We start from the raw sequence: 276248 nt of genomic DNA, 5'->3' as shown, positions 1-276248 counted from the left end.
TCCAAATACCTGCCCCTCTACCAGTCCCATGGCATCACCCCCCACCCCACCTTGCCCAGAAAGAAGACCCAGAGCGTGGAGCCCAGAACCTGTCTCTACTGGAAGTTGACATTAACGCTGCATTTCTTGATGTGATCCCTAGTCATTTCTAGTGTTCCTCAGAAGTTTTCTAAATTAGGGCAAATACGGAAATTACTTCCAAAAATTCACTCACAGTGTTCTGTTACAGCTGGGCAGCAACCTCTGAAGTACCGGCAGGGGGCTCAGGGTCCCCCACCTGCCCTCTTAGTATTCCAGAGGCACCGCGCTGCCCTCCTGGATCATAGTCTCTCTAAAGAACTGGGATTCTCTCAAAAATTATTTATGTCATTTTTCCTTTTAAAAACATTTCGTTCAAAAACAACAACGAAGACCCTCAAAGCATTCCAACGTAGAATTGCCATTCTAGAGGTCAAAAGTCGGTTCATACTCAACTATCTGACGGACAGCAAAGAGGTCTTTGCTGCAATTTTATTTCCTCAGTAGCATTTGGAAAACTTTTCAGATTTTCCAGTTAATGTATCCGTAAGTCAATCCGACCACAAAATGATTTGGCTCAATTATCTAATTAGATCATCTTTCCCCATCTTGAAAGGACTAGTATATTGACATCACCCCCTATGTAAATTAAGCAGGGCATCCTCTCAGCCCCTCCCCTTTCTCAGCCATCCTGATCTCTTGGACAAAAGGAAAGGGCTCAAACCCAGCACTCCCAGTCAGCCCCAAACACCTCCTCTGCCCCAAAACATCCACAGCACTTCAGTTTTTTCAGGAGTCTTAAGAAGGGAACTTTCAAAAGGCCAGAAGGATTAGGCACAAACATACCTCAACTTGTTATTACGGAAGTTTTCCAACACACGACAATGGTAGACAGAAGGCTGTAATGAGCCCCGGTCCCCTCTCGCCCAGCTTCAAATCATCAACACACAGTCAACACTGTTTCATCTCTAACTGCACCTTCTCACGCCCATGCCCCAGACGACTCTGAAGCAAATCCCAGAGAGCATTTCATTCCCTATGTATCTCTGAAAGCTAAAGATCCTTTTATTACGTAAGCCCAATAACCTAATTGTAACTGAGAAAAAATTAACAATTCTGTATTATCGAGTATCCAGTAAGTGTTCAAATTTCCTCAATAACATCTACATTTTATCAATATTTTTCATTGAAGTATAGTTGATTTACAATGTTGTGTTAATTTCTACTGTACAGCAACGTGATTCGGTTATACATATACACATTCTTTTTGTATATACTCTTTTCCGTTATGATTTATCACAGGATATTAAATTTAGTTCCCTGTGATCTACAGTAGGACCTTGTTGTTTATCCATTCTATATATAAAAGCTTACATCTGCTAACCCCGACCTCCCACTCCATCCCTCCCCCAAGCCCCTGCCCCTTATCAACCACCAGTCTGTTCTCTAGGTCTGTGATTCTGTTTCTGTTTCATAGATAGGTTCATTTGTATCATATTTTAGATTCCGCATGTAAGTGTAACATCTACATTTTAAAGATTTGCTGGGGCTTCCCTGGTGGCGCAGTGGTTGAGAGTCTGCCTGCCAATGCAGGGGACACGGGTTCGAGCCCTGGTCTGGGAGGGTCCCGCGTGCCGCGGAGCAGCTGGGCCCGTGAGCCACGATTGCTGAGCCTGCGCGTCTGGAGCCTGTGCTCCGCAACAAGAGAGGCCGCGATGGTGGGAGGCCCGCGCACCGCGGTGAGGAGTGGCCCCCGCTTGCCACAACGAGAGAGAGCCCTCACACAGAGGCGAAGACCCAACACAGCCAAAAATAAATAACTAAATAAATTTAAAGATTTGCTTACAGATGAAAACAGCCCACAACTTTTCAGCTGGTCGTTGTTTTTCCCGCTCTTATTACGTGCTTCCTTCTCTCGCATCCTGTGGTCGACTCAGCCAGCCGATGGAGTTAGCGTATCAACCCCTTTGGGGTCTACTCCCTTTTTAAAAGTCCCTCTAAATACTTTCATGAGCAAACTTTCATTGCCGGCTTTTTGGCTCATTCTGTTTGGAAAGTTACTCTATGTTTTCTTCTTCTCCCTTCTGGAAACTCAGAAAAGAAACATGTGTCGAATTTCATTACCTCCAAGTTTCTCTTCTCCCCTGTGTTAGCCATCAACCTTCACTTCATCTCTAAGGGGACAGTTAACTTTACAACTCTGCTTTTATTTTTTTTTTTTTACTCACTTCCATAGGGCACTCTGAAAAGCCTCATGGTTCTATTTATTCATTCAGCAAGTATTTACTGACCGCCTACATGGTCCCTGACTTGTGCATTATAATAAAAACGTGGCCAGGCTGGCCTTAGAGAACACAAGTCCAATTCACTCAACATCAGTTCTCCAAATGTGCGCTAGAGGGCGCCACTCTCCCATTGGCCTCTGTTAGAAAAGTCTGCCGTGACTAACTCACTATGCAGCCTATGTAAGCTCTCTATACCTCACCACATAGTCAACCAAATAAAGAATCTCACACAACTTTCCCCTTAAAAACGAAATAAATTCCATTTATTGGATGCACAGACAAAAAGAGAAATTACATAATTCCCCCAAATAGGTCCCTTTTTCCATTAGACATCATAGACAGAAAGCCTAGGGCTTATAGGTTTTGCAAAATTATAAAAATGTTGCAGACTATTTTTTCATTGCAAAATACCAAAAGAAAACTGAAAAGTTGAAATCAATTAATGTCTACAGAGAGCAACATATCAACTTTGCTGTTACATGTAGTCTCAAAAGTATTTCATTACATTTGAAACTATTAATAAGTTTAATTTGCTATATTATAAAATTTCCTGAATATGCCCCAGTAATGGCCAAAAAACCCGTGTCAGTTAACACAACAAATATTTATATAGCACCTGACGTGTGCCAGGCATTGTACTGTCCTTGGTGCTTACATCTGAAGGGGGAGATAATGAACAAGCAAACAAATAAATAAACAAGGTCATGTTTGTGATAAATGCAAGAGAGAAAATAGAGCTGGTTGATGTGAAAAAGAATATATGGGGAGTTATTGACCTACAGTGTTTAGAAAAGGCCTCCATGAGATGACAGCTATACTCATACCTCAGTGACAAGAGAGCCCTGGGAATATCTGGGAGCAGAATATTCCAGGAAGAGGGATCAAAGGCAAAGGCCTAGTGGGAGGGAGACGCAAAAGGGAGGAGATATGTGGATATATGTATATGTATAGCTGATTCACTTTGTTATAAAGCAGAAACTAACACACCATTGTAAAGCAATTATACTCCAATAAAGATATCAAGAAAAAAAAAAAAAGGGCAAAGGCCTACCCATGAAAGTGTGATAAAGAAGAGTAGGAAGACCACAACAAACAAGTGCTGGAGAGGGTGTGGAGAAAAGGGAACCCTCCAGCACTGCTGGTGGGGAGGTAAATTGGTGCAGCCACTATGGAAAACAGTATGGAGTATCCTCAAAAAATAAAAATAGGGTTACCATATGACCCAGTAATCCCAGTCCTGGGTATATATCTGAAGAAAATGAAAACATTAATTCAAAAAGATACATGCACCCCAATGTTCATAGCAGCACGATTTACAATGGCCAAGATATGGAAGCAACCTAAATGTCCATCAACAGATGAATGGATAAAGAAGAAGTGATGTATATATACAATGGAATACTACTCAGCCATATAAAAGACTCAAGTTTTGCCATTTGCAGCAACATGGATGGACCTGGAGAGTATTATGCTCAGTGAAATAAGTCAGACAGAGAAAGAAATATACTGTATGTTACCACTTATACATGGAATCTAAAAAATAAAACACGTGAATGATATAACCAAACAGAAACAGACTCACAGATATAGAGAAATAGTAGTTACCAGTGGGAAGAGGGAAGTGGGGAGAGGCAAGATAGGGGTAGGGGGACAAGAGGTACAAACTACAAGAGGTATAAAATAAATAAGCTACAAGGATACATTGTACAGCACAGGGAATATAGCCGATATTTTATTATAATAACTTAAAGTATAATTTATAAAAATTTGAATCCTTATGCTGTACATCTGAAACCAATATGATGTTGTAAATCAACTATACTTTAAAAAAAATTTTTTTTATTAAAAAAAACAAAGCAGCAGAGGAGGAAGGTATAGTGTAATGGGAAGGGGGGAGGATTGCACAGAACAGACAACAGAGGTAACCATAGAAAGAAGCTCTGTTTGGGCTTCCCTGGTGGCGCAGTGGTTAAGAATCCACCTGCCAATGCAGGGGCACAGGTTCAAGCCCTGGTCCGGGAAGATCCCACATGCCGCGGAGCAACTAGGCCCGTGAGCCACAACTACTGAGCCTGCGCGTCTGGCGCCTGTGCTCCGCAACAAGAGAGGCCGCGATAGTGAGAGACCCGCGCGCCGCGATGAAGAGTGGCCCCCGCTTGCCGCAACTAGAAAGAAAAGCCCTCGCACAGAAATGAAGACCCAACACAGCCAAAAATAAATAAATAAATAAATAAATAAAAAGAGCAAGGCACAGAAGGAAGGTTCTGGAGTGAGCCTTGGCCATGACCAAGCCCAGCCCCTCACCAGGAACAGGAGGAAAATTGCTCATCCAAGTCTCGGCAACGCGGTGGCAGGCCTGGCGTAACTCCACTCTCCAGAACCTTCTGCTGCAGAAGACTCCTGGGCTGTGACGTGTCAGCGGCCAGGCCCACCTGCGGCAGGAGACAGTGGCAGGACAATGACAGCAGCCCCTGCCCCTCCGTGGGGCTTTGCAGCGTGCACAGTGTATATATACACTCATCCGATTCTCACAACCCACGAGGCAGGAGGAGCAGATAAGAAGACCAGAGCCAGGAGAGAGATGCGACCAGCCAGGGCCTCTGGGGGGGGATGGGCCAGCCCTGGAGTGGCCCAGCACTCAGGTGCTGAGGGAACCACCTCGAAGGTTCTCAGCAGGTCTGCCTCGCTGTGCATTGAGCAAGCTGCCGGGGGGCTACCCCAAGGGGCCCCGGTATCCACTACTCACACCCAAGTAGTGGTCATTATCCACATGGGGGAGCCCGAGCTGACTCACTGCTGTGGCTTTTGAGCTACGTGACCTGGAACGTAACTCCTCAAGAAAAGATGGAGGCGGAACTGGAGGCCACCTCCCTGCTCCCAGCGGAGCCCCAAATGACCACACCTCACACGAGCTGAGGTTGAGAGAACACTGATTCCCCTTGGTCAGCCCCAGCAAGCGTCAGCAACCTATGGAGACGTCCAGCCTGGACACCCATTGACACACACTCCTGCGGAGTCGATGGGGGGAATCTCTCCTGTCCCACTGCCCCAAGGAGGGGAGAACCCAAGGCCTCCTGCGGCTGTTATTGCCCAGGAAAGCCAGCCCACAGCCACTAAGATACACTCACCAGTGGACTCACGTCCCTCTCCCCGTTCACACCTCCCATCACCTCCCACCCCACAGCCTCCAGCACTGGACCCACCAGCCAGTCGGCAACTACTTCCTGAGTGTTATGAGCCCAGCCCTGTGCTAGACCCTGCTGGGGTTCAAGACGGAATGACACAGCCCTTGCCTTCAAGGAGCTCCCAGTCTCAGCGGAGGTTTCACACACACACACACACACACACACACACACACGGGAAACAGGAGTACCGTAAGTCCCCTACACACGAATGGGTTCTGTTCCAAGAGCACGTTCGTAAGTCCAATTTGTTCGTAAGTCCAGCAAAGTTAGCTTAGGTACCCAACTAACACAATTGGAGGGCAGGCTGCAATTTCACTCACGCCTGACGCTGATGGAATGCACGTTCGCATCTTTGAAAGTTCGCAATTTGAAGGTTCACAGGTAGGGGACTTACTGCATAAGACTCCACACGAATTTCAGGTGTGTGATAGTGTGTTAACACAGGGACTGTTCAGAGGAGGGCGGAATGTGGGCCTGGTGGTCGGGAAGGCAGCCTGGTGGAGAAGAGGGCTTAGCCGGCGGGAGGCAGGGGGGCACAGGCCAGATCAACAGCAGGGGAAACAGAGGCAGGACCGAGGAGGGAGATGAGAGGAGAAGGGGCATCTGTGAGGGTCCCCCGGGTTGGGCCAAGGATCAGAGAGAAGGAAGTTCCAGAAGTACAGGGCCTCATTTCTCTGACCTCCCCCAGAGCGGCCTGTTATCCCTGAGCCAGGCATATGGCAGACGGTAAGAACCTACATGCAAACTGCACTGGAGACAGGAACCCATGGGGGCCTCCTGGCAACCCTGACCAAACCTCAGCTCAGCCCTGGGACCTCTCACCTGAACAGAACTCCCCCACGCCCCCCAGCACTCACGTCCCTGGGATTTGACCTACATTTCATGACTAAAGGCCTCTCCCCACCTCCAAGGGTTTCACTAACTATAACCTACCTCATGAAGTCCGGTTGTCATCAAAACCCAGCCCGGCCCTAGTCGGTCCCACCTTTTCTGATGGGTGGTCCAGTCTGGGGAGCTCCAGGCCAACCTGCTCAGGTGTGAAGCCCGGAGGAGCCCTCGCCCTGCTGCTGGCCCGGCACCACCCTCCTCTTGTTCCGCTGTGAAGTCCGGACACACAGAAGCTTGTCTGCCAGCCTCTCTCCCTGCCCGGAGCCAGCGGGCCCCAGCAGGGAGGCTCCACTTCCTCCCCAGCCTTCCCCCAATCCTGCCGAGCCGGCAGCCAGGTACAGCCAGAGCAAGCAACCGCAAACCAGAGAAGACCAGCCCAGCCCAGCGAGCTTCCAGCAACATCTGCGGAAGGGAAGTGAGACCCCAGAAACCTGATGCGCTGCTTGTTAGGTCTGGGAGAAGAGAGTGACTAAAAGAGGCCCCTCCTCAGAATTCTTTATTCCTGAACAAGGGAAGGAAGGGCAGGGGTTGGGGAGGGCAGGGGATGAAATGCTACTCGAATGTAGGCCCTGACCCGGGGCTCTGTGTCAGGTAAGGAAGGAGTGGCGGGTTAGTCCCGGGGCCAAGGATCTCGGCCTGGGGTCCAGGAGCTCCTGGGGCTGCTTGTAGATTCTTGCATCTACGTGACTATGTGTGTCTTCCTGGGGAGACGGTTCATAACCTTTGCCATCTTGTCAGAGGGCTTCACGACCCCAAAAGTGTTAAGAACGTTGCTCTGAAAGGAGAGCGAAGCCTGCAGGTATGTGCACACCTGGGGGAAGGTCTTGCCTCTGGAGCCGAGTCTGCTACCAACTTGCTGTGTTCTCCTAGGCAATTCACCTCCCGTCTCTGGTGGGCCAGGCGGGAGCACAGAAGCAGGCTCGCCACACAGGCACCGGCCCCGCTGCCACGGGAGAGTGAAGGCTTACAGCCAGGCAGGCAGCACGAGCTCTTCTTCGGCTGTGACTCCCAGCAGGTCCGGGGAGTTTTTCCACCGGGGCGCAGAACCTGCCTCCAATTCCAGGCTCCATTGGTCCCTCTGCTGTCACCTCCCGAGGTAGGTCTTCTTAGGGGACGTGTCCTCATGCCGGGGCACAAGCCCAGGGCCCCATTCCTAGTCACTGCGTCAGGTGTGCCTTGCACACAGCCCAGAGGTCCTGTACACGCCACATCTGTTCACAACGACAAAGAGACCAGGGTCAGGTCTGGGGCGGGACGCGGCCCTGCCCAGCCCCCGTCAGCCATCTCTCCAGGGCTAGGAGGGAGCGGTCATGGGCCCCCTGCACCCATCCAGGGCTTTGAGTCCTCTTAGCCCCTACCAAGCACCCAAGGATTACTAATCCCATTTACCAATGAGACAACGTGGGTTCAGGGCACTTGGTGACTGGTTCCAGATGTCCTGGGTCCCGATTTAATCTCTTAATCTCCACCACTAAGTACTAGTCCACAGTGCAACAGCCACCTAGGGGCGGCAGGCAGAGGACAACTGATCGCTGCGAAGCCCCGTGGCTCTAAGGAAGGGCAGAGGGCAGGGATGGGTGTCCAGCACTGAGCACGGGACTGGGCGTGGAACGAGGGCTCTACAAGAGCAGGTCCTCTGCCAGCCCCCAGCTTCCTTCCTCCCAACCCCCTACCCAGGATGCCATGTCCCCTTCAGGCACCCACAGCCCCTAGCGATGCCCCTGCCCAGGCTCACATTCCCACATCCCCGAAGCCCCATCTTCCCACCTGCAAGAGCCTCTCTTAACAATGACACAGTAGAAATGAAGGGTCTTGGGGTCCAGAACCCAAAACGAGGTCCAGGCTTCCACCGCTGCACCGCCAGCTCCTACGTGTGATTTAGGGCCAGCTTGGGTGAGCCTCAGTGTCCTTGTCTGCCAAACGGCTGAGAAGCCCGTGCCTCCGAGCATCAACTTGGAACCTGAGGCCCGGGGGACAGGTCCTGGCTCTCCCCTTTCTCACTGCATGACCTTGGCCAAGCCTCTTGGGGGGCCTCACTTTCTTTTGCCCGGATCACCCCAGGACCCTCGAGGCTCCCGCCCGTCCCACTTCCATCTCTCCTCACTGCTTCCGGTTGTCCCTGAACTGCACTTGAGATCACCGGGCTCTTCCCATTAAACATCTCAGTGTCCCCTCTCCCTGCCACAAAGTCCTTCGTAGAGCAAATGTGAGCCTCCAAGGTAGGACCCCTGCCTTGGAAACCTTCCACACCCTTGCTCTCCCTATTCGTCCCCAGGACCCAGTTCAAACCATCAAACTGCCTTGGGCGACACCAATCACCTGGCCTCCCAGAGCACTTTGCAGTCTGTCCCCACGAGAGCCGAGAGCCGGCATCACCCTGCATGCGCGAGCACCCCAGGGCACAGGGCCTGTGGCTGTGCTCCTCGCAAGGGCCCTGCGCAACACACTGCTCGGCACACTGGGGCGCTCAGTTAGTGACGCCAACCTCTCTTGTCCGCTGGCAGCAAGTACAATCCTCACAATATCCCAGGGAGGAGGAGCCCTCATCGTTAGCCCCAGCTCACAGATAAGCAAACTGAGTCATGAAGTGAAATGACTTCTCAAGGGTACCAAATAGTAAGTGCTGGTGCCAGGAGACCCTAGGGGCTGGGGGTGGGCCTGAGGATTGTGGAGAGTACCCTCTCCAGGTCGCTTTCAATTCTGACATTCAGGGAATGAAGATCTAGTAAGAAACTAGTCGTAGACCTAGGAGCTCAGTACGCCCCACCTCCCTCACCTGTCCCCACCTGACCCCGAACAAGCCTGAGACGGGCTCTGGCCAGCGCCGGGTCTCACCTGCTCTAAGCCGGGTGGGCCTGCGGAGGAAAACCAACGCAGGGGCCCAAAGCAGCCGTGTGCAGCCAGCCAGAGGGTCCTGGGGAAGGAGCGGAAGGAGGCGGCCCACTCCTTTGAGACCCCAAGCCAGCCCTCCCAGTCTCCCGGGATCCCAGCCAGAGAGGGGGCCGAAGCCCAGCGCCATCTCCAGAGGTCACGGATGCGGCTCTGGGGCAGAAAACAGCCGGAGGCAGCAGGTCCAGCGCGCATCAGAGCACGCGGCCTAAATGGGCCGCCTGGCCCTCGGGCCCGTGGCCGTGGCTGCGCTGGTGGGTCTTGAGCGAGCCTTCGCGCGCGAAGCTCTTGCCGCAGCGGGCGCAGAAGTAGGGCCTCCGCTCCCCGAAGACGCCGGGGCGGCGCGGGTGCGGCGCGGGCATGCGCGCGTGGGTGCGCTGGTGGTTGAGCAGGAAGCGCGGCTCGCGGAAGCAGCGGCCGCACTGCGCGCACTGGTGCGGCTTCTCGCCGCTGTGGATACGCTGGTGCGTGAGCAGGTTCTGCTTGAGGCTGAAGCAGCGCCCGCACTCGGGGCAGGGGAAGGGCCGCTCGCCCGTGTGGGTGCGCTGATGCACCTCGAGGTTGTGCTTGACGCTGAAGGCCTTGCCGCACTCGGGGCACACGAAGGCGGCCGCGCGGCCCACTCCGGCATGCGCCTTCTGGTGCCGCACCAGGCTGGGCTGCTGCGAGAAGGTCTGGCCGCACAGTGGGCAGCGGTGCGGCTGCTCCTCCGCAGGGTGGTGGATGACCAGGCCTCGGTCGTCCCCCAGGCCCTCCTCCCCGTCCCCCGCAGGGGACCTGTCCCCGGAGGACGCCAGTTCGGTCATGGGCACTCCCGGCTGCAGTCACCGGCCCCTGGGGAGGCGGAAGCAGAGAGAGTACTCAGGGGGCACCCGAGGATCACCCAGGCCCCAGCCTCAGGGAGGACACTCCCCTGGGCTCCCACGGCTTCCAGAACCCGCCGCTCTCCAGTCCTGTTCGAGCCTGTGTCCCCCTGCTGGAATGCCCTTCTTTCTCCTCCACCCCTAATCACATCCTACCCCTCCTTCAGGCCTTTCTAAAATGACACTTCCTGCTAGAATCCTTCCTTGACGTCTCCAGCCCCTCCTGAGCCACGTGACCCAACCCTATGACCCTCACTCCTCACACAGCATGCTGGTCTGTCAGGCCACCTCTGTCTCCCTGCCCTGTGAGCACCTTGAGGACAGAGCCGCTTCCTTTTATGTCCCACATCAAACACTGTGCCTGCCACACAAGGCATTGAATAAATGCTGATGAGTGATATTCAGGGACTCCTAGTATTGTAAGTTATACTGAACCTGGATGCGTCTTATCTCTCCAACCAGATTCTCAAGAAGCGGGGTAGGGAGGTGCATCCCCAATCTGGAGGGAAGGGTGGGTCAACAGTGGTTTAAAGATATTTTTGCAAAGCTTCGAAAAAGAAACAAAAGCCCTGTAAACTTGAAAGTAACCTCAGTTAAACATTAAGGCAGCAGCTCTTTGTTTATCAAAATGAGGCATGCCTGTAAAAGGTTTGCAAGTCACTGAACCACAGTGTGAGCTCCCAGAGGGCGGGTCTCAGCTTGATTCCTCTTGGCATCTGGCATCGCCCCAGCAAAGCCTGGCCCAAGGCTGAGGAACACTCAAAGCGCAACAAACACCCCCAAGTTCAGTTCCATCCCGTTCACACTGGTTCTCCTAAGGATCCTCTTTCCCAGGGCACTGTGTTCCTCTTAAATTGTTTCCCACTGTCCTCACAACAGCCCTGAGGAAGGGGCAGGCTTATTGAACCCCATTTTATAGATGGGGAAACTGAGGCTCAGTGAGGCCCACTTACTTGCCCAGGGTCACACAGCAAGGTGAACCAGGACTAGGCCTTAAGTTTCCTCACTGTCAAAAGCTCTTTTCAACATAGTAGCTGCTCACTAGCTAAGTTCCTCTCAAAACACACACACACACACACACACACACACACACAAGACCACCACCCTCCTGGCCAGCATCACAGAGCCATCAATACCCAAAGGACCACTGCTTCTGGGGCACTGTCTGCGGCCACCACCCTCGTGCCCCCCAAACCCTAGGCTCCTGCTCGCGCAGCTCGCTGAGGCCGCCTCGGAGGGAATGAGGGGGCCACTCCCCTGCATTCCCCCACCCCCAACTGGGAAGCTTGCTGGCCCTTCCCCTGGTCCTCCATGCAGACCTTCTCCACACTTCCAGATCTCTCTGCTAACCACAACCTCAGTGGACCTATCGGCAGAGTGGGGTCCCAGAGGCACCCCCTCTGTCTCCCCCTACCCCCAGGCTGGGGTGGAACAGCACTCACCCAGGGGAAGGGGACAAGTTCTACTTGCAACAGACCCCACCCACAAGTCTTTCCCCAGGCGGCTGCATGGACGTTTGCAAAGACAGATCATCACCGTCCCCTTGGCCAATCTCAGCGCGGCCTTGTCTCTGGGCAGCCTCCCCACTCTCCCAGCTATACCCCTGACCAAGGGCCCCGCCCGCCGAGAGGGTCCAAGGCCATGGCCCCCCTGTCTCCCCCAGGTGCCTCCATCCCATCCCACACTCACAGACCAGGCTGCGCCCCAGTTCCTCCGGCCTCCAGCAGTGGCTCTTTCCTCGAGTCTGCGCTGCCCAAGGCAAATACGGTAACTCTCCGCAGCGCCTCCCGCGCCCCTTCTCCCTCACCCTCATAAAGACGGCCAGCCTCCCGCACCGCTGTTCTTTTCAAATAGCGGCATTAATCAAAAGAGTTGACCCCACCCACCCGACCCCCCCCCTCCCCCGCGCACAGCCTTGCCAATTCCTGGGGCCGGAGCGATCCTGGAGAAATATGGTAAACTCTGCGTCGCAACCCCACCCCCACTAAAATATGTAGGCCTCCCACTCTGCTGCAGCAACCCACCCCATTCCGCTGCAAGCCCCGGCTCCCTTAGGGAATTCATGCAACCCACGCCCTCCCGCTCCCGCAGCGCCAGGGGGGAACCACGCAACCCTGGATAAATACATAATTAAGTCGCGGCGCTCGCCACTCCCGGAAAGGGTCTGCGCGGCTCCCGGCAAATACGGTAGCGCGCCTGCAGTGACCCGCCCCCAGGGGCCGGCACTGGCCTCGGTAAATACGGTAATCTCCCGCCGAGGCCCCAGCCCTGGCCTGGCCCGGGACTCACGTGGCGCCGCCTCCCCAGCCCTCCGTCTCCTCCGCAGCTCCGCAGTCGCCGACGTCGCCGCAGCCGCACAGCAGCCCCGTGAGGCTGGGAGGTCTAACTCGCCAACAACCTGGCTGGCGGAACAAGGAGGGCTGCGAGCCCAGCGCCCGCCGGGACAGGAGAGGGAACCAGGCGGGGGCCGGTCCGGGGGCAGAACGCCCCAAGGGCCGGGTCGCCCCAACTCCCCCCGGGCCCCCTGCCCCAGCCATTCCCGGTTCAAGATTCCCCGAGGCCCCAGTTCAGCAGTTAGAGCCGCATCCTCACCTCCCTCATCCTACGGCAGGGCTAGCCTGGTCAGGCCCGCAAACTGACCCCAGCGCCAAGGAAACTGGGTCTGGGGGCGCTGGAGGGACAGAGCCTTTCCTTGCAAGAGAGAGAAGGGGGTGAACGCAGGAACGCCCCCGGCACAGCCTTTCTGAGCAGGGGTTTCATGGGTGGGAGACAGAGCCCACCCTACCATATGGCTCGGGTTATGCTATTAGGATGGATGGGGGAATAGAGGAGACACTTATACCCCTACGGTCCAGTCCTTTTCAGAAGTGAGCCCATCATAGTCAAGACAAAGATATCCTGTGAAAGAGCCATTTATAACACCCAGGGGAACCAGCTGACGAGGACAGGGCGGGGCTGAATTCGTTTCCAAATGTCATTTAATAATACCCCTTACTTATATATTACTTCTCTTATTACAATGTCCTTTGTCATATATTATCTCGTGGGAGCCTTCCAATAATCACGTGCCGTCTAAGTTATACACGTATTATTATCCCATTTCACAGATGGGAAAGTAAAATAAAATTGAAACACAGAGCGGCTCCCCTACCCTCCCTACTCCCCTGCGACCCACAGCTCTAAGTGGCAGAGCTCAGTGGAAAGGTAGGCCCAGCTCACTCTCCCTGGTATCACTCCGGTATCTCGACCTGCAAACAGAAACGGTGTGCGGACCGGGATGAGGAGTAATCGTCTCATCCAGAGTGAGAAAATGCCTCCAAATTTACATTTTATAGACAAAGAAACTGAAGCTGGAGAAGGAAAATGATTTTTTAAATTAACAGTGCTAGAGGAACATCAGCTAGCCTTTTCTTCCCCGGCCCTCTGTAGCTGCCAGGTGGATGAAGCAGCTGGGATTCCGGAAGGTCCAGGCAGGGCTCCTTACAGCAGACAGTGGATATGGCTGTTACGGTGGCATTATCCCTGATGAGGGGCTCTAGAAGACACAGGCCTCCCAGCCTCAGGAGGTCCCTCCTGCAACTCTGCAGGCGCCCAGTGTGCCTTTCAGAGCCTGGGAAATGAATTCCAGGTGGGGTCCAACCCTGGGAGTAAAACCAATCCCTTTCTCCCGACACCAGACCTGAAGGTCAGGCCTACCAGCTTTCACAGCGCGCCCCGTGGACCAGTGCATCCCAGCAGGTCCACCCTGGGTCACTCTCAGCCTCTCAAGGACCCACCCCCACCCCTACCCCCATCCATGCTGCTTCTGTAGCCCCTCACCGAGGTATGTGGAGCTTCATGAGTGAGACATACCAAGGAGATTGGTATTTCCAATAGAGGCAACAGGGAGGGAATTCTGGGAAGCCCAAAGAAATGAATCCACCAGGATAGATGTTTTACCCCAGGGCGCTCCCCTGGCATTGACGAAAAGACCCCCTAAGCACTAATGATAACTCATACCCACACTCCGCCCCAGGGCCTGTGGAGAGCCGTGCCTCCCAGCTCTCCAGCTCCTGTTGCAAAAGTTGTCACCTGCCAGAGGGACCAGCTTTCATCCCTCCCGCAGGCTGCAGGAGAAATGGGGACACTTAGTAAATGACCAGATTTTTTCAAAGGCAAAATCGATAATATACCTGAGGATGTCACCTACATTTTTAGCAGCATTTTCTAGGTAACCTGTGCCAACATAGAAAGGAACACAGCTGGGGACAGGGGGAGGGGGAAGCAGACGACACCACCTATAACTCATCTCTCTCAGTGGGAATGCCAAGGGCTCTGGGAGGCCTCCATCCCCTGCTCTGCCTCTGTGTGTGTGACTTCTGCTGAGTCACTTCGTTTCTCTGGTTTCATATACATACACTCCCACACGCATCTCCCCTTCCGTTTTCACGTGCTGTGGTGAGCACGATAGAATGGAAGCGCGGAAACATTCTGCAAATGCAGCCGTGCTTCTTCGCACGGGCAGGGCCAGAGGCTGGCATGGCGAGCCCCACCACTCCACAAGGCTCATGTGACAGCTGCACTCCGGCCCCTAACAAAGGCCTGGGCTTCTCACAGCCAACAACAGCTGGCCCGTGACCTCATTCTGGGAAGAGGCATGTGCAGCTCAGCTGAGTCCTGCCCAGGGCCCTGTATTCCCTCCCCCACCTCCAGGGTATACCGGCTGGACAAACGATCCCCAGGTACTCTTCTGGACCCGCGTGGTCCCTCGCAGAGATCAGCCTGGTCATCCTCTGGCTCCCCCGGCTCTGGGCTGCATCCCCAGGGCCTCTGCACTCAGCTAGGTGACCATGCTGTCCCCCACCAGCTCCTCCTGTCTCCCCAGATTGGACAGTGATCCCTAACATCCCTCCCTAAGGCACCTGTGCTGACTTCAAATAGGGATTTAGCTCACTTTTGTTTTCCCACCAGGTCCTGAGCTTCAAAGGGCAGGGATTGTGTTTTCAGTATCTCTGTATCCCAAGTGCCCAGCATATCATAGGCCTTCGGTCAATGTCTGCTGAATGAATGAATGCACGTCTGCAGATTCCACCTAAGAGTGGTGGAGGGAAAAGGTGGCCCCTCGGCCAGCAGGTGTGCCGATGTAATGTAAGGGCTCAGGGGCCCCAGACATGGCTCTGAGGGCTGGGAGGCACTGCGAGACCAGAATGGTGATGTGGGGCTCTGGGCACGAGTTCACATCTGCTTCAAAGTTCTTTTTCCTTGAAGTTAAAACCCAAGATGTGACCTAGGACATCAGTTCAGCCTCTAAGCTTGCAGTGTGCTTGATACCAGTTAATTTCTATGGCGACTGAGCTCTGTTTGGGGAAAATCCTTTGCTTCTTCTTCCATGGTACAACTTCCATTGCCATAAATGCCGTGCAAGTAGTCACACGGGGAGGTTATTTTTAAAATGACCACAGCTATCATTTATTGCCTGCTGTGTGCCAGGTACTACACTACATGCCTTACATAGGTCCCTTGCCCAAGGTCCCGCAGCTTACATGGTAAAGCCAGAATTTAGCCCCAGAACTGACTCTACCCACTATTCCCAACGTCGAAAGAAAGCTCTTTCTAGATTGGGGTGAGGGGCAGGGGTGAGAGAAAACATTTCTACTTCTTCTCAACAGGAGCATTATTCCCAGGGCTTTACTGTCCAATAGCCACGTGTGGCTTTTTAAATTTAAATTAATTAAAATCAAATAAAATTGAAAGTTCAGGTCCTCAGCCTCACCCGCGACAGTTAAGGGCTCGACAGCATGTGGCTGGTGGCCATGGTTTTGGGTAGCACAGATACAGAACGTTTCATCATCACAGAAAGTTCCCCTGGACGGTGCTGCTCTAGGGTACCTCCCCCTCCAGATCTGAGTGACCCGGCAGACACCATTCTCTTTTTAATCCAGAGGTCAGCCCATGGGGACCCATTCATGTCCCTCCCTCCGCTAGGATCTAGTAAGAGCAGTGATATGTGAAAACATACTATCTTCGGCCACAACCCTCCTCCTCTTGCCAAAGGTCAAGGATAGTTCTTTACCAAACCCAAATTACTTTAAAAAGAAAAAGCAAAGGCCTCGGCAGCAGCCCCTACTCCTGCCAGGCGCTCTCTACGAAGTCCCTGCAGGTCCCCCTCTCTCCCCTGGTCAGGGCACCTCTCCCTGCAGCTCCCTGGGGCTGGGCAGCCGGGAACAACACCCTCCCGAGCAGGCTGCCGTCTGGCCAGCTGACTCGAAGCTCACGTTCCTTGCCAAGGACGAGTATTTTCCCGGTACCTAAGTCATTTGTCTTAGCTGCCAGGCTGTCCCTAACAAAGGACACAAGGGTGACGAGGGCAGTTCCTGGAACTCCAGCCCCACCAAGCTCATCTGGTGTGTTGCAAGCTTGGCCCTGGGTCCCCACCGCAGACAGGAACTTACCTGGCTGTGGACAGGCTATAAATAAGTCTTTTAAGATCTTGGTTTATTTACTCCTGGCTGTTTTCTGTTCCCCCATGCAAGCCTTTCATCTCAGCATCCTCCGGAACATTTTGAACTGTAAACCACAAGGATAGGTCTGACCTTCTTGTCTTTGATTTTTATGGCGTGTCTTTTCCTAAATTTTCTCTGACCTAGTTTATTTTTAAATGAAAGGGAATTAAAATTGAAGTTGACAATGCCAGGCCTCCCTCGGAGAAGACTGCCATCGTGACAGCGGAAGAGGTTTAGGCTAACAGGAGACCTGGGACCTGCCATCCACCTGCAACGTGACCCGCTGGACTAGTCCCACCGTGCCCCTCCCCCTCCCCTATATCACTGCCCTGCCCAGGTCCTAACTCGAGGTGAGATGGTGAATAAGAATGCCTTGCTGACAGAGCTGGAGCTGGGAACGATTTGTTGAAGAGTTGACCGTATAGATTGTTCCAAGCTGTGTATCAAAATGAGTTTCCACGAAGGCCCAGGAGCTCCTCAAGGGCAGGGTCTGTGACTGCTAGAGACTGCATTGTGTCCCCGCAAATTCATATGTTGAAGCCCTACCCTCAATGTGGTGGCATCTGGAGATGGAGCCTTTGGGAGGCAATTAAGAATTAGGTTTAAATGAAGTCATGAGAGTGAGGTTCGCCTGGTGAGATCAGTGTCTAAGAAGAGGAAGAGAGAGACCAGGTCCTTTCTCTCTCTCTCTTTTACTTCTCCCCAACTCCTTCCCGCCCTCCCACCATGTGAAAACACCGAGAAAAGGTGGTCATCTGCCAGCCAGTCTGCAAGCCAGGAACCGTGCCCTCACCAGGAAAAGAATCTGCCAGCACCTTGCTCTTGGACTGCCAGCCTCCCGGACTGTGAGAAATGCATGTCTGTCATTAAAGCTCCCAGCCTGTGGTGGCGTTACGCTGGCCCGAGCCGACCAAGACAATGGCTTATTCATCACAGCGTCCCTGAGGTCTGACACAGTGCCTGGCACGCCGGAGGCTTGTTTAGTAAATCATTGCTGTGCCACCCTGCCATCCCAACCTGGTCAATGGGACGTGCACCTCGGTAATTCTTCACTCTGATGGACTTGGCCTTGTCCCCATTGTGACCCAAAGCACCCATTTTTGAAGAGGTAGGTCACCTGGGGTCAGTGAACAGGTGTTCATTCTCACGACTTTGGTGGGAGAGGGGAGCTGCAATCAGACCTCATTAACCCCAAGTCTTACCAGTGCAGCTGCTTGATTGATCTGATCATTAAACACAGGCCATTTGGGAACGATAACACTTTCTATTGTATGGAAACTCCTGCTCAGCTGACCTCTTCAGTATCTGCCTGCCCTGCTCCTCAGGAACCTGGTTCAACAGGGCTCTAATGCAGACATGGTACCTCTGGGATGTTTCCTGGAGGAGCAGGGCTTGCTCGAGTTGGCCTCAGAATTTGAGGGAGCAAATACCCCATCATTAAAGTGGGTTTTGATGAGATCCCAAGCATTTTGCTTCCCTGAGCAGGGCAGGCTGGGGGAGGGGCTGCAGGAGAGGGGCAGGGCATTGCAGGGAGACGGGGGAGCACCTAGGGCTGGGTCAGAGAGCGTGCTTAGGAAAACCCTTCTGATTTGGCCCCCGGCTGGCCCTCAGACCTGAACTCCCAGACGGGCACACCTCACCCATTCGTGAGCTTTCACACAGCATGGTTTGTGACCAAAGGCCTGGACCACGAGTCAGCGGCCGTGGCTGAACATTAACCACCACCAGACTTGTGTTACCCAGCTAAGCTGGATCACCTCCATATGTCTTTTTGTGATGCTACAACACTTAGAGCTCCTGCCAGATGAAAGGGATTAAACAAAACCTGAGAAGAGGGGTGACCGGAAGCCAGGGTGACAGCACAGCTCCTGGAGAAGATAACACTTCTCTGAGTTCAAGGGAGAACCAGGCGGGCCCCTGGAGGCAGGAAGGCACAGTTTCTCCTCCTACAGAATCACCCTAGGGTTCCCCTTTTTCCTCCCACTTCCCAGCTATCCAACCCTGGTACCCCAATACCCACCCCCTCTGCAATCCCCTCCCCTCCTGTGGGAAGAACATGGTCCAAGGCTACAGCCGGGCTGGTGCCCTGGGCTCTTCTGCTAGCACTAGGGCCCCAGCCGACCCTGCTTTTGGAAGGGTATGAGGAGTGACTTCTGAGGGGCTAGAGGTCAAGGGGGGTATGTGGGAAGTGATCAAATTGTCTTGGAGAGGAAACAGGGGAAGAGAATACTGCCCTCCACCCCCAGCAAGAACTGGCCATGGGGACTGGCTACGCTCATGGCCAAAGCTCCCTGCCCTCGTCCTGGGGCAAATGGATCCCTCCAAGCACACAAGGACCCAGAGAACAGGAAGGGTGGCTTAGAAAGGAGACCACAGGAGACAATCAATCCTTCATTTCTCTCTTCTGCAACACCGGCGTTGATAAGGATCCCGGGCAGTGCCCACCGAGTCAGAGCAGCACATTCGCTGCTCTCCTGCTGCAGGTCCCTCCCCAAGGTACCAAACCCCAGCTGAGACCACCCCCGCCCCCCGAGTCCCAGCCCCTGACCATCACACACACACACACACACCAGTCCTAGGGTCAAGCCGGCCACCACAACACCCTGGGCAGCGGGGCACTCAGTGTTGAGGACCATCAAACCATTCCCTCCTTCCAACAACATGTCTTGAATAGCCATTAAGTGCTGGGCACTGGCCTCGCACGAGCATAGACGTGCCCCTCCCCAGCCCCAGCTCCCATCTGGGTGTCACTCAGTCTGTTGAGACTTCCCCCACAGGGACGCCCCTGGGCAGCTGAGCGCGGCTGGCTGGCGCCACAGCTGACCAGTCCAGACCTGCGCCATCTCACCCAGGGAGCCTCGCCCAGGGCCGTCGACAGCCCCCGCACTCAGTGCCCGAGGGCTGCGGTCCCACCTCCGAGGAAGGACACGGACGGGCCTCAACCATCACAGACACATCCAGGCTCCAGGGTGAGGATGTCTGATCTTACCTCCTCCCTCAGCCCTTCCCGGGACTTTTCCCGGTCCCCGTTTTGGGATGCTTGTGGAATTCTGTTCTCAGGTATGAAAGCCTTGAAGAAAGCACCTTGTGATAGGGTCTCACCCCCTGGGGTTCTAAAAGCCACCATTCCTGGTCATTCCCCACACGCACCACGCAAGAATCCCACCCCGCCCATGGGTCTGCTTGGGTCCAGGCCCCCTAGAGCGCCGTGCCCTTGGCGCTGGGGGTGGGCGCCAGGGCGCCCCGGTGAACGCGCTGGTGCTTGAGCAGGTGCTGCTTCTGGCTGAAGCCGCGGCCGCAAGAGGCACACAGGTAGGGCCGCTCGCCCGTGTGGTTGCGCCGGTGGCGCGTCAGGTTCGGCTTCTGGCTGAAGCGGCGCCCGCACTCGGGGCACGGGTAGGGCCGCTCGCCCGTGTGGATGCGCTGGTGGATGGTGAGCGCCGACCACCACGAGAAGCTCTTGCCGCACTCGTTGCAGATGAACTGGCGCGGCTCGCCCGGCTCGCCCGCCCGCGCCCGGCCCCACGGCACGTCCCCGGGCCCCCGGGCCGGCGAGGGGCCGTGCGGCGGCGGCGGCGGCAACAGGCCGGGGGCGCCCTGGGCGGGCGGCTCGGCGGCGGCGGCGTGGGCTTGCTGGTGGGCCCGCAGCGCGGCGCGGCTGGGGCGCGGCGCGGCCGGGGCGCCGGGCAGGTGCGTGCGCTGGTGCTTGAGCAGGTGCTGCTTCTGGCGGAAGCTGCGGCCGCAGTGCGCGCAGGGGTGCGGCCGCTCGCCCGTGTGGTTGCGCAGGTGGCGCGTCAGGTTGGGCTTCTGGCTGAAGCGGCGCCCGCACTCGGGGCACGGGTAGGGCCGCTCGCCGGTGTGGATGCGCTGGTGGATGTTCAGCGACGACCACCACGAGAAGCTCTTGCCGCACTCGTTGCAGATGAACTGGCGCGGCTCGGCGGGGGCGGTGGTCCGGGCCCCGGGCTGGCGCCACCAGCTCTGGCAGAGCCCCAGCCAGGCCCACTCGGGGCGCCCCCGCCGGGGCCCCGGCCGCGGGCGACAGCCCCGATGGGCCGTGGCGTCCCGGAGCAGCGCCTGCAGCCCGGCGCGGGCGCCCTGGCGGTCCCGGGCGTGCGCGCGCTGGTGGATGCGGAGGCCCACCTGGTGGCGGAAGCAGCGCTCGCACTCGGGGCACGGGTGGCTGGCGGGCCGGGAGTGGGTCTTCTGGTGCTTGAGCAGGTGCTGCTTCTGGCTAAAGCGCCGAGCGCACTCGGGGCAGCAGAAGGGCCGCTCGCCCGTGTGGTGCCGCTGGTGGCGCGCCAGGTTGGGCTTCTGGCTGAAGCTCTTGCCGCACTTGCCGCACGGGTACGGCTTCTCGCCGGTGTGGGTGCGCTGGTGGATCTTCAAGGACGACCACCAGCTGAACCTCTTCCCGCAGTCCGGGCACACGAAGTGACCCTCGCCGGCAGAAAGAGCGGGGCTCAGGGGGCTGGCGGTCACCCCCGGAGCCCGGCCTGCCGGCCCGCCATCCTGCTCAAGAGGAGGGCCCCACCTTGGACCCCCAGTCTCCTCCTGTCCCCCCCAGGCTCGAGGCTTCCCCACGGTCTGGCATGGCGGAAGGCTCCGACGCTGCTGGAAAATGTTCTCCTTATCCTTCTGGCAAAGCGCGGCCTGTGGCCCCAGCGTCTGCAGCAGCCATTCTGGCTTCTCTTGCTTGATCTTCATGACCAGCACATCTCCTGCCGGAGGCGAAGGGAGAGAGACGGGGAGAGTCATTTGGTGTTACGTGGGGTGGAGGGAAAGGGCGGGAGGGAGGGAAGAAGCGTCAGGAGGGCAGAGCTTGGCAGAAAATAGGGCGGGAGAAAAGGATGCAGAAGGAAGAAGAGAGGAGGGAGGGTGGAAAGGACAATAAAGCGGGGATTGGGGTGTGCAGGAAGGCAAAGAAAAAAGACAAGAAAGAAACGATAGGTGAGCATTGCTGTGCCAACGACCCCGCCGCCCGCCTCCTCCACCCTGAGGCCCAGGGGATGCAGAGAAGGTAAAAGAAGCCAATCCAGGGAAGTCTTCCGGCCCAGGAAGCAAGCAGAAAGTGGCCAAGTTTCAAAACTTCTCCTTCTCTTCCGAAGGGGATGGACGTGCAGGACACTTGCTGGACGAGTGCACGTCCAGTCCCCCCCCAGGGGTTGGGCAGCCAAGCCCCGCATCCCTGCCAGGCCTCTCCAGGGCAGCAGCCGTGGTGCGTGAGCACCTTACCTTCTTGGCAGCCTCACCTTTCTTCAACAAAGCCATGAACAAGAAAGGCCAGAAAGGTCTCAGCGCCCAGAATAGGTGTTGCCTCGTCCTTGTACTAAACGAATCCCACACACCAGCAGCACGCTCTGCTGCTAAGCCACCCCTTACACTGTGCTCAGGTCAGGAGGGCGCTTTGCTTCTGGGCTCATGGACACAAGCCGTGATGGAAAAGGTTTGCTATAGACACTGCATACAGACTGATTCCATTTATACGTAGGTCAAAAGCTGCCAACTAATGGATGAGTTAGAAGGGTAATGGCCCCCTGATAGAGGGCACTGTGGTTGGAAGGGGGCCTGGGGCACTTCTGGGGCTCTGGCAACGTTCTCCTTCTGGGTCTGCGTGCTGGTTACATGGGCGTGTTCACTTGGAGAATTTATACAGCCCGCGACCTGTGCACTTTTCTGTGTTATACTTCAAGAAAAAGTTTATGTTCAATAAAAAATAAACGAAACAGTTGTGAACAAAGAAGAGAAACTCTACACAACAGTTGCCAATCCACCTGCCAATGCAGGGGACATGGGTTCAATCCCTGGTCCGGGACGAGTCCACACGCCGCGGAGCAACTAAGCCCACACACCACAATTGCTGAGCCTGCGCTCTAGAGCCTGCGAGCCACAACTACTGAAGCTGGAGCGCCTAGAGCCCGTGCTCCTCAACAAGAGAGGCCACCACAGTGAGAAGCCTGCGCACCGCAACAAAGAGTAGCCCCCGCTCACTGCAGCTAGAGAAAGCCCCCGCGCAGCAACAAGACCCAACACAGCCGGAAAAAAAAAAAACCGCTGCCAATATTAAAAAGACAACAAAGTAAACCCCAAGGAAGTAAGAGGAAGGAATTAATAAAGACAAAAGCAGAGATGATAGGATAAAGGGAACACAAAGATATAAAAAGGATTCTGATAAATCCCAAAATACCATGTATAGACATTATATCAATTTGAAAAATCTATGTAAAATGGATGATTTTGCAAGAAAAATAAATTAACAAAACAGACTCAAGAAAAGGTAGAAACCATGTCTATAGAAACAATTAGAAGAGACTGAAAAGAAAACTAAAGTTCAACCTCGAAAATGGGTAACAGGCCCCTGAACCGTACAAAGAGGTTCTACTAAAACTTCACGGGAAGGACTATTCCCAGCTTACATAAACTGTGGCCATGACTAGGGCAGGGGGAGGGGGGAAGCTTACATGTTAACATGACCCAGAATAAGACAAGGGTGGGGTAGGCAGGAAATTATAGGTTTATCGTTCTTTGAAAGTAGATGCAAAAAACAAACAAGCAAAAACACTGGCAAAGCAAGTTTGGCAGTGCTAAGAGAACAACCTATCCTGGCTTTGCTGGATCTTCTCCAGGAAAGCGAAGATGACTCAACACAGTTCATGACATTAACCTTTTAAACATTAGAAGCCTTATACTATCTCAATAGATGTGAAAAAGTCCCATGATAAAACGCAACATCATTTCTGGAGGGAGAGAAGGAAAAGGGAAAGGAGGGAGGGGGAAAGACAAAAGGAAGGAAGGAAGCTCTTAGCAAACTAGGAACATAAGGAAATTTTCTTAGGTTGACAAAGGAGCTGTATTAGAAACTGCAGCAAATGTTATAACCGAAGGCAAAAGATTAGAAGCCTATTCAAGTTAGGAACAAGGTGAAAAAAGAAAGATATATATAAATATTGGAAAGGAGAGAACTGTCATTTGCTGATAATTATTAACCTAGAATGTGCATGAGAATCCACTGATGAAGTTTTAGAAATAAAAGTTTCAACAAAACTGCCAGATAAAAAACATTAAAATTCATAACTTTTTAGAATGGCAATAAAGTAACTGTAAGTATACCTAATATACAAGCAAAACATAAAGAAAACAATTAAACTTTACTGAAGGGATAAAATGTAAATAAAAGAACAGGTACCTCATATTCCTAGATAAGAAGCTCTCCATTCCGAAATGTTTCAGTTCAGTGTAATCCTAATTAAGTAAATTGTAACATTTACTATGTGTGTAAATCACCCAGAGATTCTAAAAATGAGCAAGGAAGAATTTGGCTTATGCAACATTAAAAGCTAAAATACTATCACCACACACCCATTAGAATGGCTAAAATCCAAAACACGACAACACCAAACGCTGACGGGGCTGTGCAGCAACGGGAACTCTCATTCGTTGCTGGCGGGATGCAAAATGGTGAGGCCACTTCGGAAGACACTTTGTCTGCTTCTTACAAAACTGAAGATACTCTTACCATACGATCCAACAAATCACTCTCCTACGTATTCACCCAAAGGAGTTGAAAACTTATGTCCACACAAAAACCGGCGCACAGATGTTTATAGCAGCTTTATTGATAACAGTCAAAACGTGGACGCATCCAAGCGATGTCCTTCATTGGGTGCATGGATAAACAGTGGTACACCATACAATGGAGTATTATTCAGTGATAAAAAGACATGAGATCTCAAGTCATGAAACGACATGGAGGAAACTTAAATGCATATGACTAAGTGAAAGAAGCCAATCTGAAAAGGCTACATACACACTGTATGATTCCAACTATATGACATTCTGGAAAAGGCAAAACTGTGGAGACAGTAAAAAGATCAGTGGTTGCCAGGGGTTGAAGGGTCAGGGGGAAAGGGACGAATAGGCAGAGCACAGGGGATTTTTAGGGCAGTGAAACTCCTCTGCCTGATACTGTAATGGTAGGTACAGGACATTAAGCATCTGTCCACAGAATGTACAACACAAAGAGTGAACCCTAATGCAAACTATGTACTTTATTTAACACAAATGTGTTAATAAAGGTTCATCTATTGTAAAAAAAAATGCACCGTTCTAATGCAAAACGTTAATAACAGGAGAAACTGTAGAGAAGGGTATAGGGCAGTCTTTGTCCTTTCTGCACATTTTCTCTGTAAACCTAATACTGCTCTAAAAAATAAAGTCCATTTAATAAAAGTCTTGACTGATGCAGTTGTATTGACGGGGCTGTCCCATAGTGAGCCAGGTGAGGTGAGGCTGTGAGAGTCCCTCCCACCAAAAAAAAAAAAAAAAAAAGCTAAAAACAATCATTAAAAGTGTAGAATACACATAACTGACAGATACATCAAAAGAACAGAAAAGTTTGATATGCGATACAAGGTAGCATTCCAAGTCAACACTGAAAGGCTGGCCTATTCATCAATTTAGGACCAACTAACTCTCCATTTGGGAAAAATATTCAAGTTAGATTTGTAGTTCATACTGTTTATAAAAATCAGTTCCAGATGCATTTAAGTGCTGGTTTACAAGAAGCAAATACAGTATTAGAAGAATTAGGAGAATTTGTTTAGAATCTAGAGGTAATTGATAATCTTCTTAAACAGGTTGCAAAACATAAAAACTAAATTTAAAACCCCTGTACGACAAAGGATACTGCACATGAGCGAACTAGAAATGATCGTACGGGGCAGCCTTTTCCAACAGAGCTTTCCACAGAGTGAAAACATTTTACACCCGAGCTCTCTGACACATGCGGCCTCTAGCCACAGGTGGTTACAGAGCACTTGGAATGTGGCTAGTACCACCGAGGAACTGAACTTACTTTTTTTAATTTAAATTAATTTAAATCTAAATTTAAATTTAAATAACCATATGTGGCTATTGGCCGCCTACTGGACAGCACACGTCTAGGAGAACATATGTGCAGATATATGACAGACCAGACCAAGGATTAATATCCAGAGTATATAAAGGACTCCTATAGACAGGATGAAAAGAGGTGCACCCTCGCTAGTAATCAGCAAAGTGCAAAATAACAGTGTAGCATCTTTTCACCCATCACAGCAGCAAATATTGAAGAGGTTGATAATATCCCGACTTCACAATACACATGGAAATTACATAGGAGGGTAAGTACAACATGGATATGCTGGGGGCCTAAACGAATTCAGACTCTCTGAGGACAACTTGACAGTGCTTATTAAAATTATAAATGTGTACAATCTTCCACCTCTTCCACCCAGCAATTTCACTCCAGGTGTTATATCCTAAGAAATACATATGAGTCCAAAGAGGAACATCTAAGTATATTCACTGAAGTGCTATCTGTAATTAGGAAAAAGGGGGAAAACAACCTAATTACCCATCAATAATAGTCTAATAAAATTTTCACTCCCTTCATAATGTGGAATACTATGCAGCAGTTGAAAAGAGCTATATAGGCAAATGTGAAAAGATTTCGAAAACATTTTAAGAGAGAAAAAAAAAATTGAAAATCAGTATCAGTCGTCTGATCCAACTTATGGAAAATAAAACCATCCCTCTCTGTGTACATACACATGCCCGATCCAGGACGGTTCACGCCAAACCCAAGATGGTGGCCACCCTGCAGGTGATATGGACCATAGCAGGATTAGATGGGGAAGTCAAAGGGGACTCACACTTTCTATATGTTATTTGAATATTCTCATAAAAATTCAAACATTATAATTTTTAAGTCTTTAAAATATCTTAGGAAATAAAGAGAAAACCTCCCCTCTAATCCGGTGGCCTTTAGTTTTGAGGCCAAAGAGCTCTGCTCCACTCCACAGCCTGACTGGCCACATGGGGGCAAAGAAACCGATGTGGTGCCCATGGGGGCGGAGGTGGGAGGGTGGGAGTGTCACAGAAAGCACCTGCAAGGGGCCAGCTTTCCACCTGGCGAAACGACACCGTGAGGCCTCCCCAGATGCTCGATCGTGAGAGGTCATTTTATCAGGAGTAATAATTTGAAAATGAAAGTGGTGATTTAAATTGTGTACTGGCAGGAATCGAAAACCCATGTGTAATGAGTTTCACTGATTCTAAGAATGTTTCCTTAGATGCACTGAATCGTTGGCCAGCGGAAGTATTTAACAGGGCTAGCTGTCCAAATTGGTGGTCATGTAGTGAATCCAAAATATACTCCAGTCAGCGGGGCACCACTGTCCCCAAGTGACAGGGCACCCATTAATGCCCCAGAGCGCCACAAAAGCCACCGCCTTTCCCTGATTAAACATGACCTTGATATCTAGCACGGTGGCTGGGTTGTATGAGGAGGCCCTGAAGCCCAGGGGTGGCGCGTGTAGACCTGTGACGTGTGTTGCTGGGACTTCAGTCGTCACGGGCACCTTCCCGAAGGGATCAGGCACTGATACAGAGGAAAACAGGCTTCTGCCTGCCTGTTCCAAAGGTACTGGTCCTCAGTCAGCATAAAAAGCATCAGTTTTTATCTAAATGGTTCAGATAACATAAAAAGCTGCTGAATGGAGAGCTATTGCTTAATGGGTAGTTTCTGACATTATGGGAAAATTCGAGAAATGGATAGTGGTGATGGCTGTACCACAACGTGAATGTGCTTCATGCCACTGAACTGTACCCTTAAAAATGGTTAAAATGGTAAATTTCATGTTATGTATATTTCACCACAATTTAAAAAAACACATAAAATAAATATAAAGTAAAAGGTACCTGAAAGAGGTAAGCTCCCAATTATCTGAAAGCTCTGGCCTTCCAGAAGAGTCATTCCTTCAGCCTGGCCAGCAGGTGTGGCAGCCTGTGGAGGCTGAGCTCACGGGGGCCCCCAGGCCCCAGTGGCTCCAGGGTCCAGGCCAGTGTTTTTCTACCTCTTCCCAAAGCTGAAGCTGCCGTACGGGGCAGAGAAGGCCCTGGTAGAGCCCATCTCTCACATCTGAATTAGGATCTCCCTTATGAGTTTACGTGGGCAAAAGGGTCCTTCAGCTGATATGTTTGGAACTGTCTGCCCTAGGTTCTCCTGTAATTACTGTAATGTCAGCCTCACACACACACACACACACACACACACACACACACACCTCGAGTGCTCTCAGCGTTCAAAGCGACAGCCCAGGGCAGGGGTTGGGGGGGACTGGGAAGTGGGGTGGCCGAACTCACTGCCGTCTGTGTCAGGACCCCGCCCCAGAACAGTGTGGCGTCCATATATCATACTACCTCCTTTGAGCTGGTGTTTTGTTTCTTTTTTATCCAATTGCCTGATTTTTGTCTCATCTTAGGCCCACTGCAGTGACTGTCCTGGGAGGGCGGGGGCTCTGGGGTCTACGGGGCAATTCCCCTGGAAGGGGTGGGACGTAAAGAAACCTGGTGACTGTGCTGAGCGAGGGGCACAGTTCCCGGGCCTGGGCCGGTCCCCTCTCCCGGGGCCAGAGCCACCGTGCAGCCCAGCTACACCCAGAACAGCGCCTGCCACAGAGGCTGAGAGCGGGTCTCAGACCAGGGGCTGCTCCATCCCAGAAGCGGGAAGCGGGCGGCTGGGGAGGGGTCTCCACAGGGCACTTCCCACTCTCAGCGGCGCCTGCCCCCTGCCCGGGAGACACCAGCACTAACTGCTGTGTTTCCTCACCACCGGCTCCAAGTGCATCAGCTGACACAGACCGTGAACTGTGTGACCCCGGGAAGCTTAATGGACCGAACTGGAGACACTCTCCTGACCAACCAACAGCAGGGCTTGTTGCGGCCACGTGTCCTCCCCAGAGCACTGGCTTTCGGTGTGTGATCAGCGCCAACACCAAGCACTCCCTGATCTAGCGCTTGACAGACACCTGATCTTCCCCCAGCAGATTTCTGCACGGGGTGTGTGTGTGTGTGTGTGTGTGTGTGTGTGTCAAGCACAGGCTGGCCTTTGTCAGTTCTTAGCCCCGCCCCCGTCTGTGTTTGCTCCATCCTTGGACGTGACCTCAGTGTCCTGGTCCCACCGTGTGGTTCTACAGGCCACCAGCAACTCCTGCTCAGCTACAGAGGGACGGGGACGACGGGGCTGGGGAGGGGGCCGTGGTGGGCTCCCACCTGCCCCTCGTCTCTTACCTGTGCTGCTGTCACCAGCCAGGCCACTCTCCATCCCCGGAGGCCCCTCGGCATCAGCACGGCGGCTCCCGGCGCGGCCGTCTGCGGGTGAGATGGGAGCAAAGGAAAGAGAGTTGGCCTGTGGGACAAGGACGAATGCCCCTCACAGGAGGCAGTCCCTCTTTTTCAAAAGCTTTTCTATGACCTCTGTCGAAATGAGCAGGATTTTTTTTTAAAGCACATATACCTGCTAGGCAGGTAAAATGTGTATAATTCCCATTTTATGAAGAATAAACTGAGGCCAGAGAGGGCTGCTGACATGCCCCAAGTCACAGAGGTGGCCGAACGGCAGAGCTGGGCAGGGTCCCTGGGCTTCTAACTCCCAGACCAGAGCCTCATGCCCACACTCTCATCACCTGCGGGGTGGGGTGTGAAGGATGCCACAAGAGAGAACCAGGAAACTCAAATAAGTTGAGAGACACCCCCTACCCTGCAACGTGGTCATGAGGACACCCTGGAGGGAAGAACCGGCCCTCCAAAATCGCCAGCCCCCCGTCTCTCAAAGCCCCCGTCCATGTTCCAGTGCAAACCCTTCTGGGGCCTCACAGCCATCCCCCACCCCTGGGCAAGAACACACGTGGCCAACCTGGGTCCTAGGGACCTGACCCCTCATCCACCAATCTGGGGCTCATCTTTTTTTACTCTTTAGTCTTTTGAACATCTCCCGACTGGCTCATTTGGTGCCTGGAACGTGATCGGGACGGGCCCTGCTGCTCTGACCCCTTGGCGCGGCCCCTGCCCCTTCCAGGCCCCAGCCTAAATATCACCTCCTCCGAGTGGCCTTCTCTGGCAACCCCGTGTAAAGTCACAACCCTAACCCCAGCTCCCATTCCTCCCTGACACTTTTCACCACCGGACAGGATATTTACTTTTCTGCTTATTCCCCGACAGGAATGGAGGACAGGACTTCCCGGGCTCACTGCCGAGTGCCAGGGTCCGGGACAGAGCCCACACGTGGAAGGCACCAAACAGCCATGTGTGGCACCAACATGCTGCTGGTTACGTGCGCTCAGAGATGTGGCAGCTGCACGTGGTGCTGTGGGCGGCCCCCCCCCCCGAGGACGGGGATCTCATTTCCTATGCCTGTACCCCGACCCCCTGCACTCCCAACAGGCCCCAGCCTCTGCCCCACGAGACGGGAGGCTGGGCTCACGCTGCAGGACCAGGAACCTCTGCTCGGCCACCGCTCGGGCTCGGGGAACCCAGCCTCCCCTTGCTGCACACCTCGGGCCCTGGAGAGCCTCCCAGAAACCCCATTCTAAGGGTCTCCCTGCTTCCTTCTCCCAGGTCCCTTTCCAGCGGCTACTCCGGGGACAGGGACCCAGGCTGGAGATGTGGACCCTGCCCGGAGAGGTGGGGGGCAGGGGTGTCAGGGAGATACGAATCTGAGAAATAGAAAACTCACCCTCCCTGGGGCAGAAAGGGAAAGAGAACCCTCCCCTTTCTTTCAGAGTATTTTCTTTAGAGAACTTCTGATTGGAAGTTCTTTCTCTGCCCCTTTGAGGTGTATATAAATCTTTTTAAAGCTCACTAAGCCTCTTGCCGGCTTTATAACCCAGGACCGTCTTTCTCCAGGACCTGGGAGCCATCTCTCCGAAATGCAAACATCAAGGAAACAGCGGCCAGTGTCCCCTGCCCGTGGGAGGTGGGAGCCTGACTCTCCAGCAGCACCGGGCTCCGGGCTGCAAACCTCCTTCTGTCACCAAGATACAAGCAGTGGATGTTTCCTTTGCACAAAGGCAATTAGCTATCACGCGTGGCCACCCAATTCCAGGCGAATTTAGGGTGAACTCTGTGTGACAAATGGTGCCGTCAAGTCCTCTTACCCGAGGACTGGCTATGCTTTCCCTGGAGAACACGTGTGCAGTGGGGTTGCCCCTGCTGGACTGTGTAACAGGTGAGATTTCTGTCTATAGTCTCTTAGCAAATTGCCTGTGATGTGCACCACATTCCAGTCTAATGCTTATTCAGTTAAAAACTTGTTTTCTTTCTCTCCTACTTTTGAGGGGAGTTTTTCTGAGTTGGCAGGAGATTTGGTTTTTAATTCTATTTCCCCAAAAGGGGTCTGTTACGCACTCCTGCTGTGGGTTCCTATAGACACTGAAACCTGCCTGTGGTGCAGAGAAAAGGGGGCCACAAATGAGGGCAGGAGAAGGCCCCCCTCGGGGCCCCTGATGGATGCCAGTGCTCCTGCCTTAGCACCACATTTTCCTTCCAGGTCACTCTGCATCCCAGGCCATGGGGTAGCCTCTCACCAACTGGAGAGTTAATGTCTGCCTAAGGAGACTCAGAGGACTGGTGAACAAAGAGGCCACTTTGATATGGGGAATCTCAGACAGGGGGGTGGAGGCTCGGGCCACAATTCAGGGCGAGGACAGCGGGTGGGACTTGGGCTCATTCACAAAACCCCTACACAACACAACTGAAACCCCTTAAGCCAAATCAAATCAGTCCTACTTGATCCATTCTGTCTTAAGAGGTATTACGAACTCAAAATCGCCTCAGGTGGCAGAAGGGCTTCAATTCTTGGTGACCAATTCACAAGGAGTCACTGAGCTGCACCAGAGCTCATGGTCCGAGAAAGAACAGAAGTCGAAATGGAAGGAAGGGACCCTCATGGGCCCGAGGGGAAGAAGGAAGAAAGGAGAGGGCAGGGGACAGGAGGAGAGGCACAGAGGACAGGAACAGGGGGCAGGGGCTATGTCTTGGGGGCCCATCTCCACCTGTGTGCTCAGGTGGGATGTGTCTGGAAAACAGGCCAACAGGTGTCCTCAGACAAACCCCTGAGACAAGCCGAACGGCAGAAGGTCCCTGCATGTGGCAGCGTCTTTCCAGGCCGGCCAGGCCCCCGCACACCCCACCCTGATGCACCGCACTGCACACCTCTTCTCGCCCCACCAGACACATCACTCAGCTGACTGGAGAGAGAGATGCCCAGGGACACGGCGAGCAGGCCGTCCAGCAGAAGACCCCGGCCAGAAAACAGGATGCAACGGGGGCCGATCCCCATCCACCAACGCCCACACCAAGTCCCTAAGGCCCCCACCTGGTCTATCACCCAGCTCCCCGACCCCAAGCTCTGATGACCTTTCCCCTCCCTGCCCAGCAGGTCCCATGGAGGGCGGGACACACGCAGGGGGTGGGTCTCAGGACAGGGCCCCAGTCACCTCCTCCTTCCCAGCCCCTGGCTCTGAGTCAGGCCGCAGTTGGGATGAGAGCCCCTTGACGGGGAGGCTTTGCGGGACAGCTGCCATGACAACTGCCGCGTCACACAAAGCGGGACTGTGGCCTGGGGCAGGTGCTGAGGTCTGGGGGCAGGGAAGGTAACAAAGGGGCTTTGATCTTAGCAGAAATCTGGGGGGAAGGCAGACAGCAGCTGGGGGTGGACGAAGGCCACGGGCCAGGAGAGGCAGTGCAGGGACACGTCTGGGTCACTCCACATCCTCCAGATCTCAGGGCCCTGGACCTTTTCCACCAGCCAAGTACATCTCTCTTCACAGACTCAGGCCCCACATGGGGAAGAAGGAGATGGCACCTCATGTGTCCTCTGTCACCAGTGGAGCGGGGACCGGCCACGTGCCGGTAGCTCAGGCTTTAGGGATGCATCTCCCAAACTCCAGCCGAAGGCCCAGCTCACAGGCCCTGCTCAGCTAGGAGCCCCACCCAGGGCGACACCATCTGCCACCTTTCACCTATGCGCACAGGAGGCAGTCTTCCCAAGGTACCCTCCCCATCAAGCTGACCGCCCTCACACCAGTAGGTCAAGTCCCCCGGGGAGCAGCCCAGGCCAGCGTTTGGAAGGGGATGGGCGAGGGCCCGCAGGCTCCAGCTAGCCCTCCCCCTGAGAGCGTGCTCTCGGAGTCCTCCGGGGGGACGCAGGCTCTGTCTGTCCTTCCCTCATTCACTGAGCGGGCGGGGGCTTCCCTGGTCACCTCGGTATTGACCTGGCTCTGGAAAGAAAAAGGGGGTGACCAGCCAAGACTCGGTAGGGACAGGGAGACCGAATGTGAACGAGGCACTCAGCAAGCACTGCCCACTTCATCCTAAGGAGCCACGGCTCAGAGACGTTAAGCAGTTTGCTCAAGGTCACACAGCTAGTAAGTGCTGGAGCCAGGACCGAACGAACTGGGGTGGGCCTGCCCCAGCCAGAGCTCCTGCTCCTGGACCCTGCTGCCCCTAAGAGAAGGTGCAGAGTGTACCAAACCTTAAGCCACCAGGGCCTCCTTCTCAGGAGTCTGGCCTCTAGGCCCACACGTTGGTTATTTAAGTGTGTATAAATTAAGTTTAAAATTCAGTTTCTCATTCACACTGGCCACGCTTCAAGTGTTCAACAGTCACACGTGGCTAGAGCTACCATAACATCCAGCAGAAAAGAAGATTTCCAGGTTCACGAAGTTCTGCTGGGCGACATGGCTCTAGATATAAAGCTCCAGGATGGCGGTGGCCCTGCCTGCCCGGGCCTGAGACGCAGAAGGTGCTCAGCTTATACTGGATGAATGAATAAATGAATGAACAAATGAAAGAAATGGGAGGACAGAAGACGGGGCCCCTGTGGCCCCAGTGCTTCATCACCAACAACAAATACCTCAGGACAGGTTAATGATGTCCCTGGCCTGAGAAATGGATTTCAGTTAATATCAGTGGATGTTTCATTTAAAATATACCATCATAGGTGGTTGCCAAGGGGGAGGGGGTTGGGGGAGGGATGGAGTGGGAGGTCAGGGTTAGCAGATGTAAGCGTTTATATATAAATGGATAAACAACAAGGTCCTACTGTAGAGCACAGGGAAGTATATTCAATAACCTGTGATAAACCATAATGGAAAAGAATATAAAAAAAAAGAATGTATACATGTATAACTGAATCACTTTGTTGTACAGCAGAAATTAACACAACATTGTGAATCAACTATACTTCAATAAAAAATATTGATAGGACTTCCCTGGTGGCGCAGTGGTTGAGAATCTGCCTGCCAATGCAGCGGACACGGGTTCGAGCCCTGGTCTGGGAAGATCCCACATGCCGTGGAGCACCTGGGCCCGTGAGCCACAACTACTGAGCCTGCGCGTCTGGAGCCTGTGCTCCGCAACAAGAGAGGCCGCGATAGTGAGAGGCCCGTGCACCGCGATGAAGAGCGGGCCCCGCTTGCCGCAACTAGAGAAAGCCCTAGCACAGAAACGAAGATCCAACACAGCCAAAAATAAAATAAATAAATAAATAAATAAATAAAAATATTGATAAAATACAGTCATAGGCATACAAGAAGAAACTGATCTAAACACTAAACGCACAAAAACACATCTAGAGACAATCATATCTAACATCCAAGGCGGCTAAGTACACAAATGTTCAAAGATGCAAAAATACAGAGATACTCATACACATGAGAATACCTGCAAAATTGCATATGCAAAGTACAGAGAGACTGAAATATTAAAAAATCCACCCCTACACCTACAGATCCAGAGACACAAGTGTGCCAACGTGAACCGCACGAGCACAAATCACTCCCCTTCCACACTGGAGAAAACAGCCATGTGACCCCCTGCTGACACAAGTATCCTCACAAGCCATGACCATCCCTCCAGGTCCACTGCTCCAAGGAACGGAACTCAGGGGATGATGCAGCCACCGGGAGAGGAAGCGACAGCGGGTGATGGGAACAGTCACTGTTGGGGTACCGGTGGGGTAAGCTGAGGGGAGGGGGGCGGCGTGAGGCAGCAGCGCTGCAGCTGGAGGGGCACGGAAAGCCCTAGAAAGAGGACAAGGCTCTGCCCGGCAGGCCACACTGCAGAGGTCTGGCCAGGAGGAGGCAGCAGGCCGTTCCCCTCTCCCCCGGGAACCTGAGCCCCGCAGGGCTGGCTCCTCGGCCAAGTCGGCCCCACTCGCATTGGCTGCCCCTCTCCTCAGACCCACGCACGCCTGGACCCGGAATCAGGGGCCCTGAGTTCCAGCCCACCTGCCCTTGGCAAATCACTTCACCTCTAGGCCTAGGTTCCCAATGGCGAAGGTGACTGAAAGCGCCTGCTCCGGGGGGGGGGGGGGGCTTGCCGTGAGCATCAGGTTGGGGGAAACACTAGACTTTCTAAACAGTCTTTTCTTTCTCTTTCTCGTGGCCTGAGAACAATCCACACCCGAAGGTTCTGAGCCCTCTCTCCAAACACCCCACGGCCAGCTCACTCCTCCTAAACCGTTACCCTTCAAGCTGCTTCAGAATCTCTGGAGGCCCCCGGCGCCCACACAGGAACCCCAAACTCTGCTCAGCAACGGGAGCTGGCCTCGCAGAGGAACCAGGCGTGGACAGCTGTCACGGTCAGGGCTCCCTGCAGAGCAGCTCCGGGTACCGCCTCTCCCGGGAGATGGAGACTGGCTGGGGAGGAGGGCCTCCTCCGGGCCAGGCTGTGGGGCGGGGGTAAGGAGAGCAGGGCCGGGGCTGGGCCCTGAGCGCCAGGCGGGGGGCTGGACTACAGAGCCGTGGACGCTTCTGCCGGCTCAGCTCAGGCGAGCCCCACGGCCTCACACCCCGACTTTGCTGCGGGGAGGAGCTGGTGTAGCCTCTGTCTCCCAGGACTGATCGCACAGCCCCCAGGCCCTCTCCCAAAGCCAGTCCTACGCGAGCCACTCCTGCACGAGGCCTGGTCCCTGGGCTTGTGCTCTGGCTGATCTCTGGATAATCAGCGCTCTCTCCAGGCATCGGTCCCCCATCCCTGCACCCACCAGACTTCACACCTTCCTCTCCTCCAGCGTTTCTGACCAAGGAGGACACGCAAACCATCCCCAACAAGTGGCTTTAAAATGGTATTGGAAAGGCAGGGCAACTGCTCTTCCCACCTTCTATGGCCCGGTGCCCGAGGACAGACAGGCAGGCCGAGGTCCTAGTCCAGACCAGGTGAGCGTCACCTCCATCCACCACCTAGAAGCCTGCCTCCACCCCACATCCCAGCATAAGGCATGCCCAGCATCCTTCTACAACTCCCAGAACAATCCCCGAGCCCCTCCAGGGCCCCCACCCCATCCTTCTCTCCCATCCACCTCCCTGCTCCTCCCTCGTTCCTCTCCGACTTCCCGGCTCTACTCACTACCGGATCAGGTGTCCCCATGCACCCTCACTGTTACCTCTTCCAAGCCCTCCCCCTCCGTCCTCCTCCTTCTCCCCATCCCCGCCTTCCTACTCCAGCATCTTCAGACCTCAGCCTCCCAAACACTGTGGTCCTCAGTCCCAGGAGAGGGGACCGCGGTGGGGAGCAAGAGGGCGGGGCAGGCCATCGTCCCACAGAAAGACCACACGTAGCAGAAGGAGCCCAGGACAGGGAGGCCAGAGACCTTGGGACCGGCTTTGCTTCTGGTTAGTCACGTGACCCCGGGCCAGCCACTTTCCTTCCCTGGGCCTCAGTTTCCCCATCTGCAAATGGAAATAATGCTTGGTCCTCTGTATAGAACTGTTACATCAAGCAGTGGGAGGGAAACGTTGCGAAAGGACTCCGGAAAATGTTCACAAGGTGCAAGGTGAATTCTTTCTAGGTCACTGCATTGCCATCACCCCCTCCCCACTACCCAGTTGTCAGAACTGATAGGAAGAGCCCAGTTCAGTGACTTCAGTTTGCTTCCGCCAGCATTCCCTGGGAACAAGGTCCAGGGCCAGCCAGGGCAGCTGCCTTATCCCATCATGCCCGCCCACCTCCCAGAGGTCCCGGATTCAACCCCATGCCAGTCCCCAAGGCACCTCCTTCCAGGACCCCTGCCCCACCTGCCCTGCCCAACATGCACACCTTTGCTGGGACTGTCACTCCCCCACCTCCCCGCCCCCAGGCCTGTCCCCCACCCATGGCATCCCCATCCCCAGTCTTTGCTCACCTGTCTCCCTTTAGAGGATAGAATGTCACCCATATTCCTCTGCCCCAAATCCAAGACTCAGGAGCCTGCCAGGGCCAGGGGACGCCCATTACCTGATCGAAGGCAAGGGATGAAACCAACTGCTAACAACACTTTGGACAGTTGTCACATTTTGATTTATAAACACTTTTTTCACCCTTGCTGCATTCCAAGGAGCTTAGCAAGGATAAGGAGTGTTTCTCCCTTTTTGGATGAGGAAAGCAAGGCCCAGAGGGGACATTCCCTGCCTCAGAGAAAGTTAGAACTCAGGTCTCCTGCCCACCTGGCCCACTCTCCCCTGCAAGCCACCCCCATCCTAGGAAACCTCAGATTCCTCAGCTTAACCCTCACCAGGGGAGCAGGTGCCTAGACCAGCTCTGCACTTGGCCCTGGGCATCCTTTGCCCCTCCAGATGGGACTCACCAGGCCTCTCAAAACTGCCACCACCTTTCACTACCGCAGAGCGCAGCCCTCACTATCCACAGGTCAGTAAATCATACCAGTGCTGTTTTAATACCTCCAGCATCTGCCACCGCTGCTGCCTTAGTTCAGGCCTCAGCCCTGCTCACCTGGAGACTGTGCTGCTCTCATAGCTCATCTTGCCCCTCCAATCCATCCACCACCCAGACTCAAAGCAATTGTCCTAAAATTACAATTTAGACATGTTACTACTTTGCTTAAAACACTTCAGTGGGTCCCCAGCACTTTCAGGTACTGCTAAAAATTTCTTGGCAAGACCATTTAAAATCTGGCCTCTGCTCACCTCTCACTGTACCACCAACCTACCCCACTGTCCCCAGATGCAACTCCCTGACCTTGCCGTGTCTAGGGACACCTGTTATCAGTCTTGGAATACCCTTGCCCAACTCTTCTCTGCCCAGCCCAGATCCAGGATCACTTTGACCAGGAAGCCTTTGTGGATACACCAGGCTCAGTTAGGGGCCCTTCTCTGTTTAACCTGTGCACCCCGCCAACCCAGTACCATCTACATAGTATAATGATACTTTGTCTCCACAAGAAAGAAGACTGTAAACATCTTAACACAGGGAGTGTTTCTCTCTCCCCAACACCCAGCACAAGGTCCAGCATGCTGTAAACCATTAATAAAAATTTTAACAAAGGAACATTTAGATAAAAGAAATTTAAGTCCAAAACAGATTAGAAGCATAGAATCATGGAATCTTAGCGTTGAAAGGAGACTAATACCCTCTAATATTTTCATTTTACAGATGAACACCTGGACCCAAAATGCACACCTAATAGTGGAGCCTGGACATAGCCGGCCTCGCGTCGGGGCTATGACCACACCCCACCCCAGGTCTGGTGGACCAAGACACACACCAGGCTCCATCCTCCCAAAGGGCTGGAGGAGGCGGCATCTCTATACCCTCCACCTTCACGAGGGAAGAAACCCCCAGCGCCTACCCCCAGCCCCACTGAGATCTTGGCTCCTATGCCTGTCTTCCTAGAATGGAGGTTTCGGGGAGACCCCTACACAAACATCTCCAATTTCTGTGGTGCTTCCCTCTCATTGTTCTCGCCCCCAATCCTCAGGCCCACTCATTTAATCATTTATTAAGCACCTACTATGTGTCACTCTGCGGCGAGCACTGGGGTTCCCGCCCTGCAGGAACTCGATCTTTGGGGGAGGCTGACACCGCTCCCGAATATCGGGACAGGCTCTGGCAGAGCGCGCCCGGAGGAGCCGGCGGGCAGTCCCCGCGCTCACCTCCGCGCCTCTCCCGCTCTCACGCCCCACTCCAGCTCTGACCCGGCCTGCAGCCCCTTCCCACACACGACCCGGGCCCCTTTCCCCGTGAGCTGTGTGGGGGTGGGGAAAGTTCGGGGCTGAGAGCGCGGGGGGCTCGGGGGACCCCGAGGCCGCCTCCAGCCCGAGTCTGGGTGGAGACAGCGCGGGAGGAGCGGGGCCGGACGGTGGCCCCGCGGCACGGTCCGTCCCTCCGCACGCCCCTCCCCGCCCGGATTCAGAGGGACTCGGAGGGAGGGGACGGGAATAAATACCTTTGACTTTGTGGCTAAGGTTAACGGGAACTGCCACCCCGGGGCGACTTGGGCACTGAGCTCCCCGGCCCCGCCAGTCCCGGGGCAGGCGGGGCGGGCACGCGCCCCTGATTGGCTGGCAGGCCTGGCCATCCCCGGGGCCGCCCAGCCATCTGATTGGCTGCACCTCTCAGATGACCAGCTCAGCCCTATCGGAGAAGCCTGTGGGGCGGCTCCTTTGTTCTCTGGAGCCAATGGCCTGGGTGGGCGGGCTGACCTCGCCTCCCTAGGGGCCAGCCGCGGCCCCGCCAGGCATTAAAGCGTTGGCGTGGGGCGCTGGGCCCGGTCTCCCGGGGGAGGAGGGGAGGGGGAAAGGCCGATAGCTGGTGATCCGACGGCGCGGCAGCACCCTCTCCTTCTCTCCGCGGAGCTCTCCCTCCCCGTCCAGGCCGCGCAGACGCGCGCTCTGAAACCGATCCAGTCGCTCGGCGACTCTCCGTCCGACGCCTGCGACGCGCCCGCACCGCCCTTGGTGCCGGGATCCGGGGGAACAAGACGCACGAACCCCGCTCCGACGATCACACTCGAGTGTGCATGTGACATGGTTATGGCACTTGGCACTACAGCACACCAGGTGTTAGAGTGAGATGTGCGAGTCTCGTGCGACGGGAGAGAAATCGCCCTCCGCACTCACGCGGTCCTAGGCACGTCGTAGGCGCGTGATAAATGAACCTGGGGTCTCCAGGAGAGACTTAGACATCATTAAATCCAACCCCTCCCTTTTTGTTGAGGAAAGAGCGGCCAACGTTCCTAGGTAGAGTGTTAACTGCTGATTTAGAGGCAGGGTCCAGATGGCCAAGGAGGGTTTTCTGTTCCCAGAGACCTTCAGGAAAGAGAATTTTCACATCTACTCACCCAGATCGGAAGGAAATGCTCCTTTATGTCAATAAAATTCCTCACACTGCTACCTCAAAGGGGGCCGGCCACCCAGGGCAACTCCCACTGGCAGATTGTCTCCGGAGCTGCCTAGAAACCGCCTCTGGGACAGGAGGTTGATATCGAGAGAAGCTGGCCTCGTTCTGAGACTTGCTACAAACCTTACTGTTAAGCCGATTGATCTTATTCTAATCAGTCAGCAGCTGCCTACTAAGCATTTGCCATGGGCCCAGCTGCTGTTCATTCAGCCTCATAACAGAAACGGGGGACCCAATTCTATCAGTTTTGCCACAATCTTCTTGTGCAGTTTTTACAAAAGGTACCTTCTGTCCCTGGACTTTTGACTTACTCATCTGTAAGAGTTAATAATTTTCTAGTTACAGTTGGCCTTCCGTATCCGCAGGTTCCACATCTGTGATTTCAATCAACAGCAGACTGAAAATATTCAGGGGGAAAAAAAAACTCCGGAAAGTTCCAAAAAAGCAAAATTTGAATTTTCCCAGGCACAGGGAACTATGTACATAGCATTTACACTGTATTATTATAAGTAATCTAGAGGTGATTTAAAGTATACAAGAGGACATGAGTGTGTAGGTTATATGCAAATACAATGCCATTTTATATATAAGGGACTCCAGAATCCAAAGATTTTGTTATCCACGGGGGGGCGGGGGGGGAGTGTGGGGGTGTTACTGGAAACAATCCCCAGAGGATACTGAGGGACAACTGGGTTTTTGCAGGACCCTAATTGGTTCTATCCTCTACAGAAGCATTTGTAAAGTGTAAAACCCTGCCCAGAGGCCGGAAATCACTAGGCCATCAACTCTTTAAATAAAGAGTCTCATTCATCTTATTTTCTGAGTACCTAGTGGGAGTTCAACCAAGACTTGTGGAATTCCAGCATTGTAGTTCCACATCTGCCACTGGCTATGAGTGGGAAAGTCATTTCCACTCTCTGGGCCTGTTTCTTCCTTCCACAGAGTGAAAGACTTCCTCCAGATTGACCTTTCATGACCAAGGGTACTTCAAGTGTGGAAACAATGAAGCACACCTGGGATCCTATTTCCATTAAGCGAAAAAAGGGGAGGCCGCACGTGTGCGTTTGCAAATGAACAGGAAAAATGTCTGGGAGGCCACCCTCAAACTCTTTACAGGATGCAAAGAGAAAAACCATGGGGTCGGGGGAGTGGGGGAAATAAAGAACTTTTACATTAAAAAATAAATCTAAATTATGTCTGCATTGTTTAATTTTGACAAGATAATTTAATACTTTTGTGATTATAAAAGGAGGAGAAACAAAAACAAAAACCAAACCTGGACTCTTCTAAAGAGTCCAGCTCCCGTCAGCAAAGGGCTGACCCCTCCAACGGGGCAGTCCCTCCTTCAAGACTGCTGTCAGCATGTGCCCTGCTGAGCAAGGACTTGGGACCCACTTGGCCCCCTGAGAGACTTGGGGAGGAACCATGGGCAAGTTCACTCTGTTCTTGCTTTACCAGCCCCTTCAAGGCCACTTCCATGGCTTTCCCTGAACTTTGGTCCTCTCCTCACCATCTCTGCCCAAAAGCAGCGGACAGCATAGCATTAGAGGACCCAATGCCGGGCATTTCCTTTACAAGTAATGATTTTTCGAAAAGTCAGGAACCCTGATCAGATTCCCTCTCCTTCACCCTTCCCCTCCCCCATCCTAACCCTAGCTACCTGAGGACCTGTCCTCTGTTCCCTGCCCATCATCCCCAGATATCTAGCTACTTTCCTGGTCACCTAGCAAAAAGCACTGCTCCCGTCCCTTGAAGCCCTGAGCTCCCTTAGAGAGACATATTTAAGTGAGGCTTTCTGGAGCCAATGCTCCCAGGCCCTGAGAGAGAATTTGCCATCAACTACACAGGTTTTGAAGTGGCCTCAACCCCATAAAGCAACATAAAGCTTTGAAGCTGACTGCTTCCATCCTACACACTTGGAACCCCACCAACCCCTCATCCATCTCTCTCCACTCACGATTTGTGTACAGGTATAAGTCCTCCCAGACTTAGGCCTCTTAGGGGTAAGACTGAGTCTTATTTTTGTAAACCCCAAGTTTCCATCACATCAAGCACACAGTAGGCATTTAATACTTGTCTTCACCAAAAGCAGCAGCACTGCAATCGCCCAATAAACATGCAGCAGTGGTCAAGAGCATGGGTTTTGGGTTGAACACACCCGGGTTTGTATTGCCTCTGGTGATTACCAGTTATATGACCTTGAGCAAATGTTTTCATCTGTAAAAAAAGAGTACCTGCCGAACTCTAAATTGTTAATTTAGGTAAACTTCTTTGCCAGGTGCCATCATATTAACAAATTGTGGTTGCACCAGGCTCTATGCTAGGTGCTGGAAATCTATGCAGAAACTACTAAGGCAGACAGGAAAAGGGCCTATTGATACCTGTCAAAAATAGGCACTCAAATGCATATGAAGCAACCAGTGCAGGGAAGCGTACACGTCTGCTACAGATACGAGAACCGTAGCAGGCCAGCCAGGGAGGCACGGTAGGACAGAATCAAGTCAGACGTTTTCTCCCTGACAACTGACCCCCAGCAAGGCTGACTTGACCCCTAGAGAGGAAACCCCACTTGCTGAGTGTGCCTGACCCCACCCCGGGGAAGCACAAGCAGGGTGCAGAGAAGCTTGACAAGCCGGCCACTCGGCCTGTCACCGACCCCAATGCCCAACCCCGTCGGAGCAGAGCCGCTGCCCCCCCCTCCAACTCCACAGCTCCCAGGACAAAGGGACACTCCTCAGCCACCGGTTCTAAAACCAGATCTTTATTCTCTAGTTTGAAAAGGAGGGTAAGTGGTTGTGTGTTTAGTTCCAGAGAACAAGGCCCAACAGTAGAAATTACAGGGAAGCAGACTTCATTCATTATAAGGAAGAATCTCTAACAATCAGAATTATCCTACAATAGAACCAGGGCCTGGGGGGTGGGGGGAAACTCCCTGTCACCTAAGTATTCAAGCAGAGGCTGGGCATCCAGACGCTAGAAATGCTGAAGGGGAAACTCACCCCCATTTCCCATCAGCTGGCCCTCCGTCATCAATGGGGCAGTCCTCCCCACTACATGCTGAGTTCTGAAGGGAGTGAAGGCAGGCTGCGGTGTTCAGACAAAAGCCCTGACGCAGGGCGGCTGACAGCCAGGGGATGCCCTAAGCACTGGGAGGCCGGTGGGTAAAGCAAGTCAGGCAGATGGGGAAATGCCCAGGGCTGGGGACTGGATCTTCTGGGAGGAAGGGGAGCCAAGAACAGTAGATGGGTCTCTCCAAATCTGGGTGCCTGTGCAGGGGCAGGACGGAGGGGAGGCGGTGAGGCAGGCGAGAGCAGCTCGGCTTCGCCTCCCAGTACTGGAAAAGGCCCAGGTGCCGACCGAGGCCGGCAGGTTCTCCCAGGTGTATCCATCTGGTCCACTTTTCCTCCCGGGCGCTCATTCACTAAGGACTGAACCACACGTACTTCCAGAAAACGAGCTGAAGGAACTCACAGCAAGAGACAGAGACATTAAGGCGTTACCACCAGAGGAGAGGGGTCTTCCTGTCCACTGGCGGCCCCTCCGGCCGGAGGGCTCTAAGGGGTGGGTGGAGCTGCTATTGCTACTTTTCCAGGGCGCAGGGCTGTCAGGGCCGAACCTTAGCAAACACCAGCTGGAGGCCGGGGTCCCTGCTCTGCAAGTGGACTCCCTGACTGCAGGGGCTGGGGACCCCCCTCTCTAACGGGGCAGGCCACTCCTCCTCTCCCCTCCCTGCCTACAAGCAGTAGCACAGGGCACAGTGTGAACGACGTCCAGGCCCGACCTCCCTCGGCCCCCGCCGCCCCTGCCCCCTCAGACATCATGCTTCTTCTGATGGGCCAGGAGCTTCTCCTCGTCGTCAAAGGTCTGGCCACAGATGGCGCAGCAGAAGGCGCCGTCCCGGATGTGGCTCTTGCGGTGGGTGATGAGGTTGGACTTCTGACTGAAGCTGCGGTCGCAGTCGGGGCAGGCGTAGGGGCGCTCGCCCGTGTGGATGCGCCGATGCGACACCAGGTTGGACTTCTGGCTGAAGGCTTTGCCGCAGTCAGGGCAGACGTAGGGCTTCTCGCCGGTGTGGATGCGCCGGTGGGCGGCCAGGTAGGGCTTGTGGCGGAAAGCTTTCCCGCAGTCCGGGCAGACGAAGGGCCGCTCCGGCGCGTGGTCGCGCCGGTGGGCGGCCAGGTGGCTCCCCTGGGAGAAGCGGCGCCCGCACTCCTCGCAGGCAAAGGGCCGCTCGCCTGAGTGGACCCGGGAGTGGGCCACCAGGTGGGTCTTCTTGCCGAAGTTCTTCCCGCACTCGGCGCAGGTGAAGGGCCGCTCGCCCGTGTGCTGCCGCTGATGGGCCCGCAGGAAGCGCTCCAGCCGGAAGCTCCGCCCACAGTCCTCGCAGCTGTAGAGAGAGGGCGGGGCCTCCGCCTGGTGGCCGGGGGGCTCCCCTGGGGCCTCCAAAGGCTCCGGCGCCGGCTTCAGCGGGGGCTCCGGGGCGGGCTCTGACGAGGGCTCCGGGGGGCCGGCGGGACGCTGGGGGCTCCCCGAGCGGGGGGCACCCTGGGCAGACCCTTCGGAGCGCTTGTGGATCTTGCTGTGCGACAGCAGGTTGGGTTTGTGGCGGAAGCGGCGGCCGCACTCGGTGCACGGGTAGGGCTTCTCGCCCGTGTGGATGCGCCGGTGCGAGGTCAGGTAGGGCTTATTGGTGAAGCGCTTCCCGCACTCGGGGCACTGATGGGGCCGCTCGCCTGTGTGCACGCGGCGGTGGGCGATCAGGTTGGGCTTGTGGCGGAAGCGCTTCCCGCAGCAGGTACACTGGAAGGGGCGGTCGACGGCGTCTCCACCGGGCCGGGGCGCGGTCACCGCCGGACGGCCCCGAGGCCGAGGCCCGAGGGCCTTGGCCGCCGCTTCCTCCAGGGCTTCGGCCACGTGAACCCGCTTGTGAGCAACCAGCTGGTCCCACTGGGCGAAGCTGCGGCCACAGTTGCCGCATATGAAGGGCCGAGCCTCGGGCGCCGGGGGGTGGCAGCGCCGCAAATGGGCCCGCAGCTGCTTTCTCCGCCAGAAGCGTCTCTCGCAGTCGGGACAGGCGACGGGCCGCTTTGCCGCCGAGTGGGCCAGCAGGTGCAGAGCCAGGGCCACCCAGCCTCGGAAGCTCTGCCCGCAGAGGTGGCAGGCAAAGCCCAGGTCTGGGGTGGCGGCGGCATGGACCTGGCAGTGCAGTGCCAAGAAAGGGGCGTGGCGGAAGCGACGGCCACACTCGGGACAGGGCAGGGGCAGCCGGGCCTGGCAGCGCCGGGCATGAAGCCAGAGGGCCACCCAGCCCGGGAAGTGCCTTCGACAGTGGGCACAACGATGGGCCCGACCTAGGGCCTGGCTGCCCGACTGGGCCACAGCAGTGCCTTGTGACCTCAGCCCTTGGGGCTCCTTCTCCAGGGTCTGGGGCGACTCCTGGGAGGGCCCAGAAAGGAGTCGGGGCTGGGCGGGGCCCATGGCCATGGGGCCCCTGCAGCGACGTTCCAGCATCGGTTCTTCCTCTGCTGGGGGTGGAAAGGCACAGTCACTCTACAGAGCCACGCAGCCTGCCCCCAGCTCCTCCCCTGCAGACCCCAGGCCCAAGAGGAGCTCGCCCCTCTCCACTCCTGGAGCCCTGGAATCTAGACTACTAGACTACTCTTCTATTTCCTTGTATTATATGATTTAAATCTTGGACTTACAGATACCATTTCAAGTATATCTGTCGTTAATTAAGTCTTTACTGACCCTGGAAACTACCAGAAGGAAGAACCCTGACACTCCTTGGAATCCCCCTCAGCCCGTGTCTGGCATGGAGTAGACACTCCAGTGCTGGCTGTATGAACATTCCTGCCTTAGGACGGACCAGAAAACGCAGTCATCTCTCCCTACAGCGCTTTACGCTTTTCCAAGTATTTCCCTTCTGCCCTCTTCTTGTTTCTACTATTTCCTGTTGCCGTATCTGAGCTTCACAGCAACTCAGTGAGGCTGGACCATAGATATTAAGCTCCCTGTTTCATAGATGGAGCAACGGTGAGGCATAACAGGGTGATGGGACTTGCCCGAGGGCACAGAGTAAACCAACAGCAGAAGCAAGACTAGGGGACAAGTCTTCTAAACTCCCAGGCCAGTGTTCTTTCCTCTAAAATACCTGGGTTTGTAAAGATCTCACAGAAAGAAATTCCTGTGGCCTCTAATTCCTATGATGCTCTCCTGGGCTCTAATCTAATCCAATCTTGGGGAAGGCACTTTGGCCTCCCTAACCTCGGTCTCTCACGAGAGCAGCCTGGAGCGCCAATGAAAACGGCCCTTCTCAGGACCAGGAGGGGAGCACCGGATGCTACTGCCGGCCCAGCATGATGCCAGGCCACTGCTTGCCCAGACTGTGCCCACATTCTCTCCGCCTGCCCTCCTCCAACCCCCCCACACAATTAGGCCGCTGCAGGAAGGAGAGCGCTCTTGAATCCCAGGAACACCCACAGCCTGCTGCCCTCGGGGGCGCTCCTGTCTCTGCCTCCCTCTGGTGATAGGGATTATTGGGGCAAGAAAAGGGGAGAAAGGAAGAGACTGTAATCTCTGGCCCCTACCGGTCCTGCCCCAACCCCGTCAGGGGCTGCCCCACATTCAGCTCTTCCAGAGCCTGGGAGCGCAGATTCGTGCAGGGTGGAGCGACGGTTAGACTCCTTGGGACCTTCACTGCCTGCTCACAAGTTCCAGACACATCCTCCTGGTTTCCGCAGAGCCTGTGCTCCTCTCCAGCAGCACAGACATGACTCATTCCCAGCGGTCAGAATGAGCACAGGGAAGACTCCCAGGATGTGAGAACGCGACCCCTTCCCCACGGGCGCCCTCCTTCCACCAGGATGGGGAGGCCGGAGCACGGGGGCCATGGAATGGTTCGAGAACCCAACAAAGAAGGCCACACTCTACCCTGGAGGCTGTGGAGCTGGAGATGAGGCTCTTTCCAGCTCCTCCCGGGGATGTGCCTGCGGCTGGAGCGCCTGCTTCCGCCCACACTCTGGTAGTCCCCAGACGTCAGAGAAAACTGCAGCAGTAAAGACACCCCTACCCCCATGGCAGAGCTCAGACCTCTGAGGGCAGAGAGGCCAGCCTTACCTGTGGGGAGGGGAGAGAAAACGTGCGTGAGGCTGGGAGCTCCCCTAGGGCAGTCATCTTTGTGTCCTCGCCGGCCACCCCTCCCCCACCCCTGCCCCACACCCCGCCTGGCAGAGTGACCTTAATGGATACTGGATTAATAAATGAACGTGCCCCCTTCACCAAGGAAGCACAGGGCCGCGTTTGGGGGTCACTTCCTCCACTGCTAAGGTCACAGCATGAATTGTCCAGGCCGATGGCGAAAAGGCCGGCCTATGGCAGGAACTCTGGAATCCCTGCTGGCTCCCCTCCCCCCACCCTCCTCCCAGCAGGAATTCCAGGTCTGTTTCCCAGGGGGCTGCGCAGGCGAGCTCGTGTGACCAGGACTCGGTCAGAATCCGCTGGCGCGTGCTGGGTGGCAAAGGGCCGTGGAGACCCCACACCCCCCTTCTGTATTCGCGCGTGTTCCCCCCGTCCACGTTCGCGGACACACGGCTCCGCGCTCCCCGAGGGAGCCCTTTCCGGTCCCCACGCAGAGCGCAGCTCGCGGAGCCTGTGCGCAGGTGCGCGGACTCGCCCCCCCATTCGGTCCAGCAGTGTGCACCCCCCCCCCCCACCAAACAGCGCGCACTCGGTCACGCGCCTGGCAGGTAGGGCCGCCCCGCCACGGGCCCGCGTGGAACCCCGCGTCTTGCCCGGGTCGAACCTCTCTGGCGGGGAGCGCGGAGGCGCGTCGCGCGTCCATGAGGCCGGAAAGCCGGCGCCGGCGGCCGCGCTCCCCACCCCGCCGCGGCGACAGCAGCAGGTTCGAGTTCACCACTGCCAGGCCCGTGCCCAGCCCCCCCGCCGGTTCCCAGCGCCACGTGACTACAGGAGCTGCCGAGGGTCAGTCGCGGGCTCGGGCCGGCGGTCGCGGCCGGAGGGCGGGGCGGGCAGCGGGGCCGGCCGCGCGGGATCCCTCCCCCGCCCCCAGCGCCCCCTCGCGGCCCGGGCCGGGGCCGGGGGCGGGCGCCGCCGGCCCGACTCCGTTGCCTTGGCGACCACGGCCCGGATTTTCCGGGATGGGCCCGGCTCCAGTTTCCCGACCCTTTGTCCCTACGGAGGACGCACGTCCCTGGGCGACCGCGTGGTCAGCCTGCGGTCACTCGGCTAGACCCGGCTTCGCTGGCCTAAGCGCTCCTAGCTGGCCCGAGCCTTCGAGAGGGCGCCCCCCGCCCCCGGGCCGCCCCCTCCTCTTCTCCAGCCACCTCGACCTTTGGCCGCGCCGCGGAACCTGATACCGCAGGGGCTGAGCCTGGCGGGGGGCGCGGCTGACCTGAAAGTCTGCCTTCAGGGTTGTTCAAAGCTGGAGAAAGGAAAGGCCCGATCGGGTGAACTTTGAAACGGGAATGCCCTCGCTTCCAGAAATTAGCGGAGCTCAGGCGTCCCGGCTTCCGCGGCCGCGGGGCGCGGGGCCGGGGCCGGGGCGCAGGGCGGTCCTCGTCCCCTGGGCGTTTCGCTTGGAAACGCACCGCAGCCGGTTGGCGAGTGCGGAGTCAGGTGCGAGTCTTGCGTCCGTGACTCACCGGCTAGCAGGTGGCCTTGGCTTTCCGCACGAAACACTTCCTGGACTTTCCAGGCTTGTACAGTCTCACGTACTTTTATGGTTTTCAACACAGGCAACTTTCTAATTATACAATTATTTTTAAAACACAAAATCTGTTGCATTAATAGGAAATGAAATACAAAACTCTCTCATACTTTACCTCTTGGAGTCAATTACATTTAATATCTTAGTATGTATTATCGGGCTTTTTTTTTTTTAATGCTTATCTTTGCTTGTTTGACGTTACTGGGATAATGCCTTACAAAGATGTATTCTGCCTTTTTCACTGAACAATATTGTGAATTTTCTGCCGTTTTATTAGATATTCTTTTATAACATGATTCTTAATCGCAGCATAAATGCACATAAATTTTCTACTTTTCTATATCATTGTAGAGTCATGATACAGGAGCTGCCGAGGGTCAGTCGGCATATGCTTTTATTGCATATACTTGATTTAAAAATTCTGGAAGTGGGGAACTGATAGGTCAAAGGCAAAGTATATTTTTCAAATGTTTAACTATCTTCGAGGAAAATTTATTGGTTTTCTTTTGAGAAATGCCCCTTTTTCCATATCCTTGAAAACACAGGCTATTTTTTCAAATTTAATTTAAAGTTGTTATTTCTCATTGTTTTGAATGTTGTTTCTTTACTAGTTAACTGGCTTGTTTTTTCACATAGTTATTTATTAACTGTTTGTATTTTCTCTTTTGTGAATTTGCTTTTGTCCCTTTGCCTACTTTTCTATTTGTGCATTTTAAAAAGTTGGGAAATTGACTCCTGCGTATATATCCGAAGAAAATGAAAACATTAATTCAAAAAGATACATGCACCCCAATGTTCATAGCAGCATTATTGACAATAGCCAAGATACAGAAGCATCCTAAGTGTCCATCAACAGACAAATGGATAAAGAAGTTGTGGTGTACATATACAGTGGAATACTACTCAGCCATAAAAGAATGAAATGTTGCCATTTGCAACATTGTGAATGGAGCTGGAGGATGTTATGCTTAGTGAAATAAATCAAACAGAGAAAGACAAATACTGTATGTTATCACTTATATGTCAAATCTAAAAAAATAAAACAAACTAGTGAATATAACAAAAAAGGAACAGACTCACAGATATAGAGAACAAACTAGTGGTTACCAGCAGGCAGAGGGAAGGAGGGAAGGCAAGATAGGAGTAGGGGTTTAAGAGGTATAAACTACAAGAGGTATAAACTAAAGCTACAAGGATACATTGTACAGCACAGAGAATATAGCCAATATTTTATAATAACTATAAATGGAGTATAATCTATAAAAATTTTGAATCACTGTGCTGTACACTTGAAACTAATATGATATTGTAAATCAACAATACCTCAAAAAAAGTTGGGAAATTGGTTTTACGATATTCCACATTGTTTGGGGGGCACTCCTTATACAGTAAAAAGCCTTTTATCGTTTCTGCCTTTGGTATTATGTTTACAGCAGCCACACCATCCCTCCCCAAATTAAATTTTATGTTTGTATTTTTGTCAAAGAAAGTAAGTTTTAATATCTAGCAGTGTAAGTACTCCCCCTATACACAGATTCCTTTTTTTCCCCACAACTTTCTTGGCTAAAATCACTCTTTTATTGCCTCTCGCCTTCTGAGATGGCCCACACTCTGTCTGGGAAGTATGTTTCTCTCTAAATAAATCCACTTCTTACCTAAATAATAAAAATAAAAAATAAAATCACTCATTAATCTTCCAAATGAACTTTAGAATTTCTTGTCAATATTTTAAAATGTTTCTTGTCATTATTTTAAAAATCCACTTGAGATTTAAGATTCATGTCCCTCCGTTTGTTCGGGTCTTATTTTACCTCTCACAGTCAAGTTTTCTTATTTGTGGATTAAAGAGTATAACTTTTGTACTTTTCCTATAATAAAATTTACAAGTATGAACAAAACTTTGTCAGATACTTTGTCAGAGTTTTAAGGTTCAGAAGATATGGTAGACTGTATATTGTAGCATGTAGGTCAAGTTTGGTGGTTACAGAAGAATGCGTTTTCCTATGAGTGCAATCAGAAGATATTCGAGTTTTTACCTAAATACTTAGTAATAATAGTTAATATTTAGGGAGTCCTTAGTTTCTGTCAGACATGGTGATAAACTTTTCACATATGTATCTCATTTAATCCACTTAACAACCCTAGGAAACATACTTTTCTAGTCCTCATTTTACAAATCAAACAACTGAGACTCAGAGATGTTAAGAAATTTGCCCAACGCCACACAGCTGGATCATGGCTGATGGGAACCTGGCCTCACTTTTCACCACTAAAGTTGTGTGTCTGGGAAAAGCACCAAGTGCTGAGCCCAGCACAGAGTAATTGTGAAATACCTCTTAGTTCATGGGTAAATGTGGCACATCAGTGCTACTTGATATAATACATTCCGGCAAGAACCCTCCAGGGGAATTCCTTCACAGACTCACAAAGTGCCTTCATCTGTCTGTCATCGGTCTCTCTGAGCAGAAAGGCTCTTCCCTTAAACAACGCCTTAACTACTCCCCAGTCCCCAGCCCCCACTAGAAGTGTCCTCTTGCCCAGTTAGGAGTTATCCACCTGCTGTACCTTCCTCTTTTGGCAAAGACAAAGGACACTAAGTATAGAACGACGGGGCCTTCACTCTGCAGAGAGAAAATGCAAAGGAGTGGTGAGGGATTCCTGAGCCTTTATGCCAGTCAGAAATTCTAGGCCTTGGTATTCAGGACTTCACCCCTCAATACGCCTTAGAGAGGGATGGTGCCGTGACCGGCCAAACGATCAAATGGCCGAGCCCGATGGAGACTGCCTCAGCCTTGACGCACCTGCAAGAAAAAGATAGGGCTGTACAGGGTCAGGGGCCCACTGGACAGAGAAACTTGAGAGGGGCCCTGGGACGGTCCCTCTTCCCCTCCAGCGGTGCCTGACCCCCCACTACTGGATTAGATGGCAAAGTAGGCGGGCTTGCCAGGGGATGAGGGGAACGATGTCTCCAGAAATCCTCTGTGAAGATGTTACTGAACCAAACTTGGGTCCACTCGCCTGCTCAAAAAACCCAAACTCCCCGATGGGTTTTAGCAAAGCTTTTTTTTTTTTTTTTTTAATTTTGGCCACACCTCGGGGCATGTGGTACTTTCCTGATCAGGGATGAAACCCGTGCCCCCTGCAGTGGAAGCACAGATTCTCAACCACTGGACTGCCAGCGAAGCATTTTTAGAGGCCAGGTGAGGGAGGGGGCTCGCAGGGTGTGTGATCAGCTGTGCACAAGTCTCTGGTTGATGGTGGTTAGCAGGACGGTGTCACAGGGGTTAACATGATCAATCGTCAGGCTCCAGCAGGTCTGGGGGCTACGTGCTCATGGTCATCAAGTAGTTAAATGCTTGCATTTGGTGGGGATTTTAGCCTCTGTAAAGCAACTCAGGAAATGTGCATCAGATGCTGTTATCTAGGTACTTCAGAGAGGAGCTAAAGCAGAGAGTCTGGGGGAGGGGTGTGTCCCAGGAAGGCCCCAGAGGGTCCTGCTCAGTTCCAAAGCACCCAGGTATTGGTTTGCAGTAGCCCTGTATCTACAAGAGGGAAAACCGCATCTATCTCACAGATACCCTGTGCCTGTCCTACAGGACTCACTCATAACACCAACAAATACTTATCAGTGCCCACCATCTGCTGCTGTGCCAGCTGCTGGGCCTGACCGCGAGCCCGACAGAAATGGTGCTGTTTCTCCGCAGTGTGGGAGTGTATTGAGAGGAACTGGTTTAGCGGTGGGGGTATCTCTTGGGTTAGTGCTTTGTATGAAACAAAACCAAATGCTTGTTGCTAATTTCTGAATGGATGACTAGGGGAGTGAGAGAGAAGAGAGGAAATCTTCCCTCCAGAGGGATCCGCTGTATTACTCCCTCCGGCTTCAGACGGCATCCCCAAGGCGGGTTTGGAAACTCGCACAGAGTCATTCCCAGCGGTGGCGGACAGTGTGGGGAGGGGGCAGGAAGCACACGTACGCTGACCTTGGCAGGGCCGCGTCTGCAGGGAGAGCCTCGCGCGGGTGCTGTCACCCGTAGGTGCTCACGCAGCCTCGACCCCGGGAGCCCCCCCAGCTGCCCACCTGGAGAGAAAGCCCGACTGTCCAAGGCCGGCATCCTGGGTGAAAGGAGCCTTGCTGGGTCCTGTGGAAACTCTTCAGGAAGAGATCAAAGTGCTCCTCCTTCTGCAGTCCCAAAAACGTCCTTAAATGCAGGAACGTGGCCTGCAGGACGCAGGCAAGAGCAGACACTGTAAAGAAGCCTTAGATGGAGATCAAATGTCATCCCCCCAACTCTGCTGCACGAGACACTTCTGTTGCGTATCTAGTTCCAGGAGTCCGTTTTTTTTGTTTTTCTTTTTTTTGCTTTTTTATACATTTATTTGTTTTATTTTTATTCATTTTTGGCTGCGTTGGGTCTTTGTTGCGGTGCGCGGGCTTCTCATTGCAGTGGCTACTTTTGTTGAGGAGCACGGGTTCTAGGCGCGCGGGCTTCAGTAGTTGTGGCACACGGGCTCAGTAGTTGTGGCTCGCGGGCTCTAGAGCACAGGCTCAGTAGTTGTGGCGCACGGGCTTAGTTGCTCTGCGGCATGTGGGATCTTCCTGGACCAGGGCACAAACCGTGTCCCCTGCATTGGCAAGCGGATTCTTAACCACTGCGCCACCAGGGAAGCCCCCAGGAGTCCGTTTTTTTTGAAAGAAAAACATAGTTGGTCAAAAGGAAACCAGGTTTCCTGCAGCGAGAGCCTCTCCTGCCACCCGCTGCTCCTGCCCCCCTCTGGCCGCCCCGGCGCCTGGCCTCCCGGACCATCTGATCCTTTTAAACGGAGATCAGGTTGCTCACTCTACATTTTGACGACATAGCAAAGGGCTGCCTCGGCCTCGAAGGTTCCGCCTGGTCTGACGGCCTGCCAGCCCCTCGGCGCAGCCACAGAAGCTCCGTCCCACCGCAGGGCCTTTGGAGTTGCTGTTTCATCCGCCTGGGATGCCCTCCCTCCTGCCCTTTGTAGGCGGCACTCCTTCACGTTGTTCCGATTTGGGCTCAAGTATCCTCTCCTCAAAACGTGCGCCCCGATGACCCTCTCTCTCCTCCGTACTCCCACCCGGATGAGGACGTCCCTGTGGCCACTGGGACAAATGGCCCCAAACTCAGTGGCTTAAGACAACGCACATTTATTCTCTTATGGTTCTGGATGTCAGAAGCCCCAAATCAGTTTCACTGGGTGGACGTCAAAGTGTCAGCAAGGCCATGTTCCCTGCAGAGGCTCTAAAGGAGAAACTGTTGGCCTGCCTTTTCCAGCTTCTAGAGCTGCCTCGTGTGTATTCTGTGTCTCAGGGCCCCTTCCTCTGTCCTCAAAGCCAGGAGGGTAGCATCTTGCTTCAGTTATCACATCTGTCTCTGCTGCAGTCAAATCTCCCTCTGCCTTCCTCTTATGAGGACACCTCTGATTACATTTGGGGCCACCCAGATAATCCAGGATAATTGTAAGGGAACATACAAGTTAAAACCAAGAAAAGTAAGTTTTAACTCTCCCTGGTACAAAAAGGGAAAAACTCTCCCTTCCCATCCCTAAGAGCATTTTCTTTAGAAAACTTCTGATTGGAAGTTCTTTCTCTGCCCCTTTGAGGTGTATGTAAATCTTTTTAAAGCTCACTAAGCCTCTTGCCGGCTTTATAACCCAGGACCGTCTTTCTCCAGGACCTGGGAGCCATCTCTCCGAAATGCAAACATCAAGGAAACAGTGGCCAGTGTCCCCTGCCCATGGGAGGTGGGAGCCTGACTCTCCAGCAGCACTGGGCTCCGGGCTGCAAACCTCCTTCTGTCACCAAGATACAAGCAGTGGATGTTTCCTTTGCACAAAGGCAATTAGCTATCACGCGTGGCCACCCAATTCCAGGCGAATTTAGGGTGAACTCTGTGTGACAAATGGTCAAGTCCTCTTACCCGAAGACTGGCTATGCTTTCCCTGGAGAACACGTGTGCAGTGGGGTCGCATCTGCTGGGCTATAAAATAGGGTGAGGACTTCCCTGGTGGCGAAGTGGTTAAAAATCCGCCTGTCAATGCAGGGGACACGGGTTCGAGCCCTGGTCCGGGAAGATCCCACATGCCACAGAGCAACTAAGCCCGTGCGCCACAACTACTGACCCTACACTCTAGGGCCCAGGAGCCACAACTACTGAGCCCGTGTGCCACAACTACTGAAGCCCATGTGCCTAGAGCCCACGCTCCGCAACAAGAGAAGCCACCGCAATGAGAAGCCCGTGCACCGCAACGAAGAGTAACCCCTGCTCGCTGCAACTAGAGAAAGCCCACGCGCAAAAACGAAGACCCAACGCAGCCAAAAAAAAAAATTAGGGTGAAATTTCTTTCTGTCTTTGTCGTCTCTTAGTGCATTGCCTGTGACGTGCATCTCTTTCTGGCACAGTGCTTATCCAATAATAAAACTGTTTTCTTTCTCTTCTACCTTTGTGCAGGGCTTTTCTGGGTAGGCAGCAGATTTTCTTTTCAATTTTATTTCCCCGACATAATCTCCCCATCTCAAAATTCTTAGGTTAATCACATCTGCAGTCCTTTTTGCCATATAAGGGAACATTCACAGGTTCCAGGGATTAGGGCCTGAGCAGGGACTAAGGCCTGGACGGGGATTAGAGCCATTATTCAGCCCACCACCCACTCCTACCCTGTCACCTTCTAGCCCCCCTACTCAACTTTATTGCTCTTCGTAAGTCTTATCACCTAACTGAAATTATTTGGATGTGTATTCAGTTAGATGGTTTTTGTCTAGTTACCCAGCACAATGTAAGCCACATGAAGGCAGGGACTGAACTGTCTTTTTTAACCACCGCATAGCCCGCCCCTAGAAAGGTGCCAGCCCCTGGCAGGAACTCCATGAGTGTTTGTGGACCAAATGAAAGAGGAAATATGAGCTCTTGATCCCATGGTGAAGCGAGTTGGATTAGACCACTCAGAGCAGCTGAAAGAGCAGCCCCAGCCAACTGTCAGCCAGTGAACTTCAAACCTTCTCCCTTGGCTACTGCTTGTTAAGCAGGCGATGAAGTCGGACAGAACTTTTAGTGAGACAGAAAAAACCACTTTTCTTATAGAAAAATTCCAATCAGTATGTGAGTGAGGCAAAGAACAAGGAACCTGGGAGAAAACTTCAGTCCGTAGCTCTCCCACTGGAAGGGCTCTGATTGTAGGCAGCAGTGCCTTGAACATATTCCTTTATCTGGAACATTATTCCAGAGTAACTGGAGGGCAGGAATCCTTAGGGAACCTCTGGCTCTGAGGGGGACTGACATGGCCCGTCACACATTCAGCAGCGGCGAGGGTGCCCCACACTCTGGAGACCACGATTACCACCAATTAGGGATTTGGTCTCAGGACCACACATTGCCAGGAGAAGCTGCCACAAATCATCTTGGTGTCTCAGCCAAGAGAGAAAGTAGTCGCTTTCCCCTAGAAATCGACATTTTTACCCTTTCAAGGTCAAATCTCATCTATGTCTTTTGTGCTCCAGACTGGCATCAGGCTGTCTCTTCTTCAACTAAATTCAAAAGATGGATTTAGAGGCCAGTGTGTATCCGTTCTTGGTTTAAAATCTACTAAAAGCCAAGCTTGATTTGGAAACACAAGACAATTCTAAACAGAATCTCTGTGAAGCCTGTGATTTAGCAGAAGCAGGTGTATTTTCAAGTGTTTTGTTTCCTGTGAGTGCCATGGGCTGCTGTTTGTGAACTCCATCTGTACCTGTTTACCAAATAACAAAAATGCTGCCTCTAACCTTAGCTCATTCCTACCCAGACTCCTCTTGAAAAAAACCACTCGAGGTAGTTGGAGGAATGAGAGTGTAAACCTGGCTTCAACTTGATGCCTCCTGATCAGCTCCAAGGTCAAATCTGGGTCACAGTTAGATTTGGTGCCTCCGGAGTTGGCCAGTGAAGTCTCTGATGTTCTCAGAACTGGTTTGCCTTCGCTGTCTTAAAACATGAGAAGAGAGTTTCCCCTTACAAGGATTTAAGGTTTATTTTGGGGGTGTTATTAGAAATTAAAATAATATAGCATGTTTAACTACTGCACAGTAACATTCTATTAAATTACTACATCCAACAAATAATATACCAAGTAAAATTCATTTTAAAAAAGAACACTTGAAAAGTATTTAATTTCAGGGATTCCCTGGCTGTCCAGTGGTTAGGGCTCCGCGCTTCCACTGGCTGAGGCCCAGGTTCAATCCCTGGTCGGGGGGACTAACATCCCCAAGCCACACGGCACGGCCAAAAACAAAACAAACAAACAAAATAAAACTGTTTAATTTCATAGTATCTAAACTACCCTACGTGCCTTCCACTGGCTGAGATGCGGCTTATTATCCCTGCTGTGTGCTGGTTTACGGTCATAACAAACATGCATATGATATATGAATACAAAACCACTGCAACAAGTTGGCATGATTTATGGGTCAGATGGAGTTAAGAGAAGTTCTTAGGATTAAATCAGGGACCAAAAAGTGATGATAGGCTACCGCAAGTATGTAAGAAAATTAGTTCCACAGCTTTGTTATTTAAAAAAAATAGGGAATTGTTAAGGGCAAAGACCTAGCTTGTGCTCACCATCACCATCTCGTGGTAGATCATGGAGTGACGTCTAATGGGCTCCTTGGCACCTGTTGGACATTCAGCTTGATATTTACCTTCCGATCACTTTGATTTAGGAAAATATTTTGCACTCATGAAGCGTCTTTTTAAATGTATTTGATAAAGGTGCAAGTTCCTTTTATTAGTTTTCTGAATTTCCTTTAAAGACTCATCATAATGGTATGTTACATTAATGGTAAAGTGCATCCACTGATTAAAATCCAAGTTTCATTTCCGGCCACATTAAAACGTTAAAAACGGCATCCTGATTTCTTATCCTTTCCTTGGAGCTAACTAAGATTCATATGTTTATTCTCAAGAAGGCAATTTTTATTTTTTCAGCTTAGCACTAGCCATCCTAGCTTTGTTCTTTTGATCACAAAGCACCTGATTATCGTGTCACAGACAAAAACTTGCCTCTTCAAATAATCAGGTTGAGTGCATAGCACCAAGTCTTAGGACTTGGACTCTGCTGGACACCAGAGGCTTTGCTCTGTAAAAATGGAATCAGGTGAGGGCAATGGCCCAAATGAGAGCAGAAGGGCAAAGTCCAAGTCCCCATGCTAATGATGGCTCTCAGCCCCCTGACCCCACTTGGCACCCAGAACACAACCAGCCTAGCACTAGTCACAAGCAAAAGCTCACAGGACTCTTGGGAAAATTGGACGGCTACAAAGAAAAGACCTATGGGTAATACCAACACTGGGGATCATTCAAACAATAACAAAAAATCAGGCTTATTACCTGATCACCCTACAATGCAGCCCACCAGCTGACAGGGCCCCAAACTTTCCACAAAACTTTCAGCTGGGCATTTGAGGAATGCTTCCGACACGAAAGACCAAAACCATGAACTGAAATAAGGAGCAGATAGAACTTTTTAAAAGAAATCCCATAATTACAGCATGGTATTTTTAAATAGGAAAGAGCTTTTGACACTAAAAAACACAACTGAAATTTTAATTTAAAATTTCAATAAAAGGCATGAAAGATAAGGTCAAGAATATCACATTACTAAAATCAAAAATGAAAGTGGAGACATTACTACTGATCTGACAGAAATCAAAAGTATTATGAGAGTACTATGAACAATTGTATGCCAACAAATTGGATAACAGATGAAATGGACAAATTTCTAGAAACATAAAACCTACCAAGAGTAAATCACAAAGAAATAGAAAATCTGAATAAACCTATAACTGGCAAGGAGATTGAGTCAGTAATCAAAAATATCCCAGCGAAGAAAAGCCCAGGACCAGATGGCTTCACTGGTGAATTTTATCAAACATTTTAAAGAAGTAATATGTATTATTCTCAAACTTTTCCAAAATATTGAAGAGGAGGGAACACTTCCTAAATAATTCTATGAAGCCAGCATTGCCCTGATACCAAAGCCAGAAAAAAAAAAAAAAAAAAAACTGCAAGAAAACTATAGACCAATATCCCTTATGAACATTGATGCAAAAGAAAAAACCTCAACAAAATATTAGCAAACAAAATTCAGCAGCTATTAAAAGGATTATACACTATGACCAAGTGAGATTTATTCTTGGTATTTTCAAGATAGTTCAACATATAAAAATCCATCAATTTAATAAACCACAATAACAGAATGAAGAAAAAAAAATACATGGGGAATTCCCAGGCGGTCCAATGGTTAGGACTCTGCGCTTTCACTGTGGAGGGCTTGGGTTCAATCCCTGGTCAGGGAACTAAGATCCCACAAGCCGTGCAGCGTGGCCAAAAACAAATAAACAAAACAAAACAAAAACCACATGATCATCTTAATTGAAGCAGAAAAAGCATTTGACAAAATTCAATATCCTTTCATGATAAAACCACTCAACAAACCAGTAATAGAGGGAAGCTATCTCAACTTAATAAAAGCCATATATGAGAAACCCATAGTGAACATCATACTCAAATAGCAAAAAACTGAAAGCTTCTCCTCTAAGATCAGGAACAAGGCACGGCTGTCTGTTTTTACCATTTCTATTCAACAAAGTACTGGAAGTTCTAGCCAGAGCAACTGGACAACAGAAGCAATAAACAGATAAGCTGAACTTCAAGAAAATTGAAAACTTTTGTGCATCAAAGTACACTATGAACAGAGTGAAAAAGCAACCCACAGAATGGGAGAGAGTATTTGCAAATCCTATATCTGATAGGAATTAACATCCAGAATATATAACGAACTCCTACAACTCAACAACAAACAAACAAACAAGTTAAAATATGGTCAAAGGAGTTTCATAGTCATTTCTCCAAAGAAGGTATACGAATGGCCAAAGAGCACAAAAGAGTATCCAAAAGGAACAGGAAGATTTGAAAAAGAAGCAAATAGAATGTCTAGAAAATTTTTAATGGAACCTAAAATTTAATAGAATGATTAAAAGCAGATTACACATAACTGAAGCAGAAATTAGTACACCTGGTAAATAATGAATGAAGGATTTAGCCAGAATGCAGCAGGTAGAATAAAGAGATGAAAAATTAAAAAATACAAAAGGGATTAGGAGATAAGGAAGCTAGAGTGAGAGGGTCTAACAAGCATCTGATCAAAATTTCAGAAGGAAATATTAGGGAGAATGTGGGAAAGGAACTATAAGGAATTATAAGGCATAATTCAGAGAGTTTCCCAGGTTTTAAAAACAAGAGTGTGTGGAACTTCCCTGTGGTCCAGTGGTCAAGACTTCGCCTTCCAATGCATGGGGGTGCTGGTTCGATCCTTGGTCGGGGAGCTAAGATCGCATGTGCCTTGCGGCCAAAAAAACCAAAACATAAAACAGAAGCAATATTGTAACAAATTCAATAAAGTTATTAAAAAATGGTCCACATCAAAAAATAAAAAATAAATAAAATAAATAAATAAAAATAAAAAGAAGAGTGTGAACTCAGAATTCTTTAGAGAATTCTTCAGGCGGAAACCTGGAATTCACTCCTGATACCCCTCTCCGTGGAGCCCACATTTGGTCTATCACCAAACCCTTTTACTTCGCAGGCGCTCCTCTTATCCGCCTGCTTTGCTCCATCTTCACCGCCCCCATTTCTGCCACGTTCGTTGACAACTGCCTTTGTCTCCTACCGAGGGCATCCTGCACCCGGACATGTCCCCTCTCGTCCACTCCCTACATACTTGCCAGGGTGAGTTTTCAAAAATGCTGTTTGTTTTGTGATTTTTAAACTTCTAAAAACGAATTTTACACTTTAAGCAACAAATTACCCAGATGGTATGAAATTGTAAAAATACAAAGGGCATGCAGTTTCCTCTCTCCCCTTTACCTCAGTCAGACAGTTCCTCTCCTCAGAGGCAACCATTGCTACAAGTTTTTTTGTTTTTCCTTCTAGAAATATCCCATGCATTTATGAACATATATAGACACCATGCTTCATAATGAGCACTTGACATGTGGCCAGTGTGACTGAGGTGCTGGAATTTTCAAACAAGAGACCAGTGTTTCCCACATTGCTTCATTCCACTGAATATTGAAAATATTTGGGCTCACTTTTCTGAACGGACTCTGTGCAAGTGTCATGGACACAGTTGTTAAAATTGTTCGGTATTTAAGTGCAAATACTATGAAACATCAGCACTTTAGGGGACTATTGAAAGAAGTAGGAGACCATGAATTTAAGAAGCTTTTTGTTGCCAACACTCATTGGTTGAGTCATGGAAGGGTTTTACTAAGGTTTACTGCACTGTTAACGGCAAGATTTTCTTTTTCTTTTTTTTTTTTTACTCCAAGATTTTCTTGAAACAAAAAAGAATGTTAACCAAATATTCAGCAATCAAACATTTTAAATGTCAGTGTAAGTTTTCTCACCAACATCACACTACGTATGATCAAGGTACATCTGAAGCTCCAAAGAAAGGAAAAGTTCATTTGTGACCTGTCCAGACAAATATAAGAATTTCAAATTCAATCTTTTACTAATAGAGATCAATAATTATGACTTTGCATACTTTTCTCACATGAATCAATACGTAAAGGATTTTAATTACAGTAGACAGCATGATGTAAAGTGGCTGCAAAATTTACAAGAAAAATTTGATGAATAGTTTGTTGATTTGATACATTTATAGTTGCTTTTGAATTTATGCAATATTCTTTTGAATTTATGTCAATTATACTGAGTTGCTACAAAAAGTAGTGAAAGTACCTAACTCAGGCAGGTGTAGTTTTGAAACTGATATGCTTTTGCTTCAAGGTCAAATTGATTCTTTGAAAAAACATATACTAGTTTGCCCTGTGGTAGCAAATATTAAAGGAAAATGTTCTGGGTACTCAGTTCGGTTATTGGAAAACTTTGCCAGAACGACTCGGGTATGTGAATCTCCACTTTCACCTGTGATACCGGGAAGATCATTAGCCACTACTAAGTAGCTAAGTGCTGTCACCGCTCCCCTGGGTTGGGACGTGTCACCTGGTGCTGAGCTCATGAATGTGCGCTAAGTAGCCCCTTCACATGTCCCCACCAGTGACTGCCCTGCACTGCGGTTGCCCGCCCCTCACATTCCTTTCACCCAAAGGGAACTTGGTCTCGCTGCGTGACCTACACTGTATTTGCACCCAGCCTCCTTCCTTGCCGGCTGCCACCACCCTGCACCAGCCTCCCTCGCTCCCCCAGGCCTCATACGGCCCCTACCAAAGGCAGGAGGACTTCTGTCCCAGCTTGCCCTCAGCTCAGTTTTCTCTGGTCAACCCCCTCCAACCCAGGACGTCCCCCAGCACGCGGCCCTGGGCTGGGAAATGTCTTCTGCGTGCCTATTTGTCTCTCTAGCCCCCCCAGGAGCTCCTGGAGAACAAAGACCCCAGCTCTCATCTCTGCTTAACGATTGTCAGCAACTCACAGATGGGACCGAAATGTTGATGGTGGGATTTCAGCCAGCAGAACTGTCTAATTGAAGCCAAGGATCTTTCTGGCGCCCCCAGAGCACATTGCAAAGGAAGCTTTCAGCTCCACGTGGAGAATCCTGGCAGGGGTACATAGGGAAGGGAAGAAAAACTTGTGCCAAACACTGGGTCATCTGTCACTTTTCACTTTCCACTTTGCTCGTTTAATCCTCAGAACAACCCCTAAAGGTAGGGTCTCTGACCCCCCCCTCACAGAGAAGGGAGCAGAAGTTCCAGGGATCTGGGCAGTTAAATGAGGTCCTCTCTGTGGGAGATCAGCCCTGGTGACGGACACACCAAGTCCCAGAGCTTGTTTTTATTTGCTCAGGACCAGCAGGAGTTGAACCCCGTTTTCCCTGACTCCCCATCAGCCTTAATGAATCCCACCTCACCCTTCACCCACGTGAGACGCTGCAGTCTGTCGCCACCATGGGTGGGACGCGATCCTTCACGACTGGACATGTTCGCTGGTGTTGGAGGTGGTCAGACACCAGAGTCACCTCTAAAGGAGACCCCTTCCCTCTCAGAGGGGCTTTAGGGCGCGGGAAGCAGGGGGAGGGATCAAAGGACTCCTCGAGGTCTCATGTGGTTTTGCGGATGTCTGTGTTTCTGGCAAGAATTTCCTGAAACGAGTGTCTCGGGGACACTAGGGACTGGTCGCCCGGGAAGGGCCTAAGGAAAGGGCAGCCCTACCGGGGGGCAGGGCAGTCCCACATCCCGCTGCCAAGAGGCCTGGCCAGCCGAGCCGAGAAGGCCAACAGCTGGGGCTCCTCTGGCGGGTCAGCGGGAGGAGAGGGGAGGGGAGGGTGGGAGGGGGAGGGAAGTCCCGGGAGGGCCGGCGGCCACAGGCCGGTCCTAGTGGGTGGGGAGGAGCTTCGGCTGCTGGGAGCTGGAGGGGGCCCAGGAGGTGGGAGTGGGAGGAGATGGGGGCCGACCCGAGAGAGGGAGGAGGGGGTGCCGGGAAGAGGCTGACAGCCTGGCCAGGAGTCGGCCTCGGCCTCGGCCTTGGCCTCGGGAGGGGAAGCGTAGGAGGGACCCCAAGGCACAAGAAAGGAGGTGAGGAGGGGAGAATGGCAGGACAGCTGGACGGGAGGATGGGGCGGGCAAAGGGCGCAGCTCCAAAGGGCAAGATTTGGCAACTTGGCTGTGAGCCCTCTCTTCAAGGCAAGACCCTGGTAGCTTTTCACTGCGGGGGTCTCAGTTTCCACATCTGTGGCTTTCTGGTCCGAAGAAGACTGTACAGGCAGAGTTCCCGGGGAGGGTCCAGCCCTCAGGAGACCCCAGTCATGGATTGGGGGGGCGGGATCAGAGGGCTGGGAGAGGGGTGGTGGCGAAGGCTCCAGAAAAAACAGCCAGGGAGGGAGGGTCTGCTCTGGAAAGAAAGCCGTGGCGGGGCCGAGGAGAGGCCCCCATTTCTGGGGTGGGGGCTGGGAGGGCCAAGGGCACCTGGCCATTCAGCACAGCGAGGGTTAAGCATCTTCCCAGTTCCCACCCGCTCTGGGCCCCTCCCTCGTGTTTACATCCTCCCCAAAATATTCAGCCTCCAGCTGGCCTCTTCTGGGCCTGCCCCTCCCCACCTCCAGCTGGGGGGCCGGATGCTGAGGGTCAGGGCCCGGCACCCCACAGGGCCAGCAGTCTGGGGACTGCCAGCAGGGGAAGGGGTCAGAGGGAACGGGAGAGAAGATGGGCCAGAAAAGCGGGGGAGGGCTGGAGTGGGCAACAATGCTTCCCAAGCCCTTGGCCTGAGGACTAAAGCCAACTCAGCGCCTACCCAGGACAGGGCCCAAGCCGCCCTGAGCTGGACCTGGGAACAGCGGGGGCAGGGGAGGAGGAGGGGAATACCAGGGGAATCTCTGCAAGGCGCCACTTCCTGTCCCTCCACCTCTGCCCAGAGCTCTACCAGATGTGGTCCCCAAGCCACAGGGCCCGGGAGTCGGTGGCTCCGCGGGCTGGCACGTGAGCTGAGGGTCCACACGTACCCTTCGCAGGGTCAGGGTGACTAAGGCGAAGCCATGAGGCAGGTGCTGCTCTCGCTGGCCCTGTGGCTGGGCGCGCTGGGCCTGGGCAGGGCTGAGCTCACGGCGGCCCAGCACCGGGGCCTGCAGGTGGCCCTGGAGGAGTTCCACAAGCATCCGCCCGTGCAGTGGGCCTTCCGGGAGACCAGTGTGGACAGTGCCATGGACACGGTGAGCGGCGCCCCAGGGAGGGGAGGGGGATAGGGCTGCAGCCCGGGAGGCCGGCACGTTCCCAGGGAGGAGGTACAGAAGTGCTTGGGCCCCGGGAGCACCCAGCTCTCCAGAGAAAGGCCGACCAGCCCAGCCGTCTCCTGGGACGTGCTGCCTCACGGTGGGGAGGAGGGACAGGTCACGTCCGGGAAGGGCGCTGCCTGCTCAGCTGGCTGCTGGCCTTCCTCTGTCTGTTGGTAGCCCTTCCCGGCCGGGACCTTTGTGAGGCTGGAGTTTAAGCTCCAGCAGACGAACTGCCGGAAGAAGGACTGGAAGAAAGCCGAGTGCAAGGTCAAGCCCAGCGGGGTGAGTGGAGGCACACGTGTGTGACGGCGCATGCGCTCAGCGCGGGGGTGCGCGACTGGGGCTCAGTAGGAGATCCAGCGAGAAGCCTAAGGTTGGAGACCCCAGGGCGGAGCAGCCTCCCTGGCGGCTGACTCGCCTGTCTCGGCTGGTGGTTGTGATGGTCGTAGGTGGGCTGGGGGCCTGGACAGGCAGGAGGAGGGACGGCTGGGCTACCCCCGAGGACACGTGTTCTTCAGAGTGGGTCCACCTTCCATGCGATCCAAGTTCCTCTCTCAGGTTTCCAGTCATCGGTGGAAGAAGGCCATGGTATGGGCTTCGGGTGGTCCCCACCCTAGGCCTGGTGAATTCCCCATTTCCTGTGTGTTTTCAAGTGGAGATGGCCCAGCCCGGGCTGATTCATAACAGGGCTTGACTGTCATCAGCCACCTTGGGGGCAAAGTCACTGCCGTGGGGGCGATCCTGGGGCCGGGAGCGCAACACTCCGGCCTCCAGTCTCAGCTCTGCCAACCCACAGCCCTGTTACTTCGCAGGTTCTTTGAAGGCCTCAGTTTCCTCCATCTGTTAAGGGAGGGACTGGATTATACTAGTGGTTTTCTAGACTTCTAGACTTCTATATGGTTTGACTTCCGAAATTTCCCAGTCTGAGGTGGGGCTGAGCCTGGAACCACCTGGCCGGCCAGGGGACCCCCCCTTGTACGCTGCCCCCCAGTCCCACTCTCACCCTCGTGGGGCCACAGGCCTCCCCTCACCCCTTTCCTCTCTGGGCTCTAAACCCCCCTCCCCAGAGAAAGCGGAAATGCCTGGCCTGCATCAAGCTGGACTCTGAAGATAAAGTCCTGGGCCGGATGGTCCACTGCCCCATAGAGACCCAGGTTCAACGGGTAAGAGTGGGCAAGACCGGGCGGAGGAGGGAGCAGAGGTTGGGGAGGGAGCTGGTAGACAGAAACTGGGCCTGGGGGAGACGTGGAGGCGGAAGCCTGGATGGAGGGGCGAGGAGGGGCTCTGGGCCTGGCCCGGACGTCCCCTGTGGGATGGGGACGTGGAGGGGGCCGCTGGCAGTCCCCCTTCTGGCACGGCCTTAGCAGCGCGGCTGCCGGCAGGAGCTGGAGGAGCGCCAGGAGGCCCAGTGCAGCAGGGTGGAGCGCGCCGGCGAGGACCCTCACAGCCACTACTTCCCTGGGCAGTTCGCCTTCTTCAAAGCCTTGCCCCCCAGCTGAGGCCTGACTGGTAGGTGGCTGGCCAGGACTGAGGACGAGGGGGAGCAGGCCAGCCAGGTGGGGCAGGGATGGAGAGGGAGGTGGGGCAGGGATGGAGAGGGAGCTGGAGCTGCGGCTGGGCTGCGGGAGGCAGGAGGAGAGGGGCTGGGAGCCTGGAAGTCAGCTGGGATGGGGCCCAAACAGCCTCCGTCATACCCAGTCTTAGTTTCTCTTCCCTTCCCTCTAGAATCTCACCCGGCTTCCTGGAAGCAGCGTGAGGGAGGTAACAAGTGAAAGCCCGCCCTCCCTTCTCTGTGCCTAGGGAGGACTGTCCCATAGTCCTTAATAAAAGTGCTCTAGAGCTGCGTTCTCTCCTCCTCTCGCATTCCCTACCTCCCTCCTGCAGAGCAGCGGGAGGAAAAGGCCTCAGTGCTCCAGCCTCGCAGGGAGGAAGCAAAGCCCCGAGGGGGAGCAGGATACCTCCCATCAGGACACCCCAAAAGCTGTGTGCTCCTCCTCCTTCCCCAGGGGAGACCAGAAGCAGCAGGGACCCAGGCTCGCTTTCAGGGGCCCACACTGGGGAAAACGAAGCACGCCCACGTGCAATGACAGGCAGCAATGCAAATTAAAACACGAATATTTAATGGGGATTGGCACGGGTGGGCATGGCAGCGGAGGCTTCAGGGAGACCCGGGACGGGGGGGCACAGCAGAGGGTCACTTGGACAAACCAACCTGGAAGATGCGGCTTCCACGCTCCGAGCTCTGCCGCGTCGTCTCCCAGGACGGGCTGGGCAGGAGGCTTGCCATCCCTGCCTCTCACCTTCAGCCTTAGGACCAAGCAAGTTTATTCCACTAAGCCTCAGGCTCAGGCAGCCAGGAGTGGCAGCAGCTACGGGCACGAGGAGGCCGGGCCTCCTCCCAGGAGCACAGCATAGGTGCAGGACAGCCTCACAAGGTGCCAGCTGCCTGAGGAGGGTCCAAGGGAGGTGTGTCCCTGATGGATGGGTGGGGAATTCTCCTTGAGGCAGGTGTGAGAGGGAGGGGAGGTGTGAAAGGGAGGGGGGCTGCTCTTAGGGAAGGGGGCCCATAAGAGGCCCGTGTGCAGGGCCAGTGGCCAGCATGATGAAACCATGAAGACAAGCAGGGAGGCCACAGCGTGCAACCCCACGGGCCACGGCCACAGGGCGCATTCAAAAGACAAAGGAGGTGGCGCCTGCAGGGCTGAGCGCCTGCTCGGCCTGGGCCAGGCTGTCCCTGGCCTGGCGGTCCAGGTCGTGGCACTCCTGCAGCGTGTCCTGGAACTGGCGGCAGGCCTCCTCCAGGATGGAGCTGCTGCGCGTGGGCCAGGACTCCCAGTAGCCGGGCTCCACCCAGGGCTGGGCCTCCACGGCTCGCGGGCCGGGGCCCGGGCCGGAGCTGGGGCGCAAGGAGCTGTCCAGGTCCCGGCACAGCTGGTAGAAGTCACTGCCGCGCCCGCTCACGCGCTCGCCGTCGATGACCTTCAGGCCGGGCAGCAGCTCGCGGACCGAGGCCCAGTAGGAGGGGCTGGCGCACAGCGGGTTGCTGAGCCGGGCCAAGGGGTCGCGGAGCCGCAGGCGCTCGAGGCCCCGCAGCGCCGCCAGACACTGCAGCTGCCCGGGGCCGGCCAGCAGGTTGCCCGCGGCGTTGAGACTCTGCAGGTTCTCGCAGGCGGCCAGGGGCTCCAGCCCCGTCAGCCGGTTGTCGGCCACGTTGAGCACGGCCAGCTGGCGCAGGGAGGCCAGCGGGCCCAGCTGGGTGAGCGCGTTGCCCGAAAGGTCCAGCCACTCGAGGCCCAGGCACTCCCCCAGGAAGCCCAGGTCCGCCAGCCCCAGGCCCTGCAGCTTCAGCAGCAGGATGGACTCCAGGGCGAACTCGCCTGAGCGCGCCTTGAGCAGCTGAGGGGTGACGCGCACCCCGTCGGCCTCTCCCGACTTCTCACCCCGAGGCTCCATGAGACGAAGTGGGTCCAGGTGGCCGGGGCCCCAGCAGCTCCGTCACGGTGACGCAGGTGCCACTGGCGGTCAGCGGGCTGCTCACCCCAAAGGACGCCCCGTCCACTCGGCCTGGGCTGGACGCCTGTCTCCGACACCCCCGCTCAAGGGCCAGCAGGTCCCTAAGGAGAAACAGTCAAATAGTAAGCGGGCCTCTGAGCACCTCAATGACCACCCAGCCTCCACCGCCAGGGCCAGAAACCTACATGGCCCGGCGGGACCTGAGGACTGGAGTCCAGGGCGCAGGAGGGTGAAGAGCCCCTCCGAGCGAGGTGGGCCAGGGACAGGCCCTTGCCTAAGGGGGTCCTGACTCGGCCCTGGCGGTTATGGCCATGCTGGATGGGATTCAGGCCTGACGTTACCAATTCTTCCCGTCTCCCAAATCTGCTCCGGAGACACAATCTCATTACTCTCCTTTCTCGGTAACTGCTCACGATTATCTGTATTAATTCTGAGGTGTTTCCTTTTAACCATTTACATTTATTTTTGAAGAGATAACAGGTCACCATCATCGCCAATCTCTTTTGTTTCCTTCCTGGGAGAGCCATGCATTGGCAAACACAAATGAGAGCACCTGGGCCTTCTTGACAATTTTTTTTTAAATCAGCAATGAATTCAAAGTGGTCTCCGCGTTCCATGGGCCAACTTGTGACCTCTGATGGCAGCTGTGGGGCCTGAGGGCTCAGCCTTCAGTCCTTGATGAGGAAACTGAGGTGGAGGGAGGGAAGGGACAGCGGAGGCACAGGGAGAGTGGCAGTGCTGCCAGGCCCCTCACCTTTGCTCCCCCGACCCCTGCCTGTCAAGACCAGCTCTTCACGTGGCACCAACAGAACAGCGCCCATCGCTGCCAGCCAGATAGCCTGGTTCCAGCTGCAAACATGGGCAAAGGGGGGTTGGGGAGGGGAGTCCGGACAGTCAAGGAAGCCGTCCTGGAGGGAGGGGCAGGGTGGCACCTATGTTGGATCCAGAAAAGGGGAGGGAGGGTACTTTCTAGTCGCCAGTGGCCGTGGGGTGGCAGAAACCCAGGTGTCAGTGCAAGACCAGAGCACGAGGCAGGAGGCCAGGGGGAGGGACGCGGGCGATGCCGAGCAAGCGCAGAGGGGTCAGGGTCTAAGAAGAGAGGCAAACAAGCAGACCTCTGCTCCAAGTGGCAGCTCCCCAACCCCACAGACTCTGGCCGGGCCCAGGCCAGGCGGCCAGGCGGGGTGAGGCCTGCGGAGAAACAAGGAGCCATTCACTCCTACTGTTTACAAAACCTGGGGCTCCAGAGCCTCGGCCAGGCCCCCAGGCTGCGTTTCCATAGCAACGTCACTCCTCAGGCCCCCTCCAAGGAAATCAGGCCCAGAGCTCCTCCCACACGCCCCAGGGAGCTGGGGAAGCGGCTAACACCTCTGACCCCCACCCCATCTCTGAGAAGGGGGCCCTACATCTTTCCCCAGCCCCCCTCCAGTCTGCAGCAGCCCAGCTCCTTCTTCACTTCTACCAACGTTTCTGTCCAAAAGGCATGGAGGCACCTGCTAAGAAACCTGGTCACTCTGCGGAAACATCTGCTGGGTTTGTAAGCAGTGAGCGACGCAGTCACCTCCATGTTGGTTAAACCTGCTCTGGCCCACAGGCCACCGGGCACTGGAGACGGGCCATAAAAGCACTAGCCAGAGACGAGGACCCCGCCCAAGGGCAAGGAGCGATGAGAGGAGGGAGGAGAACGTGTGTCCAGAACCTGGCCATGTGACTGGAGGCCGGGCTCCCGTCTCGCACTTGGGGTGTCCCGCGGCATCGGCCTCAGGAGGCAGCGGCGAGTCCAGGATGACAGGGTCCAGGCACCGTCTGTGAGAGCGAGGCGCAACGGGCCAGCCTCGGGGGGACACCACCTCTTCAAGTATCTGCGGGCCTCTCTCCAGCGGTACGCACATCCTCCCAGCCACTATTTTGGGGGTGAAAGCGGTCAGGAAGCCCTGGTGTACAGTCAGGGGCTGAAGTCGGGCGAACACCCACATGCTTGAGGCTGAACGGAGGGTACTGATGAGCAGCCGGGGGTGGGGAGGACAACACGCCAGGCCTCCAGGGAAGAGCCACCAGCCCCGTGTTCAAACGCCCTGCCGCTGCTGGGGGGACGGGCTGGGGGGGGGGGAAGCAATGCCCTGAGGAACCCCGTCAGCGATGGGGATGGAGGTGGTGCGCAAAGGGAGGGAAAGAACAAGGGGGCGGGCAGAGAACGGTGTGCGCGTGCCCACGTTCTGCGGAAGAGGAAAGGGGAGCGGGAAGATCACACTGGGACTGGACAACAGGCCTCCTGTGCCCCCAGGGTCCCATCTGGCAGGAAACACGCGCCCCCTCCAGCACTCGGCTCTGTGCCCTCGGCCCTGGGTCCCACGCCCTTGTCTGCAGTTAGATGAACAGCACAGTAGTCAAAACCTGATTCTCCAGCGTGTCCATGACCTCTGCTCTGCTCCTGGGCCCCATCTTACCTCAAATCTGCACACCGCCACCAGGCAGGGGCCCACACGCCTGTGCAAACCCAGCCAATGCAGAGGCCAGCAGCGGAGAGCAGGCTCCGCGCGATGCGAGAAAGGCTCGTCCACATGCAACAGTGTCAACGTTCCTCTAAAAAAGCATAATCACCCTGGTCCTCTCATGGAAATGAGCGAACAGAGGCCGCTGGCCCAACGTGTGTCTGTGAAAAGGACTCGGTCACACGGACAAGGCTATGACTGAAACAGGTGACTCTGGATCTCCGGGGGGAGGCCCATCTTCCCTTGTTCAGAGCCAGCAGTTCTGAGTCTCAGTTTACCTATCAGGGAATGGGCCAGAAAAGGATGCCATGAGTCGCCAGGGCAGGGCACAGCTAAGTCTAGGGAAGAAATGGTCCAACTCGGAGCAGCCTCAGGTGGACAGTCACCTGGCCGCTTCGGTGAACTGGGGCCCCTTCCTCCGCCCCATCCCCGCCGACCGCAACCTGGCGCAGGGTTCTTGGACCCGGCACTGCCGCCGTCTGGGGCCGGGGCTGCTCCGTGCATGCCTGTCTTCCAGCCACAAGAGGGCGGTAGCAATCCCCCCCCAAGCTGTGACAACCAAAACATCTCTAGGCGTTGCCCAATGGCCCCTGGGGGACAAAACTGCCCCCGGTTGAGAACCACCGCTCCAGAGCCCAAGCCCCCAAGCTCGGCACCGTCAAGCTTCTCCTCTCCTCCCTTTCACTGCCCTCGTCCTCCTCACACCCCCCCACCCTGGTGCCTCGCCGGTCCAGGCCTCCCCTCTCGGAGAACAAGGAGAGCCGCTGCGGGGAGGCCACACAGCAAGGGGACGGTGCCTCTCCCAGGAGGAGCCCGAAGGATGGCGGCACTGACCAATACATGGCCCCCAGGACAGCTTTAGTTAGGGCACCTGACATCCCTGCCCCCACCTGACCTGCTACACCCGAATCTGCGAGGGAGGGACAGGACGCCTCAGTTTTAAGATGCTCTCAGGTGATTCTCATTGAAGTCTGAGATGCACGTGCGATTTAAGGAAGGGAGGCAGGGGGGCGGGGAGAGGGTCCAGGGCCGGGCCCTGATCTCACCACCCAAATGCACGGGATGCAGAGTCCAGACGTGCAGCCCTAGCCCCAGCCTCTCCCCCGGGGGCGCCGGCCAGACGTGCAGCCCTAGCCCCAGCCTCTCCCCTGGGGGCGCTGGCCTCTCCTCGCTGGGAGCCTGTGCAGACATGCCTCCAGCAGCTGGGGAAGAAGACACGACCTGAGCAGCGTGGAGGTGAGACTTCACTTCCTATCACGGTGCTCCAACCACTGAACACAATCCGTATGAAGCTTTATTCAAGAAAATGCCATGTTACACTGTTAAACTGAAAATACAGCACACTAACTAGCACAGAGGGTATGATCTCAAGGTAAAAAAAGGAAACATGTCAAAGTTTTCACAGAGGCTGAGTGAAAGGATTACGGTGAATTTTTCCTGCTTCCTTACATTCTCAGTAACTTCCGAACGTCCTACAGTGCATTAGTCACAGTGACACAGGGGAAGCGAGGGAACAGGCTCCCGGGCTCAATCCCACAGCCAGGGCCAAAGTGCAAGTTAGGCCTTGGTGTCTCTACACACCCCCTTCCCTCTCAGAGTCCCTCTCCCAGCGGCCCAGCACCTCAGCAGAGCTGGACTCGTGTCTTGTGGGTGGGACGGGCCCCTCCCCAAACACTCTGGCCTCGCCCTTCCTTCTTTTCCCACCGATCCCACCAGCACCTGGGCCCCATGCCCTCAGGTCCTGCACTCGACCCTAAAGGAGCTCAGGCCGGTCTGTCACTGGGATACATGCCCTTTCTTGCTTCCTGAGACTGCTTTCACTGTAGAAAGAAGAAACCCCAAGGCTTCCAGGAGTCTGGAAACAAACTACAGGTGACAACGGCCACGTGATGACTGGGCATGCCAGCTCTCCTCGATCACACGCCCGCAGGAGCTGGGCGGTGCCCTCCACCAGGGCTCTTGGGAACCCCGGGATCCACGGCAAAGTACAGACCCTAAGAAGACTGGTGTGCGTGTGGGCACCTCCCTCTTAAAGTGGCTACTCTATCATATTAGGGTTTCTTTCCTTTCCAGGAAGAGTGTCCACGGCTTACCCAGGCCCTAGGTGGCTGAGGATATCCCGCATGGTGCCTGGTTGCTCTCTGAGAACGCAGACGTTGAGGGCCTGCTGCCCCGACACACACGGACAAGCCGCTCTTCAGGGCACCGGACCCTGCGGTCAGACTCACCGGTCTGCGCCTCCAGCGCCAGGCTGCAGAGCAGCTCGGCAGCGCTCTGCTGGGGAAGATGAGGGGCGGGGGCGTAGCTCAGGAAACGCCCCAGGTTGGTCTTCAAGAAGAGAAGACGCGCAGCCGTCTCCACTGGGAGAGGGGCGTCATGCGCCACGATGGCGGGGCCGCCCAGGGAGGCAAAGACACCTGCAGAGAAGGCGCCCGTCAGGGGGCAGGATAGACAGATGGTGGCCAGTGTCGCCATGTCTGGCCAGACGTCCCGCCGCTTCTGCCGGTAAGCAGGGGGTCCTCCTGGGCACCCACTGTCTCGTTCTCACGCAGGTACTTCTTGCGGATGACGCCGGCCAGGTGGCTCTCCGTGGAGAGGGAAGCTCCTCTCCGAGACCGGCAGCCCCCCGCTCTCCACCTGCTCCGGGAGGCTCCTCTCCCTCTGGCCCAGCAGCAAGGACCCAGAGGTCCTGCTTCTCTGCTCGGGCGCTTCCCGGCCCTTCCCTGCGGCCCCAGGGCTCCTGGCTCCTGCGCGGCTCGGGGGCGTCCACACGCACAGCAGTGGGGCCCTGCACGGAAGGGGAGGGCGGCAGGAGTACTCGGGCACCACGAGCTCCTTCACCTCGTCCACGAGAACTTGCTTCCAATGGTTGATGTCGGCCCCCTCGGGGAGGGTAGCCTCTATCCTGCCCTTCAAGCGGGGTCCAGCAGGGTCGCCAGCACGAACCCCTCACGGTGGAAGAGCTCAGGGAGCTGGTGGTCTGTGGAGAGCGGCAGGGCCAGGTCCTCGGCCAGCTGCACGGCCGCGCCCATCTCGCCGGAGCTCCGCTCCTCAAAGCGCCCGCGAACCTGCGCCAGGAAGACGTGCAGGTAGCGCGGCTGGGGCAGCACCAGGCTTAAGGCGGCCCGTGCGTGCTCGCCTCCCGGACCACCATCCAGAAGGGCTGCGGGAGCTGACCAGACCGCCCGCCAGGCTTCAGGGTGTGGCCAACAGGGCCGCCCCTTCCTCCCCGGCTGCTGCCTCTCCTTGCACCCCCGCAGCAGCCGCTGCCGTTCCACCAGCCGCTCCAGCAAGTGGCAGGCGGACACCAGGGATCCGAGAGCCCTAGGAAGGGCTGCGGGGCTGGCAGGAGCCGCCGGGCTTCCGCAGAGCCTTGGAAGTGGCTGCGGATGGCCCCGGCCGTGCCCAGGATGATCTGGACACTGTGACGGTGACACAGGAAGTCTCCCACCAGGGAGTCGAGGCAGTGGGCGACGCAAGGGGCGTGGGGGCAGCCCTCCGTCCTCACCGCCTGCTCCAGGCTGGGGCAGCCGCCCGACACCAGGAAGCCCAGGCGCAGAAAGCTGTGGCCAAGCCACAGGCTGAGCTGCCCCGGCAGCCCCCGCGGCTCGTCCTCCGCAGCCCTGCCCAGGGGCAGGCCTCGGACCCAGGCATGGCCGGCCTCCTCGGGCTCCCCGGCGCCACCTGCCGGCCACCCAGCCGCGTCACCCCACAGCGGGCAGTGCCAGCCGCGCAGTCCACGTCCGCGACCCGGGCCGCCACGGAAACGGTGAGGTGGACGCGGCCGCCCTCGGCCCACTGCATCCTGACGCACCTGCTCGCCCATCGCCCCGTGCAGCAGGGGCAGGGCTTCACGGGAGAAGAAGGCTGGAGACGGCAGGCGGCGGCGATGGTCCACCTGGGCCATAAACCTCCCGCAGAGCGGGGCCGAGACCAAGGAGAGGGCCAGCGCCAGGCTGCAGAGCAGCTCGGCAGTGCTCTGGCTCCGGGCCTGTGCTCGGAGCTGGCTGGGGGCACATTCGCCACCTCAGTCCTCCCCAGCTGCCGTCGGGGGGAGTAGGCGGGGGAGGCCGAGCCTGCATCAGCCGCTCGGGCCCGCCTGTCCGTCACCATCTTGCAGAGGTGAGGCATCCGGCGGCAGCATGGTGATGGCAGCTCTCAGGGGCACGGCTGGTGGCCCCCGTGGGCAGGTCCTTCTGCTTCTTTTCGGGCCCCCCTCCCCGCTCCTCCCCAGGGCCGGCTGCAGCTGGCTTCCTCCCCACCTCCCGCCCGTGCTTAGTTGCCGAGTGACGGACCAGAGCTGAAGGCTGGGGCCGCCCCTTGATTTTGCCCCGTCTGATGCTCGGTGGCACAGAGTTCCTGCAGCTGATGGTGAAGCAGCGTCTCACGTCAGGCACGGGTCTCTGACCCAGGGTGTGCAGGGGGCCCGGGGAGTGCCCGGGGGCCCAGCCCTTGGCCTCGGCCTGCGCAGTCCTCACCAGCTTCTTCAGGCAGAGTGGCTTCTGGAGGCTCAGCAGGGGCGGCTGCTCACCCTCACCAGGAAGCAAGTGCCTCTTCTTCCGTGTCTTGAGCTGACGCACCTCTCCGGCCGGATGGGCTATGAGGATGTCGGCTGGCCTCGCCTCTTCATCCTCGCCAGGCTGGCCCGCCTCCAGCCTGTCCGGCTGGCCACGTGGACCAGCAGCAAGTCAGAGGGGACGTGACTGGAGCTGAGCACTGGGTCCCCCGACTTCCTTCCTGCCAGCTGCCCCTCCTCTCGCCATCCATGGGCCTTCCACTTGGACACCTTCTTCTCAGGCTGCACAGGGGACTCCTGCCCCAGCACGGACTGGAGGCCACAGGGTCCGGAGTCTCCCTCTGGCTTACTGTGCCCAGCAGCGGGGTGGCAATTTTCACAGGGGGCGGCCGGCCAAGGCCAGGCCTCTCCGGGGAGCCGGCTGCTCTCCTCTCGCTGCAGACACGCAGCCCCAGGAGACCTTCCTCCTGCTCCTCCCGGAACGCCTGGTCAGGTGCAGGGACCCACAGGCTGCTGCGGAGGCGCGGGGGGTTGCTTCCCCTGCAGGGATAGGTCCCTCCCGCTCTTCTTTTGGGAGCCGGGGGTTCTGATTTTCCCGGGGCCACTGCGGCCTCCTCCCCTATGCGTACAAACTCAAGTTTGACCTCAGTCTCTGGCAGGTGCTCCCTGGCGCCCAGCCAAGTCCACAAGGGGTGTTGATAGCTCCGGTGCTGAACTTGGAGCCAGGAGAAGCCAGCGCGGCAGGTGGGGTCTTGGCTCTGATCATGGAGGAGTCAGCACACACAGGGGGCTCCTGCCCCATGGATCCTGAGAGTGTATGTTTCTTGTGGGGCTTTTTGACTTTTCCGACTTCCAACGTGCTTGGGAGCTTGGGGCAATGAGAAGACAGGCCCAGGCTGTCCTCTGGCAAGATGACAGAAGACAAGGCAAGATCTAAGGCAAGATGAAGAGAATGGCTCTCAGCCAGCTGCCTACTCACTTCGGGGCCCATTAACGGGACAGTGAGGCCGGAGGGGAGAGAAGAGAGCAGAGGATGTAAGGCGTAGTAACCATATGAAATCAATCCCAGGACAAAACTCTCCAGACGCCGACCTCCTGGGTGAAGCCTGACATGCACTCCTCCAGACCCAACGGAGCAGCCCTCGACCGGAGCCCCCAGCCCTCTGCACAGGAGTGGTTTCTGTGTCCATCTTCTTTACCACGTTAACTCACATCTCTTTTTTCCTTCAATGTTTATCAGAGCCTAGTAGGCACTTGGCAGTCTTCCTGTGTGATGGATACAGTATAAGGTAGGCCAGGCCCCTGTGTGCACATGGCCCCCAGGCTGGCGGGGGGCAGATGAGAATAAAACGCTCACACACACGGCAGGGGAGACGAGAGCCGAGGTGCAGGGTATAAAGGAGCGCTGCAGGGCTGTGGGACCCCGGCGGGAAGGACCTCACCAAGACGTCAGGCAGGCTTCCCGGGAAAAGCTGCGGACGCTGGCGCTGTCAGCACAGGCCACGGGAATGCGGAGGCCGGTCTCTGCGTCCTGGGCACCCGGGTCGTGCCTGGCACCCGCAGGGCCTCTTAAACAGGCAACGTCGCTCGGTACCGGAGAGCGATGCGGCCCGAGGCTTCCCAAGCCTCTGTCAGAGCACGTGGTACGGGGCAGCTCCTAATGCCAGCGACGCAGGCCCCCCACGCCCCCTCCCCTCGAAGCCCACTCCTCTCTGGCTCCGGCCCCTGCTGCTCCCTGACACTGCCCCCGCCGAGGCCCCAGGGACCCCCGGTGCCCCGCCTCAGCGGGCTTCTCCACACCAGCAGCACCTGCCCACGTCCTCCACCTGGAATGCTGCTGCCCGCAGCTGTGGGACAGCACATCTCCTTGGCTATCCTGCCACCTGTGACTCCTTTTCAGTCTCTGTTCTAGTCCCTCTTCCTCTGCCCGTCCCTTAACGGTGTTTCCCGGGCTTCCTCGTCTCCAGGTCTCGTCTCTCCTTCCACACCCTCTCCCTGACCAGGGCCACCTTTACCGGCTGAGCACTGCCAGCCCCTCTCGGCTCACGACTCCCTCGCAGGCTTCCCCTCACCCGCTCGGCCTACAGTCAACTCGAGCTCAGTAAACAGGACTCCTGTTCACCCAGATGCTCAAACCGCAAACCTCAGCACAATCCTCGACTCCTTTCCCCCCGGTTCATTTTCCTGCAGATGAGGTCAAACTCAGGGCTCTCAAAAGAAAAGACACATGAAGAAGTCAGAGAAGAAACATGCGGAAAGAAAAAAAGAAAATGAGAGGGAAGGAAAAGCCCAGTGAGCTAGGCTGTGCCTCCTTGGGAAAGAGAAGATTCAGAGTCAGATGGCGTAGACCCTGCCCCAAACAGCTGCGAGTGAGGCACCTCTTCAGACCAGAGCGAGATGCAGGTTAATTGAGGAGATTTAAACCAGAACATTGTGACACTGAGTGATGTTAAACATTCAGAAGGATCACCAGGGATGGCAGGACGGCCTTTACTGGGGACGAGCCCGCTGGGCGGCTCAAGCGAGACCCGGCTGTGAACCAGGGTGGACAATGCGACACCGAGGAGCCCCTTCCAGCCAGAGGGGCCTCGGGGGAACCGAGAGGCAACCACCCAAGCCCATCGCTCGACGACCCAGTCAGCCACCACCGAACCAGGGGTCTGAAGCTCACGGGAGGTGACATGGCGGCGGGGCGGGATCAAGGTGCAAATGAAGTACAAGACACTGTCACAGTCCAGGGGAAGGGCTCTAGATGACAGAGCCAGAGGGGACTAACCTTCGCTCTTATTTTGATTGAAGAAACAGAAACCCAGAGCAGCAACGTGACGCTCAGTGGCAGAGCAGAGGACCAGAGCAGTCCATGGGCTTCACTGCTCCCGAGAACACAGAACAGGGTACTGAAACCAGGCCTGTGTCCCACCTGCTCTCACTGATGAGGGCAGAGAAAAAGAAAACACCTGTGAGTTAGGCTGCAGCCTGGGCTACACCCCAAAGCCTTCGCCTGAGGACGCACTAATTGAACCCAGGGCACCAACCTTGTTCTGTTCCCCGACCAGCCCTGTCCCACCAGTCCGTCTGTATTCTGCAGATACCCTCGAGCCACTTGATCATTTAACAGTAATTCGTCAAATATCTACCATGAGCCAGCACCGTGCCCTAAACATACAAACACAGGAGAGTCACTGCCCGGCTGGCACATGGGGCTCGGGACGAGAAGACAACTTGGAAACGGCTACCGGCACCAGGGCAAGGCAAGCAGGGTAAGTGCTGCGGTGCCAGGCCGCGGGCTCACCGACAGGCAAATCGAGTCTATGACACGGGAGTTTAGATTCTGTCTTGGCAGGGTCGCTTACCTTAGGCTACTGCTTGAGGAACCTCATCTCCTGACAGTCCCCGGGGCAGGTCCGGGATCTTGGGCAATGACTGGCACCCCTTTCTCTTCACTGAAGCACACCAGGGTGACAGCGGGGTGGACGCTGTGGAGAGCCAGCTTGGAGTCTACACGAACCTAAAATGTAAAATTGAAAAAGAAAATGTAAAAATGTAAAATTGAAAAAGAAATCACCCACAAACTCCAGGACTTTGATCATTAGTAAGAAGTTGTTTGTGACACTTCTCATAACAGCTGATACACGCACTTGATATAGCGACAAGGTGGAGACTCCGGGGCCGCATCAGGTGGGACCACACGAGGCAGGCGGCAGGTGCAGCCCTGGGAAGCAGGCGGGGAGGAGGGCAGGAGCAGGTAACGGAGGCGGGACTGGAGGGGAAGGGACAGTTTGGAGAGCCATGTAGGGGGCAGATGACACTTGGGCTGCGATGTGGAGGAGGAGGGGATACAGAGGGACACCCCAGTCCCTGCTAAATACAGTTCAGTTACAGATATAGTGATTTTGAGGTTCTTCTGGAACAAATCTTCAGGAGTAGATGTGACAGATACAGGGTCAGGGGATAGAAGTCTGAGCTAAAGATACAGATCCGTGTAAAAGTCTCCGTAGAAACTGAGGGAAAACACCGGTGGGAGAAGACAGTGGAGGGTGGTTGCCTAGACAACACGGACACCGTGGGGAGGGCAGAGGATGAGCAGACTCCAAGACGCCTGACAGGCAGAGGACAGAGACACAGAAAAACCTAAGTGATGTTAGGGGAGCCAAGGGAAGACTTTCCAGAAAGGACAGACAGGGTCCCTTCAGCGGATGAAGCAGGTGGAGCCCTGGGGCTATGCAATGAGAAGCAGGGGACGCAGGCACTTGCAATGTCAAAGGGTCACGCTTTGGGGTGGGAGGGAAAAGGCTTGGCTCTGTCTCAAAAGAGAGAAAAGGTACAGTGGGAAAAAAGGGAGGATTGATGGCAGGAGCTTCCTGAGGGAGAGGGACTCAAGGCACAGGTGGGTGTGTTTATCCTTGCAGATGAGAAAGCTTTTTTTTTTTTTTCCTGACACAGCAAAGAAGGACGGCTATGGTGGCAGGCAGGCCCTTGAGTGTGGGCAGGGGCAGGGCCCAAGGCAGTTATGCCCAAGAGCCTATAGATTCCCGAGGGGTTAGCAACCTGCTGGCTGAGCCTGAGACAGGAAGTGCCTCAGCACTTACACGTGTTCTGACTCCATGGATTAGAGATTTCCTCCTTACTACACTCACCAGGCCTTTTCCCACACGCATGCCCAGAAGCACAGTGGTCACTTTTCTCTTTCTCCTGGGCCTGCCTCACCCTAGGGCCTCATGCAGAGCTCAGTCCACCCTGGGCGTTCGATACCTATGCCAGACCTTTCTCCGAGTTTTCACTCTGCCCAGTCCCACCAGCCCCCTCTTCTCTCAGCCCCTGCACTGGGGGAGGAGGAGGTGGTGCCTGTCTATCCACCAGACCCCAGGAGACTTCAAAGCACTTGGTGAGCCTACAAGTCCTCGGCTTCTCAGCCCCCCACCCGCTCACCTATGAGGAGATGGAAGATGAAAAAAAGCATGGGACCAGAGGAATGTGTGGAAGGAAGAGAGTAGAGCAAACCACTACACATTTTGGGGTTTTGTCCCACACGCAAATTTGGCTACTTTTAAACCCTAAGGGAGAGATTTTAAATAACCAAGCCTCATTAGATTTCACAATATGCAAAAATGACATAAAATGAGATGTTTTAAACTACACACCAGCAGAACCCTTTGCTCTTTTCTGCGAGGCTGCTCTCCACAATGGATTGAGAGAGCATGAAGTCCAGAGCCGGTCTATGGGGGTTTAAATTCTGGCTGCTACCCTCCAGCTGTGTTCGTCCGCTCCGTGCCTCGGTTTCCGAGTCTATACAACAGGGATAACAGCATCCACCTCGCTGGCTTGTGAAAGATTAACGGAATTAATGTACGCATATAGCAGTGTTTAAGGGCACTTCTTGGCACAGAGTGAGTGATGGATACGAGCCGCTGTCCAGGTCTGGCCTCACCGGGTGTTTCAGGTGCGGGGCACTGGGAAGGGGAGGGAGGCTGGGAGGGGGACACCTGGGCCGCCCGATGGGCAGGGCAGGTCAGGGAAAGCCGCCTTGCCCCCAAGTCTACGTCTGTGACCACAACGCCCCCTCCCCGGCTCACCTACGGCCAAAGGTCTGGCTGGCTAGTGGGGCTGGCGAAGCTGTGAAGCCGGCGCAGCTCCCGCGGCGGGTAGTAAGGATACGCCGTCCGCGGCCCGCCGCTCGCTCCCACCCCCGCGCCGCAGCGGGACCTACCATGAGGCGCCAAGGGCCCTGCAGAGCTTGGTGGTGGGCGGTCCAGGTTCTGGGGAGACTTCCGGGAGCGACAGTCGGCGGGTCCTCCGCGCCCACCCCACTCCAGCGGTTGGTACGTTCCTCCAGCAGGCAGCCAGCACCGAGTGCGCAAGCGCAGCGCCCAGTGCGCAGGCGCAGCCGCAGCGGCCGGAAGCGGTGGTGTTAAACCGCCTCCTCCGCCGGAAGTCTCGCGCTTTTCTCACCTGACCGGGACTCGTTCGTACACGTTTAACAGCGTTAGGGGTTTTTTGGGTTTTTTTTTGTGTGTGTGTGGGGGGGTACTTTGTTTCTTTGTTTGTATTTAATAGTGCTAGTTTAGCTGTGTGGCCTGGGAGGAAGCGCTCGCAGGCGCTCCGGGGCGACGGTGGCCTAGTCTTCCTCCTCCACTGGCGGATTCGTAAGGCCCCTTCCATCCCCGGCTCTGCGCCGCGGCAGTCTGACCGCCCGAGTGCAGCCCGACCGCCCGAGTGCAGCCCGGGGCTTGTGCGCACGTGCGGACGGAAGGGACCACGGTAATGATAATGATCCGTGTGTCGGAGTCTCGTCTCGCCTTGAGGGCTCACCCAGCATTATGACACCCACCCAGGGTATCTCCTGGGGCAAATTTCCGGTGACACCGCGAAGGCCTCGCCGACAACCCAGGGGTCGTCCGTGCGCGCCTCCACTGAGGTGCTCTGCCAACTCCCCAAACTGAATTGTCTCGGGGCCGAAAAGGCCGCGTTTCCTGGGCTGAGCGGAGAATTCCTCTCCTCACGCTGGTCCCACCTGGACTCCAAAGTACCCAACTCTTGTTTCAAAGGCTACCTTGAGCTTCTTTCCACCGCCAGAGTCAGACAAATCCAAGGGCCTAGGCTTGGGCACCACCGGGCCTTGGGCAGTCCTCCCTGCTCACCTTCCCAGGGCTGATCTCAGTTCTTTCCATCTCCTTCCAGCGCCCCCGCTCTGGGCCCATCAACTCCAGGCTGGTGCAGTCCTCCAGCTTGAGCTAAAACTAGGACCCCTGCAATGAGAGTATATATCTTTGCCCTTTATCAAAGTTATTTTTAATCTTATTTGATTCTCTCCATGCCTCAGAGATGGAGGTATTGGTTTCTCCATTATACAGATGAGGAAACGAGACTCAGTCACACGGAGAGTTAAAGTAGGAGATGGAGGGAGCCACAGATGATTTCACAGTTGTACTGTTGCATGAGGGTCCGTATAAAATGGGCTCAGCTGGTCCCTTTGCAGTGTTAACCCAGAGGCACTCTAGAACCAAGGATGACTTGATTGCAAAACTGGGAGATACAAATAAACTGAAAAAACTGTTGTTTTGTGAAGTGTGGGTTCAAATTATTTGCCCACTTTTAAAAACTGGGTTTGTCTTATTGTTGAATTCTTTATATACTTATATTTTGTTCAGTCCTTTATATATTCAGGATACAAATCCTTTGACAAATATGTGCGTTGCAAATATTTTTTCTTAATTTGTGATTAGCTTTTCATTTTTTTAACGATGGTTTCAAAGAGCAATAGAAAAGATGGGGCTGTCTGATCTCACCACCATCCCCTCCAAACACACCGTCTTCTTCCCTCTCTTCCTGGCACTAGATTCTCTAGGATTAGGGGGACTTGTAGATAAAATACACAAAGAAATTCTATAAACCAATAGGAAAAATACCCCCGCCAACAAAAACTAATAGAAAAGCAATCAAACAATATGAACAGGCAAATTAGAGAATTGGAAACCCAAATGGTCAACAAACAGATGAAAAGAGAGTCAGGCTCACCAGTGATTATTAGGGAAATGCAAGTTAAAACAAGATAGCATTTCACACACATTATCTGACTGAAAAAATAAAAAAGGCTGAATAACAGATGAAGTCCAGGAGTTCACGTAAAGTTAGTAGGAGTGTAAACAATCGCTTTGGAGGGCCATTGGGCAATATCTTGTGATGCTGAAAGTAAACATCACCCAGAACTCCGCTCTTTACATGGAGACATACATCCTAAAGAAGTTCCAGCACATTTGCACAGACATAGATAGGGATGCTGATTGTTTATAACAGGAAGACCTGGAGTAATGCAAGTGTCATCAACAAGGGAGTAGAAACATGTATTTCACCCTGGGCTAGATCTATCTGTCATAACACTGCATCAGTCAGCTATGTCACCATAATCCTGCATAATAAACACCTGAAAACCCTGACTTGGAACAACAAGCGTTTATTTTTTTGCTCATTTGACTCTGCTTCTGCTGAGGTTTGGCCAGACTTGGCTCCAGGTCATTTTGTGATTAGTCTGCTCCCCATGTTTCTTCTCTGGGGTCGGTAGGCTGCCCAGGGCATGCATTTCTCATGGTGAAGGCAGAAGCGCAAGCCGTCTGCTCTATGGGCGCCTGGAGCTGGAGAAACCCTGGGAGCATGTACATACAAGTCCCATCAGTCATTGGTTGAGGAGTGTGCTGATGGCAATAATTTCCTGACAGCACTTCCAGCCTTCGGCACAGGACAAAGACAGTGCTGGCAGTTGGAAGTTGGCTGGTATGCATGAAAGTATTCAGAGCACGGGGAGAGGCAGGGGACGTTGACTATGGCTACTAATACACGTGTCTACTATAGTCTATTACCAGTTTTGATCTTTGCTAATATAATAGGTACTGATGGGGTTACATTGTTTCAATTTGCTTTCCTTGATTATAAATGATGGGAAGCATCTTTTTATGCTCAAAAGTCATTTCTACCACTTCTTTTGTGATCTGTCTGCTTGACTCCTTTTCTATTTACCTACTCTGTCCTTTTTATCTTGTTGATGACCTCTGTGTCTGTCATGAGTTGTAAATCGTTTCCCGTTTGTCATTTATCTTTTTTCTTTAATTTTTTTCTTTTTGCCTTGCAGAAAATCTAAATTTTAATTTAAATTTATCAAACTTTATCTTCATCACTGCTGGATTTCTTGTTTCCCCCTCTTAGTTAGATCTTCCCCATTACAAGATAATTTCTTTTCTTTTTCTTTTTTTTTTTAAGCAAAGGAGGAACAGGCTCAGAGCAGTTATTTAACTGTGACCCAAAGTCACAGTTAGCAAGTTGGAGGGTCTGGATTGAAGATTTTACCCGACTCCAAAGCGCATGTATCCTATTCAGTTTAGATGACTAAAATTTCAGGGGTCCAATCTGTCACAGTATCTTTGACTCAAACAACAAACAAACAAAATGCAAACTTTAACATACTTGTTAATCACATTAGTGTACATGGTCGCCTTGCTCTCACCAGAATTTTCACCCTTTCCTCCACCCTCATCACCATAAATCATTCAGCGTCTAAGGGTTAGCAATTATGCTAACAGTTGATCAGGAGAACAGGCTGGCTTCCAAATAAAAATAAACAGTTAAAATCTGTGGTGTGGGACTAACTCCGAAGACCTCAAGAAGAAAAATGAGCTGTTTGGGATGGTAATCCCGCATTCACGGCTGGGCGGGAGGGAACCTCCACACACGCTGGTCCCGAGGATTCCCAGCGGGCGCGTCCCTCCGAGCTGCCCGCGGGTTGGTGCAGACCGCGCAGGCGCGAGCCCCAAGATAATTTCTTTTTAATTCCCCTATGTTTTCTTCCAGTACATTTATAGTTTCATTTACATTTGTTACATCTCTGATCCAGCTGGCATTTATTTTGTTGCCGGGAGGGAGAGAGTGCTGACACTGTTCATTGCCTTTATTCATCTTTTCCTCGCGGATTTGCTTTGCCATGTTTATCAATTTGAGTTTATTTCTGGACTCGTTTTCTTCCATTGATGTGTCTATTCATGTCCCAGCACCACTGTCTTCATTTCTGTAGCCTTTCATATTGTGACTTTATAATACTTTTAAATATCTGGGAGGGCTAATGTCCCTGTAAATACTATGCTTTTTTCAGAAATTTCCTGTTTCTTTCTTTCTTTTTCTTCCTTTCTTCTTTTCTTTTTTTTTTTTTTTTCGGCCGTGCAGCGAGTATTGCGGGATCTTTGTTCCCCAACCAGGGATCGAACCTAGGCCCTCGGCAGTGAAAGCTTGGAGTCCTAACCACTGGACCGCCAGGGAAGTCCCCCTGGTTATTTCTTACATGTTTATTTTCCCTGAGAACTTTAGATTCAGCAGATCTAGTCTAGTACCCATTCTCTCTTCTCCCCTCACTCCCCCAAAGCCTTGTTTTCATCAAGAGGACACTACATTTATAGATTACATTAAGGACATTTGACATGAAGCATAGAAATACAGATGCATACACAGGCTCCATGTATTTTTCATGGCACTTATTTCCCAGGTCCTATCTCACACTTCAAAGTACTCAGGGGGCTTGCCACTTCCTTTTCCACAGGGTGGATCAGTGTGGTGTCCGTGGTGGGAACAAGAAAAGGTGAAGGAAGCTGAGATCCTGGCAGAATGAAGGGTGCCATAGAAGTAAAGAGTTACTATGTAAAAGTCGTGTGATTTATTGATGGCAGTTTTTGACGAGGCAGGCACTTTAATCCATTCTCTCAGCTCACAATCAAAGCCTCTACGAAGCAGGCACTAGTGCTATTATAAAACTGAAGCTCAGAAAGACTAACTAACTTTCACTCAACTCATAATCGGGAGGAGCTGGACTTTGAACCCAGGGAGCGCAGGTCTCCATTCTCTATCCCGACCTCGAAGCCGAGCCGAGGCTGTTCAGTCAACAGCTCCTGGAAGGCCAGGCAGAAAGAAACAAGAGAAAACTATGTTTGCCAAATCAATTGCTGCAGACCAAGGGCACGGCCGTTGCACCTAGGATCACGACGGATCAAGGCTGCAGCCTCTGCAGTAACCCTTCCGGCCTCCCGTACTCCTGCTTACGAGACGCAGCGTGGGTGGGCGCAGAGAATCATCTCCCTAATGTCTGCCGGGCTTGGTCAGGGGAAGAAAGGCTGGCCTTTGCAGCAGGCGGGAAGCCATGCTACAATCCCGGCCCTTAATCCTGAGGTTAGGAAGCTGAGGTGGGGCTTCTGCGGGTTTCTGAGAATCTCTGTCCCAACCCTCTTCCGGGCAGATGCCTGCAGGGTGAGCCAAAGTTCTACTGGGCTTGCGCGATGCTCCCCACCTCCCCCCCCGCCGAGCCCCCCACCCCCATCTGGCCTCTGCTGGACCACATGGCGCTGGGATTAGAGTCCGCTCAGGCACCCAATAATCCCCTAAAGCTTCGGTGCTTCCTTCTCCCCAGGGCATGGTCTCCAGGTCAGAAGCTCCAGGTCCTGCTGGGAACGGCTCACGGAGAACCCTGGTGCTCAGGATACCAGCTTCCCTCAAGGATGCCCAACCTCCTGTCTGGGTTGATAAACTGATTAAATTTTTATCAATCACTTGAGGGGTTGAGATTCTAGAGTAGTGATTCCCAACGTAGGGGTGGGGGAGAGGGACTTGGACCCCCAGAGAACATTTCAAAATGGCTGGAGACGTGTGATTGTCAGAGCCCAGGGCAGGGAGAGTGGTTCTGCTGGCATCCACTGGGCAGAGGTCAGGGGTGCTGCTCAACATCCTACAATGCACAGGACAGCCCCCCGCCCCCAATGGTCCCCAACAGAGAACTATCCAGCCCTAACTGTCAGCAGTGCCGAGGTAGGGAACCCCTGTCCTAACGGACGTGGCTCTGGTCCCAGCATTCTATGGGTTTGTTTGTTCCGAGTGATTCTTACGCAGGTTCGTTACATGGAGTGCGGGCTGAATTAGCATAGACTTTGGTCACCTGCCCTCACTCTTCTGGTTCCAAGTCAAGCAAAACTGTGGTGGCTGCCAAGTGACTTCATTCCTGGAAACCCCAAGGTTTATAAACAAACGTCACGTCCAGCACATGCACCTGGAGATTCTCAGGAGCAAGAGAAACCAACCCCACTTCATTTCTCCGCTCCTCCTATTCCCAATGTTATCAACGAACCCATCTTTGTACAAAGCAACCCAAAGGCCCTCATCAAGGGCCTTGCTTTAGGTGCTTTATCAGACCCTGCGGTCTGCAGTAACAGCCATCTTCTGTACGTAACTCTTCCTCTCCATTGAGAATCTGGGCTGATGGGTGTCCCTATTATAGACTGGAATGTACCAGATCTCAGGATGTTGAGGTGGGAAAAAGTCACGGAAGATTGTTGCGAAGCCTGGCCTCAGAGCAGCTTCCAGTTGGCAAGGCCCCTTAGTTCTTTGCCCTTTGGATTCCCCGAGCAATACCTGGCACCTTGCTGTTGTCATTACACATCCTTCAAGGAGGTTTCATCCAGGCTCTGGTACCACCTGGAAAATCATCCCTGTTCCCAATAACGGCCACGCTCTAAGGCCACAACCTCTCACATCAGTGCAGTGCGTTGCACTCCCAGTGGCGGCACAACCTGGTCTGGAGGTCTCCGTCCCTTGGGCGGCACTGCCCTCTGTCGGCCACCTTCTGTACGTGCAGCTGAGCTAACCTCACCTGCCTCGTCTTCTCCACAGGCTTGTCCGGTCAGTCCCAGGATGGTCTCCCAGGATGCTTCCTGCTCTGCCAGTGGGGGTGGTGCAGGGGTATCCCACCCCCAGCCACTGCCCATCTTCAGGGATCTTCTGCTACTTGTAATTGCTCTGAGCATCTACGTCAGAGGCTGACATTTACTGATGTGCCTCCCACTTGGCAGGGGAAGGGGGGTGGGAGATACTTCTTGCCTGAAACAAACAACAAGTCTGTCCACACCAGGCACTAAGAGACTTGACCAGCCTGGCCTGGCTTCTGGCCGCCTAAGGCCGTAACCCTGGGACGACCTGGCCCCATCGAGTTCCTGTCTGACCAAGTTCTGGGCTGTCAGAAGAATTTACTGTTTGTTCTAGCCAATACCTGACCATAGGCCTCGGACGCCTAGCCCCTCCACCCTTTCTGAGAACATTCACGACTGTGAATCTTTCCTCTGTCCCTCTGGGATGTAGATGTATCTCCTGCAGCCCAGGAGTTGCTCCCAAGGACCCTTCCTCTGAGATGAAATCAGGAAGGCTCGGGCCTCTGTCCCCCAGTCTCTGTGGCCTACTCACGCTTACGCCAACCCATCCTTTGTGACTTTTCACTCTCCTGGCTCTATCTGGCCCCGCTCACCCCTCCCCCCCCGCCCTCGTTCTCCTGTTAAAGTGCCCAGTCACCCTGCAGGGGCACGGACCCCACAGAGCTCACATGTCCCTACTGTCAGTCGTTTCAGAATGAAACCTGATTTCCCCTCTGTAACTAATGTCTGGCTGTGCTCATTTCTGACAAAACCTGCTCACCCTGCAGTCCCCCTCGGAGTGGGGTGAGAGCTTTGAGAGAAGCACCACCCACACAAAGCGGTGGGCACAGATCCCGAGAGGGCATCCCAAGCTCCCCCTCCCTGAACGGCTGCACAGGCAGAAAGGGAGGGTGGGAAGAGAGTGTGCTGGGAGGGGGTCTGCCAGCCCTGAGCTGCAGAAGCTGCCCAGAGAGCAGGGGGCGCGCCCCGGGACCCGGGGAACAGAGGCCGCCACGAGTGATTCAATGAGAATTCAGGGACAGACATACACCCCATGTCTTCAGGCCGCATCTTCCTCCTGAAGACCAAACCCACGTATCCTACCACTAGCTGGGCGTCTCCATGGGGATGCCCCAGACACACCCAGCTCACCAGGACACACAGGAAACCCCATGTCATCACGTGCCCTCTGTGGCCTGTCACTGAGAGGTCCCAGCCACCAGGTACTGGGCACCGCACTTGCCCACTGCTCACCACAGGGTCCACCCCACCTCCTCCCTCCGCCCACGGCCAAGGCGCTGGTCCCCTTCAGCTCCTAACTAGACCTTCTGTTCGCCCACTCGTCCCCATCCTCACCACCACTCTCTTCTGAGGCCCATTATGCACCCTGCAGAGATCATCCTGGAAACCAAGTTGGTCACATCACTCCCCTGCTTCAACCCTGCTGTGGCTCTGCATTCTCTCTGGATGCACTGCTCGGGGCTCAGGGTCTCTCCTCCAAGCACCTTCCACCCTCAGCTTCCTGCGGCTCCTCCCAGGAGCTCTACCTCTGCTCACTCCATCCCCCTGCCCCAGGCAGGAAGCTGATCCCCGCCGAGGCAGAGCACAGAGCCAGGCTCTCGGGTATGTAGGGGTATTTGGGAAGGACGCAGGCCACGCTCTGGAACGTTGGGGACCAGCTTTATTGCAGAGCCCCGGGGGCCACGCACTCTGTAATCTGGGGCACAGATGGGTGGTGGGCAAAGTTCCACTTGAACGAGTCCTCCATCTTTCTCCTCCTGCCTGGCCTGGTTCTGGGCAAAATCCAGGACAGCGGTATTCTCGCTCAGGAATCAGGAAAATGTAGTCTCAGTGTCCACATCCCAGAGCTGCAGCTCCAAGCAGCTGCCAGCCCCCTTTCCCGTGCCCCAAATCCACCCGCCGAGGAAATGGGAATCAGGGGGGCAGGAGAGGAGCAGCCAGCAAACTTGGCCTCGGCCAGGACTTTGCCACCAAACAGGAATTTCCTCACCACTCATTAGTCACTAGACAGGGGTCAGGCTTCTAGCCGCCAATCGAGACTCAACAGCCCCACTCCAGGGGGGCCACAGGGGTCAGCACAGGAAGGGAGTTGGAAAGGGGGTGGGTGGGATGTTAAAGGGAGGCCCCGATCTGAGCAACAGGCCAAGCCCAGAACCAAGAAATCCAGGTGAGACATACCACGTTCTACCACCGCTCCAAAAACGATGCCTACTAAACAGAATGCCAATCAACTCAACAGTCAATAAATACAAGAGACTGGCTTTTTCCCCAGGGAGGCAACGTGGCACAGCAGAGCGGGGGACTCCAATCAGCTCTGGGGCTGCGGGCAGGTGTCTGAGGTCTCCACCCCAACTCTCCTAGAAGTGAGGCACGGCTGGGGCCCCCGGTTCCCTCCGCTCCGAGGCCCACGCGCTCTCCAGGCCTCACCAGGCCAGGGGCTCCCCCGCCCTGCAGCATCTCAGCAGAGCCCAGCCCACACCTCGCCCACACCGGTCCCTCTTCGCCCTCCCTCGCTCCAGATGACCTCCGTGCTGCTGTGAGGGGCTCTGAAATCCACCCTCACCGCAGCCAGAGTCTAGGTCTGGCCTCGGCAGGAGCTGCCTTCAGTTTCTTCAGCTCCTGCAGTGCTCAGGCTGAGCCTCTGGGAAGGGAGGGAGGTGATCCAGGTGGGGAGGAAGGGGGAAGAGGATATTCTGAGGAGATACCACTTCCTGAGCGAGCCAACGTAAGTGACTTTGTGACTATAAAGGATGCTAAACATACACGTTTCACTCCTGATCCAAATTACTATGATGCTTTGGATCGTAATGTTTTGTGGGACTGTTTTTCCATTTCGTCAACAATTCCAGAAATTTCACATCGAAACGTGTCAAAAATTAAAGGAGAACTCCAAGAAAGGCCTTTGCCACACCTGACCGAGCCCCTCCACCTCACAGGTGAGGAGGCCCACACAGGCAGACGCTTCCTGGGGTCACACAACAGGACAGCGGCAGGGCCCTGCCTCTTCCCCCAGGGCTTCCCCCCTGGCCTGGCCCACCCGAGGCTCGGAGCATCCTGGGCTGAACGGCCTTCTCCCCAGGACGCGCGGCCTCCTCTGGTTGCCCCATTGTGTAAAAGGCGCAGCCCCACCCTTGTCAGCGCCTGGCCTGGACCTACTCGGGAGCGGGCAGTGGGAACTTGAGGGCTGGACGTCTCCTTCTCCAGCCTGGCTCTGAGCTCGGGGCTTCCCGAGGCCCAGGCTGGCTGGGGAGGGCGGTACTTTCCAGAAGCAGGCAGGCCTTGGGGGAGGGAGCACGCAGGGACTGGGACACAGTTGTAGGGGTGACAGAAGGGTCATCAGGGACAGTGGAGCCAAGGTCATCCAGAGAGCTGGGGCACCTGAAAAGCACATCACAGAACAGGTCACGGCCTCGCTGTGGAGACCCTTCTCCCCCAGCCCCGCCCTGGAGAGCCTGTGCCCGTCACCCAGCTCACCTCAGACAGCCCCCTGCCCAGTCGGCGTCTCACCGCTCCCTGCCCCCGCCCTCCCCTCACTCAGAACAGATTCTGCAGCCGGCCGCCTCCTCTGGGGCCTGCAAACGCACAAACAAGGCTGCGCCCACATGCTCCCCCCAGGACCCTGGGTCTTCCATCCCTGCCGCCAGCGCAGCACTGGGCAGGAAGGGAGCAGGTGCTCAGCACTTTTTTTTTTTTTCTTAATAAATGAATGCCTGAATCCACGTGCAAAGTCTTACAACCCTGCCTGACCTTGTCCTGCCCCCGCCCCGGGCCCTTCCCCACCCCTGCCCAGCGCCCAGCAGTACCTGGGGCCGAGGAGGCGGCAGCGGTCACTCCCACAGGAAGTGCACATACCAGATCGTCTCATTCTTCAGCTGGGGCCCGAACAGGGGGTTCAGCTGGGCCAGGATGGCGATGAGCCAGCTGCCAGGGACAGCACAGTGAGGGTGAGCCCAGACACAAGGAACTCTGCTGTGCGCATCTGACACCACGCCTTTGGTCACATGACCGACCCAGCAGCAGGGTCTGGGTTCTGGAGGGAAGGGTCTCATGGAACCATCCACACTGCGGCCGGCACGGGGGCTCAGTCTGGGGCGTGTGGGTTTGGGTTTAGGTTTGGTTTGATCTGATGTTTTGCAGATTTATAAGATCCCTGCGCTGGGGCTGGACCCTGGGATTAGGGAAGAGGTAAGACGGCCTCCAGGGGCACAAAGGGAAGCCATACCGGCTTAACTGAGCGTGAGAGAGGCCTCCCTCAAAACCAGAGCTTGGATTTATTCCTCAGTTTGGCAGCCAGGGTGATTTAACATGGAGCAACCTAACATAGGAGGACTGGGGAGGGATGGCAGAGCGCCTTTTTTGTGAAAGGGGAGGGGCTACCATGAATGGCAGTTTTAGAAAGAGAACATCTAGACATGAAGGACCTGGAAATTGATTCCCTCACACTGTCCAGGCACTCGCATCTCTTGTAATGTTTTCTGTATCCCAGGGACCTTTCCCAAGTTTGACGACTACTGCTCATCCAGTGGTTCTAAACTGGCTGCATCACAATCACCCAGGGGCATGCATTAAAAATATGGATTCCCAAGTGCAGATCATGAGAACTGTGATTTAGTGGGTCCAGGGTGGAGCCCTAAAAGCTGTGTTTTTACAATCTCTCCAGGTGCTTCTGATGTCCCATCAGGTACAAAAGAAACTGAGCTGGTCCAACTCACTCATTTTGCAGATGAGAAAACTGTAGCCTATGAACATGACAGAGCTTGTCCAGGTGCTATATTCAGAACCAGAACCCAGAGTTCATGACTTCCAGCCCATGGCTCTCTTTGCCTCTCCAACTGCCTCCTCTTCTGTGTTTTACAGCCTCAGCCTTTCAAGAGCTGAATGTGCCAGTACCAGGACAGAGGGGAGAGCAGGGCTGGGAAAGGAGGAAAGAAGGGAGCACAAAGGCCCCAGCTGACTTTGAGCTGGGAGAGCAGTACTCACAAGAGGTAACAGCAGACGGCGGTGGCCACCAGCATGGTGATGATCACTCTGCAATGGAAGAGGACGTCAGGTCAGGACGGATGGAAGCAGGTCAGGAGGCCTGGCTGAGGCCAGAGAAAGAGCTGCTGGTGCCAGCCCCTTTCCCGTCTGATGCCACCTGAACACAGGGAGGCTGAGTTCTACTCAGGGTAAGAATCGCTAGATGGAAAATAAAAACGCCAAGTGTCACCTCTTGGGGAGGCCAACCTTGACCACGTCCAAGTTACATTATGAATCTTTCCCTTCACCTATCTGCCTTCTCCATCACCCACTATTTCTCCATCTTAATGCAAACATGTTGGGAAAAGACACTGCACAGAGCTGCATTTGCAGCCACCCACCATGGAGTGGCCTCTGGAATCCAAAGTTCATTGGGCAAAGGGAAGGAAGACAGAAGACCAGAAGACAGGGCAAGAAGCAAGGAGACCGTGAGCCATCTCTGAGGCACAATGAGCAGTTATGAGAATAGCAACTGGCTACCTTGAATCCACTCAAACACTGGAGACAGAGGCTTTAAATGCAGCAGGAAAACTTCAGAAGGAAGAACTCACCAAGGTTTGCAGGGGAGGCGAGGCACTAAAATGGTTTACAAAGTGAGGCCATGGGACCTCAGCCCTGCAGGTCCTTTTTATTTTTTTGCCACTCCGCGCAGCATGCAGGATCTTAGTCCCCCAACCAGGGATCGAACCCGTGCCCCCTGCAATGGAAGCCTGGAGTATTAACCACTGGACCACCAGGGAAGTCCCTAGCCCTGCAGATCTTTAAGAACAGAGGCAATACCCAAATGCAGCCTCCAGCCAAAGCTAAATCTAACCCAAACCAGGCCCTAGGACCTCGGATGTAAAGTACTTGAAGTTGGTGCCAGAGCAATTAGCATTTGATCCATTCTTTCAACATTACCAAGCACCGTGGGCCAGTCCTGTACTGCGCACTGGGGTCTACAGTGGTGAACAAGACAGTCTTCCACCTCGAGGAACTTGTAATCAAGGGGTGAGAGCGCTTTATGGCTGAAGATGATATGAAGCAGAAACTGGTAAACGGTGCAAGAGGTAGAGAAACCTGCTAGGGGACCTTCAAAAAATAATGATACTGGCTAAACATTATTCAATACAATATGTGCCATGCACTAAGAGGCTTATATACATTATTTCGTGTAATCCTCATAGCAGCCTTAAAAGGCAGGTACCAGCATCACCGCCAATTACCTAAGAAGAAATGAGGCTTGAAGTCGTGACAGACGCTCAAGGTCACAGCTGGGCTGGCGTGGACAAACTGCATCAGTGTCTAGCCACAGTCTTTACCTTTACAGGCTGGAGGGGGTGACCCGTAACTGTCTCCACCTTTCTAAAGCACGACCGTCTCTGCCCTTCGGCCCCGACCTCCTGCCTGTTCCCGGCTGAACGCGGCCCAGCACAGGCAATGGAGGAGGAGTGGGGCGCCGTGCGCGCGCCTGGACAGTGCTCGCTGCACAGCGGACCGCCGCCGCCGCCGCCGCCGGGGGAGGGGGTGGGCGCGGCCGCGGAGGTCCACAGGGAGGCTGGGCCGCGCGCGATCCTTACCCGCGGTTGGGTCCTTTCGGCACGAACCAGGGCCCGGCGATGCCGATGAGGCCCCAGAACGTGGTGAAGATGATGACCGGGAGGGCGAAGGAGTGCGCCGTCATGGCCCGGAGCGGGATGCCCAGGCCGGGATGCCAGTCAGAACTGCAGATGCTCCGGTGCGCGCAGGTCCCGCCCGGGCAGTGGGCGCCGAGCATGCGCAGCAGGACCCGGCCGCCCAAGAGAGCCCTTTCAGCGAGCCCGACCCGCGCAGGCGCTCCAGCGCGTCGCTCGGGGCGGGGGCGTGGGCGGGCTTTCCTCTGAGCCAGAGATAATTAGCTTTGAGCATCTCCTCCAGTTTGCTAGTTTTGGATACGGGATTAACAGGACAGAGGCATGTGTCGAAATAAACTCTGCTTTATTCAAATAGCAAAAGATTGAGAATCAGACATGGTTTTTTTAAACCGTGTTTTGCACATGGTTTTGCACATCTTTGAAACCAGAGGAGGAGAGAACATCCCTGGGCCAATCACCTGGGGTGACCTCGGCTGACAGACACTTGGATGAGGGAAACGGCCCATCTTCACACTGTCCTGCTAAATACTTAGCACCCTAGGAACTGAACCTGGGCTTCGAGGGAAGCAAAGGGTCTGGAGTAGATTACACTCCAACGTGTCTGGCTAGAACAGGGGGTCGGGGTCCCTCCTTCCCGCCTGGTCTCTATGGCTACTGAACTCAAACTGTCAGTTAAAACGCTGGTCGCTCAGAATGTCAGCCCTGTGGGCATCAGTCTATGGAGATCACAGGTAGGGAACGAGGGTGGAGGCATGGCTAGGACTCTGGCCAAAGGCAGAGAGCTTGCTCCTTCCATCCCCAATGCCCTTCAGCTTGTTTTTCTGTGAGGCAAAAATAGGAAGGCTCTCCAACAACGGGGTCTCCAGGCCCTGGGCTCTGAAATGCCGCAAGTCTCTTGAAACAAAACGAGATGTCAGCTTGGGCAAGCGGTCTCACCACGCTTCAGCCTGGGGTCCTGCACAAAATGGTCAGCGTCCTCTCTGCCACTAGCGAACAAAGGGGACCCAGGGCATGCCTGTGCCCCTCGAGAAAGTGGGTAGTGCAAATCCCTGTGACAAATAGCATTTTCAGTCGCCCCCCCCCCCAAGGGGCCCAAGTTTCTCACGAGCTGGCGTCGGAGGCTTCCTCAGAGCACAGATGTGGCGAGGGAGGGGCGTCCCTAGCTGGCCTCCACCTCCACGCCTAGACTCGCACAGGGACTCGTGCGTGTGGCACTCACGCACGGCGCTGCTCGCAGGACTAGCCTCTTGCTCTGAGGATTCTTAAAGGATGGAAGGTGCCATGGGGAGGATGCCTGCGAGAAAGTCACCTCAATTTGAATCGCTATGGGTAGGGTGGGGGCTATAACCCCCACTTTAAAGGGCCCTCCTCTCTTCCATCCCACCAGCTCATACCCGCGGCGCCTGGCCTAGTGCAGATTCCTGAACTCCCCGTAGTGACCGACGCGAACAGGGGAGGGAGGCCTGGGCTCCCTCTTGGCCACGTGGACAGTAACACCGCCAGGGTTCAAGCTCCGAGGGCCCGTGGCACACCTCGGCCCCCAGAACACGGGGCTGTCAGGGAGACAGTGCCACAGCTGAAAACGCAGAAAGCGGAAACGGGATTCCTGGCTCGAAGCTGAAGAAAACTGGAAAGTGATGGCGCTAAGGCTAAGTGCTAAGGGTGGGGTGCTGGGAAGGGAGAGTCAGAGACACTGGGAACCAGGGGTTCTGCCAGACAGTGAGACACTCAGTACCAGCATCTCAGGGGCTCTCGGCACCTTCTAGGAGTGGGAAGTGGACAGATGGCTGCTTGAGGGCCAGGCCACTTGGACCTGCATCGCAGAGCAGGGACCCCACCTAGAGCCAGGCAGCACGGCCAGGACGGAGCACTACTTCCTGCCCGTCTAAAACAAGAGAAAGGCAGCGGCAAAGAAGCCCTTCCCTCTGACCTCCCCCTCGTTTCCCACCCGTGGTTAGGAAGGCGGGACCCAGACACTACATCATCCTCAGCCAGATGAGCAGCCTAGAAGCCTGCCCAAAGCAGCTGCCCTGGAAGGAAAAGTGCTTTACTTCAGGGTGGAAGAGGAGATGGGGTGATGGGGAGAGGGCAACGGGAACCAAATAGTGTGGGACACCCTTCTGTGCCGCCAGGGTGCTGGTCCTCATGCTTGAGCGAGCCCACGAAGTTCCTGGGGGGCCTTGCTGGAAACAGTCCCGGGGATCTGAATCAGGTGGGTCTGCGTTGAAACAGATTTAAACAAGACACCCCTAGTGATTCCCAAGCTGGTCCCCAGAGCAACTTCGGGAAGAGAGGACTAGACCATTATGCTGAGGGCATGTTGAGAGAGCACCTCTTCCCATAATAAGGACGTTGGTGGCAAAGGACAAGGACAAGGGCTGAAGGCAGCCAAGTCCACTCTGCAGCCTGAGGGCCGTCTCTCAGAGCCGGAGGCGCTGTCATCCATCAGTCCTGTGGCAGCTGGGGCACCAGCAGGCACTTGGACTCTCTACTGCCACTTCGTGGAGAGGGACACCAAGGCACAGAAAAGAGGAAGGGATTAATCATGGTTGAACCACTGCCTGCAGCAGAGTTGGGACAGGATCCCAAGCCCCCCAGGTGCAAACTTGTCCTGTCCGCTCTGCTCCGTAGAAAACCCGGGCTCAGCACAACGCAAGGGCTGCGACTGGTGGAAAGCGCCAGGCTCCCTCCAGGGAAACACTCCTCCCCTGTCTGGGAGCTGCAGGAGGATAACCTTTCTTGGTTGCTCTGTGCAAAGGGGTTCTGCTTGCCTCATCCTAAAGGCAGGCCCCGGGAGGAGACAGAGGCAGTCTCTGATGCGAGTCTCCCATTTGAAGTTGAGGCTTCCCGGCTTCTAACATGGAGCCAGGGGGATAGATCCCAGAGCCAGGCCAGCTGGCCCTAGACCTGCTCATCCCAGGCCCCTCACCACGTGTCTACCCCGCGCCACTCAGGCTGTGGGCAGCCCGCTGGGATGCTCCCCAGCTACCCAGGGGCTGCAGTGCTCCTTTAAGTCCCCTACCCCCAACCGTCTCTCCCACTTCAGAAAAGTCCTCCTGCCACCAAAACATGGGGTGAAATCTTTCATGATGGAATTATTTCCTGAAGCACCTTAAAATGAGCTTGAGCTAAGAACCCTTCTGCATATTGAAGTGCTGTGAGGTCGCCGCTCGGCTTAGAGGAGGGCCTTGGTAAGCAGACTGTGCGCCTCCGGATCCCGCTGCCTCCCTGGGATGTGGGCTTCATTACCTTGTCACTGCCACTTCCCAGTGCTCAGAGAGTCCCCACCAAGCGAAGACTCTAGGGCAGCCTAGAATCCCAGGGCCTGTCACCATGATCACGAGGGCCAGGGCAGCAGGGGGTCTCCAAGACAACCCCTCAGGGTCCTGCTCTTACAGGAGCGCTTTATCAGGACAGCCCAGGGCCTCTTGGCTGGGGTGGGGACGCAGGAGTCCGTGGCGAGGCTCTAGGACGCAGTCCGTCAGGACCTCCACGGGTTCCCTGTAGGACGGGATGGGCGGCTTCTGGGTCACAGCCTCCTCCACGCGGAGCGCTCCCATCTTCTCCTTCCTGAGCCCCGCCCCTCGTGCGGGAGGAAAGGGAGGGTACAGTCAGACAGAGAAAACAGATCAGATGATAATCCCCTCCCCACAACCAACTGCGCCCCAAGGTATGTTCGGTGAAGAAGCCCTGGCAGAACAGACTGGAGACAGACCAGGACTGCTCTCTGTGGGCCTGATGGAGTCCCGCTCTGCTGACCTTCCCCCTGGGGCAGCAGAGCTCATGGGCGGGCGGGGGGGGCAATTTTGCTCCCAGGGGACATTTGGCGGAGTCCGGAGACCTTTTTGATTGCTACAACGGGGAGGGTGCTACTGGTACCCAGTGTGTGTGTAGTGGGAAAGGCCAGGGGTGGCCAGGCGCAGGACAGGCACCCACAGCGAAGAACTACCTGGCCCCAAACGTCAGCAGTGCTGAGGTTGAGAAACTGCCTGGGAAAGAAGGCTTTACCATATAAAATCTGGCCGTGTTCTCTGTTTGCTTCAGACGTCCGAGTCCCATCGCCCTATGATTACAACTTGCAGAAGTGCACAGCTGATGGCGTCTTCTTCTCCTTCACCCTCACAGGTCGGGCTCTGGGAGCAACTCACTCACCAAATGCGTGGGTGAAGGACTCCCGTGTTGGAATCACCCTCTTTCCTTCTCTCCACTTCTGCCCCCTCCCTGCACCCACCCCCCAGCTGCAGGGCCAGGGCCACCAGGCTTCCTACAGAGCGTCTGTCAGCCCCGAGGCCGGTCCACTGCTGACGATCACAGACCCTGAGGTAGGATGAAAGCAGAAGCAAGAGGACGGAGACCCGCTACAGGAAGACGCCAAGAGAGGAAAACCATGGCTCTGTCACTGTCCAGTGACACAGGAGCAGCCTGGAGCAGTTTTCTTTGGTGTTCAGTGACTACTTGAAAAGAGGGAAATTTCTTACTTAAGATGTCCGGTAACTTGGCCTCCAGGATAACGTCACTTCCCCCTCAAGCCCAGTCCCCACCTGGCCTTCCAGGCTAGTTGGGAGGCTCTCCTCACGGACCCCTCCCCTGCCTGAAACCCCCAACCTTCTCCTCCACACAGCACCGTCCTCACAGCCCCTGTGACCTGCACCAACCTCTTCCCTCTGCAAAGAGGGTCCGCACAGCCCCACGGGAATGTGGTGTCTCTGCCCTCGCTGGTCCAGTCCCCGAGTGATTTCTGGTAGCAGTTTGAACCTTTAAAGAGTGCCATGGGCACGACTCGCCAGATGCTGTTCTAAGCCCTTCACGTCTATTAATTCGCTTTACAGATGAAAAACCATAGCACAAAGAGATTAAGTTGCCCGAGGTCACGTGCTAGTCAGCGGCAGGACGAGAATTTGAACCTGGGCAGCCTTGCTCTGGAAATTCCTGCTCTTGGCTCTATGCCCTGTGCCCTGCCGTGTGGGCGTCCTGCCTTCTAGCTGGATCCTAATCTCCTGGAGGGTAGGTGTCCCGTCTTGAGCACCCACTGGTCTAGCAAATGGTCGGGCACGTGACACCTTAGAGCAAGCCTACTGTGACAGCTGACTTGCGCAGACTCTACCAGGCTGTGAGCTCAGCATGGGGTTGGGAAGCTAAGATTCTCTTCCTTTGCTTCCCCAGGTCCAGGAGCTCTGCCACGCATACTTACTTGTGTGGGAGCGGGGTGGCACTTGGGCACGAGTGTAGACGTGGCTGAAACGCCGACCTGAGGAGGTCAGGTACCAGTGCTGGATGGCGGGCTGGGGGTTGTACTCTGTGACCGCCACACCATTCACCGCTGTCATCATGAGCATGTTGATCACCTCGTTGGAGAGCTTGGTCCTCTCATCGGTCCTGATCCGGTTCATGGCACTGAATCCGCGCTCACAGCAGGAGGTGGAGACGGGCACACAGACCACCACTGCCACGAGCCTGCTGAGCAAGGGGAAGCGGCAGTCCTGGGCCAGGGCGTTCCTGCACAGCATGGAGAACGGCAAGTTCTTGGCGATGGCTTTCAGGCCCAGCCACTCCTCCAGCAGTGCCTCCTCGCTGTATCCTGGGGGCAGTGAGAGTTCAAAATATCTGGCCAGGGCAAGAATATCATCATTCCCAAAACCGGCCAGTTCCATCCCACTTGGCCAGGCCGTGGCGTCAAACACCTCCATGTTCTTGAGCTGCGGGGGACGGGCCGCGTCAAACCTCTGCTGGAGGTACTCAATCCCAGTCAGGATCATTCTCTCCCTGTCCGCCTGGAACCGCTGTTCCGCCACCTCCATTCTGTCCAGGAAGATGCCGTGGAGCTGCCCGTCCCTGAAGCCGGCATTGAACTCTTCCTCTTTGGGTCCTGCCTGGTGACGGAGGGTCTCCAGCGCTACGTAGGCCCGTCCCAGCGTGGAGTTCACCTCCGTAATCAGCACGATCTCCTTCTGGCACACTTCGGACAAAGGCCTGTAGATGCTCAGGAAGTCCAAGAGGAAGTGGCAGAACTTGACGAAATGGAAGCCCTTCATCAGCTTCAGCATGCCTTTGGCCCTGTGCCCGATCTGGCCACCTGCTTCCGCCACGCTCTGGAGGTGCCTGGCCAGGGCGGGCCAGCTCACGATGAGCGCATTCAGCGTGCGCCTCTTGCTGGCCACCCACCTGACAGCGTTCAGGTCCTTCAGGCGGATGATTTCCTGCTCCAGTGGGGCCGCGCCTTCCTGCAGCTCATTCAGCCTTTTGTTCGAGGACTGATAGAACTTGAAGACGGTTCGGATGTGCCGGTCACACTTCTTGACCAGGTCGATGCCTCCACAGGCGTCAACCACGGCCAGGTGTAGCCGGTGGGCCACGCAATGCACCGGCAGCAGCTGGGGGATGGTCTCCTGGAGCTTCTCCACCACACCTCCTCTGCAGCTCAGCATGGCTGAGCCATCGGTTCCCAGGCCCACCACCCAGCCAGGCTTCCGGAAGGGGATGTCCAGTTCGTCCAGGGCAGAGATGATGGTCTCAAAGTATCCATCCACCGTCTCGCTGTAGAGTGGGGCCAGAGTGATGTAAGACTCCTTCACCTCCGTCCCCTTAAAGTAGCGGATGTAAACGCCCACACAGGACTGGTCGGAGGTGCCTGTGGCGCTGTCCAGCAACACGCTCACACACGGGGAGTTCCGGACATCCTCAAGGATCTCCTTCTTCAGAGTCTCGGAGATGTATTTGATGAACTGAGTGCAGGCGGTGCGATTTCGGTACTTGCCCAAAATCATGGTCCCAGTGCTTTGGAGGAGTTGCAGGATCTTCTCAAAGTCGTTCAGGGGCCTCGAGTGGTACGCGATGGAATAGGCGGCATTGAAAAAGTGCTCCATGTTGGCCATCAGGTCACTGGAGATCTCGGGCACGAGGGCGGCCTGGGGGGTGTCTTCCCTGACTTCCAGGGTGTTGACACAGAGCTTGTGTGCTTTGCTGACTTCATGGTACTTTAAAGTCTCCACTTTAAAAGGACCCGTGTAACCTCGGACTAACCGGGATGATCTGTCGTGCAGACTAGGTCTTTCTCTGCAAGCTGAGCAGAAGAGCTTGGTCTCTTTTGGGTCAATTACTAACCATGGGAACTGCCCAAACCACGACCTCTGAATTGAGCGGGGTCTGTAAGTCCTCTTGATTTTCCTCCGTCCATCTGCTTCTACTTCACAAAGGCTGGGATTGCAGTAGGAGGTGCACGTCTCCATGGAAGGAGCTGGAAGCAGTGCAGATTCTAGAGCCGAGGCCTGTGTGTGTGTCTCTCTAACGGCCACCGTCGTCTTCTTCCCTTTGGAGCAAATCAAACTGTGCTCGGTTTTGCCGCCCAGAACTCTGCCGTCTCCTATCAGCTAAGACATCCCAACTCAATAAGTACCCCTTATGCAAAGCAGAGAAGATGAATGTGATCCACCTTTCTAGAAATCAGTAGGGCTTCTATTTAAACCCTTTCCCATTATTGTCTCTGAAAGCCAGTCTGTCTCCCCAAGAGTTGTCTGCTAATCCTTGTGGGCTCTTTAGCCAGCCTCCCCCTCCCTATCTACATATCTACCCTGAGATCATGTGACATCAGATGCTAATAAGCTTAATTAGCATCTTGGCCACAGATGCTATTGGATGGTTTTAATCCTCTTTCGAGGCACCACAAAGAAATGAGGTTATACATCCAAAAGTCTTCTTATGAGCCTTGGAAACAAGGGAGGCATAGGAGTATACACAGTAGCTATTAGCCAATAAGTTACTGACAGAGATACACGAAACTGCTAACTCTCACAGACCAACAGTGTTGTCACTGAACACCAGGGGAGGAGGCAGCAGAGGCTCACAGCCGTGGGCCACGTGGCTCCTCGTGACCAGTGCCCACCACGCACCTCCCCCATCAGCTCTACCACAGTCTCCCCGTTTCACTTCTGCTCATCAAAGCTCCTTATTTTTCCCAAACTGTCCCAGTTTCTCAGATTCTTCTACACCGTGAAGGCACAGTTTCTTATTCACGTTTTTCTACCAATACAGGGCCTGGTGCACGACAGGTTCCGCGCGAGGATGGCGGAACTAACACTGTGTGACTCGCCATAGCCGCCTGGGCCCCCGGACGTACCCTTCAGAACCCAGCAGGTCAAGACCCACCTGGAGGACGGCCTCTCCCCCACTTGGGCCCGTCTGGGTCCTTGATCCAGGGTGCAGCTCTCCGCTCCAGTTTTGAGATCAAGTCTGGTTTGGCGGCAGCAGGCCCTGTTGCAGGGACGAAGAGTCACAGTGACATCACAGCTCTGGACTGTCAAGTCAAGCGGCCCATCTGAAAGATCCAGGGAGGCCTCTGGGTGCATTTCCTAATAAAATCTTTCCAACAAGGGGCGCGATGAAAGCATACCCATCTAGGGTGCCAATTTATTCTTAAAACCCAAAGAGGCACCAAATTAGGGTGCCTCCCTTAGCTCCATGGCTCATCCGTGGGAGCATGAGTCGGCTAAACGAATCTAGAGGGGAAAGGGAGAAAACAGGAAGAGATACAGAGGACAAAATAGAAGGAGAGAGGACAGGGGTGATAGAGAAAGCCACACGAGAAGTGGGAGAGGGCCACCAACAACTGTCCCATGCGTGTGCCCCTCAGCAACACCCGCAGCTGGCCTTGGCGCAGGTGGCTAACTACACGGGGCACCGGAAAAGCCCCTTCACTCTGCCTACCACCTGCTGCGGAACCTGAAATCCGACTAGAAGAGATTCGTGTCTTTGGGTTAAGCACTGCCTTTACTGAAAATATGAATATTCTTCAGGGCTATGCGAAGAAATTGCTTTCTTGATTTAAAGTAAAATCCATTAATCTCTACTTACATGCTTTTTATGTATCTATGTGAATGGGTGTATAACCTCTCTTTGGAAAGACATATACAAGCCACTGGTAACTGCGGGCACTTCTGTGGAGGGACTGAAGGACAAGGTAAAAGGGAGATTATTTTCACTATTCATCTTTGGATCATTCAAATATATTAATATGTGCGTGTGTGTATGTATCCACATATTTACTACTAATAAAAATATAATACATTATTAATCTGTGATAGATTGAACACTTATTCATCTTCAAACGTCTCTAAAATGAGGGCAAAGGGATAATAATTAAAAGAAGCATAAGCCCAAGAGAAACATTGTACTAGAAATGTTAATACATTTTTAGAAGAAGGAAAGGAGATAAAAGAGAAGAACTAACAGAGCTGGACACCAAATGCCAGCAGAGCGGGTAATGAGGAGAAAGAAGTGAACTTGACCCCAGAATCCCCAAAAGAGCCAGGACGCAGAGGCACCAGGTGCAGCAGAAGGTGGTGGGTAAGGAGAGACCAGTTCAAGGCCAGGTCCACTCACTTATTCCAGGAAGCCAGAAAATACCACCACCCTCCCCCAAGGAGGAGAGAGAGGTTGGTCTACAGAAAAACTTAACCAGAAAGGTTCCGGGCCCTGGAATGGTGGGGTGAGTGAAAGATGAAGGAGAAGAGCTGCAATGCAAACAGATGAAGACAGTCTATAGACCAGAAGCTGCGTTACTCGGCTCCGAGAACACCAGCTTAGTGTACAGCCAAGCAGGAGACCAGAAGTTTTCTTTGGAGAAATGGAATTGCCCCTCCCCAACCCTCCTCCCCGAAAGACCTACGGATCCTGACTTCGCCGGGCTCTTCAATGAAACATCCAGGTTCACAGCTGGTCACCCTACAATGTAACCTACCCCTTGAGTCCCAGCCATGCACACAGAGCTTCCAGCCAGTTTTTAAGGCTTTACTCTTAAATGTGAATGAACCTAAAGATATTTATTTAAGACAAACTGCTAACAAGTAGGAAAAAGGATTGAAGGAACTAGAGATACTGCAGGAAGCAAAACAAAATTTCAACCCCCTCCCCTGAAAACTAGAACATTCCCACAGAGAAAAGTCATGATAGTTATCCATGAAAAGAGCCATAAGGGCTCTTAGATTTAAAATATGATAGAAAAAAATGTTTTAAATTAAGTAGAATTGTTAGAAAATAAAATGGAGGAAATCTCCAGGAAAGTAGAACAAAAAAGACAGAAGCAGGAAATAGGAGAAAAAGAAAAAAATAAAACAAAACCAGAGGCTCAATTTAAGAAATCTAATATCTAACTAATAGGACTTTTTGGAAGAAAGAAAAGAGAAAATGCAAAGGAAGAAATAATACAAGAATGTTTCCCCAAAATGGAAACTGTGAGTTTCCACATGGAAGGGAAGCACCAGATATCCAGAACAAAAGATGAAAAAACATCCATATCATTAAGCACTAAATACTTCAAAACGCTGGAATAGGACTTAAAACTTTTCAGAGTGGAAAAACAGGCTGTGTTCAAAGATTTAGGAATAAAAAGGTATTTAGACTTCTCAACACCACCCGTAAAACCTAAAAGCAATGCTTTCAAAATGCTGAGGAAAATCATTTCCAACCTGGAATTCTATACCCAAACCAAATTATCAATTGTGAAAGCAGAATAAGGGCATTTTCAGATATACAGAGTCTTTAAAAAATTTCCTCCCATGAACCCTTTCTTAGGAAGTTACTGAAGGATGTGCTCCAACAAAACGAAGACATAAACCAAAAAGAAGCAATAGATCCAGGAAATAGGAGAGAGATGAAGGAAAGTCTAAGCCCACAGCTGTGCAGCAGGCCTAAAGTATAACTAGTTTAGATAGAGCAGAGGAATGGAAGACCCAGTGACAGTTTCCAGAAAAAAAAGTGAAACCGATAGGTCACAGGATGTTTGATCATGTGGAAAAAACTCTTCAAAGGAGTTATATAATTCCATGGAGAGTTTGAGAAGAATTGGTGATAGTACAGAAAACTAGCAAAGTAAAAAAATAAAAAATTTCAATTCCTGGGGGAAAAAAATCCTACAACAAAGGAAACATCATCATAATATGTCACCTTGATTAGAAGTAAATAATACATAATCATAATCAGGCAAATAATTTACATTGAATTAACCAAAAAAGTATGATATACCTGTTCTGAGAGGATGGAGGGAAGAGAAGTGGGGGCCTGGGGTGATGTAAGAGGGCCATATCTTCATCCTCCACAGTAGGAATCAATAGATAATATCTAAAATCAATAAATCAGGAATAGCAATAAACATATGCAACAGGATATTAAAGTGTGATTCTGTCTGCCTGTTTCGGCTGAAGGCTCCCCCAAAATAGGAGCCAACTCTCCCCCATTCCAAAGCTAGACCACCGAAGCCGACTTGGAAAGAGTGGCTGAAACACTGGGCTGTAACCCAAGCACTTGCCACTAAGAGGGAGTCAAAGCACTGGGAGGGAGGAGGTCAGGAAGCTGGATATTAGAGATGCTTGGAAAGAGCTGTCAAGTGTACTGTGAGCCCTCCACACTACCACGGGGAGGGGTGGGGTGGACTGGGCTACTTTCCTCTGACCTTAAGCCTAATGGGAATGACATCCTGACCTGTACTTCCTGGAGCTGTGGGGCTGCTCGGGAATCCAGGCCTGGAAAAGACTAAAGGCATAAACTGACCGATGGTTCCTTGGTGGTGGCCATGTTGGGAAGAGCCTACATTCACAGGGCTTGTCAGAGCAAAGGATATATAAGTGTTTTCCATGGTCTAGATGTGGGCCTCGGAGGGAAAGAGAAGAGGCCCAGAGCCACTTAAAGGGACTGCCCCTGTCTGCCTATTGGTGATGCCCCCCTAAGGAGCCCATATGGGGCAGACTGCCAAAGCAGTCATTACCCACTGTAGTGAGAGATCTCCAGTAACGGGGGTTTGGGGGAGTGCAGAACCCACAAACACACTTGGAGAATCAGCTTTCAATTATCCCAGCTACATGTAACTGGTATCAGATTACATGGATGTAATTCTTGTACCTCTCCTCCCCACCTACACACCACCATTCCCAGCCAGGATGCAGCAGAAGTCCTGGAACAAGCTGGGGGGTAGGAGGAGAACTTCTTTCTTCCTATCACAAGATTCCGGATTCTAGACCTAAAGCAGGTTGAGATGGGAGAGGCAAGAAACTTCAGCTTTAAATGAAGTCCAGATTTTTAACCACTACAAAAGGACTGGACTTCTGTTTCCTAATATTTTTTTTTTTTGGTCAATTTTTGATATCATTTAAAACCTATAGAAAAGTTTTAATAATAAAACAAGGAACGCCAATCATTTGCATTTTGTTCCATTTGCTTTATCATGCCCATGTGCCCTCTCTCCCTCCCTCCTTTTACTCTCTATATATGTGTAATATATAAATACATATATATGTATATGTGCAGGCTGCACACTGGAGTTACCTGGGAAGCTTTAAAATATATGTTATATATATATATATAATATTTTTCTGGACCATTTGAGGCTAAATTGTTTTCATTCCTCCCTTTATCCCTAAATACTTCTGTGTGTATTACTCAAGAAAAAAGACATTCTCTTATCGGGTTTGCAAAATGCTAACACGAGCTCCATGACCCCAACCCTTGCCTAATCCCTGCCCCTTGGAGTGTGACTGAAATGTGTGAACTGATATCACACCCGTAATTACATTACATAGCAAAAGATATGTTGTCTGGGTGACTTAATGTAATCACACTAGCCGCTTAAAAGCAGAGGAAGTCAGAGAATCAAAACACCAAAAAAAATTCAATGTATTATTGCTGGCCTAAGGATGGAGAAGGCCATGTGGAAAGGACCTGGGAGCAGGCCCTAGGAGCTGAGAGTGGTCGGCAGCCAGAAAGAAAACGGGGACTTCAGTCCTAAAACCACAAGGAACTTGATTCTGCCAACAACTCAACAACCCAGTGATTCTTCCCAAGGCCTCCTGATAAGAGGCCAGTCTGGCACACTTAATTTCAGCCATGTTAGACCCTAAGCAAAGAACCCAGCTAAGCCCACCTGGACTTCTGAACTCCAGAACTGTGAGATAATAAATGGGTGTTTTTTAGCCACTAAATTTGTGATAATTCGTTATGTGGCAACTGAAAAGTAATATGTCTTATATAGTCAAAGTATAATGATCAAAATCAGAAAATTTAACATTGATATAACACTATAATTTAATCCACCATACTGTTTTCCACAGTGACTTACCATTTTATATTCCCACCAACAGGGCATAAAGGTTCTATCCTCAGCAATAGTTGTTGTTTTCTATTTTTTTGATAGTAGGCATCCTTATGGGTGTGAGGTGGTATCTTATTGCAGTATTGATTTACGTTTCCCTAATGATTGTGATATTGAGTATCTTTTCATATGCTTATTGGCCATTTGTACATCTTCTTTAAAGAAATGCCTATTCAAGTCCTTTGTACATTTTTTAATCAGGTTTGTTTTTTTTTTTTAAATAAATTTATTTATTTATTTATTTTTGGCTGTGTTGGGTCTTCGTTTCTGTGCGAGGGCTTTCTCTAGTTGCGGCGAGCGGGGTCCACTCTTCATCGTGGTGCGCGGGCCTTTCACTGTCACGGCCTCTCTTGTTGTGGAGCATAGGCTCCAGACGCACAGGCTCAGTAGTTGTGGCTCACGGGCCTAGTTGCTCTGCGGCATGTGGGATCTTCCCATACCAGGGCTCGAACCCATGTCCCCTGCATTGGCAGGCAGATTCTCAACCACTGCACCACCAGGGAAGCCCTTTAATCAGGTTTTTTGTTGTTGCTGAGTTTTAGGAGTTCTTTATATATTCTGGATAGTAATCCCTTATCTGATATATGATTTGCAAATACTTTCTCCCATTCTGTATGTTGCCTTTTTATTATATTTGTACGTATGTCTTTTGATGCACAAAATTTTAGTTTTCATGAAGCCCAACTTGTCTATTTTTTCCTTTCTTGCCTGTGTCTCTTAGTCCATCTAGCTAAAGGTTTGTCAATTTTGTTGACCTTTTCAAAGAACCAACTTTTGGTTCCATTGATTTTTCTCTAGTTTTTCTATTCCCTATTTATCTCTGCTCTCATCTTTATCATTTCCTTCCTTCTGCTAGCTTTGGGTTTAGTTTATTATTCTTTTTCTAGTTCCTTAAGTTGTAAAGTTAAGTTGTTGATTTGAGATCTTGTTTCTTTTTTTAGTACATTTATTTATTTTTATTTATTTATTATTTTTGGCTGTGTTGGGTCTTCATTGCTGCATGCGGGCTTTCTCTAGTTGATTCACTTCTCTCTTGCTGCTTCCAAGATTCCGTCTTTGTTTTTGAAATTCTGATTATAGTGTGTCTCAGTGTGGGTGGCTGAATTCATCTTACCTGGAGTTTGTTGAGCTTCTTGGATGTTTATATTCATGTCTTTGATTAAATTTGTAGAGATTTTAGCCATTATGTCTTTCCCTTTCTCTCTCTCTTTTCCCTCTGGGACTCCCACAATGTGTATGCTGGTCCACTTGATGGTTTCCCGCATGTCCCTTGGGCTCTGTTCACTTTTCTTTGACCTTTTTTGTTTCTGTTTCACAGGCTCCATAACTTCCATTGTCCTATCTTCAAGCCTGCTGATTCTTTATTCTGCCTGCTCAAATGTTTTTGTATTCCTCTAGTTAATTTTTCATTTCAGTTATTGTAGTTTTCAGCTCTCAGTCTTCTTTCTAGATCCTTCTTAGGTTTTCTCTCTTTATTTATATTTCCATTTTATTCATACATTGCTGTCTTGACTTTCTCCACATCTTCCTAAATTTCTTTGAGCATTTTTAAGACAGTTGTTTTATGGTATACCTGCCATCAGGTCTTCTTCAGGGACAGTTTTTATTGATTTAGTTTCTTCCTTTGAATGGGTCATACTCTCCTATTTCTTTGTGTGCCTTGTGATTTTTTGTTGAACACTGGATATTTGAATCTAATAATGTGGTAACTCTGGAAATCAGATTCTCCCCGATCCCCAAGGTTTGCTGTTTTTATTGTCTTCGATTATTGTTATTATTTAAAAATTTTTAATCATTATAGGCTATCTCTGTGCCAAGGCTCAGCCTGAGGTGTAAACTTAAAGTCTTCTCAGGTCTTTTGGAGTCTTTCCCTGGGTATGCAAAATCACTTTCTAATTTTCCTCCTATATGTTTTCGAATGTCCTAGTCTTTAATGTCTGGTTTTCAAAAGAGGGAAAAGAGAAAAATTAAGAGGAGGGGGAGAAACTTGCAAAAATGGGGGAGGTGCATCAACACTGGCTGCTTACTTCTTTGTCTGCACCTCTGTGATGAGAAGCAGCGATCGGTGATCAGGGCACCGATCCCTGATACTTAGAGGACAGCATCCTTTTTGCCCACCCTAATTCCTGCAATCTGTGTGCAAGCCGCTCCAGGAACATGGCACAGCTGCCTGCACCGTGGTAGGGGTGGGAGATGTGCAGCTGCTAATGTGCTAAGAGCTGAAATTGACCAAACTTAACCACAATTTACCTTCCAACTCTTCTCCTGTAAGTTGCAAGCCTTTGACAGATTTCAGAGTTCCAAAATAGTTACATCAGACAGATTCTACCAGTGCAATTGTTGTCTAAGTGAGAAGACAGATCCCTGGTGTTCCACCATCTTCCCAGAGTCCTCCTCCTAATCAGGACATTTTTGAAGGGTACTGTACTAGACATTTTATTAATTGAAATTAGATCATTAATGTGACTAAAAAGTGACTGGAGGACTTTCTGTTTACCTGAGTGTGACAAGTCATGTGCCCTGCCCCAGGTTTCACCCTGTAAAGAGAAACCAAAATGGAGGCCACAATTTGAACAGACCCCTGGACCAAACCCTCATAATCACATAACCAAATCTTAAGCTGTCCTGATTTCCTCAAAATGCTGACTCTGGTCTTAAACAAAATTTAACTTTCCTTCATGTCAGTGTGACCTTACAGCTTCCAAGCCAATCAGCTACACACAAGAAAAGGTACACAGTGCTACAACCCTAAAGAGAATATAATCACAATTAAAAAACAATGTACTTCTTCATTCATGCTTTACAAATTGAGCTTTAACTGCTGAGAGCCAAGTTTTTAACCACTTTGGGTTTGAAGTCTCCCAGTTCATGAACAGTTTGTTTTTCGCTCAATAAAATATTCATATCAAGTAAAGCTCTTTGAATTTTCTTTTGGCAACCCAAAGGGTGAGAAAGAAAATCCCCAAAGAGCTGATCCAAACAAGTGGTGATGGAAAAGAATGAAGCTGTTTTATGAGTGCATCCTACTGAAGTTCATGCTTTTAAAAATAATGTCTACATGTGTTACTCAGAAATAATGAAACAAGTTACTGGAAGAAACAGCTAAAAAATTTTGGGGAGGAGGACTTGGCAACAGAGAATGGTGGGACAGGGAACCGTCATTTTTTGTTATATGTCTTATGAGAACTACTTTGATTAAAGAAACATAATTATGAAGAAATATTTTTAAAGATTTACTGAAAACATACATGATACTGAGTATCCCTGAATGTGTTTGCCTAAGTTATATTACCCTGGGGATTGGCCACCTTTGATTGCCCCTAGCACCACCACGCTGGCCCCAGAAGTGCTGTACCCCAATCACACCTCTCTGAAGCTATGGCTGAAATGTTGCCAGAAACCTTTTCTTTTTGTTCTCTTCAGAACAAGTGAAACAGAAGGGAATTTTCAAACAGATTTTCCTATGTCTTAGTAATGGAAAAGTGACTAAGGAGACATAACTATAGCACGGGCATACACACACACACACACACACACACACACACACACACACACACTCCACAAAAGCCCATAAAAATGGCTTGGCCTACAAAGACAGATTCTGATCCTTCCAGGCTAATTCCAGCCCAAGGTTGGCAGGCATGCCAACGAATCAGTCTGGAGACAGCCACTCTGGCACCTTGCCTTGGTTCTTCTCTCTCTAGCTCAGCACGGCCCCCACTTGGAGGCTGTATATGGCCCACCATACAGCAGTTGGCCTCCTAGACATCATATGAGCCATTCTAACTCCTGCTCATCTCATTGAGGGCTCTCCCGCTTAGTTTTGCTTTCCACTTAGTGACATGACTTCTTCCCCCAGCTATGTGAGGTCTAGCTGTAGTTGATGACCTCACATGGAGAAAAGACACTGCCCACCTGAAGTGAGTGACCTGCCACTCAGCATATGATGACACCTTTCCTAGTAAAAATGAGGGTTACCACATAGTCCCTATATTGGCTTTTCTGTTTCTGTTACTGACAAATATTAGTTTCTTAACAGTGGAATGTAAGTGAGTTTTCTTTTTTTGCAGGGGAAGCAAGAGACATCACCAAATATGGCCCAAGTTTGAAACCAGAATTTAAAGTACAGAAATAAAAGAACAGTTGGAACTCTACAGAGTGATAAATAGTTCTAAGCAAAAGCAAGTCCACAAAAGTAGAGGTTGACACAGGAAAGCATTAAAAACAACATAAACCTCTTCTTTTCTCCATAATCAAAGTGACTGTCCTCTGCAAGTTCAGTCCTATTGAGAAGCGAGCTGGTGAGGCCAAGGAGGCTGTTGACAGGTGAGTGGACCTAACCTGGAAACTACCATCAGTTGAAAAGCTTTAGTCGACGCAATTTAACTGCCACACAACCGACAAATTAATATTAAATTTGACTGTATCAAATTGAGACTGTCTTTTTAAAAACAGGTACAATAATTATAAAACCTAAAAGAACAAATCTACTAGTTGTAAATCCTAATAAGAGCAATGGAAGAATTAGCTGGGTTTCCTCAAATGATAAGAGCAAAAGGAAATCAACGGCATGAATGTGCTGCAATGTAGCGTGATGACCACCAGACCACAAAGACCCATGACCTGACTTGAGCTGGGCTGAAGCAACCACAGCCTCTCACCCCAGGGCATCAGCCCCTTTCTGCACTTCAGTTCTCATGGAGGCGGAGGCAAGAGCACTAACAGTGACCTACAGAGATGGTCTGAGACAGCCAGACCAAACTATTAACCCTCTTGCTAGGGGGACTGGGGATAGGAGTGGAGACTTCTAAAAAATTCTAATACTGCTTGAACTTTTAAATAATCTTATATTATCCTTGGTGCTATTGTTATTTTAATATTAACAACATGATTAGCACAAATCTTGAAACTAAAAGAACTGGAGTCCAATTGGTAATAAACATATACGAAGCAGGAATTTTAGCCGAGTCTAATGCACATGCAATGGGTGGAATAGTAAGAATTTCAGTTTAGCCATTTTCCAGCTAAATGGGTTGGATTCTCAAAGCCGTTGGGCTGTTTTCTCACCTGAAAATACTACTACTACCTGCTTTACAGGTTTGGTTTAAGGATTAGAGAGCAGATATGCAAGACACTCAACATAGCCTTTGGTAGGTGTTCAGTCAACAGCAAAAGCGCCTATTATTATTTCCAGACATAAGAATAAAAGAAAACATAAAGGCTTCCTGTAACACCCAATATAAGCAGATCACAGTACTTCAATTAAAAGATAATAAACGTTAAAAATGGATGAGAGTGGACTTCCCCGGCGGTCCAGTGGTTAAGAATCCGCCTTCCAATGCAGGGGATGCAGGTTCGATCCCTGGTCGGGGAACTAAGATCCCACGTACCGTGGGGCAACTAAGCCCGTGCACCTCAACTACTGAGCCCACGCGCCACAACTAGAGAGCCCACGTGCCACAACTACAGAGCCCACGTGCTCTGGAGCCTGCGGCCACAACTAGAGGGCCCCCACACTGCAACTACTGAGCCCACGTGCTGTGGAGCCCATGCACCACAACTAGAGAGCCTGTGAGCTGCAACTACTGAGCCCATGCGCCACAACTAGAAAACCCGCGTGCCGCGACTACGGAGCCCACGCGCTCTGGAGCCCGCAGCCACGACTAGAGAGCCCACACACTGCAGCTACTGAGCCTGCCTGCTCTGGAGCCCGTGCGCCACAACTAGAGAGCCTGTGAGCTGCAACTACTGAGCCCATGCGCCACAACTAGAAAGCCCACGTGCCGCGACTACAGGTAGCCCACGCACTTTAGAGCCCGCAGCCACGACTAGAGAGCCCACACACTGCAACTACTGAGCCTGTGCGCTGCAACTACTGAGCTTGCGCCGCCACAATTAGAGAGAAGCCTGTGTGCTGCAACGAAGAGCTCGCCTGCCACAACGAAAGACCCACGTGCTGCAACTAAGACCCGACGCAGCCAAAATAAATAAATAAATAAATAGGAAGGAAATTTAAAAAAAAAACCAAAACAAAACAAAAAAAAGATATAAAAAAATGGATGGGAGATTTTTTTTTTTTAAAGGCTAACAGAACTTTTCTTGGCTGCAAGAATTATGATGAGGTTTTCTTTTTCAAAAATTGAGTTCACTCCAAAGAGAAGTTCTATTTACAAAAAAGAATTAAAAGATAATGCCAAATAATATTAGGTTTTCAATTTTTAAAATACTTGTCACAGGAGGATAAAGTATTGGAGGAAGAAAACCTTGTCAAAGCAAAAATAATAATTAGACAGGTCCACTATATTTCAACACTGTTTTACATCCCAATTATCAGCTTGAGGCCCTTTAAAAGGTTATTTTTAAACATACAAATCATTTACGTTTGGCCCCAGTTATATCCTCAAGGCTCCTTAAAATGCCTTTATATCTCAAGCATGAAAAATCATCTCAACTGGAGGACAGTTAAAGGATAAAAGCTGGAGACCTAATTAAAGTAGAGAAGGACTCACACACATGCAATTCCGTTTCTAGACCCCTGTACCCATTTTAATTCCACAGACAACTGAAGAGGACAGCCCCATCCTCTATAAAGCCTTCCCTGATTCCTGCCCTCAACCCTCAAGCAAAATTAATTACCCTTCCCGTGATTATACTTATTGTTCATCCATACAACGCTTAACTGAGGCTGAACTGTCCCTTAATTTCCGCAGTTAGTTAAGATTTCTCCACTTCCTAACATACAGAAGTTAAAAAGAAAATGCTGCTGTCTGGCTGAACAATCCAAGTCAGGCCCAGGTTGTGGGAGACACACTGTTACACCACTGGTCACCCACCACTTTCCCCATGAATTTCCACAGGGGTCCAAAGGGCAAAGGGCATCACTGCTGCTCACTCCTTCAAAGGAAAACCAGCTTCTTGTAAGTGGGTATGTATTTCTTAAAAATGAATTTCGCTCTCGCTCTCTCTTTTTATTTTTATTTATTTATTTATTTTCGGCCGTGCCGCATGGCATGTGTGATCCTAGTTCCCCAGCCAGGGAGCAAAGCTGGGCCCCCGTGTGGGAAGTGTGGCGTCTTAACCACTGGACCGCCAGGGAAGCCCCTCCCTCTCTTTTAAACGCTGTCGGTGGCAGTGATGCTCTTTGAAGGTGCACTTGGTACAAGTGCCCTGGCCCAGAACACGCTTACAGCACCTCTCCTCATAAAAGAAACAGTTTTTCACAGCCTTTCTGAATGTCTGGGGAGCCATTTAAAAATTGTGAACAGTGATAAAAACAAGTAGTATATAGGTCAAGTATGTTCAGAAAATAATCCATATCTCAGGGCTTCCCTGGTGGCGCAGTGGTTGAGAATCTGCCTGCCAATGCAGGGGACGCGGGTTCGAGCCCTGGTCTGGGAAGATCCCACATGCCGCGGAGCAACTCGGCCCGTGAGCCACAGTTACTGAGCCTGCACGTCTGGAGCCTGTGCTCGGCAACTAGAGGCCGCGATAGTGAGAGGCCCGCGCACCGCGATGAAGAGTGGCCCCCGCACCGCGATGAAGAGTGGCCCCCGCTTGCCACAACTAGAGACAGCCCTCGCACAGAAACGAAGACCCAACAAAGCCATACATACATACATACATACATACATAAAAAGAATGTAAGCAGACAAGAATAGCATTTAAAAAAAAAAAAACTCAAAAAGAAAAAAAAAAAGAAAAAAGAATTAAAAAAAAAAAAATAATCCATATCTCAGCTGCACATGAAAGGGCAGTGTGTAAGCTGGGGATAGGACATCAGGTAAGCTACAAATACCCCAATTTCTTATTCTGTAGAAGTCACAATACAGGTCGCTGTCGGAATTCCTAAGTTATGGACAGCAGCCTGTTCTGCAAGGTTTCTGTTACAATATATGCTAGTAAAAAAATAATAACTAACAGCTGTATAAGATGAAAAGTTGTCTTTTTGGTGCCACATGAAAATCCTGGGTGTCTGATGGAAAAAGGAGGCAAAGACAAGAACAGAAGCAGATGCAGGAGAGGAGCCTCTTCTGGGAAGGTAATGAACAGCACATGCTGTTCTTCATTCTCCAGTGCCTGTAACCTAGTGACACCCAGGCCGAGACCGCCCGCCGTGCTGGCCCCTGATGAAGCAGCCCTGGCACAAAGTAGAGGGCGGAATCCAGGAATCCTCCCGGAGGCCCCTTCTCGCCTCCCTGCCTTTGCTCACGCTGCCTCCACCTCTGACACGTCTAGATGTCCGTCCCTGTGCACCTGGTTTTCAACTCAGTTAAAATATTTCATACTCTGTAAAGACTGCCCTTATCCCTTCCTCGGATGCCTGGCCAAATTAAGTCACTCTTTTCAGCAGCCCCAGGATACTTTTCCTGAATCTCTAATGGAGCTGGTGTTATTTCATAGTTTCTTATTAAAGTGTCTGTTTCTCCCACAAACCTGCCAGCCCCTTGAAAGCAGAGACCGTGACTCGTTCACATCCATCCGGCACGTAGTAGGTACTCAATAATGTCTGGTGGAAGATGGATGATGGACGGGTGGATGAAGAGGAGATAAAGCACAGTATCCCAAAGCAGGGAGAGTTCTGAGATGCAAAGATACAATCACTCTCTGCCTATGCACAGTGAGAGGGCAGAAATGGGAAGACGGCTACAAGCCACAGCTGCCCTCGTGGGTTCCCATGTCAAGTGATGGTGGCAAACAAAGGTCTACACGGATCTTTACCCAGGGATGCCAACAGCTCATAATTCGTCCGCATCACGTCTCTGTACAGCTCCTTCTGCCGCTTGTCTAGCGCGCCCCACTCCTCCCGGGTGAAATACACCGCCACATCCTCAAACACCACGGGAACCTCCTCAAACAGCCCCTCTTCAGAAGGATCCTGCAACAAAGAGTAGCAGTCACTCAATGCTCCTCTCACATCGGACACCCAGCGTGATACCTCCGGGGTCCTGCTCAAGGCCTGGTTCTCCTGGGAAGCCTGCCAAGAGGCCCCGATGCGCTCTGGGGAACTCATTTATCCACCGAAAGTCAAAGAAGCAAATGTGTGTGGCCCAGAATTAGCAGGTAAAAACCAAATGAACCTCAGTGCTATTCTAGAAGGAAGGCATGATCCTTCCTCTTCTTTCCTGGCAGGAAAGGAAAATGCACTGAGGAACAGGGGTCTTGCAGAGCCTCATGGCTGCACCCTGTCCTTTTCAGCCCCAAGGGGCGCCTTCTACTCACCCATGACTGCAAAGGTAGCCAGCTGCCTCTAGAAGCCCCTGCTAAGGTGCCCCACCAGGATGGGAAGGAAGAAGCAGTAAAAAAGAACTAAAGATGCTCATATTCAGTGACTAGGTTAACACACACTTTACTGCTGAAGGAATTCAGATTATAAAAGGTTAGACCTGTTTATTAGCTTCTAATACTAAAAACTAGAAGGAACATGAACATGAAGGGAAATGAGCTTTGTCACTTTTCTGGATTCCATAAAAATTCGAGCTTACTAACTTTACGTACGATGTTAGGCACGAGGAACGTCTGAGCTCTTCTCATTGGAATACTAGAGGGGTTGCTCAGAATTTGTAGCAAAATCCCACTTACATGGAAGAGTTGAGAAAAGGGGCCTGATCTGGTTACTCAAAGATTCCAATTAATACAGTTTCCTTGCAGGCCAATTTTCCAAATTAGAAAATAAACCTATTTTATTTTACAAAATAAACCTGAGGTGAGAACTAGAGTCTTTGAGGGTCCACCAGAGCTGCAGGGTGTAGAAGGAAAGCACTGGGCTGGCGGTCAAGGGCTCTGGGGGGAGGTCACTGCCATAAGAGCCCTTGTTCTCTGGCGACATTACTCCCCCCTAAGTCTTAGTTGTTCCCCAACAAGATGAGTTTAACTAGGTTTGCTCCACCCACCGCATAGCAGCATTAAAAACATTATATAAAAGAACACGTCTGAAGAAACTTTGCAATGTTTAAAAGTGCTACATGATTTCGAAGTTAACGTTGAAAAAAATGTTTTACATTGATTATTTAAGAGCTCTGTGGCTGTTTTGTGGCTGTGGATTATTTCTTGAGTTCTGTGGTCGTTCTGGATTCTGGATAAAGATTACTGTTCTGAATTTAGGTGTTCTCTTTATATCAGAAGTTAGAATATTCTGGTCCACTAAGTATGTTTTGTTATCTGCCAAAAGGAGATGATGATAGTACGGCTGTTGCCATAAATCAAGGAGATAATACGTGTAAAGCACTTAAAGCAACACCTAGCACATTATAAGCGTGTCAGCTTACGGTAACATTGTACAGAATCCTGCCCCTCGAGCAATCATTCTAAACATATTACCTGGCCACGGGGCTCAGCAGAGTCATTACACAAAATGCTAACGTCTGAGGAGCCGCAGATGTCATCAGCAATTTCTTTTTGCCTGAAATCAGGAACGCAGTCTAGGTACAATGCAGGAATTGCTCCACTCCCTCCAGGGTCCTCCAGGGCAGCTCTTGAGCTGGGCAGGAGCTGGGCCATGTTATCATAGACCCCCAGAGGCCCTGGGGGGTAAAATATGGGATAATCTGCAGTGAAGAGGTGCCCTGGACTGGCCAGTACCTCTCTAGACACATCGTGGATGCTCCGGAAACGGGCTGCCCAGCTGGGGTCCCGAGCTGCCAAGGCCTTGACACAGAGCACATGGGCCTTGCTCTTGGCGTGGTATTTGAGAGTCTCCACCTTGAACGGTCCTGTGTAACCTTCTATTAATCTTGACCGTTTGTCTCTGACGGATGGGTACTCCCGGCAAGCAGAGCAAAAGAGAGCCGACTGCTCCTCATTCATGACCAACCACGGGAACTGCGCAAACCACGACTTCTGGATGGACCGGGGTCTCAACGGTTTTCTGCTTCTTCCTGTGCAGTCGCCCTGGATGCCGCCGCTCTCTGAGCTGAAATGGGAAGGACAGGCTTTCTTCTGAGGAGGCAGGTAGAGTCCAGCTTCTCTGGCGGGACTTTGCATGTCCATTTCTTCCATGAAGCCCATCTTGTTCTTTCCTTTAGAAAAAAGAAACAAATGGAATTTTCTCTGAAATCCTACAGGTCGAGTCACTGCAACTCACAGAGGTGCTTAGATCCATGGACTATGAAAGCTGGAACCACACCCACAAAGTGATAGCCTGCACCCGTGTTCTCTTCTCTCCAGCCCCCAACCCCCAGGCCCACCTTGCCTAACCCAGAAGAAACCAAATGGGCTTTAAGAAAACAGTTTTTTTTTTAAATATAAAGGACAGATATACCTGGCCAAAAAGAGATCTCTGTAATTTGATCTCTGCAACCTAAAACAGTGGCACAATCTTCAGGAGAGCAGACTTATTTATGGATAAGAACACTGAACTAAGAGAAGGTAGGGTTAAAAAGGTAATTAAAGCAAACACTGCAACTCCACACTTGGCAGGAATCCCCCTCTTTGGTACCCCTGCCAGACAGGCATCTGCACTTTGCTCACGTACCTTTAGAGCAAGAGAGCAACCTACCTTCCAGGTGGACAGTTTGGTCCCCAGAGTTTTCCTTGAGCTGCAATCCATCTTTGAGTACCTTCCCCTCAGGAGTGCTACTTCAGCCCTCTCTCACACCACAACCCTTCCAAGAAGTGAAAAATCCCATGACGTCACTAAGACTTTTCTTCTTTAAGCTAAACCAGCAGTTTCTTTATTCACTCCTTGGTTGAAATGCAGCTTAGACAATTCTAACTCCTCTGGAGCCATTTATTATGCACCATCAAGTTCAGATGCCCAGCGGGCAAGGACTCAACAGTATTTGCTCCAGGCCAATGGACCAGTCAGTCTACGAAACTGTAGCCAATCCCGGAAGCACAAAGCTACCAGGAAAGAGTCAATAGGCTCAAAGTTAAGAGCCAAGCACAGGAAAAACAAACCAAAACACATTAGTATCTGTGAAGTCTAGGGCTCCTTGTGGTCCATCTGAGATAAATCACAAAGGAGAGCAAACTTCCGCAATTCGATTCATGGGGGAACTTGTTCCACCTCCCCTTTCTCCTGTAGAAGGCGCTGGGTTAACGCGGTCATCTTACGCAATGACAGAGGCCATCTGGCCTGGCTCTGGGCAAGCAATCCCTGAACAGGACATGCTTATCAAGGAGGAAAGCAAACATCAATCCCTAGGATTTAGCAGCCATCTGTTTATTCACCCATTCATTCCATGATTGTCTACTACGCAACTCCGTGCCAGGCATTGTTCTTGGTACTGGGACTACAGTAGTAAGTAAGGCCAAGTCATGGCTTCATGGAACTTAGAATATATAATTATACACAAACATCTACTCTCAGGTAGAAATAAAATAAAGGGAGATGAGAGTTTGGAGAACAACATTGGGGGAGGTGCGTATATCTTAGACGGGGTGACAGCTGGGGGAAGAACAGCATTCGTGTGTAATTGGTGGGGGACAGGGAGAGGCAGAGGATGAGACTGGAGCCTTGGGACCCAGCTTCCTGCTCCCTCCCTCCAGCTAAGGACCCCTCCTCCCGGGGGCAGGTCCGCACTCACCTCGGTGGAGGCTCAAGAGATTCCTCTGGCCCTGGACATTGGCTAGCCACGGCTCTGGCTCTCGCTCAAATTTATAGAACAGCTCCGGGTTGGCAATAGTTGGTCCTGAGTCAGGAACAGAGAGAAGCACTATGAGGTTGGATCCAGGTCACACAGGCTAAAAAGGTATGAAAACTATTGGTTCAGAACAGAGGCTCAAACTCAAATGCTGAGCGGGACCAGACAACGATCTGAGGAAACCAGGCAGGGGTGGGAGGCTGTGGATTTGAACCCGGGTGTGGGGTAGCTACTCACGTCCAGGAGGGGCCGCCAGCTGAATACAGGGTCAGCATGGCCAGACCATCCCAGTTTCCAACAGAAGCCGGAAATCATATTTCTATGTGAAAACCCCCCCATGGCGAAATATTGACAACTTATTTAAATATTTTAAAGAAGCCAAAGAAAAGAGATGAAAGAAAGAAAAAAAAAAAAAGGTGTAGCCCAAATCTGGCCCACAGCTGCTACTTTGTAAATTCTGGTTTAAAAGAATCATCGGTTTTCAAACCGTTTTTAGTAGACAGTAAGAGCACAACCCCTCCATCCACAGAGAGCTGAGACTGTTGCCCCCAGAACCCTCAGGGGTCAAGATGAAGAGAAGCAAAGAAAGGCATGGCGGATGGTCATCAAATTGAAATCAGAAAAGAGTACACATGCATGTACACACGATGAAATACAATCCTGTCTGTCCATCGTCTAGGAAGTCTACCCATAGAAGCAGAGAAAGGACATTCAGAAAATAGAAAAGATGAAAGCTACCTACATGGGCACCAAGTTTCAAGTTGTTTTATTTCATTGAACCTCTATGACAAGCCTGTGAAGAAAGAAACCAAGGCTTGAAAAGGCTAATGGGCTTGGTCAGTACCATGTGGCAGAGCTGGGACTGAGACCAGATCTCCAGGCTGCAGATCTGATGCTCGTTCCACCACCACCCACCACCTCCAATGTCCTCTGGGCACTGAAACAAAATCCACCCTGCAGTGCCACAGTCCACAGGTGGGGCTTCCCTTCTGGCACGCTGGGATATTCTGAAGCATCCAGGTCTAGCCTTGACGCGCCCAATTTCCCCACTTCTCTTGGCTAATTTAAGTGGAAAAGAGAAAGGGTGATGTGTGAATCCGTGTGCAGTTAAGTCAGATATGGGACTGAGTGGATAAATAGTATAAAGATGCCTGGAAAAAATGGTCGGATTCCAGAAAATTCTCAAGTATGTCATAGTCAGACATGGTTGGGAATGCTGACCTAGATGCAGGCAGTGGGGAAGTGAACAGGAGCCCATACCCAGTGGTGCCACCAGCTCGTCAGAACCACAGATCTCCTCCTGTTGCTGACTCAGCAGCATCCACTCCTCCTGAAGCAAATACACCGTGATGTCATCAAATGTCACGGGAGCCTGCAAGGAAAAATGACACCAGCTAAGCGCCAACTTCTTCCTTAGTCTTCCACACCTGAGCTCACAACCACCTGAGGACACCCCTACTCCGGGAACAGATCAGACTGGGGGAGGGGGCATTATCCATCTACATACAAGACCTACGCCACATCACGCTCACCCCCTGCGTGCAAGTCACAGTGGGAATGAGACCCGTTCTTCTAGGAACAGCCCCACACTGGAACAGAAGTGTCATAACGAAGGCCAGCTCCGGACTCACACTCCTCTCCCTGCACGCTCCTCACCAGCCTGCCCACGGGATCCATTACTTCTCAGCCAGTGCGTCAGCAACAACCAACAGCACTTCTTTTGCAAAATCTTCAACGTGGTAAATCTTCACTTAGGAAGATGTATCTGATTTCTGGAAATAGTCAACCGTCATTGAGAACTATGTCTGTGAATGTGGTCAATTATCAAGACAGGCAAAGCTTTAGAGCTGAGAACTATATTCCATGGGGGCTTATAAAGGACCTCTGTTCCACCAAAAAAGGGCAAGGAAATTCAGAAAATGTTTCGGGGAGTTCTGGATTAAGATGGCAGTTTTTTTTTGAAAAAAACTCCAAACAAAACACCCTCTAAGGACTTCCCTGGTGGTCCACTGGTTGAGAATCCGTCTTGCGATGCAGGGGACGCCGGTTCGATCCCTGGTTGGGGAGCTAAGATCCCACATGCCGCAGCAACTAAGCCCGTGCGCTGCAACTACTGAGCCCGCACACCACAACCGTGCACCGCAACGAAGAGCCCACACACCACAGCGAAAGATCCTGCGTGCCGCAACTAAGACCCGATGCAGCCAATAAATAAATGAATAAATAAATGTTTTTAAAAATTGTTAAAAAAAAAACACCCTCTAGGATGGACAACACAACAAGGGGTCAATAACAATACAATTTTGTTAACTGAAAAGCAGATGAAAAAGTAATAACTGAGCAGATCCAAGAAAATCGTACCCTCACCCAGCAGTGGGCAAACGGAGAAACAACCCAACTTACATTGCTAAATCCTCAAAAGACTCAGGATCTGGCAGCCCCAGGAACCTCTGGCCTGGGAGTGAACGCAGTGAGGTTAAAATAAGAATTTGGGGGAAGCTGTTCGGAACAAATGCCTGCCCAGATCCCCTACACAGGCTCCAAGTTGGCAAGACCCTCCCTTCCACGTGCTCAGAGCTTCCAGTTAGAATTCTGGTTTTCCACTGTTAAGCGTCAGCAAACAACTGGACTACCAGACATCTGAGGAAAGGCTCTAACAGGTCTGATAGAGATCAAAACAGATAGGAGGTGAGCGAGGGGGAGGAGGAACTGAGGAAATGGACGTGGGGCATGGAGAAAAAAACCTTTAAAAAACAAAACTATCAACAATAGCCTCAGAGAGGTAAGATACTGCAGCCATGAAAAAAGCAGTTATAAAAGAAATAATCAGAAAACAGTCAGAATCTGTTGCTGTTTACCCTTTTAAATTTCATACCACCAACATTTATCAGCTAGTCAAAGAAATTAAAAAATAAATAAAACTATCAACAAAAAGGAAATCCCCAAACCCCAAAGAAAAACATCTTGGGAAATAGCATTCTTGGAGTAAGTATAAGTCCTTCCAAAGTGACAACTCTGAAGGGGACACAGTCATTTCCATCTGTAACAAGTTCTAGTACATTTGTTTAAAATCGCCTGTAACTCTATACTCAAACTTAAAGCACATGAAATATCTACTTTAACTTCAACATAGAAACTTCTTGAGAAAAACAATACAGATAATTCTTATCAGTCATTATTGATTTGTATATTTTAAAATAAGTTGAGTATTTTTCTTATGAGTCAATATATGTTTACTGCAGAAAATTTAGACAATAAGCAGAAAAGATGTTTTAAGATCACCCACAATCTCCTTACTGAAAAACAACTACTATTGACATGTGGTATGTAACCTTCCAGTCTTTTGTCTATGAATATGTATGAATGAACAGTCTTAAAAACAAACATGGAATTGTACTGCCAATGTGTATGTGCCAACTGTATGCCAATGTGTCTTTTAAATAACTATTTGCTCTCAGAGTGTCTTTCAAAGCAAAATGTGATTATAATTCCAAAAACCTGCTACAGGATGGGCTCCACTAAAAGCAGGCGGGTAGGGGGCTTCCCTGGTGGCGCAGTGGTTGAGAATCTGCCTGCCAATGCAGGGGACATGGGTTTGAGCCCTGGTCTGGGAAGATCCCACATGCCGCGGAGCGGCTAGGCCTGTGAGCCACAACTACTGAGCCTGTGAGTCTGGAGCCTGTGCTCCACAACAAGAGAGGCCACGACAGTGAGAGGCCCGCGCACCGTGATGAAGAGTGGCCCCCGCTTGCCGCAACTGGAGAGAGCCCTCGCACAGAAACGAAGACCCAACACAGCCAAACATAAATAAATAAATAAATAAATTCAAATAGCTAACCTTTAAAAAAAAAAAAAAAAGCAGGCGGGTGGACAGGAAAGAGGTACACACAACATATGGCCTAAGGAGAGCCAGTGTGGGGAGGGGGGAAGAACACCCTCGAGATTATACTGAAGGCAGATCCTAGGAGGATGACAGCACACCAGGACTACAGGGCAAGCTGTTCCTATCAGGGCAGGTTAGAGTTTGTGACCAAGGGCAAGCAGGGTTCCCTGTTCATTCCCACCCACCCTGTCTTCCTGAGGGAACAGGTGGGCATAATGAAAGCCAACAGACCCATCACTTTATGAGTGCCACAAGGATGAAGAGTATGGCCAGGGCTGAATGTTTAGATAATAAAGAACTGTCTTCCCAACGAGTAACTACACTAACCCTTGCACCTCTCTTTTAACCAGTATTACGGCAAGAGCCTTCAGATGACTGCAACGTAAAGAAAACACAAATCTGCTTGAATAAGAGGAATTTCTTACCTACATAGAAAGCAAGGAATATCTCTGGATGTTCTATTTTACTGATTCCCACTGTCTATAAGGTAGAGCTCCGAGTTCTCAGCCCAGCACCAAGTCCCCTGGATCTGAACCTAACTTACCTTCCTAACCTCAGCTCTAGGTATTGCCCCACCTGGAATCTCTACTACAGCCAGATTAGTATAATTGCAATCACTCGGGGACTTCCCTGGTGGTCCAGTGGTAAAGAATCCGCCTTCCAATGCAGGGGACGTGGGTTCGATCCCTGGTTGGCACATTAAGATTCCATATGCCAAGGGGCAACTAAGATAGCGTACCACAACTACTGAGTTGGCGCGACTCAACCAGAGAGCCCGTGTGCCGAAAACCAGAGCCCACGCGAAAACCAGAGAGAGAAAACCCTCACGCCACAACTAGAGAGAAGCCGGTGCACCGCAACGAAAGATCCCACATGCCTCGATGAAGATCCCCCGTGTGCTGCAACTAACGCCCGACGCAGCCAAAAATAAAATTAAAAAAATAAAAAATTAAATTGCAGCCACTCAACACATCTTGTACCTTTCCTCCCTCTTCATACCCAATCTTTACATTCCCTGACTCTGCCCACTTCCTCCCACTCACTCATCAAGTTCCTACTCACATTCCATCTCTTTCTCGCAAGGGACTTCCTGCCCACCTAGCCCAAGCACTTCTACTTCCCCTGAGCAAGGAAGGCTTTATACCCCTCATGGTGCCTGGTCCACAGGAAGCCTATGCCGATCATCTTATTTTATAACCGCCTTCACCATCACCACCCCTTTCCCCACCACCACATTATACAGAAAATATTTCATAGGCATTTAATTCATTTTTTCATTCAACATATTCTATTTGTTTCTGTGTGCTTGGAGATCCTAAGATATAAAAGACACTATCTCTATTTGTCAAGGAGAAAAACCCATCAGGAGGTGACAGACAACTGTAATACAGGTGCAATAATAAAACTGGGTCAAGAGGCAAACGAGAAGGGAACGATCACTTCTAAGGGGGGTGGGGTGCCAGTGGTGGCTAGGAACCAGAGATGTTGAGGCAATAAATACATACACAGTAAATACTCCTATTTGGCCGCAACAACAATAGTCTCCCTGAGGGCACATGAGGTGTCAGACTGCAGCGTTCTTCACAGCACCCACACCTATATAGCAAAAGGGCTCCTGTGGAGATGCTATTTTGAGTCATTCGTTCAGAAAATACTGAGAACCTATTACATGCCAGATACTGCTCCACTAGTCTAGCTGGGGATAGAGCAGAGAGTGAAGTCAGCAAACAAATAAATGTGAGAATTTTATACAGTGACAGGGCTGGGAAGAAAATAAAACAGGATAATGGGTTAGAGTGATGGGGAAAGGTCTTTGTCCTCTATCCATTATTCTGCCAATGGCAAGCAAGATACCCCACACTTAATCCAATAGACTAAGACTGCTTTTAGTTAATAAATATCACAAAATAGCATCAAAGGAAGATTCTAATAATACACCAAGCTACTACCTCAGGGGGACCCCCAGTCTTCCAGCTTTGAGAGAAAAAAGTGATATTCAGAATGGAACTTGAGAATAGCACAGCTATTCCACCCAGGCATTAGTTATTGTCACTCATCTGCAATACCTCTTACACTGCTAGTTTGTCTTGCAATTACTTTATTTCATCTTTGGATAACATTCTCATTCCCTAGGTTAAAAAACTGATGTACCTGGGAAGGGTGTCCTTTTAGGACACCCTACAATCACGATTAGAATCAAGGGTGAAATTTCCAGTCCCCAGTGTTTTCAATTAGTGGTTGGGCCTGAAAAGGACATAAAATTTCTCCTCCACCTCCCAAAATACTTGTATTTCACTCTTCTCACACCAAAGGCTAAGAAAGCCTACAACTGAACAGAATACCTTGAAATCAACCTCAAATCACTAAGTCCAGTTTTCAGTGCCAATTGTTTATAGCCCTTCTTCTACTGCATTTTGCTCCCCCTCTGTCCAAATTCAGGTTCAGTCTAAACTAAACCTCAGGGTATTACCTGAGGGTGTGAGCCATCTCCTTTACTTTTTTGGTATCCCCTAAAGTGCTTAGGATGAGGCTGGCATGCAGTTCACCTTCAGTCTTTCTCTGGTTAGGTTCTGTTGAGCCTTATTGTCTTGGACTGTTCATAGGTTGTTTCATCTGGAAAATGCATCACTGTAGCTTGTGGAGAGGATGGAATACGGAAGAGATGATTAAGCAAGGAGTAACTTCTTTTGTAATTCAGAGTCCTTCCCAGTCTTTCCAGGAAAAAGTACAGCATCAAAATAACCTCACTATCCTTTCTGTCTTTTGTCTGTTGGACAACCCTTCCAGGCTTGTCCATGTTATTGAAGTGAAAACTGCAGGAAAGCTCCTGGAGGAAAGTAGTCATTTCATATTTATCCTTGCACTTCCAGCATCTCCATCAACTTAAATCACCGATCACAAATGTTTATTAAATGAGCAATTTTTTTTAAAGGAGAGACTCAGTACGCACTCGAAAACGTTTGCTGAGGAGATTCCCTTTGTGCCAAAGAAGAAACAATCCTCAAGAACTGGTATCAAAGAATATCCAGAAAGATCTCGGTCCCCAAAGGCTGCCAGTGTCTCCGAATCAAGTGCCTGCGACCACGCTCGTCTTTGCTAACACTGACTCCGAGCTCTAGCAATCCTGTCAAACCCACTTAACTCTACCTTCAAGCACTTTCCCCCACCTTTTCTTCCAATTCACAGCCTCTTGCCCAAAGCCTGAAGCAAGTTTATGAAATATGCTTCTAAGCAATACTCAGAAACTCCACGAAGTAGATAAGCTAGAAACAGAAATCGGCAAGAAATATGCCAGATGCCTTGTCTTTTTCTTCTCAGCCCTTTCTTGGGAAGGGGGATCCAGGCAGGGCCAAGCCCTCATCCTGCCTCTCGGTGATCCCTATGCCTGGCTCCCAGTGGGGTCCGATCCAGCCTCAAAGCCTTAAAACACGCTGGGCCTCTTCCAAACGCCAGTGGTGGTGTGGGAAAATAGGAAGGACTTCCGCACTACTACACTGAGCGGGTCACCCACCCAGCGTCAACCGAGCGGCGGCTCGGCGGAGGGCTGCTAGGCCAGCCGCGTGGGGAGGAAGCGGAAGGCTGCGCGGGACTCGCCCGGAGTCGGCCGCCCAAGTGCAGAGGAAGAAGCGGGCGAGCGGGCGAGTCCTTCCCTGCAAGGCTGGCTCATCTGCGAGGACTCCGCCCGTACCGCCCGCCTCGCCCAGATCAGGGATCCACGAGAGGGGAGTGGGCGGCCCCAGGGCCCTTCCAGGCCTACCTTCCCCGACTCCCTGGGCTCCATGGCCCTGCTTTCGGTGGCCCGTGCTGACCCCGCCACGGCCTCCAGGCCGCCCCCTCCCCCCGCGGCCTGGCCTGAGGATGCCGTAGCCGCGACCACCTTGGGGACCGGGACCCCCGGAAGGGAGGGCGCCCCGGCGGGGAGGGAGCGCGGCCCGGAACCGGCTGTCCCTGGTCAGAGAGGGCGGTGGCGCTCGCGGAGCCAGGAGAGGCGCGCAGCTGGTACTTGCGTCGCGCCGAGCGAGCCGCTTTACGGCAGCAGCCTAGCCCGAGGCGGCGGGGCATCATGGGAAGCGCGGTCCAGGCTCGGTAAGCGGCTCCCAAAGCTGCTATTGCTCCGGGAATACGGGGTCCCGATTGGACGAAGCAGCTAGCTCTCCGCCCTTCCCGCCTCCCTCCCCCGGCGATGGTTACTAGGTAGCGTACCCACGACGCTCTCCCAGGCCCTATAGGAAGGGCAAAGTACTCTGATTGGGCTATAAGATTGCTCGTGCTTGCGTCTATTCCCTCGCATTTTTAGGGCCAATGTCAACCTTGAAGATTCCAGACTGTATCTAATCAAGGAGGTAAATACTTTTTGTAACATTCATTCAAAAACATCATTGGTTGCCTGTAATGTTGTCAGGCACTGTGCAAAGGTTTGGGAATGTGCAGTTGAGTCAAACAGAAACTTTGCCTCCAAGGAATTCATAGTCTATTGGGGAAACAGACCATAAACATAACTACAAAATGAAGAGACAGTGCAACGAAAGAGGTAAACACAAGACTCTATTAAAGCACACTTTGTCACCTTAGAGTGTGGTGGTGGGACGATATGGGGTAGTTAGTCAAGGATGTCCTGAGGAAGTGCTGCCTGAGTTGAATTAAAACAAGAGGTAGGAGTTAGCCACGTAAAGAAGGTGCTACGGTGTCCCCTCCAAATTCATGTGTTAACCCCTATGTGATGGTGTTTAGATGTGGGGCCTTTGGGAGGTAATTAGGTTTAGATTAGATCATGAGGGTGGGGCTCTCATGATGGGATCAGTGTCCTTGTAAGACGAGACACCAGAGAGCTTGCTCTCTCTCTCTGCCATGTAAGGACACAGAGAGAAGGCAGCTGTCTGTAAGCCAGGAAGAAAGTTCTCACCAGAACCTGACCATACTGGCACCTTGATCTTGGACTTCCGGCCTCCAAAACAGTGAGAAAATAAATTCTGTTATTTAAGTCACCTGGTCTATGGTATTTTGTTATGGCAACCTGAGCCAACTAAAACGGGAGGAGAAGAGGAGTGTTGCTAGGAAGAGCAATTGGGCATGAGAAACAGCCTCAGCGAAGCCAGGGAGGTGAGCAAACAGTGTGTGTAGGGAAGGTGTGTAAGACAGGAAGTGGTGGGAAATGACGCTGGAGAGACACGAGGGATGGATGTGGATGGCATTGTGTGCTGCCTTTAAGGGCTGGAAGTAAGTTTGTAGCTGGTGACTGGTGTGGGCAAACTGCACTTTAGTTATTGCAGAGTAGAAGGTGAATATAAAGGGGAAAAGATAGAAGACAGAAAACCAAACTCTAAATACATATATTTACTCTCCATTCTTCTCTCATCTTCTTTAAAAGTTGTAAAATTATATAAAGTAATAGTAACAATGTGTTGTTTCGCTTGTAATATATATGGGTGTAATATGTATAATAATAATACGAATAATGGACAGTAAAGTGCAGAAACCTTAAGTGTACAACTCAATGTATTTTTACACGTGTACCATGTAGTCAACACCCAGATCAAATATAAAAAATTTCCAGTACTCCAGAAAGTTTCCTTGTGGCCCTCCCATTATGTATACATAGGGGTAAAACTACAGAAAGTAAGGAAATGACTATCAGAAAAGTGTTGTCCCACTTCTGCACAGCAAAGGAAACCATAAACAAGATGAAAAGACAACAAGACAACCCTCAGAATGGGAGAAAATATTTGCAAATGAAGCAACTGACAAAGGATTAATCTCCAAAATATACAAGAAGCTCATGCAGCTCAATATCAAAAAAACAAACAACCCAATCCAAAAATGGGGAGAAGACCTGAATAGACATTTCTCCAAAGAAGATATACAGATTGCCAACAAACACACGAAAGGATGCTCAACATCACTAATCATTAGAGAAACGCAAATCAAAACTACAATGAGGTTTCACCTCACACAGGTCAGAATGGCCATCATCAAAAAATCTACAAACAATAAATGCTGGAGAGGGTGTGGAGAAAAGGGAACCCTCTTGCACTGTTGGTGGGAATGTAAATTGATACAGCCACCATGGAGAACAGTAAGGAGGTTCCTTAAAAAACTAAAATTAGAACTACCATACGACCCAGCAATCCCTGGGCACCGTCAGCATCTTTCCATCTCTTTCTCTCTCACCTGCCACACAGTGTGGCCTTGGGTTGTCATAGACCAGGTATTTAACAAGAATAAGGCACTTCACGCGCAGGCTCTCACCAAGTCCTCCTAAGAAGCCTGTGCAGATTGTCAGCCCGGTTGTAAAGATGAGGTCATGGAGACTCAGCAAGGAAGGCAACAGATGAGCTGGGATTTGAACCAGGTATGCCTGACTCCAAACACCCAGGCTTAGGTATGATTGGAGAAGAAATCAACAAGAATGCTAAGAAGGGGAATGGAGTGGAGTGGAAGGACTCAGGGAAGAAGAATCCGGCGAGGGGCTGTTGGGTCACGCCTGCCCCAGCCCACTCCAGGCCCCAGGGGACCCCAGCACTCTTCCCCCAACCCCAGACCCGGCCCCTCCCCCGATCTGGACCCACCCCATCCAGACCCCGCCCCCCCAGAGCCCTGCCCACACCCACCCAGGCAGGCGCTGCCCTGGCAGCTGCGGATGACCGGCAGCACCACCGGCTCTGTGTGGCCGCCGGGACAGCGCAGGTTCTAGATCCGCACCGGGTTCTCGGGGTCCAGGCGGTAGCTACAGCAGGCGCGCTGCCTTTGCAGGTACGGCTCCTGGGCGAGCGGGGCCGGCTGAGCTGGGGAGGGGGCAAGCGTAGTTTCCCCAAACCACCTGCTTTTCCTCTCTTGGCCGTTCCTATCCGAGAAGAGCCGGGCGGTGGGAGGGCCAGATCCCACGATCTCAGGTCCCAGATCTCCTCGCCAAGCAGGGAGGGCAGCCGGCCGGAGAGGGATGTGTCACCACCAAGCCCGCATTCTCGGAGAAGCCCACCTCCTTCGTTCCAGCCCCAGCCCGACGGAGCGTCCAAAAACCTGCAGGTCAAACGAACGCTTTTTAACGCCCTCCTCACTGCTTCCTGGCAGCAGAGGGAAGAGACACAGGGTCTGCTTTTGGGTCTAGTTGAAGAGACAGACTAGTAATTTCTGAAACTACAAAAGATGAAGTCCTGAACTGCACAGGCTGATCCTAAGTGCCAAGTGAGTTCTCATTCCAAAGCAGACAGCCTTGCTCCATGATTATATAGTAACTCTGTAAGTCCCACTGGACGTCTGATTTAATTTTATGTACAATTCTATTTTAACTTTAGTTTTAAATAGGTAATACATTCACACAATACCAAGTTAAAAAACAGTAAAAGAAAAAATCAACCTCCCTCTGACTCTATCCTATCACTCATTTTTCCTCCCCCCCAAAAATTTAACTACTCTCCTCTCCTCACTCTATATTTTAAAAAAAATCCAGAAGTGATTTGGGAGGCATTCCCAGGAGGTTCCAGGAGCGCCCAGGGGAGCAGGAGAGTGGCCAAGGGTTGAGAAGCAGGTAGGAAAGCACCTCTGTCTTCCAGGAATAGATGACTCTGGCCAGGCGGGCTGAGGCGGGGCCAGGAGCTGAGTGAGGCTGCACTCTGGCTGGACCCTGGCCAGAACGGAGCCGGAGCCGCAGCTCTCCAGGCTCAGGGCTGGGGGAGTCAGGGTGGGCACAGGGCCCCCGAGGAGGTCCACACCAGGAGAGCGAGCGAGGAAGGGAGTGCCATCAGTCTTCTGGGACAAGGCTACGTTTAAAATGTGTAAAACGTCCGTCCCTCGAGCCTTCACTCGCTGTACAGTGGGTTAACTTAGCTCTTCCGCACCTTTCTTTGTCGTCCTGGCTTGCCTGCCTTGAGGGGCGCAGTGGGCCGAGGGGCAGGCACCAGGAGCTGTGTGGAGCCACAGCAGGGAGAAGCAGGACCAGAGCCCCCTGGCAGGGGCAGAGGCAGGCAGCAGGCTCCGGAGCCCAAGCCCCTCTGCGGTCACCGGGCCAGATGGCAGGTGTGCCACCACCTTGGTGAAAACTCACCCCTGGCTCTGATCAGCTGTATGCCAGTGAGATGGACTTTGTCCCTTGTGTCCTCTGGGCCTTGGCTGGGTTCTAGGCTCACAGCCACAGGCCACTGCGGACCGCCGCTCGACCTGACTCCCCCAGGCCGGCAGCCCCCTTCTCTGCTCACCTCGGGCAGGACGTTGGTGCGGGACGGGCAGTGCCCACCGCAGTAGCTCACTTCCACCTGGTCCAGGTAGCAGGGGCCCTTGGTGAGGTTGTGAAGCTCGGTGAGGTACCAGCAGGAGGGCTGCTCCTCTGTGGGGAGGGGCAGGTGAGTGGCAGGAGGTGAGGGCAGGGCAGGGCAGGGAGAAGGCCGTGATGAGGGGATTCTGTGAGGGCGACAGAGTGTGGACCTGAGCAGAGCAGGCCGGGGAGGGGGTGGCCAGGCGTTGTGATGCAGCACTGGGGGGTCTTCACTCTGCGATCCCCGTGGTGGGCAGGATTGGAGAAGGCGGGCCTCCCCCGGCAGGCATGGGAGTGGTTTGGGAGAAGCGCCCAGAGCACGAGAGGCGCGGCAGGAGGTGCCCGAGGTCCCCTGCATACCCGGAGTCTCCTGGCGGCAAGTGGGACAGCAGCTCCCTGGCTCCTGCACGGCCACCTGGCCCTGCAGAGGGAGTGGCCCCCAGTCCTCTCAGGAGGATGGCCCAAGGCCCCACACCACCTGCTTGAGGCTCTGAGACCAGCCTCCGGGGAGGGACCCGGGAAGGAGCCCGGGGAGCCCTCTGAGAGGGCAGCAGGGCTGCAGGTGGGTACCTGGGCACAGGTGAGCAGCGGGCAGCGCTGGGTGCAGGCGCTCCTCCTGCTGATGCAGCGGCAGCTCTCACAGGCCTCCTGCCACTCGGATCCGGGCTGGGGAGAGTGGGGAGAGCCTCCTCTCCGTCCCTCCCCTTGCAGACTTTTCTGTTATCCCACCCCAGCCCTGAGCCCAGCCGGGGGGCCTGGCCAGGGCAGTGGCCTGAGACTGGCGTCGGCAACAAGAGTTTCAGGAGGGGAGGTGGGCCTCCGGGGGCCAGAGACTGTCCCAGTGTGATGGCTGATGGCCAAGCTGCCCACTGCCGCGCGCCCGGGTATAGGGGAGGAGCCAGTGGGGGTAAAGGGACAAATCGGTGGACCGGAGGCCTGGGTCAAGAAGGGCTAGGGGGCATGGAGGGCCGTGGTGTCTCACCGGGTGGGGACGCCCGTGGTGCCAGCACTCGCAGTGGTCTGCAGGCACGCAGGGGCCCTCCTGGCTGCGGAAGTGCCCGCGCCGGCACACACAGCCTGGGGCCTGCCCCGCACTGCAGTTGCCCTGAGTCTCCGTGGCGTTGGGCTCCCGGCACGTCTGCTCACAGGGCCCCAGCTCCCCGGGGGCCACCTGCTGCCACATTTCTCCGGGGGGGCACTCTGCCAGGGAAGACCACCCAGCTCACCACTCAGGTCAGCCCTGGGTCCAGCCTCGATTCTCCCCCCTCCCACACTGGGCACCCTTGGGTCCCTCCTTCTGTCCCCAGCGCTGCCCACTCGGCTCCAGCAGCCTCCAGACTTCTGGGTTTCTGAATATACCTCTCTGCTCTTATCCACCCTCCCAAATACTAGCGGGGCCCAGCTTGGTAAGTGGAGGTAGCACCACCTAGGACATGCAGGCCCCTCTCCCCTTATCAGGGCCGGCCTGGCCTTGGCTTTGGAGGGACCAGCAGGGACCTGGGCAGCCCACATCTCACGCCGACAGTCAGCGAGGGGGCAGCTGAAGGTGCACCTGTGCAGGAGGGCAGGTTGCAGGGGCGCTCCTGGGAAGAGGCCCCCCGGTGCCGTTCGCCAGGCAGAGGCGGGTGCGGCTGCCCCAAGCAGGGTGAGCGGGGTCTGTGCAGCTGCTGGAGCAGGGGGACCACGGGGACCACAGACCCCAGCCGCCTTCGAGGGGGAGAGGGGTCTCCTGATGAGGCAGCCCTGGGCTCCTGGCCTCCTAGGAGCAGGGCTGGGGAGGGAGAAGACCCGGGCCTTGCTCTTCCCAGAGCGGGTGGTGCAGGGAATCCGGGGTCAGGGCCCGAGGAGTCTGGGATACCTGGAAGGCCTGTCACTGGTTCCACCGTGGACCCTGCAGCCCCTGTGCCAAAGGAAAGCCCTGCTCAGAAGTGTTTCCCAGGCTGCAGTGTACCAGGACCAAGCCCAAGGCTGGTGGTCAAGTTCCAAACCTGTCTGGTTCAGCCCAGACACCCCAGGCCCCAAGCACAGCACTCGCTCACAGTAGCCTTGCTACCATAGCAAGGTCTTTGTTCCTGATTCCTGGCATCCTTCTCCAATGCTTGTCAAAGTCCTCTCCATCGCTCAGACCCCCTCAGGTGCTGCCTCCTCCAGGAAGCCCTCCTAGGTTGTCCCTCTAGGAGAATTCTCGACCTCCCCCATATTCCTCAGCACACGCAACCTCCCACAGGGCTCACCACGTGCTGAAATGGGTTATCTGAGCCCCTGGACTCCAAGGTCGGGGTCCTCACTCCCCCATCCCCCAACACACCCCCCATGCACACTATGGTGCACGTGGCAAGAGCTCCAGAAATTTGGTTGAATGTACCTGAACAGAAGAGAAACACAGAGCTAGACAGTAAGAGGAAGAGAGACCAAGAGCTGGCGCCAGGGATGGACAAAAACAGGAAGGGACAAAGGGCCAGTGAAGTGGATTCGGCCATCCAGCCTGTGCCTACCCAGTCCCTCTCCCCTCACCTGGGCAGTCCGGGCTGAGGCAGTACTCGAGGTCCTGGCGGGGCCCACGGCAGTCCTGGCCACGGGGAGTGGGTGTGGGGCGTGCACAGTGGCAGTTGCAGGTGCGGGTGCCCAGCCCGCCACAGGAGCGGAAACGGGCCCCATGGGCCCCGGGGACCGAAGCCAACCCCAGCCTTGGAGCAGCCACCCACGGAGCAGGACAGCTTCCCGTGCGCACAGGAGCTGGCAAGAGGGTGTGGGGATGAGGGGACGGCGGCATGGACCCCGGGAGAAAGGAGTGTGGGCAGATACTTCGATCCCAGAGGGCAAGGAGACAGAGCCAGGGTGAGCCCGGTTCCAGGAGGGGGGCAGTGCTCTCCCACCCACATCCTCTCACCCTCTCACCCCCTCCCTCGTCCCCATATCTCCCCAACCCTCATCGTCCCCCTCGCCAGTTGCTGCAGCCTGTATGGAGGGTCTGACCTGAGCCCAACTCATCTCCAGGCCCAAGGGGCTGACCCCCCTCTCCCAGAATGGACAGGTGAGCCCCCGGGGCAGCGCCGGCAGCTCCCAGCTCCTGCAGCAGTGAGGCAGTCAGCACACAGGAGCACTCCTGGGGGGAGCACAGGAGAAAGTGCAGTGGCACAGGCCGGAGCCACCTGCCAGGTGCCAGCTCTCCACATCCCCGGAAGGCGGGTGGGGAGAAGGAAGAGGGTAGGGGAGGATGGTAGGGGGCAGGGGTGAGGCCCCGGGCCCTAGGAGAGCATTTCCAGCAGCAAGTGGGACCGTTCACCTGTGTCAGGGGTAGGAACGTGAGCGATGCAAGGCTATGGGCTTGACCGGAGATGGCCAGGCACCTTCCTGCACAGAGCACTTAGCCAGGACACGGCAGGGTCAACAGAGGCCCTTCTAGGATGGGACGTGGGGAGCGGGGAGCGAGGGAGGAGGAAAGGGCCTCAGCCAGGAACCAGGACACCTGAGTCTGAGTCTAACTCTGCCAGTAACTGGCTCCTGACTTGGTGTGTCCCTTCCCCTCCCTGGGGTTCAATGTCACCAGCTCTAAGTCAGGAGGCTTAGAGGCTGCAGAGGTGAGAGCTGACAGGGAAGGGGAGGGGCCTGGGTTGCAGGCAGGGTGAGTTCTAACCTGGACACAGGCCAAACGGTGCAGGAAGGTGCCCTCGGGGCAGTGACGGCCCTCCTCGAAGCCAGCCCCCTCCTCAAAGCCAGCGGAGAAGCAGCCCACCTGCCGAGTGATGTGGGTGCAGGAGAAGGGGCAGCCCTCGCCGGGCTGGCACTCCTGGTACAGACGCCCGGCCAGGCAGCCTGCCTCTGAGGCAGCACCTGCGTCAGTGCCCAGCTCCGGCCCCGCTGCCCTCGCTGCCTCCTGTGCCCACCCCACGGCCTGCCTCTACTCACCCCGGTGCCCACCCCCAGACAGGCCAACGACACCCTCCCGGGCCTGCCCCCCAGGGCCCATGCCACACCCGCTCCTAAGGTCTCCCCACACCTCGGCACAGCCCAACTCTGCCTCCTTCCTCCTTCACTTGCCCATCACTGGCCTGGGTAAGGGGCAGCCTGTGGGGATGGGGTGGGAGAGGTCAAAAGGCACCTGTGAGTCAGGGTCAAAGGGCAAAGTGGGAATCAGCTCAGTCGGAGTGTCCAGGGCAGAGCCTGGGCTGGGGCTCACCTCTGCAGACCTGGGTGCAGCAGATGCGGCTCTGGACGGCGGGCCTGGGGCAGGGCGGCCAGGCGCAGCGCCGGGAGCACAGCTGCTCCCCTCCTCCACACGAAACACTGCCATCCTTCCAGGGACCCCAGGAGCCCCGCAGCCTGGGCCCAGGGCAGTCGGGCACCTCCCAGCACTGCAGGATGCCCGCCACGCAGGTGCTGGGAACAAGGAAGGCGGCTTCAGAAGACAGGGCCCTGCCCACTTCCCCGAGGGCCCTACTGCCCGGCTGGCAGCCCACCCCCTCCCAGGCTCACCCTCCTGGCTCACCAGTTGTTCATGTGGTCCAGTCGCCACCTCCCCGGGCTCCAGGCTCTCCCAGGAGCTGAGCCCAGACCCTGCGGACCGGCTCTGGTTCTCAGGGATCCCTGAGGACACAGGAGTGGGGGCGGGCACTTCAGACGGCTCAGCCCCATCATACCCTACTGCCTCCTCCTTCCCTCCCTCCCTCCCTCCCTACCAGACTCCACCCCATGGGGACCCGGATCCTGGACGCAGGAGATGGAAGCCCCAACCTGGACCAGCCCAAGGATGCAGGAGTTGCCCATTCCCGTCCCGCAGCCCCAGGTTGGCCCCTGTGGGCAGAGCGGCAGGGGCCAGGCAGGCGGGTGCTGCCATGCTCAGGGGGCCGTTGGGAGGGGGAGTGGAGGCACTGACCCATGGCTCCGGGCTGGTACTGGCAGCGGCATTGGGCTGGGGACACACAAAGGCCGTGCTGGGACAGCTGGCCAGGGGGGCACCCACAGCTGGGCTGGCAGCCTGTCGAGCCTGGCTGGCATACGACCCCGGGGGACAGGTCCTGGCAGGAGCGGGGGCAGGGCCGCCCACAGGGGAGAAGACCCTAGCCACCTGCACAGTCTACAGCAGGAGGGAAGCAGAGAGGGTGGGTGCTGAGGGGGTCCATCCTGGGGGATCCCGACTGTCGGGTGATAAGCTCTCCTGCTATGCCCACCACCCGCTTGGACCTTCACCCTGCCCCAGTTCCACGGGGTGAGTGACCTAAGGGCTGTCCCTCAAAGAAAGTGACATGGAAGTGTGTATGTGGCGGGGGTCAAAGGTCAGAGGCAGCATCTCCTAGCCTTACAAGGGGCCCCCCAAGAGCTCCACAGAAGCCCTCACCTGTGCATTGAGTAGAATTGTCCTGGCAGGGGCGACTCTGCCTGTGGCCCCCAGGGCAGGGCCAGCCTCCCTCAGAAGTGGGGGGCCAGCTACATGCTCGGCTCCAATGGGACTGCCCCAGGCAAACGTCACAGGGAGACCATGGTCACCACGGGCCCCAGGCTCCATCCACTGTGCCAGGAAGACAAAATCATCCAGCTGCCTTAGGCCCAAGAGGTCCCAGCCTATTGGGATTGGAGCAACCTAGTGGGGCATCTCACCTGGGCACTCAGGGGGACTGGCGCAGGTCTCCCTCTGATGCTGGGCCCCTGCCTCCCCCGCCTCCCCGGGGCACGGGACCCCTCCAAGCTGAGGAGCCGGGCAGGTGCAGGCCCTGGAGCGGGTCCTCGTCTGGCCCCGGCAGGGCTGGGAGCACGCCGTCCTCTCCCACCACGGGCACCAGTCTCCAGGCACTGTGGAGGCGAATGGCGGGCATCGGGGTGCAGCCATCCCTCCCCCGGCCCCAATCCTCTGTGCGCCCCTGGGCTGCTTCTCCTCACCTCCCCCGGAGCGCGGTGCATACCTGGGCAAGGCAGGTGGTACAGGTCAGCCTGCCCTCCGAGCAGGCGCTGGGCGGGGCACGCAGGCACAGGAGGAAGAGGGCAGCTCAGTCCCGCCGGGTCCTCCACACACACCCCTCCGAATCGGCCTTCCCTTCCCTCCCCCCGGCCCCATTTCCCTCTGGGGTCTCAGCCACCCTCCCCGTTCTCCAGCGCCTCCAGCCCCTGTTCCCTGTCCCACTCAGAGCCCTCTCAGGTGTCCTGCAGACTCTGTCCCATGGGGAAGTGATCACAGGTCGCTGCTGCTGAGAGGGGCCAGACAGCGGGAGGAGACACCACACCGCCGCCCCCTCCCCCCTCACAGGACACGCCCAGCCCTCCAAAGTCTCCCAGAACTGCGGAGCTGGCTGCCTCGGTTTCCCCACCTGTCAGACAAGGCGTTAGGGGGCCTGCCACATCTCCTCAGGGCTTGTGGGAGCCTAGCGTGCATCCGCTGAGACCGGGAGAGCTCAGGGGCACGAGACACAAAGTGGACTAGTCCTGTCCTCACCCCTGCACCCCGCATCCCACCCACACGGTGCCTTCACCCCTGCCTCTGCATCCTGCCCACCTGGTGCCCTCACCCCCGCATCCTGCCCACACGCCCGCCTCACCAGTAGTTGCAGCCATCGGGCCTCGCCAGTTGAGCGCCGGGACGGTGCCGCTCCCGGGTCAGCAGGTCCAGGCAGCTGCAGCGGCTGGGCTGCACGCAGACAGCGCCGTCGGCACTCAGCACCTGGCCCGGTGGGCAGTAACCGCCTGGCTGGCAGTGCCAAACGCAGGGCTGGGGGACAGCAAGGGAGGGCCCCGGTCAGCGGAAAGCAGGGCCGAGGGGACCGGGAAGGGGCCCCCGGGAGGGAAGATGAAGGGGAGGCGGAGGGGGGCAGAGGGGAGAAGGTGCGAGGCTCCGGTTCTGAACCGTAACGCTCTACACTCAGTTCAGGCCGCGCGTCCACCGGAGTTTCTCCTCCAGGGGAGGAGGGGGAGGGAGAGGGGAGCCTGAGAGGAGCTGCCCTGGGCGGAGTGGCCTCCAAACGTGAACCCCATGGAGGGCTGAGTGGGACCGAGGCATCTCCCAGACCTCCTAGAACACATGGAGGAGGCGACTGGAAAGCTGGGGGGAGAGGGAGCGTTTGGGGAGGCGCTGGGGCTCCCTGGGGGAGGCCGGGACCAGGCACCGCCTCCTCGTCCTGCCTCCGTGTGGGAGCCTCCCGACCTCCCTGGACAGGTCCGAGCGGGGCCTCCAAGCGCGTCCCTTCTCCCCAGCACTTCTCTCAGCGTTTTTGGTTCGGGTCGGCTTCCTCACCACCGCGCAGGCGCCGCTGGACACAGACCCCGGCGGCCCGCCCGTGTCCCTCTCCATGGTCCTGGGCGGAGCTCAGAGGATAGCCCCGCACCCCCGCAGGCGCATGCGCACACGCGCGCGCACGGAGGCGAGGTCTGGGCGCCGATACGCCCCTGGGGTCTACGATGATATAACGGGATGATTGCCCCTTCCTATGTGTTTATGCTGCTTCTGTCATAAAACGTTTAAATTGAGAAACGTCTGCGGTAAGGAAGGCAAGGGCTGCTGGGTGAGGCTCGCTCCCACTTCTCTCCGGAACAAGTGGGACCCTGATGGGCGCTGACCCCGCCCTTTCCCTCCACTGCGGGGCAACCCCAGGTCAGAGGGGCCACACCCCAAAGCCACACCCTGCCGTCCCGCAAAGTGACCCTCAGGAACCCAGACTCACCACGAGGTCGTCACAGGAGCGAGGACAGGGAGGGCCACAGGGGCTGTACTCGGCCCCTTGGATGGCGGTGCAGTTGGTCACTGGGGGGAGGGGAAAGGATAGGCAGAGAGCTTGGTGGGTCGCCCACCCCGGCCCGTCTCCCCGTCATGCTCCCTGCAGCTTTCCCGCCTCTGCTCCTTGACCCAGCCCCGTCGTCGGCAGGTACCTGGGCATGGCAGAGCCTGGCAGGCGGCCCCCTGGGCCGGAGGCCCCTCGCAGTAATCCCCCAGGCCCCGGGGTGGGGTCCGGCTCCGGAGGCCGCCCACACAGGAGTGGCGAGGGCTTGGCTGGTGCACGGCGGAAGGCATCCACAGGGCGCAGAGGCCACACCTGGGCTCCACGGGACTCACGGTCACACCCCAGCAGGAGGCAGGGCTCCTCCTCTGCCTCAGGGCCTGGGCAAAGGGGTGGGGCTGAAGCCAGTGGGGGCAGCAGTGCCAAGCTGGATGGTGTAACGCCCGGGGGCCTGGTGCAGAAGCGGTGCCGGTGGCGTCGGGCAGGGCCACAGGAGGCCGAGCACTCGCTCCATGGGGTCCAGGGTGACCACGTGGGCTGACCTGGGGGTGCACAGCAGGGAGAGGCAGAGAGAGAACAGAGCAAGCGGAGGCTGGAGGGACCCAAAGGGCTGGGGGCAGAGTGTGATGCACAGGACAAGAGCATCCCTCCTCCCTGCGCCCACCTCTCCCCAGGGCTTTCCTCCCCAGCCCCCAGCCCCGGCCCCATGCAGACCCACTTCGGCAAGCAGGGGGTGCAGAGGGAGCTTGCAGGGGCGAAGTCAGGAGAGACGCCCTTCTCACCCTCCTCACAAGGCCAGGAGGTGCAGTTGGTGATGAGCCCAGAGTCACAGGAGCTGGAGGAGGAGAAGCAGAGGGTCAGGGCGCTGTTAGAGGCTGAATGTGTCCCCTCAGATTCATATGTCGGAGGCCTAATATGTGAATGTGACCGCAGAATGTGACCTGACTCGGAGAGAGGGTCTTTACAGAGGTGATCAAGTTGAAATGGGGTCATTAGGGTGACCCTAATCCAATATGACTGTTGTCCTTATACAAAGGGGGAATTTGGACATAGGTGCACACAGAAGAGATGATGTGAAAACACAAGGAGGAGACGGCCACGTGAAGGCAGATTGGAGGGATGCAGCTATAAGCCAAGGAACACCAGGAATTGCCCACAAACTCCAGAAGAGGAGAGGGGCCTGGAACAGACGCTCGCTCACAGCCCTGAGGAGGAAGCAGCCCTGCTGACTCCGGGATCTTAGATTTCTAGACTCCAGAACTGTGATAGGACAAACTCTGTGTTCGAGCCACCCCATCTTCGGTGTAGCTGAGGCAGCCTCAGCCTCAGAGGGGAGGAAAGAGGGAGACTGGAGGGGAGGGCACGGGCGAGGGGCACAAGCAGGCTTGGCCCCGGAGAGCTGGTCGCTGTGCCTGTAGGAAGGGGTGTCTCCAAGGCCCATGGAGGCCAACACCCCCTGCCGCTCAGGAGAGACAGAGGGGTCCTTGGGGTCTTGGGGCCGTTGCAGGGGGAGGTGGTCTCACCAGTTCTCACATGGACGAATCACAGCACTGCCTGGGGGGTGGAGGTGTCCCCCGTGGGCGGAGGGGCAGTCCTGGGTAGGCACACACACGTTGTTCTGAAACCAAAAACCCTCCATCACCTTCCGGTTTCCGGCCTGGCCTGCTCTCTCCCCACCTGCCCCCCACTATCAGAGCTCAGCGCCCACTTGGCAGGCGCCCTCCCTCAAACACCATGGACCCTCCTTCCAAACATCAAGTCTCTTCCCACTTCCCAGCATCGGGGAAACACACACCATCAGGTGCAGGGGCCGTGGGGAAGGGCACAGACCCCCGATTTCTGGGAGAAAAGACCGTCTCCACTTGCAGGACACAAGACTGAACTGTCAAATCCATGAAATCAACTAACGAAGTATGAAAATTGCAATTCATACAAAACGACGTAAAAAGAAACAAAACAAAATCAGATGAAACTACATGCACAGGGGGTTTGGACAGAAGTTGCTAGGGGCTCAACTTTAAAAACACAGCCATCCGCCAGCACATGATTCGAAGTCAGATGTCCTGAAAGTAGCAGCCCTGGGAAGCAGTTTACCGTCTCACAGACTCCCATGACCAGGGACACTATTACCCCAGTTTTACAAGCGGAGAAACTGAGGCATGAGAATACTCAGCCTGAGGTCACAGAGCTGCTAGTGGAACAGCCTGAGCCCTCACTGGAGTCTGTCCCTACCAGGCCCCAAGCTTCAGCAGCATCTCTGGAAGCCCTCCCCACTGTCGCGTGAGCTTTTGTCCAAACTCCACCATCCCCCGCTGCATTTGCCAGCCCTGGTTCCCACCACCCTCCAACTGGAGTGGCTGCCTCCCTGCTCTCCACATCCTCTAATCTCTGACGGTCAAGTTGGACCGCCTCCTCCGGGAAGCCCACCGTCCTGGACCCCATCCCCGCCAGTCTACATCACGTGCTCTGCAACATGCAGAGCTCACTTCCTGTGTATCACGTGGGTCTGTCTTCATTGTAGGGGCTCTGGGTCTGCTTTCCCCAGACTGGAGTCTTCTTGGGGGCAGAGCCTGCTCTTCCCCACAGCGTAGCCCAGCCCAGGACTGAGCTTACAGTAAGTGCTCGATAAATAACTGGTGATAACGTAAGAGGACCGAGCCCTCAAGCAGGCACGAATCATAAAGAATTTCCAGACCAATCACCATTTTACAAACGGGAAAACAGAGGCCCATACCTGAATGCCACTCGCCCGGGGTCACGTGCTGGTCACGGGGCTGGCAGAGCAGAGCCACGCGCCCTGAGTTCAGTGCTCTGTCCTCAACTCTGCAAGGCTTTCCCTGCCTCCAGACCCACACCCTTGGCTCTACCCCTACCCAGGCCCCAAGGAGGTCAGGCAGGGAACGCTCACCAGAAGGGCAGCAGCAGCCAGGTGGCGGGGCTGGTCAGTCCCTCTCGGGGCACTGAGCTCTGCACAGGAGGCAGGGCCCTGTGCACAGTCCAGCCACTGCTTGCCCCGGGGACACGCACCAGGCACTGGCCCTGGGGACACAGAGATTGACAGCTCAGCCTGGGCACATTCACTTCTCCCCCAGGGTCCCACCTGGGAGAGGCATCAGCTCTGGGCATGGCCGGGAAGGTCGTGGGGCTGCATGGGAGCTGAGGGAGCAGGGTCCCTGGGGTGACAGGGAGGGGCTGACAGGGCCGTGGGTGGTGTGGGGATGAGAAGGGAGGGCAGGGCGTGGAGGAAAAGGTGGGTGCCCTCACCTGCACAGGGCTGCAGGCTACAGGTGGAGAAGTCCACGGGGCTGGGCCCGCCACTCCCTCGGGTGCGATTCCGGTAGCCACCCCCGCAGGGCACAGAGCACGGAGACCAGGGGCCCCACTCCCCACCAGGAAGTGGGTGTCACCCCAGGTCACTGCAGGCCCTGTCTCACACACCCAGACACCCGGTCACTCCACCCTCTGGATCCCAGACACCTGCAGCCTCGCACCCAGCCCAGGAGACCTCCCCCTTCTCAGGGGGGTTGCAGGATTCCACCTGGAGGTCCTCCCTGCGGGGCTGGCCTCCAGGGAAGACCCCTCTTAGGGCTCTCTGGGAACCACACCTTCATGGCATCTCCTAGGGAAGGCCCTTGCACTTGTCTTGGGGTCCGGCGTGGGGAGTGACGAGAGTTGAGGACACGGGTCCCAGCTCTCACATCCACACGGCCGCAGGCTGCAGAGTTCAGCCTCCACGTTGGGACCCTGGCACGCAGTCCCCCCGAAAGGCAGCCGGGGGCACAGTGCCTGCCCGGAAGCGCCACCGAACACCCACGTTGCAGCTGTGGCTGCAGAGACTCCACCGGGTCCAGGGGCTCCAGCCACAGGCGACTGCCAGGGCGGGTGCCGGGGGAGAGGCACAGAACGTGTGAAACCAGGTCAAGTCATCCCTGGGCCCCAACTTCCCGGGACAACCCTGACACCACCAGGTTGATTACTGAAGGGGCCAGTATCCCCTGTGGTCCCTGAGACCCCACCACTGCCCATCCCTGGGCCCCGAGCATGGGGGTACCTGGGCAGGGCTCCGAGGTACACAACATCACACCAGAGATACAGGTGCTGCAGAGAGAGGGCCCAGTGAGGCCACAATCAGCCCCTGCCCCTTGGAGCCCTGTGCACCTGCCCGCAGGGAGAAGTGGCCGGAACCACGGTGTCCACCGCACAGAAGAGGAACCCGAGGGTCTGGGAAGAAAAGCAAGTTGCCCTGTGTCCCACGTGAAGTGCGTGAGTGACCAAGGATTCTCACCCAGCACCCCCCACCCCGCAATTCCACCCTCCGTGAGCTCCCTGACGGCCCAGGTACTGTGCTGCCCTTTGTCCCACGATTTTATCAAGAAGTCGTCTTTTTACACTTTTTATTCCATTTGTATTTATTAAACACTGTGTAGAAATGACTTTGAGCGACACTTCGGGGCCAGTTAGGAGCTGTTCAGAAGGAGTAGACACTAGCTTGAGTCTCCTGGATCTTTCTCTTGAGTATTTCCTCCCTTTTACTTTTCTCCAATAAAAATGTTTTAAAGCCCACTTGTCAAATATGTGGACATTCCAGAAAAAAAAATCTAAGAGAGAAAAGGCAAAAGAGAAAGGGGCAGGGGGAGAGGAAGAATGAAGGAGGGAATTGGGGGAGGACCAGGGGACAGAAAATAAAAAGGAAGAAGAAAATGAACTGAAAGGAAAGAAAAAAGAACGGAAAATTGAAAAAAACAGAGGGAATGGGGTTAGCGCGCCCTCTGCTGGCAGATCCTGGTATCAGTTTTGAGGGTTGGGTGCTTCAAGGTTTCTGAGCAGAAAGCAAGTGCACCCCAGGAAGTGCATTACACTCAGGAAAGAGAAACAGAGGTAACTGGAAGGAGAACGTAGAACGCCCCCACTCCAGGCTCTAGTTCCATCATAAATCGCCTCTCCCAGCTGAGCCTCAGTCTCCCCATCAGTCAAATGAGCACGAAGGTCCCTACAGACGCCTGCCCCTCCAGGCCTGGCAGCCACTGCTGTTCACTTCAGCATTCCCAGGGCCCAGGCCTGGCAGCACAGAGGCATGCTGAGCCCCCCGGTGTGGGGGAGTCCACATCTGTCCACCTCTGGAGCCACCAAGCCCCACCCCCATCCCGACGCTGGTACCCACCAGTTATTGCAGGAGTCCAGCCGGGCCACTGCTCCAGGTGCATAGAGCTGCCCGCGCAGCTGGCAGGGGCACTGACTCACGGGCAGGCAGCTGGCGCCGTGCAGGAAGAGGGCAAGGGGACAGGCGCAGCCAGGGGTGCAGACGCTGGTGCACTCCACCCCAGGGCCCTGCGCCAGGCACAGCCGAGGGCGTGGGCCCCCCTCCTGGTGGCACTGCTCAGCTGAGCGGAACACCGTGTCGCCTGGGCACTGGGCTGGACGGGAAGACAGAGCGGGTCTCAGCAGGGGCAGGCGGGAAGGGCAGGGAGGTGGAGGGGCGGGGGAACCTGCATGCAGGTGACAGGTGGCAGTCAGTCAGAGGGACAGAGAGTCGGATGAAGCCCCCTCCCTCAGGGCATAGCCCTGCCTGGCCCCCGGTGGCTGGGGGATGGAGGAGACCCAGGAAATCGGGCACAGTCTCTCTTAGCTCAAGGCATGGCCTGTCCTGGAGGCAGAGCTTGGTGCCATGCAAAGGTAGGCGGCGAAAGGTCAAACCCCCAGGGGCCGGCGGGACGTGCCTGGTGGGAGGATGGGAGGGGACTCGGCACCTGTGCAGGGCTGCGTATTGCAGCCCCTGGTCTGGCTGTGGGGTCCCTGGCACCCGGGGTCCCCAGAAACTGAGGCAGAGCAGCTGTGCCCGCGTGTCTGGACGCCTCCATCGCAGGGCGCTGAGCAGGTGGACTAGGCAGCCCACAGACCCCAGCCGCCGGGTATCGTCAGGAAGAGTGGAGTCGACCGTGAGGGACGCAGGAAAGAGGGGGCCGAGCATGGCCCTGCAAGGGTCTGGAGCTGTGTGGGCTGGCGCCGTGCAGGGTCCTAACTGCAGCTTCGGCCCCACCAACATCCACTCCTCCAGCGAGGCCCCCAGCGCTCCCTCAGGCCAGGCCCACCCTGTTCATCTCCTGCTGGGCTTCCTGGGGCTGTGACTGGGGGCCGGGAGAAGCTTCTGGACAATAGCCAGGCTTGCCCCCGCCCCTCCCGAAGGGTCATTCTCTTCAGCTGCTCCTCACCCCACCCGAGGGTCCCAGACACACCAGGGACAGAGGGGGCCACACCTGGGCACACAGCGGGGCTGCAGGGCTCCTCCTGGGTGGCCTCTCCTGGGCAGGACGTGTCCCCAGGGTTGGGGCAGAGCCAGGAACGGCTGTGCCAGCCTGGGCCCCCTCCAGGGACGAGGGAGCTCTGGGAGCAGGCGGACCGGGGACCCCAGGGTGTCCAGCCCAGCGCCTCTGCAGGGAAAAGGGCAGGACACTGCACGGGGCCCTGCAGGGCGGGGCGGCTCGGGGGACCTGGGTGAGCTCCGAGAAGCTATGGGGGCGACAGATGGGCTCATGAGGATGAGTGTGGGCTCTGCCCCTCGGGGACCTCCACCGTCAGCCCAGATCTCCCTCTCGGAGCAGAGCCTTCCGCTGAATCTGGTTCACTGGGGCCCCACCTCTATCTGTGGACCTGGCTGGCTCCTCGACATATCCACTGCCCATCCTCACATTTTCTCCCAGATCAAAACTTCCAGAGACTTCTAAACAACTGGCCTTCATTCAGCTTCAATGTGGAAACCCAAGAGTCCCCTCAGACACCCAGCCGCCCTTCTCCACTGCAAGAGCCTGGCCCAGACCCCCCCTGGACCCACGCTTGCACCCCAACCCCCCTGCTCTCCCCGCTGCCCCATCGCCCTGCGCACCAGTGAAACGCAGAGACCTCTGCTGGGACGGCTCTGCCTGAGGGGCCCCAGCAGCGGAAAGAGGACAGCAGTCCTGGCCCCTAAGAGCTTCTGACCGGCCCCCTCCAGCCCCCCCACATGAGGCATAGCCTCATGCCCACACCTTGCTCTCAGACACCCTGCGCCCCCCAGGCCAGCCTGGGTCCAGGCCCTCGTCTCCTCCCCGCACAAAGCTCCACACATCGAGGCCAGTTCCAGGGCGCCTCTCGGATGGGGAGGCTTTGCTGACCACCAGCAGCCTCGACCCCGCCGTTCTCAGGGGGAAGATGGGCACCCGGTAGGGTGGGCAGTGGGAGGCCGGCCCCACCCCTACAGGGCTCCCCCCCTTGGATGCCCCCGCCCCAGCCCAGCTCTCCTTACCTGTGCCACCCATGCAGGGCTGCAAGCTGCAGGGTGCCCTCTCTTGGGAGGCCCCGGGGCAGGGGGCACCACCATCCTCGGGCAGGGGGTCCACACAGCTCCTCCAGCGACTCCGATGGCCTCCCCCACCAGAGACGCTGCAGGGCCCCCAGGCGTCCCACACGGCCCACGCCCCGGCCACTGCGGGGGACAGAAGAACGGAGGTGGACCACGTGAGCCCAAGGAGGTGCGACCGTGCTAGAGGGAGCAGGGCCAAGGGGCACAGAGGAGCCTGGCAGTGGCCAGCGGGGCGGCTTAGGGCAGCGCCCGGGGACTCCACAGCTTTCCTTCCTGTCCCAGGAAGCCTCCCCTAGGTGGCGGTGACCTGTGGAAAGATCTCTAGGGGCAAAGGCTCTGGTCCCTGGAAAGGGTCTGGGATGGCGGGAATCCTGGGGCAGGGCGCCCGCGGCAGCAGCAGATAGAAGGCCAGCTGTGGGGCGGAGGAGACCCGGGTGGGAAACCCTGGATGGAAGGAGAGGCAGGGTGGGGGCCCCCGCCTCGGATCCACAGAACGAAAGCGCTGCAGGGCCTCCGGCTCAGAGCCCAGGACCAGGGGCGCAGCCTGTTTACAGCCCCGCTCTGAGGAGGGCCGGCCGCTGCTCCAGTTCCCACACTCAGGCAGGAAGAGGGAAGGGCTGGGGCTTCAGACAAGGCCTTCGGGAGGTGCGAGGCTGGGACGTCAGGGGGGGCTGTCCTCCTAGAATCCCGGAGCCTGGACACGGGTCTCAGAGGAGAGCAGGGGCACTTCCCCGGTGCGGGTGTCTCACCTGGGGGGCTGGGGAGGCTTGAGAAGGGATGCCCGTTACCTGGGCAGGCAGCTGCCCCCAGGCAGGGGAGGCCGCAGCAGCTCCCGGCGCTGGAAGGCGAGGCCCAGGCCACAGCTCCGGCTGCAGCTGCTCCAGCCAGACCCGGGCGCCAGCCCACAGCCCACTGCAAGGACGGGTGGGCCGGGTTCAGAGGGTGCTCACCCGGGAGCGGGGCCCTGGGGTGCCCCCCCAGCCCGGCACATACCACAGCCATCCTCGTCCGAGCCGTCCTGGCAGTCGGGCTGCAGGTCACAGCGCCGCTCGGCTGGCAGACACTCCCCGCTGCCGCAGCTCAGCTGACTCTGCGAGCAGAGACCTCTCGAGGCCGGCAGCCCAGGCAGGGTCGTGGTGGGCACCGGGAAGGGCACAGTGCTCGCTGCCCATGCCAGGGGTGGGGGAGGGGAAGAGAGCCACACAAGTGATTCTGGCTGATAAACCGAGGATGATAAACCAAGCCCCTTCAACCCCAAGCCAAGTGCAGAACAGAACTTGCTGACCAAGGCTCTGGCCTCCCCTTCCTCCTGATGCCTCCTGCACCCAGTGCAGGCTTCCCTCTACTATATGCGGGTGAGATCATGGGGTCTTTGGTCCACACACGATCTCACACAGTCTCTCTCTTTGACAACAGCTCTTGGAGTGTTGGATGGATAGATGATGGTTGGGTGGATGATGGATGGATGGATATACGGATAGATGAATGGATGGATAGATGATGGTTGGGTGGATGATGGATGGATGGATACATGGATGGATGAATGGATGGATAGATGATGGTTGGGTGGATGATGGATGGATGGATATATGGATGGATGAATGGATGGATAGATGATGAATGGATAGATGATAGTTGGGTGGATGATGGATGGATGGATATATGGATAGATGAATGGATGGATAGATGATGGTTGGGTGGATGATGGATGGATGGATGGATATACGGATAGATGAATGGATGGATAGATGATGGTTGGGTGGATGATGGATGGATGGATATATGGATGGATGAATGGATGGATAGATGATGGTTGGGTGGATGATGGATGGATGGATATATGGATGGATGAATGGATGGATAGATGATGGTTGGGTGGATGATGGATGGATGGATATATGGATGGATGAATGGATGGATAGATGATGGTTGGGTGGATGATGGATGGATGGATATATGGATGGATGAATGGATGGATAAATGATGAATGGGTGGATGATGGATGGATGGATAATGGATGGGTGATGGATGGGTAAATGAGTATCCTCAAAGGTCAGAGAGGTTTTATGAAACACCTATCCCATGCCCCCTCTTCACTATCCCCAAAGACACACACATTCCTGGCTATTTTTACCTACTCAGTTTCCTTCCACTCCCTGCTGCCTCTAGCCTCTCTCAGGACCTTCTCATATCTGTTAGAAATGGGGGCAGGGACTTCCTCAAACCTAAAGCGGTCTTGCCATTACCACCCACATGACACCAGACCCTCCGGAGAGCGCTGCAGGGCCAAAGGCTCACCACGCAGGTCCACGCAGGACCTCTCATCGGAGCCGTCCAGACAGTCCTCTTCCGCATCACACAGCTGTTCCAGCTTCACACAGCCCAGCAGCTCACGGGGCGCCTGGCCTGGGCTGCACCGCACGGGCGGGAAGGGCCCCGGGGCAATGCTCTGTCCTGTGGGCATCACCACAGCCAGCTGATGGGGCATCGCACCCCCCCGCCCCATCCTCCCTCCTTCAGTCACCTCCCAGCAGCCCCCAACCTCCCTCCTGACATCCGATGGGCCCTCACTTCCTGCCTCTCTTGAGATCATGGAAAAGTAGGGAACTGCATCAGGAGACTTGGGTCCTAGGCCTGGTCCTACCAGATCCCTGACCTCGAGCTGGGTGACCTGGAGCAAAGCAGTCAAGCTCCCAGGGCCTCTGTCTACCCCTCCACCCAGAAAGTTGTCTCTACAGGTAGAAGGCATCTTGCCAGCAGGAGCCACAGGCGTCATCGGGTGTGGCGGGAGCACCGTCACGGCTGCCATTTCTGGCCTCAGGCTGGGAGGTAGGGGTAGTGGTCTCGGTCTGCACAGTTTCCCCAAGGCTTGGGCGAGATGTGGACGCAGGACTCACTGGCCCCTTGCCTGGGGGTGCAGGAGGGAGAGGGATGAGGCCCGTCAGCCCCCCTTCCCTGAGATGAGGCTGACGTGGGCCCTCCAGAGTGTCTCCCAGGCTTCGAGGTGGTGCAGGGTGAGGACAGCCCACACCCCACCTTCCGAGGGGCTTCAGATCAAAAAGGAAATGGGTCTCAGTAGTCCTAGGAGCACAAGAAGGGTTTTAACTGAAAGTAGAAGAAACGCTTAGTTGTGTTTTTTTTTTAATTTTTATTTATTTATTTATTTTTGGCTGTGTTGGGTCTTCGTTTCTGTGCGAGGGCTTTCTCCAGTTGCGGCGAGCGGGGGCCACTCTTCATCGCGGTGTGCAGGCCTCTCACTGTCGCGGCCTCTCCCGTTGCGGAGCACAGGCTCCAGACGCGCAGGCTCAGTAGTTGTGGCTCACGGGCCTAGTTGCTCCGTGGCACGTGGGATCCTCCCAGACCAGGGCTCGAACCCGTGTTTCTGCATTAGCAGGCAGATTCTCAACCACTGCGCCACCAGGGAAGCCCGAAACGCTTAGTTTTGAATGAGATTTGTACTCTCCTCTCAAGAAGACACATGTGGCGGCTTCCAAGTCAAACTCACTATAATAAACTAAAACGTTTAAGGAAAAAAGGAACAGAGGACACAAATGGCAGCAGGAGGAGCAAACGCTACCAGAGACTCAGGATCTGCCCGTGGCTACAGTGGTGCCGAGAAATCGGTTGTGAGCCTCCTGGCAGCTACAGTGAAAAGGGGGTTGAGCTTCTCATTTGCTGACAAGAGATTCATGTTCAAAAGACAGCCTTTTTTCTAGAACCAGACTTAGAATGAGATTAGACTTCATCACGTGAGTCTGCATGTTGCAGACCCGAGTGATGGTACAAGTTGCTTCATCTGCTTTTCACAAAAGACACAGAAACACGGGCTGGCCAGGCTCCAGGATAGCTCTCCTCAGAACTTTCGGGAAGGGACCATACGGGTCGTCTATAAGTGCTCCTGGTCTCACAGAGGGGGAAACTGAGGCCCAGGCAGGTGGTGAGACGGGCCGAACATGTCGCAAGACAGAAGGTCAGGCCAGGACACACCCAGCTGCCCTGACAGCTCCGCCAGCCCACTTCTCTCTGAAGATGGCTCTCCTGTGCTCCCGTGCAGGTGAAGGACCAGGTGGCCATGAGCGGGGGGCTGGCACACAGCCACAGGGAGCCCCTTCCTTGTCCTAGTCAGGACCGTGCTAACTTGGTGACCCTGGCTTCCCTGTGCAAACACTCCAGAAAGGGGTGCCTGGCCGGGCAAATGGGCGAGCGGAGGGAGTGCCAGGCGGCATCCCACAGCCCAGCCAGGGCTCTGGGGGAAGCAGACACCCTGCAGGGCACAGGCTCAGCCCTGGGGACCAGCCAGGGGCCTCGTACCCTGGAGTCCAGGATGGTGGGCAGGGGCAGGACCCGGCCAAGGCATCCACGGTGACCACGTCTCCCTCTCCAAGCCCACCCTGCTCAGTCAGGGGACGAGAGAAGTCAGAAGACTGAACTCTGAGGAGTAACAGCCCCTTGCTCTGAAAGAACAGGCGGGCTGGGGGGCTGGGAAGGGGGCCTGGAGTTTGGGCACATACCTGTGCGGGGCACGGGTGATCCCTGCTGGGGACGCCAGCGTTCAGCCCCTGCCTCTGCCAGCCCCTGCGGAGGGAGAGGGCTCAGCTTGCCTGCGCAGCTCCAGCCCCCAGGGCTGCCCCGCCCGGTGTCCCGGCATCTGCCTCTCATTCCCATGGGGATGCACTGGGTCCCACAGCCCCGCCCCCCGCCCCGCAGGGCAGAGCCGGGTGTGGAGCCTCATTCCTCTGTAACACCTCAGGGCTCGGCACCCCCAGGCGCCAGGAGTTCAGGAGCTGTTCTCACTGCCCCCTGAGGGGATCCACTCGGCTGTCTCCCCCAAACCCCCGTCGTTCCCCACTCTAGCACCCATGCAAGTCCTGAGTGCCGTGGTCACCCTCCCCTCTAGGGTCCCAACCGGGCTGTTCTCCAGTGGGAGAGTGCCCGCCCTCGTCTCTACGTTACAGACGCCCCCTCACCCCCCATCCTTCCAGCCTCGTCCAGGAAGCCTCTGGGGACCCTGGGCTCAGGGTGGCTCTGAGCACCTGATGCCCTGGTGCCTGCCCTGTGGGCGCGGGCCTCTCCTGTCTCCCAAACTCCTCCAGGCCAGGCATCTGCCCTGTGTTCCTGCCCCTCTGGCCATCCCTTTGGCCCCCAGCCCAGCAAAAGGCTGGCCCCCAGGAGGCTCAGCGCCGAAGGCCTGACCCAGAAAGCAGCAGCAGGGACGCACAGGGAGGCAACGCTGGCTGACCGTGAAGAGAGGGAGACGCAGGGCTGCTGGGACGCTGAGGCCAGCTCCCCAGGCCCTGCACCCCACCCGCTGGGCCCGTCTCCCCACTCACCTCCCTGGGCTTGGGGGGGGGCAGCTGTCCAGGCTGGGTGGAGGAGAGGGCCGGGGTCCAGGCTGTGGACGGGACTCTGAGAGGAAAAATAACCAAGGGGACTCCCGGGGCTCGCCCAGCTTCAGAGCCGCATCCGGGCAGGGGGTCATCTCCGGGTGGGTCGGGGGCGGGGAACCTGGGCGGGCACTGCGTGCTAAGCCTAGGCAAGGGGATGCTCTCCACGGTGGTCCTAAAGGCGAGGATCCCCTGGAAGGCTTGTTAACCAGGTGGCTGGGGCCCACCCCCCAGTGTCTGCCTCAGGAGGTTGAGGCTGGGACCTGAGACTCTGCACTGCTACCCCCTTCCGGGTGACGCTGATGCTGCGGCTTCAGGGGCCACACGTTGAGAACCACTGACCTCCAGACTCTAGGACGGGGGCACAGACGCCGAGAACCACTGACCTCCAGACTCTAGGACAGGGGCCACACTTTGAGAACCACTGACCTCCAGACTCTAGGACGGGGGCACAGATGCCGAGAACCACTGACCTCCAGACTCTAGGACAGGGGCCACACGTTGAGAACCACTGACCTCCAGACTCTAGGACAGGGGCACAGACGCCGAGAACCACTGACCTCCAGACTCTAGGACGGGGGCACAGACGCCGAGAACCACTGACCTCCAGACTCTAGGACAGGGGCACAGACGCCGAGAACCCCACAGCGGGAAGGGCCCTCCGAAGGCACCCGTCTGCAGCAGGTCAGCACGCCGGGCCCACGGGCACTTCGTGGGTGAAGGCGGCGCAGGTACCTCCCACAAGGCTGACCCTACGAGGCTAAGCGGGGTAGCCGGGTGCCCCACGCCTGCCAGTGCCTGCGGGCGGGGGCAGACAGCCCTCCTCATCGGAGCCGGCCTCGCAGCCTTCCACACCAGCGTGCGGGGCCCCCCTCAGGGCACACTCGCCACTGGCACAGCAGTGCCCAACCCCCGGGCACGGGGGCGCTGCCGGTGGGGACACGGGTGCAGGGGGATGGCTGAGGGGTCCTGCCCGTCCCTCCTGCCCGCTCCCGCCCCCAGCCCAGCCTGTACCTGGCTCACAGCCCAGCAGCTCCGCCGGCAGGGGGATGCCATGGTTGGCCTCCCTGTGGGGGGCGGCACTGAGGTGCACATCGAGGGGCCACACCCGGATGTACCGTGCCTGCACCATCCAGCCAAACGTCCACACTGCGGGGGCCACGTCATACCGGTTCCCGGGAAAAAGATGTGGGCACAGGGGTCCCTGCTCACCGAGGCTCGAGCCGGCCTTCCGCTCAGGCTGCCACCATGACCCTCCCCAGTGTCCCCCTTGCCCATCCCCCAACCTTCATGGCATGGACCCGGCCTTCCCAGAGCTCATGCTCTCCTGGCATAAGCCATCCATGTCCCTCAAGGTTGAGGGGCTCTGGTCCTGGTTTCCCGAGGGCCACGCCACTGCCCAGACACGGCAGGTGCTCCTCAAGCGTTTAAGAGCAAACATACTGTCTCCCTGGGGAGGAAGCAAACCCCACGAGGGCAGGGCCGTGCCCAGGCTGCTCTCCACGGGCTGTGAGGCCTTCAATGAACTTGATGTCACCCCAACCCCCTCCCTCCACGGTAGAGCTTCCCACACCTGCCCCGTGTCTGAGCCACTTCGCTTGTTTCTGATGCCCCTTTGACAGTGGTCCCCAAGCCCTGTGCTCCACAGAACACTGTCCCTGCTACTAACAGGTGATGAACAAGCCCCTAAAACAGGCAATGTCCTTCTGGATACTAGAAGCTCCTTAGGGACAAAGACTTTGCATCCCACAAAGGGGCATGGTGGGTCTCTGGGCCAGGGGGTCCAGATGGGTGGTTCCTTGGGTGGAGGCTGAATACCAGGCAGGACGTCACGATAGTTGTGCCAGTGTAGACCACCATTGCTGAACTGGAGCAAGTCTGAGGACCCAGCCCCCTGCACCATGATGCCTGGGGGGAGGGGCAGGGTTCAGAGTGAACACTACCCTCAGCCCACCAACCTCCACCACCACCGCTACCTCCATCCACCGTCTGCCACCTCCTCCTCCAGCCCCTGCCCCCTCCCCACGCACCAGTGAGGTTCCGGGGCCGTAGCAGGTCCAGCTGCAAGTAGGGGGGCTGGGTGTGCCACTGAGCATAAGCATCCTCTACGGGGCTCCAGCCCTGCTGTCCAGGTGCCCCCGTGGGAGGCCTTAGGATGGCAGCCCAGGTGGGGCGCCCCAGCTGCTGGGCCGAAGCATGCAGGCTCCCCTCGGGGAGTCGGGCCAGGCCCAGGGGAGAACAGCAGGGATCTGGGTGCACGAGAGAGGGGCTGGAGTTGGGGGAGGGCAGAGGGTGGCAGGAGCCTGCTAGGGGCATAGTTAGGAAGGCACAAGGGGAGTTGGGGGATTTGAAGGGCCCACACAGTTGACCTTGTGGTGTCAACAGGGACAGAAGGCTGGTGCAGGGAAGGCAGGGATGGAGAGGCAACTTAGGCTGGGATGACGTCTAGATCCTTAGGCTAACCATCCTCCCCATGGAAGCAAGAGCTATAGCCCAGCGATCCTGTTTCCCCTCCCAGGTTGGACAACCCTTGGGCAACATCCCCCCTCCGCCCTATGATAGCCCGTGGCCCTTACCTCCGGGGGGAGGCAGAACGTGGGTGATCAGAGGGGCCCCGATCTGGGGGCTTGGGGCTGGAGGGGCCATGTGGCGGACAGTGTGGTTCTCTCCTGTGTGGGGAGACTCAGGCTCACACCAGCCCCTGGCCCAGCTCCCTGACCTCTCTCCACTTCCTGGGGCACTTTCTCTCCCACGACTTCCCAGGAGCTTTGGGAACAGCTCCCCAGCTGGAAAAGCCCATCCTCTTTCCCTTGCTGTGAGTTGGGGGTTTTCACTTCCACAGAATACTTAGAGAATGCAGAATAAAACCGCCAGTCCAAAGCCACTTCAGGGGCCAGGACTGAGCGGCTGCAGTTCCTAATCCAGGGCTGCTGTCCCTAATAGGGTACCCTTGTGGGCACGAGAAAAGGGCATCTCTGGATGGAAGCGGTCCTCCAGGCTAGAGCCTAGCCCCCACTCGCCACATAACTTGTGCAGTGAACCACCTGTACAACTGTACATGCAGGCCCTCTCCTAACCTCAGCAGCCTATGGGTGCACTTTTAAGATATGGAATCTGGGCCCAAAGGCACATCAGTTTCTGAGCCTTTGTATCTTTCTGTTTTATTTATAATTCAGTTTCCAAGTAAAGATGCTCTTGAAAAGCCCAACTTTGTCATGGTTGCTCTTAGGGGGAACAGGGAAGGAACCAGATCTGGCCCCGCAGAACCAGAGAAAAGAAAGTGCCCTCAAGGGTGACCTCACAGGGGAGGCAAAACCCCAAAAAGGTCAGAGGAGGTGGGCAGAGACTGAGGCCTGGCCTTAGGAGAGCAGAGACAAGCGCTCTTCCCCCCAGCCCCACCCCAGAGGGCCCCTTCCTTCCCCAGCATCCAGGACCCAGGCTCCCATCACCCTGAGGCTGGGGTAGCCGGTGCCCCCCTGACTCGGTGCTGCCACCTGTGGCTCCCTCTGACTCCTCGCCATCCTCCTCCCCTTGGGGCTCCTCTGCCACCCCGCAGACCCACTCACCGGGCAGGACACAGTGGCAACATGACTCTCCCACTCCCTCCACCAGAACCCAGTCCTGCGGGCACAAGAGTCAGGCTAGACGTGCTGAACTGGCCACCTGCCTGGCCCGACCCGCAACGCTGGCCTCTACACAGCTCACCCCGCCCCCGCTGCCCTGGCCCCAGGGCCCCTGCTCCCCCTCACCTGGGGGCAGCTGCCCAGCGGGCAGCAGGGGGAGCAGCGTGACGTGCTGTCGTGCAGACACTCGCAGACCCCGCAGGGGCCCTCCCGCCAGCGATCCCCCACTCGGCGGACCCGGCGCGCTGCTCACAGCCCTCACGGGGCCTCGTCTCGCACCTGGGGAGGGAGGGCCGCCCCTCACCTGGTGAGTGGGCTCAGCTATGCAAACACCCCATTCTGGTTTGCCCAGAGTGAGGGGTTTCCCAGGACTCAGGACTTTCAGTGATAGAACCTGGAAAGTCCTGGGCCAACGGGAACACTTGGTCACCCCGTCACCCCGACCCCACCCCAAACCCGAGACACTGCAGCTGGCCCAAGAGAGGGGTATGGAAGCAAGCTGTGCCAGCGGAGCGGCCCCAGAGGGGGCTGGACAGGCAGATATGGCTACTCCCCCTACAAGCCTCACCCCAGGTACCTCCAGAGGCACGAGGTGCAAACCGGAGGGCCCATACCCATCCCTGGGCTTGTGGGCTCCCTACATCCCCTTTTTGGACCTCCAGGGCATAAAACTGATGCAGGAGAAGGCCAGGGATCCCCAAAGATGCGCTGGGAGTCCTGGTGTTTAGACTAATAGGGGCACAGAGTGCGGGGGTCCTTATCTGGGGTCCGTGGTGCCCGTGGAAGCACCCTGAGCACAGGTGGCTTCCCAAGTGGGAGCTGGAGGTGAGGTCAAGGTCCCCGCAGGTCCCTGGCGGGTGCAGTAGCTGCGGGCCTTGCGGTGGATGCCCCGGCACTGACGACCTCGGCCAGCGAGGCGGGCACTGTTGGCGCTCTGGAAGGACCACTGAATGCTCCGGCTCTCACAGGGGCCCAGGCACTCGGCCCAGGGGGACCAGGATGACCAGCCACAGTTCACTGAGGGAGGGCCAAGGGTCAGGGCCGCAGGAGGGCTGGGTGCCCCGCCGGCTGGTCTGGGAGGAGACCAGAGACCCCTCAGGAAGGGCCGGGGGGCCTCACCGGCACAGTCTGGGTTGGGCCGTCCATCTTGGCAGATGCGGAGCCGGCAGTCGGTCTCGATGCGCTACCCCGCCCAGTAGCGGGTGCCGTCCACCAGGCAGGGGCGCTGCCGAGGCCACACAGAGCGCCCCTCGTCACCCAGCACCTGCCCTGTGGGGCGCCAGCAGCCTAGGGAAGGCCCAGGGTGAGGCTTCTCTGCGGAGAGCTCGGTCCCGGCAGACATGCCCGCCATACCCCAGGCCCAGAGCCCCCTTACCTGGGCTGCTGCAGGGCCGGTCAGGGGGGCACTCGGCCTGACCAGAGACGTCATCACAGGTCAAAGGGCAAGGGGCACAGGGATGGAACACCAGCTCCCCGGAGCAGGTGACACTGGGGCAGCCGTCCTGAGGGCAGGGTCCTGAGACGAAGCCAAACCAGAGGTCATCGAGGGTGGGTCCCCTTCAGGGACAAGCCGCCCGCCAGCAGCCCCTCCACACTTCACCCACCGTGCCCTCCTCCCGTCCACTCACTGGTCTGGCGGGTGCTGGGAGCGTCCCCAGGCAGCATGGCACAGGTCTGGCCGCCTTCCGGGGTGCGTGGCGCTGCCGCTGCCGGGTCCTGGTGCCCCTGCATGGCTCAGAGCACGGGGACCAGGGACACCAGGAGGTCCATTCACCGTCCACAGTGAGGAGGAAGGGCCGACCAGTGGGGAGGCGGGCCGTGAGGTTGGGCCGGGGACCAGCGCCTTCCTCCCTCCGGCTCTCTGTAGGCCCCGCCCACCCCATTGGCCTCCTGGTGCCGAGGACCCCTCACTCGGGCAGGCGGCTGTGAAGCAGGCCTGAGTCTGGTACTCGGGGCCCGGGCAGTGCCGCAGCACCGGGAGACTGGGCGGCGAGCAGCGGCGACTGCAGCCCCGCACCCCGGGCCCACGCGTCTGGCTGCACGGTGCCCATGGGCTCCAGGGGCCCCAGGCCTCACAGCGCTGCTCTTCCCGGGAGGGCCCTGCCTCCCCCGCCAATGCACAGGCTGCCCATCGCACACCTGGGGAGGGAATGGGGTCAGGGCTTTGGGGGCACCACCCGCTCCCCACCCTCACCAGCTGGCAGCCGAGGCAGAGGCCATCCGGGTAGGAGTATCCTGGGCAGGGAAGCCCTGTCCTGTTGGGGCCTCCTGGGACTGGCAGCCCTCTGAGGGGAAGGGGAGACAAAACAGGTGGGAGTGAGAGCCACCTCCCAGGCCCCCCCAGCCTTGGCCTCCATCAGGCGAACAGTGTGCCTACCACAGCCCAGCTCATCCTCGCCCTGCGGACAGTCGGGGAGCCCATCGCAGAGCCGCTCAGGGTTCAGGCACAGCTGGGGAGCAAACCACAGGGGAAGAGGCTGCCGCAGGAGGACAGGAGCCTGCAGAGGGGGCGGGGAGCCGAAGGCATGGGCTGGGGGTATGAGGCAAAACCCTCAGGGAACACGGCCTGGCTCAGACACCTTTGTGAGGGGTCCAGGAGGGGCAGGCCACAGGGGAGGAGATGGGGCCTGTGGACAGCGCCCAGCCGCCACCAGGTGGCCAGGCCGTGAAGGTCTGACTTGCGGGGACACAGAGGGGACCTCCAGGCCTGGTAGGGAGAAGCTGGGGGAGCCCCCCCAAACTGCCCCCCCCCACACTGCGGCAGAGCCACCCACTGCCCACCCTCTAATGCATCCAGCCCAAATGTGGGCAAAGACAAAAGCCCTTTCTTCTCTCCCCCGGGCTGGGCGGGCGGGCAAAAGTTTTCAAAGGGAGTTTCCGGGAAAAGATTCAAGGAGGACAAAACTCGCTCAGACTCGGCGGCCCCCAGACCTAAGTCGCTCTCTAGCGAGCGCCCCCGCGAAGCGCAGGGGGCGGAGGTCCGTCGGGTGGGGGCGGGAAGAGAGGGCGCCCCGCCCGCTGGGCGCGTGGCCGCGCCGGCCGGGCTCTCACCGCAGGCGCCGGGGTCCCCGTCCGAGCCGTCGCACAGCGGCGCAGCGGGCCGCGGGCGCAGGGCGGGAGGTGCGGCGCGCACGGCCGGTCGCAGCCGCTCTCGTCGCCGCCGTCGGCGCAGTCCTCCTCGCCGTCGCAGCGCCAGCCCCGCGGGGCGCCCTCGCCGCTGCCGCCGCTCGCGAAGTCGACGGGGCCGCAGGGCGGCGCTGCGGGGGCTTCCGCGCTCCACCCCGGCGGGGCGCCCGGGGATGCCTGCAGGCCGCCGGGCCCTTCCGCCGCCTCCGGCTCCGCTCCCCCTCCAGGCCCTTCCGGCCCCCTACCTGCGCCCGGCCCTCCCCAAGTCCAGCCGCTCCCGCTTTTTGCTGCCCTACTGGTTTTCCAAAAGCTCTCCCGCCGCCTCCAAGAATTCCCGTTAGACGCCAGTCGGTTTAGAGGGGGGCCTTGAACTTCTGGGAATAAAGTTTGGACTCTTTCAGTCCCCCTCAAACGCCCTTCACTTCCTCCATTCCGGTGTCTCCAGGAGGCTGAGTCTGGGCCCTGCTCCTTCCCACCCCCAGCATCTGCCCCAAGGCCTCCCTCTGAGGCGCTGTCCCCTCCCTTCCAGGCCTCCAGACCCCACTTTCTCACCCCCTTCCCTCCAGGAGACTCACGGGGGCTGACGCTCGCCTGGGGAGTAGGTGCAGTCTCCCTGGAGACAGCGGAGGGGCCAGGCAAGGTACCAGCCGGGGGAGTGGGCAGAGAGGGGAGTGGGCAGAGAGGGGAGTGGGCAGAGAGGGGAGCGGGCAGCGCCCAGGCCCCTCGTCGGCTCCATCTGGGCAGTCGCAGATTCCGTCACACAGGTGGATGGTCCCCACGCAGGCACCATCGACGCACGACACCTCCCCAGGGGTGCAGTTCACTTGCCCTGTAGCTAGAGAAAGGCGCTGGTCCCAGGGCACTGCCCCTTCTCCTCACTGTTTGGGGTGCCTTCACTCACACATCCACAGGTGCCCACTTCTCAGCCGGAAGCTGGATTGGTGAAGGAGGGGAGGCAGGCAGGTGGGGACCCACAAGATGGGTCTCTCGGAAGGGGACGCCTGGTGGGCTGGAGTCCGGGGTAGGGACCGCTAACCCCGACAGGACTCCTCGTCAGCAGCGTCTGGAAAGTCAGGGTGCCCATCGGCGGGGGGCAGGCAGCGCCCGTCAGCGCAGGCCAGTGAGTCCTGGGGGCACGGGCAGCCCTGCTCATCCGTCCCGTCTCCACAGTCGTCCTGCCCATCACAGATCAGGGCCAGGGGCAGGCAGTGGCCGGAGCTGCAAGACATCTGCCCCTCCCCACGGCCTGGGGTGGCACAGCCTGGTGTGGGGAGGGCAGGCAGGCTGAGGACGCCGACAAAGGGTCCCAGAGAAGCCCCCAAACCCAGAAACCAGAACAGCCCTGCCCACAAGTCGCAGCTGCTGATAACAAGAGCAGCAGCTTAGGAAGCCGCCCTAGGACGCATGCTTCCGTTACACTTTCAAGGACTAACCCGCCGCTTGGCCACTGCCACCCAGGACACTCACCCTCCTCGTCTGAGCCATCGCCACGGTCATCCTGGTAGTCACAAAGCCACCCGTGGGGCACACAGTGCCCACTCTCCTGGCATGGGGCCTCTCCCTCCGCACCGCCAGGAACCGGCTCCTCACCGCGGCTACCGTCATCCCCACAAAGCCACTGACTTTCCTGGCACGTGCTGAGGACACAGTGTCCTGGGACCCGCTGCAGCACTGGGTTCAGCCAGCCCAGGGCACAGGGCTCCCCCCGAGGCCCGCCACTCACCAGTTGCCACAGTCTCTCTGCAGTACGGTGCCCGGGGGGATGAAGCTGCCTCGCCACTCGCAGGGGCAGGGAGCCGGCTCGAGGCAGACTCCTGAGATCACAGAGGGCAGGGCTCTGGCAAAAGGGGCGCAGCAGCCCTCTGTGCCAGCCCTGTCACCATGGCCTTGTGGGCCCCTCCCCTCTGCCCACTCTGACCCTACACGCGGTGCAGCAGAGTCCCCTCAGGACAGAAGCAGCCCTCCACACGGGCAACGGCCTGGCAGTGCCACCCAGGCTCAGGACCGTGGTCATGGCAGGTGGGGGGCGCCGCATGGGGCCACAGGCCTCATAGCCCTGGCCCCCTTCACACTGCAGAGCTGGGCGGAGAGGAGAGAGGCTTGGGTCCCTGAGGTGCAAGGGCACCAGGATGCAACAGCAGCAGGCGAGCCAGCCTGAGGCGACACTCAGGGAGGGCACGGGGGTGCGTGGCGTAGACTCTTGCCAAGCCCCTCCCAAGGCTATTTGCAACGTGCACGCTCCACAGAGCCGCAATTTCATCATGTTTGGTTCATCTAGGAAAGTGTCTAGCGCACAGTAAGCACTCCACACGTATTTGCCCTTGAATGAACGAATGGCTGGCTCTCAGGCTAGGAGCAGTATCCTTGAAGGAGCTGAACGTGTGGTGGGATTGGGCATCGGGGACCAAGGTCGGGGCACACTCACTGGCAGAGCTCCTGGCTGCGCCAGTGCATGTGGGTCCCGGGCCGGGAACACTCGTCTGCGTAGGTGGCGATGGCCGAGCAGAGACAGTCGCCCCCTGAATCACATCTGAGGGAGGGAGCGCTCGGGCCCAGCGCCCGCCACCTCCACGCCCCGCCCTTCCCCAGGCCTGCTGCTCTCACCCGCGGGTGTCATGCACACACCACTCGCAGTGCTGCTCTGGGGGCACCTCCGCATGGCACCGGGCAAAGAGCGGCGGCAGCATCACCCCGCAGCGGGCGCGGGCCCAGCCGGCCCGGTGGGCATTCACCTGCGGGCACACCCCGGTGGACCAGCCAGACTCCTCCGCTGCACCCAGCCTCTCGAGCCCCCCCACCCCGGGTTTCCGCAGCTGCCCCTCCTCCCTTCCCCCTTTCCTGCCCAGCCTCACGGCGCAGGGGGCAGCAGGTCCCCTGGCTCTGGGCAGAGAGGACTGAGGCACCAGGAGTGGGCGGCCAGTTCAGCCATGGGCTCCAGGCAGGACTCCTTGGCGGCTCCGAAGGTCATTGCTGCGTCTCCATCAAAGTCTCCACACAGCCCAGCCACCCGGCCGCGGAGCTCGGGGGACAGCTGCACCAGGACCCGGGTGCCTGGACGGAGAGGGCAGCAGGGGGAAGGACTGTGGAGACAGGATGCCGGAGGCCTTCTTTAGGGCAGGGGGCGGGGAGAAGACCTAGGCGCCTCTTATGTGGGCCTGCTTGACCTTCCCAGGTAAGTACCACCACCCACCAGGGGCGCTGGCTCCCTCTTTCGGGGGTGATGATTGGTGGGGATAGAAGAGACCTACATTTGGGGGGCTAAGGGCAAGAAGTGAGAGCCTACTTTCCTAATTAAACCCAGGTTGGGGGGGGGGTAGAGAAGTTCTCCAAAGGGCAGGATTCCAGACTCCAGGACGGCCTGTGACACCCACCAGCCCCAGAGGCCTCAGTGCAGGCGACTTTTTCCCACAATGGGGGTTATTTTGATTTCCTTTGATTTCTCAGTAACAGTTATTTCTAAATCGCCAACTGCTTGGGTTTGGGTGGTGGGATGTTAGGAAATTTATTTTTATTTCTTCTCTCTAAAACTTGGTATTTTTAAACTGTTTCTTTGGTGAGGAGGTATTGCTTTCATAATGAAGAAAAATATAATTATGAAAACATAATTTGGAGACTCTGACCACACATGAGAAGGAGGAAGAGTTTGTGGGGAGCTTCGGGGTGTGGGTCAGATGGCTGGGGGCGGGGGCTGACCTCCATCCCAGAGCAGGGTGAGGCCCAGGCAGGTGGTGAGAAGCAGGAAGAGGCCTGCACGGCGCAGGCTCAGGCCGGAGCCTGTGTAGACCTTGGGGGACATTACACTCACCCCATTCACTGTCACTGCCTGGCCTGTGGAGGGAGAGAGACATTCAGGCTCAACTTTGGGATAAAGGGGCTCCAAGATCCCCACGAGGCCCTCCTAGCCTCCCCTCCAACCTTTCCTTTGTTCCTCTAGCTGTGTGACCTGGGGCTAGTCATTAGACCTCTCTGGGCTTTAATTTCACGGAGCCTTCCAGAATTATGATTCCCAGCCAAGAGAAGAGGCGCCAGCCCCACTGCACCGACGGCTAGCAGTGGGGAGACACGGGGAACCCCAGACCTCGGCTACCCCTGCAGAGCTGTGATGCCACCTGGGGTGCCCCTTCCTGGCAACGTCACCCTTCAATGTCGCAGCCACCTCTCAGCATGTGCACAACGGTGCTCTGCAGCCGCACGGTCAGCGCTTGGTGCAGGTGAGGCCGCTGGCCCCGCAGGGCAGGTCCTGGGCAGAGACTGTGAAACGGCCGCTGGCCTCTCGCACCAGCAGATACTCGCAGGCCCCGGGGAAGGTGAGGGCCAGCCCATCAAATATCACATAGTGGGGGGCACCTGATGCTTGGCACCGTCCATCGCACCGCTGGCCCGTGCAGCGCCACTGCCGACCCTGGCACACCCCGTGGGCAACGGGGAGAGGGAGACAGATTCACGAAGACAGGGACCTGGAACTGTATCCAGGGGAGGCGGCCGGTCCAGATTCCAAGCAACTCCAGACAGACCCTCAGTTTGGAGGGATGCTGAGGACTCCCGTCGTGCAGGCCAGTCTGGATATCCCACCCACCATCACCCCAGCCCCTAGCCAGGGGTCACTAGGTCACAGGGTTACAGGTCACGGGCTGGGCATACCAAATGTTGTAGTCCTCCTGGATTGCAGCGTTGGGCAGTACCACTGCCCACCGTGACACCAGGGACAGAGCTTGGGAGGTATGCAGCCCTCATCCTGAGCAGAAGCCGGGGACAAAGGGCTCCTGGGAGGACTGCCTGATGCCCCTCCGCCCCCAGTTACACACAGGCAGGGGTCAGGGCAGGGCTCTGGTTAGGGTAGCCCCCTCCAGGACTTACCAGCAGCACAGTTCCTGGGGGACAGACACAGCCCCCCATACTGCCTGGGGGGCAGGAGCCATTGGCACTGGGGCTGTCACAGGTGAGGAGGCAGGCACCAGGGACGTAGACGAGCCCACGGGGGCAGAATACCCACGGTGGGGCGCAGCGTTGAGCAGTGCAATTCCATAGGCCCCTCTCCTGGCAGATGCTGCCAGAGGTGGGGAGGCAGGTAAGGGCCAGGCCCAAACCCAGACTCACTTCCAGGCCCCTGCCCTGCCCTGGGAGAGCCTCAGGATCCCAGGGGTCTGGAGCCCCTAACGTTGAGGGAAAATCCAGCTCTGACACTGGAGACCTGAGCGTCTCACCCCCAACCCCAGTTGTCACAAGCACAGGAAGTGGGACTGTTTCCAGCACCTGGCCATACCTGGGATAGACACTGTCACCCTTTCCTGCCCCAACTCCAATAGAGGCCATTCTCTGGGCTCTGGGGAGGGGCAGAGATATTGAACAACCCTACTCCCAGCACAGGTAGGAAAAGGATTTCACTGAAGTTGCACTCTCACCCACCAAAGCCTGGATCTGGCACAGGCTCTGTAGGGCTGTAACTTGCCTTTACTTCGTAACCCTTTGAAGAGCCTCTGGGCCACACTCAACTGGAATTCAGAGATCTGGGTTCTAGTCCTTCATCATTAACAAGCTATGTGACTCTGCAAGCTATTTAGCCTATCCAAGCCTCAGTTTCCTCATCTGCAAAATGGGAACAATTCTTCCTCTTCCTTCTTTACTAGGTTATTGTAAGAATTAAGTAAGATTAAATAAGGTAATATACGTGAAAGTGCTTTATAGGCCCTAAAGTACTCCACAACTGAGGGGAAGTTATCAGCATTTTGTCATTCTGACGTGCATGCCATCGGCCCGGAACCCACAGAGCTACATCCCTGGCCCCTTTTCTCTAAGCTCCACCTCTTCACCCCCAAGCGTTTTGCCTCCCCCCCACAGGTGTGTGCTCTTACCAGCGGTTGCAGTCCTTCATGGTAGCACTGCCAGGGGCATAGCGATGGGCCCCAAGCTGGCAGGGGCATGAGCCGGGGGGCACACACTGGCCCTCAGGTCCCAAAGCAGCCCCAGGGGGCAATTACAACCGGCCACACAGCTGCCCAGCTCCCCACAGCCTTCAGTCTCCCCACAGTTCCAACCACACACTGGGGCACACTCCTGGTACTCCTGGCCACCAGGACACAGGACAGCTGGGCACAGAGATGCATGCAGGTCAGGGGCATTGCCACTGCTGCTCTGCCCACCCCTCCGGACCTGACAGTCCCTAGGTCTCTGAAAGAAGGCAAACCCAGCAAACTGCCGAGGTCAGAGGTCCTTCTGGGGACCCTCCCCTGCTGCAAAGCCGTTGGATCCCACTGAGCCATTCCTAGAAGGTGCTGGAGGAAAGAGCCTGGGGATGGGGCTGGCCGGCTGAGCAGACTCACGGCAGAGGGTCTGTTCTCTCCAGGAGAGCAGGGCACCCTCCTGGGCACAGCGCCGAGCATAGGCAGCGAGCACGGGGCACAGGCAGTCCCCGCCGGGGGCGCAGCCACACGCAGCTGTCAAGCAGCGCAGGTGGAACGGCTCCCTGCCCACCAGCCCGTGGCACTCCTTGGAGGGAGATGAGGAAGGGGGTCGGCTCCTCTCCCACGGATTCCCCTGTCTCCTCTGGTCCCCACTGCCACCTCCCAGGGCTCAGCAGCCCTGGCACGGCACCAGGGCCCTCCCAGTAGCCCAGGAGGAGGGCAGGGCAGGTATTGACCCCATTTTACAGGTGCAAACAGGAGGAGCGCCCCCAACCTGGCTACCTGGAAGACGGGGCCATGCAAGATGGCACAGGCTGCCCCCGCGAAAATGTGACGCTGAGTGTGGGTGCTGCGGCAGGAAAGTGGGGCGCTGTCCTCCGAGGGGCACCTTCCCTCGCCTGCCACTTGGAACTTGCTAGCAAAGGCGGCAATGCTGGTCTCCACGTCGCCAGCAGGAGTCAGGAAGTCATCCTGCTGGTTCCAGGCCCTCTGTGGCTTCGCCCAGCCACTCACCCGCCCTCCAGCACACCTGGAGGGCATGGCGGGGGTCCAGGGTGATGTAGGCTGCAGGGTCAGACGCTCCCCAGAGGACGCGGGCCCCAGGCCAGCGCAGCAGCAGGAAAGTGGGAGAGGCGCGGGAGACGCTAGGCCCCCAGTGCCGCTCCAGGGCAAGACCACATCCTGCCCGTCCACCAGGACTGCTCCTGCAATAGGGGGTCTGTGAGGGGGCAACCCCCAAAGGGCTGGGCTGGGCTGATGACGGTGGGGGTAGGGCACATTGCAGGATGGGGCTGTCCGAGGGGGAAGGACCTGGGGTAGGAGGGGGGAGGGCCTGTGTCATGGTGGGCTGCCCACCCTGAGCAAGGGGAACTGGAGTGACCCCTGGGAGGTCACGCATCCCACCTACAACCCCCACATGACCCTTAGCACCCACTTTGCCTTTGCCCTTGGAGTCAGTGTGCAGGAGGAGCTGGGCCCTGGCTGTCCAGAGCTGGGAGGGGCCTGCCTGGCTTGGTTACCCCAAGAGGCCTTTCAGATCCCTCAGAACTATATGAATTGTATTTCCCCTCAGGATGGGGCAGAAGATGCCTTGGAAAATCTCCACAGGACTTTATGTCTGCTTCAGAGATGGCAGAGTGAGGGGGAAGTTGAGGCAGTGATTTTGGTTGAGGGAGGCTGGCGGGAGAGCTGGGCTCAGGAACCACAGGGCGGTGTGGATGGAAGGTGCTGGACAGAGCCCAAGTCCACAGGGAGAAGAGAGATGACAGGAGGCCCCTGGGGCCCGAGCCACACTCCAGAGGGCTGCTGGGAGCAGGAGGCCTGGTAGGTAGGTACCCTGAGAGCTGCGGCTACCTGAGTCCCTGAGCTGGACGTGGGTGTCCCCCAGGGAGACCGAGGTGGCGTGGAGGCAGCTCCCAGCGTTGCAGTCCCCGTGCTCCAGTACAGTCAGTAGCTGCCTCTTTACGAAGTCCTCGGGCCGACGGTGAGGGACATGGTGGCGGTGGGGCAGACCCTGAGAGCAGCTCCTGTTCTACTGGTCACCCACGGCACACACTGGGGGCAGCTTCCACGCAGCACGTATGCTGACCGCCTGCCAGCCAGCCAGACTCTGTGAGGTAAGGGGCTTAACCCTCACCAAGGGCTGGCATGTGTGACGTGTGTGTGTGTGCGTGCACGCGTGCACCCGCACGTGGAGGTGTGTGTGTGCATGTTTGGGCAACATGTCTGCTCTCCCTCCTCCCTGTGGGTAATGTATGCTCACCTCTATGTGTGCCTGTGCACACACACACGCTAAATCTACGTGCACACGTGAGAGCATGTCATGTGCGAGCTCCTGTTTGTGTCTATGTTTGTAAGAAGGTGGCCTGGGCCTGAAGCTGGGAAGTCACCTAACTTTATTGGGAGAGGGCTGGGAGGAAGGAGGACCCTTATTTCCCCTGGGGTTGTTTTACAGGAAGTAGCGGGTGACAAGCCCAACTGTCCCGTGTGTGAGAAAACCCCGTGAGGTTGGGTTTTGTTTTGTGCCCCTGGGCTGGGGTGGCGATGACAGCGGGACTTTCACAGGAACCTAAGGAGGAGGCGAGAACCCAAAGGGCAGGCTTGAGGGTCTGCGGCTGCCATCTTCTCTCCAGAATCGTCTCTCTCTCAGCTTTTCTCTGGACGACTGTGTGTTTTGTTTATTTAGTGGTTTGCTTACAGTCCCTTCTCCCCCATAGCACCCCCGCGAGGGCCCCCGCTCTGGCACGACACCCCGCTCTGGCACGACACCCCGCTCTGGCACGACACCCCGCTCTGGCACGACACCCCGCTCCCGGAGTTGGTCCTCTGCACACCTGCACTAGGCTGAAGCGGCGACCCGCCTGGCCCCGGAAAGAGAAGCTCCGCCCATTGAAGGTGAGGTAATGCCCGTCCCCGCCCACCGCGCCCTCGGCGGGGCACGGCGCCTGCGCGCAGAGCCAGAGGCCATCCTGGCCAACGCTGTGGGCGCGAGGGACAGGAGGGCGCGCTCCGGATCGGCCCCACGGCGGAGGGGGAGGGCGGGGGTGGGGGGTGGAGTGGAGGGGGTGGAGGGGGAGGGACCGAGCTGGAGACGCCCTCCCACCCCCCAAAACCCTGGCCCCTCCCTCCCCCGGCACCCCCTTCTCCCCGTTAGCACTAGAGGTCAGCTGATGGAGGTCACCGGCTAGGTTTTTAAGCAGGGCCGTCACTTATGCCTTGAGAGGTCACAGGTCTCTTGTGAAGGAGGCCCCAGAAGGGAGGCAGGTTGAGGAGACAGCATAAGGGAGGGATCAGAGGGGACCAGGGAGCCTCCAGCCCCAGCGAAAAGGCCAGCAAGGCCCGCGGACCCACCGCGGGCTGCGCAGCCGGCGCACGGTGTCACCGGGGTCGTAGCGCCGGCGTCGGTGGTAGCAGGGCCAGCGGGCGGAAGGCACACAGAGGGCGCCGTCCCAGAAGAGGCCGGGCGGGCACTCGCAGCCGCTCACGCACCCTTCCCCGCAGGACCCCTCGCCCCCCTCGCCCACTGCCGAGCAGCTGGGCGGGCAGGCCGAGGCGCAGTCTGAGCACAGCCGGCCCCCCAGGCACAGGCGCTCTGCCGGCACAGGAGTGGGTTGTGAGGCCCAAGGAGCTCCCCTCCTCCCGCCAGATCCCGCTGCCGCTGAAGAGCCAGCAGGCCTTGGCAGCCCCGCCAGAGGGGCGCTCAGGGGGTGGCGGACCCCTCAGGAAACAGGAGCCACGTGAGGGCCCTCGGTCAGTTCCCAGTTCCACAGGGTGGGGAGGCCAGAGGCTGCGCACAGAGGGACGGGCGGGAGCCCTACCGCAGAAGCCGGGCTTCCTCCAGCGCACGTGGATGCGCCGCGCGCACAGTCCTGGGCGTAGCTGGCCAAGGTGGGGCACGCGGCCTCCAGCCGCTCCTCCCGCCCACTGCCCGCCGGGGCCGCAGCACAGTAGGCACAGGGGCAGGCCTCGTGGTACTCAGCAGGGGGCACCTGCCAAAACGGGACAGCCCCTCAGCCAACCAGCCTTCTCCAGTACTCACCAGCGCCTCCCTCCTCTTGCTTCCAAAACGCCCTGGTTTATAACCAAACAGGTGAACACTGCAAGGGACCTTAGAGATAATATATAGGAGCCTCCCAGAGGGGGCGCCCTGACCGACGGCCCAAAGCAATTTGGTGGCTGGACCAGGTGCCCCCTTTGGCACCTCCCCGGCACTCCCCCTTCCCACCCCTCCAGTGCCTGATGCCACCTCCACCCCCACCTGTACCTGGGCATGGCATTCCCTGCATGGACCGTCCAGCAGCTGATGGCACACATCTTGGGCTGCAGCCTGGTGGCGCAGTGGTTAAGAATCCGCCTGCCAATGCAGGGGACACGGGTTCGAGCCCTGGTCCGGGAAGATCCCACATGCCACGGAGCAACTAAGCCCGTGCGCCACAACTACTGAGCCTGCGCTCTAGAGCCCGCGAGCCACAACTACTGAGACCGCATGCCACAACTACTGAAGCCCGTGCGCCTAGAGCCCGTGCTCCGCAACAAGAGAAGCCACCTTAATGAGAGGCCTGCGCACCGCAATGAAAAGTAGCCCCTGCTCGCTGCAACTAAAAAAAAGAAAGCCCACATGCAGCAACGAAGACCCAATGCATCCAAAAATAAATAAATAAATACATTAATTAATTAATTAATTAAAAAAAAATTCTAACTGCCCTTCGGGGGAGCAGGTGACGGCCGGGGCTGTGCCTTTCCCGCAGGCTGGGGTCTGTGGACCCACCTGGGAGTTTGTGGCTGGACCAGCTGTGGCAGGGCTGGGAGCAGCCATCCCGCCAGCTGTGTCCCCAAGACCAGGCACAGCACTCCTCCAGGCTTCCCACAGAAGCGTTAGCTGAGCCTGCCCTTGGCTGGCACAGCCATGTGGCAAAGCAGTGGCCCTCAAGGCTGGCTTCGGCAAGGGCTGTGGTGGGTAGAAAGAGAGAATGGGGCAGAGCCAGACGGTCAGCCTGGACCGGACTTCCCTCCCCAGGCAGCCTGCCACCTCCAGGAAACCCCGGATCTGGGCTAATCTCAGGCGCCTACCCAGGGTGCAGTGGGTGCCCCCCCCCCCCAGCCTGGGCAGCAAGCCCTCACCGTCTGGTTCCATGAAGCAGGCCTGGTTTCTGGGGGCCTGGGTCCACCAGATAGGGGGAGGGGAGAAGATGTTAGCGTTCAGCCCCATCCCTGGGAATGGCCTGGGACATTCAATCTGGTCACCTACTCTCTGAGAGGCTTTATCATGTAATTTTCCCTTCTTGGTCTCAATTTCCAAAGCGAGAATGATCTCGGGAAGGCGGACTGAAGGGTACGGGGAGCAGGCATCATGACTCTCCCTGCGCTGCCCACGGAAGTGCCCACTCATCCACCACCTCCACCCCTCTGGAGCCCACCCACGACCTGCTTCCCAAAGGCCCGCTTCTCCAGGTCACCACTCGGTCCTCCCCTACTCTAAGGATGTCACCCCACGGCTCTCTCCTGATCGGCAGCCAGCCCAGGCTCCACGTCACTCACCTGTAGATGGGACACAGCCTCGCACGGCCACTCCAGGTCAAGTCCAGCCGTCAGCCCCGGCGCTGGTAATGATGGAGGCTGGTGCAGGGCACCAGGTCCTCCTGACGGGGGGTTGCTTCCTCCTCCACCAGGATGGTCTCTGTCCGCTTACACCACTGCCTGCCCATAGATGGGGACCAACAGCTGCGGCCACCATCCCCATCTGTCCGAGAGGCCCTATCCTGTGACCCCACTCCCAGTGGAGAGTTAGTTAACTGAGGAGCAGGCTAAGTTAAGCAGGCTGAGAGAAGGGGGGCGCGGGAAGGAGTCTGGCTGCCCCAGAGGGTCCTCGGCCTGGGGCAGGAGGAGAAGGATCTTAGTCCGAGGGGCCCCAGGGTGGGCTGCTTACCCATTAGCCAGTGCCCATGCCGTCCCAGAGAGGAGGGCAGGGAGCAGCATGGCGACCCCCAGGTCACCTTTGGGGGCTGTGAGGCTTTGGGGAGCCAATGCTGTGGCAGGTGAGCTGAGGCCGGGGCTGGCCTCCCCAGCCCCACACTGCTGCTACTGCAGCCTGGGGTCAGTGTGTCCAAGGCAGCCTGAGACAGCGAGCGTGAGGCCCGTGGCACTGGGGAGGCTTTATTTCAGCCCCATGCCCTGGAGCACCAGCTGCCCAGAACCAGATTGGACCTGCCTACACATCACACAGTCGCCTCAGAGGCCAGTTCTCCCTGGAAACAAACCCCTTCCTGGTGTGTGTGTGTGTGTGTGTGTGTGTGTGTGTGTGTGTGTGTGTGTGTGTGTGTGTGTGTGTGTGTGTGTGTGTGTGTGTGTGTGTGTGTGTGTGTGTGTGTGTGTGTGTGTGTGTGTGTGTGTGTGTGTGTGTGTGATGGGGGGGTCCGTGTGTCCCAGGTCACAGCCAGACATACTGGGCCTCTGAGAGTGCACACTCTCAGGCCCTACCACCAATGAACGTGGACGGGGCAAACCACACTCTCTTTCTGGGACTCGATTTCCTTACCAGTAAAAACCTCAGGGGCCTCCCAGGGAATCACAGGTGGGACAGGGGCTCCACGAATACTTTGAAATTGTGTGTGTGCATGTTTTTCTGATGACAGTTCCATAACTTTTATTAGATTCTCAAGGGGGGCCGTGACCCCACAATAGTGTTAAGAGTCACAGGGCCACGGCCTTCCAGCCCTCAAATCCTGAGTGTACGATCCTCTCCCCTGTCCCCTTCCTGCTTCTCCTGCCCCCTCTCCTACCAAGCACTCCAGAAACGAGGGTCAGTCAGCAGAAGGAATGGGGTTTCCAGGGCGATTGGACTGTTTGCGGACAGAGGGATGACGTGCGCCCTTCCCTCTGTGCGGTCTGACTTCTTACTGAGGGTGATCATGTGTGCCTGGCTGGGTCCACCCTGCTCTCCTAGGGTCCCTGGGATCCAGAACCAGGAAGCCCAGACAGGGGAACGAGAGCCAGCCTCAGGGAGGAGTGCCTGGGCTAGCAAGCGTGGGGGGCAGGAGGCAGAGGGGCCCGCAGCCGGCTCCCCCAGCCCTGCAGGCAAGGCAACCGGATGGGATAATCCGAGCAGAGCATCCGGTTGCAAGAGGGTTGGGCAGCAGCTCGCTCCCCAGGGGGATCCTGGTTACATCCTGGTTACCGGTTACCAGCTCCGAGGACACCCAGGCTGGAGGGTGGCCTGGGCCCCAGATCGAGTAACCCTCCAGCCCCTAAACCTGGTGCGCCTCCAAGCATCGCACACAGTCACCCCACCTGCGGTGGGCAGGGTCGGGGGGAGGCTGCCGGGAACCAGAGCCCTGCCAGGCATTCTTCTGGGCCGACCCTCGGTCCTGGGCCAGGAGAGGGTGCAGTGAATCCCTCAGGGAGCTCTCGGATGGGGTCCTCGGAAAGGTCCAGGGTCAGGCCGTGGACACCCAGCTGTTCCCAGCCTCTCACACATGCACACCCGGACACTCTCCCTCTGGCACCTAACACACACACTCGCACTGCAGGTCTTACAAGGACAGACGGAGGTGCTCGTGCCCCACCCTGGCACACAGTGATGTATTCTGCGCCCAGGGCCGTCCTGCAGCCTGGTGAGCGGGCCCGACACTGAGCGGCTGAAGCAGCCCATACAGAAGGTAGAAGAGCCCTCCACAGCCGATTCCGAGGCACCCTGTGCTCTTCCGGGTACCACCTGTTCCTGTCCCCCTCATCCTAAGCATCAACAAATGCTGATGTGCCCCTGCTGCACGCCGTGCTTCTCTGTGCCCTGGTACCCCCTCCAGGTGGTGCGGTGTGGAAGCCAGGGGAGGCTGCTCTTCGCACCGAGTCATCCCCACCCCTCCCCGAAAAGCCACACGTGGATTGGGGAGAAATACAAGTCACGTCCTTCTCTCGAAAGAGGGCAGGAGGGAGGAAGCTGGAACCCAGAGGAGATGGGAGAAAGATTAGAGAGGGAGGCCCGGAATAACCAGCCCACATTTTAGATGGAGGAGGACGGGATATGGGGAGCTTTCAGGGGTGGGGGTGCCCAAGTGGCAAAGCTGAAGAGAAGCATCACAACCAGGGGCAGGGATGTCTGAGGGCTGAGGGCACCCCTCCACACCCGACTGGCAGAGGTTTCCAGCCGGGTGGGAGGATCCGCTCCCCACCACGCCCAGGGGACTCTCCCCTCTCGTCGGCAGCGGCTCCCCAGGATGCCGCCGCCGTGGGGAGTCTTCACCCCATCCGACTCCGGCCTCACCCCCGACGCCTCCTCGCCAGCCCTGCCTTTTCCCAGGTGACCTGGTTCTAAGCCCCCACCCCAATTTCTACTTCGAAGGTCACGTTCTTAGCAGGCACTGGGGCCCAGCCTGGTCTCCTTCGGGCTCTCCTCACCGCCCCCAAGGGATCCGGCTCCCGCGATGGGTCTAAGATCGGTGGGGGGCGGGGGGGGGGTACGGGTCTGGGTGGATCCGAGTGGGATCAGGGTGGAGAGCGGGGGCAGGGCCGCAGTTTCCCAGACCGACCCCACCGACCGACAGTCGGGGACTCGAGCCCACCGCGGGGAGCGCGGCGCAGACACATTCCGGCCGGCACTTGCGATTCAAAGACAGCAGCGCAGACACTAGCTCCCTTCCCCTTAACAGGCCCCCTCCTTTTCCCCCCCAACTCCACACCGCCCCCCGACGCCCCGCGCTCCACCTTTCCCCTGGCTCCTCCCTCCGCGCCTGCCGGCACCCTCCCTCGCAGCCCGAGTGCCCTTCCTCCCTGCCTCCTCTCCCTCCTCCACCCCTTCCCCCCCCCCCCCGCACTCCTCTCCCTCCCGACCCCTTCCCCTCCCCCGTCCTTAGCTCCCACTTTCCATCACCTACTGCGGGCCGTCGTTCCTCCAGAGCCTCACCTGCCCGCCTAACCCGCTGGGCACCCTCTCCACTCCTGGGCACCCTGTCCCCGACCTCCCCCACTGGCTGCCCCGCTGCCCCCCTCCCGCCTCCTCGCTCCCCTCCCCCTCCCGGGCGCCGCTTCCCCGCTCCCGCTCCCGCTCCCTCCGCGTCTTTTCCTCTCCCCTCCCCGCGAAGTTTCGGGGCTGTCAGTCTGTCAGTCTCCGGGCAGCCCGCACCGGGACTGCAGGCGGCGGGCGCCATCGCGAGCCGAGCCCGCGGGGGCAGGAGGCCGGGGCGCCGGGGTCCGGGCGGCAGCGGGGAGACCGTGGAGGCGCCCAGGGCGGGCGCTCCGCCGCTCCCCCGCCACACCCGCACTCGCAGCCACCGCCCGTGCGGCGCAGGTGACAGCCCCGGGGGTGCGGGCGCCCCGAGCGCAGGAGGGGTGGGGTGGGGCTGGAGGGGGAGCGAGGGCAGAGGAGCGGCGAGGGCCGGAGAAGGGAGGGGTGGGACCGGGGAGGAGGGCCGGCTGGGGGGGTCAGGGCTTCCAGGAGAGCGGAGAGCCGGCATCCAGAGGGATGGGCGGGGGCTGGGGAGAGGGGGCCGGGTGGGAGTCAGGTGGGAAGGGGTGGGAGGCCCCCGAGGGCAGGGAGTGGGGCGTCTCAGGAGAGGGGGGAGGGAGTGTGGGAGGGGGCCGAGGGGCCGGGGAGGGAGTCGAGGCGCGAGGATCGGGCGTTTGGGAGGGGCGCGAAAAGGGCGCTGACAGGTGAGCCCGGGAGCCGGGAGGGGGTCGGGACCTGGAGTGAGCTCCAGGCGGAGGGGCTCCGGGGGACAGGCGGAGGCGGGGAGGGGGGGTGGGAGGGGTCTGCGCGAGAAGAAAACTTGGGAGGGGTGAGAAGTCAGTGGGGAGCAGAAATGGGGAACGGAGCCCCGGAGAGGCAGGGGAGGGGACGCGGAGGTGGGTTGGGAGGCAGGGGCGGGGAGGGCAGGGCCGGTGAGGCAGTCGGAGTGAGCGCGGAGCCTCAGACCCGAGGCTTGGTGGGGGCCGGGCGACTAGGCGGGAGCTCGGGGCGGGGGGGGGGGGGGCGGACTGGAAGGGGGAGGGGAAGAGCAGTTCTGGGGAGTGGGGACCAGGAAGGAAGGGAAGCGAGAGCCTGCTGGGGAGGCAGAGGGGGAAGGGAGACGGGGCCTCGGAGGGGAAGGAGAGCTGCAGGAGGGAAGGAGGGAGGGAGGGAGGGAGGGAGAGAGTGGTGTGGGGAGAGGAGGAGGAGGGCTGGGGAGCGGGGGGGGGGCGGGAGGGAACTGAGGTGAAGAGAGGAAAGGAAACCAGAGTGGGGGAGGAGAGGGAGAGGGGAGGGGAGAGCCGGGAGGAGGAGGGCGGTGTTGGGGAGGAAGGAAAAGAGGAGGGGGAAAGGAAGGCAGAGGGTGTGCGGCCGGGGAGGGGGAAGGAGCCGGGGGAGAACCGGGAGGGGAGGGAAAGGCGGCCCTGAGCCTGGGGAGGGGGAGGGGAGCTCTGCCGCGGAGGCTGCCCCAGCGGCGGGTCAGGGGGGCGGTGGCTGCGGAGGGCAGACCCGAGGGGGCCGAGAGGGGTTGGCAGGCAGGCTGTGGGCAGGGGGAGGAGCCGGAGGGGCGGGGCAGGGGGCGGGGCTGGAGAGCCAGCCGGCTTCCGCGGGGGAGAGAGGGCGGAAGGCGGAGGGAGCGGGAGAGGGGAGGGGTGGAGGGGAGGCTGCCAGAGAGACTGGGGGGGAGGGGAGTCTGCTGGGGGAGGGGCAGGGGACCCGCTGGAGGAGGAGCCGCGAAGGCGGCTCGAGGGCCGGGTGTCCAAGCCTGGGAAAGCCCCGCGGGGGAGGGGCGATGGTTGGGAGGTAGGGTTTTGGGGAGGTGAAGCCAGAGTTATTCCTGCCTCCGGTGAGGACCCTCCTCCGAGGGCCTCCCCACCAGTTGCCCAGTAGCGATCCTCACCTCCGCCCCTAGGCTGGCTCCTATTTCACCGGCTCCTGCAATGACAGCTGGAGGGCCTAGGAGACGAAGTTCCCCGCTCTCCCCTCTGGTCTCCCACCCTCCACCCTCTCCCCAGAGAATCGGTTGATTCCTGACACCCCCAGGCAAGGGCCCTGGGGGGTGAGGAGCGCTGAAGGGCTGGTGCTGGCTCTGAGAGACCTGCAGGTGAGGGTGGCAGGCTGATTTCCGGAGCTGACCTGAGCTTAGCTTGCAGAAATGGCTTCAAGGCCTTCGCCTTGGTCCACCTTCAAAGGTCTCTGCTTTCTGAAATCCACGTTCCCTCATTTCCCTCACCTGTACCTGAGGGCATCGCCTCTGGAGCTCCTGGAGATGGCTGACGGGGAGAGGTTGGGCAGAGCCAGGACCCAGGTGGAAGCTGTCTGAGAAGAATCTGAACAAGGCTGTCTTTCTCCTTAGGGTCTGTGGCCGGATCCCCAGGAGGAGTTATCCTGGGTTGCCATGAGAGAGACCTTCGAGGCCCTCAGGTCCCTGGGTGAGCCAGCAGAACTGAAGGGACTTGGATGGGGGGCGGGGGAGTAGGATTCAAGAACATACTACGCCTGCTGCTTCCCTAATTCAGACAGCAGAGCATCCTCAGGAGGCTGCAACCCTGATACCCCAGAGACCCTGGGAGCCTTTCTTTAGGGCAGCATCCTTTCCGGTTTCATCAGGAAGAAGGCCTGGTCCATGTTGGAGGTGGTGCTAGTACTCACAGAACACCAGGATATTTAAATCTCTTCTCTCTCTTCCTTCTGTCGCCTGTCCTTGACGCAGTGCAAGGGGGCTGAGGTCGATACCTGGCCAAGCCACTGCAGGGCCTGGCTGTCCCTTGTCCATGCTAGTTAGAGACCCTTCCTTCCTGAGCACATGGGGAAAACCCATGGGGTGGGCTGGGAAGGGGAAGACCTCCCCATCTTTGATCACCTCTTCTGTACTTTGTGCTTTACTTGGACCCATCCTTTTGCCTGTAACAGGACTCTCTGTGGGACAGCCGGAGATGGCCCCCCAAAGTGAGCCTGGGGAAGAGTCCCATAATGCCCAGGAACAGATGTCCCCTCCCCGGGAAGAGAGAGCGCTGGGCAAATGCTCAGGTAAGTAAGTGGGGCCAGGGAAGGTGGCTCAGGGCGGAGTCTTCCTTCCTTTGTTCGTCAGGTATTTATTGAGCACCTACTAAGTGCCCCGTGCTATTCTAGATATTCAGGATACCTCAGTGACCAAGGAGACAAAGATCCCTACCTTCCAGGAGCTTAATCCTAGCGAGGGCAGAGGGTCAACAGACAACAAATGTAGAAATAAGTGTACTTATAACCTGTGTTAGAAGAGGAGAGGCTATGTGCTTTGGGGGTGTAAAGCAGGGTGAGGGAGCCTGAGAGCACTGCAGGTAGGGGTGGGGCAGGCTGGAGGATTAAATAGTGGGGTGAAAGTAGGCCTCATTGGGAAAGTAAGATTGGAAAGAGGTGAGGGAGGCAGCTAAGCAGATACGGGGAGAAGATGCCTAAGGCAGGCGTGGACCTGGCTTTCTGACACCCCGATCTTCTCTAATGATTTTCCTTGGAACTGGAGTCCACCTGGTGGCTGGGAGGTTCCCCATCTCCCCTCCTAGGAGCCTCATGTAAGCCTCAGGGCAGGGACCCTTCCTTGCTTCCACTATCTTACACACACATATTCCAGAAACTCCTCACAGCTGTGGCTCTTGCAACCTGCACGGCCTTAGCAGCTGCCCTGCTTGAAGGAGCCTGAGGCTGCCCTGGGGCAGCTGGGAATTCAGCCCCTGCAGGTATGATGTGGGATGCAATCCTGCCGGTGGGGCTGGGACCGGGGTCTCAAAAGCCCCTGCTTCCTAGCGCCAGTGGGGAGCTCTGTCCATCTCTGATGTCTGCGGCATCCTTGAGGTAGCCTGTTCTCTGCCAGGGCGCGAGGCCCCCAGACCAGAGGAAGGTGCCCACACTGAACAAGCTGAAGCTCCCTGCAGAGGAGGCCGGGCATCTGCACCACGGAAGGCTGAGCCCATGGGCTCCTGCCCAGGTGAGTGTTCCCAGCTCTCCATCCCACCAGGGGGCCAGGCGGAGGGAGCAGGGGTCTGCCAGCTCCCGAGCTGCTATCTGAGGAGGCAGCCACCCCGGGCCCTACCAACCCAAGATGAATCAGGCCCTGGCACCTTTCTGCTGTAGAGCTTCAGCACGCAGAGGGAATTCTACATCCACAGACAACAGGAATCAGAGAGGCCGGCCCCCAAAGAGAAACACACTCTCACCTCAACATCCTCCAGGAGTCTTAACTTCCCAGCCTGTCTCCCCCAGTCAAAGTTCATTCCTGTTGACAACTTGAATTATGATTCCCAGGAAGACATATGGCGTTGATCAACCTTTTCATTGTCTCTCCCCAGACATGCTCATTCCCCCAAATCTCCACTGATCTCGGTGCTACGCAAATGCTCCAAAGCTGTTGTATTTGACGCATCTCCCCCACACGCAAGGCGATCAAACAGTTCGTTCTCTCTCCACAGTCCTACCCATCACTTCCTTCCACTACCACCAGCTTTATCACCTTCTGCCTGAGTGATGTCACTTATTCCACAAGGGCTTATTTAGTGCCCACTAGGTCCAGGCTGTGTTAGGTAGAGCGGGAAGAGAGGGGCTCTAGAGTGACACAGTCCTGGTTTGAATCCTTGCTCCACATTTTTTGGCTGAGTGATCTTGGATTAGGCTAGAGGAGCCTCAGTTTGTTCACAAGAAATAAGAGTAACTTCTGCACAGGGGTTTTTGTGAAGGTTTGTGAGAGTGTATATACAGTGCTTCGTCTGCAGTTGGCACTCAGTCCATGAGGCAATCCTCATTTTTATTAGATGCGTAAAGAAACAGAACACAGGATGTCTGCCCTCCAGAAACTGAAATCTGATACCAATATGAGCTAGAATAAAGAATTAAAAGCACAAATAACAATAAAGGCATGTCACAAGGAAGTGTAAAAGTGTCAACAGTTAACTGTTTATATGAGATCCTCGTACGTTGGATTTGTCCAAGATTTTGTTGATTTGTGCTCCATATTGAGAGAGGTGTAGACTTCAGCTAGGATGAGGGTGAGGGTGGAGGATGGGAAAACATTCTAGGCTGAGAAGAGACTTCGAACTAGGGAAGTTGACACGTGACTGGGGTTACAGAAGACCAGCTTGCCTGAAGTGAGGGGTTTATGCCTGGGAGTATTAAGAGAGTTGGACTAGGTTGGCGTGAGCCTCAGATGCAGCTAGAACTTAACTTTATCCTCTAAATAATAGGGAGCTATTGATGGTTCTTCAGTAGAAGAGGGGCACAATGAAAATGAAAGCGATATCACAGTATGATAAATAGTTGTTTGGAACTGATGGATGGGTAAAAGAAACTAGGAGTAAATCTAATTGTGATACTCCATGTGTAATGTAACCAAGGCTCAGGCTATTACAGACTTTTAGAGCCAGACAGGACCTCCGATCAGCTGCTACAAAGGTTCTCAAACAAGAATCATTTTGGGAGCTTGAAAGAAAGAGAACAGATTCACTGGCCCGGCTCCCATAGATGCATTTTGTGAAAGTTGCCCAGGAGATTATGACATGGCACCAGATTTAGGAACCATGAACTGGTCCAACCTTTACGCCTAAGCAAGCTAACAAACTTAGTTCAAAGAGATTAAGTGACTCAACCATGGTCACGCTGCTGCTTAGTGGCAGAGGAGAACCCAAGGGGACACTCCCGGTCTGGGTCCTGAGCTCCTTCCTCTTGGCTGGGCCATTGCAGTGCCCAAGAGGGGCAAAGCTCCAGGGGAACCCATCTCCAACCTGCTCCCTAAGAGGGCTCTCCCTGCTTCTCCAGCGGTGGCACCATCCGTTGGTCCCCCAAGTCCTGTAAACTCAATCCTCTTCTTAAACTGGGATTTCCCACCTGGCCCTGTGATTGCAGCAATGAAGGGAGTAGGAGCAGGAGGAGCCTTTGAGAAACCACAGGAAGGAAGGCCAAGGTACTCAGTGGCCACTGGGGAGGAGCTAGAGAGCAAGGGGGGCGTCCAAGGTGAAAGTCAAGGTTCCAAGTCCAGCCCCCTGGGAGAAGGAGGCTGTAGACCTACTGTTGACATCAGCGGGGTAGATCTGGGAAGGTGGGGTGTTTGGCGGTAAGCCTGCTGAGCTGTAGCCAATTCGCAGGACACTCAGGGGAGTTGCTCAACTGGAGAGGAGAGGTTGAGGTTCCAGAACAGAAAGATCTGGGGGGGCCACGTGGACACATGAGCCAGGACAGGAACCTGAGGACTGAAGCTTGAGGGAGAGTAAGGGGAGGCTACTCCAGAGGCCGGGAGGCAGGCAAACCGGGGCGAAAGCGTCCCCGCAGCAGAGAGCCCAGGAGGAGGGCTTGCAGTGATCTTTGGGTTTGGTCATTCCCAGGAATTTCCCAGTGGAAAGAGCAGAAGCTAGACTTCAGGGCTCCAGGAAGTGGCGGTCGTATTGGCAAATAAGCGGCGCATAAATAAACGTGGGGCTTAACAGACTCGCCTTGTTTTGATCTTTCAGGGGAGGAGTGGATGCTTCGGAAGGTGAAGGTGGAGGAGGAGGTTCGGCAGGCGGAAGAGGAGGGGGAATGGCCCCAGCGTCTGTCATTACTCCCCAGCCCCTTCCCCGCACCTGACCTGGGGCCTCTGGCCGCCGCCTACAAGCTGGAGCCGGGGGCCCCAGGGCCACTGGGTGGGCTCGCGCTGGCGGGGTGGGTCCCGGCCTCGGAGAAGCCCTATGGCTGCGGGGAGTGTGAGCGCCGCTTCCGGGACCAGCTGACCCTGCGGCTGCACCAGCGGCTGCACCGCGGCGAGGGCCCTTGCGCCTGCCCGGACTGCGGCCGCAGCTTCACGCAGCGCGCGCACATGCTGGTGCACGAGCGCAGCCACCGCGGCGAGCGGCCCTTCCCGTGCTCCGAGTGCGGCAAGCGCTTCAGCAAGAAGGCCCACCTGACCCGCCACCTGCGCACGCACACGGGCGAGCGGCCCTACCCGTGCGCAGAGTGCGGCAAGCGCTTCAGCCAGAAGATACACCTGGGCTCGCACCAGAAGACGCACACGGGCGAGCGGCCCTTCCCCTGCCCCGAGTGCGAGAAGCGCTTTCGCAAGAAGACGCACCTGATCCGCCACCAGCGCATCCACACGGGCGAGAGGCCGTACCAGTGCGCGCAGTGCGCGCGCAGCTTCACGCACAAGCAACACCTGGTGCGGCACCAGAGGGTCCACGAGGCGGCCGGCCGCGCCCCGTCCTCCCCCGACGCGCCCTTCTCGCCCACGTCCCCTGCCCCGTCCCCCACTCCGTCCCCTCCCGGGCCCAAGCCTTTCTCCTGCTCCGACTGCGGCCTGAGCTTCGGCTGGAAGAAGAACCTCGCCATGCACCAGCGTCTGCACCGCGGCGAGGGGCGCCCTTTCGGGTGCGACGAGTGCGCACTGGGCGCCGCCGTGGACCCCGCCGCTGCCACCGAGCCCTTGGCCTGCGCGCCCCCGGGCGCTCCCGCGAGCCAGCGGTCCTTCCTTTGCCCGGACTGCGGGCGCGCCTTCGCCCACGGGCAGCACCTGGCGCGGCACCGGCGGGTGCACACGGGCGAACGGCCCTTCGCCTGCGCGCAGTGCGGCCGCCGCTTCGGCTCGCGGCCCAACCTGGTGGCCCACTCCAGGGCCCACAGCGGCGCCAGGCCCTTCGCCTGCGCGCAGTGCGGCCGCCGCTTCAGCCGCAAGTCGCACCTGGGCCGCCACCAGGCGGTGCACACAGGCAGTCGGCCCCACGCCTGTGCCGTGTGCGCCCGCAGCTTCAGCTCCAAAACCAACCTGGTCCGCCACCAGGCCGTCCACACGGGTTCCCGCCCCTTCTCCTGCCCTCAGTGCGGCAAGAGCTTCAGCCGCAAGACCCACCTGGCGCGACACCAGCGCATCCACGGCGGCGCCGCCGCCCACCCGACCTCCGAGTCTGACCTCTTGGCTCCCGCCTGGCCCACTCCCGCCGAGGGGGCGGCATCCCCTCTCTTTTTCTGAGTCTCGTTCTAGGCCGGACCCTGCCTTTGCCTTCTTTTGTTCCCTGGTTCCGGAGACCCATGCCCGAAGACATCTCCTGGGCGGAGGAGCACGACGGCCTGGACAGCCTCTGGCCATTTTCCTTCCCTCTCTGTCTTGCTGGGGAGAAGTCTGGAAAGGATAACCGGCTTTGACATTCTGGGACAAAAACAGAGCTGAGAGTGAATCCTTGCTAGGAACAGTTTAGGCCGAGTTCCTGGAAATCTCCCACCCAGAGACCCCATCGGAAAGCAGACATTTCCTGGACCACTCCTGACCAAAGACTTTGTCAGGAACCCCTACGAGGGAGGGAAAGAATGATGATCTGTGTACTGAAAGTTTCATTAAAATTGCAATCTGAAGGTTCTGGGGCTGTGAAATGAGTTGGGGGGATGGAACACCAGACTTTTCTCATCCACTCACTTACGTTAATCCACACACAGACACCCCTTCCCTTCCTATCCTGCGTGAGTTAAATTTAGCCAGCTGCTGGTAATGGGCTTTATCAAATCAAAATATGATCCAGCTAATTGCTAAATCACCATCTTGCTCCCTGCCTTTAGCTCAAATTGACAAGGAAGAAACATCAGTATACATTTCTCATGCCAGGTGTCAAAGGCTAGAACAGCAGGGAATGCAAAGAGAGGGGACAGGGTGCCCCTGGCCACTCCTATGGGGACGGCGTGCCACCAAGGGCTCTGGAGCTCCAGGGCTCTGCCTCTGTTTGCAGCTCTCCCAAGGGGATCTCAGAACAGCAGCCCCACCTGCCACTCTGCCTGGCAGCAGGAGGAAGGACGTTAGTGACAGATGAAGGTTGCTTTCGCATCACACTTTCCCATAGGTTCTCTCTTTATGATGGGTGCAGACGTTTCTGTAGCCGTGCTTCCCCAGCCTAGACTGGCAGGCGAGCTGGGCTGGCTGGCAGTGACAGGGAGGGGTAGGATGATGGGGGAACGTGTCAGACTTGGAGGGAGAAGTCTTACCTTTGACCTTTCCTCAGCTTCTTGTAGGACTTGCGGCAGAGTCCTCATTTTCCTGGGCCTCTGCTTTCTCATTAAAATAAGATTGCTGATGTTGATGAGGGCTGAGGCTTTTTTTCCAATTCTAATGGCACTATCACCAAAAATAACCCTAGCAAATATTTATTGGGTGCCTACTATGTGCCAAGCCCTGCACTAGGCACTGGGAAACAACAGTAAGCAAGACAGACAGGTCCCTGCCCTCACAGAGCTTGCAGGAAAAGCGTGAGGAGTGCGGGGTTAGGGCCAGCACAGAGGGCTTCGGGAGTGGCGTCCCAAATTCAGGAAAAGTCAAAGGAGGTTCCCAGGATGAGGACACCTGTAAAGTGAGCCCTGAAGGATGGGAGCAAATAGCAAGTGGGTAGCCCCTCCTCCTGGTCCTTTTCCTGGGTTCCCACAGCCTTCCTATCCCAGTTTTATAAGTCCAACTGGTCTGAATATGCAAGACCTGGGAAATCTTACGTGGCACCCAGCCCCACAGCCATTCTGGTGATGACCGTTGTGCTGGGGGAGGTGGAGAAAGACGAAGAGCCAGGCTGCCCTTCTGAGTCAGAGCACAGTAGTGAACAGAGGACCGTGCCTCTTGCCTGCCTGGGGCTTCAAGACCGTCCCAACGGCTTAGCTGGCTCCTTCAAGCACCCACACCAATGAGCTGGCACCCAACGCGCACATGTGCTCCACTCCTAAGTTGTTGCCTTGCCACTTTGAGAAGGAGGGGAAATGGTCAGCGAAGGAGCCAGCCTGGTGTGTTTTAAATACAAGTTCCCCCAGCTATCCTAAAGTAGAGCATCCCTATGAAACCTTCCATAAGCTGAAACATCGTAAAGTGGAGAAGCAATCACTTTGGGACACATCTTGCTAATGGATGCACAGAACAGATAGAGAAGAAGCACAGATGCTCACAGACACCGTTCAAAGCTTTGGTGGCTTGATGCTGGCATGCTGGGTGTGGTTCCCAGGAAGGAGCTTTGCAGGGTCTCTCTCGCTGCTTGGGGTACGCTGCCCCTATAGGGGCAAAACAAATGCTGGATGCTATTTTCACTTTTCATAAAAGCAAAAATCCTCTTCAGGTTCCTTGCAGTTAGCGAAAGCAGGTACTAATGTAGGTCTTTCATAAAAGTGAAGTGGCGTAATTCGAACTTTCAAAAAGCAGGCGATCCCTGTAAACCCCACAGCCGGTGCGCTTTGTATCAGAAAATACTCAGATGCTCCAAATGTTCCTATTTTTCATCTAGGTAACACTATGCTTGGGAAACTAAGTTAGTGATAAAGACGCTGTTTGGCAGCGATGGAATCAGAACAAAATGAAGTAGGTAGACTCAGAGCCTTAATCCAGGCTTTAGTGAAGTCTGCCTATCACATAATTAGTAAGACAAAGAACTTTCCGTGTGGCTCCTCCTGTATCTCCTTCCTCTCCATCTGCAGGGTTGGATGAGAACGGCCAGTTAGAGTGACCTGCCGGACATCCCTGTGAATCTTGTCAGAAAGATTCCAGATGTTCCCCTGGCTCGGCCGGCTGGCTCAGGAGGCAGGGAGACAGGCATTGCAATCCTCCACCCAGAAGGACTGGTGAGCTTTGGAGTCTACCCAGCCTTGCGTAAACGTTGTAGGGAATTGAACAGAAGATCTTGTTCTTGCGGCATTTACAGTCCAGATATAAGACAAGCAGCTGGTTGCTTTGGAGCCCAGAACGCTGGGTGCTCTGGGACACTCCGAAGAAGAAAAAGCCAAGATCCCTGACTCACAAACCTAAACCTTAGATGGGAGAGAGGCTTGAGTTTCATAAAACACCTGGACCATCATATGTGGTGGTCTGGGCGCAGGTGTTCTATTCTATTCTTCAGGATACAGGTATTGGAGGAGTTCAGAGAAAGGGGAGGGCCTGAGCTGGAGCAGTCAGGGATGGCTTTGCCAGGAGGAGGGTCCTGGTGAGTCTGGAAGGTGGCTACAACTGGAAGAGACCAAGAGGAGGTGGGAGGAACCAGGAGGAACTGGGAACCATTAAGTGCTAAACCTTATGTGGAGGCGCCGGGCTGCAGGGGATCAGGTATTTGCACACAGTTTGAGATGAGAACAGGTCATCCAGCTCAGGGCCAGTGCAGAGGGAACTCACATCTCCAGGGCGCCCTGTTCCATGTCCTCTGCCAGCGAGGCATCGAGCAATCAGGACGCCCTTCTCCCATAGCCCTTCACCGAGCCGGTCCCAGCACTACACCTCCCCGTGTCAGCCACCCCAAAAGAAACTATCGAGGGACGAGGGACAGGGCAGGCAGTACGAAAAGGGGTTGTTGTTATTACCGCTAATCATAATGGTAGCTAATATTTACCTAATACTTGCTATGTGCTGGGGCCTGACCTGAGTTCTTTACATATATATTAACACAGCCAAAACTCACGATAACTACCATTATTATCCCCATTTTATAGATGTGGAAACTGAGCACAGAGCAATTAGGCCATTTGAACAAGGTCATTCCTTCCTTCCTTCATTCATTCAACAAACATGTATAGAGTACCTGCTTGTGTGCCTGACACTGTTCGATGCTGGGAATAGTAATAATAGTTATAAATGAAAATGTGTCCAGTACTTACTCTGTGCTAAGTACACTACAAATTAAGGGCTTTACAAGTTGCTCTGTTTTTCTTTCCGCCACCCTATGAGCGGGCATCATTGTCCTTAGTCAAGTTTTTCTGATGAGGTAAAAGAAGCTCAGAGAGTCTAAGTTACTTGCACAAGTCACACAGCATATGTGATGAAAGCAACCCAGTGGTCTGATCCTAGAGCCCGTACTTGAAAAAAGCACATTTTACGTTCCCACCAACAGTGCACAAGGGTTCCATTTCCCCTCGCCAACCCTGGTTGTTTTCTGTTCTTTTGATAGTAGCCATTCTAACAGGTGTGCGGTGATCTCTCTTTGTGGTTTTGACTTGCATTTCCCTAGAGCCTGTATAGTTAAACACCGATCTCGGTGTCCTTGCAGAGAGGACCCTCGACGTTCCTGGTCCTCAGGGTGCTCAGTGGATGGATCTAGTGATCAGGGTGGAAGGGAAGCATGCGAAGGGCCATGGGGTGAAGGGTGAAGAGCAATGACGTACACGTGGAGGGTCGGGAGGGGTCTCTGGAAGGTGGGGTGACTTGCTGAGATCTCACCTCCTTGGACTGGGCTCTTGGCCAGCCGGGTACTGTGGTCACATCCACTCACCGTGTTAAGGAGTGTCTGTATCCTGGGAGAGGGAAAGGGGTTCCTGCCCCTGGGCCCAAGGCAGCAAGCCACACTTCCAGGGGGCAGACCCCTGAGAAAAAGCAGGAAGCAACTGAAAGCAAGCTCGTGTATCGGTTGCAGAATGTTCCCTTTCCAGAAGTGATGGTGAATTACGGAGTCACCCTGAGGCGGGGATATGGGAGTCAGTAGGAAAGGGTGGCTGTCAGCTGTAACCGGCTTGTAACTGGGACAAGAGCCTGTGTCACAGGCTTTAGTGACACCGCCCAGCGCAGCCCGTCTCCGGGCCCCAGTATCTGAGAATCGCCTGTCTGTTGCCTGCCTTCCCTGCCCCACAGGCCTCTCCCCTGCACACACGGGGGGGGGGGGGGGGGGGCGTCGGGGTAGGGGCTGAAAAGCCGGGTCTGTGCTACGGGCGCTGTGTTTGTTTCCTAGGGGCCCTGGAACAAAGCACCACACAAGGAGAATGGAAGACAGCAGACATTTATCCTCTCAGTTCTGGAGGCCAAAAGTCCAAAATCAAGGTGTGGGCAGGGCCACGTTCCCTCCGAAGGTTCTGGGGTGGGTCTGTTCCAGGCCTCCCTCCCAGCTTCTGGTGTTGCTGGCAACACTTGCTATTCCTTTTTTTTTTTTTTTTTTAATTTATTATTTATTTTTGACTGTGTTGGGGCTTCGTTTCTGTGCGAGGGCTTTCTCTAGTTGCGGCGAGCGGGGTCCACTCTTCATCGCGGTGCGCGGGCCTCTCACTATCGTGGCCTCTCTTGTTGCGGAGCACAGGCTCCAGACGCGCAGGCTCAGTAGTTGTGGCTCACGGGCCTAGTTGCTCCGCGGCATGTGGGATCTTCCCAGACCAGGGCTCGAACCCGTGTTCCCTGCATTGGCAGGCAGATTCTCAACCACTGCGCCACCAGGGAAGCCCCAACGCTTGCTATTCTTGACTTGTAGCCTCATCCGTCCAACCATTGCCTCCTGTGCTCACATGGCCTTTGCTGTGTGTGTGTGTCTGTCTCTGTCTCTCTTCTCTTCTTATAAGGACCCAGTTATATTGGATTAGGGCCACCCCAGTGACCTCATCTTAACTGGACTGTATCTGTAGAGACCCAATTTCCAGATAAGGTCACAGTCCCAGGTCCCAGGGTGAGGACTTCAGCCTATCTCTTTAGGGGACACGTTTCAACCCATCGCAGGGAACTTCACTGTGTCAACACTGGATGAGGAGAGGCTGAAATGCAGGCTCCCGGTGTTGGGAGGGGGATGGGCTGGCTCCACCTCGGAGGGAACGGGGCGCGAGCAGCACAGCCCTGATCAGACTCGACTTGCGCTCCCCAGAGCTCTTGCTTCCACGTGACAGGCTGGAGATAACATCAGAGTGTTCAAGAAAGCTCAGCGATCGTAACAGAAATGTCTCTTCGTGTTCCTTTCTTCTACAGTACTGTTTTAAATTGATATTTTCTTACTTCTAAAACAGTAAAATAGCTTTGACATGACTGTAAACAAAGAAAAAGCACAGTTGACTTCTAGGAGACTGTAGGAGCAGCTGAGAACTGAGCTATCTTCATTCAAACGTGACTGTTTTGTTTAGCGTCTCTGAAAACTGCGTGCGTGTGTTTGCGCGCGCGCATGCACGTGCCTATTCTAGGGTTTATTTGTGGGGAGACCTAAGATGGAGGAACGGCATGGGGCTGATTGTGCCTTGAGGGGTAAGTGGGTTTGAAGGGCAGGGGGTGCAGTTCAGAGAAATGGGCTGCGCTGGGGTGGGGGGGGCTTTTGCACAGCATCTGGAGGGAGAGAGGATGGGCAGACTGAAGCGGGATGAATTGGTCTGCAATAGTGAACATTTTTTCTGCCCCAGGAGACTCAAAAACCCTCCTCGGAGTTGTGGTGGGACCTGGCATAGTGTGGTCACAGCGTGGCAGATGCCCTTCGGGAGGAAAGTAATTCCAAGGACCTGGTGGAGAGCTTCACTCCACCTTAGGGTGGGAGAAACAAACTACTCCACCTTATTGGTATTTTGTTAACCAGAGACAAGTCGGTATTTCACAATCAGGGGTGACTCCCCTGTTGCAGATGGGTGACATCCTATCCTTTCCTGGGGGCGGTAATCTGGGGAAAGGCTGCAGAGTGCTGTGCTGTGGCCTCAGGTGGAGGAGAAGCTGGGGGTCCTCACGACAGGGCATTGCGGTCACACGGAGCCTGAGAGGAGGCTTTTAGGAGACACTTTCCCAACTACCTGACAGAGAACAGGGCTCCAGGCTTGGAGGAGGTCAGCCTCGTGGCAGGGACGTTCTTGGTCAATACCAGGACCCGGATTTACACCATAGGCTTACGTAACATCATTACATAAGGTCATTAGGGGCATTTCAAGCGGATTCTGCTTTAGGCTCTCCAGATGCCGGACCTGGGCTCCCCTATAGCTCGGCCAGGCAGCTCCTTTCCCTCACTGAGTTTCTCCGCTCAAGGTTTCCCTGGAGGGCTTTCAGGGCCCCTGAGACTCGGCCCTGTGGCCCAGCTTCCCCCCAGAAGGGCTGTGTTTTGGTGGATGAGGCAAACTCTCTCCGAGTAGCTGGTCCTCGGATCGTCTCCTCCGGGACGCGGGCCCGCGCATCCGCGGCGCGCTTATACTCCCCACGCGGGTCAGGTCCTCGCTGCGCAGCTGCCCAAGCCCAGGCTTGCCGACCGCCTGGACTACTGCTACCTCCTCCCATCAGGTCTGGCCTCCAGCTCCTCCCACTTTCCAATGTATCCTCCAACTGGTAGGGGGGTCTTGCTTTTAGCTTGTGATGCCCCAGCCTAAAACTTTCATTCATTTCCTACAGTTTAAACGCACCTTCTTCACTAGGCGCATCCAAATTCGCAGCAGTTGGTGCGTTGTCTTAGGTCAGCTGTGGATGCGTCTGTCTTCCTCTGTGGGTTGCAAGCTTCCCTGGCGTCCAGCCTGGCTCCCGTCCCCCAGCCAGCACTCAATAAATATTTGGGGTTTTAATTCAAAGCCCTCTGCAGTTGGCCCCAACAAACCTTTTTTAACTTATCTCCCAAACCTCCCGGGTAAAAACCCTCCCCAACCTCAGCTCATCTTGCTCTTTCCCCCTCATCCTGCCGAGTCTTCCCCACCTCCCCCCTCTTTGCCTCCCTTGGTTTCCCCATCATGAAGTGCCCACCCAGCTCAACTTCCCTTTTATTTATTTATCTTTTAAAAAGTTATTGATTTACTTATTTATTTGTACAGCAGCAATTAACACAACACTGTAAATCAACTATACATCAATTTTATTTTATTTTTAATTTTTATTGGAGTATAGTTGATTTACAATGTTGTGTTACCTTCTGCCGTACAGCAAAGTGAATCAGTGTTACACATACGTATATCCAATTTTTTAGATTCTTTTCCCATGTAGGTTCCACTTCCCTTTTAAATCCTACCTCTTCTTCAAGCCCAGATGGAGGCCCCCTCCTCGGGTGGGGCGGTGGTCTTTCCCGAGGGCCCGGCCTCAGGGATCTCCTCCTTTAGGTACTCAAGGCCACATCTGATGCTATCTGCAGCATTGTGTTTCCAAATACCTAAAACTTACTGAGCGCTTAGCTGACCTAGGCTCTTAGTTAATTCTCCAAAGTGCCCTTGGGCTATCCTCATTTCTCAGGTAAGGAAGCTGAGGTTTAGAACAGTTGAGCTCTCAGGGATGTGAGGGCCTCGTTTCCCCGGGCAGACTGGGGGCAGCTCCAGGTCGGGCGTCTTGTTTACCGTGGGGACTCCTAGGACCCGGTTCACTGGGTGCTAGTTGAACTGTGTAGCTGGAAGAGGAGGCCACCCATCTTTCCCCTCCTGAGAGCCTTGGTGCCTAGAATCCACCTTTTCAGAGTCATAGCTTCGAGCTAAGTCACGGTAACGGGGAAGCATAAATCCTGGGGAGAGAATAAAATTCAGCGATCCATTTTTCCCTCGGCTGCCAGAATGCTTAAGGCTAAATTGACTGCTCAGGTGCAACTCTCAGAGTTAGATGTCAGGTATATCTCACATACTTTACGTCTCCCCCGTTTTAACAGCCAGATGTAACATATGGCCTTTATTTGTGTTTCCTCCAGATATACCTATACCTATGTTACCAGATGAGAAGACAAACACACAGACCCAGAAGAGGCAAGAGCCCCACTTGGGAGAGCGGACCCGAAGGGAAAGCAAGAACACTGGTGTTGGAGGGGCCTGGGAATTTTCTAGACCAGCGGTCTCTAAACTTCTGTGGACCACCAAGCAGGTTGGTAAGACGTTTGAAATGCTCCCCAGAAAAACGTGCAGAGAAACAACAGTTTGCATATAATTTCAGAGGGCATGTGGACCACTCCACCCCGACCCCAAGCCCGCCCGTGGCCTTCAGAGTCTCTGAAGCTCAGAAATTTTAACCCCTCATCCTGCACGTGAAAGAACAGAGGCCTGGAAAGGGAGAGAGGCCCCCAGCCCGGGACTGAGGGTGGGAGATAAGGAAAGCTAGAATCCTCGGTTTGGCCAGGGCAGGTCCTGCTGGCAGGTGTCCGTTCTCCTTGTGATCCTCCGCCTAGGCTGCCCCGACCATAGGAGGAGCCTAAAGGCAATTTGGAAACTGCGATGGGGCCAGAGGAAACACCCCGGCTCTGCAACCCCCTTCCTGTTCAGCAGGCTTGGGAGGGTCGGGTAGTCAAACCCACAGCTAAGTGAGCTGAAGGGCTGGGGCCAGATCAGGAAGCATAATTAGCCAAAGGACTCACACACCTTCACCTCTGGGCCCAGACCGAAGCCCCCCCGCCCCAGCCTGGCTGGGCCTGGGGGCTGGAGTACACCCCTGGGAGGGCCTAGCTGGGCGGGAACCAGGAAGCCCAGTGCCTCCCTGCCCACGGGGTACCCCCTCCCCGGGAACAGTCTGACCGGGGCTTTTCATTTCGCAGCTGCAGCTGCCGGCACAGCCCTGTCTCGTCTGGCTTTGTTGTGCTTTGTTTCAGGAAGGAAACAAAGCAGCGGTCCTCACCCCTCACCCCACTTCTATTCTCAGTCAAGGTCACAGGTTCCTCCTCTCCTCTTGGGGCCAGTGCTAGTTACTACCCGGCAGGGTGTAGAGAACAATCTTCCAAGGTTTCAACAGCTCTGTGAAAGTGGTTGTTTGGGGAACCATTGCTGAGCGGGACAAGGGAGATGCCCCAAAACTCCAACTGACTATCTAAAGTCAGGTAGGTACTTGAGAATTCCTGGGAAAAATCGAGGACCTATCCAGTGTCACTGTGGGGACGGCCTTTTGCAAGTGTAACTGGTTCATTAAATGAGCTGCACTGGGTGGGGGGCAAGCAAGAAGCAACTTTATTTTTTCTTCCATCATCACATTCAAACCCATTCTGTCAGACCCGCCTTCTCCACTGGACCAGATTTCACTCCCGTGCGACCTTCACCCTGATACTGGGTGACTGAAAACCACCACCATTCACGTGCTCATGGTTCTGCGGCTTAGCAACTTGGGCTGGACCCTGAGAACAGATTTTTGGCCCGCCCCACCTGGGGTCCTTCATGTCACTGTCGTCTTGTGGCTTTGGGGCTCAACAGGGCCTGGACGGTCCCAGCCGGCCCCATTCACAAGTCTGGCGGTTGGTGCCGGCTGTCGGCCAGGCCCCTCCTCTCCTGCTCCAGCTTTCCTGCTGCTTTGTTCACGTGGCCTGTGAAAGCGGCCTCTCCTCAGCCTCTGCACCTCCAAGTTCCCACTGTCACCGTCAGTCAAATGACTGACTGACTTTCTCAGTTCCAAATTCCTAGAGGAGAACATCGGACGGGCTAAGCTCAAGGCAAGTTTAGCCAGGTTTGGTCAGCCGTGACCAGGAGGGTGAGGTCAGCTGGTTGCAGTACGAGTGCCGTGTTCTGCCCTGTTTATGGGAGAAATGGAAATTCCCAGGGAGGGGGGTGGCCGTGAGCCCCCAGGCTGGACAGACAAGCCCGAGAGGCGTCGTGTGTGGGGACACTGAGACCAGAACGAGCCCCATGCCACCTCTTATACTGACGGTTCCTACAGGACCATCAGGCTGGTTAACTCTGAAATCGTTGGTGGGGCGGGTTACTTAGAAAGCTGCTTCGGCAGAGTGGTGGGGCGGAAAGTAGATTGAGAGGGTGCGAAGGTAAGTTGGAGGGAGGAAGTGGAGGCCAGATGTACAGGCTGCTTGGACTAGACGTCTGGTCCTTATTCATCCAGCACAGCTGCCCTTCCGGGAAAAAGCTTCCCCCTTATTCTTCCTGCTTCACCGACGTGGCCGGGTGAAGCTGCCACGTGCTCGCGTGGTCCTGCCCTCCGTACTGGCCGATTGTCCAGGTGAGAACCCAACATCGGCTGGCCCGTTGGGGCCCTTTGCAGGGCACTGAGCTTTGCATCAGAGACTGTGTGAGTCAGACCCTCCCGGGGAGCAAAGGCCGTACTTGTCAAAGTCGGAAGCTTTTGTAGGCCGTATTTCTTATCATGCGGACGAGGCTAGTCTTCGGGGAAGGCGAATGGAGCTGACCACAGGGAAAAGCAGGGATGAGAGATGGAGAGAATCTTGGCATCAGATGAACCGTAGATTCTTGACATTCCCGAGGCCAGATGGCATTCCTGGCTTTCTGTGGCAGCCGCAGAGATGCGCCGCTTGGGTTTCCCTTCCAAACCCACTCCATTCCGCTGTGGGCGAGTGTGGCCCGGTCGGCCTGCTGAGTCCACCTCAGCTTGTGAGCCGAGACCAAGCCCTCCCCAAGAAGTCCCCAGCCAACCTGGAGCGTGGCTGGGAACTCAGGCCTGGCTATTCCTGCCCACTGTGGATCTCTGCTCCGCAGCGCCCTGTGGGTCGGCCGAGACTCTATGCCTCGCGGTTTGAAGTCCCACCTGCACGATTCTGCTTCCTCCCAACTTTCCTTTCCGAAGTGTCACATCCACATTGTGCCTAAGACTGTTTTCTCCCTTTCTTAATCTTTCACAGGAATTACCTCCCAATATATCTCTTGGGATATCTCTTGGGGTAGGTACCCCCTACCTCTACCTGCTTCCAGAAGGACCCATCTGACACCCTTTCCCGGGAATTCAATGAGCCGATACATTTCTCTTTACATCTTGGTTAGTTGAGTTGAGCTTCCCACCTTGCAATCAAAAGATTCCTGACAGGGCTTCCCTGGTGGTGCAGTGGTTGAGAATCTGCCTGCCAATGCAGAGGACACGGGTTCGAGCCCTGGTCTGGGAAGATCCCACATGCCGCAGAGCGACTAGGCCCGTGAGCCACAATTGCTGAGCCTGCGCGTCTGGAGCCTGTGCTCCACAACAAGAGAGGCCGCGATAGTGAGAGGCCCGCGCACTGTGATGAAGAGTGGCCCCCGCTCGCCGCAACTAGAGAAAGCCCTCGCACAGAAACGAGGACCCAACACAGCCATAAATAAATAAATAAATTAAAAAAAAAAAAAAAAGATTCCTGACATTCTACCCTTGGTTTACACAAACAGTATTAAAAACATGAAGTAGGTCCTCCAGCCCCTTGCCCAGAGCTCCTTCCCTTCCTGGAATCCCTTATTCTTCTCCCACCACCAGAGGACCCAGCTGACCTGGTTTACCATTGAAAGAATGGCTCTCCGGGCCCCTGGCTTTTCCACACAAGCTGAAGGAGGCTGGAGCCCAGAACTTGCTCCGTCAGCAGTGGGAGCAGGAGCTGTGGTCTGGAGAGCCCACTCTCGTGGTGTTCAGCGGAAGATAAACGTACAGATCCATGAAAAGATCCACTCCTTCTCTTCTTAACCACTGATTCTCAGAAGATGGAGACTTGCCCCTCCCCATCCCTCCAGGTGAATCAGCAGTGGAAGGGCCTAAGACCCCTGCTCAAAGGGAGCCCAGTTCAGTGCAGGCCTCCAAGGGGGTGTCAGAGTCTGACACTTGCAAGTTTCCAGCTGGGGTCAAGGTTATTAACACCCCACCTTGCCCAACATCCAGGTGGTAACCATTCCCCGTGATGCCACTATGCCGAGCATCATTGCACTCCTGACTGCGAAAGGCAAAGAAGGTGGCAGCAGTGGCCCTTCAAGGTCATCTTCATCAGCCTGCTTTCCAGAACCATCCTCCAGACCAAAGCAGCCATGATGCCACAAGGGCAGAAGTGATAACTGAGGCCCCGGGGCCAACGCCTGCAGCTAGGGATACAGCTCTTCCTGGACCACCTGGAGCCACTTCCAGGCAAACATGGGAGCCCCACGCTGGTGAGGCAGCCTCCCCTCTGGACTTGGAAAGATGAGTTCTGACGCACTGGGCTCCAGCAGCATCGAGCAAGAAAAGGAAGAGAAGGAACCCCTTCCCTGGAGGGGGCCCTGTGAAGGAAGAGGAGAGCCCTGGCAGGACCGTGGCAAGAGGACTCTGCACTCTTACATGGATGTGATTCAATGTACCTCCGGTATGACTGCGAAGAGAGGACCCTGGGCGGAGCTTGTCCGGCACCAGCGCGGCCCTTTCGCTCACACGGCTGAGCAGGTGACTTACCGTTCTAAGCGTCCATTTCCTCTCGGCACGATGAGGCTGGAGTGACACTTCACCGGACGAAATGAAATAGTGCATAATAATGACATGATGGAGCACAGGGCCTGGCGAATTCTGGGTCTAAAATTAGCTAACGTTACTGAAAAACACGTTGAATCTTATTTTATAAAACTCATCCAGGGCAGGACTATTCTCTGATCTTTCCAACCTCCGTCCTTACAGAGCGTCATGATTGTGAGCAGCACATAGTAAGTGCTCAGCGAGTGGTAACCAGCGTTGTTCTTTTTTTTTCCCCACCGGAGACAGGAGCTTTTATTGATGCTGATGGGGGTAGGAAGGGCCCCCAGGAGCCCAGAGCGGGTGGGAGGGCTGAGTCAGTCAGCGGATACCCAAGGCCTGGGCAAGTGGGAGTGGCTTAGGGCACATTCATCTTCTTGGGATTCTGTGGCTCCTTCTTTGGGGAAGGGAGAGAGCATCTTGAGGGGGAGCAATTCGCAGACCAGCGAGGGGGAGGTTAGGGATGGCTGAGAGCTCCTAACCTGAGAGAAAGCACCGCAATAGGCAGCAACCTTCTGTGTGGAAAGTTGGATCAACTGGTCAGTAGGGGAAAGGGAGCGGGGCACTGGGTTGGTGATGGAAAAGAGCTGGGGCGAGTGACAAGTACATGCTGCGGACGAAGGTCAGGCCAGCGCCAAAGACACATTCCTAGAGAATACAGGGTCTGAATTAGAATGTGGGCTCAGCTAGGAATCATTATATTTCAACAGCAACACAGAAAGACAAGGCCACCAAGTAAATCGCGTTACAGCTGAATGCTTTTATGGACTCTTGGAGACTTTGGTAAAATGTCATTGGGATTATGGGTGGTAAAATGTCATTGGGATTATGGGTTTTTCCCCAGACTTGTGTAACGTTGTTTCAGATCTTAAAATCCCTTCAAGTGGGTGCCCAAATTCTGTCTGAAAGTGTGCCTCAAACATAAAAAAGCCGAGAGCCCTGGTATAGCAGGTGAGACGTTCTGGCTGGAAACCCGGCAGAGATTGGTTTTTGTTCTGAATCCACCACTTTTACTAGTTGTGTGACTGCAGGCAAGGCTTTCACTCTCTCTGAGCCTCAGTTCCCTGCCCAGCGGGGGTTGGTTGGAGGATTAAATTAGGTAAAGTTTGTTGTGGTGCCGGGCACATTTACGAGCACTTAATAATGTGAGCTATTGTGGGGTATTTTTATTTTCTTCTTTACACCTTTGCCTTTCGCATATTTTCTATGACTTTTAAAAATTATCAGAATGAGAGTAAATATACTAAAAGAAGATGAAGCTGGCTATGCAGGTGCATTCGTTATCTCCTGCTACGTGATGGATAACCGTACACTAAACGGTTTAAAACAAGGCAGTTTTCTGACAGCCTCTGGGAGTCTGGAGTCTGGCCCTTCTTCTCAGGGGCCCCAGTTCTTCAGTCAGGGTGTCAGCCCAGCTGCGTTCCCATCCGAGGCTCAGCTGGCACAGATCCGCTCTGAACTCACTGGGGCTGGCAGAATCATGTCCTGTGGCTGCAGGGCCAGGGTCCGCGGCTCCCTGCTGGGTGTTGGGTGGAGGCCACCCCAGACGCTAGAGGTTGCCTGCAGTTCTTCTTCAAGTTGCCGTGTTCACGTGGGCTTCCCAGCACGGTGCTGGCTTCCTTGGGCCGGCCAAGGGCCACCCCCCCATCAGTGCTCTTGTGTACCCGGGAGCCAGGTAAAACGCTCCCAGGGGGCGGCCTGGGAAAGAAGCTACAGTAGGACCTCAGCACCTGAGCGTGTGTGAGTGTGAATGTGTGTGAGTGTGACAACGTGTCAGTTTGAAGAGGTGTGTGTATGTGAATGAGTGTGCATGTGTGTGAATGAGTGTGTGTGTATGTGAATGAGTGTGTGTGTGTGTGTGTGTGTGTGTAGATGGGCATATCCACCAGCTAGTCTGAGACGTGAAGATGGGTGGATCAAAACTGGCTGCTTGTTTAGTGTTTTTGTACATGAACTTCAGCATCAGGTCGTTTTTGTTTGCCTTAAACACTAGCTCACAGGCGTCACCTTTGCGATTGCTCAGCAGAGCAGAGGGAAAGCCTCCTGCATGAGTGTTCCAGAATATTCCCTTCCATGTACCAGGACGGCTCTATAAACAGAAGTCACAGCAAAAGTGGCAAGGTCCCAAGTGAAGAACTGTGGTAATGAGAGAGTAAAGAGAATGGGATGGATTTTAGGAGAAAAGTTGCCTGTTAGAAATACGTGTAGGTTTTGGGGATGCAGCTCACGTGAGGGGCACTGGCTATAGGTCACACGGTCCAAGGTCCAAGTTCATGTACCGTCTAAGTACTCTGACACTGCAATGTCCCTCTTGGTGTAGGCATCTCTCCATCTCTCTCTCTCTCTCCCCTCCTCCCCTCTCTCATAGCGCTGATAACATGAAGTCTCATCCCCACAGCAGACCTGCTTTTCATCAAGCGCATGCCACGTGATAAGCCTGTAGTCAGGCTAGTCTGTCCGCCTCGGAGACCAGGTGAGGTGGTGCGTTGGCCTCCTGTGTGAGGATGAACGAGCAACGGGGCCCGAGGAGATGAGGGGTCCAACCTCGCAGACCCAGGGCCAGAAACCGGCTCAGGGACGGTGCCGGAGCGTCCCAGGAGTGGGTGCAGACAGCCGCCCACATTACCCTGAGGGGCAGTCAGGTCTGAGAGCATTAGCTTCAGGATCTCTAAGATACCAGAGAACATTAAGAGTCTAAATCCCACCTCTCACTGCAGGGAGATTTCTTTTATTTTGTCTAAAATTTCCCTTTTCCAGTCTCAAGGGGAGGCGCTCTGAGTGGTCACACCTAACAAGCCCCGGGCACTTCGCCTGTGCTGGGCACCACGTGGGCGCTGAGGGACAAGCTCACCAAGTGTCAGCCGTGGGTAAACAGTAGGTCACCTGACTTGCACGCAGGAGAGCGCCGGAGGCGGCGGCTGAGGCTCCCTTCCTGCCCCTGCGCTGGCTGCGGACACAGAGGCTGCCACTTGCCCAGCTCACGCCACACAGCCGAGGATGCTGATGGGGCCCGGCGGGGTCAGCAGCCTGAGGCCAGTAGCCAAGCCATCGCCAGCTCCACAGTGGTCCACGGCCACCTCAACTCTGGGGCCGCTGGAGGCCCCCCTCCCCAGGCTGTACCCTCTCTCCCTTCCTGGCGGCAGGGACTTGGACAAAGACTCTGGAATCCTCACCGGCTGCTCTGCTTGGATTTCCATCCCTTTCCCCAGGGTCAGGGAGGAGACTCGACGTCTCACGTCCCCTCAGCCATGAGCGAGGTGCGCTTTGCAGGCTGGAAATCGTAGTTCCTGGCAGACGCCTCTCCTTCCCTCATGTCTTCCCTGGACCTGGGGACCCTGAACTGCCTGACACAGTGAAGCAATGAGAGGCGCTCAGCATTCCCTAGTCCTGATGAGAGCCTTGAACCTGAATCCAGTCATGAAGAAACAATGAGGCAAAACCAGACAATGGGGTGTTGTATAAGACAACTGCTCTGACATATTAAGAACTGACAATGTCCTTAAAAAACTAAAAATAGAGTTACCATACGATCCAGCAATCCCACTCCTGGGCATATATCTGGAGAAAACTCTAATTCGAAAAGGTACATGCACCCATATGTTCATAGCAACACTATTTACAATAGCCAAGACATGGTAGCAACCTAAATGTCCATCAACAGATGAATGGATAAAGAAGATGGGGTATATATACACAATGGAATATTACTCAGCCATTAAAAAGAATGAAATGATACCATTTGCAGCAACATGGATGGACCTAGAGATTAGCATACTAAGTGAAGTCAGAGAGAGAAAGACAAATATCATATGATATCACTTATTTGTGGTATCTAAAAAAAAAATGATACAAATGAACTTATTTGCAAAACAGAAACAGACTCACAGAGATAGAAATCTTACCAAAGGGGAAGTGGTGGGAGAAGGATAAATTAGGAGTTTGGGATTAGCAGATACACAGTATTATATATAAAACAGATAAACAACAAGGACCTACTGCATAGCACAGGAAACTATATTCAATATCTTGTGACAACCTATAATGGAAAAGAATCTGAAAAAAGAATATATATATATATATATATAATGTATATATATATACACAGAACTGAATCACTTTGCTGTACACCTGAAACTAACACAACATTGTAAATCAAGTACATTCATTAAAAAAAAAAGAAAAAAAAAGAATTGTCAATGTCATGGAAGAAAAAAAGGTAGGGGCGGTTCTAGATTAAAGGAGATGAGAGATGTGTCAGCCAAATGCAATGCATAACATTTAGTTGAATCTTGGACAAAAATAAATTGTAAATCATTATTGGGACAATTGGGGAAATTTAAATGTAGACTGCATTATGCAATGAGATTATTATGTCAAAGTTAAATTTCTTGGTAGTAGTAGTATGATTATGTAAGAGATTGTTCTTAGGATATATATGATGAAATATTTCAGAGAGAAATGCCATGATGTCTGCAGTATACTTACAAATGGTTCATCAAAAAAGAAAAAATGTCTATACATATGGCGAGAGAGAGGTAAAGCACCTGCAGCTAAATATTAACAACTGGTGAATTCTAGGTGAAGCATGCTTGGATGTTCGTAGTACCATTCTCTTGCATTTTCTGTAGGTTTGAAATTAAAGGGAAACATATCAATTCCACTACATGATATATATTTGTAAAATTGATACAGATATGTATTGTTAATGCTAAATGTCTTGCAGAAATCATTTGATTTTCCCTGTCCAGAGCCTTAAAATACATATTCAGTGATCCTATTTTAGGGGATTTCAAAACAGGAAAAAAGCCGTGGGCACTGCAAACACCAAAGAGTGAAAATATGTCCAAATAAACGATGGTGCCTCAGTTGCATGAAATATTGTCCAGTGATTAGAACTATAATGTGAAACAATCCACATAGTCACATGGAAACACTTAGGATAGACTCGCTTCTGGCTACAGGAAACATGGTGGAGGTACCAACTTTGGGCTTTGCTAATAAAATGGACTTTGCCCAATAAAATGTGAAAATTGAGAAAGGGTATTTCTGGCAGGGGGGACAGCAAGGAAAAATGTGAATGTTTGGGCTCAGGTATGCGTAAGGAGCCGGGCTGAAGTATGAGTTCTGTGAGAGAAGTCAGCGCGTGAAGAGATTGTTCAGCTAAGTCTTCCAGCCCATGGAAGGCTCTGGGTGCCGGGGTAAGCTGAGGGACCTGATTCTGCCATCGGTGGGGAGTCTCTGAAGGACGCTGACCCCACTCCCCACCCCCAGCAAGGTGGCAGCAGCATCAAGCTCTGCTTTAGGGAGAGAAACCTGGCGACAGTAAGACATGGGCTCACCCCACATCCAGGACGCACACACAGGATGACCTCATGTGCTGCACAGTGGAAGCTTTGAGGGTCCTTCAAATTGTTTAGGAATAGAAGGGGCCTATTCATGGCTTCTCAGTCTTCCTTTCAGCCCACAGACCACACTGGTTGCAGCTTTGATCTGTAATTGCTTGTCCTCCCCTGCAGGTGGCGCCGAGGCCCTGGAACTGAAGCCCAGCAATTGCCTCCTAAACTGGAATTCAGAAATGCAGCCACTCTGCCTCGGTTTGACAGAGAAAGTGGTCTCCATGCAATTTGATGGACGGTGAGGCATCCCAGGCTAAGAAGAGCCTCCTTTTCTGCTCACAACCACCTGAAAGTCAATATATAGGTGACAGAGGGCCGGGCCTCACTCCAGACCATTAGAATCTGTGCAAGTGGGCCCCGACCTGACCCCAATGTGTGCCCAGGTCTGCTGCTCTAGGGTCTTGTCCTTCGTCACCTTAAAGTTCAGATCACCACCAAGCCAGAAACATTTACAACCTTGAGAGTGGAGAGGTTGGAGTGTCTGAGTCAAGTGGACACAGATGCTCCAGGACTAGGAAAGAATGTTTCTAACTTCTTTCCTGTTATAATGCGTGACCAGCCTCTTAATGGGGGGGGGGGGGCGCGGAAGCAGAAACACAGCGCTGAACCCCAGGTGTCGATGGTATTAGCTCACAGTTTTAGTTAGAATTCAAGGGTTCTATAAACTCTTGGAAATTTTCAATGAATTCATTCCAATACCCTCACTCTCTGGTGTCTCAAATCCAAATAAAAGCGTTATTCAGATATTCAATACATGTTTATTGAACCCCTACTATGTCCCTGACCCAGTGTTGTTGCAGAAGTACAATATGTATCCGCCCTCATTCATAGAGCTTAGATTTGGGGGCGGGGAGCATTCAACAAATAATGCACAAATAAATGTTTCAGGTTAGTAGTTTTAAAGATAATCTTTTTTTCTTCCTCTCTGAATTGCCTCAGACTTGAAGGTGCAGCTTTCAGTGCGCTCTTGCTCTGCATGTTTTAGGATCTCACTTTGCTCTGAAGCCAGATTACCCAAGCTCCAAGCACAGCTCAGTCCCCTAGTGGCTGTGTGACCTTGCGCAAGTTTCCTCATCTGTAAAATAAGAATGAGATAATGGAGACTTCCCTGGTGGCGCAGTGGTTAAGAATCCACCTGCCAATGCAGGGGACATGGGTTTGAGCCCTGGTCCGGGAAGATCCCACATGATCCCACATGCCGTGGAGAAGAGTAGCCCCCACTCTCTGCAACTAGAGAAACCCCCCCTGGTCCGGGAAGATCCCACATGCCGCGGAGAAGAGTAGCCCCCACTCTCTGCAACTAGAGAAACCCCACGTGCAGCAACAAAGACCTGATGCAGCCAAAAATAAATAAATAAATAAAATTTATTTTAAAAAGAAAGGAGATAATGATAGTATTTACAGCTACCTAAACTGTTGTGAGGAATAAGGAAGGAAGGAACTCATAAAAAGTGCTCAGTGGTTTTCTTCATATAAATCTTTGTTGGATTTATTCCTAGATACTTGAATTTTTGTTACTATAAAAATGTCTTTTTTTCTTTTTTAAAAAAGTATTTATTTATTTGGTTACACTGGGTCTTAGTTGCAGCACACGGGCTCCTTAGTTGCAGCATGTAGGATCTAGTTCACTGACCAGCGGTGGAACCTGGGCCCCCTGCATTGGGAGCACAGTCTTATCCACTGTGCCACCAGGGAAGTCCCCCCCAATTTTTTAATTTTCTAACTTCCAGTTGTTGGTATATGCAAATACAACTTACTCTGATATATTGGCCTTTAGCCATTTATAAACTCTCCCATTAATAGGTTATCTATAGATGTTTTCAACTGTCTATATATATAGTCATATCACCTGTGAGTAATGACTCCTGTGTTCCTTTTCTCATCTTCAAATCTGCATCTTCCTTGCTCACTGTTCTGCCTAGGACATCCACTGCAGTGCTGAATTACAGTGTGGAAGTCGGCCTCCTTTAATTGTTCAATATGTCAACATTAAGTATTATGTTTACCGTAAGCCTTTTTTTTTTGGTAGATAATTTTTATCAAATTAAGCAATGTCCTTTTTTTTTTTTAAAGGAATTCCTTTATTTTATTTATTTATTTATTTATTTATTTATTTATGGCTGTGTTGGGTCTTTGTTTCTGTGCAAGGGCTTTCTCTAGTTGCGGCAAGCGGGGGCCACTCTTCATCACGGTGCGTGGGCCTCTCACTATCGCGGCCTCTCTTGTTGCAGAGCACAAGCTCCAGATGCGCGGGCTCAGTAGTTGTGGCTCACGGGCCTAGTTGCTCCACGGCATGTGGGATCTTCCCAGACCAGGGCTCGAACCCGTATCCCCTGCATTGGCAGGCAGACTCTCAACCACCGCACCACCAGGGAAGCCCTTTTTTTTTTTTTTTAATTTATTTATTTTTGTCTGGGTCTTTGTTGCTGCCCCTGGGCTTTCTCTAGTTGCAGCCCACGGGGGCTAGTCTTCCTTGTGGTGCGTGGGCTTCTCATTGCGGTGGCTTCTCTTGTTGCAGAGCACGGGCTCCAGGCACTCAGGCTTCAGCAGTTGCAGCATGCGGGCTCAGTAGTTGTGGCGCACAGGCTTAGCTGCTCTGCGGCATGTGGGATCCTCCCGGACCAGGGCTCGAACCCGTGTTCCCTGCATTGGCAGGCGGACTCTTAACCACTGAGCCACGGGGGAAGCCCGCGATGTCCTTTCTCATCCCAGTTTACTTAGAGTATTTATGGATGTTGGCTCTTATCAGATGATCTTTATGCAGCTACTGAGATGATCTTTCTCCTTTATTATGATGATGTGTTACCACTAGTGATTTCCGAATGTCAAAACCATCTGTGAATCTCTGCAATAAAACCAACTCAGTCATGATGTTTTTTTCTTTTTATAAACTGCTGCACTGTTTGATAATACTTTAAGATTTTTGCTTCTTTGAGCATTTCTGGAGATTAGGCTGTGACTTTCTTCTCTTGTACTGTTCTTCTCAAGTTTTGGTTTCAGGGTTATGCTAGTCTCACAAATGAGTCAGAGTATTCTACATTTTTCTGTTCTTTGGAATACTTTGTGTATTACTGAAATTACCTTCTCCTTAAATGAGGTAGAATTTATCAGAGAAGACTTCTAGGTCTGTAGTTTTGTGGGCAGATGTTTGATCACCGATGCAATTTTTTCAATGTCATGGGACTAGTCAGGTTTTCTATTTCTTCTTGAGTCTGTTTTGTTAAGTTGTATTCTTGTGGGAGTTGTCTGAGTTTTCAAATTTTTGGCAAAGTTTGATGTATCTTTTTATCTTCATACGGTCTGTAGCAGCATCTGTAGGGATGTCACCTTTTTCATTCCTGACATTGGTGATTTGTGCCTTCTTTTTTCAGTGATGAATCACACCACAAACTGGTCAAGTTTGTTAGGTTTGTTAAAACCACAATTTTTGGCTTTCTTGATTGTATCTATTATGCGTATGCTATTTCAGTAATTTCTACTCTTATGTTTACATGCCTTAACGTTTTGGGGGATTTCTTTTGTTGTCCTATTTGTACCTCCTTGTAAATTCTCAGCCTTTCTTTTTTTTTTTTGCACGCTCACTTATTCCTACCCATTTCTAAGCACTGATTTAGCTTTATCCTACAAGTTTTGATATGCCGTATTTTCTTATACTGCAGTTCAAAATATTTCTTACGATTTCTTCATTGACACACAGGCTATTTAGGAGCACAATTCTTATCTTATTTATGTATATGTATATGAATTTCTCATTTCTTGTTATTTGCTTCTAGCTTAAAAGCTAAAGTATGGTTAGAAAGCATATTCAGTGTAATTTGAATACTTTAAAATTTGTTTACACTTAGGGCGTAGTATAGGGTCAGTTTTTGTAAATGTTCTGTGTATGCCTGAAAAGAATGAATATTCTGTAGTCCTGTGGTGCAGTGTTCTAGATATTCATCAATCGAGCCAATTTTGTTAATTGGCTTGTTCAAATCTTCCATATCCTTCCTGATTTGGCCTATCAATTTCTTAAAAAACTATGCTAAAACTTCCCAAATACAGTTGTAAATTTGGATGTCTTCCCTTTTACTTCTTTAAATGTTGAGGCTAGTTGAGGAGAAAATGGAATGACTGAAAACAAACAAAACCCACAACACTGTCAGTACAAAAGGTGGCAGGAAAGCCGGGAACTCCCCACCACCAAGTGAGACAAACATAAGCACAAAATAAGATGCTATATTCAAATCTCAATGTATCAGCCATCATTTTGCACATAAATGGATTAAGGGCTCTGAGTAAAGGACAAAATTTGTCAGGCTGGATTAAAAGACAAAATCCGACCGTAGGCTGTTTACAGAAGCCACATATAAAACACAAGGACACAAGGTCTAGAGCAAGCCTGGTCTGCCCGTGCGCCGAGCTCCTTCCGCAGAGAGCGGTGACGTCGTGGGGCATCTCAGGCAGGCGACTGTGGCCCCCGCACCCCTTCACCTCCATGGCGGCCCCCCTTCTACTGGGCTGTGAAGAGCCCGCTCCGATGCGACAGGCTGAGGCGGGACCTTCCCACCTTCCTGCCTCACAGTGGCCTCGCGCTGGCGGGGCAGATGGGTCGCCGCGGACCCTGACATGAGGGAGCTCCGTGGGAGCGAAGGTTCTCTGCCCCCATCTCCAGACCCCGGGAATTCCTGAGTTCCAAAGGCCCCTCGGTTTCTCCCACCAGAGTGACCCCATTTCCTCACGAAGTAGTTGGAGATGGATACGGGACCAAACTCCTAAACTGCACACAGATTGCTCACCAAATCAGAAATTCTAGAAGGCTTTTCAGTTAATAAAGGGTTTTGTCCACGTGGCAGGCAGTGGACCTGGGGGACGAATGTGGCTGCAGACCAAGGAGTGCCTCACCATTCATTTTATTATTCGTTTTCTACATTCTTGAGAAAGGACTTGCACGTTCCCACAGGGTCCAGGTGGGCCCGGAGCCCCCGGCCTGGGCCGCAGCCGCCGCGCGCTCCCCGCCAGCGGCAGCAGGAGGCCCGCGCAGCCCGGAGCTACCGCTCCTCCCGCCCTCTGGCCCGTGTGCTCCCTCGTGTGTTGACGTGCAGGCTGATAGTCGGAAAGCCCACAAAACTGAACCTTCAAGGGTCACGCAGAGGAGGACAGTGTGCTCCGCCCCGTCCCCGCTGAGAAGGGCGCGCAGAGGGGAGGCCGCCCAGGCGGATGGGCAGGTGGATGGGCGGAGGTCTCCTCCGCGGGGCCGGGGCCCCTCACTGGCAGCACCGACCCCCTCTCCCCGCCAGGCCGTCAGACCCTTCCTACTGGCTCTGAAACGGGCCCAGCGTCGCTCCTGCACAGCCTGGGAACGAGCTGGACTCATCTTCCTGAGTGGAAAGCCTAAGCCTAGAACTTTTCTGTTCCTTATTCTCCATCAAGTATGGCTAACCGTGAAGACTGTCTCTTACATCCTACTTACATGATCTGACGAACACTAGCTTCCGAGACAGTCATCTTGGGACTTACTCTAGTCCTGGAAATGTTCTAACACCCCTTCGATGGTCTGTCTGCCGGACACCCCGCCGCCAGCACGAGTGGCCTGCTCCTTCCACAGGGGCAGCAAGAAGCGCAGGCCAGGCGCGGCGTGTGTCCCCAAAGACCCTGATTTTAGGGACGCACTGGGTGCAGCAGCCACAAGGCCCCCCTTAAGCACCCATCGTGGCTACAGCCGCTCTGGACCCCGAGTCGGCTTGGGCCTCAGCGCTGCACCCAGGTTCCCTGACAGCACAGCTAACCACGCCACAGGGCCTTCCCGGACGACGTGTGTGCACAGACCGTCCTGAGGATACCTCAAATCAAGTACGGACTCGGGTGGGGAAAGATCGGGAGAAAAGATCTGACCCTGGGGAGGGAAATGCGGCAGACAACATGCAGGCCGTTCCCCGTGCTACACCGAGTGCCACCTGAGGGGTGGGGCCCAGGGCAGCCTGGTGGCCGCCGCGAAAGCAGATCTAGTGACCCCGGTCATGCCTTCTTCCCCCACGAGGAACCCAAGTTTAGCTCAGCCCCTCACGTGTGTTAGGGGTTGGAGTGTGCACTCCTCCCACCTGGTTCGTATATTGGAGTCCTAACCCCAGCACCACAGAACGTGATCTTAGCTGGAGGCAAGGTCTTTACAGAAGTAAATATGTTACAGCGAGGGCATGAAGATGGTGTCCTCAGACGAAGGGGACATTTGAGGCATGAGTCCAGGGACAGCACCCTGTGAACACGAGGACGGTCAGCGATCGGCCATGGAGAGGGGCCTCGAACAGCCTCAGAAGGAACCAACTCTGCCAACACCTCGACCTTGGACACCTGGCCTCCAGAGCCGTGGGGATATAAGCGTGTGTTGCTCAGGGCGCCCAGCCTGTGGTACTGTTACTGCGGCCCCAGGAAGACGACACCTGTGCTGCTCTTTCCCAGGGAGTCCTGTGTGAATTCCTCCCCCAGCCGCGGAGGGGGGTTGGGGGGCGGGGTAGGGGGGTTGCTGATTCTCTGGAGGTTCTGGGAGGGCAGGCTTGTCCCCAGTGCTGGTAACAACCCATCAGCCACGCCCTGGTGTGGCCCCTCTAGGCTCCTTTCTGTAGGAGCCATGGGCCTTTTCCTTAGCAACCAGGGTCGGTAATTTTAGAATCCACACAGGTATAGCCCGCTTAGGCCAGGGGGCGGAGTTCTGCCCCAAACGAAAGCTAAGCCCCCATCCGCCAGGAAGAGGACAGCCACGGCTTCTCGGCGCTGAGGTCAGGACGGCAGGTGGGAAGAGGGGCTCTCTAGCGTGGCGCCCCCGCAGCGGCTCGCAGCGCCCCGGCAACGTGGCGTGCACGCGCGCGTACGCGTACCACCCCCTGCCGGCGCCGGCAGTTCCAGCGGGAAGCGCAGGAGGGGAAGCGACATTTACACAAACCTGAGTCAAGAAAGCCAAAGGCGTGGCTGGGGAACGCACCTCCCTGAGCATCGGGCATCCTGGAGTCCGGGGCGGTCAGGCCAAGGGCACACTCCCGGCCCCCTCACAGTCCAGACACGGGGAAGGTTCGGCTGCAGGGGGCCGAGGGGGACGGCCGGCCCCCAGAAGAGGCGGCCAGGGGTGGGGCATCCTCGGCAGGACGCAGCCCAGTAAGACGGCGGCTAGGGGGCCCCCACCCGGGGTCCCTGTGCTCCCCACCCCACAGCTCCCCCTCAAGGGCTCTCTGGAGCCCCGCCAACAGGCAGCTCGGATCCTTGGGCCACTTTAGGGTCCTGGGCGGTGCCGCTGCTGCAGCCCGAGGCTCTGCTCCTGCACTGGCGGCCACCTGGGGGGGTGGGGCAGCAGGCAGTGAAGGGGGCGGGGGGCTCCGGTGGCCCTCCGGGCATCCGAGGGGGTGACACGCGGTCAGCACAGCGGGGCTGCTGCATGCCGAGGAGAGAGGCTGTGGGGAAAGGCCAGAGCTGGGCCCGGAAGCCTCTGCCAGGGGCACGTCCGGGGGCAGCTGAGGCACCAGGCGGGGCCTCGCGCTGGCCAGGCCTGGGGAGTCGCCGGCCCTGCAGCCTTCCACCTGGCCCCGCAAGATCTTCGGTCTCGGCCTGCGGGGGCCCTTGTGCCTCCAGTAGGGAGGGTGTCTGTGAGCAGGGCCACCAGTCCAGCGAGGGCCCCGGAGGAGGCCCTTCGGCCCCGGGCCCCGCGGGCGCCGCCTCAGCCGATCCACCTGGGTTCTCACGGCGGCCACTTCCTGAGCCAGGCCGGCCAGGGCCCCGGCCAGCCGATCCAGCTTCTCCGAGAGGGCGGCACCGAGGCTGCGGAGCTCGTGCTGCAGGGAACTCCCGCAGGGGCACGGTGGCCGCGGGGAGGCGCGCGGCAAAGCCCTAGGGATGGCGGCTCCAGGGGGAGGCCCAGGCGGATCTCCGGGAAGAGGCCTCGGGTGGGTCCTGGCTGAAACCAGAGCGGTACGCGGGTGAGGGTCCTCGAAGCGTCAGGACCTTCTCTCCCCCCAGGGTCCCTTCAGCTAGTATCTCATCCTGCCCCGCTAAAGCCGGGCTTCAGCCGGGCTTCGGACGGGCAGGATCCTAGTGACTCAGGCTGGGGAATTATGGATGGCTGTTCCGCAGAATCACGGGCAGGATAAATCACAGACCGGGTCTCCATGGTAACCAAGCTCGCTTAGGACAGTGGCCTTCCCGTCTTCTAGGAAAAGGTGGGTTCTCTATGCCACCTTTGGGCCCTACTGGTGTCCCGAGTGCCTAACTCTGCCCTTGGGAGTCAGTGGGCAGGGCCTGGAGAAGCCGCAGAAGGCATGAGGCCAAGGCCGTGGGCAGCATCTGGAGAGGGCCCAGGAGGGCCAGTCCAGCCTGGGTCCCAGGTGTTTCTAGTGGGGTGACCAGGGGGCTGTATCAGCGCCCAGTGCTACTGGTCACCAGCAAACCACAAGCGTCCCCACCCCCTCCTGACCTGTACCCTCCCTCTTCAGAAGTTACAGACATAGGACTTTAAGTCTTAAGTTACTTTAAAAAAAAAATCACCTGCTCCTTCACCCTAAGTTCCCTTGGAACTGGTCTCCACCTGAGGCAAGCCTCATAAGGAAGCCCCGTTACCACCCGGAGCCGCAGGACAGACCTGCTCTCCGGCCACGTCTGAGTCCCCAGCCTGGCTCCGGCCCGCACTTCTCAGGACCCCAGAGCTTCAAACAGAAAAAGTGGAGACTGGAGCCCAAGGACCCAAACGATGCCCGGCCACGTGCTTCAGGAAGGATCTCGGCTAAGGGCCAGCGATAGTGCTGCTGGCCTAGGTGTCCTTCTACCCGAGGCGCAGCAGCGGGGCTGCCGGCCTCAGGCCAGCTCAGCGCTCCTGATAAAGCGGCGGCGCTGCAGGGACGCCAAGCCCCCGATATGACGGAGCCCCCCACTGCAGGCTTCAAGTGTGAGGATCTGGGTGCACGTCCCAGAGCGGACCAGGGACCGAGCCCTGCCCTCCCGAGGCCGGTCTCTGACGTGGTGTAGGGAAGAGCTTCCTCGGGGTCGGGTGACGCAGAGCCACATCTCTGGGGACGCCCCCGCCAGGCCACTCACTACTGCGCCTGTTTCCCCCTCTGTCCTCTAAAGTCGCCTCAAACCCCGAACTTTGATTCTGGATCCATCTATTCTGGGGAAAGTCTCAATTTCTGTTTTGCCTCTAAAAAGGGTCTGCATACTTTTATGAAACAGCCAACTATTCCTGTAGGAAAACCCTGAAATGAAATAAGCAAGCTGAAGTGAGTTCAACGTGAGACTCTTCCTGCCTGTGACCCAAACGAGCCTGGAAGGCTGTTATGAAAAAGCCTTTCCCAGGCTGTGAGCCCGGGGGTCTGGCTGGCCCACCCTGCCACAGTGAGCTGAGCAGCGGGGAAAGAGGGCGGGTGGCCGTGCAGACGCTGAGCCCCCGCCAGCCCCGTGCTTGCAGGGCTCCCGACACTCGAGGGGGCGGGGAAGCCACCAGCTCACCTGTAACACCTGGGTTTCCGTCTCCGGGCCCCAGGCCCCTGGACTCTTCACCAGCCGTCGGATTCCAGGACAGGGGCGCGCAGGCTGACCCAGGAGGCTGGCAGGGCCCAGACCCTGACCTTTTCCCCGGCTGAGAGGCAGGGCAGGGACCCACAGCTGCCCCCGCAGGAAGAGCACAGAGCACTTGGGGTGTGGATACACATCGTTTTCCCAGAGCCACTCTGACCGGGGATATTTGCACACGACCTAAAAAAGAACCCGAAACAACCAAACTTTCAACTTTCAAATACTGGTTAAACGAGATGCAAGAGGGATACACTCGGCTCGTTAGGAAGCCCATCTCTGGGCACCAGGGCACACAGCACGAGGGTGGCCCGGATTACTTCCGGAGTCCTCTGCGGCTCCGGCATGATGCCTCTGGCTCTCCCAGTAGGTGGGGGCTGGAGAGCAGGTGGAGAGGGCCGTGGCTGCAGGTCCCACCCCCAGTGAGGCCCCTCCGGAGACCTGCTGGAGGCCCTGTGGGTCCACGCCTGGCCCCCTCTGCTGTTTTCCGACAGGTCCACGGGTGGTGAGGAATGTGGGTACAGCCGGGGCTTGCGCAGAGGCCAAGCGGTGGGCGGAGCCGCCGGCCTGAGTGCGGGGGGAGCCCCCTTCCCCGACCCTGCACCCCACCCATCCCTACCTCCTCCGGCGCTGCCCAGGGGGCCAGGCGGGCCCAGGCTCTCCAAGCACACTTCTGTCCAGGGCGGATGGGACCGGCCTCCCACCTTCTCTTCTGCTTTTCCTGCTGGGAGCGAACACTGGGTCAGGCTCGGACTGAGAACTGAGGAGGCCTGGAGTAGCAGGCAGCCGTTTCCAGCTTTCCCGACGGGACAACCGCTTAGTTCCCCAGGTGGAGGGATCTCACTTGTGACACTGTTTCTGTTTACCGCCAAAGCTACTGGCAACACAACCAGGTAAGGAAGCAGGCAGCCCCCCAGATGTGGGTGACCTAGATCAGTGACCACTTGACCCTACTTCTCCCTTCTTGGGCCCCAATTCCACGCTTATGCTTTAAATAAGCCAATAAAGAGTGAACCTGCCAAACCCTAGATACCCTACCCTCCACCCTAATAAAAACACAGTCAGGTCTGCGCACTCTCTCTCCCCCACACCTCGCCAGTGGGCGTGCCACGTAACCTCCACGACCTGCAAGTAATACATCCTGTGCCTCCAAGTTCCCTGATGGCTTCTGCCGAAGTGCGTCCTACAGCACACAACACTAGCTCCAGTGGGGCTCCAGTGTGTGGGGCTGGCCCGCTACGAGTAATACGAGCTGGGGTGAGGGCCCCAGGTGTTCCTAGCTGAGAGCTTCACTATCGATATACTGGGACCGACACAAAAGTATATACACACGTACATACGTTATTAAGTGTGTGTAATGTGCATATATTATATACACATATTAAAAAATATATATATATCTCTCTCTCAACTTTACCGTCAGGCTTTCCAATTAAACACACTCATTTAACACTCCTGGGGCCCCATGTGCCTCAATATCCCCGCCTTCTCTCTTGGACACAGCTGAGCCTACGGGGAACTCAAGCGTGACAAAAGTAGAGAACTTTCTGGCAAGAGTCAGGCAAAGTGATGGGTGGGACTCAGAGAACCCAGTCTCTGGACCCTTGGCCCTCCTGGGGGACATGCCCCCTTCTCAGGAGACCCCAGGCTCACCTGCACTGAGACCACGGTGGTCCCCGGTCTCGCCTCTTCTCCGGCCTTCACCAGGGCTGCTGCCAGCGCGAGGGCCGCCAGGGTGTGGGGAAGGAGGGCCAAGGCCCTTGCAGCTGGGAAGGCGGTCCCTCTCTGTCACAAACAAAGCCGGGGTCAGGGTGGTGCCTGCACCCTGGGGCGGGGCTCCCGGCTCTCCCCTCCTCTCCCCAACAAGCTCACCCTGCAGGAGGGGCTGCCAGAGCTCAGGCTCCAGCCGTGGGTCTTCTCCTTCCGAGCTGCTGGAGCTGGAGCTGGAGCTGGGGCTGGGGCTGGGGCTGGGGCCCGGGACAGGGTCGGCCAGGCAGGCGAAGCGCAAGGGCCCCCCGGGCAGAATCCCCTTCAGAGAGTTCTCCAGGCAGTGGAGTGGGGAGGGCTTGGTGGCTGGCCCTGGGCAAATGGCAATAAAGGAGCCCGCTGTCCATCAGCCCAATGCCAGGCAGGAAGGCCTCTGCCTCAGTCGGCGGGCTCGTGGAGCTGGTCCTTTTTCAGCTCAGCCCCGTACAAGCTCTGGTGGGCCCTGGACAGCTTCCTCTCTGGCCATGGGAGGTGGAGAGATGCAAAGCCAGAGCCTGGCCCGGCTGCCAGTCACTCTGGAAAGGCCGCCGGGGACCCTTCCAGAAGTCTCAAGACCCTGGAAGCCATGAGCAGTCTGGTTCCAGCCAGGCTCTGGGTCTTATAAGCCAGGCGGCCCCTCCTACTCGCACTCACTCAGGACCAGCAGCCTGAGGAGAGATTCAGTTCTGTCCACAGGAGGCCCTCCCAAACCAGCTCTTTCTTGCCTGGTGGGAGTATTAGAAATACTGTACTTATTCAAGTGAGTCAGACCCTACCAGCCTACTTTAGCAAGTCTAGGAAGGAACTCTGCTGTGAGTTCAACTACGCTGCAGCTGCAGCAGTACGACTCACGCCTCCACCCCCAGGCAACTAGTACAATAACGGAAGCAACCAGTCTTTCCCCCAGAGAAACCCAATGTCTGGATAAAAGCAGTGCTCTCCCCACTTCTTTTCAGCACACCTCGGGGTGCTCCAGACAGCAGTCTTTGGGAAATGTATACACACTCCAGCTGGCAGTCCAGAATGGGTGAGATAAGGAAGGAACAGAGGAATACAGAGGGAAGGGGAAATCTGTTCCCTCATCAAATGCTGTATCGGGAGGGAAACATGCCAGCAAGTCCCGGGGCAGAGGCAGCTCACCATCTGGGAGCCACGTCCACGGTCCTGGCCTGGCGGCCCCGGGGTCCTTGGGGCCTCGCTGGTGGCAGGCAGGGATGGTGCCAGAGGCAAGTGCCTGTGGGCTGGCCAGGCGGAGGCTCCTGGTGGGCACGTCACCCCCTCGCTGTCCCAGGTGGGCTGGCTCACAGGCCTGGCCCCTCAGTCCTGTTTCAATGAGAAGCCAAGAGGCCTGTCAGCCCGGGGGCCCCGTGTTGGCACCGAGGCCAGGAAGTCACTGGACAGAGAACAACTTCTGCCATGTTGGATTCTCGGGCTCACAAGCTCCTGGAGCGGGCCATACCACAGCCCCGCAGACGCTCCCGGGAGCCTCCCGAATCCTCCAGGATCTCCTTATGCCCCGACCCAGCTACCCAGACTCCCGGCAGCCCCACAGCTCAGCGGCTGTGCTGGACGCCAAGGCACGTGGGGCCGACAGCCAGGATACAGACACTCTGCGGCCAAGGCCCCGGCTCAGGCCCGGATTCGGAGCAGCAGCAGTGGGGCTGGGTGTCCCGTCCCGCCTCACCGCCGCCAAGCCTCTGCCCAGGCCGTTTCCAGGACATCATCTCATCTCAGGCCGGGATGGGGGCCCACCAGCTCTGGGGAGGCAGCGCCCAGGGCGGTCCCTGGCGCTGGCCTCCAGCTGCTCTGGAAGGCTGCCGCGGAACCTTCCAGAAGTCTCAAGATCCTTCAGACGCCGGGCAGCGCTTTACCTTCCATGCCTGCCGTCCAGTTCTTGGGCTCCACTCTCCATGGCCCCCTGTGCCCTGCTGAGAAGCAGGACCAGGTGGGCTGCGGCCCAGGTGCGGGTATCTCTCTGAGGCAGTTCTCCAGGCCCTGGAGCGGGGAGCTTCCCACGGGGCTTCCTGTGAAAACCCAACACTCGCGGTCTTGGCTGGTCAGAGCTCGGTCCTGTGAACCCCAGGAGCCTCGCCTGTGCCCTGTGTCCAGTGCAGCCAGAGCTACTGGAGGAGGCGCAGGGCCCGAGGCCGGTCACGCCGGCTCAGGGCACCCGGCGGGGGGTACCTGGCCCCAAACCCGTCACTCCTGCCTCCCGGCGGCCCTGGGAGAGGCCTCCCCAGCTCGGCCGCCTACACAGAAACCGATCAGCGGGCTGTGGTGGGGGAGATGGGCCCTGAGGCTGGAACGTCGTCAGGCTGCCTTCGCTACTCAAAGAGGGAAAGGCCAAGGATGGAGCAGGTCAAGAAGGGCAACACTAATGCCTTTCAACTTGGGAAAAAAACAAATTGCCAAAATCATATTTCTAGTGACAGAGCTGTGGATACAATAGGAACTAGATGGACTGAAATTCTTTTTCTTTTTTTTTTTGGCTGTGCCATGCGGCATGTGGGATCTTAGTTCCCTGACCACTGACTGAACCCGCGCCCCCGGCAATGGAAGTGTGGAGTCCTAACCACTGGACCACCAGGGAAGTCCCTGGATGAAAATTCTAGAAAAGGCCCTTCCTGGGTCAGCTGTCCTCTCAGCCATGCTCTTTCCTGAAGGCGTTTGCTGATGCTGGGCCAGGCAGAGCAGGAGAAAAGAGAAACTGCCAGAGCTTCAGGCCGCCGTGAGGCTGGAATTGCAAAGTCACGAGAGGAACCCCACACACAGCTTTCCCCACAGACGCTGCTGAGTTCTGGGGCAACACGGGGAGCTGGGGAGCTGGGGAGCTGGGCTGGAAGCTTCTACAAGGCGGCGTGAGATCGCCTGCCATTTGGGTGACTTAGGAAAACAGGTCTGTTGATAGAGGATGCTCGAGAAGGAATGTCCTGGTCCCGACCGCAGCCCACCGCGCAGCTGCGGGGAAGAGAGGAGGGGGCAGCACAGCGCTGAGGATGCCAAGACCAAACGTGGGAAGACGCCAAAGGGAAGCATGAAGACAGAAAGCACGGTGGAGAAGCGGCACGCAGGATGCCGGGCCACACGCAGCGTCCCCGGAAGTCACAGCAGCGGGTGGCTCAGCACCACAGGGCAGCAGAGGGGGGCAGACGCCACCCTTCCTCCGCACCCTTCCGTAGCTTTTAAGCAAGACTGAACGATCTATTACCTACTAAGAGCTAAAAATTAAAAAGAAAATTCGGCTGCATGTTGGGAGGTAAAAGCCCCCCCACCCAAGGGGCTGACCCGTGGCAGGTGCAGGGACCCAGGCCCAGGGACACCGGAGGCCCCAGGCCGGCCCGATGGCCCCAGCTGGGTGCAGCTCCAGGCCTTTCCACTGACAGTGGGTGAGGCCAAAACACAGAGGAGAGCCCCGGGGACCGGGTGTCCACGGACAAGGCAGACGGAGAGCACGGGGATTATTCAGGTGGAGAAAAAGGTCCAGTCCTGCAAGGTCCCAAAGAGGGGACAGCTCACACGGAGGCCTCCACGAGGAGGTACCCCGACGCGCAGCCGCCAAACACACCCTCTAAGGTGGTTTCACACAAACCTCACGACATTTTTCCTGAAGTTGGAAAGTCAGTGGATATGACAGACACTGACTTCTTCGTGGCTGGGATAAGGAAGAATTTGATGTTCAAGGAGATCTTTTTACTTTTTAAGACATCTTAGATGTCGTCCTGCCCCTTCTGAGCCAAGTCACTAAAAGAGACCCCCGTCCCCCAAAACAGGCCCTGCGTCTGCTCCCGCCGCGGCACCCCCGCTCTGCTGCCGGCACCGGGCACGATGGCCTGACTTGGTTGGGCCGGACACATGGCGGTGGGCAGGGGGGGGCCTCCCGTCCTTCCCCAGAATCCACTCCCAGCCTCAGGCCGGCCAGCTCACCTTTTCCAGGCCGATGCCCCTGGCTGCCCTCAGGGCTCTGGAAATCCAGGTCCCCGTCAACGCTGCTGGACGAAGAGAAGCTGGTGGGGGTGCCTTGGGAGCCTGCAGGGAGGACAGGGCTCTCTCTCGTGCAGCCCTGCAGGCCCAGAGCCGGAAGAGGCCCCAAGACCACCTCTGCGGGAAACAGCACAGCTGGCGTCACGCGAAAACCACAGGAGAAGAGGTCCCCTGGGCCCTGGGCTGTGGACGGGCACCCAGAGCTGCCCCAACGCCTCTCCCACTGGGATCTCCCCTTAGGTTAGGGCACTCGTGGCGCTGATTAAAATCCCGTAGCACGTTAACCCACATAAACCCAACCACTGGTCTTGTGAGCCTAGAGGGTAAGTGAACCTCTCAGTGGAGACAATGGGCAGAAGAGTTTAACTGGCTTCCACCAAATGCAGGGGCTGTTTGGGGGTAGGCATGAGAGGGGGCTGGGGGAGAAGGGCTGCACCCCTGAGGCCTGGGATGAGGAGGGGGGACCTGACGGTGTCCTTGGCATCCCCCGTTCTGCGCACAAGGACAAACGCCACGCCGAGCCCATGACGCAGTCTACCTTTGCTGTGTGATTCGAGGCGCTGCAGCTCGGGCCTCTGAGACCCAGGGTCTCCTGGCTGGGGGCTCCGGGACCAAGAGCTGGCCGGCGGCTGGGAAGGTAACGACCCACTCAGGGGGATGCCCCTCAGACAGGCCTCCAGGGCTTCCAGGGGTGAGCTCGAGGCGCTGCCGGCTGGGACAGGGGAGATGCCCCATCACCATCTCTGGCCCAACCCCCCGGCCCAGCCCCGGCTGGCTGCCTGGCCTGCCTTCCGCAGGGGTGGCGAGTCCTGTACCAGGCGTGGGAGCCTGCCAGGCAGGACGCCCTTCTGTGCGGGCTCTGATCTGCTTTCTGCTCCCCAATCGGGGGAAGCGACGCCAGCTGTACCCAGGCCCAGGGGCAGGGTTGGGAGAGCCACACGCAGGGGCCAGCTTCCCGACAGTTGGGAATTCTCTGCAAGACCACGGTCCTTACAATGGAAGGCTTCCTGGGCAAGGGCCTGGGTTAAGGAGGACGGGGATTAAGGGAAGGGATTAACTGCCTGAGAAGGACGGCCAGGTGGACGCCTCTCCGCCCAGGAGACAGGCAAGTGCCCCGGCCCCTGTGGGCTGGCAGAACCTTGTTGGGGGCGCGGAGAACCCCACCTGGGAAGACTCGAGCAGACAAGTCCAGGCCTCACCTCGAGCTGCAGAGCCCCAGCTGGGCACTCGGACCCAGGCGGTGCCTCCACTGTCCCCGGGGCTGCCCGCGGCAGAAGGGCCGTGGGTCCGCTTGCTGAGCTGACAGGATGCAGGCTCTGGGGGCCCCTGGGCCCAGCCGTCCTCCACCTTCACTGCAGAGAGCACGCTGCCAGCGCCAGGCCCGGGGGGAGGCGTCTGGAGGGGGCGGAGCCCTGTGGGAAGCCCCTCATGAGGCCTTCATAGCGTTAGGACGGGGCATCCAAGGCCCCCGGCCTCCACAGCCGTCTCAGCTCCAAGGTCGTCGCTGCTCAATCATCAGCAGACGGACCCAGTCCCACCCCCGCCTCCAGAGATTTCTGCTGAGGGGTGATGCCACGCAGCCCCCCCCAGGCAGCACCGAGCCAGGGACCTGCCTTCAAGGGCAGCACCACCATCTCAGATCGACTTTCTCAGAGTTCTGGGACGCTGATGACCAGTGGTGAACCCATGCGAACGTGACAAGAATCCCCTCGTCAAAATGATACCCGGCGTGTCTACTGCCTGGAGCTATGCCTCCTATTTTCCGTCTCTCTCCCTCCCAACCATCCCCTCCTTCCTTCTGGAACCCTCAGCTCCTACTGTAAGAGCCAATCTGGAATGTTACCGCATTGCTGCACCTCCTACATGCCTACGCCCTTTTACAGCATGATCCCCGACGTCTGGCTACTCCAACCGACACACTGATGTGTGCGCCCGGGTGTCTGGCTGTGGAGGGTCACCTACGGCTCTGCTTGGAGCGGAGAAAGGCAACGGTTGACGTCCAGGGGCGTCCCTGCCCAGCCAGTGGCCCTTACCTCCAGAATTCCTTTTCCAGGCCCCTGGGTCCTCCTGCAGCCGTGGGTCCCTTGCTCCTGAGGGGCTGGGTTGCTTGTCCCGGGCCTCTGGGATCTCCTTCAGACAGTTCAGCAGACCCTGGAGGGGACAATCCCCTGAGGCTGTCTCTGTCTTCACTACAGAAAAAAGGAACACATGTTCCCCCTGAATCGGTGACTTCAGTCTCGGTGACAAACCACCAAACGAGGAATTCAGTTAAAAGGTCCAAGGCCAGAAATCTGGAGATGCAGGTCTTCTTATAACTCACTCAGCCTTGCACAGGCCACTGTCTTCTTAGTGCTTGGTTTAAAAATGCCTGTCTACACACCTCCCAGAACTGGATGGATGAAAGGAGGATGTGGAAATGCACCCTACGGGCAGAGCATATGGTGCTACTCTGAGTACAAACGAGGGAGGTGGGCGGGCTGGGTTGCTACTTGTAGATGGTTCTCTGGGCCCTGAACAGAACTTAACTTGAGGAGGCCCAAGCTTTTTACACACACACACAGCGTGTACCTAAGCCTCACAACAGCCCTCTGAGGTGGGAACAATTATCCCCTTTTACAGACTGGAAACCAAGGCTCAAGGTCTTGAGGAGCCTCTCACAGTCTGCCCGGCTAACAGGCGTCAGGGTCCAGGGCTGGGGCTCCTGCCCCCACCACGTCACCCTGCTCCCCCAAGCCCACCGCAAGCATCCCACTTCGTGTCAACATGAAGTGACACTCGCTCATCATCTCCTCCTCAGGTGTCCCATATTAGGACGAGTAAAGAACCCAAAGAATCCAGGGCTAAGTCTATTTCTGAGTTTTCTTATAGCAGCTGACCAATGCTGTTCCCCTAAGACAGCCATCTGGCTCCAGAAATGTGACACTAATGATACGGGAACGGCCAAGTTGGCAATGATCCTTAGGGAGGATGCTATATTTATAGACAAGGATCTATCAAAGGGCAATTCGAGCTTTCTGCGGGCTCAGAAACCTTGGCGCGAGGAGACGGGTCCGCAGAGACTCACCTGCCCAGGGCGGGCTCCCAGGCCGCGGCTCTGCTCCGGTCAGCGGGGACGCACCCAGGCTGGGGACGGGCGGCAGTAAGGCCTGGGGCCGCTCGGGGTGCTGGGGCCCGGGCTCGAGGATTTCCTTCAGGCAGCTGATGAGGCCTTGCAAGGGGCTGTTCCCAGGAGAGGTTCCTGCAGCTCCTGCAAGGCCAGAACGCTCAGGGCAGCCCTGAATGCGGCAGCTGTGGGACCTTCAGGGGCCAGATTTCCCACCCGTGAGAATGGGGACGACGTCTGACCGCCACGTCGGGCTGTCGGGAGGCTGAGGTGGGAGCCACACGATGCCTCCCTTTTCCCACCTGCTCAGCTCCGGCGCAGGCCCCGCCCTCAGGAAAGCCAGCCCCTCACCTGCCCCCGTGGTCCCTCTCTCCTGAGTCCTGTGGCTCTTCCACCTGCCGGGGCTACAGGTGGGAGGGCTAGGCTCCTCGCTGGGGGCTCCTGGGCTTTCCTCCTCCACAGGCCTTGGCATGTCAGCAGCTTCTGTTGCAGGAGACAGGAAGGCCTCTCTAGCCCCAGCTCCTGACCCTGAGAAGTCACCCAGGATCTGGTCCCCCGAGAGGACAGGCCTCTCCAGGCTCTAAATCCCTGAGGGGCAGCCAAGTCCTGGGAACGTGGATTTGCGGCAGAGCCAGCTCCCGCGGGCTTGTTCCAGAGTCCATCCTGGGGAAGGTGGGGTCTCTCCCTGTTTCCTTCCGGTGTAAATGTAAACACAAGACTGTTCACTCCGGACCCTCCCCCAACCCCAGCCTCTGACTTTGGCTCAGCAGGTCATGCCCACAGGCTCAACACGCAGGCCCAAGCCTTGTACATATGTTTCTCAAAGCTGGGCACGTGGCAAAGGTGCCAGGTGACACCTGAAACTACAGGCTAAATGGGGTATGTTTTTCAGGAGTGCCAATTTTATGCCATATTAATTTGAAATGTTTCAGATAAAAACAGATATTCAGACAAATGTATAATTTGCAAAAATTTTAAAATAAAATGAGACCCAGAGAAATTCCAGTGGCCACCTTGCCCTCCCCGATGATTAACGCTGCCCTGGTGAGGAGCTCTGAGAGTCAGGGCCGGAGCCACAGGCACGCCGCACACAGCACCCCACGAGTGGGGCCGAGCATCCCGCATCTTCGCCGGTCCACGGGCGGAGGCCCAGCACTAGGCCTGCTCCCCGGGGCCCCCGTGCTGGGTCATACTCACTGATGGGGAGGGGGCTCCCCTGCCCTCTGGCTCTGGGCGGGCTGCTGGATGAGCCGCCGCTGGGCATGGCGGCCAGGCCAGGCCGGCCGACAGGTGTGTCCGGAAGGCAGCCGAGCAAGCCTCGGAGAGGGCAAGTGTCCCCCATCACAGCTGCTGTTGGGGGGCGGGACACTGGAATTAAGTCCGGCAGGAGGTAAAATGCCCCCACCATTGTCCCATCCTGGCCCTTCCCTGCCATGTTCCACTAACAACGACCAGGACGTCAGTAACCCCTGCCCTGTCATCCCTGGGCTCTGATACGTAGATTCACAGTCGAGGTCTTGTTCTGATAAGATCCTTCTCACCCGACCATCAGCTGAGCGGACTCAAAGGAACCCTAGGGCTGGGGCTGCTGGGAACAGACCCCTGAGGAGGTGAGAGTGCGTGGCGAGCAGAGCTCGGGGAAGGAGGGAGAGTCTGGTGAGGCGGGAAGAGTGCAGGCTGGGGGGGCCTGGCCACTCATCTACAGAACAGGGCCGGCCTCGCCCTCCACGCGGGGCACGCCACGACGGGGGCCCCAAGGGCATGGATGAAACCGGGTGGAGCCACTAGAGAAGAGTCAGAAGCTGCTGTCTCACCATGATCCACGGACTCTCAGAGGACAGGCACGCCACCCGGGTTCATGCAGTGGGGCGACTCCACCCAGGGCCGGGCAGGGGCTGGGCAGTGGGGCGACTCCACCCAGGGCCGGGCAGGGGCTGGGCAGTGGGGCGACTCCACCCAGGGCCGGGCAGGGGCTGGGCAGTGGGGCGACTCCACCCAGGGCCGGGCAGGGGCTGGGCAGGCGCACAGCGCTGCCCACAGCTTGAACTTGTCTGTGGGATGCAGAGGGACCGCCCGCTGTCGACTCACCCTCGGGGCTCGCCCCCTCCCCGTCCAGGCTGGCTCCTCCGCTCTCAGGGCTGACTTCCCCGAACAGGAACTCTGGGATCTCCTTCACCAGCTGCACCAGGGCGCTGAGGTGCAGGCTGTGCTGGGGGGCTCCTCCTGCCGAGAGGCCACAGGGAACCCCCCGCATTGGCTCGGCACTCATGCTGCTGCTTGCGGCGTCACGCTGCGTCTCATGTAATCCTCCCACCACGTGAGGGGCAACAAAGGAGAGACCCGTGTCCATAGACAAAGAGGACCTGGGCTCAGGGCAGGCGACCTGCCCACGGCACAGCCAGGAGCAGGACGCTGGGGACCACGGGTAACTGAGCTCCTGTCGCTCGTTCCCTGTTACTCCTCCGAGGGGACCGCCAAGGAGGGCTGCCTCCCCGTGCCCTGCCACTATCTGGGCCCCTGCCTTTCCTGGCACCCCCTGGACCACATCCACCGCCCAAAGTCTCTGGACCTTCAGGGGCTGCAGGCTGGCTCTGCACGGGTGGTGGCGGGAAGGGGGCCTAAGGGGGGACAACTCTCCAAGGGTGACCCCAGCTTTCTTCTGAGCACTTCATGCGATGGGCAACAGTGTACCAGGCTCCCGGCCCAGAGGGGTGAGGGGTGAAAGGTCACGGAGGGGTCAGTGTGGCGAGGTGGGGAGGGTTGAGGTCCCAGCGTCCCGGAAGGAACGGAGCCAGGGGCTGAGGACACGTGGGAAGGACACGAGTGAGTCCACCTGGGCCTAGCCTACCCAGGAGGACCAGGACCCCAAAAGGGCCTGCCCTCGCCTGCCAAGATTACTCACCCAGGGGCCCTCCTCCCCGAGGAGGCTCCGGCCCATCACCAGCACAGCTCCCGCCCCCCGTGGCTCCTCCAGGCTCCGAGGGAGACAGGAAGGCAGAGAGGGGCAGCAGCTCCACTGTCCCTGGGGAGGAAAAGAGGGACAGTCCCCCGGGAGCGGAAGCCGCCCTCCGCCCTCCCACACGCGATCACGCCAGCAGCCCAGGCACCTGCAGTCCACGCACCTGTGCACGTGTGTGTCCGTATGACCGCCCAAACCCCAGGGCCCGTCAGAACCTCGGGGACCAGTGCTGTTTCGCCAGTTTTTTAGGGCCCCCACTGAATCACACCCAGCACCCTAGTACAGTCCACAGAAACAAGAGCATAAAAGACCCGCGAGGCCCCCAGCTCGGCGCAAGGCTCTCGACGCCACCTCACTGTGTAAACAAAGCCCAAGGCCCGGTGGGTCCCGGGGTCCAGAGCGACTCAGGGCCCGCGTGGTGCTGACCCGGCCTCCCGTCCACCCGTCAGCCAGCTCCTGCCTGCTCCTCACCCAGGGAGGCCAGCGTCTCGTAGTTCTCCCGCATCACGTCCAGGTAGAGCGCCCTCTGCCCCTCCCCCAGCAGCCGCCACTCGTCCTCGGAGAACCGCACGGCCAGGTCCTGGAAGGCCATGGACACCTGTGGGCACAGTCTCAGGGGAGTTGGCTGGTTCCCTCCCAGCAAGGCCAGCCTAGTCACCCTCAGCTTGGTGACGCAGCCTGTGGCTCCAGCTGGACACCAGAGACGGGGGAGCAGTGACAGAGAGCATGGGGAGGGCGCCTGACACACGGGAACGGGCCAAGGGGCAATGGGAATCTGCTCAAGAGACAGTGACGGGGGTCAACTGTGTCCCCCAAAAGATACGCCGACGTCTTCACCCCAGTACCTGAGAATGTGGCCTTATTTGAAAATAGGGTTGCTGCAGATGTAATTAGTTAAGATGAGGTTATAACGGAATAAGGCAGGTCCTTAATCCAATATGACTGGTGTCCTTAAAAGAAGAGGAACAGAGACAGACCCACAGGCAGGAAAAGTCCATTTGACAATGGAGACAGAGGTTGGAGTGATGCAGCCACAAGCCAAGGAATGCCCAGGGCCACCAGAAGCTGGAAGAGGTGAGGCAGGATCCTCCCACAGAGCCTTTGGAGCAGGCTTCATAAGATTAAAGAAACATTTTGTCCTAATTTCTTTAAAAATAGTCATTAAGTGGGCTTTAAAATGACCGTCAGACCCTAGAAGATGACCAGCATCTAGTAGGCATGAATTTTAAATTACAGCAAAAATTAACTTCATGCAAACTTAAGCACAAAGTTTATATTTATATTAAGCAGAATATAAATTACGGGAAGGGTCCTTCTGGCTTAGGAACAAATGCTAAACTATTTATCTGTAAGAAAAAAATTATTAAATAAAATGAAGACACTCCTAATAAAGCAAAGATAATCTACTGCCTTGTTTCATCAACTCAAGTCAGTGATTTTAAAAACCATCGCTGCGGGACTTCCCTGGTGGCGCAGTGGTTGAGAATCCGCCTGCCAATGCAGGGGACACGGGTTCGAGAGCCCTGGTCTGGGAAAATCCCACATGCCGCGGAGCAACTGGGCCCCTGAGCCACAACTACTGAGCCTGCGCGTCTGGAGCCTGTGCTCCGCAACAAGAGAGGCCGCGATGGTGAGAGGCCCGCGCACCGCGATGAAGAGTGGCACCCGCTTGCCGCAACTAGAGAAAGCCCTGGCACAGAAACGAAGACCCAACACAGCAGAAAATAAATAAATAAATAAATACATTTAAAAAAGAAAAGATGACTATTATCTTAAAAAAAAAAAAAAAAAAAATCCACCTGCCAACGCAGGGGACACAAGTTTGAGCCCTGGTCCAGGAAGATGCCACATGCCGTGGAGCAACTAAGCCCGTGCGCCACAACTACTGAGTTTGCGCTCTAGAGCCCGCAAGCCACAACTACAGAAGCCCATGCGCCACAACTACTGAAGCCCACGTGCCTAGAGTCTGTGCTCCGCAACAAGAGAAGCCACCGCAATGAGAAGCCTGCACACTGCAGCGAAGAGTAGCCCCTGCTCACTGCAACTAAAGAAAGCCCGCGCGCAGCAACGAAGACCCAACACGGCCATAAATAAATAAATTAATTAAAAAACCGTTGCCACTACCAACCGTGGCCTTGTCATTGTCACCAATGGCATCTTCTCCCCACTCTGCCTGTCTCCCGCTGACCACTGGCACCACGAGGACACACCCGGCTGGAGGCAGCCTCTCCACGGGCTACCTGCCTTTGGTCCAGAGTCCGAAGGCCCACAAGTGGTCAGACACCGCAGTCTCTTCCTCCTCGGCCCCCTGTGCATTCTGACCACTGGACAGCCGCTCAGCAGGCCAGCGGGCTCTCCTGAACTAACCGCTGCCCCTCTGGCCGGGTATGGGCACCTCTTCTCGGGAATACGCTCAGACGCCCTCCGAAACATCTCTCAAAGAGCCACCCCCATCTCTTCCTGGCCTTCTGGACAGATAGATCGTAGCCGACGTTCAGGTCCGTATGGAAGAGCAGGCCTGACACTGCCGTCCCGAGAAAGGCTTGCCTGCGAGGCTGGCCTGAGGCTGGTGTTGGGGAACTTGGATTTTGGGAGGTTCCCACGGTTTCCTGACTGATAAGGATGGGCTGCTGGGCCCAGACTGTTTGTACAAACAGTGTGGTTTATACTGCTTTCCTTCTGGGACTCTGGGATTTCAGTACATGCCAGGAGAAGGGTGCCTACGTGGCCTGCCCCCAGGGAAGACCCTGGGTGCTGAGTCTCTAGTGAGCTTCCCTGGGAGAGAATATTTCACACCGGTTGTCACAACTCATGGCTGGAAGAACTGAGTACGACCTGTGCGACTCCACCAGGAGAGGACGCCGAAGCGTCTCCTGCTCCCTCGGGACTCTGCCCCCGTGCCTTTCCCCTCGGCCGATCGTGACTGTGTCCTCTGGCTGTAATGAATCACATAGTTGTGAATACAACTATACGACGGGTCCTGGGAGTCCTCCTAGCAAATCACTGACCCTGGGGTGATCTCAGGGACCCCGACACAGGGCCCCATTGCACTTCCCAACAGGACACGAGCACTGTGAGGGCCCAGAGGGTGTCCCCCCGGCACATCTGGCAGGGAGGCCTCACGACCCAGTCTGGCCCTAGCTTTGCAGCCTCGTCCCCTGCGGCTTCCACTCGCGCCTCGCTCCTGGCATGCACGGTCCCCCGCCTCGCTCTGCCCTCCGTTCGTCTCTGCTCCTCTTCTTCCTTCTCTCCCTCCCGGAGTCCGAATCCCAGCCAGCCTCGGGAACCCTGGGGCTGGTGGAGCAGGGAGACACTTTGGCTAGGGAGTCCCTGTCTGCTCTGCGGACTGTGATGGCATAAAATTTGTTTTTAAGGCAGAACAAGGAAGCTTAAGCGTAACATTCTCCCTGCCGGTACTGGGCCCCCCTAACGTGCAATGGGCGTCTACATCGTACATCTACATCATACGTTAAGCAGACCTCCTCAAAGGCAGGACCGTCTGCTCAACCATAAAGATCAATGCGTTTTTTCCTTCTTCATTCTTTTCCTAATTCTGTATGGGGTCATGGTGACCTACTGTACGTGTAGATCTGGGCTGTGTACCTTTGGTGAACTTTATGTAAAATGTCAGTGTGTCATTCTGACAAATGATCCTTTGTCTCTAGAGTGTACATAACTGTGCCTTCGACCTCTAACAAGTGCAACAGTCCGCAGAGTTTTCTGAAAGACTGTCTCCCGGGTTATAATCCTCAGGTTGGCGTGAATAAAATTCTCTATTTCTCCTTTAGATCGACTACTGGTTAATATTTTGTCAATGTTCCGGAGGCTCAGACTTGTCTCGACAGGCCCAGGGGCTGAATGGCCACAAACACTGCCAGTGGGCTGGGTGCACACGTTTACAGACGCTGTTGTGATGAACACATGTGTGTCCTTTAAAGGTAATACTGAATTTATTTTAAAATACATGGAAAGGCTAAATTCTAATGTACTAAGTTTTCAACATTAAGAAAGAGGGTCACAGAATCAAAAAGGTTGGAACACCTATCGGTAGTCCCACTCTCTCACCACCACAGCCAAGGAAAAGTGGGGAGGGGGCAGGAGAGGGTCAAGGAGTTACAATTACTTCACTCTCTTTTCCCTTAGACACTCAAATACGTGTTAAACTCCCACTACGACCAATGCGCTAGAGAAGAGTAAGTGTCCCCAGAACCTGGAAACGAGTCAAACCAAGCCCTGGGGGAAAGATCAGCCACCTGGAGGGGGCCCAGCGATGGCAGGGAGTTTGGAAGCCCCAGGTCCTGGCCTTTGGACCTGTCAGGGAGGCTGGAGGGCAGGCGGAGGGGCTGGAACCAGGTCACTGCTGCCCGAAGGGAGAGGCACCAACACTGCGGCACTGTCACCATGGACCACGCCTAGAGAAGGGCACTGGGGGCTCCAGAATCTGTCTGGGCTTCCTGGCCTTGCCCAGGTGGCAAGAGTCTCTGTCCTGCACCGCAGAGCTCTTCCTAAGGGAGACGGATGCTTCAGGTCATCCACGATGCCAGCTTATCCAGCAAACCTCTGTGCTCAGACTCCGTTAACCCTGGGCTTCCCATGCAGATCTCACGTTAGGTGGTCAAACACTTAATCGGCCACCATATAGTTCCAGTTTTGATTGTCAGCTCTATTTTTCACCGTAAGTTAAGGAACTGGCATATTCTGATTTATCTCTCTGTCCTTTGTGAGTCTGGTTAGTGTACATTGATCCCCCTGAGAACTATAAGGTGGGGGGGAATGCACCGACCGACATCAGGCTCTGCAGCTGCAAAACAAAAATGCCACCCAAAACACACGCCCATTTTATAGGAGGCCGGTAAGGAGAGCCAAGGTGGGCTTCCAGGCTACGTCTTCTCCACCTCCTGGCAGCTCCACGCAGGGCTGGCTCTGCAGGTCCCTTAGCTCAAGGGAAGAACACGCTGATCCCAGCTACCGAGCTGCAGAGGGCCCGCCTTTCTAATGAGGCCCCTCCCCCGGCCCTCTCTAGGGGACACCAGCCACGCTGAGAACGGACACGGCCTCAACACCTCCTTATCTGGAGACGAGAGCTGGGGTCGTGGCACCTTGTCTGCCTGTACACTTTCCCCAACACGCCACATTTTATATGTGGACCAGGTGCGCGAGACCCCAGCCAGCCTCTCAGCTCCATCCATCTCTGTCCCTCCCTCTAACACCCACTCGGATGCTAAGTGAGAAGTCACACACAGGGGGCCTAAACACCAGCGGAGGGGCGATCCCTACACACTTCCGAGCACTTCAGGTCTCTCGCTTGGTTGACAGGACGGCCCTACGCGGGCAGCTGCTCAGGCACTTTATCCTGGGCTTGGGGCGAAGGTTCCAAAGCACGGAGGGGTGATGCAGCATGAGCAGGCAGACAGCCAGGGGCCAAGTCGAGGACCCTAGACTGTGCTTGACTGTGACTATAACCTATCAGAAGATCAGTAAACCTTAACAAACCAAGCATCAAACATCCACTTTTATTTTTTTTGGCCACGCCTTGCGGCATGCGGGATCTTAGTTTCCAGACCAGGGATCGAACCCACGTCCCCTGCATTGGAAGCACAGAGTCTTAACCACTGGACTGCCAGGGAAGTCCCAAACATCCACTTTTTAGAAAATCATTATTACCCAGTACAGTTTGTAGTGATAGATTATGGGAGTATCTGTAACAAACAAATTCTCATTCTCAGTAACCTCTTAATAAAAGCTGAACTTTTAACAAGATTTTCAAGGTGGTGATGGAGGGGAGGGGTAGGGTCTTGGGTAAAAATAAATGATCCTGTAGCCACTGATAATGGCAGAGTCCAAATGGCATGGCGCTGGCTGGAGCAGGAAGTGGGGAGAGTAAGGCAGCAGAGCCAAGTGGCAGTTCTGTTGCAGAGCTAGTTCAAGTCAGCAGACAGCTTCTCTGTTTGTCAAACTGGGTGAAAAATACTCTGTGTCCTTATCTTCTCCCATCAGAAGCTATTTACTACCTAACATCTGAAAAAACAGAAGGGCTTTTAGGTTCAAATGACTTACTTCCGAATTTCCTTTTAATTAGGACTGATTTTCTCACCTCATCTTAGATCTACTAAATCATGATTATGTTTAGTGCTTTCAGAGCCCAGAAATTGACATTTTCAAGCTTCCCAGATGATTCTGACACATTCTAAGTTTAGAATCACAGGACCAGGGGAGAGCTGCCGTCCAGTCACGGCCAGAGACTGGGCAGAACCTGCCCGGCCTGCCGGAATGAAAACTACTCGGGTGAACGGGACTCTCTCCTCCCGCCAGGGGCCAGCTGTCCACCGTAGCATGTCTGTGAACTAGAAATCACCGACAACTGCTGTACACCTTTAAGGCACAGTGAACACTTAGTGCCAACTTCCACTCACAACAGGGGGGGTTCTTCAATTTCTACTTGAACACCTATAGCAACAGAGGGCTCACCACAGTCCCATTGGTGGCCTGATCTGTCAGTTAAGAAGTTCTGGAACACGAACGGGCAGAGTGTGGGGCTTTGGGCTTGACCTCAGGAGCCAGGCTGCTGGAATTCCAATCCCTGCTTTGCTTCATATTAGCTAAGGGCTCAGCAAACTCGTCTATAAAACGGGGATCAAAACAACCTCTCTCGGGACTTCCCTGGTGGCGCAGTGGATAGGACTCCGTGCTCCCAATGCAGGGGGACCAGGTTCGATCCCTGGTTGGGGAACTAGATCCCACATGCATGCTGCAACTGGGAGTTCGCATGCCACAACTAAGGAGCCCGCCTGCTGCAACTAAGACCCGGCGCAACCAAATAAATAAATAAATAAATATTAAAGGAAAAAAAAAACCTCTCTCATAGGGATGTTGTGAAGATTAAGTGAATTAACATAGCAAAAGTGCCTGGAACAAATGCTGGGACGTGATAAGTGCTACGATTCCTATTCTTACAGCCGAATCTGTCTGCCTAACGTCCATCTGTAGGTCACAGCCGGCCACCTCCAGCTACAGAGTGGGCTCTTACACACACCATTCCTGACCTTGAGTGCCTCTTTATCTCCTGGCTAAATATACCAGCTCTTTTAGACATCTGGAAGAGATGGTTTCCAGGCCATTCATCACCTCAGCCAAAAGATAAACTCTTGTATGACAGAATTCTTATAAAACGTGAACGGGAATTGATCGTGGCCAGGGGAGGTGGTTCCATCAGTAGTCTCCCCCTACCCAGAAAAAGCAGAGGAAGAGAGAGAGAGTGTGTGTGTGTGTGTGTGTGCGCGCGCGTGCACGTGCATGGAAGAGGGAGGGGGCAAGCATGATGTGCAAACACTCAGGCCACAGACACGGCCTTCAGGTCCTTCTCAGCGCAAACCCGCTCTCCCAGCATGTTTCAGGCTCAGACTCGGGCTTCCAGATCAGATCCCGAACCCTGCTGCCCCCACCTGCGGGCTGTGCTCCCACGCCCGAGCATCTGGCAGTCACGCTGGACAGGAAGACAGGAGACTGACCCTGTCCCTCTCCCTCTGTGACCTACCACTCCTCAAGGCCACTCCTGGGCACCTTCTCCGTGAAGCTACACAGTGGGAGGACACACTCCAGAACATGAGATCTAAAAGCTCCAACCCCTCACTGTATAGAAGAGGAAACTATGGTACGAGGAGGCCTGAGCACGGGGCCAGCGGGCATATCTGAGCTGGGGTGTCCGTGGGCTCCCTAACTACACGGCCAGATCTGCAGAGGGGACTGCCCTTGTTCTCACAGCATCCAAACTGCTTGGCTTCTCCCTTTCTCCCAGGAGCTTGTGGGGCATTCATGTTGCCAAGGTCCTGGCACACTGCTGCTCTGCCTGGCCACAGACTGCCCCAGCCACTCTCCCAACACCACCACCCCCTCCCCGGCCCTCAAGCCATGGAGCCCACGGTTGTCTGAGGTTGGCCCAAGCTCATGAGCCACCACAGTTACAGAGCTGGCCCCAGGGGCCCACCCAGCAGAACGTGCAGCAACTCCCCTTCGGTACCATCAGGCTTCCTAGCACCTTCACACAACTTGCCCAAACTGGTCCCAGGCTATGACAGATGGGGCTCTCCCTCCACCTCTCGGACCTACGCATCTCACCTAATGGATAAAACCTAGTACCTTGTTCTATGCCCTCCCCCCCCGCCCAGAGTCCAGGATCCTACCAAGAATGAAAGTGAACAGATTTACTCATTCTCCTTAGGCCTTCGTGCCCATCGCTCCCAGTATAATTTATCATTAAAAGCCAAGAAGAGACGGTGATGCTTAACCCAAATGAACGAGTTTCCAAAGGTGGAGAGAGACTCCAAGAATGCGTACACTGCGGGGCGGGGAGAAGGGAGGGGGGCGTCCGGGGACCTGGACTTCTCCGCACCAAAACCTGCGCACCAGCACTCCCCCCAAGCCCGGCCAAAGTTGGAGGGTCCCAGGCTCGCCCCCGCCCTCCAGGCACGCACAGCGCCGCGCGGAGCAGACCCGCCGCGGCGTCCGGCTGTTCTCGCCGGCTGGTGGCGGGGTCCCGGCTCGCGGCGCCGTCCGCGCTAGCCTTACCTGGCGCGCCATCCCGGACTCAGCCTCCGCTCCTGGCTTCCGGCACGGCCGGGGGCACCCGCTCCCCGCCCACAGGCTGCGCCGCGACCCTCGGCGGCGGCAGCGACCTAGGGCAGCGCAGGAGGAAACCGGGCCGAGCGCGCAGGCCGTTGAGGAGGGGCGGGGGTGGGGCGTCGCATCCCAAGAGAGGGGGACCAGCTTCCGCGGCCCTCCGGGCGCAGGCGCGAACTACACTTCCCAGAAGGCGCCGCGGCGCCGGCCGGGGGAGGGGCGAGGTGAAGGCGGGGCGAGCCTGGTGGGCGCCCTCTCCCCACTGGTTCACCCGAGACCCCGAGAAGCTGCCAGGGGGGTTTGGCGCCGGGATCTGCCGGGTGGTCAGCTTGCGGTGTGCTTGCCCGCGTAAACCCATCCATCCACACATCCATCCATCCATTCTTGCATCCAATATTTACTGAGCGCACCCTATGTGCCAGGTGGGATGCTCGGATTAAATGGGAACCGCCTCTCCCAGAGGACGCGTCCCGTAAACCGACCTTGACTAGGGCCGCCGGGGAGGCGTGGGGGAAGCGGGTCCCGAGAGGTGCGGAGGGGGCTGCAGGCCAGACCGCTCGGCTGGGATAGTGTGTGGGTCAGAGTGGCTGCCTGACCCCAGCACATGCTCAGATCTGTCACCCCGCTCCCGCGCTCGCCATAGCATTGACCCGTGTGCCGCTATATCTGTGTGACTATTTGCTGGTCTATTTTGTTGACTGTGGTAACCCCATAAGTTCCTGACACGTAGTAGGCCCTCAAGTAAATGTGATGAATGAACGAAGCGTGAGCCCACCATTCTCCAGGTCAGAAAGGAAGCAGCGGGGCTGGGGGAGAGTGGCGGACTCCGGGGAGAGGACCCCGGCTGAGCCCAACGAGCCTCATTCCTGGTCTGGAGGACCCCGGTTAGGACAGCTCGGAGAAGGTGGGCTTCTGGGGCAAACCTGCTCTGCTTGACAGAGGCTTACAGGAGCAGAGGGAGGCCGGGTCCAACGAGGAGGAGGCGCCTGCCGCCCAGGGAGCCCTTCCCCACTCCCGCGCCCCGACAGTTCTCTTCCTCTGGACTCTTTGGGGAAAGGGAATGCCTGGCCCAGCAATCCCAGAGTTGTTCCCTGTAGCCGGTCTAGCCTGCCATGGGTCTCCGCTGGCCTTGTTGCTGGTCACCTCCCAGAACTTTGGGATACAGTGTTGACAGTCTTGGCCTGGCTTCCAGGGAGAGGCCGCGGGAGACCACTCTCAGTCCCTGCCCAGCCCCATACCTGGGCAAAGCCCCCTCCTCCACACCCAAGGAATCACTGACACAGGACCCGTGTCTGTGTAGCCCACTGTCTTGAGGATCTGAAGAAATCACAAGGTTTCACGCAATGGAAAAGGACAGTTTAAAATTCAACATCTGATCTCAGGATTCCTAAAGGCCACAGTGCCCCTTGGTAAGTGCCTTACCTGTGCTTTGGGCCTATGTCCCATCATCTTGCTGAGGTCAGCTTCCTCCTTATAGGTGTCCCTTCTTCCAGCTCGTGCCAACGTGCCACCCTCAGTCTCAGAATCCCTAAACTTTAAAATCTCTTAAGGGATTAGCATACTTCTTTTGTCTAGCTATCCTTATCGTTCATTTGACCATTTATTTATTATTTGTTTATGGCTGCGTTGGGTCTTCGTTGCTGCACAGGGGCTTTCTCTAGTTGCAGGAGCAGCTACTCTTTGTTGCGGTGCACGGGCTTCTCATTGCGGTGGCCTCTCTTGTTGTGGAGCACGGGCTCCAGGCGCGTGGCTCGCCGGCTACAGAGTGCAGTCTCAGTAGTTGTGGCGCATGGGCTTAGTTGCTCCGCAGCATGTGGGATCTTCCCAGACCAGGGCTCGAACCCGTGTTCCCTGCATTGGCAGGCGGATTCCTAACCACTGCGTCACCAGGGAAGCCCCTGACCATTTCTTAATTTGATTCCTTTGCTCACAACAGACAGTTCTTGCTGAGCTCTGTCTTTCCTGTGTCTGGCATTGATTAGAACTCAAATATGTCTTAAGTAAATGGATGATTCCATAACATCCACTGCTCTGATGTCTGTAAGCATCGGGAGGATAGAGTGAGGGGGCGGGTCACAGAGCCCATGCCACTGTAGAGAAGATGGATTAGGGACAGTGGCGTGTTCAAGCTGGCTTGCACCAGAGAGTCACTTGTTAGCATGTCTTCCCAACTCCATGATCAGTGATCTTATGTTTGTGGCTTGACATTGGATACGGTGAGATTATTTACACCATGAAATTGGAAAACACTACAAATCAGTGCTTCCCCTCCCCCCAAGAGCTGGTTGTTAAACACTAACCAGCACAGCACTGATTTAGGGCAATGAAAACATGCAGAAACAAGCCTATGTAGAACAAGACCTGTGGTAAGTGAAATTAAAAAGTCAGAGTTGGAGGAACTTATCACTCCGGGGTTGTAGTGCTCGGTGACAGGACTTTAAGTTATCCTGGACTTTTTCCCAGATTTGAGAAGGCTCGGTATTAGGGAAAGGAGCTGAACCTTCAACGCCAGCTCCAACTAGCAAAAGTGAAGGACAGCAGGAGGCACCCGGATTTGAACCAGGGACCTCTTGATCTGCAGTCAAATGCTCTACCCCTGAGCTACACCCCCTGACGTAGCTTCAGGCCTTAGTACTACCTTATACCTGTGCAGCCATGCCCAACATTCCTATAAATTTTTGCCACAGATGTTCATCACGCTGGACCTGCTGAAAGCTGCCAAGCTGGCCTCACTTTAATTTTATTTCCTTGATGTAAAATAAGCAACAGTCTCCCCCTCCCTGTAGCCACCTCCCTGCTCTTTCTGGAAAAGCACTGACACAGATATTTATAGCAGGAAGAGACTTCAGGGTCGCTAGTCTGTGCCCTTCACAATGGGATCTGAAAACAGAGATTCAGGATTACTGGTCTGCCCAAGCACACACAGATCCTTACAGATAGGCTCAGGACCTGAATCCATCCTCCTGACTTTGGGTTCAGGACCCTGTAATTAAACCAGTGACTCTCTCATCTTCCTCTTGTCCCTATCTTCCATCCATCAGAAAATGTAAAGACTACATAACGGAAGCCTCTGAAGAAATTACTCGGGACCATCAAGGGGACTAGAATGTGGGCTTAGCGGAGCAGAGTGTCATGCAGCTCAAGGACCACAAGGAAAAGCTAATGGGGACACCAAGATCTGATCTCGTGCATGGACTGCACCCTTTGGGCCAGTCCTCAGATTTCCTGTGCTTAGGAATCATCTTGGGAACTTGTCAAACATGCAGATGCGATCTGGGGTTAGGAACAAGCTCCTTATAGAGGGTCGGGAGACCCCACTTTGAGAAACACCTGCCACAGATCTACATCGGCTTCTTCTGCGCCACCTACAGGAAGACTTAGGTACTGAAACACCCAAGAAGGGGATGGGTGAGGAATTCCATCACTTGCCCCAGGGTCAGCCAGAGCTGGTGGGAAGAGGCAGGATGAAAACCAAGGACCACGAACAGACTGCTCATCCTCTGAACTCTGTTCTAGACCCGTGGTTCTTAATTTTAGGGTGCGTCAAAATCATCTGGAGGGCTTGTTAAAACAAAGATGACTGGGCTCCCCCCCGAAAGTTTCTGATTAGCAAGTTCTCAGGTAATGCTGACGCTGCCGGTCTGGGGCCACGCTTTGAGAACCGCTGCTCTAGATCCACACATCTGTGACCAGGCCCTTTCACACTCGCAGTCACACCCAGGGCACCTGTTCACCGTTGCTTCTTCTGTGTGTTTACCGGGCACTGGTGCCTCCACTCCACCAAAGATGGGTGTCCTGAGACCCTCTCCCTTTCCTCCCAGTGCCTGCCGGGAACCCCTAGGGTGGTCTTCTTTGTCCTGGGTTAGTCGTCTTCCCAGTTTACCATTTAGGAAACTAAATCTTAAGAAGCTTCTGCCCCCCTCCCCAATATGGGGAAAACTCGTTCAGGCAAGTCAAGGAGCAGACCCACCTCTTCCATCCAGAGCAGCACAATTCGAGCTGAATATCCCAGTTTGTCTCAGAAAAATCCAGCCCCAGTGGGTCGTGTTATTACTCCTATATCACAGATGAGGACACAGAGGACGAGAGGGTATCTTCAGCCCCACAAAGGAGAGTATCCAGGTTGGAACATGGAAGCCTGGAGTTCTCTAGAGATGCAGACGTCCTTGACTTTGGAGGTTTCTTGGAGTTTTTATTCAACTTTCATTTTTTAGGGTCCTACTGTGTGCTGGGCACTGTGGTGCCCTCAGCAGAAGCTGAGATTTCAGTGCTCTTTGAGGAGAATAAATGGGCACACATGTGTGAAACAAATGTTTTTGAGCACTTGCCATGAGCTGGAAACTGTGCTGGGCTCTGGGGATACCGGCTGAATAATGTCAGCTCCGGAAAAAGTGGGCAGTTTCATTCTTACTGATAAAATTCCACGCAGCAGTTTCTGATAGTCTCTGATTTTAGAGAAGAACATTTCTCTAAGAGGATTGTTTTGACATTTTACAACTGCAGTGCATCGGTGTTATCTGAGCAGATTTTTATTTTCTCCCTCTGAGCTCATGTTCACTTTCTCAGACATCTTTGTGAGGAACAGTAGGGAATAAATAAGGTGGATGTGAATTTGAACCAGTGCCCTCTTGATCTGTAGCCAGAAAGCTTTGCCTCTGAGCTACAAGCCCTTGCATGTCAACAACCCCTAGTGGGTACCTTTTACTCTTGACACCACTTTCAGACTCCAGGAACTCACTGCTGCTTCTGTGTGTCTAAGGAGCAGGCAAGCCTTTTGTATGGGTTGAATTGTGCCCCCCAAAAGATATGTTGAAATGCTAACCCCGGTACTTGTGAAAGTGACCCATTTAGAAATAGGGCCTTTGCAGATATTATTAGTAATTAGTTAAAATGAGGTTATAGTGGATTAGGGTGGGTCCTAATCCAATGACTCGTGTCCTTATAAAAGGAGAAGAGACAGACACACAAACAGGAAGAGGGCCGTGTGAAGACAGAGGCAGAGATTGGAGTGATGCAGCTACAGGACAAGGAACACCAAGGATTGCCGGCTACCCCCCGGAGCTATCATTTTACCATCCTGGCCAAAGAAATGGGAGTGAATACACGATTCTGCATTTCCACACTGACAAATATTGGCTGCTAAGAGTGCTTGCGTGAGTTTTTGAAATGAGAGAGAAGATTAAAACATTTCTTCAAAATGCTGAGAAGGCCCATTTCTATGGCCTTGAGGCACAAGTGGAATATCTCAGGTGTACAAATATTTTGAATATCCAGAATCTATCCCTCCAGGGCTTTAATACCATGCTTTTTTGTTGTTTGGTTAAGAAGACCTGTTCGTGGAACAATAATTCAATAGTTGTGTTTAGCTTATTCCCTGTGCATGATGATTTTGTTCATTCACGGTAGAGACAGGAACTAATGGTGTGTTACTAGGCATATGTGAAAACCACATCCAAATGCTACAGAAGCATCTAAGGAAATACCTCCCAAAGCCAGAGTGGACCAGAAATCCGTTCACTGCTGTCTCCCATGTTGGCGTACTCAACTCCCAGGTCTAAGGACCAGGCACTTGTCAACCTCATATCTGAGTGAGTGCGGAAAGCAGTCTTTAGTGAGAAATTTGAATAACCATAATTATCTGCCAGGATCACCCAACACTTGCTACTATACCTTATGACCTTTAAGTTATCATGACTTAACAGAAATAAAGAATATGAAATGAAATCACCAGCTTTGGAAATCTGACCTATGGTTCAAGCTAGCTGTCATTAAGCCAGATAAAGATAATTTGGTGAAAGACTGCAAATGGTATCATGCCTCTCTCCATGGAGAAACAACTGTTACTCATCTTAAAATATTACATTTTACTTTTTCTTTTGATGAAAACAAATCAATCTATCTTTTTTTAAGAAACAGTATGTGTCTTTTGTGTTAAGAAATCCTTCCCTTCCCTGAGAGTATAAAGATAGTCTCCTATTATTTTTTTCTTTTTTAATGAAAGAAGTGGAAAAATTTATTTGAGGCAAATTTGAGGAGTATAACCCGGGAACAGCATCTCAGAAAGTTCCACGAACTGTTCCTGAAAGTCTCCTATTTTTAATTCAAATAATTAAAAAAACTTTTTTTCACATTTAGGTCTTTAATTCATCTGGAATCTACCTTTCTGTGTGGTGAGGGTTTTTCAGTAGCAGTAGTTGTTGTTGTTTTTAATATGGAAAACCAGTTATTTCAGTACCATTTGTTGAACAATTTGGCACTTTCCCCGCTAGTTTGTAATTCCACTTTCATCATGTGTTGGAGAATCATCTATTTATCATCCAACCAGGAAACCTTTGCGAGAGAAAAGGGATGCTGTTCATGTTGATGCTGGGACCACAAGCATCAACTGGGACTGTCCCAAGCAAATTAGGACATAGGGTCACCTTATTAGTCAGGGTTCTCCATAGAAACAGAACCACTAGGATGCATATAGTTCTATATAGAAATAGAAAGTGATGTATTATGAGGAATTGGCTCAGGGATTATGGAGTCTGAGAGGTTTCGCCATCTGTCTTCTGCAAGCTGGAGGTCCAGGAAAGCAGGTGGTGTAGTTCCATCCAAGCTTGGAGGCCTGAGAACCAGGATAGCCAATAGTGTAACGTCTGGTCTGAGTCCAAAGGCCGGAGAATCAGGAGCACTGAGGTCTGAAGGCAGGAGAAAGTGATGTCCCAGCTCAAGCAGAAAGCAGATTCACCCTTCCTCCGCCTTTGTGTTCTGTTCAGCCCCTCCGTGGATTGCATGCTGCCCACCCTATAGGTGAGGGTGAACTTCTTTGTCTGCATGTTGATCCGTTTCTTTGTTTAACGTTTATTCATCCATTTATACAACAAATAGTTTTGAGAGCTCACTAAGCGCCAGACACACAGAAGAAAACAGATGAAGGGTCCGCCTTCCTGGAGCTTCCATCACGGTGAGGGTGACAGATAATTAACAAAAATCTATATTGCTGTAATGCAGGTCATAATAGGGACCGTGAGAAAAACAAAAACAGAGCAAAGGGCTGAAAAATGATGGGGTGCAATTTAAACAAAGCGCCCAGAGGAGGCCTTGCTGCTGAGCGGACTCTGGACGGAGCCGTGAGTGATGGGAAGGGGCCCCGGCCTGTGTCCAGGGAAAGGTGCCAGGCTCCAAAATGGAGCGCGTTTGATGCTTTGGCGGAACAGCAAAGACCAGTATGGCTGGGGGCAAGTGCTGGGAACAAGAAAGGAAGGGGTTGGGGGGAGAAGCAGCCAGGGCCAGCTCCTGTGGGTTCCAAGGAGGATGGACTTGGGATTTCATTCCGACCAGAGCAGGGAGCTGCTGAACCAAGCGGGACACAGAATCTGACTCACGTTTGAAAAGATCACGTTGGTGCCCAGTGGAAGTAGATGGACGGGGAGAAAGGAGACCTGTCAGGAGAGTGTGACAGTGGGTTTGGTGGGGGACAGACAGTAGGGCCTTGACCGCAAGTCCTGATGGTGTGCGGCCAGATGGGCTCAGATGCTGATACATCCTACCGAAGAGCCGGCATGACTTGCCGTGGGCTTTGGATGCAGAAGGGATGAATTGACAGTGTCTGGCAGGTGTCTGGCAGAGTCGCTGGGAGAATCGTGCCTTTACTTAGTTGGGCAACACAGTTGAGGGGCGGGGAGCAGGTTAAGGGTGAGAACTAACAATTCCCTCTCGCCCGTGTTTGGTTTGAGAAGCCTACAGGATCTCTAAATGAAGATATCAAGTAGCAGACCCTAGCTCAGGAGAGAAGGTATCACAAGGGGAGTCATCCTTCAACTTTGCATTCTCTTGTTTCTCCCCGGGTTCATCTCCCTTCTTTCTCCTTCTTAATTGAGTGAGGTTCTGCTCCAATAAATGCTCTTGGTTTTGCACATCTGAAATGTCTTTATTTTGTCCTCTTGCTTGAATGTTAGTTTACCTGGGTTCAGAATTCTAGATTGGAAGTTATTTTTCTTCATACCAAAAAAATATTTATTTTATAATGTTATAAAATGTCAGTAAAGACAACTTTATTATTCAATTGCGCTTCTCACCAAAGCATCAAATTTTTAAAAAATTTTGAAATACATGGTTCATGTGTATAAAAGGATATGTTTATCAGTGCTTAATACTTTGGATTATAATTCTTAGCTACAACATATTTTTTAAGTAACACAAATAGTAAGGGAAGAAAGTACATAATTTAGAAACAATGAGAAAATATACATTTTGAACAATCCTTAGTAATTACGAATATCCTCGGTTTAATTCAGAATATTTATGTTTTTTAAAACCCTGTACAGCTATACACCTGAAACTAACACATTGTAAATCAAGTCTACTCCAATAAAAATTTTTTTTAAAAAACCTATACATTTAACAGTGCAAACAGTACATTTGAGGTTGCGGAGATTGGAGATATGGTTTGAGTTTTTTACTTCCTTGGGGGGAAAAAATGTGTTTTTTCCCTGCTAAAGTATTGGGTTGTCCAAAACGTTCGTTTGTAACATCTTACGGAAAAACCTGAACGAACGTTTTGGCCAACCCAATACATATCTGTCAGAGCTATTTAATTTTACTTTATTTATGTCTATATTTTCACTTATACAATTTTTAGAAATAACATTTTCCTAATTATAATAAAGCAATAAAAATGTATAAATCCACAGGACAAAAAGCAGATGGATGAGGGATAATTAGTTTCACACAGAAAAAAAAGAAAACAAACAAACAGCTGACATTCAGTCTGTAGAGGAATCATCCAACAAGAAGTAAGCACTTTTGTGGGAAATGAAGGGGAGGTTGGTGACCAGAGAGCGTCACTGAGGGATGCAGTTCCGCAGGTTCTCACCAGCTCGCTGAGAACGGCTGATAATTGCAGTGTACAGCATACCTGGGTATTGAGACATACTGAAATGATGCAAGTTAAGGACCTGGAATCTGTGTTGGGGGTATAGCTCAGGGGTAGAGCATTTGACTGCAGATCAAGAGGTCCCCGGTTCAAATCCGGGTGCCCCCTGTCAGTTTTCTTTCCATCCTGAATCCACACAGGTGGTCACTGTAGACCTCCTCAGTACCGACACCCGCCCCTTGTTAGGTAGCTCTCTAAATTTGACTACTTTCCTCCAGAGGGGCTTAGCAGACAGGACAGGGGAGGGGAGAAAAGGTAGGAAAGGTCATCTTCTGACTCAGGAAATGGGTGGAAGTGTCCCTCATCCAGAATTAGAGGTTTTGTCTTGACCCGAGGAGAAACGTGTGTGCTAGGTCAGTTCTCCCATTTACTATTTCTCTTTTCAAGTGAGCTAATAGGCAGGAAGGTCCAGGGAGCCGACTGAATTAGCAGCTGGGCCCCAGAGACTCTGAGGAGGGATCTGGATACCTTTATTTTAAAAACAACACGTACTCTACTCTTCCTCCCCTGCAAGCACTAGCCAATCGGACAGACACGTTTGGGGGAAGACGATACTGGATGATTCTAAAGGGCATTTTGCCTAATCGTGTATGATTATCAAAGCCGGTGCCTTTTGCAGGGGCCTGAGAAGCTGCCAGGTGGGCAAGGAGGGAGAGGGTGGGAAGGAGACCTGGTGGGAAAGGCGTTCATCTGCCATGGGGCAGACCCCCGGCTTCGTGGAAGACCACGAATCCCCAGGTGGCTGGCTGAGTTACAGATCCAGGTAGCATTATGGGTGGAAAGATGCTTTTTAGATAATAACAGCTCATAGGTAGATCATTTAAACATGGATCATGGGGCCTCTGATTCATAATCCAGGTAGCCCTACCTGCTATCCCTTTAAAAAAAATTAATAGACATTGTTTTTTAGAGCAGTTTTAGGTTTACAGAAAAATTGAGCAGAAAGTATAGCGAGTTCCCCTCTACCCCTCACCTCAGCTGCCCCCTCCCAGTTGCCCCGTCATTAACATTTTACATTAGTGTGACATTTGATAAAAATGGTGACTGAATATTGATACATTATTATTAACCGAAGTCCATGGTTTACATTAAGGTTCATGCTTTGTGTTGTACAGTTTTGTAGAGTTTTGTGGGGTTTTGGCAAATGCATAACGTCATGTACCCACAATTGCAATATCACACAGAATAGTTTCACTGCCCTAAAAATTCCCCCTGCTATACTTATTCATCCCTCTCTCCCTCCCCAACAAATCCCTGGCAACCACTGATCTGTTTGCTGTCTTCACAGTTTTGCCTTTTCCAGAATGTCATATAGCCGGAAGTATACAATATGTAGCCTTTTCAGACTGGCCTCTTTCACTTAGTAGTATGCATGTAATGTTCCTCCACATCTTTTCGTGGACTGATAGCTCATTTCTTTTTATTGCTGAGTAATATTCCACTATGTGGACCTGGGTGACTGGAGGTCTGCGGAGGGAAGAGGCACACGCAGGGCTTGAGCCCTCCCGCCCTGGGGCAGAGGGAAAGAGAGGTCTCTGGCCACACACCAGGGACCCTTGGTCCCGGGGTTGTGGGCCCCCAAATAATAGCCTTTATGCCTCATCTCAGCTTCCCGGGTGGCGCTACCCGAAGGATTCAGGGCTGCCGCCTCTGGGGCGCTATCTCCCCTGGGTTCAGCGCAGCCTCTAGGACACCGCCTCAGGCGGGGACCAGACCCGGGAGAGCGGAGGAGAGCGGAGTGCGCGATGGAGGGGTCAGTGAAAGAAGGAGGCTGGGGCTGGGGAGGATGGCGCAGAGCAGGGGAGCGGGGGGAGGAGGGAAGGAAGGAAGGATGGGGTGGGCGGGGGTCCCAGCCCTAGAAGCCCTAGTTCTCAAGGCTGTTGCCTCCCTACTCGCAGCCTGCAGTTCTGCTTGCAGCTAGAGTGGAAATGCTCTTATTAGACAAGGAGGGGCCTCTGGGGGCTGGAAAGGTGAACTCGTGGCCCGAGAATGGTCTCCAGTCAGTTTGTGGTGAGTGTGTCCGTTTCAGAGGTGGACGTGGAATGAATCAAATTTACGGTAACTACGGAATGCTTGGGTGTGGTAACACGAGAAATAAGGTAAGGAGGAGCCATTGCAAATGAACATGGTATGGCTCAGGAGTAGAGCCTTTGTCTCTAAACCAAGAGGTCAGCGGTTCAAGTCCGGGTGCTTTCTAGTGCCTTGCTTTATTGTCAAATACAGGTAAATGGCTTCGCTGCTACCACATCCTACTTAAACATGTCTTCCGTGGCCCTCGCCACCACTTTTCCCCAGACTGTGTTGTTTTTTCAGATGTCTTCTCTGCTCTGTCACAGTGAAGTGTGGTAGGTTGACCTATGGGCTGTAATTCACCTCTCTCTGTTTCTGTGCCTTCTGATTTGTGACTTTTCTGTTTCTCCTCCAGAAGCCGGTGGGCTCTGCATCCCTTTGCTCTGGGCTCGGCAGAATGTCTCAGTCTAGGCCAGTCAGGAGACAGAAACTACACAGTAATTTAAACAAGGGAAGTTTGTTATAAAGAATCATTGTGCTATGAAAATAGGATAACTCTTAAGGTGCAAAGAAAACTCTAAAGGTACCCTTGAGGTGAGGGGTGCAAGCAAGGGCAAATTTGGAAGGGGAGCCCCTCCCCAAAGCTAGGATCCAGACCTCATGGAGGAAGGTGGGGTCGCGGCCCACTCACCAGGTTGCCCCAGCCAGACCCGTTCACGGTTGCCAGGCAAGCAGGAAGCAGCCTTTGGGGACGCAGGTAAGCCACGTGGAAGTGTGAGTCCTGGAGCGTGCAGTGTCTGCGCCTGGAGGATGTAGGAACCAGACCTCTGGGCAGAGGCAGGCAGGTACACAGAGGGGGTAGGGGGCCTGGGAGTGGGGTTGGGGGTAGGGTGTGGAGGTGGTCACCAGCCCAGCGAGGTCACCAAGGGATTTCATTCTCTGGGCGTGTGCCTGGGGCAGAGCACACCAGGTGTCCTTACACACCTGCACCACCGCCCAACCTGCAGCAGGAGCCAGAGAGAGAAGACCCCTTTCTCCTGCAGTGTCCCTCCTGCGCCCTCTACTGACAACTGTTGACATTGTGCTCGCTTAAAGGAGAAATGCTTAAAGAATCCAGTCCGTTATCCCACAGCAGGTACAGAAGGGTGAATTTGGAGCTGCCAGTCAATTAATTGATAACTGGCACGCCACGTGACGTGTTTTGGCCAACAGGATGTTGGTAGGTATGATACAAGCAGGGCCTTGAGATCTACTTGCAAGGTTGGGTTTGCCCTCTGGGACTTCCACCCTTACCCTGAGATGCGCTTGCCCTGTAAGGTTCTCTCCTTCGGCCTGGGCCCCAACATGAACACACAAGGCCCAGCCCTGAGCCCAGTTCGCTGAGAGGAGCCAAGGCCAGCTAGACCCACAGCTTGAAGCCCACCCACCCGGCCAAGCCCAGCCTAGACCAGCTGATTCAAATTCAACCTGCAAACCCATGGGCGTGACAATAAATGCTTATCATTGTGTGTTACTGGTTGGGGGTGGCTTGTTATGCAACATTGTTGTGAATAAGACTGGCGAATCCTGAAAGCGGTATCTAGGCGGAGGCTCTGGCTATACCCAAATGCAGAAGGGAGCGTGGCCGTTTCTTTTGCTTACCCAGTTTCTGTGACTTTGTGTGCTTCCTATTTTGTTCAGTCTTTGACTGTAAATGTTTATTGCGATAAGTCTGTTCCTGTACTGTCACTGCATTTGGCATATGTGAGGGGTGGATAACTTATCTTTTAAGTTCATATGTTTCCAGATCAAGAGATCTTATGTAGATCTCACCTGGATCTTATGTAGATCCTGGACTGTGTCTGATTTCCTGAGGCTCTGGGGACTTGGGATAAAGCTGAGTATATTTTGCACGTGGGAGAGATGTAAATAATTATGACCGAGAGGGCAGACCATGGTAGATTAAACAGTTAGCCCCAGTTCTTCACTTATTCTATCTGTGCCCTTTGCCACAAGACTTTTCAGATCCTCCCATTAGAAGTGGGATATATTTCCCTGCCTTTGATTTATGGCTTGGTCCTGTGACTGGCTTTGACTGATGGGATGTTAGCTCACGTGATACAAGCAGAGGCTTGCAACCTGCTTGCTTTGTTGGGCTTGCCTTTTTGCGTTTCTGCCATTGCCCTGAAAAAAAACTTCCCCTGCTAGCTGCTACTCCTCCAACTGGGACTCCAGAATGAACAGACAGAAACGAAGCACAGACGGACCCACAGCTTGAAGCAGGGCCACCAGGTAAAGCCCAGCCTAGATCCACTGTTTGGTATCCACGCTGCTGCCCTATGAACATGAAAATAAATGCTTATTGTTGCACGAATCAGAATCTTGGGATGATTTGTTCTGAAGCATTACTGTGGGAATACCTGACTAATACAGCTATGATTCTTACAGTCTTTTCCCCTCCCCCCCTGCACTGCTCACCAGGATCTGAGTGAGGGGAGAGGATGAGACTTCAGTTTTTGAAGGAATTCAGTTTGTGGCTACAGGGTAGAAAAGTGCCTATTAGCCAAGTGAGGGGTCTCCGGGGAATGGAAAGATGAACTCACGGCCAGAAGTCAGTCTCTAGTCAGTTTGTGGTGGGTCTGCCAGTTTCCACAGGCTGACTGGGAGTGAACAGGTTACAGCACACTGCACACAGGTGAAATAAGCCAAGGAGGACCTTCAGTCAGGCATGGGGCTATAGCACAGGGAGAGAGAGTTTGACTGCAGAGTATAGAGGGCCTGGGTTCAAAACTGGGTGTGCCTGTGGGTGGCTTCTTTTATTGCCAGATACAGATAAATGACCCTTCCTAGTTAACATTTTTCTTACTGTGAGTCACCGTCGTCACCACTCTTCTGTGGTCATTGTCAGCTTTCTCAGGTCGCTTGCATTCTCTGGCACAGATCATGGTTCTGGCTTCAATGATCTGCGTGTATTTCAGTTCTTAATGAGTTCCTCTTCTTTAAAGTTTATGTCATGGAGGACACACTGAATGAGAAGTTACCCAGCTTGACTGCACCGGAATTACTTAGGGAACCTTATTAAAAATAGAGATTAGCAGGGGGAAGGGGCAATATAGGAGTAGGGGATTAAGAGGTACAAACTATTAGGTTATAAGGTAAGCTACAAGGATATATTGTACAACACAAGGAATATAGCCAATATTTTATAATAACTATAAATGGAATATAACCTTTAAAAATTGTGAATCACTACATTGTACACCTGTAACTTATCCAATGTTGTACATCAATTATGCTTCAATAAAAAGATAAAATTTTTAAAAATTTAAAAAATATAGATTAGCCCCAGAAATTCTGACTTAGCAGAACTGATGAGGGGCATGTGAACTTTGTTTTGGGGAAGCACACTCCCCTGCTAACCTTGATCCTAAAATCCAGTGATTCTAAGTGGCTGGAAAATTATTTTGAAACTTACAACACTGTATAATTCTAAACAACATCTGGTGGCAAACATCAATGATTTTCAAGCTAGTGCCTTCAGCCCAGGACTGAGGGAAGGTAGGATGCAGGGCTGTAGGCATAGACCATAGGTGTGCAGAGGTGGGAGAATGTGGGGAAGGTGAGGACAGCACGGGCATGGTAGAGTGGTAACAGGTTGTAGTGGCACAATACTGCCAGGTGTGGTGACAGCCCATAAGTAGTAACTCAGCTCCCTGCATTGATGTTCAGAATTGAAACAAGCTTATAGACACCACTGGTTGTTTCTGAGTAAAGCATTTGATTGATGATTCAGAGGTCCCTCATTTCAATTCAGATGCATTGCTTTCTTTTTCTTTTTACCCCAAACTTTCAACCCTTTTTCCATGTTTTGAGGATTCTTGATTGTGTGAGCCCTGGTGGAAGAAATGGCTCTGCTTACAGCTGCAGAAGCCAAAGTTAAAGTCTATTTTCTCCCTCTGTCCCCCTGGCACTTCTGACTCACATTATATTTACTCGTAGACTGAGTGACACAAATCCCAGGGTTGGCAGAGGTCAGGCATCACCCAGCAGCGCCCTAACCAGTGTAACTTGCCCAACAGACTGGCTGGGTTCCCTTGGACCATCCCTGCTTCATGAACCCGCATCTCCAACCTTCCTTCAGTGACATGAGCTCCCCAACACCGGACAATGCTTGTCCTGCCAGTTTCTATTTCTGTAACAATGTGCTTAGGCTGATACAATAATTGGAGTGAGTTGCAGGCAAAAAAACCTTAAAGAAAATGGGGCAGATGTAGGATTGGTTTTCTGTCCTACTTGGGACCGAAGAAAGTGGAAATCCAGTTGATTCTTCAGGGCTGAGAATCTGGGAGCCCAAGGCTCTCAGTGGTAAAGTAGCTGATTAATTGACCATATAGATGCAATTGGCCATCTGGATTCGAGGCTGGTTATTCATCTGGTAGGCATTTAATGGCTGTTTATGACTGGCGTCCATTCTGATTGGTCAGTGTCTGTGGTCATAGTTAAAGATTTTGAGTATCACCTCTTCTTGGACAAAACTTTCAGAGACCAACTGTTGTTCTAGAACAGTAGGAAGTGCCGAGTCTGATGGCTTTGGGAAGCTCAAAGACATACAAAGGAAAGCTCAAATGTCTACATCCTCTTCTCCTGACTGAGATGGAAATGGACAGACTTCCCAAAGACTGCACTAGAAAACTCAGCTTGTGGGACTTCCCTGGTGGTGCAGTGGTTAAGAATCTGCCTGCCAATGCAGGGAACACGGGTTTGAGCCCAGATCCGGGAAGAACCCGCATGCCGCGGAGCAACTAAGCCCATGCGCTGCAACTACTGAAGCCCGCGTGCCTAGAGCCCATGCTCCGCAACAAGAGAAGCCCCTGCAATGAGAAGCCTGTGCACCACAACGAAGAGTAGCCCCCGCTCGCCACAACTAGAGAAAGCCCGTGCGCAGCAACAAAGACCCAACGCAGCCCGAATAAAAAAACCTCAGCTCGTGCTGCTGAATGACTGAGATTGCTGAAAAACGAAGGCAAAATCGCCGAATTACAATACTAGTTGGGTTCACAGTTTACCCCGTTTCTCCTATCAATGGCCACTTCAGTGATAGCCACTTCAGCAAAGTGTCAGAGACTGTCAGGACACCTCCTCAAACTTGAGAGACTAGTTGCTACATCTTGCCCTCACCTTAGCTTTTATTGGGAGTGTTTCCTGTTACTCAGGAAATGGTGCCAAGGATGATAAAATACTTAGACACTAAGGGTCTCCCTGCATAGTTGTGTAGAGCTAGTGGTTACTAGTTGCCAAGTTCTACATATATGTACATATGTTTTCATATTTGTAGATAATCCCCAAAGCTTTTTAAAAAGTATTTAACTCATGCACGCACGCACGTGCACGCACACACGCACACACGCACACACGCACACACACACACAACTTTGACATCTCATTTGAATGTCTGTGATGGCCTAGCTTTTCTGTATCTTAATTTTTTAAAGTTTTTTGGCTGCGCGGCACAGGCATGAGCCTCAGTTTTTATTTTTATTTTTTATTTATTCTTTTAAATTAAAAAAAATTTTGGGGCACGCTGCACAGGCATGTGGGATATGCACAACCGGGGATCGAACCCACACCCCTTACAGTGGAAGTGTGGAGTCCTAACCACTGGACAGCCAGGGAAGTCCCTGGGCTTTCTATTTCTTATCCAATAATAAACTGAGCTTTGTAATAAGAGAAACAGCCTTGGTACTGAGTTCAAAGGGATATTTGGCAGAAGCAAAAGGTAAAGAAAGGAAAGTACTGTACTCCCAATTTGTCTATTCCCTCATATGTCCAATTGCGACAACATAAAACTCTTAGATGAGAACATAGGCAAAACATTCTCTGACATAAATCATACCAATGTTTTCTTAGGTCAGTCTCCCAAGACAATAGAAATAAAAGCAAAAAATAAACAAATGGGACCTAACTAAACTTAAAAGCTTTTGTATAGCAAAGGAAACCATAAACAAAATGAAAAAATAACCTATGGAGTGGGAGAAAATATTTGCAAATGATGCAACCAACAAGAGCTTAATTTCCAAAATATACACACAGCTCATACAACTCAGTAACAAAAAACCAAACAACTCAATTGAAAAATGGGCAGAAGATTTAACTAGCCATTTCTCCAAAGAAGACATACAGATGGCCAACAAGTATAGGAAAAGATGCTCAACATCGCTAATTATTAGAGAAAAGCAAATCAAAACTGCAATGAGGTACCACCTCACACCGGTCAGAATGGCCATCATTACGAAGTCCACAAACAACAAATGCTGGAGAGACTGTGGAGAAACGGGAACCCTCCTACTTACACTGTTGCTGGGAAGGTAAATTGGTGCAGCCACGATGGAGAACAGTATGGAGGTTCCTCAAAAAACTCAAAATAGAGTCACCACATGATCCAGCAATCACACTCCTGGGCATATATCCAGAGAAAACTGTAATTCGAAAAGATACATGCACCCCCAGTGTTCATTGCAGCACTACTTAAAATAGCCAAAACATGGACGCAACCTAATGTCCATCAACAGGTGAATGGGTAAAGAAGATGTGGTACCTATCTATATACAATGGAATACTACTCAGCCTTAGAAAAAGAATGAAATAATGCCATTTGCAGCAACATGGATGGACCTAGAGATTATCATACTAAGTGAAGTAAGTCAGAGAAAAACAAATACCATATCATGTCACTTATATGTGGAATCTAAAATATGACACAAATGAACTTATCTACGAAACAGAAACAGATTCACAGACGCAGAACAGACTTGCAGTTGCCAAGGGAGATGGGGTAGGGGGGTGGATTGGGAGTTTGGGATTAGTAGATGCAAACTATTATATAGAGAATGGATGAACAACTGTATAGCACGGGGAACTATATTCAAGATCCTGTGATAAACCATAATGGAAAAGAATATATGTATAACTGAGTCACTTCGCTGTACAGTAAAAATTAACACAACATTGTATATCAACTATACTTGAATAAAATAAATTTTAAAAATAAAAATAAATAAATAAAATCTCTGATTTTCAAACATGTTTGAATGAAGGTTTAATCCAATCCTATATTCGAAATGGTTTGAATGATTATTTGCAGCATAGACCAGATGACTTTCCAGCTTTTTCCAAATATCTTTTCAGATAATATGTAAAAAATGATGTGGGTTTTTAAAAAATGATGTGGGTTTTTGCTTACAAAAACATATTTTCTGCAAAAGTTACTGACAAAGTGGGGCTTTTCTCAATGTGATTTATATACTTGATTTCTTTTGGCGGTCATGTTTTTATTATGGATTTTCATTATTGTGACAAGTTGGTTATGTCCATAATAACATCCTTTCTATCCTTCACATTCTCCTTTACAGTCCCAGTCTTTCATTAAGTATAAATTCCCAAGGCCACAGCTTCGATACTTTCCCGGTAGCACTTTTTTGAACAAATCTTCTATGCCTGGCTTTTTTGGCAACAAACCCTGGGTGTCACGAGAACACAGAGCTGGGTGTATGGCTGCTGTCTCCTTTCTCTTCACATCCCAGGGACCCTTCTTTTGCTCCAAAAAGATGACCAGTTCTGGCTTAGAGACAATGAGAACCAAGGAGACCAGGTTCCCACAGTTCTCTAACATCACATCCCTGTACAATCGCCATTGAGTGAGGTCGAGACATTCTCATGTTCCTGAAAGAATTTTAAGGTCACATGTCTGAATGTCAACAGTCCCTGAGAACCTGCCATTTCCTCCTCTTCCTCCTCCTGCTATGGGTTGTTTTCTCAGGCAATACTGTGTTGAGAAATCACACCTGCATCTTGAGAATAGGCCTTCAAAGGTGCCAGAATAGCTCCTTTAATTGCTCCCTTGAAGGACTTGAAATGCTAAAAAGGCCAACCTCTCCTGTCCTTTATCTCAGGAGAGATTCAGGAATGAATCTTCTGAACAGTGAACAAAAAATGACTTCCTTAGCATCTTATTTATTATATTTTTTCTTTTTGGCCACACCACACAGCATGCAAAACTTCCCTGACCAGGGATCGAACCCATGCCCCCTGCAGTGGAAACAAGGAGTCTTAACCACTGGACCACCAGGGTAGTCCCACTTTATCATTTTAAAATATTCCTTTTATATATAGAAATTCTTATTGACTTAAAGTCTATTTTGCATCATATTAATATCTACACTAGCCTTTTTGTTTAGTATCGCATAATGTATCTTTATTTATACTTTCACTTTCCACTTTTCTGTGCCCCTGTGTTTAAGGTGATGTTCATGTAAGTAGCTTATGGTGGGTTTTATTTTCTCAAGTCTAAAATCTTATGTTTTAATTGGAGTTTCTTTGTTTTTTTGGTTTTTTGTTTTTGGCTGCACCATGCCACATGTGGGATCTTGGTTCCCCGGTCAGGGATCGAACCTGTGCCCCCTGCAGTGGGAGCACGAGGTCTTAACCACTGGATCGCCAGGGAATTCCCTTTAATTGGAGTTTAATAAATTTGTTCTTAAAGTAATTATTGTTGTATAGAATTCTAGTTGGGCTGTTATTTTCTTTCAGCACTGTAAAAATCTTATTCCATTGTCTCCTGGATACCATAGTTTCTATTGAGAAGTTAGCTGTAAATCATAAAATTCGCATTTATTTCACACGCTGTTTTTTAGATTTCTCTCTCTCTTTTTAAAAATCAGTTTTTTGATGATGTATCTAAATGTAGTTTTCTTTGTATTTATCTTCCTTTTGGCTCACAGAGTTCCTTAAATAAGTGGGTGGATTTTTTTCATCAGTTTTGGAAAGAACTCAGCAATTATTCCTTTAAATCTTGATTCTGCCTCATTTTCTTTCTTATTTCCTTTTGGGATTTCAAAAATATGTGAGTTAGAGCTTTTAACTGTTCCATTTGTCTCCTTTTTCAGGGGGTCCATTCTTCCCCTTTTTTGACTTCAATTTAAGTATTTTTCTATTGGTTTGTTTTCCTGTTTACTAATCCTGTGATCTACTGTGCCCAAGAGTCTGTTAAACACATGCATTAAATTCTTAATGTTAAGTGTTATACTTTTTAGTTTTGTAATTTCTTTTTTATTTTTTCTTATAAATTATAAGTAGTGAAATTCTCCATACTTTATCCATTTTCTCCATTTTCCTGTTTTCTTGAATATATCATTAAAGTTATTTTAAATTCTATTATAATCCAACATCTAGATCACTTGCTTATATTGTCTGTTTTTCTCTTGGTTTTTGTTTGTATGGCTCTGTCTCCTTGTATATCTAGTAATTTTTATTGAATGCCAGACATTGTGCATTAAAAGAATGAAGACTCCAGATGAAATTGTATCCCACTAGACAGAGTTCACTCTTTTTCTGAAATAAAGATATAGTTTAGAGCTGATTATCTTAAACCAATAAGGAAATGAGCAGTCTTTCCTGCTAAGAAAAACAAAATGCAGTTTGGGTAATACTCCTTTTACCTGTGTCTTATCCCAGTTCTAGAGTGTGGCCCTCCCAGGTTTTCAACTGCACCCCTGGCAGGTCTTTGCCTCTTCAGCCCTGAAATACAGGAATATCCACTTTTCTTTTTAGAGGATTTGGGCTTAGATTTCTAGCCTCTTGATTCATGGAGCTTCACAATGCATCAATTATCTTGAGGGAGGGAAACAGGTTACATGTTTAAGAAGTCCAAACTCTCCATTTTTTTTTCACTCCATCACTGCACAATTGCCAAAAGTTCTTTCGATTTTTCTGTTTCCTGGCACCTCTGTGCTGGAGCAAACACTGCAAGCTCATACTCTATCAGGGCGCAGGATTGGCAATTTCCTAGGGAAACAGTGGCTGCAGATCATCAGTGTCAATGCTCTGGTGTCTTTAAGATGTAAATTTTATTGCTTAACTGACTTTCCTGGTTCTTCTGGGCAGGAGTCCAGGCATGCCAGAACTCCTTCATCCTACCTTGAAGAAAATTCCACGAATGTAGTTTTAAGACTTATTTTTTGATAGAAACAGGACATCAACAATTAGAAAGGCCTGATGATAAAACTGAACTCTTTAACTCCAGCTCTCTTTTTTTTTCTTCTAGTTCTTTTATGTATTTTTAATATTTTATTAAAAATTTTTATACAATTTTTAAAGGTTACTTTGCATTTCAGTTATTACAAAATATTGGCTATATTCCCTGTGTTGTACAATACGTCTTTGAGTCTATCTTACACCCCATACCAATTCTCTTTTTTATTTTCAGGAAAGGAATAGGAGTGTTTCTAAGTGAGCACAGAAGACCAATGTGAGAGAAAGCCTGATAGTGGACCACCAAGAGGATAGTGATTAGCTTAATTTTCTCCTAGGGAGAAATTTGATTCTAAACTATAATTCTTGATGAGTAAGCATCAAAATATTAACATTTGTTAAACTGATGACATTACAGGAAATTTTTTTCTTGATGCTTACTTGTTTTCTAACTTGTTAACCTTTTAACATTTAACATATTATATTCTTAAATTCTATAAGGCACATTAGAGAGATTCAAAGAAATTGTATTCTCTGTATTGGAAGTGTATTTCCTGTCTAATCAAAATAATTAGATTATTGCTCCAAGAAGAAAAAGAAGAAAACACCCTTTCTTTGCCCTGATCATTCTTTGCAAATCACAATGAGTTTTGGGCTCCAGCCTCCCTGACATCATTCCTACAGTTCTTTGCCTCCATGTGCTATGCCCCTTGGGATGATTGTTCTTTCTCTGAATCCTTGGGATCTAGGGGAAAAGTCCACAGAGGAAGAGGTCCCTGGTTCAGGGCATACGGGAGACCTGAGTTTGGGAGCTCAAATAGCCAGTCTCTGTGCCTGGTCCCAGCCCACCCAACTGCGCTGAGCTGATGGTTTGGGACCAGCAGGATGCTGTGATCTCTCTGGCAAAGCATCTCCCTTTCAAAGCCAAGGAGTAGAAAATGAGAAGGGGAGAAGCACAGAGAATAAGAAATACAAGACAAAGCCCAAAGTACACCAATGTGCAGAGGTTGAGAGTGAGATTGAGAGAGAGTACAGGGAGTGGGTTAGCACAGATAAAACCAAGTAGGAGGGAAGGAAAGAGGGAAGATTCCAGCTCTAAACAATGATTCTCTGGGTTGGTGCCTCACACAGGTGTTGAGAAGGAGGCTGCAGGGTTCTGGGCAGGGAAGATTCCTAGAAGTCATGTGATAGGTCTTTGGGGAAGGACACAGCAAGTTCAAAGCCAAATAGGATCTGTCTAAATGAGGTTAGTCAGTCTGTTCTCACTAGTTCACTAGAAATGAGGAGAAATTACAATGCACATTGGATCCTCAGGTGGGACAACACCGGAAATCAGGAAAGTCTAAACAGATAAGGGGATGTAGTTCAAGGCAGAACATTTGACTGTACATCACGTACTCTCTGGCTCAAGTCTGTGTGTCACCTGTTGGCCCTCCCTCTTGTTCTGACCACCTGTTTGCATTCACTCTGTCCTTTGTCTATGCTCTAGGGACCATAAATCTCTCTCATTCCCACTTCATCACTTTTCCTTGCATTGCATCCTCTCTTTAGGTTACTTTTTCCATCTGACACTGGAAGGATGCAGCAAATGGAGAGGGAAGAGGAAGAAGAGGAGAGATAAAGGAGGCGGTTCTTCTCCTGCCCAATATGTTTAGTGCAAAGAGGCCCTTAAGCATACCCGTGGATTCTAGTTGTGACTTGGTCATTAATCTGTTGTGTTTTGTTTGGGCATGATTTTAATTACTACTGTCATTTTTGTCAGATCTGTACCATGAAGATTAAATCAATAGCTCCAAAACTATCTGTGAGTCAGAATCATCAGGAGCTGTTAGAGGCACACAGTGTCCCCATGTCCCCTTCCCAGAGAGTCTGGTTTAGGGATTCTCAGGAGGGGCCCAAGAGCATTTACCTTTGCCCAGCCTTGCCCTTTCCACTGTAACTTCAAAGAATCTGTTGAGTAGCCAATGCTTTGAGTCCTGTTCTTCTAGGTGGGTTTGAAGGATGTTGCAGCTGCAAACCTCAGTGAGTTCAACGCCAGTGCCTTCAGCCAGGGGAAGGGGGTGGGCACAGTGAGAAGAGCATCCATTTGCAGGGGTGTAGGATGGCAGAGCACTAGCAAGTACACACCTCAAAACGTGACACCCAGGGTGTGGCTCTGCAGGTTTAGAGTGCTTATTAAATATAGGTGAGTAGGTGGAGGTATAGCTCAGGGGTAGAGCCTTTGACTGTAGATCAAGAGGTCCCTGGTTCAAATCCAGGTGCCCCCTGCCCAAACTTGCTTTTACTCACTGAACACAGTGTTCTACCTCCAGCTTTTTCCACCACATTGATTCAGCCTGCAAAGGGAAGAAGAAGCAGGGCAAGTCTTCACCAGAACCTCTCCCCTGACACCTGCAGCTCTAGATGAACCTGATTTCTTCAAGGAGGAATCAGTTCTCATAGGTCCTGTAGTGAATGTTTATTCTCTTTTCTTTTTTCTTTTTTTGCCCAGCATGTGAATCCTCTTAACTCCTTTTTTGGGGAATTCACAATTGTCTCAGTCTTGGAGGAAGACAGGAACCTGTCTGTGGCTGAGGAAGACAAAAATGCCAGGAGAAAGAGAGAGAGATTGATATTTTTTTTTGGAATTTTATTTTATTTATTTTTTTATATGGCAGGTTCTTATTAGTTATCTCTTTTATACATATTAGTGTATATATGTCAATCCCAATCTCCCAATCCATCCCCCCACCACCCCTCCCCCGCCACTTTCCCCCCTTGGTGTCCATACGTTTGTTGAGAGAGATTGATTTGAAGGAATCGGCTCACATGACATTGAGGGCTCTGACAAGTCTTAATCTTGCAAGTCAGCAGGCTGGAGACCCAGGGAAGAGTTGACATTGCAGTTTGAGTCCGAAGGCCGTCTGGAGGCAGAGTTCCCTATTTCTCAGGGGACTTCAGTCTTTTTCTCTTAATGCTTTCAACTGATTGCATGGGGCCCATCCACATTATGGAGGGTCATCTGCTTTACTCAGAGTCGACTGTTGTAAATGTAAATCACATCTAAAAAAAAATCTTCATAGCAACATCTAGATTAGTGTTTGACCAAAATCTGGGTACCAGAACCTAAACAAGTTGACACAAAATTAACCAGCACAATTGGTAATGCCTTAAGCTTGGCCAACTATATGCCCATAAATAAGACTATGAATGTAGAATAAATCACACCTAGAAGTAGGAGAACTTGGAATTCATTCTGGAGGTGGCAGAAGTGTGGCAAGGACAGTGAGGCCATTGGCTGCAGCCAGTATCCATTGTGGTGACAACAATGGCTCCCTTACCAGGACCTGCTGAAATCCTGCCCACTTTATGAGCATTTTATGAGGGAAACTCTTCTGGCCTCCATTCAGTGCTCTGAGCTCCTTGCCATCCTGGCAAGACTGCCTTCTGTGTTTCCATTAGCCTGGGATGGCCTCTTCTTTAATCAAAGTGTCCTGATTGGTACCAGGAATGAGTAATAGGCAGAAGATCCTCAGAGAAAAGATGGGAATGTGGTTTGATCCTGGCCTTATTGGACCTGAAGATAATGAAAATCTAGGTAGTTGAGGGGATGCTAATCTAGGAGCCCATATGATATAGTAGAAAAAGCTGAGTGAATATTTGCTTCCTGTTTCCAAGGGATCAAGTCGAGTTCCCATGGAATACTAGAAGTGGCTTCAGGCCTGGATGGCTGATCCTAGCAGTTTAAAAGAAAGTTAATCATAAACTCAAGTGTCACTCTGTATGTACTGAAACCCGGGACTTTCTCTGACTGTACTGGGATCATCTCTCACCTCCGGTCACACAACCTGAAATAGCTGAAAACGGAAGCTGATCCCGAGGGTTGCCAAACATTAATGTCAGTGGAATCTACAGCTTTCAGCAGTCTCCTTGATGAAAATAGGTCTGTGGTTAAGAAAGGGTGGGACTTCAGAAATTACAGTGTGGATGTATGAGAGCATTTGGAAAACTCAAGTTATACCAAATCACCTATTGTACTGAATCTCCCTTGCCAGTCAAGGCAGACCCTTCTCCCTGTCTGACAGCTGAATAGCCCAGATTGAGGGATTTTCATTGCAAGAGGCCATCAGTTGCCCCACCCCTCATTGTCCCTTGATCTACAGCTACCGAAAGACCTTAGCTGACTCTGGGTACCAATTGCTGGGAGGTGAAGATTCACACATGAAAATAATTTCAAACTGGCTAATTTATATCAGCAAAGATCTAGAGAACACACGTGGGTATGGATTCTTGGAGTATTTTGTAAAGTACGAAGAGTATAAATTTAAGTAAGTCTGAATTTTTTTTTCTGAGTGTAGCCAATCAAGCTTCTAGTTAAAATATCACAGCTGGAGCAGCTGGGATAAACTTGTTTGCTCAGTTGTTGACTTGAACCAGGATTCACAGGAGGCAGATTCTAAATGCATGTGGAGTATAGAGATCCCTTGGTATACTGTGGAAAGAAGCCATAGACCTCCGGGGATAGGAAAACTGGAGCGGATTTATCATGTGTGACTTGCCCATCCAAACAACGACTCCCTTCACTAAAGTCTTGGAAGGGCATGGGTATGTGGAGCTTCTATGTCTTTGATAAGCATTTTAGTAGCTGTTCCCTATAGACAGGGATGCTGGCTGGAGACATTACAGTGGAAAAGGATTCTCTGATTTGAGTGGGGACGGGAGGATCCTAGGGTGTCAGAGTTCAAGGAGTGTGATTCTTCACCTTCAGATGCAAGTTAGGGGTTACTCTACGTGGTCTGTGCCACACAGAGCTTGGTTGTGGTTGATTGGTCATGAGGTCCTTGGGGCTGACAATGGGAAGCCCACCCCAGTCCTACTTGATTTGTAGCTCCGAGCTAACCCAATAGTTAGCACAAAAGAGATTCCTGACCTCTCAGCCAGTTCCCAGATCTGAATCAGTTCAGAGACCCTGCATCCCTTGAAAGGGAAATCTGAGTAAGCTTGAGTAAAGGACTCTTCCAAAATATCCAACCATGGGATGTGCATCTTACTCCTAGATTTCCCCAAAGGGTCCTTCAGCCATTTACCTGGAAACTCTTTACTGGGGAAAGGCAAATACCCACGTATCTTCCGGGTTATTGGTGTCTATTGTCTCTGTGAAGCTTCTGGAGGTCCAGTATTTGAGTGAACATCAGAATATCCCAGGAAAGACTACATCCTGCACCTTGCCCTGTTTAACCACCACCATCAAAGCTGATAGCCTCTCCTGGAGGATCCTATCAACCAAGGACTAGGCCATGAGCAGAGGGAGGAAGAGCAGAGAGCAGGAGATGTGAGCGGAACCTTAGGTCTGTCCGGTGGAGCCCAGGAGGAGGCTGCAGGGGAGACGGGGTCCTGAACGGGTCAGAGTAGATACGGCGTGGGAAGGAGGGAACCTCAGTACCAACTACAAGCCATGGCTTCACGAGCAGTGCCTTCAGCCTGGAATTTGAGAAGGCCGCAAGATAGTGGGGAAAAGAGGTGGTGGGGCACCCAAGGGAGCAGCCTGTGGGAAGGAGAGGTGAGTTATTGGACACGAGAGGGTCCGTTAGCAGTGAGATCAGTCAGCCAGATCTACAGAGATGAGGCCACGCAGTGTTTCTCAAACCTGACTATACATTCAAAATATTTGAGAACTTGTTAAAAATTCAGATTCCCTGGGGATCCTGATACACTACATCTGATAGGCACAGCCTCCTGTTAATCCCTCCTAAACTCCAAAGACTCTGAGAGACAGCCAAAGTTTATGGGAACCACTCTTCACGATGATTCTAAAGACACTTCCAGCTGTAGATACCAAAGCTGGTGCCCTCAGCCAGGCAGCAACGTTAAACCATTGGCAGCTTGATATTGGCCATGGTGGGAGTACTTACAAATTGGCAAATACTGCAAATCAAACACTACTGATTGTCTTTTCTTTCCCCTTGAGCTGATTTACCAGTGCTTCACTCCGTAAGGCTACAGGCATAGATAGCTGCCAGGTACGGGGGCTGCGGGAAACGGAGCAGGGAGACAGGAGGGGCCAATTCACCAGGGCACGGGCTGCCAAGTGGCACACCCGACAAGCAAGCAGAGGTCTTAGTGTTGAAGTTCAGGACTTGATCCAGGAGATGAAATGCGCTCATCAGATGAGATTCGTTCTTCTTAGTCAGGAAAGCAGGTCATGCCATCCCAGGTTCAAATCTGGGCTCTGAGTGTTGAGATTCCAGTTTCCTTTCACAGGCTGATCTACAGGAAGATCAGATCAGATCTACAGGAAGGCTCCTCTGCTCTCCTGCAGCCCCAGGTGACTTCCATTATCCATGTCCCCACTCACGTGGGCGGTGGGAGACATTTTCTTTTATTGACGGCACAGCATCTGAACCCTATCACACGTTTGGGGAATATGCAATTACGTGAATTTTACTGAAAGGCATACCCTCCTTTTTTACTCCATAAGCCAAAAATACTAGGCACTTGGTCTCCCACTGTCTGGTAGCGAGGACTCGGGCATATGTCCTCAGCAGAGCCACTGCAGACTTTGGACATTAAGTGAGTGAAACACGGAAGCAGGAGGAGTTGAGACTTCCTTCTGGTGACATGGATCTGGCATCGGCTCCAGCCTTACTCTTCTTCACAGACTGGGCCTCTGTGCAATCTTGGTTCCCCTCGGAGCCCATCGAGTGTCTACACCTCTTTCCCTTCGGGGTCGTGAACTACCTGACAAGGGCTGCCTCATCTGTTTCAAAATTAGTTTCTGGTTTTGCACCCAAATTTCCTACCTGGTACATACGTTGGTGTTAGGAGTGGGTTTCAGGCAACAGATCCTCATGAAAACGGTATTAATTACCCAGACTAGTTAAAACTAGTGTTAGGGGAAATCCAATGAGTTCTTCAGGCCTGGGAGTCTGTCATAACCTGTATCCCACACTGGCGTGATGGGAAAGTAAATTATTGCTGGTGGTCATCAGGAATGCAGTGCCTATGGGGTAAGGTTTCCGGATACCTATGTGCTTCTTATCATTGAACTGGAAGCTGACTGATGCTAAAGGCACCAAAGTAGTCTAGAAAAACAATGAAAATCCCAATGAGAAGAACCAAAATCTCTTCTCTCTAGCAGCCATATGACTTAGCAGAAAACCAAAGGCAGTGTTTGATTCTGCAAGACTGCTGAATGACAATGTCAGTTTAATTCACAGCTTCTCCAGTGTGAAAGCTTAGGGCTCTGATGTGGAAAGAGTGAGATCCCAGAGTTGTCATGAGGCTTCATGAGAAGATTAGTAGAACCCCGAATATACCTCACCACAACAACTTCGGAACCTCCTTTGCCAGCTAAAGAAGCCCCTCCTTCTCTCCTGCGGATACTGTTCCTGCTTTACCTCCTCTCTCACCTCACCCCCCGCCCCGGCTCCTCTTTTTCTTTTGAGCTATAACTTGAGAAAATCCCACCATACCTTGGAGAGCCAATTAAAAAGTTCCCCTTGCAGGTGAAGGCTTAAACGCAAAAATAATCACAAGACTCGGCTGATTTATAACAACAAAAGTCTAGGGAATGTGTGTGGAAATGAATTCTTGACAGCATTTGCCTGAGAAGGAAAAATTTAGTGATAAACTCTGCCGAACTCTGGATCCAGTGTCCTACTTCGAAGAGCTGGGCATTATTTTTATTGTTTGCTCCACTTGTTCATCAAAACCAGGAATCGAAGTTGTTCAAGGATAGATGAAAGGGAGATGGCAGAAAATTCTTGAAGACTAAATCTAAAGACTTTAAGGGATTGGAAAGGTGGCATGTACCTATGATGCATGACATGCCCCCACTCTCACCACAAAGCTTCAACCAACACAAGGGTTAGAAGACAGTCCCAACCATACAACCTTAAAAATGCATTATTTACTAGAGTTTTCGCATCTTTGAAAACCATTTGCATCACGTGTCTTTGTAGACTGAGAATGTTGGTGAGAGACGCTGTCATTGAAATATGTTCTCTAATTTGAATTAAGGATGGAGGTTCTTAGTGGAAGGGGCTAAAGGGTGCCCTTGATCACCACACCACACGCTGGCTGGAAGTGACTGCCTTGACAGCCTGTAGGTCCACAGCCTTGATCCAAAGGGTCCCTCCCTGTGGAGTTCTTAGGACCTACCCAGGATGCACATCTCTGCAGCTTATTTTTCCATTTTCACAAACAACACTGCAATGCCCAACCGTGTACATGCATCTTTGCACACCCATATGAATAAAGCAAAGGCATGAATTTGTCTTTTGATTACCAAGTAGCCTTCCAACAAAGATACATCAATTACATTCTCACCAGCCCTGTTTGGAAAGTACCCACCAACTTTTTAAGAATTACAGTCATTTTGCCGTGAAAGAAAGACCAGTGCAGACATATGCGTGCTGTTATATCCCCAGTTCTTATCTTTACAGAACAGGACGGGGAACATTGCTAAAGGAGAAATGCAGCCTGAATAGGATGACAGCTGAAAGTAGCTGGAAATTGACTCAACCCCCATAGCAGCAAAAATTAGATCCCCCAGCCTAGGGCTATATATTTTTAAGTTTGGAAGAATAGAAACCAAACTGTTACCAGCAGTTATTTTACTTGTGAGATTAATTTTTATTTTCTTCCTGATGCTTCCTGATGTTTTAAAATTTTTCTATATGTTTTTTAGTCAACAAATGTTTGTTGAAAACCTGTAATGTACTCAACAACAGGCAAGGCATTGACGCAAGGTATTCTTAAAAGAAGCAATGTTTTCTTTCTTCCCGCCCCCCTCCTCCTCTTCTTCTTCCTCCTTCTTCTTCTTTTTACCATACAGAACTTATCCGTGTTATAAGAATAATCGGCTTTTCCGGTCAGCGGCCTGAGGTGACCTCTAAAAATGGTTCGCTATTCACTTGACCCAGAAAACCCCACAAAATCACGCAAATCGAGAGGTTCAAATCTTCGTGTTCACTTTAAGAACACTCGTGAAACAGCCCAGGCCATTAAGGGTATGCATATCCGAAAAGCCACCAAGTCTCTGAAGGATGTCACTTTAAAGAAGCAGTGTGTACCATTCCGTCGTTACAATGGTGGAGTTGGTAGGTGTGCCCAGGCCAAACAGTGGGGCTGGACGCAGGGTCGGTGGCCCAAAAAGAGTGCTGAATTTTTACTGCACATGCTCAAAAATGCAGAGAGTAATGCTGAACTTGAGGGCTTAAATGTAGATTCTCTGGTCATTGAGCACATCCAGGTGAACAAAGCCCCCAAGATGTGGCGCAGGACTTACAGAGCTCATGGTCGGATCAACCCATACATGAACTCTCCCTGCCACATTGAGATGATCCTTACTGAAAAAGAACAGATTGTTCCTAAACCAGAAGAGGAGTTTGCCCAGAAGAAAAAGATATCCCAGAAGAAATTGAAGAAACAAAAACTTATGGCCCGGGAATAAATGCTGCAAACAATAAATGCAAATAAAAGTTTAAAAAAATAAATAAATAATCAAATCCCTTTCCTAACAGGACTTTTCCACGGTCCTCCATGGCCCCCTGGGTGGCAGCCATCCGGTGTTTTAGCTGCTAAGAAGGGTCAGGTAGTGACATTACCGCCACGTATCTGCCGGAGGAAAGGAGCCCATCCTTCAGTGGGGGGTGGCCTGTCCTGCTGTGGGGCAAGGCTTGGCAAGGAGGGTCCCAAAAGGCCAGGCTTCGCACCACTGCAGCTGTGCCCACCTGCTGGTCTGGGGCCTCCTGCGGGAACCAGGGCTGCATTTGGGCCTCGCGTGGAGGCTGCAGCCTTTGTGGCCAAATACCTGCCCTGGTGTCCACCAAGTCTCTGGAGACTCTGTCAAGGTCATGGGCTTGAGGGGAAAAGACCACAGAGGATGAGCTGGTAGAGGGACCCAAAGTCCCTCCCGTGTTTCTAGAGGGGACGGTGAGGTGGCCCCAGGTGGGCGCTGAGGGAGGGAAACCTCAGAGGAGGCTTCTGGGTTCCCACAAGGCACAGGGGAGCCATGAGCTCATGGCCAGAAAAGGGTCAGTTTGCAGTGAGACCTGTCTGCCAGGTGCCCAGGGGCAGACTAGGGGTGAATGGGAATGCCAGTGTGCTCTTGTTGGGGGGGGGCAGGTGGCACACACTGGTGAACAGTACTAGACCACACACCCCCACAGGGAGGGGCTACAGCCCCGGGGGAGACCATTTGACTGCAGATCAGGAGGTCCCTGGTTCAAATCCCGGTGCCCCCTAATGAGCCTCCTTTTATCCCCTGAAACAGCTGCTGTCCCCCACACTGAAATCTCTAGGAGGACAGAAGAGAGAAGAGGTGAGCTCAGGACCCCTTGGTCACAGCCCTTCCTTTGTCACGAACCCAGATGGGCTCCATCACCCAACCCCACTGTGCTGGTCAGTCCCTTTCTCGTGGCTTCAGGTGGACTTTTGAATTATTCCTTGTCAGCCCAGCACTGGAACGTCCTTCCTCTGTTTTAGCAGAAGAAGCTTCTGGGCACTCACATGAGGGCCCAGTAGGAAAAGGAGCTTACGGTCAGGCAGGTGGGTCAGCCAGGCCATGGGGCCAACCAGGGAGAAACAGAAATGACTGGGGTCCTGGAGGACCCCTCCCTGGAGAGGCCACAACCATGAGATGGTGTCACTTAGGAAAGGGTTTGAAGTGGGCTCCTGGGGCAGGGGAGGAGCATCTGACCGCAGGTGAACAGGTGTGTGGTTCAGATTTTCAAGCCCCTGCAAGCTGATCTCATTTAGTACCAGACATCGGGTAGAAACCTTTCAGGTCGTCTCTTGGGAAGGCCTATCTCACTCCACCCAGGCAGGGCTCGGCCATGGGAGTGGGAAGCAGTGGGAAGGCAGCCGGCCAGGTCGTGCCTTGCCCCAGGGTTGGGGGAACAGGAAAAGCCTGTGACTAGCCATGTGGATCTGGCCCCAACCCTATTATTAATCAGGTGTGTGTGCTTGGACATGTCTCTTAATTACGGCCTCTTTTCAACCCTATAATATGGGGCCCAAAACTAAATTGGTGGTTCCTAATTTTCACTTTCCTTTGGGATCTTCTCAGGAGTTTGTTAAAAATAGAGTCCTTTGGTCTCACTCCCAACCCTTCTAATTCAGGAGGTCCAACCTGGAGCCTTGAACTTCATTTCCATGAAAGCCCATCCTGCTCTCACCACCTCACATGCCTGTGTGTGATGGGCAGCCCAGTTGGGGGACTGTGGCCTTAGTTTAGTTCAGAGACCCTCCACTGATACAGCCATGGCTTTTACACTGATGTCCTTGGCCCTGAACGGCTGGGCGTGGGCAGAGGATTGTGCAGAAGGGGGTGGCGAGCAGGGATGTCTTCTGTGGGCGGTAGAGCAGGTCTCGTGGACTCATTAGACAGAGGTGCTGCTCAGTGTCTGACGGAGTTCTGAATATAATTACAGAGGTCAGAGGTCTTCATTAGGCAGGAACAATGAGATGAGCTTTTAAGGACAGATGCGTCTTACCTGTTTCTTATCTTTACGTTTTCACTGATGTTGGAATATAATTCCAGCTTCCTTTCCCTGGCCGGAGCCAATGATTCTGCACGGAGGAGAAAGAGCAAAGAGACAGGGAGGGTCAGGCCAGCGCTTCCCCCACCCCCTCACTCCTTGGCATTAGTCCCACAGAGCCAAGCAGACTCCTGTTCTTCCCCAGACCCTGGTCTGGGTCTGTGAGTCTGGAGTAGACCCAGTGGGAGCTTTAGGACCTGGGGACACAGAGCCTAAGTCCAGGGCCTCTGACCCGCAGCCCAGCATGAGGGGCTCAGGAAGCTAAGCAGCTACCCCACTGCAGGAGTACAAGGGCTCCTCTAGGTTCATCTACTTCAGTGTTATAACCCATGGGGGTGCAATGAAGACACACCAGCCCCCCTCCGTGGAGAAGGTGTGGATCTGTGAAAGGTGAAATCTCTGGCTGGAGCTGAGGAAAACCCAGAGGGACTGGAGGAGGCAGGGATCTGTGCCTTATAAACTTTAATTTTCCTGCAATTCACCTGAAGGTGTATCTTTAAATTTCAGATTGAGTCTGCACTTTCTGAGGAGTTGTGAGTCACAGAGTTTTATATAGGCTTTCTCTTTCTTCTCCAGGTGTCCTGGCCTAGGGAGGGGGAAGCAAGTAATGCCAGACCCACTCTGGGATTAAAAGTGAGACAGGGGGCTTCCCTGGTGGCGCAGTGGTTGAGAATCTGCCTGCCAAAGCAGGGGACACGGGTTCGAGCCCTGGTCTGGGAAGATCCCACATGCCACGGAGCAACTGGGCCCGTGAGCCACAATTGCTGAGCCTGCGCGTCTGGAGCCTGTGCTCCGCAACAAGAGAGGCCGCGATGGTGAGAGGCCCGTGCACCGCGATGAAGAGTGGTCCCCACTTGCCACAACTAGAGAAAGCCCTCGCACAGAAACGAAGACCCAACACAGTCATAAATAAATAAATAAATAAATAAATAAATGAATGAATGAATAAATACATGAATGAACATGAATTTCTTTAAAAAAAAAAAAAGTGAGACAAAGCAGGGGGCACCCGGATTTGAACCAGGGACCTCTTGATCTGCAGTCAAATGCTCTACCCCTGAGCTACACCCCCTGACCTGGCAGAGTGGTATAATTAATGCCTTTTACCTGTGTTGACACACCCAGACTCAGTCTTGCTGGTTGGGATGTCCTGGTCAGCTCTGCTTCTCTGAACCCTGGCCTCACACCTGCCAGGGACCAGCCCTTCTTCCCTCATAACTTCTACGTGCATCTGGCTGAAGACCCCCTGGTAGCCTGGTTGACCTTTAAAGGTGGGGAGACCTTTCAAATCATCCAGATAATCCTCTTCGGTGATGAGTCACTGAGCATCTACTGTGTGTCAGGCACACTGGGATGGTGACATAACTGTGACTAGGTGACAGTGCCTTCTCCTGCCTGAAGGAAGGTTCAGAGCCCATGTCCAAGGGTTATTTAATGACATAGAATAATGTTCATGAGAATTCATCAAGTGAAAAGGCAGTTACAGAACAGTCTGTAAGGAATTATAGATGATTTCAGCTTTTTATGTGTTTTTATTTGCCTTTCAACTTTTCTATTTTGAGCATGTTGCCTTTGTAAAAACAAAAACAAAGTTACGTACGAAAAATGATACTCTAGAGGAGTTCCGCTTCTAGGAACCTCTAGGTATCCTTCAGAAATATTCATGAATGCACAGTGAGCGTGGAGACTCCCTGCAGCCTTTTTCTGGATTAGCGCTAAACTGGAAACCACCTAAATATCCATTGACAGGGAACTGGTTACAAACATTGTGGTACAGTCATAAGAATATGATACAACAGTAAAAGATAAAATTGGTCCAGAGTTCTGTCATGGAAAGATGCTTAAACAATACCATTGAGTGAAAAAAGCAAATTGTATGACATATACATGTATGATATGAGCTCATGTGGGCTTTTAAAAAGATACTGTGTATATGTATTATTATGTAATTTAAAAGATTATACACGTATACAAAGAAACTTATGTATAAACATAGGTATCTACATGTCCATACATATACATATACACCTATGGAAGGAAATAGACCAGATAGTTAATAATGGCAACTCCCAGAGAGTAGGGAGGGGGTTCTTTTATTTTCCAATTTTTGCATGTATAGTAATAACCCACATGTCTACACGGTTCCAGCCTTCCAGGTCCTGAGTGGTAAAAAAATAAATGAGAGAAAGCACTGCAGATATTGTCCAGGAAGTCTTTGCCGCCTTCCAGTGGCAGCCAGCCCTGGCCTCCCTCTCCCTGAGACCCCAGTCACTTCCCAATCCAAACCCCTCCTGGTCTCTCCCTAGTCCGTCACCTCTGCCACATTCATTTCAGGCCTTTCTCTTTCTGCGCTGCCGTCACTCTTATTTCACACACCGGTTTTCCAGCATCCACCCAGCTAGAAAGGCAGGATGTCCTGTGATGTCGGACTGAGGGCAAAGGGCACCCCTGCAGTGGGCCAGGTCGATCCCCTGCCTGAGACCTACATCCAGCAGGTCCCAGACCCCTCGGCCACACCTGCCCCCTCCGCCCTGCCCTCCTGCAGCCTCCCCAGAGACCTCTCAGACTTAAAGGAACCGGCACCCAGGTAGACTGAGGGACACCCAAGGAGCAGACAAACTGCGTAGGTGTCTGAGAATAATGAGAGGAACGCTCACTTCCCAGGTCAGCTGAGTCTCGCCATAGATCAATATGAGGATGGCAGCGCTTTTAAAGGCAGAGAAAGGTTTTTATATTCATACCTGGAGCAAGGTATTCAAGGAAGGGACAGGCCCCAGCTCAGCGATGAAATCATATACACAATTGACAAGGCCTCCTCCCGGTCAGAGGGAGACGGCTGGACTGGGGAGGAGGGGGGATATTAGGGAGCCTCCTGAAGGCAAGAAAGAGGCGAATGCAGCTTCTTCCCATGCGGAGAAGGAGGAAACTAAGGCCACTGTGCCTGAAATGGATACTGACCGCAAGCGCCAGGGGGCACCCGTCCCCTCCATCTGGGCTCGGACTGTACTGGCCCTAAAAGCGCCAGTGCCTGTCCTTGGCAGATGGCTTCCCTTACTGGGTCCACCGATGGAAGCAGCCAGCCGGCCTGCAGCTCTTGCTGGGGCGAATATCACAAGGTATCAACTGGAGCGCCGATGACCACCCTGGGCCAGCATTGGGAGGGGCCCAGGAGGGGCCCACCCTCCTTTTCGCCTCCTGCATTATAATTCCCTTATGAAACTGCCCTAACCTTCCAGCAAGGAAAACTGTGCAAACCACTCAGCCTACTGTGCTCTTTGTAGGGAGACTAAAGGGTCGAGGGGGCAGTAGTTGACTTAGGTTCAGGCTGAAAGGCACATGAGTATTGAGGGCTGCAAGTGGGGACCCCAGACATGGCCACACCAGGGGTGGCTCTCACAAAACCAGAGGTGGTGACAAAGACACAGAGGCCAGGGAAGAGAGAGGATGGCTCACTGTCAAGCAGATTTGCTGTTCCCCCTGCCCCAGCTCCAGAGGCTGGAATACTGCCTTCTGCAAGGGAGGAGAGGGGACCAGCAAACATCTTTTGTAATGGCAAACTCTACTTTATAAAGGACAACTTGCCTCCTAGGAGCTAGGCATGTAGTGAAGACTGGCGCCTGGTGTCCCAACTCGGCAGTGTAGAACATGCCAAGAACCATCTAGAACTATCTAGATACTGTCTAGACATAGAATATCTAGAACTATCTAGAAAAGGGGTTGGGAGAATTAGACACACACAGGGCACATGTAGAGTCAGCGCTGGAAGAGCCACAGTGATGGATGAGAGTTTCCACAGAAGTAGAAGAGTTTGTGAGGAAGGTAGATGGACCACAGGCAAAGACCTCAAAGGGGCGAGGAATCGTGACTGCGAGGCCAATAGTGGGGTCCATAATGGGTGGGCGGACAAGTGAGCCAGAAGGTAGCTCTGGAATCACGGAAACACAAAGAGATGAAAGAGATTGAGGTCAAAAGGAGAACAATGCACGGTCTCAGTAACAGCAAGGACAGGAAGAAGTAAAAACTAGAAGAGGTATCAGAAAGGATTTTTCAGATCAAAGATCTTGAAAGGGAATATTTCCTTTTTTCAAAAACTTGAGGTATAATTGACATAGAACATTATATTAGTTTCAGGTGTACCACGTAATGATTTGATGTTTGTATACATTGTGAAGTCTAGTTAACATTTGTCACTATACATAGTTACAAATTTTTTTCTCCTGCGATGAGAACTTTTAAGATCTACTGTCTTAGTAACTTTCAAATATGCAATAGAGATTTATTAACTATAGTCACCATGCTTTACCTTACGTCCCCATGACATTTATTTATAACTGGAAATTTGTACCTTTTGACTCCCTTCACCCATTTCATCCACCCCCTCCCCCAACCCCCAGCCTCTGGCAACCACCACCCTGTTCTCTGTATTTATGAGCTTGTTTTGTTTGTGTGTTTAGATTCCACATATACGTGCAATCATGTGATATTTGTCTTTCTCTGTCTGACTTATTTCACTCAGCATGATACCCTCAATGTCCATCCACGTTGTCGAAATCGGCAAGATTTCGTTCTTTTTTTTGCAGCTAACATTCGGAAATGGTTCTGAGCGATGATCAGGTTCACATGTGGGTTAGGAGTAGATTTGGCCGTGAGCGCAGAGCACCCAAAATGACAGAGGACTAAAGCAAAACACAAGCAAACAAACCAGAAGTTTCTTCCTCTCTCCTGTAAACACCCACACTCAGGTGGTCCAGGTTTGGCATGGTGTTCCATAGGGTTAAGGACCCAATTCCTTCTTTCCAGCCTACACAGCTTTCATTCCAGACGTCTCTTCATGGTCCAACACGACACCTCCCACTTTAGCATCACCTCTATCTCCTAGCCGGCGGGAAGGGGAAGAGGAAAGACAAGCTTCTCTCCTTCAGAGCACCCATCACTTTTGTCTACATCTCATGCACCAAACCTGTGCCCTTTGCCTCGCTTAACTCCAAGGAGGCTGGGAAATGTAATTTTTCTTCTGTGAAGCCATGTGCCCAGCTAACAACCAAGAAGGAGGAGGGAACAGACACTGGGAGAAACATCCAACCTATGTTTCACCGTGCCTCTTGATAGCTGCAGGGGCGTGGAGTTTGTCAACATTATAGGAGCCAAGAAGACGGAGATCTGGAAGCATCATTAATGCAATTTTGACATTACCGAGGATGAAAGCAGAGGGGAAGCAAGGAAAATATGATGGTTAGCCTGCTTCTGAAATCTTCCACGAAGTCTGTGGGGTCCCCAGTCTGGGTGCACACATCAGTGAGGATAAGAAGTATGGAGGGATATTTGAGGAGCTGGGACCCAGAAGGGGCAACGTGGGGAGGAAGGGATGGGAAGGGGGAGAATTCTGGCAGCCTCCCCGAGTGGGAGGTTGAAGGGAGAGGGACCTCTTCAGGGGGACGCTGGGCACCAGATGTAAAAGGGGGAGTTCAGGGAAAGGTTAAGGAGGAAGGAACTGCCCACTTTGAACGGGGTTCCACGGACTGGCTCTGGGGCTGGTAGGATTGGGTTGCAGGGATGGAAGGAGCGGAGAGGAGGCAGGAAGGATACTGCCATCAGCGAGATGGTCCTCAACCTCAGGAGGTGGCCAGGGAGGTCAGGGACAGGAAAGGGACCAGCAACCGGCTCCTAAGCCAAAGGTCCAAGTGCTTATGCACCTGGAATAACAAACACCACCTCCCCGAGGAAAAAAGTACAAGTTTAAAAATTCAAGTCTCTTGTTAACAAAATGAATGAGCTTTAATGAAAGGGAAACTGAAACATAGCCCTGAAGCTAAAAGGAGTTTTGTTTTTACAGGCACTTATGTCCTGTGCTGATAAGAGAACTCAGAGGAGACAGAATATTTACAACATGGGGAGTTAGACAAAGAGCTATTCGCCAACTTATCAAGTTAGACAAAGTCTCAAGGAAGACTGGACTTGACCGTGTTCTGTCTTAAACTGCTCTTTGTCTGTATTGTGTTTTCCTGCCATTCAATGGAAAGAGATTAAGACTTTCTTGCTGTCAAATAGTTTTATTACAGAGAAGCTGTTTTTAGCCCATCTGAAGTATAGACTTCTGTGTTTATATAAACCTGGAACATCATGAAATATATTTTAGGTAGTTGTGAGAAAGGTCACAGAAGATGGTTGGTGCCGGGGATAATAAAATTCACGAACTGTACTTCTGAATTACATGCTAGAGCTCTGAAGCCACAATGAATTCTTAGATCATCTACCAAAATGCTCAGCTGTTTGTTCTCCAAACCATAGAAAGCCATCGCGTTCTTTAGTTTTGAGATAGCTGATATAATTCACTGGTCCCTTCTGCAGAAGTTTACTTTTAAAGTTTGAATGAGACATAAAATCGTCTTTAATAATTACACAACCTAAACTTACACTTTCACATGTGGATATTTCATCCTCCGCAAACTGTCTCAGCCCCATGAGGGCTCATTCCCTGAGAGGCACAGATCCTGGTGGTTTGGCTTGCAAATAGAAGACCAATTCCACCCTGTCCAATGGAGAACGACTGGGTTGAGAAAGGGAAAAATTAAGGAAACTATGAAATGCTGAAACAGCAAATTTTCCTGGAAGATGCCATTAAGGTCAAGTTATAAATCATGTCCACATAAGGATGCGGAAGAGGAGAGCCAGAATATAAGATGCTGGGCAGACAGAGCTGGGATGAGGTAACCTGGGTCTGAGAAGGCTTCTGGAAGCTCTACTAAAGCTGGTTTCAACTTAGCTGCAGACTAGGAGCGCTGGGGGTTGTTTACGATACCTGGGCTCCACCTCAAATACACTGATTTAATTGGTCTGGGGTGAGGCCTGGGAAATGGCATGTTTATAGACTTTTCACGTGATTCTGATTTATATTTAGAGTTAAGAACGGCCAACTACCATAGTAAAGCTTCACCATTTGCTGGTTCTAGAAAAAAAGTCTTTATGTTGATGTCTAATGGGGAAGAAGTTGAAATGCAGCACCCAAGGTAAAAGTTAAGAATAAGTAGGGGGCACCCAGATTTGAACTGGGGACCTCTTGATCTGCAGTCAAATGCTCTACCCCTGAGCTACACCCCCTTCTGCTATGGTGTGACTTAATTAATATTTTTCATCTGTCTAGCCACACCCAGACTCCCTGTAAACCTATGAGTTGCCACTTCAGGATGGCCCTCTCTTGGGAACTGCCAGGCCTACTGCAGTGAAAACTCATCAACCTGCCACAGCAAAAGCAACAGGTTCTCTCCTCAAAAACCCAACAGCCTATGTCCCCCCTCCCACCCACTCCCTCCCCAGCCCACAGCCCCAGTGTGTGGGCAGCAGCCTGAGAAGCATTGACATTGGCTATAGAATGGCCTTCAGAGTCGGATGCCTGTGCCCATCATGGTGGGCACCTAAAAAACAGAAACTCAAGGTGATTGAGGTGTCTGTCCAAACCCACCTAATGAAGGCCTGACCCTCACAGGTTAACATTTTGTTCAGAGTGCTTTCTACTAAACTATAGTCTAGGACACAGATGACCCTCCCAACCGCCACGTCTTCAGTTAATATAGATGGAGAATCATGGAGAATGACCCACTCCTAGAAACAGTCAGAATTAGGTGGCTGAGTAGACTTAGGAATCCCCCAAATCATTAATGGACCTAAGCTAACATAATTCAAGGACCAAACAATGCTGATGGAGAAGAACCATATTCTACCCAGAGGCTCTCTGATCTGTGGACAAAGCCCTATCCCACCTGGACGATGAGCTTACTTTGATTGGCACCTTCCATCTCCACAGCCACGCCAAGGCCCTGCTTCTGCTGTTGTCACGGGAGCTGGTAAGCTTTCTCTCCTGCAAACTCTCTCTGCCGCCTTCTGGAATCTCTCCCTCTTACCCCCCAGCTTCCCCCTTGGGGCCTTAGCTGCCCAGCAGCTGCTTCCCCTCCTCTCCTGGCCAAGAAGCTGGGGAAACACTGATTTCTATACTGATTCCTACCATGATGCTAAAGTCCTCTGGATTTCTCTTGTCAACAGTATACAGCCGAGAAGCCCCCACATATATCAGCTTATTATACATCAAACCTTGGGGACCAGCATCTCGTTATCTCCATTTCACAGATGAGGAGACTGAGGCCCAGAGAAGCTAAACTTCTTGCCCAAGATCCCCTGCATATATATATGCATATATATAATATATATAATAATAATAATATAATATTATTATTAATATATATTATTCTATATGTATTAGAAACTCTACATTGAATTTTACTGATATTCAGGAAAGAGAAGTCGCAACACCCCATGACCCCTTAGCCTCAGGCAGAGAAGCCAGAGTGTGTGACTTAAAGGAAATTCCAAAAACTCTCTGAGCCTCAGTTTCTTATCTGTAAATTGGGGGAAATATCAATTGATATGAGGATTAAATAAGATAATATCCTTAGGACAGTCTCTGATGTGTAGTAAGCACTCGAATACGACTAACCATTATTACTACAGTTCTGGATAATTCTCACCTTCCCAAACCGGTCAGGTCCCTGGTTTTCACTGCTTTACTGAGCTCTGGCATGAGATCCTTTCTTGTCTGAACGCCAGATGTATCCTTACTTGGAATCTGATTGAAATCACCAGAGTAATATTAATGCAACCATCTCTCTTGATACTGGAATAGCTAGTGTTCTCTTGGGTTCTGTTGCAGGAAGCTAGTTCTTTCCACTCTCTCTTTTTAAAAATGGATTTTAAAAATATATATATATATTTATTTATTTATTTGGCTGCGTCGGGTCTTTAGTTGCTGCATGTGGGATCTTCGTTGCTGTGTGCGGGATCTTCGTTGTGGCATGTGGGATCTTTAGTTGCAGCACGTGAACTCTTAGTTGCGGCATGTGGCATCTAGTTCCCTGACCAGGGATTGAACCCAGGCCCCCTGCATTGGGAGTGTGAAGTCTTAGCCACTGGACCATCAGGGAAGTCCCCCAAATGGATTTTTTTTCATTAAAAAATTTTTTAACTTTTGACCCCTTTCACCCATTTCTCCCACCCCTCACCACCCTCCTACCTTTGGCAACCACCAATCCATAGGTTTATCCATATGTCTATATCCTTATGTTTTTTATTTACCTCCTGTGAATAACATATAGTTGTCTCTTTAATTCAGTGGCATTCTTTGTCTTTTTACTGTGGTATTTCATACATTTATATTTAATGTTAATACTGATAATATTTTGGTTTAAATTTTCTATCTCTTTTGTCCTGCAAGTCCTAGTTTCTTTTTCTCTCCTTTGCCTTCTTTTGTAGACTATAGGAAAAGACCCTCAGAGGTTAGAGATGAGATCCCTGCACCCTGGAATGCAACTGGTGAAAAATCCACAAGTGTCCATTGAGCTAATGGACCCCTCTGCCGAGGGGATCACCCAAAAGATGGTTAGTGCGTGGCTGACAGAAACTGGGACTGGGATGTACACGAGGGAACCAGTAACCTTGTCTGCTGTTGACAGTAACCTAAACTTCTTAGGTTGGAATTTGCATAGAATAAAAAATAGAGAGCTAGAGAATAAAATCATTGGCACTTGCCCTGTGCAGACCTGGGTGGGGACAGATGTATCTGGGTACAGCGATGTTCTCAGTGCCCTCGAAAGTTGGCCCTCAGAGAGGTGCAGAATCAGCTCACCCCTCCCCACCACAGACCCTCCGACTGCCTTTGTTTGGATCGCAGTCTCACCAATAACATGCTTTCTTCCCCCCACCCCCCCGCGTCTGTGCTCTCACTCCAGCACAGGAGGTTACCTCTGCTTAACAGAGAGAATAGATTCAGCTAAACCTCAACTCCTTGATTTCCCTTCGTATCTCAGAGACATCTTTCCTCAGCTGTCCTTAGTCCTTTCCCTTCCATCTCAGAGAAAAACATTCCCCTCTCCTCCCCCTTCCAAAGTAAATGGCTCCATCTGTACTCTTGTCCTCAGAACTGAATTGATTCGATTTTCTCCGTCCTGTTCCCTCCCCAGCCAAAAGTATGCTCAAGTCTCTAGCCTAAGTTAAATTAGGTTTCCCACCTTCCCCTGTAGCTACTGCCGTATTTCTCTCTGGATTACAGTAATTTTCATTTTCCACCTCTGCCTCCACACACTATTCTTCATCCTGCGTATCTTATATAAATCACCAAGTCCCACATATTACATCCTGAAAATTTCTCTGGAATTCTTTTTCTCCTCTGTATTTGTTTCCTTACTCTGTATGTGTCACTGGGCAAGTTCTTTAACTCTGTAAGCTTCCATTTCTTTGTCTTAAATAGGGACAAGTTTCTCGTGACATATAAATATGGCAACTTCAGATAAATTGCCCAGCATGGTACTAACACATAGTAGGTGCTCAAAAAATAATATCAGTTAAGGAACTGTCTTTTGGCAAACTCCCAGCTGCTCTCTGCGATGTCTCCTAAGTGACCTCCTGAAATAAAGGAAATGAATTCACTTCTTTGCAGCCACAGCCCTCCCTATGGCCCACAGAACAATGTCCGAACTCTGAAACACATTTTACACACAGATTTTCTTCAGTCTAATCATCCACCTCCAACAGTAGGTCACAGTCACACTCTCTCCCCCCTCCCCCCTGCAAAGTCACGGTACACACGCACTTACAACCTACCCCAGATGCACACATACACACTCACACCCACATGCATGGTCACACCCACACCCCCACACACATCCACACAGACATGCACACATATACCTTTTCCACCCAGAAGGCACTCCCAAAACATTGCATCTTTGTTTCTTTACGCTGTCTGTCTGGCATGCCCTTCTCCCACACTGCCTGGACATGCACCTTCCAGACCCAGCTGACCACCCCCCCATCTCTGCAAAGCTGTCACGAAGTCAACCCTCAGAGCAACCCAGCTGTGCTCTAAGCTCCTTTCTATCACATCCAACATATTTTCATGTTGCAAATCACTCTTCCCTGCGAGAAAGAGTGAAGGATGAACCGTCGTGTCTAGATTTCACTCATCCCTGGGTCCTCTCAAGGCCTGGCCTCTTGCTCGGCAGAGTAAGCATTTGAGGAACTTAACTGAGGGACTGATCACTCTCTGGGTTTTGTTCTCGGCCACAGAGAGAGAGATGGGGGAGAAGAGGCTTCAGGGCTGCGGACAGAGGGCTCCCTGTGGACCCACTTAGCCGGGGGACAAGGGGAAGAGACCCCTGCCTGCTGCCTGCGGGCCAACCCCACTGATTCAGGACCGCAAAGCAGGGGGTGTGGCTCCAGCACTGCAGAGATACCAGTTGTTCATTCATCTGCTGGGTGACAGGACGCATAGTGGTTTAGACCTAGTCCGCAGACTAAGAAAGTCTGGTTGACATCTCCATGCCCACTACTTACGCATACTTTTATTCATTTAACGGTTGTTGTTGTTGTTTCTTGGCATTTTTAAAAAATTTTTATTTTATATTGGACTATAGTTGATTTACAATGTTGTGTTAGTTTCAGGTGTACAGCAAAGTGATTCAGTTATGTGTACCATTGAGTAGTTTCTAAAACCTACTAGGAGTGCACTGGACTAATGCCTTCTGACCCTTTACTGATTATAATGGGGTCAAGGGGATGAGCCCAATAGCATCCAGGGACATCACATGGCCTCCTACTATGCCACCCTGAGAGGGAGGTTCTAGGGTTGTTCCTACAAACCCCAACGAATGGGGATCTCCTAAATCTTCAATGGGGACCCATGTAACATGCATGTAGCTAAGTTTAGCTACCAAAATTGCACATAAACTAGGAGGCACCTGGATTTGAACCAGGCACCTCTATTTTTATTGAAGTATAGTTAATTTACAATGTTGTGTCACTTTCAAGTGTACAGCATGATTCAGTTTTATATATATATATATATGTATATATACATACGCACACACATATATTCTTTATCCATTCATCTGTTGGTGGACATTTAGGTTGTTACCATGTCTTGGCTATTGTAAATAGTGTTGCTATGAACATAGGGGTGCATGTATCTTTTTGAATTAGAGATTTCTCTAGATATATGCTCAGGAGTGGGATTGCAGGATCATATGGTAGTTCTATTTTCAGTTTTTTGAGGCCCCTCCATACTGTTCTCGATAGTGGCTGCACCAATTTACATTCCCACCAACAGTGTAGGAGGGTTCCTTTTTCTCCACACCCTCTCCAGCATTTATTATTTGTAGACTTTTTAATGATGGCCATTTTGACTGGTGTGAAGTAATACCTCATTGTAGTTTTGATTTGCATTTCTCTGATACTTAAAGATATTGAGCATCTTTTCCTGTGCCTTTTGGCCATCTGTATGTCTTCTTCGGAGAAATGTCTATTTAGATCTTCTGCCCATTTTTTGATTGGGTTGTTTGTTTTTTATATTAAGCTGTATGAGCTGTTTGTATATTTTGAAAATTAATCCCTTGTCAGTAGGATCGTTGGCAAATATTTTCTCTCAGACCATAGGCTGTCTTTTCATTTTGTTTATGGCTTCCTTTGCTGTGCGAAAGCTTTTAAGTTTAATTAGGTCCCATCTGTTTATTTTTGTTTTTATTTCCATTACTCTAGGAGACGGATCCAAAAAAATATTGCTGCAGTTTATGTCAAAGAGTGTTCTGCCTATGTTTTCCTCTAGGAGTTTTATAGTACCCAGTCTTACATTTAGATCTTTAATCCATTTTGAGTTTATTTTTGTATGTGGTGTTAGAGAATGTCTAATTTCATCCTTTTATATGTAGCTGTCCAATTTTCCCAGCACCGCTTATTGAAAAGACTATCTTTTCTCCATTGTCTATTCTTGCCTCCATTGTCACAGATTGACAAGTGCGTGGGTTTATTTCTGGGCTTTCTATCCTCTTCCGTTGATCTATATATCTGTTTTTGTGCCAGTACTAGAACCAGGGACCTGTTAATGTGCAGTCAAATGCTCTACCCCTGAGCTATACCCCCAGGAACACTAGTACAGTCTAATTAACATCTTTCATTTGTGTGGTAACACTCAGCTCTGCAAAATTAAGTTATAGATCTCCTCCAGAACTGACTTCTTGGAAGCTGCCAGACCGGGCTTCTAGTAAAACATCTTCCCTCAGGCCTGCAGCTTTCCAGTCCTCAGTCCCTGGGTGGGGTCATCAATAAGGAGAAAAGGAGAAAAGCTGCCTGATGAATCCCCAACCCATTTCCCATTACCTTGGTTTAGCCCAAGAGCTGGACAAAGGTCTCCAAAACTACCCACCTACCCTACCTGGGCTCCCAGCCGTTTGCTTCCATAGGTCTGACCACCCTCCCCACTCCACTGTGCCAACCTGTTTTGGTGGGAAGGAGGGGTGAGGGTGATAATTTAGGGTTACCATTTTTTTTAAATTTTATTTATTTTTGGCTGCTTTGGGTCTTCATTGCTGCGCGTGGGCTTTTCTCTTGTTGCTGTGAGCAGGGGCTACTCTTCGTTGCAGTGTGCGGGCTTCTAATTGTGGTGGCTTCTCTTGCTGCAGAGCACAGGCTCTAGGCGCACAGGCTTCAGTAGTTGTGGCATGAGGTCTCAGTAGTTGTGGCTCGCAGGCTCTAGAGTGCAGGCTTAGTAGTTGTGGCGCACGGGCTTAGTTGCTCCGCGGCATGTGTGATCGTCCCGGAGCAGGGCTCGAACTCGTGTCCCCTGAATTGGCAGGCAGATTCTTAACCACTGCGCCACCAGGGAAGTCCCTAGGGTTACCATTTACATCTGTTCCTGGGAAGTCATCTGTATTTACAGCTCTCTGGTCTGCCCTAAAAAAGCCCAGCAGTCTGCATCAGGGGCCTTGCCTTCTCTCTGAGGATCCAATAGAGTTGGAGAAATGAGAAACATACAGAAGAAAACAGTCCTGATGCCATGAGGATAGATACATAGAGTATTAGTGCAGGAAGACATGGGAAGAGGCTCCACCCAGATTGCTGTTGTACAAGGGCTGACCTGTAGCTTCCAGTTTCAGGTAGGATCCTAATTGATGGATGAAGGAAAATGGAATGAGTAACAGCTTCCATGAATAGAAAATCCAATATGGCAGGGGGTACCTTGATTTGAGCCAGGAACCTCTTGATCTGCAGTCAAATGCTCTATCCCTGAGCTACACACCCCCTACTTATTATAGGTGTCTAATAACCACCTTTCACCTTCATGGTCACACCCAGGACTCCTGCAACATACTGGAAGTTTCTACTTATTTCTAGAGAGCTGGTAAGACCAGCAACTTATTCCTCCACAAACTCAGTCCAGAGAGGTCGTCCCCCAGGCCCCAGAGTTCCACAACCCTACGCCTTCACATGCCTGCATCTCCCCCTTTTCCTCAGTGTGTGGTGACAGCAGCAGC

General features: G+C 53.7%; 13 protein-coding genes, 1 long non-coding RNA gene and 1 pseudogene across 86 annotated transcripts in view; 5 read left to right on the top strand and 10 right to left on the bottom strand.

The window, feature by feature from the left end:
- Positions 1–6609, bottom strand: part of LOC309632036 (GTPase IMAP family member 8-like) — a gene marked incomplete at its 3' end in the record, with an annotated part of 61248 nt that extends 54639 nt beyond the window's left edge. For all 4 annotated transcript variants that reach the window (XM_082399090.1, XM_082399087.1, XM_082399091.1 and 1 more), the window contains exon 1: positions 6422–6609. In XM_082399090.1, coding sequence (XP_082255216.1) covers positions 6422–6426 — 5 coding nt within the window. In that variant the 5' untranslated portion in view covers positions 6427–6609. The remainder of the gene's footprint in view (positions 1–6421) is intronic.
- On the top strand, positions 6425–12767 carry LOC309631878 (uncharacterized protein; the record flags this gene model as incomplete). The annotated part of the gene is made up of 5 exons (XM_082398757.1): positions 6425–6429; positions 6594–6791; positions 7247–7472; positions 11792–11895; positions 12455–12767. 5 exons carry the CDS (start codon positions 6425–6427, stop codon positions 12765–12767), a joined length of 846 nt encoding a protein of 281 aa, XP_082254883.1.
- On the bottom strand, positions 6855–12410 carry LOC309632043 (uncharacterized protein). 4 transcript variants are annotated; one of them, XM_082399108.1, is made up of 3 exons: positions 12255–12410; positions 9212–10099; positions 6855–7587 (listed from the first exon to the last, which is right to left on the bottom strand). In XM_082399108.1, the coding sequence occupies exon 2, from the start codon at positions 10069–10071 to the stop codon at positions 9460–9462; it is 612 nt and encodes a 203-aa protein (XP_082255234.1). In that variant the 5' UTR covers positions 10072–10099; positions 12255–12410; the 3' UTR covers positions 6855–7587; positions 9212–9459. The 4 variants fall into 4 exon arrangements, with proteins under 4 accessions (XP_082255234.1, XP_082255231.1, XP_082255233.1 ...); XM_082399105.1 differs by lacking the exon at positions 12255–12410 and adding an exon at positions 11818–11950; XM_082399107.1 differs by lacking the exon at positions 12255–12410 and adding an exon at positions 11822–11922.
- Positions 6855–38738, bottom strand: ZNF775 (zinc finger protein 775). Of its 5 annotated transcripts, none has more exons than XR_014246703.1 (4): positions 38656–38738; positions 28722–28802; positions 19600–21331; positions 6855–7587 (listed from the first exon to the last, which is right to left on the bottom strand). XR_014246703.1 is itself a non-coding variant. In XM_082399058.1 (4 exons), the coding sequence occupies exons 3-4, from the start codon at positions 28753–28755 to the stop codon at positions 19809–19811; spliced, it is 1557 nt and encodes a 518-aa protein (XP_082255184.1). In that variant the 5' UTR covers positions 28756–28802; positions 36616–36707; positions 38221–38323; the 3' UTR covers positions 18989–19808. The 5 variants fall into 5 exon arrangements, 4 of the variants coding, with proteins under 4 accessions (XP_082255184.1, XP_082255183.1, XP_082255185.1 ...); XM_082399058.1 differs by lacking the exons at positions 6855–7587; positions 38656–38738 and adding exons at positions 36616–36707; positions 38221–38323 and having other exon boundaries at positions 18989–21331; XM_082399057.1 differs by lacking the exon at positions 6855–7587 and having other exon boundaries at positions 18989–21331.
- Positions 38739–42353: 3615 nt separating this feature from the next.
- Positions 42354–48879, bottom strand: REPIN1 (replication initiator 1). Of its 6 annotated transcripts, none has more exons than XM_082399053.1 (3): positions 48019–48879; positions 46539–46724; positions 42354–45133 (listed from the first exon to the last, which is right to left on the bottom strand). In XM_082399053.1, exons 2-3 carry the CDS (start codon positions 46681–46683, stop codon positions 43419–43421), a joined length of 1860 nt encoding a protein of 619 aa, XP_082255179.1. In that variant the 5' UTR covers positions 46684–46724; positions 48019–48879; the 3' UTR covers positions 42354–43418. The 6 variants fall into 6 exon arrangements, with proteins under 6 accessions (XP_082255179.1, XP_082255180.1, XP_082255178.1 ...); XM_082399054.1 differs by lacking the exon at positions 48019–48879 and adding an exon at positions 47814–47941; XM_082399052.1 differs by lacking the exon at positions 48019–48879 and adding an exon at positions 47410–47770 and having other exon boundaries at positions 42354–45130; positions 46539–46653.
- A 13896-nt stretch (positions 48880–62775) lies between these two features.
- RARRES2 (retinoic acid receptor responder 2) lies at positions 62776–65954 on the top strand. 5 transcript variants are annotated; one of them, XM_082398806.1, is made up of 6 exons: positions 62776–62917; positions 63850–64047; positions 64288–64392; positions 65178–65273; positions 65493–65619; positions 65836–65954. In XM_082398806.1, exons 2-5 carry the CDS (start codon positions 63874–63876, stop codon positions 65607–65609), a joined length of 492 nt encoding a protein of 163 aa, XP_082254932.1. In that variant the 5' UTR covers positions 62776–62917; positions 63850–63873; the 3' UTR covers positions 65610–65619; positions 65836–65954. The 5 variants fall into 5 exon arrangements, with proteins under 5 accessions (XP_082254932.1, XP_082254929.1, XP_082254931.1 ...); XM_082398803.1 differs by having other exon boundaries at positions 65130–65273; XM_082398805.1 differs by having other exon boundaries at positions 65130–65273; positions 65815–65954.
- Positions 65955–66207: 253 nt separating this feature from the next.
- LRRC61 (leucine rich repeat containing 61) lies at positions 66208–80503 on the bottom strand. Of its 21 annotated transcripts, none has more exons than XM_082398786.1 (9): positions 80339–80493; positions 77985–78139; positions 77408–77560; positions 72650–73183; positions 70071–72532; positions 69323–69526; positions 68739–68814; positions 68378–68472; positions 66208–67724 (listed from the first exon to the last, which is right to left on the bottom strand). In XM_082398786.1, the coding sequence occupies exon 9, from the start codon at positions 67561–67563 to the stop codon at positions 66781–66783; it is 783 nt and encodes a 260-aa protein (XP_082254912.1). In that variant the 5' UTR covers positions 67564–67724; positions 68378–68472; positions 68739–68814; positions 69323–69526; positions 70071–72532; positions 72650–73183; positions 77408–77560; positions 77985–78139; positions 80339–80493; the 3' UTR covers positions 66208–66780. The 21 variants fall into 21 exon arrangements, with proteins under 21 accessions (XP_082254912.1, XP_082254913.1, XP_082254915.1 ...); XM_082398787.1 differs by having other exon boundaries at positions 68378–68814; positions 70071–70393; positions 72344–72532; XM_082398789.1 differs by having other exon boundaries at positions 68378–68814; positions 70071–70206; positions 72344–72532.
- Positions 80504–80792: 289 nt separating this feature from the next.
- Positions 80793–81696, top strand: LOC309631911. The gene is made up of 2 exons (XR_014246640.1): positions 80793–80889; positions 81452–81696. It is a non-coding gene; the product is annotated as an uncharacterized lncRNA (long non-coding RNA).
- Positions 81697–88501: 6805 nt separating this feature from the next.
- ATP6V0E2 (ATPase H+ transporting V0 subunit e2) lies at positions 88502–93661 on the bottom strand. The gene is made up of 4 exons (XM_082398751.1): positions 93437–93661; positions 91839–91886; positions 90662–90779; positions 88502–90236 (listed from the first exon to the last, which is right to left on the bottom strand). Exons 1-3 carry the CDS (start codon positions 93631–93633, stop codon positions 90686–90688), a joined length of 339 nt encoding a protein of 112 aa, XP_082254877.1. The 5' UTR covers positions 93634–93661; the 3' UTR covers positions 88502–90236; positions 90662–90685.
- A 155-nt stretch (positions 93662–93816) lies between these two features.
- On the bottom strand, positions 93817–127481 carry ZNF862 (zinc finger protein 862). 15 transcript variants are annotated; one of them, XR_014246623.1, is made up of 11 exons: positions 126847–127116; positions 121610–121661; positions 120739–120978; positions 120467–120578; positions 119150–119254; positions 116943–117640; positions 115344–115500; positions 101633–101737; positions 98682–100796; positions 94885–97073; positions 93817–94784 (listed from the first exon to the last, which is right to left on the bottom strand). XR_014246623.1 is itself a non-coding variant. In XM_082398736.1 (10 exons), the coding sequence occupies exons 3-10, from the start codon at positions 120811–120813 to the stop codon at positions 96883–96885; spliced, it is 3558 nt and encodes a 1185-aa protein (XP_082254862.1). In that variant the 5' UTR covers positions 120814–120978; positions 121610–121661; positions 126847–127116; the 3' UTR covers positions 93817–96882. The 15 variants fall into 15 exon arrangements, 12 of the variants coding, with proteins under 12 accessions (XP_082254862.1, XP_082254858.1, XP_082254854.1 ...); XR_014246624.1 differs by having other exon boundaries at positions 93817–95066; positions 95439–97073; XR_014246625.1 differs by having other exon boundaries at positions 93817–95066; positions 96740–97073.
- A 136-nt stretch (positions 127482–127617) lies between these two features.
- On the bottom strand, positions 127618–132878 carry LOC309631864 (uncharacterized protein). Of its 5 annotated transcripts, none has more exons than XM_082398740.1 (6): positions 132320–132878; positions 131698–132003; positions 131131–131483; positions 130627–130846; positions 129698–130106; positions 127618–129463 (listed from the first exon to the last, which is right to left on the bottom strand). In XM_082398740.1, exons 1-6 carry the CDS (start codon positions 132847–132849, stop codon positions 129389–129391), a joined length of 1893 nt encoding a protein of 630 aa, XP_082254866.1. In that variant the 5' UTR covers positions 132850–132878; the 3' UTR covers positions 127618–129388. The 5 variants fall into 5 exon arrangements, with proteins under 5 accessions (XP_082254866.1, XP_082254868.1, XP_082254867.1 ...); XM_082398742.1 differs by having other exon boundaries at positions 131282–131409; XM_082398741.1 differs by having other exon boundaries at positions 131908–132003.
- Positions 132852–173147, bottom strand: LOC309631877 (SCO-spondin-like; the record flags this gene model as incomplete). Its single annotated transcript, XM_082398756.1, is given in 86 exon segments — positions 132852–132937; positions 132940–133044; positions 133196–133237; positions 133852–134073; positions 134314–134443; positions 134975–135159; positions 135247–135368; positions 135502–135717; positions 135827–135837; positions 135839–135924; positions 136214–136397; positions 136641–136820; positions 136824–136846; positions 136936–137127; positions 137238–137252; positions 137255–137283; positions 137868–138037; positions 138987–139066; positions 139192–139336; positions 139338–139582; positions 139823–139875; positions 140564–140717; positions 141775–141814; positions 141949–142079; positions 142305–142436; positions 142855–142910; positions 143326–143745; positions 144202–144454; positions 144788–144920; positions 144924–144952; positions 145295–145547; positions 146063–146649; positions 146872–146999; positions 147165–147288; positions 147370–147540; positions 148675–148830; positions 150888–150951; positions 152527–152964; positions 153047–153178; positions 153475–153668; positions 153791–154009; positions 154337–154429; positions 155327–155381; positions 155510–155628; positions 156173–156456; positions 156571–156670; positions 156759–156899; positions 157012–157068; positions 157071–157273; positions 157578–157668; positions 157761–157881; positions 158435–158883; positions 159192–159338; positions 159546–159770; positions 159977–160146; positions 160233–160346; positions 160433–160545; positions 160548–160851; positions 160935–161039; positions 161114–161241; positions 161362–161375; positions 161378–161560; positions 162203–162337; positions 162666–162710; positions 162713–162922; positions 163152–163187; positions 163190–163244; positions 163367–163556; positions 164362–164458; positions 164461–164595; positions 164830–164995; positions 165193–165399; positions 165401–165558; positions 165561–165628; positions 166032–166381; positions 167244–167617; positions 167711–168001; positions 168228–168266; positions 168269–168398; positions 168449–168480; positions 168674–168763; positions 169178–169357; positions 169531–169734; positions 169973–169997; positions 170001–170106; positions 170336–173147. Coding segments are annotated over 86 exon segments (12924 nt in total), but the record flags the coding sequence as incomplete, so codon positions are not given.
- A 150-nt stretch (positions 173148–173297) lies between these two features.
- Positions 173298–181693, top strand: ZNF467 (zinc finger protein 467). Of its 6 annotated transcripts, XM_082398747.1 has the most exons (6): positions 173298–173692; positions 175263–175454; positions 175707–175782; positions 176264–176380; positions 177201–177314; positions 179824–181693. In XM_082398747.1, exons 3-6 carry the CDS (start codon positions 175749–175751, stop codon positions 181311–181313), a joined length of 1755 nt encoding a protein of 584 aa, XP_082254873.1. In that variant the 5' UTR covers positions 173298–173692; positions 175263–175454; positions 175707–175748; the 3' UTR covers positions 181314–181693. The 6 variants fall into 6 exon arrangements, with proteins under 6 accessions (XP_082254873.1, XP_082254872.1, XP_082254871.1 ...); XM_082398746.1 differs by lacking the exon at positions 175263–175454; XM_082398745.1 differs by lacking the exon at positions 173298–173692 and having other exon boundaries at positions 175057–175454.
- A 22012-nt stretch (positions 181694–203705) lies between these two features.
- Positions 203706–229607, bottom strand: KRBA1 (KRAB-A domain containing 1). Of its 10 annotated transcripts, none has more exons than XM_082399603.1 (18): positions 229390–229607; positions 221296–221422; positions 220768–220887; positions 219954–220088; positions 219063–219215; positions 218217–218348; positions 217827–218009; positions 216796–216951; positions 215962–216174; positions 215301–215474; positions 214706–214879; positions 212653–212805; positions 211922–212104; positions 210908–211114; positions 210689–210820; positions 209655–209759; positions 208973–209218; positions 203706–207428 (listed from the first exon to the last, which is right to left on the bottom strand). In XM_082399603.1, exons 1-18 carry the CDS (start codon positions 229399–229401, stop codon positions 206530–206532), a joined length of 3504 nt encoding a protein of 1167 aa, XP_082255729.1. In that variant the 5' UTR covers positions 229402–229607; the 3' UTR covers positions 203706–206529. The 10 variants fall into 10 exon arrangements, with proteins under 10 accessions (XP_082255729.1, XP_082255731.1, XP_082255736.1 ...); XM_082399605.1 differs by having other exon boundaries at positions 209655–209756; XM_082399610.1 differs by having other exon boundaries at positions 214706–214807.
- Positions 229608–259205: 29598 nt separating this feature from the next.
- On the top strand, positions 259206–259850 carry LOC309632266 (large ribosomal subunit protein uL22 pseudogene; annotated as a pseudogene). Its single transcript has one exon. The product of its transcript is annotated as a large ribosomal subunit protein uL22 pseudogene (transcript).
- The last annotated feature ends 16398 nt before the right edge of the window (positions 259851–276248 follow it).

Source organism: Balaenoptera borealis (genome assembly GCF_965194805.1).
Source record: "Balaenoptera borealis genome assembly, chromosome: 7".
In the NCBI taxonomy this organism is placed as follows: domain Eukaryota; kingdom Metazoa; phylum Chordata; class Mammalia; order Artiodactyla; family Balaenopteridae; genus Balaenoptera; species Balaenoptera borealis.
This window is presented reverse-complemented; position numbering and strand designations above follow the sequence as displayed.

Bases quoted from the DNA above. Each gene is read 5' to 3' on its own strand.
- LOC309632043 (XM_082399108.1), bottom strand. From the start codon at position 10,071: ATGACCGAACTGGCGTCCTCCGGGGACAGGTCCCCTGCGGGGGACGGG.
- ZNF775 (XM_082399057.1), bottom strand. From the start codon at position 28,755: ATGGAGAGTGGCCTGGCTGGTGACAGCAGCACAG. The intron at 21,332-28,721 runs GTAAGAGACGAG...CGCCTCCGGCAG, and splicing joins GGCTGGTGACAGCAGCACAG to GAGATGTGCTGGTCATGAAG.
- REPIN1 (XM_082399051.1), bottom strand. From the start codon at position 47,448: ATGGACGCGCGACGCGCCTCCGCGCTCCCCGCCAGAGAG. The intron at 46,654-47,409 runs GTTCGACCCGGG...TTACTGCTGCAG, and splicing joins CCGCGCTCCCCGCCAGAGAG to TTTTCTCTGACGTCTGGGGA. The intron at 45,134-46,538 runs GTAGAGTGTGGC...TTCCACCCCCAG, and splicing joins CCAGCTCCACAGCCTCCAGG to CAGAGGAAGAACCGATGCTG.
- RARRES2 (XM_082398803.1), top strand. From the start codon at position 63,874: ATGAGGCAGGTGCTGCTCTCGCTGGCCCTGTGGCTGGGCGCGCTGGGC. The intron at 64,048-64,287 runs GTGAGCGGCGCC...GTCTGTTGGTAG, and splicing joins TGGACAGTGCCATGGACACG to CCCTTCCCGGCCGGGACCTT. The intron at 64,393-65,129 runs GTGAGTGGAGGC...GTGGGGCCACAG, and splicing joins GCAAGGTCAAGCCCAGCGGG to GCCTCCCCTCACCCCTTTCC.
- LRRC61 (XM_082398798.1), bottom strand. From the start codon at position 74,022: ATGGCCCAGGTGGACCATCGCCGCCGCCTGCCGTCTCCAGCCTTCTTC.
- ATP6V0E2 (XM_082398751.1), bottom strand. From the start codon at position 93,633: ATGCTCGGCGCCCACTGCCCGGGCGGGACCTGCGCGCACCGGAGCATC. The intron at 91,887-93,436 runs GTAAGGATCGCG...CTTCCATTGCAG, and splicing joins CCGAAAGGACCCAACCGCGG to AGTGATCATCACCATGCTGG. The intron at 90,780-91,838 runs GTGAGTACTGCT...TGTCCCTGGCAG, and splicing joins GCCGTCTGCTGTTACCTCTT to CTGGCTCATCGCCATCCTGG.
- ZNF862 (XM_082398728.1), bottom strand. From the start codon at position 120,813: ATGACACTTCTGTTCCAGTGTGGGGCTGTTCCTAGAAGAACGGGTCTC. The intron at 119,255-120,466 runs GTATGGGCTCCT...TTCCTGACTCAG, and splicing joins CGAGCTGGTGGCACCACTGG to GACCAACTATTGCCAACCCG. The intron at 115,501-116,942 runs GTAATATGTTTA...TCTTTGTTGCAG, and splicing joins CTGCTGAGCCCCGTGGCCAG to GATCCTTCTGAAGAGGGGCT.
- LOC309631864 (XM_082398740.1), bottom strand. From the start codon at position 132,849: ATGTGGGCTGCCCAGGTCCCTGCTGGTCCCTCCAAAGCCAAGGCCAGG. The intron at 130,847-131,130 runs GTGAGTTTTCAC...TTTTAAACGTAG, and splicing joins ACAGCTGATCAGAGCCAGGG to CCTTGTCCCAGAAGACTGAT. The intron at 130,107-130,626 runs GTGCTTTCCTAC...TTTGACCTGCAG, and splicing joins TCTATTCCTGGAAGACAGAG to GTTTTTGGACGCTCCGTCGG.
- ZNF467 (XM_082398746.1), top strand. From the start codon at position 175,749: ATGAGAGAGACCTTCGAGGCCCTCAGGTCCCTGG. The intron at 175,783-176,263 runs GTGAGCCAGCAG...TGCCTGTAACAG, and splicing joins CGAGGCCCTCAGGTCCCTGG to GACTCTCTGTGGGACAGCCG. The intron at 177,315-179,823 runs GTGAGTGTTCCC...TTGATCTTTCAG, and splicing joins GCCCATGGGCTCCTGCCCAG to GGGAGGAGTGGATGCTTCGG.
- KRBA1 (XM_082399603.1), bottom strand. The intron at 219,216-219,953 runs GTGAGTCGACAG...GCCCCCCAACAG, and splicing joins GGAGGGGGCGAGCCCCGAGG to CAGCTGTGATGGGGGACACT. The intron at 216,952-217,826 runs GTGAGTCTCTGC...TTTTTTCTGTAG, and splicing joins TGGGAGCCCGCCCTGGGCAG to TGAAGACAGAGACAGCCTCA.